This window comes from Pleurodeles waltl, chromosome 6, assembly GCF_031143425.1.
Source record: "Pleurodeles waltl isolate 20211129_DDA chromosome 6, aPleWal1.hap1.20221129, whole genome shotgun sequence".
Taxonomy (NCBI): Eukaryota; Metazoa; Chordata; class Amphibia; order Caudata; family Salamandridae; genus Pleurodeles; species Pleurodeles waltl.
The window spans coordinates 1,584,850,972-1,585,139,329 of NC_090445.1; the positions used below are offsets into that span (position 1 = coordinate 1,584,850,972).

The 288,358-nt window shown below is 44.0% G+C and overlaps 1 protein-coding gene across 1 annotated transcript; it reads right to left on the minus strand.

The window, feature by feature from the left end:
- Positions 1–6,075: 6,075 nt before the first annotated feature.
- LRSAM1 (leucine rich repeat and sterile alpha motif containing 1) lies at positions 6,076–240,020 on the minus strand. The gene is made up of 25 exons (XM_069241372.1): positions 239,854–240,020; positions 213,797–213,901; positions 208,766–208,822; positions 205,389–205,433; positions 173,465–173,542; positions 171,034–171,102; positions 152,959–153,043; positions 150,852–150,973; positions 147,573–147,663; positions 141,247–141,377; positions 133,134–133,163; positions 131,614–131,736; positions 129,288–129,427; positions 128,151–128,195; positions 123,216–123,286; positions 118,459–118,558; positions 97,560–97,647; positions 71,208–71,282; positions 53,020–53,100; positions 50,953–51,048; positions 41,458–41,556; positions 40,259–40,390; positions 32,283–32,364; positions 7,753–7,910; positions 6,076–7,027 (listed from the first exon to the last, which is right to left on the minus strand). The coding sequence occupies exons 2-25, from the start codon at positions 213,866–213,868 to the stop codon at positions 6,902–6,904; spliced, it is 2,196 nt and encodes a 731-aa protein (XP_069097473.1). The 5' UTR covers positions 213,869–213,901; positions 239,854–240,020; the 3' UTR covers positions 6,076–6,901.
- Between the last annotated feature and the right edge of the window lie 48,338 nt (positions 240,021–288,358).

Sequence of the window (288,358 nt, forward strand, 5' to 3'; positions counted from 1 at the left end):
TTGTAATACTCTTATAAGATCTAAAGTGTGATGTGCTCCTTCCACAACTGATTCAGGTTTGGGAAAGAAAACTGGCAGCCCAATGGCCTGATTGAGATGAAAGGATGACAGGACTTTAGGCAAAAACTTTGGACTGGGCCTTAGGACTACTATGTCCTTGTGAATTTGAAAGAACAGCTCCTGTAAGGTGAGTATTTCACTAACTCTTCTCAACAAGGTAATTGCCAACATAAAAGCAACCTTGCATGAAAGGTATTCAAATGGGCAGGAATGCAATGACTAAAATAAGGAGCCTATGAATCTAGTCAGTACTACCCTCACCGCATATATTGAAGCAGTGGAAGAAGCAGAAAAGCGTAGGCAAATATCCCTGACCAATTCATCCATAGTGCATTGCCCTGTGACTGTGGATGATGAAACCTGGAGGCAATGTATTGCCATTTTGCTTTTTCTGCTGTTGATATATGTTTGGTGTTCTCCAAACTTGGAAGACCCGCCATAGGACTTGTGGGTGAAGTTCCCACTCATGGACTTATTACTGTGTCCTGCTTAGGAGGCCCTTAAAGTCACTTTGTACTCCCAAGAGATATTAAGCCAGGAGTTCAATGCGATATCGTATTGCCCATTTCCATATGCTCTGTGCTAGCTGAGGTAGCAGAAGAGAATGCGTGCCTCCTGGTTTTTGTATGTAATAGATCGCTGTCATAGTGCTTGTTTTTACGAGGACTACTTTGTGTTAAATGTACGAGGAAGGCTTTGAGCGCCAACCGAATCTCTAGGAGCTCTAAAAAGTTGATGTGATGAGTCCTTTGTTAAGCAGTCCACATCGCTTGAACAGTCTTTTCCAACATGTGCACCCCCAACCCTTGAATGATGCATCTGTGTTAATTGTCACTTGTGGGAGTGGGTCCATGAAAACCCTCCCCTGCAGCATATTGTTGCTGTTCCACCACTGCAGAGAACAATGAACTGTGGGATGAATCAACACTAGATCCTTCAGATTACCCTCCGCCTGTGACGCTACGCACTTCTGTGAGGGTCGCATCTGTAGTCTTACATAGGGTACAGAGGTTATGTAAGAGGCCATTGTGCCTAGGAGACACATTACCGTCCTAACTGGCAAGGGACGATGTGGCTGAAATGGCGCCAGTTGGTTCAGGAGATTGAGAACCATCTGGGGATTTGGATAGGCTTTTGAAGTGACTGAGTTGATAATTGCACCCAGAAAGGGTTGGATCTGGAGTGGTTCCAGATTTGATTTTGTGAAATTATCGTGAATCCCAATCTATGGAGCAATGTATTGTTGGCTTGTATATCCTTGGTTCTGTCTGCACTCTTCATCAGCCAGTCATCTAGACAGGGGAAGACTTGAATACTTGTGACTGCTGCAAGACATTTCATGAATACCCTTGGAGGTCACTTGTAGGGTATTCAAAAAATTATCCCCCACAGAGCATTCTCTGCTCCTGGAGGAATGTGCAGAGTAGTTAACAAGTTGGCTCTTCGAAGACTCATCACAGATGCTTTGTCAAAATCGTGGGATGAATGCTCGATGACGATGTGTGCTTCTCAGGTCTCTAAAACCTTGAGAAATGGCCTCAAGAGCGAGCTTTGACAACCATGTCCAAGCCCGATGATGTAGGACAACAATCTGACAGAGCTGATAACCATGCTGTTTAACTCAAAGAGAAGTCATCACTGGACCACGTGACTTAAAAGACTTAATTGAAGAAAAACAAGTTGTAAATATCCAACCCCAACACTAGGGGGCAGGAGTGTGCACAGCATGCGTATTTACAGCCAACCATAATATGAATATATGCTTCACTTGTTCTGTGAATTTGTCCAGTGCGTTTTGCTATTTGCTGTGCACCCAGATTCTCCCAAAATACTGTCTGGTTAAGCTTCTGCAAGACAATGGTCACACAGGTCTACAAGTGTCTGGAGAAGGCCACTGAATGTCGTACAGTGCAGATAGCCTTAAGAGTAAAAACTTGGCTCTCATATGACGACTCAAACTGAAGCCAAGGCACAAACTGGTGTAATGCATTATCTAAGAAGTGTCACACTGTGCAAGTTCTGTCTCAACTGTCATAAATGGGTCAAAATATCCTCTATCACAATATGCGCCTCTGCCGCCTGGCTCAAAAGTGCATGACTCTCTCCAAAACGTCATGGCTCTCAAGGATTCCTAAAAGTGCAGCTTGCTTTGTGGACAAAATTAGTAATTACTCACAGGTCTTGGTGTCAAAACTTACTTAGACACAAACCTCAGAACCTATATGGCTTCACACGTTCGCTGGTAGAGCATCCTATAGTAGTTACTACTACTTTTTGGGTGCTCTCAGTCACTTCACGGTCCAGGCCAAGATCAAACATTTGGCAGGTTTTAGGGGCAGTGACACAGAGACTTCCTCTTAAGCAAGATTGTGAGCAAACGCCCCAAAGCACTATTGGTAAATTTAATTATACATGATTCTGTGTCTGTGTATTATTCTTCAAATTCGTAATCTTCATACAGCGCATATGAGGACTCTTGCTTTCATTTCCCCCATGTTAGGCATCTACACTGAGGATCACAAACCAAGTCTGATTTGTCTTCTGGGGGATTTTAGTTGAAATTTACTGACTACATGGTTTATTTAACCATTTTTAACAAGAAAACAACAGCTGCTCACATTGTGTCCATCATCCCCCCACCATACTTTGATGGCACCTTGCGCTGAATTAAAAAGGAGTTCCCTCCATTGAAACCTAAAGCTTCCCCATCCTGGAAAATAAACGTTGAAACCGCAAAAATGATCTAAACCCAGAGTTTGTAATCTTTCTCAACTGTTATTTCAAAGTCTTTTCTTCCCCATATCGTGGACCATACCAATCCAATTCCTTGGGGCTATTAGATACTGGACCTTGCTGTAGCTGATCAATTCCTACACTGTTTGCAGAAACACATATTTGAAGAGTGCGCCTAGTGAAATGGCACTGTGGTGGTATGGCAGACTTTAAGAAGGAAACAAATTACAAACAAATACTTGAGGTAATGCCCATTGCCACATTATTTTTTTTGGTTTAAAAGACAATTTCGGACCCACAGTTAGGCAGTAGGATAATTCAAAGCCTCTGACCCTATAGCAGAATTATTCCAATCAGACCAGTGAATGCAAAATTAGAGCAACTTGACGTACTTAAAAAATATATTTTGTGAGGGTTATCCTGATGGCAATCCTTAACCAAAAAAGACATTATAAGCAACACATAGAAAAATTGGTAGTCCTGTAGGCTTGGTGGCATTCATCTGCCTTAAACTAAATTTCTGTGACCATCAAATGTAAATATATGACAGGCGTGCACAGCTGAACTGTGCAATTTAGTTCCATTTAACAGCTGTCCACTGTTCCTTGCAGTCACTAGGAAGACTAATTAAAATACATTTGCAGAAATGGTGCATAATGGAGATACTTAAAAATATCCACACAACAGTAACTGCTCCTTGGTCTATTTATTCAATTTTTTTAAAATTGTATTTATCAAGTTGTGCATCTTCTGCCGGAGGGTTGGGAGAAGGAACAGAACGAGGCGCTGCTATAGAGAAGATTTAGTCACCATCTACTTCAAGATTATTCTTTGGCTGTCTTGGAGCTAGTTTAAGGATGTTCTTACCTAAACTGTGTCATATAGCAAATGGCACAAAAGACAAATTAGTGGATATAGGGCTACAAGAGTGGACGGTTAAGCTGAGCAAGCTTCTGCCCAAAGAATGCACCCGAACCCTGCCTAAAGTAGGGATACTGAGGGCGCCCATGCTAGGCAGTAAATACACTAGGGGTCTGTGACTGGTTACTCAAATTACTTTATGTTGCACCACTGCTCCTGTAACTTGAAGCAGTATTTTTTATTGTGTGATACCTAGTCTGTGACTATTTAAGAAGCTGTGGTGCAATAAGCAGGGTGCAGGAAACAAGTTCGAAATCTGGGTCATGTTGCTAGTCCATGTCTTGATCTACTTCTGCTGCCTTTTATCCACTGCCAGACCAAGAAATCTATTTTCGACAAATTCAGCTCTTAAAATAGAAATATCAAGTGCAAAGCTCTTCTGTCCTGGTCAAAAGTATTGGTTATCTCATGAAATGAAGAAAGTGCCAGTCCTCAAAACCTACTGGGACCTGCCCATGAAAAGTACTTCTTGTGCGCAACATACTGCTTTTTACATTTGTTTCCCTTTTTCTGACAGCGATAGCCACTTTACATTCGTATTCTTTGAAGTACATATCTCTTTTATTATTAATACCTGTCCTATCAGTCTCTTACATGCCTTGAAACATTGATTATGGCACCAAACGTCCAATGTAAACATGAGTTTATTTTTTGCCCATCTTTACTGGTGTTCTTAACTTTCTTCCCCATCCAGCGAAGTCATCCTGTTCAACGAACAGCTGTAACTCACTACATACGTTTTCAGTGCTTATGGGGAGAGAGAAGTCCCGTAAGTCGATAAAGTGCAAGAAGGTAGGATAAGGGGATTAGATAAATTGGGGCTCCAACACTGGTCCTGTAGGATTAGACAAGGAGTAGAAAGGGGGAAAATTAGGTTGTCTCAATGGGAGCAGGCACTGGACATGTCAGGAGAGCGAAAGGCATGTTGGATGGGTAGAAAAGAATGGAGCAATGAGGTTCAGACATGTTGGGGAGAACAGGTAATGAGAATCAGACAAACGAGGAAGAAGAGCAAAATAAATGCAACACCTGGTGGGGGAATAGTGGGGTTAGGTGAGATGGAGAGAGAGAAGGAAATGAGATTTGGAAACATGGGGCTAAAGGACCAACTAATACTGAATGTGTGATATGGGGCAGGAGGCTGGTAGATGGGATTCCGCTGGACAGTGAGTATGCAGGGTACAGTCCCACATAGACAAGTGGAGCAGTTATGTGAGGCCAAGTGGCAGCCACTGGAAAAACATTGAAGGAGAGAAGAAAACACTGCCTACAAATTCTGAAATTATGACGTTTAAATGAGTGCCCCGAAGCCCATGGATCTATTCACCTAACACTGTGAGTTATCAGATAGTCTGGGTTGTGTGTGAGTGCACACTTCACAGCTTGGAATACCTTGGCCAACTCAGCGGGTACTAGACGGCACAATTTTCAAAATTATTTTTCTACACTGACCTGCGGCAAGGCATTACGCCACATCTCATATAAGCTATAATGTTGGTCTTCAACAACCCACCGGCCTAATTCCACCTCCCTTTGTTCTCTGCCTCACTTAGGGCCAGATGTAGCAAAATTGGAAATTGCGACTTGCAATTTGCGAGTCCTTCCGACTTGCAAATTGCAAGTCGCAATTTGTAATGCAGAACGGTGTCTCAGACACCATCTGCGAGTCGGTATGGGGTCGCAAAGACCCACCTCATTAATATTAATGAGGTGGGTTGCAAAGTGCAGCCCCATACCGACTATGGGCACTCGCAAACATGGAGGCCTGCTGTAGTCAGCAGACCTCCATGTTCGTGACTGCTTTTAAATAAAGCAGTTTTTTTTTTTTTTAAGTGTAGCCCGTTTTCCTTAAAGGAAAACGAGCTGCACTTAAAAAAAAATCTGAAACCTTTAGTTTCGGTATTTTTTCAGGGCAGGTAGTGGTCCCTTGGACCACTACCTGCCCTGAAAAAATAATTTGTGGGCCATTCACAAAGGGGAAGGGGTCCCATGGGGACCCCTTCCAATTTGCGAGTGGGTTACCATCCACTTCAAGTGGATGGTAACTGCGACACCATTTGCGACCGCATATGCGGTCGCAAATGGTATTGCATACCACTGCGAATCGCAAATAGAAAAGGAACACCCCTTCCTATTTGCGATTCGGAAATGCATTTTGCGAGTCGGTCCCGACTCGCAAAATGCATTTCTGCATAGGAAAATGCGATTTGCGAGTCGCAAACGGCAAATTTTGCCGTTTGCGACTCGCAAATCCTTTCCTACATCTGGCCCCTAGCCCCTCTTAAACTAGCTTTCATTAAAAACAAAGTTATGACAAATTATATAAAGCAAGCATCCTATTTTACTGAAATAGTGCATCCCTTAAATCTCACCATGCTCATTTTTATTTATTTTATTCTTTTCGTATCTCATTTGGTTTTCACTGGTAATGTTACCTCCATCTCCTTTCCCTTTTCCCCCTAATGCTCATCATGCCCGCTCCCATCAGCTCTACTCAACTTCACCCCAGTGACCTGATTTGGAAAGAAGCACAATACAGACGTGCCTGATGAATATGAACAAGAACGTCCATGTTTGGACCAAGAGATCGGAGCTAGCAATGGTGACCGGGTGCTCTGGGAGGAAGGGCTGTCAAGAATAACCCTAACCCAGTGGAGGCAAGTCATCTTCACATACTATCATAACGAATGCTGGTCATGAATGGCACGGGCTCGAGGGATACAGGGCAAGAGTTAAACACATTTAAATTTTGAGATCTCCCCCTTCAAACATGAATTACATATAACACATAAAATATTTTCGCTCTAACCTTTCATGTAAAAACAAAGTGCAATTCCAGGGACCCACAGATCTGAAGAAGGCAACAAAAAGCATCCTAGAACAGCTGTATAACAGATCCCCCTAGAACACCACTATCTGTCAGTGAAGCTGAAACTTCACTTGGAAAAGCATAACGGCATTTATAGTAAGGCAGGGTATAGGTTCCTCTGAGCATTCTGTTCACTCGTACTCCCACTTACTGGAAGTTCACAACATTGTTTACGTGGATTGCGGCTCTAATAGCAACAATCGGGGGTCCTGGATCCCCACAAACGGAGCTGTCAGACAGATGACAACCACTGGTTCTAGTATAGGTCACTAACAACAGCAGCTAGAGCCCACAAGTAGAAGATGTTCCTTTCTGAATCTAGACACTGTGGTATAGGCGTATACGCTGGACAATGTCCTTGCGGCACAGCGGGCAGGTACGCAGGACTTCGCTGCAGGTGGAACAGCAGCAGACGTGGCCACAGTTCAGGAAGATCATCTGAGCCTGGAAGGAAAGACAGACGACTGTTATGAGAATATTCTGCAAATGTTTTGTCTGTGTGAGGGGCAGGGGAAGGTCCTACAGAGGGAGCATGGTGCTCGGAACGCTGTTTGCCAGCCATTTGAACATGCACTGAAAATTAATGTGGTGCACCTAACAAGACCTTTCTGTAAATTTAAGTTTTCTTTGCAGCAGCATATTAGGAATCACATGCCTCACAATATTTGGAATCTATAACCATAAATTCTGCAGTGAAACATTGTTATATGCCAATATTGGTGAACACCTTTGACAGATTTCCTTATTTGGTTGACAAAACTATACTTAAAATAGCAATATAATGGCCCAAGACACGGTGACTAGCTTACACTTCAAGTAATTGAAATAGAAAGTTGACGTCGGAAGAATGAAGGATCGTTCACCCTTTGCCCTTTCCCCTTTTAACTGTTTGCATGAATAGTTAAAAGCAAAACCTTGGCCCATGTCATAACTAAACACATTTTGTTTGTTACATCAAGCACTGTTCTAGGGGTTTTCAAACTTAGCTGTTTAACTATAGGCATGTAGTATATGGTGTCAGTTCATACAATTTCAAATGAGAGGATATGTCTGGCCAAAACAATCACTTGTCAATGTATCACAAAGGAGTGACAGTGTAGGATTTTAATGAAAGGAAATCTGGATAAAGCAGGAGAAATAATTTGCATAGATCATTTCAAGGTGCCTACCTCTTGCTCCATGCAGACCACACACTCAGACCTTCGCTCTTCCACTTGTGATGGTGGTGCAGTAGGAGATATAAGGCTCGGGTCGTATACAGGGGAGGCGGCTGGTTCTGCCGCTCTGGGTTCCGGTAACTCAGCACCATCCGCAGGCTCAACTAGTACTAAAAAGAAAGGAGGTACCACACAAAAGTCAAAGGAAAACCATATGTGAAGGAAGCTCAATAATGTCAATGACTTATAAAACACAACATGCATCACCTTTGCCAAAGAAGGCTGAACACACGAGGCAATGCAATTACTTGCAAGACTTAGAACCGAGTACATACGTTTGAACGATCTCTCTACATCATGTACATATGCTGTGCCTAGAAATGACACACAAAAAGGATCCACCAGGTTTCATTTCCCTACTGCAAAAAGGTCACAGACAGAAATTAACTGAGAATATTGTACATCTTGTTATTTTAAGGTCACTTGCGTAGGGTACAGTCTTTCATATGTAGAGAGAAATTCTGCCGCTTGTAATGGAAAGTGCCCTTTGGACACATACTCGTAGTGCTTGTATGGTATACCAATCAGCTCAGTAACAGGCAAGTCTTAAGAGCATGGGCAAATACCACAAGAGCTTTGTTTTGTACGTAACTACACTGGTAAGTAATTTATTTAATTGGGTTTAAGTGACATAAACGTGTGTGTGTGTGTGTGAGCACACGCATGTGCATACATATAAACCTATGATGAACCTACTTCATCAACATTAGCTCTTTCATGGAAAGTTGTGCGCCTATCTGTCAAGCAGTGGGGTACAAAAACATGTAGAATATACCGTGGCAGCCATTACAGGATTCCTGAAAAAACATGAAGGCTACATAGGGGAAGAGTGCACCATGACCCCCCGAGCCACATGGGAGGCCAGCAGGCTGAAGAGACAAATTCTGGACGCTAGAGAGGGCAAGCAGAAATGTCGACCACTACATCCTTGACGCTTGTTTGAGTTCGAAGTATGAAAATACTTCCACAAGGGAGGATAATAAGTTTAAGCCAGACTCATTGGCCAGAGACCACCATGCCCACTTTGGCATCACGTGGTGTGTACTGCAGGAGATGATCTAGACTGTCTAAGTTACAGGTCTGTAAGGAACCACTCTCAACCTGATTGCATTCATTCACAAGGTGTGGGGGTCCCATGTCAAGAAAGTTCCACGAGGCAGCAAAGTGTACCTGAGCAACCAGATGATCAGGGACGCAAAAACTCCTTTTCTAAGCAGTCTAGTCATGACATCCCACATGGCCCTTGGTTGTTGACCTGCCCAAATTAACCAAGCCAGGAGTGTGTGGAGATCAGCATAGCAGGAGGCATTTTGTGGAATCAGAATAATTATGAATATAGAAACTTTGAGAGGACCACCATTCCTATGATGGGAATTCTTCCAGCTACCAAAAGTAGGAGCCTTTTCTATCCCGCTAAACTTGCTGTTGTAACCTTTGCATGGCTGGGCCATAATTACTATGGACAAGGGCTTCCTAGTCATTAAACACAGAAACCCAAAATTATTTGACTGAATCGTGACACCACTGCAGGGAAAACTCTACATCCGACCTCCCTATGGTCATTGTACAGGGAAATAATGCCATCTTTTCCCAGTTAAATAATAGACCCACATACCTCACAAAATGACCAATCTCCCCAACTAGTGTGCAGGTCATCATCTGGGTTATCACTAATGGGAATATATAATTGCCATGGGCAGAGTAGTATCCATCTGCAGGGGAAAGCTATCCCACAACGGGAATGTTTGTGTCCCAATATGCAAGCCAGGAGCTCTAATGCCAGGGCAGGAGAAATGGAGCATACCTGTTGCCGGCCTCTACGAACCAGGAAGCTCTTAGATGGAGTGTTGTCTACATAGACTCTGCCACAGGGGGCGGGCTTATAGAAAGCATATCAGCCCAATGATGTTATTTTGTATTTCCATAAATTCCAATACCACTTCAAGAAAAGGCCACACTAGAGAATGAAATGCCTTCTCTGCATCTGAGAAAGCTGCAATTGTCAAGGTCTGGGTGAATGTTTCATCATCGCAAATAAGGTGTGACATTGTGGGCTGTGGCCCTACTTGTGATAAATCAAGCTTTTCTGGGGAAACCAATCTGTCCAGGTAAGGGTCAAATCTAGTCATACATTTTTTTGGGAAAAGGGTCGATATAACTGACATTTGATTCCATCTTTGCTGGGCCTAGAGAGGACAGTAATTATTGCTTCTTGGAGATGGCGGGGCAGTTGACCAAGCTCAAGGGCTTCACTGTATACATTCAAAGTTGTGGAGGTAATATGTCTTTATAAGTTTTATCAAATTTGGCAGTGAGCCTATCAGTGCCTGGAGACTAACCTCCCAATAAAATATTTATTGCATTTAGTATTTCTTTAGTATCTCCTGGACCAATGCCAATTCGGTTTCAGAGTCATAGCACCAAAACAAGTCTGGGGCACACTGTTGACGATGCTCTATGTGCGCTCGATCAGCATGAATCTTGCTTATACTACTTGCCCTATCAGCTGTGTTTGACACTGACAATCAGGAAACCCTTTTGAACCTAAAAGAACACAGGATGGGTCTCTAAGGTATCATACTAAATGGTTCTCCTCCATCCTTCACAATAGATCTCAACAAGTTCTAATCCATAATGCTCTTTCCGATCAGTCGCCAGTAATTCTAGAGCCCCCAAGGTTCCACTCTCGCTCCCCAACACTGTTCAACCTACACATGGAGCCCTTGACCAAAGTCCTCAAACTCTCTCACATCTCATATCACATGTATGCAAATGAAACTCAAAGCTACATTTAAATTACCGCACCCGAGGGCACCAGCACCCTTAATAACACCCTGACAAAAATGCAACATTGGCTGACTCGTAACCACCTCAAAATCAATGCCCTCAAAACAGAATTCCTATTGATCTCACCACCCAGCTTCGTCCCTAATATCAAAGACTGGCTTCCACATCGTACTCCTTTGAATTGTACCCCTCACACCATTGACTCGGCTAAATCCATTGAAGTAATCTTGGATAATACCCTCTCCATGCAAAAGCACCTCAGTGCTGCCACCAGAGATGCTAACCATCAACTACACGCATTAAGGAAACTATAACCTTTTCTTCCCACTGCAGATCTCAAAACAGTGTTTCAAGCACTTTAAGACTATGGTAGAGCTACACTTGCAGGCCTCCCAAAAGGCAAACTAGCGTCCCTTAAGGCTAACTTGAATGCAGGAGCAAGGTTCATCACTGGCTCCAAAAAAAGAGATCATATGTTTCCCGGCCTCCAATCTCTGAAACATTTACCCTTTGAGGCCAGGATCCATCTCAAAATTGCCTCTATGACCCATAAAGCTGCATCACAGCACTCCTTCCTACCTGGATGAGAAACTGACCCTATCTGGCAGAAACAGAACTTTCGAAAGCACAAGTTCCCTACTACTTAACAACAAAAAGTCAAAGAATTAAACAAAAAGAAAACCTACAATCAATACTTTTCTGGAATGGCCCCTAAAGTTTGGAACTTTCTTCCTCCAGAGACCAGGTGCGACCCTCCTCCTTCTTCAGAAAAGAAGTAAAACTTCTACTAGCCAACAGATTTCTCTCACATTGAAGACATACCTCTTTCTTCTCACATGCAACGCCTACCTGCCCATGTGAGGCTCCACTTATCACGCCTGCCAACACTTCTGAGAACTGCGCTATTCTGTCCATTGCCCAACCTGCCACACATCGCCTGACACCTATTGGACTCTGCTTTTTGGTTGACTATATGTGCCTATTTCTGTTCTTCCTAATAGTTTGACTTTATTATTTGCTTATATAACCAGTGACACATGACCTCCTCCACTTTTTATGTACATAGCATATTGTTTGTTGTATAACATAATTTCTTTATTATTATTGTAAAGTGCTCTATCACCCGAAAGGGTCTAGATTGGGCTACATAAAACTCTATTAAAATACAAATCTACTGGCACTACCAAAGGTTCTCTTAATTTCTCCCGATCTAACCAAGTGCAATCCCATGTAGTAAGGTCAGTGGTCCGAATGATGACACTTAAGCTTACCATATCAAATGAATCACTGGCTTTCGCACTTTTTTTCCCTAATAGATGTTATCATCACTTCTTTGCGTCACTTGGCACTTTAGGGATCCCTCACTTACGTATGGGGTTTCACAACATGATATACTGTGAATACATTGCCCTTATAAGCTATGTTATATTCTAACTTTGGTTTCTTTCCTTCCAAATTTCTTTAGGTTTTGATTTCCTCATTTGTGGGAACTCCCATTATTTAAAGGATTAGGTATGTAATTAGGTCCTGACGAATCGCGTAAGATAATTCTTTGAAAAAGCGAGAAACATGTTGACCAACTACATAAAGTGACACAGGGGACCCTGTGTGCACTGTCTCTTTCTTATTATTCCCTATTAAGAGACATAACAACTATACCTACCTGTTTTTTGGGGTATGTGGACATTATTCCACCAATTCCCCGCTTTCTGGTTTTAATCATGTCAGAGGTATCAGCATGAGAATAAAAATCATTAGTCTTTACCTCTAGTCATTTTTAACATTCTTCCTATATACCAATCCTTCACACTTTTTTGTTTTTGACCGGCTACATACGATTTTCAAAAGATCCCCGGCAAAGAGCCCCCTTGTGGGGCCCGTCAGGCATTGCAGTGCCGGCCTGACGAGGAGCTGAGCCCTATGATGAAGCATGTCACCGGATGGTGAGTGAGGGCTCTTGCTTTGAAAAATTTCGGTTTCCATCTACTGATTGGACCATCCCCTGGAAGGAAACCTTCTACATTGTTTGGAACCGTGTGTAACTTTTTTTGATTCATTGTCTAGTGGGAGCCTTACGCACGGGACCAGGAGTTTGTACTCCGAACATCCCATTTTTTGCCCCTCCTTTTGTTGTTTCTCCAAAGCTTACCATATCACCATTTGTTTCAGGAAAAAGACAAAGCAGCACTGTGGAGCATGTCTCTGCCTGCTCCACAGTGCTCTAAGCTTATTAAAGGTATCATGGTGGTTCAATAACTCTTTTGGGGTTTTTAGCACTTCTTAATACCAGGCTTTCCTTTTTCAAAAAGAGATTGTTATTTACCCTTACACAAGCAGGAATATGTTACTTACCCTGTAAGTATCGGTTTGTGGCATGTCGTGCTGTAGATTCACCAGCTTTGCATACTCCTTCCATCTTGTGTAGGGTCAGGATGTGTGCAAGTTGTTTTTCTTTGCAGAAGTCTTTTGAGTCACAAGGTCTAGTGACTTGTCCTCAATATGATAATGCACATAGGCCTCGACTCCATAGTAAGACTGTTTTCCCGCAAAGGGTGAGAATGGAGTGTGTAAGTAATGAGATACCCATGTGAAAATAATGTAGGAAAAACTGCAATGGCCATAGGTGTGCAGGAAGGAGGATGGGTGCATGTGAATCTACAGCACTACATGCTATGAACAGATGCTTACAGGGTAACATATTCAGTTTGAGGCATGTTTGGCTGTAGATACACATGCTTTGCATATACTGTAAAGCAGTCCCCCTCAGAAGCGGTGGCTAATCTGTGGGTGTTGCAGTTGTTTGGAAAAGTGAATGTAGCACTGCCTGACCTACATTATCCTGTTGGCGTGCTAAAACATCCACATAATAATGTTTAGTGAAGGTGAGTGGTGTGGACCACGTAGCTGCCTTACAGCTATAAGAATGTTTCCTAGAAAAGCCATGTATGCTCCCTTCTTCCTGGCACAGTGTGCTCTAGGAGGTGTAGGTACATTTCTTTTGGCTTTAGTATAGCATGTTTGAATACATTTTTATATCCATCTGGCTATGCCTGATTTGGATATAGGGTTCTCTTTATGAGGAGGTGAAAAGCAATAGCTGAAGCTTCGCCTTCCTGAAAGTTTTTATTCTACAATGTAGAACATAAGGGCCCTTTGAACATCTAATGTATAGAGAGCCCTCTCTGCAACTGAATCTGGTTCTGGGGGAAAAAAACGAGTAACTCGATTCATTGAGGTGAAAATAGGAGACAACCTTAGGTAGAAATTTATGGTTTGTGTGTAGCACTACCCTGTTTTTTTGTAGCTGGAAGAACGGCTCTTCCAGCATTAGAGCCTGGAACTCACTAACACATCTAAGAAACTAAAAATGCCGCTTTCCAAGAAATGAAATGAGGGGGCGATGCATGTAGTGGTGCAAATGCAGGGACCGTATGGCATGTAAGGATAATGTTAAGATTCCATGAGGGTGAGGGGGAAACTGTGGTGTAAGAACTCTTTTGAGCTCTTACATGAAGGTTTTAATGACTGGTATTTTGGATAGAGACCTGTTGCCTATTCTGTAGATAGGCAGCCATTGAAGCAAGATGTAATCTTATAGATGTGAATGCTAAAACCTCTTTTTGTAGATAAAGCAAGTACCATACAATGTCTTGTACACTAGCTTTGAAGTGGTCAATGTGTTTTGAATGACAGTAGAAAACAAATATTTTCCATTTTGCTGCAGAGCAAGTTCTAGTGGTAGGTCTGTGGGCTTCTTTAAGAATCGTTATACAGTCAGGTGTCAAATTAAGGAAGCCAAATTCTATGACCTAAGGAGCCAAATGGGCAAGTTGAGTGCTTTGTGATCTGGGTACCTGATTTCTCCATGGTTTTGAGTGCGTTGTTGGGGAGCTTGCAGTGTGGGACTACAGAGAGATCTAATAGTGTTGTAAACCAGGGTCGTCAAGCCCACATGGGAGCAACTAGGACCATAGTGAGGGAAAGTTTGCCTGAGCGTCTGAACCAGAAATGGAAGGAGAGGGAGAGGAGGAATAGCATAGGCAAACATCCCTAACCAACTCATCCAAAATGCTTTGCCATTGGATACTATATGTGGGAACCTGGAGGCGAAGTTTGGGCATTTAGCATTTTCTGCGGTTGCAAAAAGGTCTGTCTGAGGGAACACCCACCAGTGGAAGTACGGGAGGAGGAACTGCAGGTGGAGTTCCCTTTCATGGACTTGTTGCTGCATCCTGCTGAGGAGGTCTGCCAAGTCATTGTTTGTGTCTGGGAGATATATTGCCAACAGGTGAATGTTATGATGTACTGCCCATTTCCAAATGATCTGTGATAGACGGGCTAACGGTGGAGACCGTGCCCCCCCCCCCCCCCCAATTGTTGAAGATAATACATGGCTGTCATATGGTCTGTTTAGAATAGGAAAATCTTGTGAAGGAGGTGAGGAAGGAATACTTTCAAGGCTAGGTGAACAGCTTGAAGCCCTAGGTAGTTCATCTGGAGACGCCGGTGTTTGTTGTCCCACATACATTGTGAGATCCTTCAGATGTGCACCCCATCCCGTGAGTGATGTGTACATTGTGACAGTGAGTTGGGAAAAAGGGGTCGAGAAAAGGCCGCGCTTTCAACAGGTTCTTGGTATTCCACAATTGCAGAGAGTGATGAGTCTGGCGGTCTATTAGCCCTAGATCCCCAAACCAACCCTATGACTGAGACTGCTATCTGGTTAAACACTCTTGTAACAGGTGCATGTGTAATCATGCATGGGGATCTATGGTGAAGCAGGAAGCCATCATCTGTAAAAGACGCATCACTGTCCTCACTGCCAGTTGTTGATTTGGCTGAAACTGAGGTCTTAAAAGTGTTTGAAAATTCTGTACTCTTGCAGAACTGGGGTAGGCAAATGCTGTTTACGTGTTTAGAATAGCCTCTAGATATGGCTGAAATTGCAGAAAATTTAGGTGAGACTTGGGAACGCTGATGGTGATTCCCAAGCAGTGTAAAAGATCTACTGTAATCTGAGTGTGCTGTAAACACTGTTGGTGAGTGTTGGTTTTGATAAGCCAATCGTCCAGATATGGAAATATGAGTACTTTTTTAATGTGCAGATGGGCTGCTACTATCGTTAGGCACTTGATGAATACTCGAGGTGCCATAGTCACTCCAAAAGGGAGGACTTTGAACTGATATTGTTTGCCGCCCACCACAAACCTGGGATATCTGCGATGGGCTGGATAGATTGGTATGTGAAAGTAGGCGTCCTTTAGGTCCAGTGTGGCCATAAATTCACCCTGTTGCAGAAGTGGAATTACATCTTGCAAGGTTACCTTGTGAAAGTGTTCTGACAGTATGTACTCGTTTAGTGGTCTGAGATTTAGGATTGGTCATAGAGACCCATCTTTTTTGGAGAATAGGAAGTATAAAGTGAATACCCCTGAACCCTGGTGTTGAAGAGGGATGAATTTTATAGCTCCTTTGAGAAGAAAAGCTTGAACTTTTTGTTTTAGCAACGTTTGCTGTTCTGGTGACCTTTGAGTGCAGGTAGAAAGTTGGGAGGAGTAGTAGTGAGCTCCAGACAATAGCCATGTTGGATAATGGCTAACACCCACTGGTTTGATGTCATTTCTTGCTATGTGGGGAGAAAGTCCTGAAGTCGACCTCCGACAGGTGTTATGAGATCGGGAGGCAGGAGAGGGAAGCCACTGCTAAGCGAAGGGTGTTGGTCCACGCGGGGAGGCACCCTTACCTCTTCCATTACTGTTGTTGCCTCTGTAGGAGCTACAATAGTAGCCCCTGAGGGATGTGCTTTGGCCTTGCTGTCTTTGCTATGAAGTGGGAGCATTTGAGGAGGTGGCTTTTGAGCTCCCACAGTAACTGGGACGACAAAAGGTGCCACGAGAAGCAGATGACTGAAGGCCCTCATTGCTTCTGCCATCTCCATGTCTTTTTTTGATTTTTTCAAGAGTGGCATCTGCCTGAGGCCCAAGGAGATGCTCTTCATCAAAAGGCATATACAGTAGTTCTGCTCTATTTCTGGTTTAAAACCAGATATTGTAAGCCAAGCATGGCGCCTTAATAGTAGGCTGGTGTTAATCCCCCTATCTACGGGGTCAGCAGCATCCAGTGCACGTCAGATGGATGTGTTCGATATTCGTTTTTCCTCTGCCACCATTTCTTGGCCTCTCTTCTTGAGATAATCTATGAGATATTAGAGAAGATCCTCCATCTCATCCCAGTGCATTTGGTCATAGCGCTCCAGGAGGTCCTGAGAATTGGCAATGCAGCAATGATTGGCAGCTTGAGCTGTGACTCTCCTCCCCACAGAATCAATCTTCTTGCTCTCCTTGTCAGGAGGTGGGTATCCGCACTGGCCTATGGGTTTTCAGTTTGCAGGCGGTGGTGGTGACTAGGGAATCCGGTGGCAACTGACCCCTAATGTATATTGGGTCTGATGTGGAGGTCTTGTCTTTCTAGTCAACCCTAGGTGTTATGACCCTAGCTCTAATGGGCTCTTTGAATATGTCAGCAGTGTGTCTCAGCATACCTTTTAACATAGGGAGATACTGTGTAGCCCTGTTGGTGCTGGAAAGTGTGTCAAAGAGGAAGTCTTCATCTGAACGCTTTTTATGTAATTCCACATTGTGGAATTCGGCAGCCCCTGCTATAACCACGTGGTAATAGGTGGCATTATCAGGAGGGGAAGGACATGCAAGGCAGAGGTCTGGATCTGTATCCCCAAAGGGGAATCAGCATCATACATATCCCAGGGGTCATTTCTTGGTAGTGTTCCAAATGTGTTCTGTATCCCACCAAACCCAGCAGTATATGACTGTGGAGACCCTTGTGGTGATAAGGCTAATGGGTCTTGTCCGTCATGTGGTGGAGAAGGTGAAGCTGGTGGTGAAATAGGTAGAGGCAGTGGTGCTGAGGCAGGCAAAGGTCTGGTTAGAGTGTCCACTCTTTTCCTCTGTTTGGGAGGAACTGGCATGTTCAAAGCCTCTTGAAAGGTCAGTTTCCTTTTAGGTGGTGGAGGAGGCATCAGTGTGGAAACCATTGCCAGTATGCGTCCACTGTGTGACTGCATATAAATGTGTTTTTGCCGCGTGCTCATATGTTCCTGTAGTCTGTGCAGTATCGGCTCCACCAATGTTTTGGAGTTGGACTTGGATGTTGGCTTTGCTTTGCTCAGCATCAAGGTGGTAGAGGTTGATGGGCAGTTCAGCACTGAGAATCGGGTTGCCACAGGGCAATGTTACGGGGACAAAGTGCTCAATGTCAAAGGTTTCGAAGGTGGTTTCGGAGCAGAGCCGGAGGGTGCGGGGTCTGAACCAGTTACACAGTGCTAACCATGGCCAGAATGCAATGGTGGACCGAGGGCCTCTGAATGTGGATCCAGAGGAACCAAGTATCTTTTGGTGGGATTTGTGTGATGTATTGGTGTAGGGAAGACCGTACTCACTTGCTGAGCAGGCGTCACATCCTCCATTTCCAGGTCGACTTCTAAGACGGAGCCAGAACTGCGCTCAACTGAAAATGTCTCTTCCTCTGCAGTCGACGGTTGAGTGTGGCTCTCTTCTTCCTCAGTGTGTTCTGAGGATGTCTGGAGTGTCATCGATGGTTCTAAGTGACATTTCCAGGCGATGTGTTTGACAATCTCAAAGAGACTTTTTTAAATGGAAAGATTTACAAGCACTACAATCCGCTTCTCTGTTTTTGGATGACAAACACAGATTGCAGGCAAGGTGTTGTTCGGTGCAGTGATATTTCGTATGGCAACTCAGACAGTAACAGGAAGGCGTCTGTTCTATCACCAGTCTGGCATTCTCAAAGGGGTATGATGAAGTCCGAAGGAGGCCCCAAAGGGCGAGGCCTTAGCCGTCCCGCAGTCAAAAGGAACCAAAAAGCAGTAGACAAGGTTAAATAGCAGATGGAGAATGTGATCGAAAAAAGTACTGTCAAAAGGATGGGATATGCAGAGCAAACCGTGACGGAGTCGACAACGAAGCAAAGACACACACGTCTGAATCCAATGATGGAGAGAAACAATCTAACAATGGAGTCGATGTGCAAGCGCATTATTACAGAGAGCCACCTCACACTAGACCTCGTGTCTCAAAAGACTTCTTTGAAGAAAAACAAGTTGCACACATCCGGGCCCAACACTACATGGCAGGAGCATGCAAAGCATGTGTATCTACAGCCAGACATGCCTCAAACACATTAATTTTCTTCAAGCAAGCTCTTGTTTGTGCAGTGGTTGAGATCAAAGCTGCTCAGATTCATACAATATTTGAAAAAACTTTTCCTTTGTAGATTTGTCATGCAAGTCAAACTAAAAAACAAAATGTTCACACTGAAGGAACTCAACCTGAAGATGAATCTGAAGCATCATCGTGGACAAACCAATGGTAAGTCTGTTGAGCCTCCTTCTTCGTTTAAGTAAATTCCGAAGGACATGAAAAGGCAGGCTGTTCCTCATATCCAAGAAGATAAGCAAGTATTTAGTTCACTTGTCTATGCTGCTGATGCTTTAAGATTTCTTAATGACTAGACAAGGGATGTAATTTTGTTTTCCAAAGTAGAGGAACAACTGCAATGTAGCTAAAAGTCCGATTATATGACTTTCTTGTATATTCAGCTCACGGGGATGAGATGTCTAAAAAAAAGTGTATTGCATCACAAAACATCTGTATGTTATCTTTTACTAAGATTATGCATGCATTTTTCATATATTAACATTCAACTATCTGCGATTAGGCCAAAAGGAAATTTATTTTCACAAGCAGTCCAGAGTGCAGTAATAGCATAAGCTATGACCACTCATCTTCTTGGGTACCTTTATTAAGTTTATACACATTTGTCACATCCCTGGTACTGCTAGGCAGGGATGTATCCTTTAACTTTTCTGTGAAAAATAACTTACTCTAAATGATGATCCACTGCGGGATTCTGGGATAGCAGCATCAAAAGTCTCCTTAATTAGGGTGCTGCGTGCCGTATTAAATTTCCTGTAATTCTCCCAACTGAAAGTTAATACAGAAGGGTTTTTCCTAAACCAAGCTGATGGTCGAAATTACTTTCTAGATGAATTTGAAGTTAATTAAAAAAGGTATAAAAAGGACAGGGAAGTGAATACTGTCTTCAAGTATGCGAAGTGAAAATATTTGTTAATGAAAGAGACTTGCCTTTGAAATAGGTCTCACAAATGTGTGAGTATAGTCAGTGTTCCTGAACTTAATGGCAAGGCTCCTAATGAAGAAGTAAAACATTTATTTCTTGAACTTTAGAATTTTAGAGTCATATGCTGTGCACACTTTTGCTATCTAGTATTGACTCTGAACATTGCAAACTGTTTTTCTTCAAAAAGAGTTTTGTTTTCATAGTGAGTCATGGCCCCTCCGGTGGAACCCACAATGCTTCAAGAGTGTAGTTTCCCATCCAAAGGGTAGGTAAATGTGTGTGTAGAAGTGAAGCACTGGTAATGTCTGTGTGCTGGAGATAAACGTGCAAGAATTAGGGTATACAGAAAGACCATGTTCACTGTACAACCTTGTATTCAATTAAGAGGGTAGGTTTGGCAGGGCACATGTGAATTTACAGCACCACATGCTGCACACCAATTATTACAATTAAGTAACATTTTTAATTTGAATCACGTGAACTGTACATCACATGCTGTTAGTCTACTCAAATCGCTTTGTGCAGTGGCTTGAGGGCTGATGTGGAAGACGTGTAACAAGTTTTTAATTATAGTTAGCTTGACTTACTGCTGGGTGTGAATGTCCACACAGAAGAATTTAGTAAATATGTGAACGGAAGTCACAACAGAATCTTTACAAATGTTTACTATTGTAATATTAGCCAAGCACCTTTTATACGAGTAGAATGCACTTTTGGGGTTCCATGGCAACAATGCAGGGGGGTAGGGGAGTGAGGGGGAGGGTCAGTGGGACTGCACGCAACGTAGAGGGAAGGGGGAACGGATGCAAGCATGACGTGGAAGGTTGAAACCAGCAACGACCAGCAGCAATGATGTGGGAGAAAGCAGGGAGCAGGTGGAAACAGCAACAATGCTGAAAGGTAATGGAGGTGCGGTTGGGAGCAAGGACAATGAAGAAGGGTTTGGGAAGAGATGCAAGCAGCAATGGCAGGTAAGGGGGCAGTGTAGGGAGATAAAAAGCAGGAAGGATGATGGAGGGGGGACAGGGTGGGCAGGTGCAAACAGCAATGATGCTGTAGGGGACGAATGCAAGCAAGACTGACATGAGAGGGGTATCTGCACACAACGATTCAGGACAGGTGGATGGAAACAACGACGCGGGAGGGGGCAGGAGTGCTGGATGCAAGCAACGAAGTAGGAGGGGGCCAGGTGCAAGCAATGACCAAGAGGGAAGTGAGGGGGCAGTTGCAGGCGAGGGGGCAGACGTGCTGGGTGCAAGGGAAGATGCTGAAGTGGTGGTAGGGGTGGGGGGGTTGGATGCAAGCGACAATACTGGAGGAGGCTGAGTTCAAGCAATGATGCAGGAATGGGGAGGGGCTTTTGGATCAAGAAGTGATGCGGGAGTGGCCATAGGACCAGGCACAAGCAACAATGTGCATGTTTGATGTTGTAATGCCCAATGCCAAATCACGTGGGCAAGTGTGGATTGTTGAGAAGTGTGTATGCCCAGTCACTTTCTATGTACTACCTGGTGATCATATTAGGACCACTTTGTTGCAAAGTGTTTTTGGAATGTATCAGTGTTGATTTTTGCTGAGGGCCACTTGTTGCTTTTGCTATGTCAGTGTCATTCTTTATTCAATGTTTCCAGCTTGTGATTTATCTGAGGTCTGAGGAGAAGTTGCCCAGGCCCTGAGGTGCTGCTGGACCATAGTGTGGAATCTTGAAATTCTTATTCAGGCATGTGTTTGCAAGACAATACTTGTATTGGTTAGCCTTGAGGCCTTGAACCTATTTCAGCTGCAGCCAAGGCACATCCGATGCTGGCAATGCAAATTAATTTCTCTATTTCTACAATGTATTCCTCTGTAGTCCTCTTTTTTGTTGGCCTCATTGAGATGCTGCATGAGGTCTTGGCAATACACTACCCTGTAGATGCTCCCAGTGTTCTACAAGTCTATGTCACATCCACCGTTTTACTTTCTTTGTAACGGGATGAGGAGTGCCCTTCTGTCCAGCAGTAAAAAAAGAACTAACAATCTGGAGGAACATGCTCATAGATGAATGAGTCTGGGGGCACGGTTTTTTTTTATTTTTTTATTTATTTATTCATTTGAACACAAACCAAAGAAACATACATTAATAGAGCAGATCTCTCAACGAGAGGACAGGGATAGATGAGAACCATTACAGACCATACAGCTACTGTGGTATCCCAAGTCGCAAGTGGCTCTCTGCTAGAGTCTCTCTCTATATGCTGATATCGAGGGATCCGTTCCAAAAAGGAGCCCCACACCGGAGGAGCGTAGAAGTCCGCCGCCCCAACGTAGGACAAGGACATACACGCCAATGGTAATAATCTAACATCGTCGAGCAGGAAGAACTGCAGAAAGTAACAATTGCTAGAACCACTAAAAAGGCAGGTGGAGCACACAGTCACATCGCGCAGGATTATCATACAACAAGGTAACCCACATGATCCGAGGGGGAATGAACCGCGCAAATGGGAGCCATCAGTCACGCAGCACACTCCGTCTGTGTCGCCAGATATTCATTTAGAGGGGCCCAAATATCTTTGGGGCGGGACCCCTCTGGCATAAGTTCCCAAAATACTAACAGCTGATCATGGCAAAAAGCAGCATCTCGTAACCAGTCGGACCTACGAGGAGCTCTCCCCGACCCCAACACATAGCAACTCTACCCTTAGCCAACAGCATGAGAAGGCCCACCAAACGTCTATGCGGGCCCTGAACCTCATCCATATATCCCAACAGCGCTATCTTAGGGGAGAGGGGTACCTCCACCTCTATCATTTCAGCAATCGACCGTCTTATCTCCTCCCAGAACTTATACACTTCCGCGCACTCCCATGCTAGATGCAAGAAGCCCGCATCCTGAGCCCCGCAGCGAGCGCAGCATGTATCCGCTAGCAACCCCATGGAATGTAGTCTCTTGGGCGTATAATATAGTCGGTGCAGAAACTTAAAATACAGCAAGCGCAGTCTGTAATTCGGGGATAATGCCCTCATGTGAGCACAACAGCTATGCCACATTGCCTCCGGGATAGGCTCCCCCACATCTCTCTCCCATGCAGTCCTAGAGGACACCACAAGGCCACCCCCCTGCTCCTGCATAGCATTATACAGCTTTGTTATCAGCTTAGAGGGGGAGCTCGCGCTGCAAAGTACCTCCAGAGCACGAAACTCCAAGGGAGCACCCAGCGCTTCAAAAAATCTATCTCGCAGCAAAGCGTGGACCCGGAGAGCACAAAAACGTTGCAACGGAGTACCATCACAGTCCGAAAGTGCATCGGGAATATCCAACAGCCGACCGTCCACTATCCAGTCTCCCAGCACCATCAAGCCAGCGTCTCGTAGAAACCCGCGCACCCCTCCATCACGGAACATCTGAGCATCAGCAACTGCCATAACAGGCAGCGAAGGAGCAAAGGGTACAGAAACCCCAGACCGCTGCATCAGCACTCTCCACGCTCCCGCCGCGCAGGCGACTGTGTCGATTCCCCTAGAGCGGGGCGGAACCCGCCCACCGAGCACGCATACCAAGCCATCAGGCCAGACAGAATCACTTTCAGGTGCCAGGTGTGGCATATAACGGGTCGGATTTAGCCAGTAGTACGCACAATGCGCCTGAGCACAGTGATAATATAACTCCAGGTCTGGGGTTGCCAGTCCGCCCCGTTCAAATGGCAGCGTCATTTTCTCCCAAGCGATACGCGGCTGCCGCCCCGCCCACGCCAGCCGAACAAGCGCAGATCGCAGGCGCCGGAAATAGCCCCTAGCAAGTGGAAGGGGAAGATTCACGAACAAATACAGAAATTTAGGGAGTACCACCATCTTGGCAATAGCAATGCGACCAGTCAACGAAAGTGGCAAAGCGTTCCAGACATCCACCTTTTCCTCTAGCCATGTCAGCGCTGCCCCATAATTAGCAAGACGTATTGCTTCCGCGTCGCAGCACAGGTGTATGCCCAAATAACGCACTGGTCCCTCCGCCCAAACCAAAGGGTATCGAGAGTCAAATCTCTCCACGCTGGGAGTTAGTGGCAGGATCATCGATTTTGACCAGTTAATAGTGACCCCAGAAAAATTCCCGAAGCGCACGATTTCATCTAGTAAAGTGTCTAATTTCTGCCGAGGGTTTCGCACGTATATCGCGATATCATCTGCATATAAAGATATCAAGACAAGGTGTTGCCGAAACTGTAAGCCACTACTGCTATATTTCTGTCGCAGTCCCGCCGCCAGCGGCTCCATTGCAGACGCGAAAAGAAGCGGAGACAGCGGGCAGCCCTGGCGCGTACCCCGCGAAACCGGGAATGGAGCCGATACACCCCCGTTAAGGCGTAACCTGGCAGTGGGCAGGGTATACAGCAGCCTGATCCAGTTCACAAAGCACGCGCTGAGACCCACTCGGTTCAAAAGCGCAAACATATACTCCCAAGCCAGGGAATCAAAGGCCTTGGCTGCATCAAGAAACACCGCAGCTACATCATCGTCTGTCTCTAATGATCCCAGCACCGCAAAGAAAGTACGCAGATTATGGCTCGTGGACCTCCCAGGGACAAAGCCTGATTGATCCGGAAGCACCAATCTAGAGAGAAGTGGCTGTAATCGCGTCGCTATCATTTTTGCAAGAATCTTGTTATCAATGTTTATCATGGAAAGTGGGCGATACGAATCACATCGTGTCGGGTCCTTCCCAGGCTTCAAAACAGTTATTATTAAAGCCTCCCGGAGGGAGGCTGGGAGTGACCCAGCCGCCAGAGACTCCACATACACCTCCAACAAATAGGGAGCAAGGATATCCACGTATTCTTTATAAAAAGCGGGGGTCAGACCATCAGTGCCTGGAGACTTATCTCCGGGTAAACTTCGAATCGCCGCCGCCACCTCCTCTACTGTGAACGGCATATCCAGATACATCCTGTGTGCCTCCTCAAACCATACTAGCGCGATGTTCTCAAAATACTCCCTCATATCTGCCTCCCTCAGACCCACCGGGGGCGCATATAGCTGCGTGAAATATTCTATAAATACCTGCATCACACCTCTCGATCCGGTCACCCTGCCGCCCTCAGTATCTATCGCCCCAGTAACGTAATTACTGGCCCAGGGGCTACGCAATAATCTCGCTAGCGTCCTCCCGGCTCTCTCACCCTCCCCATACCTGCGAGCCTGTGCGTGTCTCCCAAGGAAACATACCTCTCTTAGAGAGGCCTCCTCATACAAGGACACCTCACGCCTAATTTCCGCAAGTACCTCACTTGACCATGTCGCCTCTAAGCGCCGTTCCAGCTCACCGAGCCTCCTTTCGATATCAGCCATCTCCCGCCTTAAGACTTTCACTATCCCATGCTGCTTCGCGAGACACACCCCACGGATAACCACTTTAAATGCCTCCCATACAGTGCTGGGAGATTCCACCGAACCTCAATTCTCATCAAAAAATAACCGAACCGCCTCCCGCACCTCCTCTCGGAAGATCTCGTCTCGGAGAGCACCGCTGGGCAACCGCCACATCACCATCGGTTGTAACTCACTAGGTATCGCCAGGTCTAATAACACTGGTGAGTGGTCTGATAACGTACGGGGAAGATGGTCTATCGCTCTAGTCCAAGCCTCCACTTCCCTAGTGCCCAGCCATCGGTCAATACAAGACCAACTACTATGGAAGTAATTCAAGCAGGTGCCCTCTCGCACACCTATATGTCTCTGCCTCCACAGATCCACCAGCGCTCCGCTATCCATCACTGCCGCCAAAGATCTCGCCGAAGAAACATGTTGCACCCTAGCCGCACTCTCTCGGTCCAGCTTAGCATCTAGGACTACATTAAAATCACTGCCCCAGATCACAGCTCCAGCTCCCAGCGACTCCACTAGGCGCCATACCTCTAGGAAAAACTCCGGGTCATCGACATTCGGGCCATACACAGCCACTAGTCGGCAAGCCCTGTCCAACAACATTCCACTCAGTATCACGTATCTGCCGTTGGGATCAGTAATAATTTCGCGCGTACGCCACTGCAGTCCCTTGCGGATAATGATTGCTACCCCACGCGCGTAGCTAGAGTATGTAGAGCAGTGAGCCTCCCCAACCCAGCCAGCTTTCAGCCTGCCAACCGCAGATGCCATCAGATGCGTCTCTTATATCATACAGACGTCAATACCATGTCGCTTAACATAAGCCGTCACCAGCCGGGCCTTCCGATTATCATTAAGCCCCCGCACATTCCATGTCAAGCATCTCACAGCAGAGGTAACATCATCCCCCATCCAGAACTACAGGCGTACAACACTGCGCGTGAACACAACTCTCCACCTGCCAAGAACTTAACAAAAAGGAAACCTGAAACATTCCCCAATTGGCCCAGTCCTCCCACCACCCACTCAGGCCCCCCCCAATCGGACCCTCGTAGTGACCCACCCAACCAACCTCAAAGCCCACACTGCAAACATAAAACAAATAGTAACCGGACTCATCCGAGGGGCAGAAGCCTGCCAAACAGCTCTCCACCCAGATGTTCTAGGGGAGAGGGGCCATGGGCCAAGCAACAGCTACACATCAGGGGCCCGATCACGGAGCGGACCCACACGCACCCACAGCTTCAGACATAGTAGTATCCCACACATGTCACTTAGTCATTGTCGCTAAGAGAGGCGTCCTCAGCGCCCGCCCCCCCCCGACCCCCCTGTCCCCGACCGTTTTGGTAATCGTCTAGCGAATTTAGTCGCCTGCTTTGGGTCCGAGAAGTACAGCACCTTGCCCTCATGTCGCACCCTCAGTTTAGCCGGGTATAACAGGGCAAACCCAACTCCAGCCTGGCTAAGCAGGCACTTTGCCGGCTGAAAAGCCCGCCTCTGGGCCTGTACACCTGGGGTATAATCAGGGAAGAAGTTAATTTTGGAGTTCTTATATACTAGAGGTCTTCTCTCCCTAGCTAACCGGAGCACAGCATCTCGGTCCCTATAATTCAATAGTCGTGCAATAATTGGATGTGGAGGCGTGCCAGGAGGAGGGCGAGGACCCAAGGAACGATGTGCCCTCTCAATCACCAACAGCCGAGAGAGCTCGCCAGCAAACAGCTCTTGTAACATATTCTCAACAAAGTCCTCCATGCGACCCATGTCAGTTGCCTCCGGCAGCCCCGCGATACGGATGTTATTAAGACGGGACCAGGCCTCCAGGTCCTCATTTTTGTTCCGTATCACCTCCAGGAGACGCTCCATCTGCGCAATCTGTTCTCCGTCACCACTACGCGCATCCTCTACCTCAGACGTGCGAGTCTCCAGAGCCTCAAACCTGGCATTGTGGTCATCAACCCGGGCTCTGATGCGATCCAGCTGCTCCGACACATGGTCCAGCTTAGCGTCTATACCTGCCAAGCTGGTCTTAAGTTCCATGAACATGGACATCACAGACATCTCTGGAGGCTCCCCTTCGACGTCCGCGTCCCCAGGCTGGGAGGCGGGAGGGGCACCACGTTTTTCTCCTCCAGAGAAGGAGAGCTTAGCCTGTCGCTTATCTGCCTTGACCATCTTTCAATACTTCACGAATAATGCAGCTAGCGCCAGCTCAAGTGAACCGAACCAAGACTGCGGGTCTTCGCCTCCAAAAAATCACCCGGCCGGCAACTCCGTTCTCCTCACAGGGCCACCAGGCAGCTTCCAGGAGCACTGAACAGTCGTTCCGCCTCCCAGGTCAAACCTGTTTCCTTTACAGGGGTTCCACAAATTTCGCCAGTAGCAGGGAGTTCCACACAGCACAGGAGGGGAGGGGGAGGGGAGCCAGGCAGGCACCAGGTTCCAGAGCCAGGATGTTTAAGCCCCAGACACCAGGGGGTACCTCAGGAACACACTGCCGCACCAGCCCGGGCCTCCGCCCCCCGCCTCACCTCTCGCGTCGACGTCCACTTGATTCTGTGCTGCCAGGGCAGTGCAGGGCCCTCAGTGCAATATGCAGGACCTCAGCAGGGTTTCGCAGGGAGGCGACCAGGGGCCAAGCCGAAGCCCTCTCAGGTCGTCTTTCCACCAGGGCCCAGAATTCAGGCCCCGCCTCTTCTAATCTCCTCACCATCTCAGGGCCAGGCAGTCACCACCGCAGCGCGCCCTCCGCACGCCTCTTGCCGGCCGGGCCCAGCACGCACCAGCTGGGGACTCGGGAGGCTCGAAAGAGCTCCCCAGTCGAAGGTCGGAAGGGGCCCAGAGGGCCGGCGCCCCCAGGCGCTGTGCATGCCAGAAACAAAAAGGGGGGAGGGCCGCGGCCCGAAGCAGCCGCCGATCAGGCCCCCCGGGGCTCCCCTGCACTCTCGGCTCCTCTCCCTCTCGGCCGGGAGCAGCCGCAGCGTCTCCCCTCCCCCACGCGCACTGTCTAAGCCAGCACGCGCGGGTGACCGCCGGCGCCAGGCCCACCAACACAGACCCGGCCTCCGGGCGCTCGCAGCAGCCAAACCGGGCTCACGTTATGTCGCTGGGGTCCCCAGGGGGGTGTTTCAGGGGTCCGCTCCCGTCAATGCCGCCTGTAGGATAAGTTACATCGAATGAATTGCCCGGCCCCGGCAGAGCCTCACGATGTGACGGCCATCTTGCCCAGGGGCCAAGCCACACCCCCGGGGCACAGGTTTAAATGTATTTTTTACTTGTGCTGTAGCCAATGTATCCTTCCCTGGGTTCTAAAGTTGTCTATGACCATTTTAACATGGTCTTTAGCACTGGTCCGAACTAGATGCTCTTCTCCAATTTAGATGAAGTCTTTACAAGGAAATTATCCTCTTCCACTTCCACATTTAGTGAAACTCAATGATGCACTCTGGTCTTAAAAATAAATACATTATAGGTAGAGGTAGTGTCAGATAGAAATGCCTTTTGCAGGGTACAGCTCTAATGCAGTGTTTTCTACAGCCTTCACTCAGGCTCCAGGCCCCTTCACCATGGTTACTTGGCACTGGCTCTTGGTATGTTGTTGGTGTTCAGTACAGGGGTCCTCATCTAATGCAAAAGGCAGGGACTATTTTGGTGCCATTTGTGTTGGTAGGCAAGCTGCAGTCCCTGCTTTTTTTCTTAGGAATTGGAAAAGCTCTAGTTTCCTCAGAAATGGCTTCCTGGAATGTACACACGTGCTTCTTAAGAAGAGTTTGTGTGGCTTTTGGCAGCGGGGCAAATGTATGGCTGGTTTAGGGTCAGTATACATTTTCTCTAATGGCAGATTGTTCCGTGTCATCCTGGTGTGGTGTTTGTGGACATGGCACTGAAGACCTGCTTGGCTTTGAAACTGATTTTGGTGTGGAAGCACAGATGGAATAATTTTAGTTGAGAGAATCCTTTCCTTGACCTTGAGCTTTATCCGACCTCGAAGATGGCTTTTGGTGTAGACTAATCTTGAGTACATTCGATGATGCTTACTGTCCAGCCTTTTGCAGAGTCAATTCTTCAAACAAGGTACAACGGTCTCAGAGCCATCATTTTTCATGGAGTTGAGACTCCTTTCAAGGTCATTTCCCAGAGGGATTGTCCTCAGTGTGTGATGGTACCTCCTTGTGCGATGATGTTGTCTTTTCAAGACTGGGAGCGTGGCTAAGGGTCCTTGGTGTCAACCTATGAAGCCAAAAGCTTGGTCTTAGTCCTGTGTATGAGTTTTAGTGGGGTCCTTGAAGATTCAACTTTCCTGGAGCACTTGGTCCTTCATGGTACTGGATACCCTCCCACACCATGGTTAGACTAAGCTCTCAATGTCCTCAACCATTGCACTGAATGGGACTCAGCGGAGTCCTGGCACTGCCCCTTTGCATAGTACACCCACTTCCTTTCTTGCTGGCGCCAAATAATATTCTTGGAACAAAAGGCATTACAGGCTGAACAGGCAGCTTTGTTATGGTCCCTCAGTCTCAAAGGTTAGAGTGTTGGTCTGACCGGAGAAACTTGCTATTGCAAGAGTCGCAAAACATTAAACAGAGTATTTACCATACCTTCCGGCCCTCATGCAATTTGGTCTCAGTTCCTCGAATCACAAGGTGTTGACACAGTGTTGTTTGACACCTGCTTGATGTTGTGGAAGGAATCCTCATCATTCTGGTTGCTTGGTTTCTTCAGTTCAGAATCATAGCAAAACTGTTGAAGCACATCCAAACACAAGGATGGAAAAAATAATCTAATGTGGAGCGGAGCGGAGCGGAGTCTGCATCTGGTGCACTATGGGCTTCAGCTGAGGGACCATCAGTCATCTAAAAACTGAAACTCCTTCATCAAAGAATACCAATGTAATGTTCTGAACCTAGTTGGCAACTGCACAGTGCACAAACCTAGATTACAGTAACTGGTACATTCAGGATAATCACAAAGTATCCACAAACCACTGGGCTGAACAAGTAATGTCCCACATTTTGACAGGAATCATGGGTGGATTTCAAGACACAAAAACAGAACCTATGGATTAAAACTAAAGGCTGCATATGAAGGAGAGAAAAACAGAGAAAATCAAGGTTCTCACCCTGTCACAATAAGGGCCAGGGGAAGCTTATTGAGCTACCTAGAGACAGACACCACAAGGCCAGAAAGCAAATGAGAGCCCAGGAATCCAAACATAATTCACAGATATCAGTTCCATGCTCTGGGAGAACCATCCAGTCAACTTGAAGGCATGAGGGGGGAGGGGGCGGTGACTGCTTAGAATATTAAATAATATGAACAGAATAATAAAGTGTGTATAAATAAAGAAGCAAAAAGTAAACTGAACATTTTAAAAAGTTCTGTAAATGGAAGGAATTTGAAATTGGAGGCTAAAAATGAAGTAGTATCCTTAGATCGATTTGTGGGAGAAGTGCAAGTTCATCAAACAGAATATATGAGTGGCCTCAATCAAATTTAGAAAAATTCCCCCCATCCTAATAAAATTAACATTTAGATATGGTTATATCTGTTTGTGAATTAAATACAATACTTCATCAATAGTGTATTGTTTGATGAATGTTTCTGTATTTTTTGTGCATTGTTCAGTGGTTCGAATCATTGAAAATGCCCAGGCAGTGGTCCCCTAGTTCCAGTAATGGCTCAACGGGGGACCCGGGACTCCAATAATGATTCAGTGGGGGTTCCAGTAATTATTTAAGTGGTGGTCTACAGACATCAAAGGTTAAGAACCATTAATGAGGTTTGGATAGATCTCCTGCCTATTTCTTATAACACGGCTGAATATCCAGTCATCCTGCATGTTTCCTGAAATAGAACCTGATGTTAGGGAAACAGTCGCATCATTAGCCTGAGAACGGAGACTTATAGGAGGTGAACCATGAAGAAACAGCAATAACTGCATTGGCATAGTGACTGGAATGTAACCCACTTCATCAAGGTGGCACAAAAACGCGGAATGTTCCTTTCCATGAATCATAAGGTCCTCCTTGCCCAGTAATTCTGCCTGCAAATCTCTCCAATCAACATTCACAGGGACTCCCTAGTCTCATCTAGAGCATACACTTCATCACTTGCCCCCTTTGTGGCTACATGCTATTCTCATATTTGCACCAGACACTTCAGCAGGAGTAGAATGTTCCATAGGATAATGGAGAGACATGGGGCCTTTAGTCCGGATTCTGAAGCAGTCTCAATTTTCTAGTACAAGTGAACAATACTCACTCTTTACTAAGAGTGTAGAACTCTGTGGGAGAAACCCCTGATTAGCAGAGCTTGGGGGTCTGTTCGTAAAAGTTAACAAAACTGTGCAGAACTTCCAGTCGGCTCGCTCATTTTCGAATCCACTGTAGAAGAACAGGGGGCTTATCTTAAAAACTAGAGCAGGCGGGGTTCCGCAGATTGCTTACAAATTCGAGGGAGTTTATCCATAAGAGGTTTCACATAAACTGCCGTATGATGAGCAGATCAGGGCATCAAATTACCCTGAAACTTAAATAGTGCCTCAAAGCCAAAGGACTGAATCTACAGGCCGCAAATGATAATTCATTGTCCAATATTGAATAATAAACAACCACTCATCCAGCTGCAGCAGAAGTATGGGGAAGTATGGGGAAACTGGAGGAGATGGGAACTCTCAGAGACAACTTGGGTGGGGGGGGCTCCCAAGTGCGCAGGTTTACCAACTTGCTAGAGGGCGGTGGTAAGCTCAGTGATGTCTGGTTCACTGCAAGGGTTTTCCTGACTGCAGCTCTGCAGTAAAGAATCACTATTCCAGTGTCCTCTAAATAACGCGTGGAAACTGAGAGGAGGGCAAATAGGGCATCTGCCAATTTTAATGGCTTTCCTCTCAATATACTCCTCTAAATGAGGACCTAATGAGAAAGGAAGGGCATTACATCAAAGGGAATAAAGTATAAAGTCAGTGGTCGACATCAGGTTATGGAATGACACCAACAATTTTAGGTTAGATAGTGAGCACAATATGAGGAGACAATGGATTGATATTAAGTAATGTTTACCCTTAATATGTTTGCAGGGACTCAGGCTTCTCACTGCAGGGACCACAATGGCCTTTACCAACCTTTCAATGCAGTAAAGAAAACATGTATAAGTACCCGGTTTTGATATGACCCCAGCCAGTATCTCCTGTGCTCGTCGTAGAATTGAATGCTGCAGTCCAGTTTCCTCTACACCGATCTGCAAAACAAGAGTTCAGAAACCAAATAAATTGGATGCCCTCGACTGTAAAGAATGTATGTTTTATTCCTGATTACAGAATGTACACTAGGATTAACATGTTAACTCTTCACAACAATAACAAGTACATATTGATGCACCCCTGGCACTATTATCTCGCAGGTAAAGACTATACAGAGCTATTAAAATTGGACTAAACCCTGTGTGGTATTTTTTTTTTATAACCAGACCCTCTCGGGTGTTTTAGTATCTTCAACTGCATGAATCCAAGTCTTGACTCTACGGTTACCTCTCCTGGGTGCATTAGAGCTGCCTATTATTCAACCTTGACAACACCCAAATCAGATTCCCACAGGTGCAGGAGTACAAGTAAAGTTTTCAATATATTAAGCATAAATATGAAATGCATTCTGGAGAGAGCCACCCTTCACATCTGTTCCATCAATACCCAGATGTCCACAGGCAAGGGATCATTTAGCTATTCCCAGTCAATATAACAACCCTGCAAAGTATGCCTAACACCAAGTACTGCCATCTAGTGTTGGGTCCGCAGTTGTGCAAATTGTTTTTCTTCAAATAAGTCTTTCAAGTCGCGAGGTGGAGTGACTCCTCCTCTCGGTGAAAGTACGCATGGGCATCAACTCTATTGTTTATACACACAACAAGGTTTTGGAACCCATCTTTCAGTCACAGCGAGAATGCCCCTTCTTAGGAGTCCAAGAGACCAGTTCCGAAGCAGACATAAGAAACAGAACATAACCCATCAATATGCACATCTAGTAGGTAGTTCTAGTTAGGACATAGTTTCCGCGGGAAAAGCGTTTTTTGTTTTGCTAATAACTTTGGTGCCATTTGGCGAATCTTCAAGAAATGTTCAAAATTAGTTTGGCACTCACTTCAGCTGCTGTCTGGAATATTTCGGGTGATTCATCGAGCAGGGATAAAAAAAAAAGGGGGGGTCCCAAAACTCGTTTTTTTCAGGCAACTTCCCATGAGGATTTTAGACACGATTACAGCCCGAACCGCTAGATAGAATTACAACAAATTTGGCAAATAAATAGATCTTGGTGTACAGAGTGCTTTTTGTAATTTGGTGTAAATCTGTTCAGTAGTTTTAGAGTTCTTAAAACAAAATTGTGTATATCTAGAGATGCTGATCCACAGCAGAGGATGCCTGGATCCACGCACCAACAGCAATGCCGTGATTGGCTGGCTGCAACCTGAGAGAACAGTTGAAGCTGCCATTTTGTGTATCAGGACTTGGTCCTGAGTGGGGGTGGTGGAGGTGCAGAGGTGTTGGGGAAATAAAACTTAAGTGATAGAAGGGGTCAGAGTAGAAGTATCCTGACCCCATCGGACTGATGGAGGGGTTTGTGAGAGACCCCTCATGAGCAAGAAATTGCCCAAAAATGTGAATCCATGACGAATCCTTGGATCCAAACCCCAATTAAAAAACACACATACACCCACTCACATATCCACAGTCACTCACTTACCCACTCACACACACACTCGCCCATAGACCTACAAAACCACTACCACAACTAGTCACAGACCCACACAGCCAGTCAGGTAACTATAACTCGAGCCCTTGCCATGCACTGTTAATTACCCCACTATTACAGCAGTTGTGAAATCTTCTATGAGATAACTGATAATACCACTGCAACATTTCCAAAAAACTTATTGATGGGCATATTGTGCATGGCCGGGGGGCAAGTTATAGTTACCTTAGGGCACGAGTTATAATTTCTTGAGATAACTATAACTGCTGAATTTCTATGATAGAAATGTGAACTTACATAAAATGTCCCTGTAAGCATTATTTTCTTACTAAATATATATATATGTAACTCGTGCCCCAAGGAAACTATAACTTGACAAAAAGGTTACTACAAATATTACATCGATATTATCAAAGATATCATGAGTGCCGTTATTTGTGGGGTAATTAGCAGTGCATGGCGAGGGCGCAAGTTATAGTTACTTTAGGGCGCAAGTTACACTTACTTGAGATAACTCTAACTATAACAGGTGAATTTCTATGGTTGGTACGTTTAAAATATGATCCGAACTATAAAGACCCTTTTAATCTTTATATTTTTAAGTGAATTTCTATGTTGATGCCATGACCTCTAAACATCCCTCTTGCCTAGGGCAACATGCACTTGGCTTGGGCAGTGCATGGGACCCCATGCACAGCCTTGTTGCGCATTTCACTCCACGAATTACGGGAAGTGAAATGCACAACGGGTGTTGCTGCACTGCCACGTTGATGCCGGCTCGATTCCAAGCCGGCTTCAATGTTAAGGCCCTCTTCACCGCAGGGCTGGCGGGCGGAAACACTGTTTCCGCCCGCCAGCCCTGCGGTGAAGGTGGAATAGGGCCGGTGGAGTCCTGACGGTACCAGCCTCTGCCACCCGCCAAACTTGGAATGACCCCCTGTGTCCCTAAAAATTGATAATCATTGCTTAACATGTATGTCTCCAAGATAGCCATATCAGATATGTGTCATCCTAGAAACTGGGTAACTGTCCCTGTCTTCAGCCTATCACTCAATCTATTTACACTCCAAGAGAAGTCACTCCAAAGTGTTTGCCCAACATGGGTGCTCCTTTCCCCTGTCAGCCCAGCAGACAATTTGTAGCTTTATCCACAACAAACCAGCATCAAATGAACACGGGCCCAACACTACAATCCAAACCGAAAATGCCACATATGGGCAACCATTCCCAATGACAAAAGGTCAGCTCCTCAAGCATAAGTGCTGTGCCTAAGTATAGGTATATATGCACAGCAGGCCTTGAATTACCCACCACCCAAGAACATGAAGTACCTTTGTTTCATCCTCAAAAAAACATATTAAAAACTAACAGACGAGAATGGGCTTGGCCACAAGGGCAAGATGGCCGCTTAGGTAACGGCTTTCGTGAGCTCTGGCAAAATCCTGTATATATATCCTGCCAGAATGCCCCTTAGCTTTTTGAACCATGGCAGGAAGATCCATATCAGGAGGTTTGTAAAGAAGTATAGGATCCATGGTAGTATCACCATTTTAGAAAAACCTATCCTGCCCAATATGTGCAGATTCAGAGTGCGCCAGAATCCCACACGTCCCTGTAATGTTTGTAGTGCCCAGCCTAGACTACCAGATAGTATATTTGCATCCTTGTGGTACACAACAGCCTCTAGATATTTAAACATCTGTATTTCCCACTTGATACCTATTTGTTGTATCACAGGTGGTACTTCCTTAGACCGTGGCATTATTGGGAATGAGCAAGTATTACTTGGTTTATGTGTAATCCTGGCACCTCACTCAAAGTGTCCATTAGTTGCATACGCATACACCAAGGGAGTCCAGTATCTAACAGTCAAAGGTACACAAGTATAACGTTAGCATACAATGAAACATGATGCTCTCTATCATGCAATTGTTATGCTTCAGTCCTTCCTTTCACTTCTGAAAATATTTACAAAAGCCTTTACCACCAGTGCAAACAACACTGGTGATGGGGCAAATTTGCCTAGTGAACACACAAAATGTGTGGGGGGTATAGGGAACAGGTCTCTTATGGCCTATTCAATGTTCGCCAGTTAGGCGATTGCCTTTGTGGGCATGGAGGGATGGGTGGGGACACCGTGGGCCCTCTTCTCCTCGGTCCAGGGCAGACAGGTGCAGAGGTGTCCTGAGGCTTCGGGTGTTTGTCTCCTGGTCACTTGCAGTTGCGGGGGTGGGAGAGTCTGCAGAAACTAGCTGCAGATGCCATCGGGAAGTCCACATTGGGCGCACTCAAGGTGGACTTAGTCTCTGGAGGGTCTGGGGACCAAGCTGACACCGCTGGCCCACTTCAACATGGGCTAGACGGCTCAGGTGTAGTGGTGATGTCCGACGTCCGGTTTTTGGCGGTCCTGGTCCTCACAGTTCTTTCTTGGGTGCCTGCGGATGCAGGGGAGCAGCTCCTCTACTCCAAGGGAATAATTCTTGCTGATTTGAGAAGCACTGGCATCTCTCCCAGTTTCTTAGAGGTTGCAGCTGCAGGACCGGTCAGTTGCTCTTCAAGGGTCGTGTGCAGCAGGCAGGCTTGGCGCGAAGTCAGTTGTGCTCCTCAGTTCTCGGGTTCAGCAGGCTTCCTGTCCACTCCTTCTTTTGTGTCCAGCGAAGATCCTAGGATCTGATATCAGGGGGGGGGGGGGGGGGGGGGGGGGGGGATGGGGATGTCCCTAAACACTCAATTTAGGGGGCTTTAAGGGGAGTGAAGGGTGATAACAAATGACTTACTTACCGCTGGGGTCACTATGCCCTCTAGATGCCCATTTCCTGTGGGTAGTGGGCATCACAGTGTCCAGAGTTCCTAAATTTCACTACACACAAGATGGCGGAATTTCTTAAGTTGTGTCCACTTCAGGCTGGCCACCCTAGACGTGTTCCCAGTCTGGAAATGTAACACTCCTCCTGCATAGCTAATTTTCCTGTCTGTCCAGGTGCCAGATGGGCCCTGGCGTAGCGGGGTTGACATCTTCCTCTGAGGAAGGCCAGATCTGCATACTAAAGGCGGTGGGCTTCTACACCCCAGCCCAGACAGACTTTGTTTCTGACCTCCAGGAGAGAAGGCTCTCACTCTGGAGGATCAGATTCTCATCTGCTGGTGGCAGACTGACCAGAACTGGTCAGTGAGCTCACCAGCAGTTTGTAGATTTTCAGGGGGTATCTCTAAGGTGCCCTCTGGGTGCATGTATTAATAAATCCATCACTGGGATCAGTGAGGGTTTATTAATAGTAATTGTTTGATACCAAACATCCCTAGTTTCATTGAAACCATCACGTAGCTGAAGAACTCGTATTGACCAGTATCCAGCAGATGTATTTAAGATTGCTTCCCCGTTCACTTACTATGTCTAAGAATCGACAAAGACATAGAAGGGGCATATCTACTCTTGCAGATATGCTCATACAAGTAATATAATGCACCCTGCCTTAGAGTTGTAAGGCCTGTGGTAGGGGTGACTTACAAATATTGCATGCATTGTTTAGGGGGCAGGGTACACAGACATGTACAGTGTGTCATGTTGTGTTTTCACTTTTAGGAAGCACCTTGTCACGCAGCCTACAATGGCAGTCTGTATGATTTTGGTGCTGAGTCCCACAGAGTGGCACAAGCTGTGCTGCAGCTCTCAGGGCCGCACTTCTGTACCCCGCCCTAGGTACCAGGGGTACCATTTACTAGTGACTTACAGAAGTGCAAAACGGCCTGGCCACTTGGGGATCAAGTGACCAGTGGTCTTGTTGTGGGGAAGCAACACTGGATCTAGGGACCAGATTAGCCTTCAGTCAAAGTTGCATAAAAAATCAGGCAAAATGTGGGAGAGGGGACTGCAACCAGAACCCGGCTTCCTACAAACCCTTTCTGACATTTTCTTGAAACCTATTCTCAGCAAGGTTGTGTCTATGTTACCAGAACCAATTTTGTGTTCAAGCATTGTCCTTGACTCTGTTTGCAACCAACAAGTCCTTCAATGAGGTCCCTATGGTTTGTGTTGCAATACGATTTTGAACATGAGGTTCTGCAAGCTCACCTCTGATGGGATTTCAAGAAAGCAAATTTGTCTAAATGTTGTTCTGAAAAGGTTGTCTACTTCATTGTCTCCGCTTCCTAGCTCTTGCAGAATCGGTTCTAACAACCTAGACAGGCACAAGTTCTCTTCGCTTCATGGCACGGCAGAAGATTGGAAAAGGCACTTAAGTATTCATAATAGGCCATCCAGCAAACCACTGTGAGATACACTGTGGGGTAAATTGCCAGTCTGCAATGCCTAACAGTCAAATGCCACCCAGGATTGGGTTTTCTACAGCTTAAGAAAGCAACAAGGCACGGTATACGTTCTCCACTCAAGACCCCAGACAGGCCAAATGAGAACAAGTTGGGGCACTTGGAAATGCTCGCATTACAAGACACAGGGTGATTGGTGGTAGGTATTGACTGAGGGGTGACTGAGGATTCCACCCTGATGCCACTGGGTGCCCCAGAAAAGAGCTCACCTTCCCACTGGCAACCCAAAAGGCTCAGTGGGACCACACACCCCACCTAGACTAGGCCTACACCTTGCAAGTGGAGCGGGGGGATGATAGAGGGCTGACTTCATCTACCATTATGATCTTTGCCATGGATGCTTGTCGGGGATCACAGCCTACTCGGACTCATGCAGCTTTCTACTGTCTCTGTTCAGTGGAACCGTGATAGAAAAAGAGTTTGTTGACCTGTTCCATACAACTGACACCTTAACAAGTTAGGCTCAATTAGTTCCCTCCCGAACTTCCAGTGATGTGGTCCATTTATTTCCACTGCGGATAAGGTGCTGCTGTATTCTGAAAGACTGACAGTGCAAGTTACAGTAATGTGAACATAAACTCTGACTCATTTACCTAGAGGCATTGAATAGCTCAGCTTTTCTGAACAGGTCATGGGATGCCTAAAGATGGTTAGGTAGAGTAGCAAGTATATTCCTTTAAAGGAGGAAGTTCTATTGTCTAACCAGGCACTCGCATGGAGTCTTCAGACGCTTGTCTTCAGAGTAATCATCATAAAAATCACAGACAGGTGAAAAGGAATGCATGGCATAGGCACTTGACATATAGGCAGCTGCAAACACTGGTGATAAATATCTATTTTCCATATTATTTTCAGCTTCAACCCCAGGCCTTTTTCGAGTGTACACTGTGTAGGTTAAGAACCAATGTATCACATGGTTTTCTTCGCATGTCAGGTTGCATATCTTGAGGCTAAGGAAATCCCTACAGTTTCTGTTTGCTCACAGAGGATCTCAATAGGGCATAAAGGTTATCCCTAAGGTTACTCAAAAGAAGGCAGAGCAGTCAAAGAGAACTCAAAATCTTTTTTGGTTACTCATCAATTTAAGAGTGGATTTATTTATTTAAGCAATACAGCAGGGCTGTGGTGAAAAGGGGTATTAATTGCAGTTTTCAGCTTCCAAATTCTCATCTGCAGTAACCGCTGAGATAATCACTGACTGGCGTTTGAGAATAGCATGCTTTTCTTTAATTTCTTTTAGTGGTGCTGGATTAAAGTAACCTGCAGATCTCATATATGAATAAGTCGTTGCCAGACATATATTTCATCAAGTCTGCCAAAACTCATCACTTTCCACGAATACCCATGATGTGACACAAAAAAGACCAAAAAGTAAAACAAATGAACATGTGGAAGTGGCTAAAAAAAATAACGCAGAAAATATATAAAAAATCCAAAGATATGCCTGTTCAAGAACAAATGAAAATACTAACACCAAGGAAAATTGAGCAGTGGTCTAAAGAGGAAATCTTAAACTGAAAAAATAGGAAATTAAAAAAACGTAACATTTTTATGGAAACAACCAAGAGTGCCCACAGATCCTCAAGATGAAGAAAAATTATTTTGGTGCCTATGAAGGAGATGGTACAGTAAGATCTTTAAAATCTGCCTGAAATCTTAGGACAGTGACTCCTAACATTTATATAAATAGCACAAAATCATATTTTTGCGAAGTGTTTCATGACAATTCCCAAGATAACATTACAAGAAGAATGAACCATTTTATCGGGGATGGACATCATATTTTCTCTGTTGACCGAATCACAAAATTTTTACCACCTTTATCAGTAGACTCTGGAGTATATTTGCTCTCATATTCAAGGTCGATATGTTATTACAGAGATGTGGCATGCATCTTTTTCTAGGTTATAGAGACATTCACACAAGCCAGCAGCGAGAGGCAGATTAACATAGCTACTCTTTTTAGGTTTCAGTTTTTGCTTTGATTCTTCCATTCATTTCCAGTAAGCACTGGCAATCCAAAGAATAAGAAAATAGAGCTTGCAATTCCACTGGATTCTTACCTTCTGAAGGTCGCTGGGTGTCATGCCTTGCAGCATCTGTAAGGAAATCCGATGATGTGCAAATATTGGGAGGTATTTCTCTGCTGAAAGTTCTATCAGCAGGTTCACCAGCTCTCTTTCCATTCCCTCCTCCTGCAACACATATGTTGTTATGTTATATTATACATTTTTCTAAAGCGCGTGGATACCCCTGAAGGGGCCTCCCGGTGCTAGTCACAGGTGAGATATTGCAGCAGTAAGAGACCAAACGATGGCCTAGCTGGATAACAGCCAGGATAACAGCGGTTTCTGGAATTGTAAGTGATCTTGACATTTCCTCAGGTTGGGTGGCATAGAGTTCCATAGGTCCAAAGCTAAGAAATGAAAAGAGAGGCCTCCAATTCTGGCTCTTCTGTAGCAGGGGACATGGGCTAAATTTAAATCAGTGCTCTAGAGGGCTTATAGAAATGCATCAGAATCGACAGGATGGAAGTTCCTTGCTTGTATAGAATGTTGTGAGAAATACATAGGGTCTTAAATTTGGAACGCTTTTCAATAGATAGCTAGTGGAGCTTGACAAGATGAGAGGCAGAACTGAACTTAGGGAGGGAAAAAAATAAGTCTTGCAGCAGGTTTCTGAATGACCTGCAAAAGATTCACAGTGGATATTTTTAGTTTCAGATAGAGAATGTTGCAGTAATCAAGTCGCGAGTACACCAAGGATTGCACGGTTAGTTGGCATATTTGCTGGGAAAAGCAGCCCATAATGGGCTTAAGGTTCCTGAGGCTGCCAAAACAGTGACCAGCTAGCATTTTGACTTGTGTTCCGAAGGACAGTTATCCATATGTATCCTTGGGTTTTTCACCACTTTGGGATCAGGGGGAGAACCCAAAATTGCCAGCCACCATTGGTCTCTCCAGAGATGTGTAGATGTGTATGCCTACCCAGCAGGAGAATCTCTGTTTTGGTGGCATTACGTTTTAGGCAATTATCAACAAATAATCAATATGACAAATAATCAATAAAAGAGTACAACATCCTTAGGCCTTCAGTATGAGTGGCTTCTTAATGTTTTGAGCAGGCACATGAGTTTCCACCCGAAATGGTTATTATGACTCCTTCAAAATTTCTGCACTTGGAAATACCACACTGATTTACAGGTCAAGCCTAAAGGACTGGTCTGTGGCTATAGCCTGTAATCACACTTCATCTGACTTACCTGCAACCTAAGAGATAAGGGCTTCTGGTTTAACAAACGCTGATACTGTATCAACCAATAGTTTTCTTGCTTTGCCTCACTTTTTGCATCCATCTCCAACTATAAAGGAAACACAAAATATTGATCAACTTTTTAAATCTATGACAAACATGTCTGTATAATGAAAACAACAACCATATTTTTTTATTTATTGACAAACACAAGTTTAAGTTAAAGTTAGATAACTCACATCAACAAAGTGAACAATGGCAAAACAAAGAAGACATCAGCTAGACCGCTGACAGGAAGAGAATCCCCCCACCTAATACCAAACAGCAGAAACATCACTACCCTAAAAATGGTCATGGAAAAAACCCTCTAAACTGAAGAATGTATTATCTTTCAAACTTAACCACTCCAAAAACCACCCATTAATTTCTCCTACTATTATCTCATGGTGTTTTGCTCTCTTTTCATAAACTGATAACAACTCTCTCTGATCTCGGCTTTACTCTTACCCTGGCCCCCTCCTGCTAAATCTTTCAGGTTCCATTGACCAAAAAACCTTCTGGGTCCCACATATCTCCTAAACAGCTAAAACTACCCCACTCCAGGTCCACTCTCTAAGGAAACTTAAACCTCCCCTCCAACTAATTTTCAAGTCCTTTGCCCTATAAACGTTTGAATGGCTGCCCACTGACTTCTTAAAACGGATATCGTCAAACACAGAAAAAAACCTTTCTTCCAAAACTTCCAGATCTTTGCAGGCTTATATGCTGCTTCTCTAATCCCACTGGAAGCACGGCAATTGCGTTCATAAACTTTGAAAGTAGGTGGGCAATGGGATTGCTGGATACAATCTGCTAGTTCCCTGGAAGATCGCTTTGCCTGAACAGCTAGCCGTTCAAGTTTCAATCCCAAGCAAAGACGCACAAAGGGACACTTTTGAGAGAAGAATGATGCATGGGAGGGTGGATAGTGTGGGGCAGGCTTTAATAGAAAAATCCAATGTGGGCTAGATGAGAGCTGGAGCAGGTGAGGAAACCGAGAATGAGGCCAACAAGGAGCTATCAACCAGACCTGCGTCCACTGGATCTGGGTACCTTACACAACTCTGGGGGGTCAAATGGAAGGGTTCAAAGGCATACATAAAACCCCATGTCTGCAAGAGAGATACCACCTCTATCCCCCATGTCTCCGTATTGGGATATAGAGATTTAAAACATGGAAAGATGGTATTCTCTTCAGATGTAAAGTGAAAAAGTCACACTTGACCGTAATTCACTATCTCCTGGTCGAGAACAGCGCTGAGACAAAATCGATGAGGAAAAAAATCAGTCTCAAAAGACCTGCATGGCAATTCTTCCTCCCGATAGATATATCACTTTCAGGGAGTGCACACAGGGTTTTACACAACAACAGATCTCCAAGGCTAAGACTGTTGGACTCTTCACTTGGGAACTCCCTTGATGGTTTATGGTCAGAATAAGTATTTTGTGTAGAATGCAGGAAGCCTCAAAAACCTACAAAGGATTCTTGGCTTCTTTTGAACACTGACCAGGAGAAAGTATAATAGTGCCTGCACTCATCACTACTTCAGGGCTAAAAGAGAAGGCAACACAGGATATGTGTCATGTACCCACAAATTGAACATCGTAAAAGGACAAATGAAATACTCGAGACCACAGAACTCAAACATTCTTAGAAATTGAACTGACAATGTGTTTGTGTGTTAATTTGATAATGAACTTGATAAATAAATTGCTTTGGGAGACCCGTGTGTCCTGGTTATACCGCACCAGATGAATATATATGTTGTATTGTGCAAAGAAAATAAATATGTGAAAATAACATACTCCTAATACTACTGACAAGAATGGGGGTATCATTAATACAATGAAATGCTTTGATTGATCACTGTTTTTTTTTTTTTTTAAATTGCAGTATCTCCCATCTAAGTGTCTTAGGGGGTGGCACACCTCTGTCTTTAAAAGCTGCAGCTAGAGCCATTCTGAATCATTTCCTGGAGGAGCCCTAACCGAATGGAGGAATATTTTGCCAGTGCTCCACACTGACAATGTTGTGAAACAGACGATTTAGGCGTTTGGCAACACTGACATTTTTGGAGCCTTTTCTGGGCTCCAAAATTGTGGAACATGGAGCAAAAGTAATCAGAAACAGAAGCTCAGTGTTACAGCACCCACAAAGACTGATACAAACCCTTAATGTTTCTATCGGTCCCTAGACAATATAAAAACGTGCCTCTAAGTCTCGTGAGAGTTTGACAGCCTCAAAAGAATAGAGGCTGCAGCTCCAAGAACAAAGAAAAAGATTACTCTCCAGCTCTACAGCAGAAGGAACAACTCCACTGACCAGGCCAATCAGCACAAAGACTGTGATCTTGGAATTTCACATCCAACAAACAGGTAACCTGTAACAATGAGGAACAGGCTTGTGGCTGGTGCTAGAGCAGGACTCACCGAAAAGCCAAGTATGTCACACGATGGTTCGAGCGCAGCCCTGGGGGCACTCATGGAATGAGCTCAACCAGTGGTTCCCAACCTTTCGACTTTTATCATTACCGGAACCCGGGACCCCCACTAAATCATTATTGAAATCCGGGGACCCCTCCACTGAGTCATTACTGAAAGCTGGGGCCCTAATCTGTAAATATTATTTAATTTTCTAAGCAGTCGCGGACCCCCTGATGAGGCTTCGCGGACCCCCAGGGGTCCCCAGACCACAGGTTGGGAAACACTGAGCTAAATAACTTGATTAAAATAGGCAGAAAAAGTCAATCAGCTCTTACCTTTGTCTAGACTGGCAAACACAGAATCAAACAATCGAGAAAAAAAGGAAGTGCGGCTTCAGACTCTGCCTTAAAGAGTAAATAGGAAGGTGTGGAGTCACTAGATGAAGTTCATAGAAAGAGGCTTCTTTTCTTTTCTATGCTTTCACTTTGACTGGTAAAGTAGGACTGTACCACGAGGGAGGACCTCGCGATGTGAGGACTGGATAAGGAAGAAAGGTGAGCAGGCAATGTCACAACTTAACTGAAATAAGTTGTTAGCTTTCTTTATTAGACGAGTAGTGGGGTCATGTCCTGCCAGTAACAAACCCATTAGTAACCACTGGAAAGCATGGTATTGGTGCTATCAAATTCGTGATAATAATGCCGTCCGCATGTTCTGGATCCATCATTAAAATACCAGGATGAGCTCAAACAAGTAATTTGTGTTTAACTGCTTCTATGGCATATCTACGTCACAGCACCCTCGGAGCTGGACGACGCTCACAAACATTCACAATGCGGTTAAAGAATTCAATTTAGATTTTTATATTGGATATACTTTGCCGTTGCACATTTTATGGCTCTTTTGGCCAAATAAAGGAATTTGAATTTAACTGATACAGGACTGTTAAAAGGAAATAGGCTGTTCCTCCAGTGCATTCTCAAAATAAACCTCTGCAGCCACCACTGCCAGCTGGGAGAGAGAAGAGGTCATTCACGGAAAAGGGAATTTGAAAATGATTTGAAAAATAGAGGGAGGCATCTTATCGTATCATGTCTCCCTCCCTGGAGAAGACCTGTACTCAAATCATTAGAGGAGTTCATCACCACCTTGACCTTTCACCTTACAAATCACTGTAAAGTTAAACACATATTAAATACTGTCCCTGTGAAGATTATCCAGAAACACATGTGCCAGTTTTATCCATTAGAAAATGCATTTCTGTCCCTTTGCCACCCATTCAAAGTCCGAAAAAGCAGTGAGGCCTTTTGTCTCTGGAGCCCACTTAATGGCCAGCATTGCTCTCTTTCCTTGCTAAGGTGGGCAGGTGTAGGTTGGAGGCTCTGTCCGCCACTGACATCTCTTTTGCTTGATGGCATCTTTGAGGATACGATCCCTTAAGACTACCAACCACACCATCACTACACTACACTACCTATGCCTTTATTGTGTCTTGTGGGGTTGTAGGGGAGTCAATACAACCTCTCCATAATTCCAGAGACCCCTGTAGTTGGGATTCCCTACAGGTCTATCAGAAGAGGTTCCAGACTGGACCACAGCGCTTTTGCTACAGGCACCCGCAGAATATGTACATAGGACATTATCAAATGTTTTCAGGTTCTCCTTCAATTTCACCATGGCTGTAACAGAATTCTCTCTGAAAGTCTTTGCCTCCCAGACCTCCAGTTCCATCTCCGGCTTACGGTATTCTACTGCCTTCTGCTTATCCTCTGTTATAATTATTGCCACTCCACTGACGGTACTCTGGTTGTCAGGGTTTTCAATTTCTCTTCAACTCTGCACACGTTAGATCTCATTGATTCAATCTTTTTAGCAAAATAGGTTGGAAAGGCCTGCAGAAAGGGCTGAGTGCCTGATCCCCTCCTGACTGCAGCAGTACTGAGGTTTCAATGCATTGTCTTTCCTAGTGGTTTCTGATGCTGTTCCCCCTCATGTTGAAGACATCATCCCTTCCATTCTTTTTAGTCACTAACAATGCCTAACATATAGGTCTTGAATGCTTCTACATAAAATTGGAAAGGCGGCGAGTCCATTGAGCCTGAAAGGCTGTAATGAAGAGGGCACATTCATAATTACACTCTCGGAGTGCCCCTTGATATGGGAATACTGGTCCAGCATAGTTTGGGAGATGTCCCAGATCACCACACTAGATCTATCAATGGATCCTAAATGGATCCTAAATGGTTCCTGCTGGGGATTTCGGGAGAAAGCACATAGCCCAGACACCTGGGAATTTCGTTGAGACTGGCATTGGGAGTTGCCAAACGCCCTATAGCGAGACCCTGGGAAGGCATTGCTACCCCTCGGATGACAGGCTGGCAGCTCGACCTGGACTGGTGTCAGAGAGCCAAGAAAGCTATATATAAAGGAAGGGGATGCCCCAAGAAATGGGAAAAGGTTTGGGGGTCTTGGGCGTCTGTTAGAGGTGGGAGAGTGGAAGTGAATCTTCAGGGGAGTCCTGTGAATGGAGAGATGGGAGAAGTTTTCCTTCAATGGTGAAGTGGCAGTAAAAACACCATTAGTGTTCTGTTGGTATATTAATTAGCGTCAAGAAAAGCGTTTTGGATTGATAAATGGGTACTACCTATGCTCCATTGTATATGACAGTGTGAACTTTGTACTTAGGATAAAAATGAAAGATTTACAAAAAAAATGACAAAAAAACCAATGCCTAACATACAGGGCCCACCACTTTCACTTGCAGGGTTTTGATGACTGTTTTGATATCTTTTAGACATTTCTCCTTTGTGTGCGCTCTTAGGAGCCAGTCCTCCAAGTGGGGGTACACATGGACTCATTCCCTTCTTAGAAATGCTGTGACTGCATCTAGGCATTTCGTGAAAACCCTTGATGCCGATTTTATTCCATATAGTAAGACCTTGAATTGATAGTGTACTCCTTCGAGTGTAAATCTGAGATATTTGTTGTGTGTTTAATGTATTGGTATGTGTAGATAGCCATCATAAAGGTTTGTGGTTGCCATGTAATCTCCTTTTTGCAGGAGTGGTATGACCTCTTGAAGCTTTGTCATCCTGAAATGCTGTGTGCGGATGAATTTGTTTATGAACCTGAGATCTAGTTTTGGTCTTAGTGAAAGGTCCTGTTTTGGCACCAGGTAGGGTGAGTAATTCCCTTTGTTTAACTTGTTCATTGTAAATATTTCTATTGCTTGTTTCAGCAAGAATTATTTTAATTCTTTTTTCAGTAGAGTGAACTCTGTTAAGTGATACCCCTTCTTCCTTGGTGGATTTATTGGTGGGGTCTTTGTTAGTTCTATACAGTAGCCATGGTGTACCACATCTAGTATCCAATTGTCTGTGGTAATTGTTTCCCACTGTTGTGAGTACTGCGCTATTCTCCCCCCCACTGGTGTTCAGGGCATTTGGTTATTCCCCTTCCTCTGGGGGTTTGCCCCCTTGCTCTTCTTCTACCCCAAAAAGACTGTCTGGCAGGGTATTGCCACTGTTAATATCCAGTCTGTTGGTTACTTTGTGATCTATTACCCTGGGTTGTCTGTTGTTGTTACTGCCCAGAGGTAAAGGTTCCCCTTCCTGTGGGCCTTCTGATGTTGCTTCCTCTCCTGAAGCTTCCTCTGAACTGTAATGCCCCCCACTGCCTTGGCTGTTTCATTGTCCTTTTTGATCTGCTGTAAGGACTCTTCCACGTCTTGTCCGAACAAGCTCTCTCCATTGAAGGGTTTGTTAATTATGGAGGCTTGGACCCCTGGTTTAAAGCTGGATATCCTGAGCCATGCGTGCTTTCTCAGAGTTGTTCCTGAGCACATCTGCCTGCTTGCAGTGTCTGCGACACCTAGGGTGGATCTCAAACATGAATTTGTGATGTTCTTTCTTTCTTGTATCACAGCTTTTGCCCTCTTTTTATCTGTCTCTGGGGACTTCTTCATGAGCTCCTCAATTTCATCCCACTGTTGATGACTGAATCTGTTAAGGAGTGCACTGGAGTTGGCTACGCACCACTGTGTTGCAGCCTCCCTTTCGATCTTTCTTTCTACCATGTCCAGTCTTTTGCTCTCTCTCAGGAGTGTGGCCTGTGGAGGAGTGTGCATTGTTCCTCCTTCTTGCAGTGGACACTATGATGGAGTCTGCCACCGCATTTCGCTGTATGTATTTGGGGAGGTTTGTATTTCTTCTCCACCCTGGGTGTGTCACCTTTGGCTACTGCTGGATCTTTGAAGGCTTCCCTTCCTTGATCCAGTATACTTGGTAGCATGGGAAGCTTGCTTGTTGGTATGAGTGTTTCTAAGAGGAGGCATGAGTCCCCTTTTTCTTCCTCGAGGGGTGCGCCATGAGTGTCTGCTGCCCGCTTCACCAGGCTACTGTAGCATGTGATGTCATCCGGGGTCAGGGTTTTGAGGGATAGCTGTTGATCTCCTCTTCGGGGCTCTCAGTTTCGAGGTCCTGCAGTCATCCTCAACACTTCCCATTGCTATTTCCTCTTTGGGTCTTAGAACGACTCCTCAACCTCCTCTTCATGTGGTTTGGGGGTTTTCGGAGCTTCGAGGGCAGCTTCTTCCTCCTCTACTTCTGCGCCTGTAAAGGTCTTCAATGGTCTCGGTGGGATTAGATACTGTTTCATTCCGTCGTCAAATTCTTTTTTCTTTTGGAGGAATGCTGCTATTTCAGCCTCCAGACGACATCTTTTCTTCTCCACCTCCAATGACTTTTGGGCGTCTCGTTCCGCTGAAGGTTTTCTTTTCGGCCAATATCCTCAGGGTCTCTTTCCCCGATGTCTTCAGTACCTCCTTCCCTGATTGTTTCGGGGTGTCCTTCGCCAACTATGGTCTTGACAGGTTCGGCGGTCGGTCCTCTTCAGTATCCCAGGTGTGGGATCCGTGGGGCTCTTTTGTTACTGGCTGACCCTCGATCTTCCTTTTCTTTGACGTTGGGGCTGCCTTGAGGTATTACCTTACAAGTGATTCCCCCGAGCCCACTGAGCACTTTTTTTTTTTCTTGTTTCTTTCCGATGTCTCTTACCGTTTTCTTTTTCAGGAGTCTTTCCTCTGCGCTTCCTTTGAGGAATTCGATTTCCGACCCTCCATGGGTGGATTCTGCACCTCCCGCTTGATCTTCCTCATCGCAGGACAGTCCGAATTTCTTCAGCGATTCCTGTTGTCTTTTCTCTGCATCGTGGCGTAGTGTTCCTCCCTCTGCTTTCCGTGCCTTTGGAATGAATGCTGCGCAGGCTTCGCAGTCCTCGTCTCCATGATCCCTCAGGAGACAGAGATTGCAGACCTCATGTGGGTCGCGCTGGGCGAACTTGTGGTGGCAGTTCGGGCAGAATTTAAATCGGGTATTTTTCATGACCCCTACCTTGCTTCATTCTTCTGTCCTGCCTGTCTCCTTGCCTCTGTTTGTTGGTCTCGGCGTTCAAAATCTTTTTGTCTACGTTTTTTCAGAGTCCTCTGTCCAAAACTTCAGAGCTTCTTCTTTTGCTTCCAGACCCACTGGCGGAAAAAATTATTTGAAGATGGCTACCATACACAGGAACTTCCGGGGCGCCGTCTGACGTCATCACCAAATGGTGGTTGACGACACCCAGGAAAGAGAAAAAAACAAAAGACAATTCCAGACCCAGCCACTAGATGACAGAATGATGCACAGCATGTGAATCCAGAAAAGGATTCATCCTGCAAAACAAAGGATCTCACATATACAGGCCGCCATGGGTACATCAGTGCACCAACAGTACCTGAGTAAGGAAAAACTGTACCAGATGTTTGGGACAGTATGAGCTGTCTTCAGTTGTAGTTTAAAACAGACTGTGGCTAAAAAGGAGTGTTATGGAAAGAACAAGTGTGAAGGTCGTCTGATGGTTGTGTGTCTTTCAATGAGTTGTCCTAATGAAGCAACATCATGGACTACAGTTTTAGAGAAGCTGTGAACAAGGCTCCTTCTCCGAAAACACTGCTTTAGCACAGTCAAGCTGTAGCCTCAAAGAAGAGGTTTACGAAAAGGGGCTGAAAATTATATTAGAGTTGTAAATGGTGAACTTGAAAGGCACAGACAGAAAACTATTAAACAGGAGGTGTTTTTGACAAAGGGACAGTATTTTGTTGCATCTTTAAGAAAGCCTATGTATACGCACATTTGTAACATGAAACCAAAAACATGCCATATATCACGCACGTTGGTGTGGACAAAGAACCACAAACGAACATACAAGGGCAATTAGCGAATATGCTAAGGAATACAAACAAACAATACATATTTTAAAAATTAAAATGCTGTTGTTTCAGCAAAATAAATATATCAAGTGTCACACACTAGCTCAATTACAAGCGATATGCAGTGGACCATCTGCATTCTAATAACTAGATTACTTATGACCCATCACCATAACCTAATGGAAACACAAATGGGATGATATGCCCATTTACTAAATGCTATGCCTTAGTAGACTGTCCTCCAGGGAAATGGCAAACCGTGAAAATGACAGGAAAGCCAATGGATGAACGGACGTGACCCAAACGCTGCCATCTCCCTATACTTTTATTGCACTAGCAAGGATGATAGGAAGTATTCACACAAATACAGCTCAGTGTAGCCAGACGAAAAAACTGCAGCATCCAGAAATCAGCTGTGAAACAGCTGAAATCGATCATACCTACTATAAAACACTAATTTGCTAATTGCACATGTCTCTAACTAAAAGCTCTCTGGAAGTCGCTTTCGCTTCACCATCAGTATGAAATGAGTTTCTATTAATTTCATTAGTCAGTGGATCACAATGGAGGGTGCTTGTAAGCTCGAGCTCTCCGCATATCAGAGGATAGAAAGGGTGTAAGAAGAACAAGTCTGAACTTTGCCAGGTGAGTTGACTGTTATGCAGCCTGTAAAGATTACATACATCTGGCCATGAGAAAGCCTGTTTATGTCACATCAAAGATATTATTTTATATTTACATTGGGATGTAGCTATGCCACCCACAAGCCAACACAAACCATGGTAAAATTGAACGTACTAATATTTCTTGCAATTCTTCCTCTCTCTGCTTCTTCTCTTTAAGAAGTTGTTGCAGAAGGTTGCTGAGGACGCGCCGTTGTTCGATGATAAGCTCCTGGGAAAAATTCAACAGAAAGTATAATGTATGCATTTAAAGGCCCTGTGATCTTACATCCACAGCTGCACCATCTCATTCTACATGGTGTACATAGCCATAACAGGATGCACAAACACACATGAAGATCTACAAATTTACACAATTCTCAAAGTTTTCACCACATTTTAACTGAAACAAGTGCGGACTATAGGTCTCCTGGGCACAACATGTTTCACCCACCCATAGGTTGAGTTATGACTCACTAACTGCCGACAGAAAATGTTTGATGTTATTAACAGTGGAGTAAAAGTCATTGAAGTCTTTTAAGAGCGCCCTATCAAATTTGTGAAGTTGGTGCCCAGCCTGACACACTGTTATGATCATAATGATTTGTAACCCTTTCCAAATGCATTTCATTTCCTTAATTCTTGGCATGCCATGCAGAAATAAATAATTTAATCCTATCCATGTGCTAAAAATGCCAGCAACGGTACACCAACATCTGCTTCGTCCACAAACCAGCAGATTTTGTGGAAGATGAACAGATGCAGAAATACCACAACATTCATTTTATCACCATGCAAGGTCAGGTTCCGGGAACGTGCTTGATCCTGAGAAAGAATTAAATAATAGTTGATGGAACCACAATTTGGAGAGTTCTTAGTGGCCGGGCCTCTCAGTATTCCAACATGGTCATCTTTAGTCTGTTTTCTCAGTAGCCCAATGTATGCAGCGAGCAGGTACATTAACATACCTGTCCCCATCATCTGAAACACCCAGATAAAACAGGTTATCCTTTTAGACACAATACACTTTTCAAGGAAGGAGGAGCCAAGGCTAAATTTCTAAGTTTTGTCTGGCAGCATTCTCGAACTATCATGCTTAGGTAAAATTCAAATTGGCTTTCCTATGTTCATAGCTAGACTTCCGCAGGATGGGCTACCCATCCACTGCAATACAAAAGAAGTACCGAAAACCATGCCACTATGACAAACGAAATCAAGTAAAATGTTATGATATTTAAGCAGTGTTAGCAGAGTTGTAAAAAAAAGAAACAAAAACATGAAAAATAAAGGATTTAAATAGTGATACGCAGAATAAATGAAGCAATGAAGGATTTTACTAACATGTTTAATGGCTTTTAACACTGGTGGTGCCAATGTAATGTCTTAATCTGTTACAGACTACTCGCTAAGGTTCCCAGCAAGCCTGGACAAAAAACAGAGTGAGATACCCAAGGAGGTGACTCCTTAAAGTTTCTTTATATTTCCTGTAGTAGCTTAACTGGAGTGACAGCAGCATACCTATACTCCATGACTTTTGTTCTGCTCTCCCCTAAGACTGACTTCCATGGACATCACTACTTCCTCCTGATCCCCAACCCTCTTGCTGTTACATATGGTCATTTCAAGTCCTCGTTGGTTGCCTGAAAATGTTCTGGCCCCAATTGTAACCTTGAATCGCACAGAAAGGGAAACTATTTACTACCCAATATCCAGCCAAAGAATTTCCTTATATTCATTTTCAAGGACACATGCTATCTGTACATGCAACTAATTAACTAGGTCTCCCTTGGGTACATCAAAAAGCATTTGCAAATTAGGACTAAAGCACAAACTAAGACCGAGACAAAACATGAATACTAGCAATACCCAAACCTTACAGGGCAATATGCCCCTAGGTTTGGAGAGCCAATGCACCAAGAGATTGAGCGATGTTAAATAATTATGCATACTCACCAGTGAAGAGGGGATTGGTTTATGAAGGCAGTGCAACAGTGGGAAGGTAACAGTGTTAGAGCTTGACAAGTCATGCAGTGTAGCCTAAAATCATTGGCCCTAGGGCTTCAACTCGTGGGAAGATTGAGGACTTAGATGGGCACTGGGTTAAAAGCGACAGAAAAGAAAGTACCTCGTGCACCAGTGAGGAGACAGCAGTTTGGAAAGTATAGTGAGACAGTGGATTTCCAGTCAGACAAGCCCTACATACCTGCAAAGCCTCTGTGTCCAGGTCTCGCCTCTTTAACTCCAGCTGTGTCAGCTGCAGTAACTCATTTTCTATTAATTTAATCTAAACAGAAGATGAGACAGGGTTGTTTTTTTTTTACTGACAATTTTAAAAGATGTGACGCCACCTGCCCCCCTTTGAAGTCATCCACCCCGTGTTAGTAAATTCTTGTAATACTCAAATTTCTTTAAGAACTTGTAAATGTCTATACTGCCTGTAACTATGTAACTGCCAAAAACGGGTAACCTGCGTTTTACTGGCATTTGAAAGCAACCATACGTGACAGGTTACGTGTTGATAAGTATTTATGGTGCAGTGAGGCTTTAAATCTACGGGGTACAGCATTATCTCAGTTCTATAAAATTCTTGAATCCATAAACTAATTCAAGAGAATACAAATACTGTAAAAAAAACCTTTTACCAAAGAAAGTGACTAAACATTCTCATGGTCTTTGGCAAAGAAGAAAAGCAACAAAATCCTTTACTCAACGATGCTTTTGTAAAATTTCTCTCCCAAGGGCATCCCAACCAGATTAAAATAATAAACTTAAAAAGTTGTTTTTAATTTATACTTCAGCATCATTCACACATTTTCCATCCAGCTTGGCTTATTTTCATTTTATGAACTGTGTGACCACTGTGATGTCACACGATGCATTCTCACTCAATCATCATGCTCATTTTCCTTACACGTTATCAATGCAGAAAAACACTATCTCACTCAAAAAAGCTTCTTCTAAAAATGATATTCCTATAAATTGATAGCCACTCCTTGCTCGTTATCAAGGTGGAGCGGTGCACTGTATAATGAAGACATAGGGGGTCATTTTGACCCTGGCTGTACGGGACCGCCAGGGCTAAAACGACGGAAGCACCGCCAACAGGCTGGCGGTGCTGCCAGGCGTATTACGACCGCGCGGAAGCGCCACGGTCGCACCGCCGGGGCCGGCGGTATTCCGCCACTTCTGCCCCGGCGGTGATAATCCGCCTGGGCAGCGCTGCAGGGGATTACGAGTCCCCGACCGCCAGCCTTTTTCTGGCGGTTTGCACCGCCAGGAAAAGGCTGGCAGAATGGGGAGTCGTGGGGCCCCTGGGGGCCCCTGCACTGCCCATGCCACTGGCATGAGCAGTGCGGGGGCCCCCTGAAAGGGCCCCATGCAGCTTTTCACTGTCTGCTATGCAGACAGTGAAAAGCGTGACGGATGCAACTGCACCCGTCGCACGGCCGCAACACTGCCGGCTCCATTTGGAGCCGGCTCCTATGTTGCGGCCGTGATCCCCGCTGGGCTGGCGGGCGGAAAACAGGTTTCCGCCCACCGGCCCAGCGGGGATCTCAAAATGGCCGCGGCGGGGGTGCGGCCGCATGACGGTCAGATCTTGGCGGGCGGCTGATGCTGCCCGCCAAGGTCGTAATGACCCCCATAGTAACCTGCTCGAAATTACTCAAACAGATTTTGGAATGAGAGGCGCAGATATCCAAGGGATTGCTTTTGATTAGCAAACAGATCTTCCGAGGTCAACCTATAACTCCCTACCTTTCTGCACCAGTCAACTTCTTTTTACTGGGTCACAGCACAGGGCTCTGCAATGCCTTTGTGGTTCCCTGCGGATCTTTATCTGAAAGTTCAGCTTGTGTTATCAAATGTATACCTATGGCAGATATACATCAGACTTTCTACTAAGGCAGAGAAAAGGAGACAGACCTTAGGCTGCCTGACCGATGTAGAGAGATGAATGAACCAGCCCTGGGATTACTCACGTGATAGCTGTGGTCTTTTGCCAAATAGACAACTACAATAGAAATTATCTGGGACATTCTCCCCCTCCCCCAAACAACTATTAAGACTCAACAAGATGAAAACAATGTGACCTCCCTCAATCTTTGCCTAGAACAAATGGTCACATGTCTCAGGAGCGGAATGTCCTGTACTGGCACCCAGTCTAGCAAAAAGGTGAATTCAAGATGTGCAGATTCTTAAACAAGGTCCTATCAGATAGTGTCATACCAGCTGTCCAGATACCTATGATAACCTACTAAAAATCGAAATCCCACTCATCTGTTGAGACCCCAGTTTTATGGGGGTAGAACCCTACAATTTGAAGGCTTTCCCTTACGCAAGTCCCTCAACATCTCAACCTGTCTGACAAGATTTTGTCTTTATGCTAAATGCTAAATAGACTCAGTCTGCTCATCGCCTAAAAGTATCCTGTCTTGTGGATAATCACTCCCATGCCATACAAACACCCCTTCTCTTTAATTAATTGTTTGAAGCAGCCTCTAGAACTTGTTGGGTATTCTATTAGAAACTGTTTATAAATTTATTGATGTAGAAAACATTTCTGTTCCTTGGTAAAGAGCACAATCCCAGTATTTCTATTTAAAAATAAAAGCACTTTGATTAACTTCCACTTCATCCCTTCAAAGGTCTTTCATGATCTACCAATTACGAGTCAGACCTTTGCCAATAACATGCAAATTTACATGAAAGATTCTGGCATGGACCACAATGATTAAGCACGTCAAACATTCCCGAGGAGTGGTCAGGCTTCAATGAAGGCTATCTATTTTGAACTATGGCCCTCATTATGACTTCGGCGGTCAAAACAGTTGACTGCCGAAGCCACGCCCATCAGGAGACCGCCAGTGATGGCGGTCCTGAGACTGCCATATTATGTCTCCTGGCAGCTCTCTGCCATAAACTGGGCGGAGAGATGCCAGCAGCCATACTGGCGGTCAGCGGTCTAGTGGAGGTTGCTCCGCTGGCACTGCCACATCATCACAACACCACTTACCGTATTACAACTTTGTAATCAGCGTGGTGGTGTTGTAGTGACAGGGTTGGGGGTGCTGACGGAGCAGGTCCCATGGACCCCGTTCCCTCCCGGACAACCACCAGGTAATGTGATCGACCGACAAGGGAGGGGGTGGGTGGGGGGTATTGAGTGTTGTGTGCGTGAATGGGGGTGTGTCTGTGTGTGAATGAAGGGGGTAGGAGGGTTTTTGTGTGCGTGTGTGTTCAAGTGTCTGTGTGCTTGTGTGAATGAGGGGGGAGTGTTATGGTCATGTGTGCATGTGTGTGTAAATGAATGAGCGTGGATGTGCGCCTGTATGTAAGTATATGTGGATCTGTGCGTGTATGTCTGTATGCGTGGCGTGGTGTGTGTGTGTGTGGATCGGGGGGCCAGTACGGGGATCAGGCCGAGGGCGGGGTCAGTACGGGGATCGGGGGAGGTATGTCAGTACGAGGTTCGGGGGAGGTCAGTACAGGGATAGGGGGTTAGTACGGGGATCAGGAGGAGGAGGGTCAGTATGTGAACCAGGGAAGGGGGCATCGCTGCTTGGGGGGTGGGGTGCTTCTAATGGGGTCAGGGTTGGCGGCTCCTACAGGGAGGGGGAGGGTTGGGGAGTCCATGAAGTGACGATAGGAATTAGAATTCCTGTTGCCAGTATATTTACCACCAGTGATTTCGTGCTGCCGTCACAGAATCCCTGGCAGTAAGGATACTCATTATACTGCGGGCGGAGTTAGGTGGACCGCCGGGCCGAAGGTGGTCAACCTTATGCCAGGCGGTCCCATCCCCCTGACGGTACAGGCAGTGAACTTCACCGCAATGGTCATAATTTGGCGGTCCTGCACCGCCACGCTGTCGGCAGTCTGGCCGCCACCACCAGTGTGGCGGGGCAGGACCGCCAGTGTCATAATGACCCCCTATATGGCCAAGGCAGAAATTATTTCCTATGATCTAATAAGTTCATCATCTTTCAGTCCATCCATTTTCTATTGTTACCACTTATTATAAAACTTTCTGGAGTGTATCTTGATATAGATGTCTTTCCAGAAATAAATCAATTGGCTGTCACTATGTTGCCATTTCAGCTATCAATAAACCTTAGACTACACCAACTATCCTCTATGTGTTTCAAATTAATTTTCGCACAGACTGTAACAAGTGCAAAATGCAGCAGTGCTTAGAAAGTGGAAACTTGCATCTACTGCTAGAAAGTCAATTAATTGGCTCCCTGAGAAGAAATAAAATGTATTTCAAGAAGGCGGTCTTGGTCTTTAAATATATTCTGAGAATTGTCTCATCAAATATCTCTGAAACATCTGCTTTTGTATCACCACATGGAAATGAGACATTGGCAAATTACCTAACTATTGACACTTTCAAGCTTGCTTACGGCACCCGCTGCACCGTTGAACACTTCCATGCTGTGAAAGCGGATAAGACGTGAAGTGGGCAATTTGGGCCCTGGGGGACTCGCTGCTAACACTGCTGAGGCACCATAGACACTGTCAACTGAAATCCTGAAGAGTCAAAGGTAACTTTTTAGTATGGCATAATAGTGTGAATACCCTGGATGTGGCCACCAGTGAACATGAAATAACCCGGACATGTTACAAAAAGGAGGGTGGAACAGGAATTTGCCTTACCACTACTAGAGCCCCAACCTCAAGGGAGATTGTGTTGTTGCTTTTGAATGTTTTTTTCTTTGTATGTGTACCATAAGAAATAAACTACTACTTTTCTTATAAAAGCAATTATTTGGCTAAACATTGATTCTTGCTGTTTGTACTTTGAGTTGTGAGCCATGTTCACTGGCCTGTATCTACACCCCCCCTCAACAAGAGGGAGCCTTGATTGCTTAAACACAGCTACCACTAAGAGTTAGGTGCAGAAGGGGTACTTGGCCCAGCTGAGCATGATCCAAAGTGTTAAGTTCTGGGCAAAAGCCCAGTAACACAGCAACAGCAGCAGCAAACCTCAGGTCACAAAGTGCATTTCAGAACTCCCATGGCGCGAAACCACAGGACCATTTATTTCTACCCTCCTTACTTCAGGGGTGTGCCATAGCTCCATCCGGAGCAGGGGAAACTACAACCATCAAGGGGGAAAGAAACCCCTCGCAACATAGCACATAGTAGGTCAAATCCTGAAGGAACATAGTACATTTTCCACTATATTCATGATGTTCAGGGTGAACTCCCAGGTCTGGAGGTAATGAGTGAGCAATATTCTAGTAACAGTCCTATATATATGTTGCAAGCATAGCATCCAATTCTACTAGAACTTTAATGGCCTTCTCCCTTCTATCTACTCAAATCCCAACTCCCGCTATTCTACATCTAAAGGCTGCAGCCAGCTGCACTAACAACAGATCCACTCTAGGCCCAAAGGAATAAAGTACAAGACTATGCATTTCCTATATTTTAGGTGGCCTTCCAGGTCAGGAGCAGGAGGTTATTCTGGAGAAATCCTTATGGACCTTTTCTGGGCTTCTCCACACCCTGATTTCCTTTGATTCTTATGAAACCATCAATGCACTTCACCCATTGATGGAGACATGACACTTTAACCTGGGGACTGGAACAGATCAAGGGATGATGACAAGCAATAAGCCTTTAGGAGCCGGCTGCATGCTTCATCTGATAGCCCTAGTGATATACTATACATAAAAGATACCCCTCAGCATGTTGCACATGGTCTGGATAGTATGAATGAGGTTGCAATGCTATTGGAATAGATATACTTACATTTTTGTGCCACTTAACAGATGAGGGACTTTCTTACTAGACTACATTTTCAGATTCCATTTCAGCTTACCGCTAGAAGAAAAACCCATTAGGGTACAACCTACGAAAGTTATTCACTTATTGATTCCTACACTACTCAAATGTGATTGTCTCTCTAGCTCCCAGGCAACCTGAGCCCCCCTCCTACACTTGCACTGGTCCTTTAAGTTTGTGGAGGGAACCCCAAGACATCCACCTCCATTTTGTAAGCCCAGCTTTCCATGCACCCTAATTCAGCCCACTGATCAAGAAATACAAGGAGACCGGTAAGATCCCCTGACTTTCTGGGAATTCTTGTTATTTGTTAAAAAGTGTTTGTACTGCTACCCGTACCTGTATACTGTAGGCTACAATCAATCAATCAATCAAGGCGCTGAAAAGGGGGGGGAGGGAAGGACTGCTACTGCTCGAATAACCAGGTCTTGAGGCGTTTCCTCAAGGTCAGGAGGTCCTGGGTCTGTCGTAGGTGGGCGGGGAGGGTGTTCTAGGTCTTGGCGGCGAGGTGGGAAAAGTATCTGCCGCTGGCTGTAGTTCGATGGATGCGGGAGACGGCGGCGAGGGCAAGGTTGGCGGAGCGGAGTTGTCGGGTGGGAGTGTGGAAGGTGAGTCGCTTGTTGAGGTAGGCAGGGGCCCATGTTGTGAAGAGCTTTGTGGGCGTGGATGAGGAGTTTGAAGGTGATCCTCTTGGTGACTGGAAGCCAGTGTAGGTCTCTGAGGTGGGCTGAGATGTGGTCACGGTGTGGGATGTTGAGGATGAGGCGTGCGGAGGCGTTCTGTATACGTTGTAATTTCTTCTGGAGCTTGGCTGTGGTTCCTGCGTAAAGCGTGTTGCTGTAGTCCAGTCTGCTGCTGACAAGGGCGTGGGTGACCGTCCTTCTGGTTTCGGTGGGGATCTATCTGAATATCTTGCAAAGCATGCAGAGGGTGTTGAAGCAGGAAGATGAGACGGCGTTGACTTGCTGGATCATGGTGAGGGATGAGTCTAGGATGAAGCCTAGATTGCGTGCGTGGGTGGTGGATGTTGGTGCGGTTCCTATGGTGGCTGGCCACCAGTAGTCGTCCCATGCAGAGCGGTTGGAGCCGAGGATGAGGATCTCTGTTTTGTCTGAGTTAAGTTCGAGGCGGCTCTTCTCGATCTAGTTGGCGATGGCATGCAGTCTGTCGTGGAGGTTGGTTTTGGTGGTGGCGGGGTCCTTGGCGAGTGAGAGGATCAGCTGGGTGTCGTCAGCGTAGGAGACGATGTTGAGGTTGTGGGATCGGACGATATTGGCGAGCGGTGCCATGTAGATGTTAAAAAGAGTTGGGCTGAGAGAAGATCCTTGGGGAACGCCGCAGATGATTTTGGTGGCTTCCGACAGGAAGGGAGGGAGGCGGACTCTCCGAGTTCTGCAGGAGAGGAAGGATGTGATCCAGTCCAGGGACTTGTGGTGGATCCCGGTGTCGTAGAGGCGAGCGCAGAGGGTGTGGTGGCAGACGGTGTCAAAAGCAGTCAAGAGGTACTGATGTCGGTTGCGGCGATGAGGGCGGTCTCGGTGCTGTGGTTCCTACAGAATCCGGATTGGGAGGTGTCCAGCGTGTTGTTGTCCACCAGGAGGCGGGTCAGTTGGGCGTTGACGATCTTCTCTATGACCTTCGCTGGGAAGGGAAGGAGGGAGATGGGTCGGTATTGAGCTCTTCGGGGTCAGCTTTGGGTTTCTTTAGTAGGGCGTTGACTTCGGCGTGCTTCCAGCTCTCTGGGAAGATGGCGGTCTCGAAGGAGCTATTGATGATAATACAGAGTTGGGGGCGATGATGGGCCTTGCTTTGTTGAAGACATGGTGGGGGCAGGAATCAGAGGGAGATCCGAAGTGAATGGTGCTCATGGTTTTGATGGTGTCCTTGTTATGATTGGTTGCTGGGACTAGTATTTCTATTGGCTTAAGGACTAGGGTTTGTGTTCTGATTGGTACTAGGGTTGGGATTTCTATTGGTCCGTGATTTTTAGGGCTTCTATTGTGATTGGTATTAGGGTTGGGGTTCCTATTGGACTGAGGTTTTAGGGTTACTGTTGTGATAATTAGTCAGGATTAGGGGTGTGACTGGTTAATAGGACTAGGTCTCCCAATGGCTCTACGGTTTAGTGTTACAAATCTGACTGGTCAGGGTTAGGACTAGGTCTCTATTGGCCAATAGGGCTATTTAAGCTTAGGGCTCAGGGCGTCTCAGCCTAGGCATTGAGACTAAGGGCGAAGAGGACAAGGGCAGTTGCCTGTTTGGGCCTGTTCGGGACTGGCTGGGCCTAGGGTCAGAAATGCTGCCCAATTTCCCATTCACCAGGCAAGGATCTCATTCCCTACACATCTTCCAACATCCAAACACATTATCTGCAAAGGCATACGACTCATGCACCACAAACCTTATACAAATTGTAATGTCTCATCAACCTGCACAAGACCCCACATACCACACCTATACACATATCCACCACAACTACAACATTAAGACATTTTCATTCTCACACCAAACACAACTCTGTCCATTCCAACTAACACATCCTGCCATCGCCCACGCAACACAAAACCACATTATATATTACTTTCATCAAAACTAACACAAACACCCCAAACTCTCGTCCATCCCCTCTTGCACACCACATTCACTTCTCCAAAACACATCAACACTCCCTCTAATATTCTAATACCACTCACTAGCACTAACCCACATATAAATCCTTCACAGAAAACTACTTCATCAATATATCCTCTCACTATTCCACAAAAACAAAACAAACCACACACATCAGCACATCAAAATAACATAAACTTTCATAATTTCAGTCACACCCACTCCCACCCTCATGACTACACAAATACAAATCCTGACCAAACTTTACTCCTACATTCTCACTCTTCACAAACATCTACCACAAGCACCCCAACACAGCAACATTCATTCACCCGCTTCTCATCCATTGCTCAGTTTAGAGCCTTACATTATGATCCACATGCTCCTCCACCACCCCAACCATACTCCTTCCACACTAAACAGACACAAACAAAATAAACAACACACCACTATTAACTTTGCACCCCCTTGTTTATTGCACAATAAGACTACTCTCACACTCACAATGTCACTCTCAGCCACCAAGTCCATCACCATCACACACAGATCCAACAAAATGCCTATTGTGACTCTCATACAGATTTCACAACACACCTGCTGCAGACTCAAAATATACAGCTCACCATTCTCCCAAACAAAATGACACTGCCACAAACACACATACTCATAAATGCTCGATCACTCTAAAAAAACAAGCACCACGTCTCTGACCTGCTCACTGACACACAACCTGACTTACTATTCGTAACGAAATCATGGTTGGGAGATGACATGGCCCCAGTGTTGCATGAAGCCGTTCCTCCCGGCTATCAAACCATTACACAAAACCGTATAGGCAAATGAGGAGGTGGACTGGCTACTATATTCAGACAAGCAATAAATCTCAGTAAAACAGACAACATTTCCATTCAAGGAGGTGAGGCTCTACTCACCAGATGCAACCCTGCAGCAACTTCCTTGTGTGACTTTCTCCTCCTTTACAGACCTCCACCTAACAATTCAACATTCCCAGACACTGTTCTAGACACAATCTCAAACCTTATAACATTATACTCAAACCTATGCTTTGTTGGGGACCTAAACAGTGGGTTTGACGAACCCAATATGCTGCATCCAAAGCTATCATCACTGGCCTAGTCACATTGAATCTACATCAGATTGTACACAATCCACACACATCGCTGGACACATCCTAGATGTCATTTTTGCAAACCCTGAATTAGATACCGTTCAAAGCATCATGCCAATCACATGGTCAGACCACCATTTGGTAACTTTCTGACATAAAACATCACAAACAAACACACCTTACAAACATACATAAATCGAACATGGAGCAAACTCAATTTTGAAGACTTAGAAACACAACTAACAGCCAAAACAGATCTAGACACAATAAATTCTGTTCCAAAACTTTATGAGTGGCTACAGGAAACTTTCAATCTCCTAATACCACTCAGAAAAACTAAACAGGAAACAGAAAACTAACACCTTGGAGGAACACAGAACTTAAAAAGATAAAACAACAAATCAGAAGGCTGCAACAGACCTGGCACAGAACGAACAACATTCAAGACAAACGTCAGCTACACAAACTTAACAGAATATACAGATCATCAATAAAAAACAACTAAAAAAAGAACCACTCAGAATTCAAAATTCTAAATCTACAACTAAATAATTTTTATAAAATTCTCAATAAAAACCTAAATGCATGGAAGGAAGACATCCCACTATTCGGGATTTCACGAACAAACTGGCAATTCATTATACAACCAAGGCAGACAAATCGGACTCCTATTTAAAACTGAAGAAAACCATCAGCACCTGCCTGTTTCCTAAAATCCCCTTAAAGACTAAACCAACCCAGCCTCTGCACTCCTTCAAACAAATATCACAAGGTAAAAATATAGAATTGGCCAAAACAAGCAGGCCTTCCAGCTGCCCTTCTGACCCTTGCTCACCACACATCTTCAAGAACATTCTTTTATCTACTTCTGCTGCCACACCTGTAAGAAGAATCATCAATAACTCTTTAACTACAGGAACTTTTCCTGAAGACCTGAAAAAGGCATATATACGTCCGTTATTAAAGAAAACAAACCTAGACCCGCATGACCCCAACAAACCAATTACAAATGGATCTTTCCTAGGCAATCCGATAGAAAGAACAGCATTCGCCTAGATGTCACAGTTTATTTAAGACAACTCCATACTTTCAGACTACCAAACTGGATTCTGCCCAGGAAGAGACACTGAATCCACACTCACAGCAATCTGGGATAATCTTAAAAACACAGTCGACCGCAATGGAATTACTGCACTACTTCTCTTGAACCTCTCAGCTACCTTTGATACTGTTGACTATGACACCCTAATTCAAAGACTCTGCGAAGCCGGCAAAGAAGGGATTGCTCTCGACTGGATTACATCCTACCTTCAAAACAGAACTAATATTATCTACTCTCCCCCATTCTCGTCCAAACCCTACCTCACAAAAGGAGGGGTCCCTCAAGGATCAATCATGTCACCTATGCTTTTCAACCTCTACATGATGTCATTACCAGAATTGATCAATGATTTTCAACTCACATGCTACAACTATGCAGAATACTACTTAAATTGGAATGCCTCAAAGACATTGAAAACTCACAAATCTTCAGTTGCCTCAGAGCCGTAGATCAGTGGATGACTTGGAGCCATCTCAAAGTGAATGCTTCCAAAACGGAAATACTCACATGTGGCGACTGGAAAAATTATGACCCACTGTGTGCCTGGCCTGACAATCTGGGACCATCTCCTTAAGTATCCAAGGAAGTTAAAAACCTTGGAATTACCATGGACTCCAAGTTAACAATGAATGCCCAAGTGAACAAATTAGCACCATCTAGCTTCATCACCTTGAAGACTCTGCAAAGCATCTTCCCCCACCTCGGATTTCTACTATCTCTCTTGTACTATCTAAACTGGTTTATGCCAATGGCCTCTATCATGCATCATCTCTATCTATTATGAAAAAAACTACAACGTATTCAGAACTCAGCTGCCAAGCTACTATTACATTTAAAGCCACAAGCCCAAACCTCCTGCTTTTAGAGCATTACAGTGGTTACTCAGGGGGGTGGAGTTTAATAAAATACCTACTTGTCCATGGGACAGGTTGCTTCTTAAATCTATTTGTCCTGTGAAAAAATCTACTTGTCCCTTTGGTGCCAGGTAGTGAGGCAACAAGTTATGGCAGCAATCTCATTATGTAAGAGCTCTCTTAATAGCCTCTCTGATTATGCCAGGGCTACTACAATATTTCCTTATTTTGCCACCTTTCCACAAATCTACATACTGGTGCTGGAGGAAGCATTAAGCAATAGTTCCAGGGCTGGAATGCCTTAGAGTCTGCAAGCTATAACTTGCATGTTTTAAGGATTTTCACCAGCTCTTCTCTAATCTTTTCCCTTAATGAGAAAGGTTGGAAATTTACTCCTGACAATGGCAGAAGTAGAAGTTCTTCCAGGGTTGGGGAAAAAAAGAGGTTGGAGAGAAAATGAACTTGTAAACGCTCAATAGATTTTCACATGAGCAAATCAACACATGCATATTTGCTTGTGCTAAAATATAGTTCAAAAATATTTTCTAGGAGTACAATTTCCTGATCTACTTCTCTAAGTTCTTGTGAATTCATGAAAACTTGTTGCCCTTGAACCCAAACAATATGTCCTGGGCGTCGGATGATAGGAATTCCACATCCCTGTTACTGGTTGCCAGAAGTTCCACCTTCAAGCTTCTTTATATCACCCACAAAGCTATACATGGAACAGGATTGCTTTTCATCAAAAACAAAATAACCAAATACATTCAACAAGGAAACCTCAACTCAAGATTGGGACCCCGCCTTAAAACACAACCATACATGAACAAGACAATACGTGGTACATCCTTCTCTGTTCAAGCAGCCAAACTATGGAATTCATTACCCCCAAATATAAGATCCACAGATAACTATCTTCTCTTCAAAAGACTACTCAAGAGTTGGCTCTTTCCTTTATAACCACCATATCCAAACAGCAATGGACTGAATATGCCTGTGTTGATAATTATTTATAATCTGATTATGTGTATATTCTAGATATGTATAGTTCTTTAAGAAATAATTATACTTACTATTTCATAATAATAAATGATACACTTAGGGGGTCATTACGACATTGGCGGGCGGCGGTAGGCCGCACTCCCGCGGCCCCCATTACGACATTCCCGCTGGCCCAGCGGGGATGAGGCTGCAACATAGGAGCCGGCTCCTAATGGAGCCGGCGGTGTTGCGGCCGTGCGACGGTGCAGACAGTGAAAAGCTGGCCGGGGCCCCAGGACACCCCTTACCGCCAGCCTCTTCCTGGCGGTGCAAACCGCCAGAAACAGGCTGGCGGTAGGGGTGTCATAATCCCCAGGGCAGCGCTGCTTGCAGCGCAGCCCTGGTGGATTATCACCGCCAGGGCTAAAACGGCGGAAAACCGCCGGCCCTGGCGGTGCGACCGCGGCACTACCGCCGCGGTCGTAATAAGGGCCTCCGTACCGCCAGCCTGTTGGCGGTACGGACGCTACATTACCCCTGGCGGTCCCGACCGCCAGGGTCGTAATGACCCCCTTAGTCTTTAAGCCTGTTTAACAAATGTATATTTACCCGTGGTTAAATATACATATTTGTGTGTGCATGTGTGTATATGTGTGTGTGTGTGTGTATGTATGTATGTATATTGTTCATGTTTAACATGTTCATAGGTCACTGTATCGCTCCTAGTTCTCAGTTATGTTAGATACTTATGAATCCCTGCTTTCTTTTTTACATCACTATGAGAAAATGTTATCTTAACTATTTAGCAGCACGCATTTCACTATTGAAAAATTGAGGAAAGATAAATAAATGTTAGAAAAGTACCCTTATTAATTAACATCAAATATTACAAATCTTAAAGGCCTGTGTTTACAGAATGCAACTTTACTTCTCATATTATGATACTCAGTATTATATTCCTTGCACATATATTCACTTACTATGTACTTACATATCTATTTAGAACTCTAGTCCTACTGTACTAGAGAAAAAATAAATACAATGAATTTATTACATATATTTAAAAAAAAAATATTTAAATAAAAAATAAAAAAAAGAATGACTCTTTTGTAAGCTTTACTCTGTCTCCCCATCACCCTATGTCTCTATCAATCTATCCACCATCCCCACTCGGACTCATCCCAAACCCATTCTACTACTTTGATCTCCAGAATAACCCTTTCTAAGCTCTTCCCTCCTCTATCCCTCCTAGCTCACCCTACACCTCAGTTTACTACTATGATCTCCCAAACAACCCTACAAAATTCTCCCTCATTTATCTCACCTTTGACTCATTAAAAACCCCTTCTGCTACTATGATCTCCCTAACCCCTTTCAACAGACTCTTCCCTCCGCCATCTCTCCTTTACTCATCCCAAGCCTCATCCTATTACTATAAACTCCCAATTAACACTTCTGGATTCTTCCTTCCTCTATCCCTCTATTACTCTAGTCAATCCAACTAGCAAACTCACATATCATCCACTCACATTAACTCAAACTAATACTGAAACTGTACTCATATTTCCCTATACTAATCCACCACTAATTCCTCTTGGATTCTGGAGTAACATGCTACTCGCCAAAAAGTGCTTCAACGCCTCGTCAGGGGTAGTAAGCGCTACATAAACGCAATTACAATACAATACAAATGTAACAGATTGTGAGATGTATTTGTGGTACTTTGTTTCTTCCTAAATTTGACATTTACCAAAGGTTTAACAATTGCACAATTGTCAGCCAAGCTTAATGTCTTGTTGCACAGTCTCATATGTTCATGGACAGGGTTTATCCGGTAGGATATTTGCACAAGGAGTTTCTTTTATCTTGGCCACAAGGCAAGGCTTGAAATATGCTCTTTCTCATGGAAACATGGATAAACCAGACCTCTGCACCCAGACAGAGCTACAGCCATCCTCACCAGCTTTCAGATTGTTAAGCAAGACAATCAGCACAAGCGTAGAGGTGGAGTTGTCATCATATTCAAAGACACCATCAGCTGCACAATCTACACAGACACCGCCACAAGCTATATGGAAAACATCACGTTCAAGATACGCATCACCAACTTCTCCCCGGAAAGAACCCCTGTATACAGACTATCAATTTCGCCAGTGACACCATGGACTTTGCTGCACCCTTCATCATAAAAGCCAGCACCTTCATCCTCCTTGGAGACCTTAACTTTCTCCGAGGAGACTGCAGTGAACCAAACTCTAATGCCCTTCTGGAAAACCTCAGAAACCTTTGCCTCCTCCAGCAAGTTACCAAACCCACCCTCATCAACAGATACCTTTTGGACCCGATTTTCTCCTCAATTAGCAAAATTACATTCGACAAGCCAGCATCTATGATCTGCCACACCCTCATCTGTTTCAACATACTCATCCAGACACCCTCACAGTTCTACCACCAATGAAACCGACAGACACAGCTGGAAAAGTCTCTTAGAAGAGGAGAGGGCTTCCGGCCTTCTCTGAGCACCAGCTGGAGAACACCAGCGACTTACTGAAAGTCATCAAAAACCTCTGGATCACCACATGTGCCAACACCCTGGCTCACCTCAAGAACCATCCAACTGCAATAGCCCCACTACAGGGCAGCTGGTACACAGGAACTCAGGCTGACAAGGCGCCACTGCAAGTAACTGGAGCATAAATGGAGAGCAAGTCAAGCCACCTCAGATAAAGACATCTTCAAATCAGCAATAAGACACTACCACCAGCAGATAACAAAATACCAGGCACATAGCTCTTGCAGATTACACTGACGCCAGCACTAACAACACCAAGGAAATCTTTGTCATCATCAAATATTTTACTGCACCTCTTGCCACCTCCAGCAACATTACCCCTTCACAAGACCTTTGCAACAAGCTCATGGAATTCTCATGTAACAAAATCACCTCCACATTCAGAAAATTAGACCTTAAACTAGACCCCCCCCCCCCACCATCGCAAGTGAACTTCCCATTACACAAAATGAACAAACTCTGACCTTGTAGCATACCATCACCACCACTGGAATCTCTGCTACCATGAAAACCTTCCACTTGGACCCTTGTTCCCACCCCATGTCTGCAGCAAAACAACTCCTACCAATCAGCAAATCATTAATACGCACCCTCAATGCCATTGACTCAGTCACATTCCCAGACACCTGGAAATATGCCACGTTCATGCCTCTACTCATGAAACTATCCGCTGACCCAGCCACGCTTTCCAACTACAGCCCCATCTCCCTCCTACCATACTTGACAAAGGTCTTAAAGAACCTAATTAACTAACGCCTCACCGATCACCTCAGCAACCACCAGCTTCTAGATGCCATACAGTCCAAAATTAGGCCCAACCACAGTACAGAATTAGTAATCATTGCTGCCACAGAGGGCATCCGCATGATCTGTGACAGAGGAGACACAACAGCCCTCCTTCTCCTAGACCCATCTGCAGCATTTGACAAAGTCCCACATCCCATCCTCATCAGATAATTAAAGTGGCATTTCATGTTGCTGCACGCATACAGTAAAGAGTAGAAAGTTGAATATTTGTATTTGTTTTACTCCTCTAATTACTATGTTTTGTAGCTCAATATGAATTGATTCAAATACAACACCAAAGCAAAATGTTCATTTTTATCGCTAGGGAATGAGCAGAACCAGGACTAGAGCATGAAAATGATTACATTCCAGGATTTCTAATTCTACATCTTGTTTGTTTGACATCAGAAGTGCACTGCACATATAGGGGGTTAATTTAAGAGGTTTCCAGATTATAATGGACTCTGCTTTTCATTTCATGAATGGTTGTTTTAGTTACCATGGTACCTGTAGTTGTTTCTTTAGATCTCAGGGATACTGGAGTCCTGTATAGTTGATATTTTATGGCTGATGTTTCACAGATGTAAAGAAATCAGTGCATAATTCCCATTACTGTGTTGCTTATCAAACTGAAAATTCATATTTGAGATAGCTACAACATTTGTCATTCACCATGGTTTTCCAAGTCCAAGAGGTACTGAATGATCAAGCTCTCAATTACATCAAGAAGCTGCTTTTTTCTATAACTCCAGACTTATTCATATTGTCAGGCCAATACCATCCAGCACTTGTTTCACCCAATAAAGGATTCAAGTGTCTGCACCACCTACAGCAGGTAGGTATTTACAGCTATTCTCCTAATGTCACATATGCAAGGCAACTAAACACACCAATTTCCTACCTGCTTTATGTGCTTGCCAAGAAACCTAGAACGTTGGTAAACAACAGAAGTTAGTGCCAGCACTTTAATCACTCTGACGAACTGAGAATCTCACCAATCCATATGGGATGCTAACTCAACCAACACCACGATCAATACCAAATATGAGTTCACTTGCTAACTTGTCTCTCAAAGTATCACTGTAAAAGTAACACATTGAACGTTTTACCAACACCAATGATCTATCAAGTGCCAAAGGGACAGTTGTCCTGCAATCTACTGCTGACATGCAATGCATTGCATGGGTAGAGGGCAAAACAGATAACATGGGAATGTACGATTTTACATCACTGCAGATCATTTCCAGCAAACCAAGTTATTGAGAACGAGAGGGGGTCTTGCTAGGGTATTATGTAATTTAATATTTTCAGAAAACAAAGCACACAACGTATAACCTGCTGAAAAACAAACAACATCCTGAATGGCCCTCAGGTCAGCTCTGATATTAATTTCTGAATATGTAAGCCTTTCTGAAGTATGTTGTATCAAATTTCTGTTGTTCGAAGCTAAAATCCCAAGAACTCAATGGCATACTAAAGTACACAGCGGAAATGGGTCATTGATCTCAACTTGAAGGAATATGTAATATTGTGGTTTTTTGTATTGATAAATGGGAGGTTGGGAACAGAACTTAAAGGAAACAAAAGATCATGAAAAAATTAGCGCAAGCCATGATGGGTGGAAATGCAATGAAAAGTCTCCCTTACAAGAAATCTAAATTTCAGCACAAAACACTTGCTGACAGATCGGAGGACGAAGTACCAGCATGCCATTTTTCACACAATTTTGTAATGATAAAAACAATGTGGTAACAAATGTGAATTGGTTACTCAAAAAGCTCTTATGTTTAATCCATCATCATTTATGGTTGTGTAATAAAAAAAGTCACCTAAGAATTTCAGCTTTCTTAGGCAGGGGAAATCAAACACATTCAGTAATACTCATCATAATTTCTGTAAAACATTTTGAGACCCTCTATAATCATTACATAATCAGGCTGCTACTGAAAGCAAGAGCCTACTTATTATACACAATACAACAGCACACCTCACCATAGCTTTTCTAAAATGTGATAAGAGGCTGTGATGGCCATTTCCTTTGTTTGTTGTTTGGCAGGACTTTAGTGGTCCAGGACACCTTCTACAATTATGGTCAACGCAAGCAGGGGTCTACATTCCTTAAACATCATAGGCTAGACCTATGGCTGAAAGTCATACACTTTATGATATGATATGTGACAGTACCAAGGTCTGATCTCAAAGCACTTTACAGAAAGATCAGGCACACTGTTATTACAAACTTTTCTTTACCATAGTTTTTGGTAATTTTGAAACAATGTTTAAAATAACCTCCCTTTGCCTTCAACTTCAGGTGCATTTAGGTGTTATAAGACCTACCCTGATGAGAAGGCGTCCATTAAATTTTGAGAACAGATTAATTGTACTGACAGACACAGTTCTTTTAACTGTTTTTTTTAAAACATGTACACCAAGCACTTTCAAAGCAATATAGCTTTGGGTGCACCGCCTACATAAAAGGCGATTTCAAGTGCCTTAAAAGATTCACTGAACTCTGAACAGATAGAAAATAGAATTCTGCCTACCATCTATGAATGTCATGACCCACCTGGTTCCTGATCTGCCTGTGCATCATGTCTTTCTTCAGCTGTAGAGCTTCAAATGCTGTTTTCTGTATCTGCGACTGTAAGAGCAAATGCAAAAATCAGATGCGGTTAGTGCGGACCATTGTACTATAGACTTCAGATCTGCGGCTCTAGTGTGAACAATCCTACTACCTAAACTTAAGGAAAGAACTGACCTCAACATCAGCACTGATTTCAAAAGACTACTAGCTATCGACAAAAAGGCCAGCTCAGTTTACAGCAAATCAGAGTGCCACCAAGGTTGCTTATTATATTCTCTGTATACTAAATTGAACAAACATACTAAGCGAACATTTAATGCACACAACCCTTTGTGAAGGTTGTATATATATCTATATAGATATATATATATAGTTACTTACCTTCTTACTGGTTGTAGTTATGTTAACAATTAGGGTATCACTATGGAATGATCTTGCAAGACCACCTGCAATTGCGAAAGCAAAGTGCCTGACGATTTGTGCCGTATGGAGCAGTTATCTGGCCCAGGAGTGTGAGGGGGTCGAAACGTCAACGATATTGCTCATGCCTGGATTGGTTGTATCTCGTGGAGAGATTGGAAATTTGGAGGATAGGACTCTATCTTGAAGAAATGATAGGATGATTTAATGTGGTCAATAGATTAACCAACAGGCTGTATTCTAAAGTGTATATTTATATAAACTTTTTAGATTTTCCTTTTTGAATGGTTTTAAGGGAATTGTTTCTTTATCTTTGCACACCAGCACTTATCTTTTAATTTTTCTGCACTGGCTCTCCTTTATTTTTCCGTGATATGATGGGGGTAGTTAAAAATTGTATTTAAATATTTATATGATATTTGTAATTAAAATTCTCTTTGAGATATTTGAAGGGTAATGATGTGTGGTTTTGTCTGTAAAATGGTTTTGTGTACCTAGGGGTTGTTTTTGTTTATAATTATGCATACCCAAACCCCCTAGGGGCTAAATAGGGTTACCCTCTGTGGTAGTTAATAATGACGATTCGTGCAGCAGAGTACTGTGTAAGTTAAGTGGGAGGCCTCTTAATTATTATAATCAGATGCTTTGGCTGTACTTAATCTAAAGAATTTCATATACAAGTATGTTTAGCCAATTTCTTCCCAAAACAGACACATAATACAATCTCCACTTTCACTCCAGATGTTCACAGTGAATTTGTTAGCTTATGGCTGAGCCTTCCTCTAGACGGTAGTGTCCCTGCAGTCTCGCTAATCCTGTTGTGTGCAAGCACAGTTCCTTATATGAAGTTGGTCACACTATATTATGCTTTATTCTGGCTTTTTGAATTCTTAATTTATTTGATATAGGAATCAATTTCTGCTTTGTGACATATTTAAGGTAAGATGTCTCTACGGAGATTTTTGTTAACATGTTTATGCTGGTTTTTAGTCTAGACCAGTGGTTCTCAACGTGTTTCTTGGGACATATGAGGGTCCATGTAGCCTTCTCGGGGGGTCCGCGACTGCTCAGAAATTTGAATATTATTAACAGATTAGGTCCCCAGCTTTTAGTATTGACTCAGTGGGGGGGTGTCCGGATACCAATAATGATTCAGTGGGGGGTCCCCATGTTCCATTAATGATAAAGTGGGGGTCCACAAAAGTCAAAAGGTTAGGAACCACTACTCGAGACCCACTGTACATCGCTACAAAGTATCATGGGCCCTTGTACACACTATATAAAAGCTGTAAAATAAATAGACAGTTCTCTTAAAAAGAATGCTGGGAGTGTAAATTTTTTGAAAAACATGTTTATAACGTAGCAGCATTTTAAGGCTTTGTGTGAACGAAACAAACTTCACACAGCGGTAAAATTGACCTGCAAACCTGTGTTCCCACTTTGAAAGGTTCTATTCACTCGTCACTTGGGGGCTCAACCCTTGCCACTTATACTCTCTTTCTATTGTCCTTCAATAACTGTGAGTGATCTTTTTTGGCCTTTGTTGCACACTGGTTCTGGTGGCACCAAAAATGGAGGCGCAAGGGTTGAGTCGAAGGAGATGCTGGTATTTGGGGGCAGAGAACACAGACGTTCCAGATTATGCCCCCTAACAATGTTCGTAGTATGTCATATACGTGGCTACAATAGTTCTTCTTAGTGCAGATGGCCTTGTTAGTCAGTTTTGCACACTATGAAAGTGGTTTGGTAGCCACATATAACATTAATTTCTTGGATATTACTATAATTGTAAAAAGAAACAATTTATAATTCAGTTCTCCATTTGTCAAACTTCAAATGCAGAATAATTGTAACTCAAATTTGTAATGAAATGGACTCATTAGTATATGATAAATACAGTGTTGTCAATTGTGAAGTAAACTACTTTATACAATTGTATTAGGAAGATATGTCTCTCTATAAAAGGGCGCTGAAATGTTTACAATTGCTAATACATATGCCTGAAATATATAGCTTCATGTCATGGTGGATAAAAGCCTCCATCTGACATGGCATTAAAAGGTGTTTTTAAACTAAGTACACTGGTGAATTCCAGATCAATTCACTGGACGTACAAACCCAGAAGCTCAAAGATATGCTGTACCAGAAGAAAGAGAAGGTTGAGGCAGAGCTTCAGAGTATACCACAAAGCACAAAAACTGAAATGCTTGTTTAAAGCTCTACGCCTCTTGACACTATTTCACCCACTGTATGGTCCTAGAACCGGCTATTAAACGTATAAAATATTTAAATATGCAAAGAACCTCGGCTTGTGTGCCCAAAACCTCTGACACTCTCTCCAAGAGGTTCAGAACATGGCCACTTGAATGCTGGTAAGCCAATGCAAATTTGAATGTCTCTCACTACCTCAGCAGCCTTATATCCGGGACATGGTACGCAAGCTTTAGGGAGCCTCCTCAAAGCCTATAGTGTCACCTCAGGCTTACTTAAGCTTTCCTGTTTCGCATTCTATTTGTTGTGAATTCTGGTGGGATTTTTTGATGTTTTCAAAATTGTAAAAGTAAAGTCAGTGGTTATCAGTGCACACCCTTTTCTACTGTGTATAAAAACGTAGGGATGTTGGATTTGTCATGCAAGTATATAAATTTAATTTCAATTCCTTCCTTCCCTTTCATTCTTATTGTCAATTGTTCCTCCCTTATTTCCTAATCCTAACTCACTCTTTTGTACCCTTTCATAGAACGTGTTGTTTCAAGAAACTTGTAATTATTTCTCTCCCTTCTGCTGTTTCAAGTAACTTAAATTATTCCTCTTTCCAGAATTCCAGGCCCACCTTATGTCAAGGATGTGCACACATTTACATATGTTGCACTTCATTTGCAGCAGATGAAAGGTTTAATGGTGCAAATATTCTCAGAATGAAGATTTTCTACTTGAACTTGCAGGGTGCCTAAGTTCACTTACATACGCAGTTCATTATGCAAATGAAGATTCCATTGTTAGGCAATGACTGCAAGAGTTCATACTCATTTGAAAGATAACACAAAGACCTCCAGGCATTGTGTAATAGTTAATGTGAGCTGACGCTCGAGTCTTAGAGGACTCGGGCGCTCGAGCACACGAGGTTGCTGGGGCAACCGGGGGGAACGCGTTCAAACGGTGCCGGAGATCGGGAAAAACGGACACGTTTCCTCTGGGGGTCGGAATTTATGTACGAGCAGAATAAATGCATCAAAACCGTGTATCTTGTGAAGGTTATTACATACCTTCTTTTTGGCGACGAGGAGACCCTCGGAGACGAACCCATTCCAGACGCTGCTGCAGTCAGTTGAGGCTCGAGTTGGTATAAATTAACCAACGACGTGTGGAGCAGACTCGGAGCCACTGGTTCAAGCTTCCTTGATTGTGAAGTTTTTTTTTTCAGCAGGAGGCGTGATTAATGAAGTTTAACAGGAAATAGCACTGTGGGAGTGTTGTGCTAGAAACGCTAACTTGCTATTTCAGATGGACATATACAGCAGCCATTTTAGATTTTTTTTTATTTTTTATGACTGTGTTGTATTTTTCAGTTTTACTAAGTTTTAAAGGACAAGGATGTACATAAACATCATTGGAAGTTATTACCTGTAGTAAATATACGAAAAATAGTTTGGTTTATTGCGTAGTCTTGGATTCGCCATTTTGTGCGCTATGCAGGCTGTTAATCCTCCACCCCCGTTTTTGGAAAGTCCAGGTGAACCACAAATTGCCTGGAGGCATTGGTTTGATGCTTTTGAAACTTATTTGGGGGCAATAGGAGCGGCGAGATTTAGACCTGAGCGTAACAAGTGCATATTGTTACATTCTATTGGGTTTGAAGGTCGAGCTATCTTCAAACATTTACCGGATATACCAAATGACGAAGAGGAATTGGATGATTATGAATCTGCGGTGAAGAAAATGAGTAACAGGTTCGATTCTCCGCCAAGTTTAGTAGTGTCTAGACACACGTTTTTCAAGAGGGTTCAGCAAAATGGTGAAGATGTGGATATGTACATTTCTGCGCTGAGGTTGTTCGCAGCTGACTGCCAGTTTGGTGTACTGAATGATCAATTGATCAGGGATCAGTTCATTTGTCAAGGCTTGGACAGATCAATTAAGCAGAAATTGTTATCTTTGGACAATCCAACACTAGTTGAATCTATCAAAATTGCCAAGAGCATCGAATCATCAATAAAATCGACTAAGGAAATAGAGAAATCTTTGGATAGTCGGGAAAGAATTGGTGTGGTCCGAACTAAAATGGACAAAGGAAGATTGGACAAAACAGTGAACATTCAACCCTCTAACCAAGGATACAAGAATAGTAGAGACAGTAGTTCGAGTGGTTTTTGTAGACAAAAAATATTTGCTTTAGGTGCGGATATGCCCTACATGTGAAAGGGACCAGAGCGTGTCCGGCTTTAAGTGTTCAATGTGGGAACTGTGGAAAAATTGGCCATTTTGCGAAAGTGTGTCAGAGTGAACGTTTAAGAAACAACGCAGTAACGTCAGTGGTTGAGAATGAGGAAGGGTTGGTTGAAAATTTGATTGGAGAAGTTCAAGATATGGTGTTAGTGATTGATGACAAGATGATGAAGAGTGATGATGCTGGGAGCTGCATTGATCCGTATGTCCTCATTAGAGTAGGAAATAAACATTTACGGCTGTTAGTGGATTCTGGTGCGAGAATTACAATGATAACACAAGAGTTGTTTACTCAGAATTGGAAAGGTCGTACTTTGTTACCTCCAGATAGAGCTCCTGTTTCTTATGAAGGGAGGAGAATAGATCTCCAAGGATATTTTGAGGATATTATGGAGTTCAAGGGAAGAAAGATACGAGGAAAAATTTACGTTGCAGTGAAAGGTTTAAATATCTTGGGTTGGTTTCATCAAGGTCTTTTTGGTATGGTTTTGCGACCTGGTACCAAAGATCAGGTAACAGTGATTAGGGATGTTAATGATGTTGAAGAGACGTTAAATGAATATCCCGAGGTTTTTTCAGGAGACTTAGGAAAGATAAAAGGATTCAAGCACAAAATCAAGGTAAAGAACAATGCCATACCAGTCAAACATAAACTTAGGAGTGTACCTTTTAGCATCAGAGAGGAACTAGAAAAAGAGCTTCTTGGTTTACGTGACAAAGGGATTATTGAGCCAGTTGAGTCTTCGCTATGGACTTCCCCTTTAGTGGTTAAAAAAAAAAAAACGGAGAGTTGAGAGTGTGTGTGGACTTGAGAGCATTGAACAAAGAGATTTGGGTGGACACGCATCCATTACCAAAAATAAGTAAATTGTTGTCTACGGTTAAGAATGCAAAGATATTTACTAAACTTGATCTTGCTAGTGCTTATCATCAGGTTGAGTTAGATTCAGAATCAAGACATTTGACAGCGTTTGTGTCGCCTATTGGGACGATCCAGTACTGTCGCATGCCGTTTGGGTTAGCCTCGGCAGCTTCAGTCTTTCAAAGGATTATGTGTTCGATATTGAAAGGTGTGCCGAATGTATTAGTGTTTCAGGATGATGTGCTGATTTATGCAGGTACTCAACGTGAACATAACCAAGTGTTGAGACAGGTGTTGGATAAGTTTTCATCTTGTGGAATTGTTCTAAAAAGGGAGAAGTGCTTGTTTATGAAACCATCAGTAGAGTATTTAGGTTTTGTTTTTTCGGAGGAGGGAATATTACCAAAACCTGGATTGATAGAAGCCATCAATAAGGCCCCACCCCTGAAGGACAAAGGGGGAGTGAAGTCATTTTTAGGAATGTGTGAATTTTACTCTCGATTCGTTTCAAACTTTGCTAGCATAGTTAGGCCGATATCAAATCTTTTGAAGAGTGAGGTATGCTTTGCTTGGGACAATGAGTGTGATAGGGCATTCGAAGAAATAAAGAAGATATTAGTTAGTGCTAAGGTACTGAAACCTTTTGATCAAGAGGTTCAATGTTGTTTAACTGTTGATGCAAGTAATTTAGGGGTTGGAGCGGGTTTAACGCAGTTGAAGAATGATGAAGAGAACACAATTGGGTTTGCATCTAGAGCGTTAAGGGAACCGGAAACTCATTTTTCTGTTATTGAAAAGGAATTGTTGGCTTGTGTGTGGGCGGTTGAGAAATTCAGAAACTATATTTGGGGCAGACATTTCATATTGAAGACAGATCATAAACCTCTGGTGTCGATTCTAAATGGCACAAATAATAAAACTGGTACACCCAGAATTGCGAGGTTTACGGCAAGATTGATACAGTATGATTTTGAAGTCATTCATATTCAAGGAGGAAAGAATGTCAGAGCAGACTATCTATCACGGTTTCCAGCTCAAATTGTAGAAGGGGATGATGATAATTGGGCAGATGAGAGTTGCTTGATTGCTGCTGTGGAAATTGAACAAGTCTGTGTGTGTTCAGAAAATGTATGGAAAGAGAAATTATATGCAGACGAAATTTTGTGTGAGGTAATCAAGAATGTCAAAGAAGGGTGGCCTCATGAAAGGGGATTGACGTATGGTGTTCAACCATTTTGGAAAATTGCTGACGAGTTGACTATTGAGGACAATATTTTGCTGAGGAATGACAAATTAATTCCACCAGAAGATTTGAGATGCAGAATCAAGCAAAAAGCTCATGAGGGGCATTTAGGTGCAACAATGACCAAGAAAAGAGTGCGTGAGCGTTTTTGGTGGCCATGTATGGATAGTAAATTGACAGTTTGGTGAAAAATTGCACCATATGCTATAATAGTGATAAGTCATTTAGAACATGTACTCCTCCCATGATTCCAATTGATTGTCCTACTGGTCCTTGGAAGAAGTTGGGAGTGGATTTGGTGGGACCATTTCATGCTTTGAATTGCAGTACCAGGTATGCGTACGTGGTAGTTGACTATTACTCAAAATGGCCATACGTGAAGTTCGTTCAGGATCCTAATGCTAGATCGTTGGTTATGTTTTTGAGAGAGGTTTTCATGAGTGAGGGTTTTCACGAAGAAATAATTACAGACAATGGTGTACAATTTTTGTCTGACAAATTCAAAGTGTTTTTGGATGAAGGATCGATTAAACATTTGAGGTGTTCACTTTATCAACCCCAGACAAATGGTTTGGTGGAACGTTTTAATCGTGTACTGGGTGACTGCATTAGGTGGTCACTGAGAAACAAATGTGTGGTGACTACATCTGTCCAGGCAATGCTATGGTTTTATAGAACAACACCACACTCTACCACTGGAGTGTCCCCTTTTGAAGCATTAAGGGGAAGGAAGGCTTGTATGCAAGTATGTCCGGGGTGGATGTCTAGATTTTTCAAAAGTATGCGATTGGAAGAGTGTGCGAAAATTGTTCAACAGAATGTGAAAGAAAAACAGGTTGTGCAAAAAATGCATTTTGACAAACGGAAAGGTGTTAGGAGAATTGGTTTATCAACAGGAGATTGGGTGTCTATAAAGCTGCCTACTTTTGTCAAAAAAGGGGATCCGAAATTCTCTGACTCGGTAAGAGTGAAGTTGGTGAAAGAGAATGCAGTAAAAGTTGATGGAAACAAATGGTGGAACATGTCAAAGGTTGTTAAACTTCAGAATGGGTTGGAAGAGAGTCGTGTTGACCATGGGTTAAGGACTAATTCAAGGTCACAGGATTCTAATGCTCTCCAGCAACCGGTATCGCAGGTACCGCCAACGCGTAAGAGTCTACGTTTAAGGAGAGTACCTTGGAAACTCAGAGTGTGATGGGTCTGTGTGTGTGGAACGCGGGTAAAAAAAGATTTAAAAAAATAGTTATCCATAAGATTGCTTTATGTGAAGAAAATGTTTAATGAAAATTATTTTTGTTCTATAAGCATGTTAAGTTAGTTATAATTGTTTGTGTAAGGAGTTATATTCATAATATGCTTTAAGTGAGAGTTTGCTCATTGCAAATCTTTACAGTTGAATAATTATGTGAAGTTGATATGTTTGTTTGTAAAAGGAATTATTTAGTTTAAAAAAAACAACAACAAAAACTCAATGTAATAGTTAATGTGAGCTGACGCTCGAGTCTTAGAGGACTCGGGTGCTCGAGCACACGAGGGTGCTGGGGCAACCGGGGGGGAAAGCGTTCAAACGGTGCCGGAGATCGGGAAAAACGGACGCGTTTCCTCTGGGGGTCGGAATTTATGTACGAGCAGAATAAATGCATCAAAACCGTGTATCTTGTGAAGGTTATTACACATTGACATTTTCCAAGTATGTGTGAGGGGACCGAGTAGGATCCGTAAAATATTCTATACCGCACAGGAGAACTGCCCTAAATGTAACGCCATTAATGCTTACCTTCAGCATATGTTTTGGGCATGCCCGAGTTTGACAACTTACTGGTACAGTGTTCTGCAACACAGTTCAGGGCTGGGTATCCGGAATACCCTTAAGACCAGTCTGCTTGGCATCAGGGGTGGCTTTAGCGCTGGTGGTACCTGGAGCAACAAATTTTTTTGCACGTCATCTACTCCCCCGAGGACCTCCTTCTTCATGGATTCCCTAACTACCACCGCTCAAGAGTGTCCCTTGTCTCTCCTTAACACTTCTCTGACATACAAATAATTTTTATAGCGCTACTCATACTTCACGCACAGTTCTGCATGGTACAGGTTCTTTGCAGCATGCACATTAACCCTATGCGCTACTTTATAATGAGACTAAACTGCTACTAGACAAAACTCCAGTTTCTCACCAGAAAGAACATTACTTACCAGAGATAGCTTGACATTTTTACTTTTGCCTGAAAACTGCTAGACACACAAGGAATTCTGCAGCACATGCTTTTAAACCTATAATTGGGGGGTGCCAGAAATACCAGATTTTCAGCAAGAAAAACCGGGACGGACACAGAAATAGAAATAGGACCAAGGGCCAGATGTATCACGAAGGCCTTTTGCGATTCGGAATTTGCGATTTTTAACAAATCGCTATTTCCGACTCGCAAACTGCCATGTATCACATTTGCGAATCGGTAATAGCGATTTCTTAAAAATCGCAAATGCTATTACCGAATCGCAAATTGCGATACCGGCCCCATTCGCACCTATGGGCATGTTGGCCCATATCTGCTAATTTTTTGCATTTCCAAAATTGCAATTTCTTAACTAGAAATCGCAATTTTGGAAATGCAAAACCCCAGGGTGCTGGGGGCCTAAGGCCCCCTCTGCTGCACCCCAAAATTATTTTTTTCACCATGTAAGGTGCATTCATGCCAAAAGGGAATGTGTGCTTTACATGTACATTTTTAAAATGGATTTTAAATGCATTTTTTAAATTTTCACATGGTTACCACCAAGTTCAACTTGGTGGTAAATAGCGATTCCTAAATGCCCAAATCGCATTTAGGAATTGCTTCATACATGTGCTAAGGAATCGCAAATAAGGAATCCTTATTTACGATTTCTTATTTAGAGAGTCGCACTTTGTGACTCTCTAAACAGGGTCGCAATTTTAAGGAATCGCTATTTTAGCGATTCCTTAAAATTGCTTTCAGAATGTCTATCATACATTCTGAAATGGATTTTTGCATTCGCAAACAGGCATTCGCGCCGTTTGCGAATGCAAAAAACCTTGATACATCTGGCCCCAAATGTCCTATTAGGTCACAAGTCATAATATATACCTATATATGTAAATGGGAATGTAAAAACATATATATGGAAAATGTCACTTACCCAGTGTATGTCTGTTCGTGGCATGTACTGCTACAGATTCACATGCTATGCATATCGATTCCGACATCTAGTGTTGGGCTCAGAGTGTTACAAGTTGTTTTTCTTCGAAGAAGTCTTTTAGAAGTCACAGGATCGAGTGACTCCCCTTCTTCGGCTCTATTGCGCATGGGCATCGACTCCATTGTTAGATTGTTTTCCCGCAGAGGGTAAATGGAGGAGTGATAGAGTATATAAGTGAAAAAAGAGATGTCCATGCAAACGTAAATGTATATACATATGTACAAATGTGTTAACATAAACGACTACAGGCTTCCGGGGAAGAGGGTGGGTGCATGTGAATCTGCAGCAGAACATGCCACGAACAGATGTACATTTTCTGTTCGATGGCATGTGTAGCTGCAGATACACATGCTATGCATAGACTACAAAGCAGTTTGTCTTCCCAAAATAACAGTGGCTAGCCTGTTGGAGTTGAAGTTGTTTGAAATAATGTTCTTAGAATAGCTTGTCCTACTGTGGCTTGGTGTTGTGATAATATGTCCACACAGTAGTGTTTAGTAAATGTATGAGGTGTTGACCATGTAGCTGCTTTACATATTTCAGATATTGTTATATTTCCTAAAAAAGCCATTGTTGCACCTTTCTTTTGTGTAGAATGTGCTTTAGGGGTGATTACAAGTTGTCTTTTTGCTTTGATATAGCATGTCTGTATGCACCTTACAATCCATCTTGCTAAACCTTGTTTTGATATAGGATTGCCAGTATGTGGTTGTTGGAAAGCCACAAAAAGTTGTTTTGTCTTTCTTAGTTGTTTAGTTCTGTGTTTATAGTACATTAGAGCTCTTTTGAGGTCTAATGTATGTAGAGCTGTTTCTGCCACAGAATCTGGCTGTGGGAAGAAGACTGGCAGTTCCACTGTTTGTTTGATTGATATAAAATGGTGAGACTACTTTTGGTAGAAATTTTGGATTTGTTCTTAGTACAACTTTGTGTTTGTGTACTTGGAAGAAAGGTCCCTCCAGAGTAAAAGCTTGTATTTCACTTACTCTTCTTAAAGAAGTAATTTCCACTAGGAAGGCAACTTTACATGTTAGAAATTGAATTTGGCAAGAGTGCATGGGTTCAAAAGGTGGTCCCATAAGTCTTGTAGGCTCTATATTTATATTCCAAGATGGAACTGGTGGTGTTCTTGGTGGAATGATGCGTTTTAAGCCTTCTATGAAAGCTTTAATGACAGGAACTCTGAATAAAGAGCTATGTTGAATATTTTGTAAATATTCAGATATTGCAGTAAGGTGTATTTTTATTGAGGAAAAAGCGAAATTTGATTTTTGCAAATGAAGTAAATAGCATGCGATATCTTGTATTGATGCTGTAAGAGGGTCCATATTTTTAGATTGACACTAATAGACAAATCTTTTCCATTTGTTTGCATAGCACTGTCTAGTAGTGGGTTTTCTTGCTTGTTTAATAACTTCCATACATTGTGATGGGAGTTGTAAATATCCAAATTCTATGACTTCAGGAGCCAGATTGAGAGCATTGGGGTTTGGATATCTCATTCTCATTTGACCTTTGTTTTGTGTTAGCAGGTCCGGTCTGCATAGGAGTTTGGAGTGCAGTACTACAGATAGATCTAGTAGTGTTGTGTACCATGGCTGATGTGCCCATGTTGGTGCTGTGAGTATCATGTTGAGTGAAGTTTGATGCAACTTGTTGATCAGAAATGGAAGGGGTAGGAGAGGGGGAAAAGTGTAAGCAAATATCCCTGACCAATTGATCCATAGAGCATTGCCCTTGGATAGGGGATGTGGGTGTCTGGATGCAAAGTTTTGGCATTTTGTGTTTTCGCTTGTTGCGAATAGATATATGTTTGGTGTTCCCCACTTTTGAAAGTACTTTTGAAGTACCTGAGGATGATTCTCTAATTTGTGTGTTTGTTGGTGATTTCTGCTGAGAATATCTGCCAACTGATTGTCTATTCCTGGAATGTACTGTGCTAACAGATGCATTTGATTGTGAATTGCCCATTTCCAAAATTTTTGGGCTAGAAGGGACAGGTGGGATGAATGTGTCCCGCCCTGTTTGTTGAGATAATAGATGGTTGTTATGTTGTCTGTCTTTATAAGAACATTTTTCTGTGTGAGAAGAGGTTGAAAGGCTTTGAGGGCTAGAAACACAGCTAATAACTCTAAGTGGTTTATGTGTATCTGTTTCTGTTTGACATCCCATTGTCCTTGAATATTGTGATTGTTTAGGTGAGCTCCCCCACCAATCATTGATGAATCTGTTATAATTATGGTTTAAGGCACAGGGTCTTGAAACGAACGCCCTTTGCTTAAATTGCTACAATTCCACCACTGAAGGGACATATGTGTTTGGCAGTCTATCAACACTAGATAGATCTTGGAGTTGACCGTGTGCCTGTGACCATTGTTGTGCAAGGCACTGTTGTAAGGGCCTCATGTTTAATCTTGTGTGTGGAACTACTGCAATGCAAGATGCCATCATTCCTAGGATTTTCATGACAAATCTTACAGTGTATTGTTGATTTGTTTGTATAAGTGGAATTAGATTTCGGAAAGCTTGTATCCTTTGTGTATTTGGGTACGCTATAGCTATCTGAGTAGGATAGCACCTTAATACGGTTGTACTTGTGGTGGTTGAAGGTGTGACTTTTGGTAGTTTATAGAAAACCCTAGGGTGTGCAGGGTTTCTATTACATAGCGTGTATGATTTTGGCATTGTGTACAACTGCTTGATTTTATTAGCCAATCGTCTAGATATGGAAAGACATGGATATGTTGTCTTCTTAGGGAGGCTGCTACTACTGCTAAGCACTTTGTGAATACCCTTGGAGCTGTTGTTATGCCGAAAGGTAACACTTTGAATTGGGAGTGCTTTCCTTGAATGACAAACCTGAGGTATTTTCTGTGAGCTGGATGGATGGGTATGTAGAAATAGGCATCCTTGAGGTCCAAGGCTGTCATAAAATCTTGTTTTGCAGCAGTGGGATAACATCTTGTAGAATTGCCATGTGAAAATGTTCTAATAGGATGTAAAAATTGAGGGGCCTGAGGTCTAATATTGGCCTGAGGGTGCCATCTTTCTTGGGAATTATAAAGTATAGTGAATCAACTCCTGTTCCTAGTTGAGACTGTGGAACTAACTCTATTTCTTGTTTGAGTAGTAGAGATTGAACCTCTTGTTGTAACAGAACTTTATGTTCTGGGGTTAACTTGTGATACCTTGGTGGAATATTTGGAGGAGTGTTTATTAATTCTAGACAATAACCATTGCGGATAATTGATAACACCCAGTTGTCTGTGGTGATATTTTGCCAATGTGTGTGGAACTGCTGTAGTCTTCCCCCCACAGGAGATTTGAGGGGTGGAAGGGAGTGAGGGAAGTTAGCTGTGCTGCAGGCTGTTTAGAGGTTTAGAATTTACCTCTATTTCTAGAGTATTGTCCTCTTTATGTGTCTCTAAACCCACCTCGCTGGTACTGGGTTTGGTAAGTTGTTTTTGTTTAGGAAGTTGATGCCTCTGAAGGTTGTGGTCTGAAACCTCCTCGAAACTGAGGCTTACGAAATGACCCTCTATATGATGTAGAATAGAGTGCACCCATTGCCTTGGCTGTGTCTGAGTCTTTTTGTAGTTTTTCTATTGCTGTATCTACCTCTGGCCCAAAAAGATGTTTCTTATCAAAGGGCATGTTTAACACAGCCGGTTGTATTTCTGGTTTAAAACCAGAGGAGCACAGCCATGCATGTCTATAAATAGTGACTGCTGTGTTCACACTCCTTGCAGCGGTATCAGCTGCATAAAGGGCAGATCTTATTTGGTTGTTAGTAATAGCTTGCCCTTCCTCTACTACCTGTTGCGTCCTTTTCTGGTGCTCTTTTGGGAGATTCTATATGATATCCTGCATCTCATCCCAATGGGCTCTATCGTAACGAGCTAGCAGTGCCTGGGAATTTGCTATCCTCCATTGGTTTGCTGCTTGGGATGCAACTCTCTTTCCTGCAGCATCAGATTTTCTGCTTTCCTTATCAGGAGGGTGTGCATCTCCTGAGGAAGGACTATTCACTCTTTTCCTTGCAGCACTAACCACTACTGAATCAGATGGCACCTGATGGGTGATGTAATCAGGGTCAGAAGGTGCAGGTTTATACTTTTTCTCTATTCTAGGCGCTATTATTCTTGCTTTCACAGGCTCATTAAAGATTTGGTCTCAGTGCTTTACCATGCCTGGTAGCATTGGGAGGCATTGGTACCTAGAATGGGTTAAGGATAGTGTATTGAACAAAAGGTCTTCCTCTAGTGGTTCTGTGTGCATTGTAACCCCATGATAGGCTGCAGCCCTGGCTATCACCTGATTATATACTGTAGTATCCTCAGGTGGAGATGGTTTAGGGGGTAGGTGTCTGGGTCGTTGCTTGGGATAGAATCAGGATCGTAAAGGTCCCATGGATCATCAGTGTTTTGTTGTGAGTCTAAAGAATGCGTTGGAGAATGCATTGGTGTGGGACTTATTTGAGGAGAGGTAGGTAGGTGGCTTCTCTTTTTGTTTTGGCACTTTAGCTGGGGGCTGTGCAGTGTCCAATTCCTCCTGAAATGCCAGCTTTCGCTTTGTTTTTAAAGGAGGTGCTGTGATGATTCTCCCTGTTTCATTATGGATGTGTATCCTAGACTGTCTCTCATCCATAATTTGAAGTATTGGTTCAATCTCTGTCTCTTCCTCAGAGGTTTTATGGCTTTCTCGCAGTCTTTTGAAAAGTCCTTGTTCCTCTGTATAACCTGCCTTTTTCGGTTCTGCAGTGTGATGTTTTTTCAGAATCGAAAATGATAAGGAAGGTCTCGGCTCCGAAACAGTTTTTCAAATTTTCAACTCTGAAAATTTTTGTTGTCTACTGGAGCCTGAAATGGAGCTTTTAATAGTCTTTGTCGACTCGGAAGTCATCGGAGGCTTGGCCTTTTTCGGTGCCAAACCCGAGGGTCGGTCACCAACAGTCTTTTTTCGTGCCGAGCCATGGCCTTCCGGCAGTGGCGTACCCAAGGCCTTCTGTTGTTTCTTATGTGGGGGTGCAGGGACAGACGTACTCACATGCTGGCCGGCTGTGACGGGTCTGTCTTCCTCAGATTTCTGCTCCGACTCTGTGTCTTGGATAGAGGCTGATGTCTGCATTTGTTCCTCCTCTGCAACATTGAAATGTTCTCCGCTCTTCAACGCCATTTCCAGCCTTCTTGCTCTTCGGTCTCTCAGAGTAATTTTCGATCGAAACGATCGACAGGCCTCTCAGTATTCCTCCCAATGGTCTGGAGAAAGGCAGAGGTTGCAAACCAGATGTAGGTCTGTGTAAGGGTACTTAGCGTGGCACAGAGGGCGGAATCGGAATGGAGTCCGATCCATGTGGCTCTCCATGCGGTCGGCCCGAATAGGCCTGAGTTGGGTGCGCGTACCCCGAAAGGTGAACAAAGTTGTTTTCCGACGGTACTGCTGTTTCGATGGAGGGTGAATAACGCGATCGATACAATACCGATGAAAAGTACGCTTTTAAAAAGTTTTCCGAATCGAAATCTCGGAGCGAGAGAAAACACGTCCGAACCAGACGGCGGAAAGAAAACAATCTAATAATGGAGTCAATGCCCATGCGCAATAAAGACGAAGAGGACGAGTCACTCAATCCTGTGACTCTAAAAGACTTCTAAGAAAAACAACTTTTAACACTCTGGCCCAACACCAGATGTCGGAATCAATATACATGACATGTGTATCTGCAGCTACACATGCCATCAAACCTATATATATTTATATATTATTTTTTTGCACTCCCTGTCTTTTCTATGTAGAGCTCCTGGGGCAGGCTGGTTCGCCCAGCCGTGACCAAGGCTGGCTCTAATTTACACCTCATTAAATCCTGCTGTGCTGCTTAAATGAGTCGATGTAGCACAGCAGAAGAGTTTCAAACAGTGGTCTTCAGTGCCTGGTTTCTGAAAGCGCCGGTTGAAATGTGAGCCTGCACAAAACCGTGAATAATGTGCAGGTTCACCCGACCCTCCCTTAAAAACCGGGACATTTTGGGGTTTTAGGAGAAAGTGTAGGGACACTACTTCAAAAACAGGGACTGTCCGGGCAAATCCGAAACATCTGGTCACCCTTGCCAGAGAGCCACACAACAAGATGGCCGCAGCTTAACACGGCTCTGCTGGCCGAGATGACAATCCGGCAGAATCCCTAAGCTTGATGGCTCGTGGCCCTCAGTTACTTAGTGGCTGCACCCCTGGGGTGGGGGTAAGTCCTTGACCAGCTGGGAATCGGCGGTGCAGGCTTGGGTCAGTGCCTTTGTGAAAAACAGGAGGCTAGGCTCCCAAAGGCAAGGCACCCTTTTTGGGGCAGTAGCTCTCCAGTGAACCCTGCTGACGTGCCAGACCTGGGTTCGGTCTGCCTGCCGCCTGACCTCCCACCACAGCTCCCCTTATGAGGCGAGTGGACTTTTGACCTTAGGACCGCACGTCAATCAGCTAGGAAGGCGTGCCCTAGAGGTGTACATGGACAGTTCAGCCTGCTGCTTGGGAGCTGCTGGACTAGGTAGCCTGTGACTGCTGGGGAAACTGGAAGGCAGAGGAGAGCCGTGGCCGCCGATCGGGCTGTGCAACTATACAACCCCTTTGATGCGGGAAGAGTTGCCCCTGCTTATGGTACTGCGCAGGCAGTGAGAGATGCTCCTGGTATCAGACAGCCCCAGGGGATGGGGGCTTGGACAGCACCTGAGACAACCCGCTGAGCACAGTGACACCTGGTGGCGGCAGAGGCTAATTTTGGTTCTGCTACATCTCACCACCCCTCCAGCATAGGGGTGTGGCGGGACCCAACCTGTGAGAACTGCAGCTACTGGATCAACTCCCTTGGTCCCCCTCGACTTCGTTAGTTGATCCCACTGCCCTCCATGCCCACAATAGGTAAGCACAACATTAAGGAGCTGAAAATGTCAGAACAGACCAGACAATCCATGAATATGGCTGATGCTAATCCAGAGAGACTGTGGCGAGAGGCAACTGGATTGACCTCCTCCCTGAATAATGAGGATATCAAGATGTTTGTGGACTTAAAACATAGTCTCAGAGGCATACATTTAAAAATCGACATGCTTACCTCATGGCTGGATCAAATGAAAGAGAGGCTGGAAAAGCGCGGTGGGCGCACTAACCAACTTGACACGCGTCTCTGAGGTGGAGAATGCCCACACGGCCACCAACAAACGCCTCTTGAGGATGGAAATAGTCTTGGAGGTTATAAAAAACAATAATGAGGATTTGGAGGTCAGGCCTTGGTCGAACAACCTCCTCATACTTTGGGATCCAGAATCAACTGGCAAGGACAGAATGACATTGTGGGCATGCTCCACTGTTTATTTAGCAAGGCACTGTCCCTGATGTTCACGATTAAACATGCCCACCGAGAGCCCCAGCGCACCCAATAGTTATGTGTCTCCTTAAAGACAGAGACACTATCTTGCAGTTAGACAGGGAGCTCTGGGATGTCCAGTACCAAGGAAATGCACGTTCCTTTTAGCCAGATTTCACGCTGTCAGTACAAGCGGGCCGTCGTGAATTTTTCTCAGCTAAACACCTACTTTAGAAAGCTGAAGTGCAATATTTGCTTATCTACCATGCTAAACTGCATGTCTCCTTTCGTGGAAAAAACCATTCTTTCACAAACCCTAAGTTGGCTCTGAAATGTTCTTGCAAGCTCATGTCACCTTGGTAGGTTTGATCCAATCCATCGGAAGCAGCAACGGGCGATGCCTTTAGTGACAATTACTGAATAGGGCACACTTTGCACTCTACAGAGAGGGCCTGGATGCAGTCTGCCGAAGTTCTTTGAAATAGTTGGCAGCCTGTGCTCAGCTTGGTCTCAGCTGGCCCCCAGACACCCATTCTAAATAATGACCAGAAAGCCCTCTGCTTCCTGGTTGTTTTCTCTCTCGGCCACCAGATTTGTTTTTGTAGGGTTGTTCGCAAGGCCTCTTGGCACCTTGAGGGATGTAATCCTCAGGTATTTGGTCTATTTCTGTATTGGGAAGGAATGGGGAGAACTGGATGGTTAAATTAGTTTGGGGGGGTTGAAGTTGGTGGTGGGAGGAGAGTTTTCATTATGGTTTTCGTTTTCTCATAATTCTGCAGAGCAAACCCACACTTGTGTCCTGTGACATGCCTACGGCCCGATACTATGCACCGCTTACCTGGTAAAATCTGCATACCCAACATCCCTAAGCCCTTAAGTTGTGATGAATACCCCTAGATGTCTTACTTAGACTGTTCGGAAGTTAAATGATCAGCGCAAAGCTTACCTACGCAGACACCACATTGATATTTGCTGCCTGTATTAGCTTCACCTAACCAGACCCTCTCAACCCTGGCTGTAAGCTGGCTGGGTGGCAGAAACACATGCAGCAGTATATTGTAATTTCATACACGGAGTCGCAATTCTCATCCGTAAGTGCCAACAATGACACACAAACACGTCCATGTGTGATACACAAGGCAGATATGTGGTCCTGCATGGCACACTTATAGGTCGGCCTCGCACGCTGGCCGCTGTCTATAGGCCTAATGTTGATTGCCTCACTTTCGTTACAGAACTCTGGCACTGGGTCTGCAGTTTAGGACCTGTGCCAGTCCTCAGGGGGAGGAGGGTGATCTTAATGTGGTTCTTAATCATCACTTGGACCACTCCCGCCACACAAGTTAACTGCACCTGTAAGTAGCCACTCAATTATGCCTCAAAATGGAAGACCACGGGCTCATTGACATTTGGCGACATGTATACCACCCCCCCCCCCCCCACCCCCCCCACCCCACCAGGAGACATAGAGGGCATGTACATGCATAGGCACCATGCACCACACCTGTCCAGGATTAACTACTGGCTGGTAAAAAGGATGTAGTTCCCTGGCTGAGGACCACTGAGCACCTCTGCAGGACACTTTCTGATCATGCACCAGTCCTCCTTGAACTGCTATCCCTGGCACGCAATGCTGTGCATACTCATGTCAGCTCCCAACTAATGCTCTCCATGGCCCTATCTTCCGGGATGAGATCCGACCAAATATTACAGGATATTTTCCCCTTAACTCACAATCAGTGTCCTCTGCTTCCACACCTTAGAAGGCATTCAAAGTCTACATCTATTGCATGTGTATGGTTTAGCAGACTGGGGTACTGAGAGTGATACTAATCAAGGGAGTAGCAAGGAAAATAAAATACTCCCCAATTTAAGCCCTATGACATCAAATAACAGAGCAACGTGAGAGATCCCAAAGCAGACTATAAATGCAGCGAGAAATGTTCACCCAAAGAAATTCTGCAAAGAATCGTTAAAAGTAATGCATCCTTTTAAAGGAATTTGGTCAAAAACTGCATTTACTCTGACTTGACTTATTTCATTTGCTCTTTCCTCTTTCTTTCGTTTGAGCCTTTTTTCATTGTGTCCTTTCTATCCATCTTTTGTTCCTGCTTCCTGTTATTTCTTTTATTCCTCTTTCAGTCTTTCCATTTGCCCATCCTTCTTTCATTCCATCTCTCATTTCTTTCTACCTTTCTGTCCTTTTTTAGGGTCGAGCCTGCATTGCATGCGCTCGCGCATGCGTATCGCAGCGAGACGCTTTTGTATTTAGAAAAGGGCTCGGAGCCCTGTCAACTTCTCAGCAGTGTTTTTTATTGGTTTGTGGGCTTGCCTAATAAAATCTGCTTGCTTTCATTAGTCGAAGGCACACATAAATCATGCCTTTTCCGGTGGCTAGCCCTCCTCCAGCGCAGTGACCAAGTACAGAAAAAATGCGAGGCTCGCTGTTTTCCATCGGGCTCGTGGACTTCTTTTTCTCTAATTTACGAGCGCGATATCGCTTGGCAGAAGTTGAGAACTTTACATAGTTAATTTCACTTTTTCGGGTTATGTACATAAATGCACTTTTGCCAGATAGGTGAAAAGTCGGGTTAGGAGTTTACAACGCGATCAGCTCTAACATGAGCAAACACGAGACCCGTCGCATTGTAAATGCTTGTTTATATTTGTATTCCATTCTTCTTCTTTTTAATTCTGTAAACCCTTTCTCGTTCCTTCCTTTTTTCTTATGATCGATCCTTTTGTCCTTCATTCTCTCATTCAGTCCATTCTTTTTTTCCTATTCCTTCCATTTGCTGTTTCTCTTCTATTACCCTCCCCATCTCCCATTTCTTCGTTCCATTATTTTAATTTATTTTCCTAGTTCTCCATTTTTTTTAACCCCGTTCCAGTTTTCTTTTTTTTTCTTATGTGCCATTTTCCATCCTGTTTCCTTTTTGCTTTATATGTTTCTCTCCTCATTTGCATTCTATTCTCCTTTCTTCTTTCACACTCTCTCACTCCATTTGCCTCTCACTTATTGTGTCCTTGCGATTTAAATAGTTTCTATTTCTGTCTGTCACCTTTTGGCTTCTTTGGCAACTTCCGGCACTCATCCCACAGGTTTTTCATGGTAATTATTCTCGCTGCACTACGACCATAAAACAATTTGGTTTTTTTCCAGTGGCACCCACTGCTTAAGCTGATAAAGCGGATGCTTCACTATGCCCTTGATACGAAGGCAGCTTACTAAGCTTGTATCTAATATTCTTCCCTCTAGCTTGCCTTCTTCATCAGACAGAAGATGCAAGTATTTATGTCTTCATCCGACAGAAGCTTAGCGAATATGAAGACTCTATTCAACTCCTTTGGCTCGAGAACGCACGTCGGAATATCTCCATTTCTCGTTTTCACCTGACGACATAGTACAGGTGATACAGGGCATGCCTGGAGACAAGGCACAGTGACTGGATGGCCTGACGGTCGCATTTTATAGAGTATGCCCATATTCTTGCTCCTCACCTTTTGGCAGTGTACGATGAAGCTCTGTGCCTCGGTCACCTGCCCCCCACATGCTGCGTGAGGCAGTAATTGTTACCAAACTGAAACCCAGAAAGTCGCCTAATCAGCGTGACTGCTACCGCCCTCAATGGTCAATGTGGACAATAAAATCCTTGTCAAATTACTTGAGACCTGACTGAGCCCAGTGCTGCTCGATATTGTCCACCAAGACCAATTGGGCTTTGCGCCTGCCCAAAACAGGTCTCTAATTTACGTACAATGTTTGCATTCATGAACTCCATTAACCCTCAGTTTAAGGCGGCGTCTCGGTTAATTGACACCTCCAAATTTGTCTTCTTGGATTGGCCCCAACTGTTCCAGCTGTTAGGACATTTGGGCATCAACCCCTGCTTTATCAGCTGTGTCAAACGTCTTCATATGCTACTGTGCACCAGTTTGGTCATCAACTGCAAGGTCATGGCCCGTTCCCGATTACTAGAGGAACCAGACAAGGCTGTTCCCTCTCGCTTTCCTCTTTGTCATTACAATGGAGCCCCAAGCGGCCTGTTTACACCAGCACCACCCACAGAAAGGCCTAGCCTTCCATGCCAGGAGTACTTTTTCTTCCATCTATGCAGATGTTGTCAGCCAATATTTATAGGACCCGCCTGCTAACACATCCCCAGTGATTCGTGAGGTCATCCATTTTGGTGGCTTTACTGGTATCTATACCAACTGGTGAAAAGCAATTATTTTCTCCCTTACCACTATGACAGACGGTTTCACTCCTGATTACCCACTACAATGGGCAGACGGCCAGATCCCTATATAGGGATTTAGATCAGTAGCGATATTGATGAACTATGGCAAACTAACAACGGCACGACGATGACGGGGCTCGAAGCTCCTGTGCCAGCCTGGACTCGCCTACCACTCTTCATGGCTGGGAGAATTGCTATTGCTACGATGTTTATCCTTCCAAAATTTGTGATATTCCCATAACGCCTACTGCACACTTTTTCCTTACAACTCGGCGCACAACGTGTGACAATATCCTGGCCTGGCAAAGAACCAGGGGGTCTCCTGGGAAACACTGACCTTTGAGCAGGGCGGACTGTGCACCCCAGACATGGAACTTTCTAACTATTGCACGCAATAAGCAAATTTCTGGATACATCCACCTACTTTAAACCACGGGCCATCCAGGCAGCTACTGTCGCTCCCTGTCCATTAAGAACTGTGGCCCATATTTATACTTTTTTTGCGCCGCTTGTTGACGCAAAAACGGCACAAACTTACAAAATACAATTGTATTGTGCAAGTTTGCGCCGTTTTTGAGTAAAACAATTACGCAAATGCGGCGCAAAAAACATATAAATATGGGCCTGTGGTTTATCTGTCTGCCCATCACACTCAGGTCCAAATACATTCAGTTGCTTGTACAACTTGGGCACGGGATAGACTGCATCACCGTGGCTGCTTAAGCCCCCGCTATTCCCCCAACACTCCTTGAGTAGTCATCCGCAGCTCCTGGCAACAGATGATGAAGGAGTATGCTGCCAACTGAACCGGATGCATCTCCTACGCTAGGTAACTCATACCCATAGGGGCAATTTCTATTGGCGCATACATAGCTACACTCCTGAAGCCTACTCCGGTCGATATTTTCATATATTTCTGATTTCGGGATGCAATCCGAGCACTACACAATTTGTTTCCTGCTGCCTCTCCCACATTACATGCATTGGAAATGTCATTGACCAATCGATCCCCATTAAAATTGATCACACACTTATATGGGATCAAGCAAAATAAGTCACCCATATGCATCTCCAGAGCGTACCTCAACTGGGAGGCTGTGCTTGATCCCCCCACTTACGGCAGCACAGTGGCGATATTGCTGAGGGCTGACTATTGCACTCTCTCCCAACTGTGCTTAATTTACATTTAATTTCTTCATCAAAAGTATTGTTCTCCTGTGCAGGTGTACCGTATGGGGTTTCATATGATGCACACTGTTGTAGATGCAGACACGATGGTGCTTCATTCCTTCATCTGGTATGGGAATTTCCTGCAATACACCGCTTTTGGTCCCTCTTCTATGATGCCAATGCATTAATCACTAATTATCAGAAAAAAAAGGACCCACAGATTGATCTTTTAGGCCATTTCAAGGACGTTCCTAGTGGAGTTCGTCACCTGACCGCAATCTTGTTCCTCTTGATTAGACGTAGAGTTGCAATACACTGGGGGCGCTGTCCTGTACCTCAGATAGCTGGTTGTGCGAAGTATTCTATTGCAAAAGAGCAACTGAAAGCAAACTGGGAATTGTTGCCCCAATGTTCCAGACCGGAAGATATCTGGCCACTCATGTGGTGTTCCTCGTTGATCATGGAGTCATATGATCTCCTGAACTTAGCAGCTCCTACACTGGTGTAATGACATACTGTGGTTCGACTGTTACAACTTTCATTTGCTGCAGACCTGTGGTGCTGTTGCTCATATCTCTTGTCTTTCTGTGCTGATATCATGGTCTTGCTCAGCTTGTTTTTTTGTTTGGTTTGTCCTCATGTTTGTGGTACTTTGTATTTTCTGTACCCTTAATAAAACTGAATAAAAACAAAATCATGATATTGTTAAACACCCTATCCAAGGTCAGAGTCAGGTGTGGTTGCACGGTCTCACGGTCCTAAAACTGGCCCTGCTCGGCATACTGCAACTCATTAAGAAAACTAGAGAAACTACTAGGTTTGTAGACCTGGCCCTGGTATGATCCAAACGACGAACTGCATTGCAGTGGAAGAACAGGGATGTGCCAGAATTAATTGGATGGAGCAAAGAACTGGAACAACATGAAAGCCCAAGTACCATCAGTGTACTGTGTCACAAATTGGGATCTGTTCTCGTCAAAGACCCCAAAAAGCAACATCTCCCCCACCCAAACCAACAACTAACAAACCACCAGTTGTATAGGCTTGCTGGTTGCCCATGGCTCATGGGTGGTAAGAGTTACTGCACATCATGATTTGGAAAAAAGGAGAAAATGGCCTCACTGAGCTGGTGCCAATGTGGCCTACATGGATTGTGTTTCTTCATTGTTCCCAGTCAGTGCCCTCTTAATGGTCCCGGCACTCCCCACTCCCCTGATTGCTTGCCCATTGTTTTTTTCTCCTTTGCTTCCCGGTGCCTCGAACTCCCACCACCATGCTTCTCTGGATGACCGTGGATGACCAGGAACATCCGCAGAGATAGTGAGTCTGACCCACAATATGTTTTAATAATCTGCACTGAATATGCTTTGTATGAACTATTTTTTCAAATGTAATGTCATTAAATGCCTTTAAGCGAATGGAAGGCCCAGAATATTGTGTGTCCTTTTTTGTTTCCCTTTTGGTTCCTTGCCTTCTATTGTTTCAAACGTTCTTTCATTTACAGTTGCAGATTACTCCTCTAACTCTCGCTGTCTTGGCTGTGAGAACTGTCAGATGCTCAGTTTCTCACTGAGCGATTATTGTGAAATTGCTATTGCATTGTTCCAAGGTTAAAATGTAAAACAATAAAAGTATTTTTTGTAAAAAAAAAGTACGTGTGAGGGTCTTTTATTTTTAAGAGCAATGCAGGGAGTGTGTTTCTGTCGGCACTGTGAGTGACAGTTGCACATTTAATTTTACCTTTGTATTCTGTGCAGTGTGCACTGATATAGTTCAGTTTCCATCTTGAGGAAAGAACTACCACAGCTCCGTATGTTTCCTTTAAATGTGGTAACAGTGTTCAGTACAGGTAATGTTGCCAAGTGTCCACCCTTGTTTCAGCACAACAAATTCCAAACGTCATTTTGACATGAAGGAAGTGGGAAACTAGGTTGTCCAGGGAGGTGGGAGGTGGACGGAGGGAGTTGCTGTATCACTGTCAATGCACATATCAGAATGGGCCAATGCACCTGTTTGTACAGAATTTGCACCAGCTGCAGCACAGACCATAACGAAAACAGAAGTGATTACCTGTTCATGTTTCCGAGCTGATACACTAACTCTAGATTTTATGGGATAACGTATGCACTAAAACCAGTGGTTTCACCATCCTTATCACGTGGTGCATAGGCATAGACGATGTTTATGTTATAGCCCCTGATCTTTCTGTATGAAGCAGTGTGGCTCCAATAGGCATGCTGTTCAGACCATCACGGTATAAACCTAAGAAGAGGAGTGTTATGGGAAGTGATTTAATGGGAGAAATTCGTTGTGGAGGCATCCATATACACAACAATCTCCTAAAATCAGGATACCTGAGTTTTCAGAAAGCAAAATTGTAACCCACTGTCAATGAAGGCGGATGGCATCATATAGGTGTCTATTGCTCAGCTGCGAACGTGCTTGCACCTACGCAACAACAAGCAGTGAACAGTGAGCTGACGGCAGAGGGGGCCAAAGCAGCAAAAGTACAGCAGAATGTGGTATTTTCCAGTTACTACTAAGATGCAAATATTGCTTTTGGTGGTGTTGTAGCAGTTATATCAGTTTTGACAGAAAAACCAGACACCGGAGGCTTACTGTATTTCTGCAAGAGCTATTTCAAACCACAACTTACCTGCAAGATTCTCTCAAGTTCCCCTGCAGACGGGATAAACTGTATTTCTACACATTACAGTTTTAGGGGGGGAATTCGAAGTTACTCTTGTCGCACTTCTTCAAAATGGCGTCTTTCCCTCTAAAACAGAGGTTCAGGATTTCAGGCTTCCTTGTGATGGACACTTGACACTTAGCTCAATTAAGGTGATCTGTATCTTAGACCAACATTGTCACAAAGAGGGTTTAGGTTCAATACGTCACTGAGATCCATCCAGACCGACAAGAGACACAACTTTCGCCATTGTATCCAGGAAAAAGCACATTTAAACATTTTTAGTGAAACACTTCCTGGTTGTAGCACACTGTTCTCCAGCTTTATCACAAAGATAAGGCAGTTCATGCTAGTTCTAAAATTCTAATGCTTGTGATTATTGGTGCTTTTAGGACTTGATTTATTGGAAAATCTAAGGTTATTTTGGAAGACATACTAAGCCATATAATAGGTGGAAGTTCCTAGAATGTAATATGAGATTATAAGAAGGTGGAGCTCAGTATATAAGTAAACTGCCTGACTCATGCATATGTCCCAAACTAGGATGACCGGTTGTATTATAGTGTAAAAGCAAATTGGATTATAAAGTTGTATGTTGCATGAAAGGGTGTAGTATTTGAAGACTTAGGGAGACTTGGATAGAACAAGCAATCAGAAGCACCTGTTACTGGACATTAGAATCCCAAAATTGGTGTCTTACCTCTTTTAAAATTTGGCTGATGGCCTTATTCTGGTCCAGTTGTTGCCAATCCAGGATTTGCTGGAACCTCTGGTCCATCTCTGCTAGACTGCAAGAGGAATGGAGACATTAGACATATGCCCTTAATTGTACAATAAACAAAGCAGCGTGTGTTGTGTACAAAATGTCTGTTAACTGAGGAAAGAGGACAAATAAAATAATACCAGACTCTTTGAGAGGTGTTACTGCCTCAGAATCAAGTGTTCCTTAGGATGAACAGACCTGTCTACAGAAATGTCATCCCAAATCCTGGCAGACTTTAAATCTCGCCTGTATGTTCATTATAAATTTATCTTGCAAGATCAGCTTAGATTAAAAATCTTTATAAATCTGTGTGCACAGTCTTTGTAAATGAATGCAAACCTGATAGCTAACTCAAGTCATGTTATGTATGCTGTAACATCAACTTTTAAGCTGTTTGGTGTAGGACGTATATGGTTAGCCACAAGCAATGCAGCCAAGGACTTACATGATATATAAATATATATACACACCGTTGTTTTTTGGAAAATTTTGTGAAGATTCATCAAACAGCGCCAAAGTTATTAGCAAAACAAAAAACGCCTTGTCTATAGAAACTAGGTCCTAACTATAACTATAACTATAACTACCTAGTACTACTACTAGGTTGCCGTAGCCACTAGGTAGTTCTAGTTCGGACCTAGTTTCTATAGACAAGGTTTTTTGTTTTCCCTAATAACTTTAGCTGCTGTCTGGAAAGTTTTGGGGTGATCCGTCGAGCGGGGTTCGAGAAAAACAGAGATAGTACTGAAACCACTGGATGGAATTACACCAAATTTGGCAGAAAGGTAGCTCTTGGTCCATAAAGAAGCCTTTTTGTTATTCGGAGTAAATCCGTTCAGTAGTTTTCTATTTATTACATGAAAACCAAATTCGTATATATAGGGGTGTGGATCTTCCTTGGATTCGGAGGAAAAGCAAGTCCCTGTTTGGCTGGCCGCAACCTGACAAATATTAACGTGTGTGCTAAAAAGCCCTAGAAAGTCACTGAAAAAAAAAAGAGGTTACAGGGATGTTATAGTTAGGTTGATGTTTTACCCGTACAAAACCATAGAACTTCTGCAGGTATAGTTATACTTATCTGAAGAAACTATAACTTGTGCTGGAAAGTAACCTTTGTTTTTTTTAAGTGAAAATATGGAAAATGTCACTTACCCAGTGTACATCTGTTCGTGGCATGTTGCGCTGCAGATTCACATGCTGTGCACTGTTCCTGCCATATAGTGTTGGGCTCGGATTGTTACAAGTTGCTATTCTTCGAAGAAGTCTTTTCGAGTCACGGGACCGAGTGACTCCTCCCTTTCGGCATGGGCATCGACTCCATCTTAGATTGTTTTCCCCACATAGGATGAGGTAGGAGTGGTAGAATGAGGATACTAAAGATGCCCATGAAATAGAATAGATATGTATGGACATAGTTTGTGTTAAAGGAATGGTTATTTACATATATACAATTTTTAATGAAACTTAAACGGCTACAGGCTCCCGGGGAGGAGGGAGAGCGCATGTGAATCTGCAGCACAACATGCCACGAACAGATGTACACTGGGTAAGTGACATTTTCCATTCGATGGCACGTGTAGCTAAAGATACACATGCTGTGCATAGACTACAAAGCAGTAATCCTCCCCAAAGCAGTGGTCAGCCTGCAGGAGTTGAAGTCGTTTGAAATAATGTTCTTAGTACAGCCTGTCCTACTGTGGCTTGTTGTGTTGCTAACACATCTACACAGTAATGTTTGGTAAAAGTATAAGGTATAGACCAAGTGGCTGCCTTACAAATCTCTGTCATTGGTATGTTACCTAGAAAGGCCATTGTTGCTCCTTTCTTTCTAGTGGAGTGAGCCTTTGGTGTAATGGGTAACTCTCTTTTAGATTTAAGGTAACAGGTTTGGATGCATTTAACTATCCATCTGGCTATGCCCTGTTTGGATATAGGGTTACCAGCATGGGGTTTTTGGAAAGCAACAAACAATTGCTTAGTTTTTCGAAATTATTTTGTTCGGTCTATGTAATACATTAGTGCTCTTGTTAAGTCTAATGTATGCAGTGCTCTTTCTACTACTGAGTCTGGCTGTGGGAAGAAGACTGGGAGCTCTACAGTTTGGTTTAGATGAAACGGTGAAATGACTTTTAGCAGAAATTTTGGATTTGTGCGGAGAACCACTTTATGTTTGTGTACTTGTATAAATGGTTCTTCGATAGAGAACGCCTGTATTTCGCTAACTCTTCGTAGTGAAGTGATGGCTTTTAGAAATGCTACCTTCCAAGTCAAGAATTGGATTTGGCAAGAATGCATGGGTTCAAAAGGTGGGCCCATGAGACGTGTAAGTACAATATTAAGATTCCACAAGGGTACTGGTGGAGTTCTTGGAGGTATGATCCTTTTTAGTCCTTCCATAAAGGCTTTAATAGCTGGGATTCTAAAAAAAAGACTTTGTATGTTTAATCTGCAGGTAAGCAGAGATTGCAGTGAGATGAATTTTGATGGAAAAAAGAGTGAGATTTGCTTTTTGTAGGTGTAGTAAGTAACTCACAATGTTTTGTATGGAGGCATCTAATTGTGTGATTTGGTTTGCTTGGCAGTAGAAAACAAACCTTTTCCATTTATTAGCATAACAATGCCTTGTTGTCGGTTTCCTTGCCTGTTTAATGACTTACATACACTCATTTGAAAGGTTTAGATAGCCAAATTCTAAGACTTCAGGAGCCAGATTGCTAGGCTGAGGGATGCTGGATTGGGGTGTCTGATCTGTTGTTTGTGTTGTGTTAACAGATCTGGCCTGTTTGGGAGTTGGATGTAAGGTACTATTGAGAAGTCCAACAGTGTGGTGTACCACGGTTGGCGAGCCCATGTTGGTGCTATGAGTATTAGTTTGAGTTTGTTTTGACTCAGTTTGTTGACTAGGAAAGGAATAAGTGGGAGAGGGGGGAAAGCGTAAGCAAATATCCCTGACCAATTGATCCATAGAGCATTGCCCTTGGACTGAGGGTGTGGGTACCTGGATGCGAAGTTTTGGCATTTTGCGTTTTGTTTTGTTGCAAACAGATCTAAGTCTGGTGTCCCCCAGCGGTAGAAGTAATCCTGTGGAATCTGGGGATGTATCTCCCACTCGTGAGTTTGCTGGTGATCTCGACTGAGATTGTCGGCTAACTGATTGTGAATACTGGGTATATGTTGAGCTATCAGGACAATATTGTTGTGAATTGCCCAATGCCAATTTGTTTGTGCTAGGAGGCATAGTTGTGATGAGTGTGTCCCCCCTGTTTGTTTAGATAGTACATTGTTGTCATGTTGTCTGTTTTGACAAGAATGTGTTTGTGGACTAGAAGGGGTTGAAAAGCTTTTAGTGCTAGGGAGACTGCTAATAGTTCTAAGTGATTTATGTGTAGTCGTTTTTGTTGATTGTCCCATCGTCCTTGTATATTGTGATTGTTGAGGTGTGCTCCCCACCCAATCACGGAAGCATCTGTTGTGATAATGGCGTGAGGCACCGGGTCCTGAAATGGCCACCCTTTGTTTAAATTTACAGGGTTCCACCATTGAAGCGAAAAGTGTGTTTGGCGGTCTATCAACACTAGATCTTGAAGTTGACCCTGTGCCTGCGTCCATTGTTTTGCTAGGCACTGTTGTAAGGGCCACATGTGTAGCCGTGCGTTTGGGACAACAGCGATGCATGAGGAAATCATGCTTAGTAGTTTCATGACAAATCTGACTGTGTACTGGTGATTTGGTTGTATGTTTGACACCATAGCTTGAAACGATTGAACTCTCTGTGGGCTTGGAGTGGCAATTGCTCTTTGTGTGTTGAGTGTTGCTCCCAAGTATTGTTGTAGTTGGGATGGATGCAAGTGAGATTTTTGGTAATTTATAGAAAAACCTAGTTTGTGTAGGGTATCTATTACATATTGCGTGTGATTTTGACACCGGTGTTGAGTGTTGGCTTTTATTAGCCAATCGTCGAGATATGGGAATACATGCATGTGATGTCTCCTTATATGAGCTGCTACTACAGCGAGGCATTTTGTAAATACTCTGGGCGCTGTTGTTATCCCGAAGGGCAGTACCTTGAATTGGTAACGTTTGCCCTGTATGACAAATCTGAGGTATTTCCTGTGAGATGGACGGATGGGTATATGGAAATACGCATCTTTTAGATCCAGTGTTGCCATGTATTCTCCATGTTTAAGTAAGGGAACTACATCTTGTAGCGAGACCATGTGGAAATGTTCTGATTTGATGAAGAGGTTTAATGTCCTGAGATCTAAAATTAGTCTTAGTGTTTTGTCTTTTTTGGGAATAAGGAAATATAGGGAATAAACCCCTGTTCCTTTTTGGTGGTGAGGTACTAGTTCTATGGCTTGTTTTGTTAATAGTGCTTGTACCTCTATTTGTAGCAGGTCTAGATGTTGTGCCGACTGTTTGTGCGCTCTTGGGGGGGAACATCTGGAGGGAAATGTGTGAACTCTATGCAGTAACCATGTTGGATAATTCATAGAACCCATGTGTCCGTGGTTATTTCTGTCCAATGTTTGTGGTAGTGTTTTAATCTTCCCCCTACTGGTGATGTGTGTTGGGGAAGTGTGACATTGAAGTCACTGTTTGTTACCAGGGGTCTGCTTGGTAGGCTCAAACTTTCCCCTTGATCTTGGGAATTGCCTCCTGAATGAACCACGAAACCCCCCTCTCTGGTATTGGGACTGATAGGTGGGTTTTGCTTGAGAGGTGGATGCCTCTGAGGGTTGCTGTCTAAAACCTCCCCTAAATTGTGGCTTTATAAATGTCCCCCTATACTGGGAAGAGTAGAGCGCGCCCATGGCTTTGGCAGTGTCAGTGTCCTACTTCATTTTTTCAATGGCGGTGTCCACCTCCAGCCCAAATAGTTGCTGCTGGTTAGACGGCATGTTTAATACTGCCTGCTGTATTTCAGGTTTGAATCCTTAACTTCGTAGCCAAGCATGTCTCCTGATTGTGACTGCCGTGTTTACAGTTCTTGAGGCGGTGTCAGCGGAGTCCAGTGCCGAACGGATCTGGTTGTTGGAGATGGCTTGTTCTTCCTCAACCACCTGTTGAGCCCGTTTCTGATATTCCTTCGGTCGATGCTGAATGATATCGTTCATTTCATCCCAGTGGGCTCAGTCATAACGGGCGAGGAGGGCCTGTGAATTCGCAATACGCCATTGGTTGGCAGCTTGTGACGCCACTCTCTTCCCCGCTGCATCAAACTTGTGCTTTCTTTATCAGGAGGTGGTGCATCCCCTGATGATTGCGAGTTTGCACGTTTCCCTGCGGCCCCAACCACTACAGAGTCCAGAGGGAGCTGATGTGTAATGAACACAGGGTCCAACAGGGTGGTTTGTACTTTTTTTCCACCCGCTGTGTGATGACTCTTCCTTTGACCGGCTCTTCAAAGACTTGTGCATGCTTAAGCATGCCTGGTAGCATAGGCAAGCTTTGATATGACGCATGCGTGGATGCCAGGGTATTGAAAAGAAAGTCATCCTCCAATGGTTCAGAGTGCATAGTGACATTATGGAATGTTGCAGCTCTGGCCAGGACTTGTGTATAGGAGGTGCTATCCTCTGGAGGAGATGGCTTTGAGGGGTAGCACTCAGGGCTACTGTCTGAAACCAGGGGTTGTAAAGGTCCCAGGGATCTACATTGTCCTTTGTTTGCACAGTATGTGTGGGTGACTGTGCAGTTGGCATGCCAAATGGTGACCCTGTTCTTTGTGGCGAATGTGGTGGCGACATTTCTGGCGAGAAATGTGGAGTTGGTGACTTCTCTCTAGCCACTCTTACTCTTGGCTGATCAGTTTCAGTCTCTGCCTGTGTATGAAAAGCCAGTTTCCTCTTAAATTTGAGAGGAGGGATAGTTTGAATTTTTCCTGTATCCTTCTGGATTTGAAAGCTTGGTTGACTTTGATCAAACTCTTCCACATCCAGCTCCTCTTCAAACCTGTACCTCTCTTTCAGTTGTTTGGAGAGCCCATGTTCTTCTGTATAAGAGGCCTTTTTCGGCTCCGAAGCTGGCTTTCTCAGCACCAAAATACCCATGGTAATGGTTGGCCTCGGCTCCGAAAGGCTCTTTCGAGGCTTAGTGGTTTTGACCAGTCGATGTCGACTTTTTTCGACGCCGGTTTCTCGACTCAATTCGGGAGACTTCGGCACGATTTTGGCATTCTTCGGTGCCGAAGATGTTGCTTGGTCACCGCTTTTTTTATGGGTTGAGCCATGGCCTTCAGGCAGTGGCATCCCCGAGGCCTTTTGCTTTTTTGATTGACTTTGGGGTTGGGTCGGGGCAGGCGTACTCACTTTTTGGCCCGCTGTCGGCGGTCGGTCTCCGTCGGAGTCGTCCAATTCCGATCCCTGGATGGAGATAGCAATCTCCTCCTCCTCAACGTCAAGGTGTTGCAACGAATTCAACGCCATCTGTAAGCGCCTCGCCCTCCGATTTCTAAATGTCTTTTTCGACCGAAAGGCCTTGCAGGCCTCGCAGGTATCCTCTCTGTGCTCCGGTGACAGACACATATTACAGACCCGATGCTGGTCTGTATAAGGATACTTGGCGTGGCAAGTCGGACAGAAACGGAAGGGGGTCTGGTCCATGAGGCTTCGACAATGGGTTTGGTCGGGCCGACTAGGCCTCGGCTGGGCGCGGACCCCCGAAGGGCCGCCGAAGCGGTTGTCTCGTCGGTGCCGATGTATCGATAGAAGCTCGTTCCCGAACGCAACAATACCGACGGATTTCCGATGATTTTAATACTTTCCCGATTCGAATCACGGAGTGAACAGGAACACGTCCGAACCCGATGGCGGAAAGAAAACAATCTAAGATGGAGTCGATGCCCATGCGCAATGGAGCCGAAAGGGAGGAGTCACTCGGTCCGTGACTCGAAAAGACTTCTTCAAAGAAAAACAACTTGTAACACTCTGAGCCCAACACTAGATGACAGGAACAGTGCCACAGCATGTGTACCTGCAGCTACACATGCCATCGAACATATATATATACATGGCCCAAATCTGGATGATCCCGATATTTTCACTGAGCTCAGTCATCAAGTTGCTGAGGTGAACCGCTGCACTTTTATACGGTGTTAGAAATGGGATCTCTAGTTGGCAGTGGTTTGCGCCCTGTCAAAGTAGGGACCCTCACCACAGTCAGGGTAAGGGAGTCACACAGCTAAAATAACCCCTGCTCGCCCCCTTGGTAGCTTGGCTCAAGCAGTCAGGCTTATCTCAGAGGCAATGTGTAAAGTATTTGTACATAAATACACACACACACACATACACTGAGAAAAGACCACAAAAGTACCTTCACACCAGTTTAAAAAATAGATAATATTTATCTGAATAAAACAAGGTCAAAATGACAAAAATCCAAGATACACAAGTAAAGATATTACTTTTTAAAGCTTTAAATGAGTCTTAATCAAAAGGAATCAATGGTTGTATCCTTTTAACACACTGCAACTGGAATGCGTGAAAAACAAAAACGATGCGGGCAGCATGGGAGGTGGGGCACTGGAAGAGCAAAGCGATGCATCTGTTCCTTACTGCGCACAGGAGGTGATGTGTCTGTTCCTTACTAGCAGGGGAGGTGATGCGTCCATTTTCTCCTCGCAGGAGAGACGATGCATCGGTTTATGACTCAGTTCCCCGGTGCGGGATGATGAGAAAGTAACGCCATGGGACAACGATGCATGGAAAATCCATACACGCTACAATGATTTAGCTGCAGAGGAGCAGGCGCTGCGTTGATCCCACAAGTGCTGCATCTATTTTTCCAACACAAGACGTGCTGCGTCGATTTGTTTGGCTGCAAGACAGAAGTTGCCGCGCATTTCAATGCATAGATTTTCTTTAGAAAGACACTAGTTTCCACTTCCAAGGGCACAGGGACTGGATTTGGCACCACTTGGCAAGTCAGGACTCTCCGCAGAAGAGCCGAGGCATTGGAAGAGAACTCTTTGATGTCCCTGAGACTTCTTAACAGAAGGCAAGCTCAGTTCAAGCCCTTGGAGAACCTTGGAAAGCAGGATGTAGAAAGAAAAATCCAATCCTTTCACTCCCAAGACAGAAGCAGCAAGCAGCAGGCCAGCACAGCAAAGCAACAGGCAGAGTGGCAGTCTCTTCTACAGCATCCAACTCTTCTTCCTGGCCAAATGTCCTCAGTCTAGAAGTGTTCTAACTTTGTGGTTCTAGAGGTCCAGTACCTATACCCATTTCTGCCTTTGAAGTAGGCAAACTTTAAAGAAAAATCTTTGTAGTGCACAAGACCCTGCCTATACTGCCCTGGCCCCAGACACACTCCATGGGGTTGGAGACTGCTTTGTGCAAGGACGGGCACAGCCCAATTCAGGTGCAAGTGTGAGCTCCTCCCAATACTAACTCAGGAAGACCCATCAGGATATGCAGGGCATACTTCATCTCTCTTTGACTGTCTCAGTGATTTCATAAATAGCCCAATTGTCATCCTGACCCAGACGTGTATTCCACAAATAGGAAGAGGCACAGAATGGTTAAGCAAGAAAATGCTCATTTTCTAAAAGTGGCATTTTCAAAATTACAAGTTAAAAAACAACTTCACTTAAAGATGTATTTTTAAATTGTGAGTTCAGAGACTCCAAACTACACATCTCTATCTGTTCCCAATGGAAATTACAATTAAAAACTATTTCAAGGCAATCCCCATGTTACCCTATGGGAGAGAGAGTCCTTGCAATAGTGAAAACGGAATTCTGCAGTATTTCACTATCAAGACATGTAAAACACACCCGTGCATGTCCTAACTTTTAAATACACGGCACCCTGCCCATGGGACTGTCTTGTGCCTACCTTAGGTGTGACCTACAACCAATAAAAGGAGAGGTTTGGGCCTGGCAAGTGGGTGCACTTGCCAGGTTGAAATGGCAGTTAAAAACTGCACACACAGGCACTGCAGTGGCAGGCCTGAGACATGTTTTCAGGGCTACTCCTGTGGGTGGCACAATCAGTGCTGCAGGCCCACTAGTAGCATTTGGTTTACAGGTCTTGGGCACACCTGGTGCGCTATACTAGGTACTTACTGATAAATCAAATATGCCAATCATGGATAAACCAATCACCAATACCATTTAGCCAGAAACACTTTGACTTTAGCACTGGTAAACTGCCCAGAGTACTGAAGCCAGCAAAGGCTCAAAAACAGGAGGTCAGAAGCAAAATGTTTTAGGATAACCCTGCAAAAAGGGCCATTTACAACATATTGGGAGGTTATTTTAATACTGCACTGCAACCTGATCTGCACAGTACTAGTATGAGCAAAGATTAAATGCTCTCCTGGACATTACAAGATACAAGAAAGCACTGGTCAATATGTTAATGGATTGATTCCGTGTCACACAACCTTTAACTTACACATACTCATTTTATTCTGCTGTGCACTATTTGATTTCAGGTTGGATTCCATAGATCTGGCTGGATGGATATAATCCTTTTCTTACCTATCTGACCACTTGCCAATCGCCCTTGCTCTTAAATTGTCCACAACTCCACAACCACATGGTCTGTGTGGTCTGGTCTGTGTCAACTGTTAGACCCACTTTTTAAAGCTGAGACCCGACAGTCACTATAGTCTTGATTTGATGTGAAATGGAGATTAGTGACATTGGTGGCCACATTGAGGGAGATATTTAAATCTGTTATTGGGGTTTATGTATATCAAAAAATCACAATATCTTTAAATCATTCCATGGCAGTCTGTCCAAGCTGGTGACAGAAATTGTAATTCTTGGTCGAGACTGTTTTGATCTGACTTTGTTGAAGGAGGTGAATCTTTAAAGGTTAGAATTTCAAGAAGCTGAGCAAATGGAGGTTATATATTTGGGTAAATACATTGCTGCTGTGGAAAGGGTGAAAGACCTGGACGTACCATGGCTAGTGTGATCCATCCGGCATGGGCAGCCACTGAAATTGTGAAGATAAGAACATTTGACAATATAAGAGATCTTCACCAACTTGATATCCTTGCATGACTTTACTAACTACTACAGAGAACTGTACATAACTAGAGGAGATGCTGCCATCCCTGACCTACATGATTATTCGAACAGTGCAACCCAGGCTAGAAGCGCACTAGTGCCAGCCGCTGTGTGTTACCATTATTATTCAAGAAATCAAATGGGTTATTAGATCAATGCGTAATTGATCCACCCATGGAGGAGATGGGTCTCCGTTGAGTTGTAAACTGCCGCCACCAATAATGGAGGCATTTGTAATTACTCTACTAAAGCCTGATAAGCCTCCACCTCCTATGTGAACCATACCACCCGTTATCATTGATCAACAATGCTAATAAAATACTGCCCAAAATTCCTGCCAATAGTCTTCTCATGCTCCTCAATGACCTGATCAACCAGATGAGTCCAGGTTTCTAACGGGCCCCTCCATCGCAGACAATCTTTGTGCGTTATTCACCATCACACATCAAATAGGCTCTGACATACAGGCTGTATTGGCATTTTTGGATGCAACTAAGCATTCAACTCTATTTTATGGCGATATCTTTAATCAGTCCTTGAATGGATTGGAGTGGGTAAGGCACTGTGAAGTGGGTTACTCTCCTCTACACTGAACTGATGGCCTGGATTGTAGCAAACAACTTGCTCTCATTGCCGATGCCAAATCTCAGAGGGGCAAGACAGGGCTGCCCCCTCTCGCCCACGATTTTTGCCTTGGCAATATAGCCCTTGGCCAGCATGCTACAGAAGTACCATAGTCATAGAGGGATTACAATTTGGTTGGCGTAAAACTGTACTTTCCATGTAAACCAACGAAACATTGCTATTGGTCAAGGATACAGGGAGCAACCTAACTCCCATGATTTAGGAGGTTGTTACATTTGGCGGCTGGTCGATGCCGTTAACAAGATTAACACTCCCTTCTGTGTTGGAATTTCCTTTAAAATGCACTTGGAGCATATGAGGTATTTGGGTAACCAATACCTTTGGGATATTGAAGTTAAGGAAAACGATGGGATGTGAATGAATTCCATTTCTACCATGACTAATATGTGGATCAGTTAACACTGGCTGGCCGAGTAGGTCTTAAGAAAACTGTACTTATTACAAAACTTTTACACCTGTTCCAAAATATCCCAAACCAACTGACCAAAACATACTCTAACACATTAAAACACAGATGATTCAGTTAGCGTGAGCTGGCCGCCAGCCTAGGATCGCCTGGGAAAAACTGCAGCTCCCTATGATCAGGTGTTTTGCCAAACCAATTTTGAGTTATAATAATATCTTTGTGCCCAGGCGCAGTTTGTGCGCTACTGGTTCATCCCATCAGGAGGGCACCCCATATGGACATGGAGGCAGGACTTGAGCTCCTACTTCTCTGCACGCAGCCATTCTACCAAAACTATGTCATCCTTCCAAAGAAATACACAGTCAGGTGCACCACATGGGCATGGTCTAGATTAGCTCCTACATCGGGGGATAGAAAATACCTATTGCCCACATCTCCCAACCATATAGAATCCACTACTGCTGATGACCTATGAGGTAGGTGTAATTAAACACTAGACACCCTTGGCTCTCTGTTCATTAACAGTTAATTCATCACACTGGCTGTACATGCAAACACTACCACCCAAGCCCTATGGAGATTCTCACACATAAATGACTCAGGCACTCACTAAAAGACATATCCAAATATGACAGCAGAGCCACCTGAATGGGATTTTCTTAGTTCACTTATAATCAATCCTAGGCAAACTAAGTTAATTACATGTTTATACAACCGCATGATCCAAAATGGAGCTTTGTAGAGCTATCCATGAAGGGCATATGGGAGGTAGACATTGGGCAGTACATCACTGATACACAATGGTTATATTGCTGTTAACAGATCAAGGAAATCTCACAAAATGGTAAGCACCAGCTTATACAACTGTATTTTCGCCACCGAGCATACTATACAACTGCATATATGCATCGTTTCGGACTGACAACACATGCAGACTGCTGAAGTGTGGTGCCCCAAATGCAGACTTTTTACACATGGCCTGGGATTGTCCATTGATGCATTTGTACTGGCAGAAACTTTTGAACAAACTCAAATTGATGATTTCAGTAGACTTACCTACTTCTTGGTGGATGACCCTATTGTGATACGTCAAAGACATTTTTAAGTCATATAGGAAACTCGCTGCAATGGCACCTTTGCTAAATAAGCGACAAATTACCATGTAATGGACAGGTGTGGGAGCTTCTAGCTGTGTGCTATGGCTGCAAGATCTTGCATCTTGCTCAAACAATGCTGAAATCTATGTCACTTTATTACAGGCATCCTAAAGGTCTAGGTACATTAGGGGTTCGTTTCGGACCTACCTTGCTGAAACAAACATATCTAGGCCATCCCTTGAACAGTGATTAGTAGTGACTCTGTGATATCCCTGCTGAATGCTATTATATTAATTCCACGTACATGATGTAGAAATCAAAAAGTGGCCCTCTGGCAATTAGCAATGTGACCACTGCTGAGTAAGTTGTATTGAAGCGGTATACTAAATTGTTGCAGCGGAAGTCTATAACTGTCAAAAATGAAAATAAAAGTTTAAAAACATATATAAATAAATCCACAGTACTTCTCATGGCTAATACTGATGACTAAAAACTTTCATTCGAGGCACAGCCAGAACAAGTTGCTGAAGTCCTGATTAAGTGATAATGAAAAAATACTTGCCTTGGACAGCCTCAAATCTAATCCTTTAGAGGCAGCTTTAATAAACTGAGAATTCAAGGACAAAGCCATATGTGATATGAAATCAATAAGCATTGAAGGAATTTTCTTTCCTGGCACATATGTTTACTCACTTAATGAAAATTTAATTACTCTGATGTAATATCCTCCTGTTTTTGGTGTAAACTGCTTCAAAATAAAACAGTTACAGCAAAAAAGGCAACTGATCATGTGAGCATAGGGTGCAGCACCAGAGACTGATAATGTAAGCATACTGTGCAGCTCCAGGGAGTGAAAGCAAATTGACAGCATGTTTTCAATAAGGCTTATTGGATTATTATGTACAGGGTTAGTGAAGATGGGCGGTATGAATGATTATATGTTTTTCTTTTTTTAAATGAAAAACAATCCACTTCAGCCTCTGGCTCTGTGGTAAATTGAACAGCCTCCTGGCCTAAGTGAACATCATGCCAATTTACACAATGCACTAACCTGCTACTACGGAAAAGAGCCTCAGGATCACAGAGTAGCAGCTACATTTATACAACAAGCAACCTGGAATACTTAGCTGCATCTGAATACAAAATGGGAGCAATGGTGTTATTTCTGATATTTTGAATGAAGGCACATGGAATCTGGTGAGAACAGAGAGGGCGCTAGGTGTAGGAAAGTAGATCTTTCTGACATAGTCACCCTTACTTTTTGCCTGGTGTTTAGACTGTAGTACACTTGGATCCTGCTAACCAGGACCGCAGTGGCTGTCATCTCTCCTATAGATTTGGTTGCTGGTAAGCTTTTTCACCCCACAATTGGCATACTGGTGCACCGATGTGAGATCCTAGTATATAGGACACCAGGGGACCCTCATGGGCTGCAGCATGTATTGTGTAACCCATGGGAGCTGTGCAAACTGTGTCTGCAGGCCTGCCACTGCAGCTTGTGTAAAACTGTGCATGCACCTTTCACTTAAGATATGCCTTATATCCTGGTCACTGCACTTAGATAATGTAATTCACCCTTTTGGTGCATGTCTCTAAGTGTGAGGGTGCCCCTGCCTGAGCAGGGTACCCCTTCAAACCCTTGACTCCATTCTCTGGGCTTTGTAAGTGCGGGAAGCCATCCTAAGGTATACAGTGGACATTGGTCAACACAAGCGGTCCAAGTACATAATGGCTTCTCTGAACCTAGGCATATTTGGTATCAAATATGTTGGAATCATGCAACTACACCAATTCCTGTGCTAGTTGCATGATCCCATGTAATCTGGGGGTTCCTTAGGGGAGCCCCCAGTTCTTTCTGTGCAGCCTTCCAGGGGCTGGCTGCCAGTCCACGCCGCTGCTGACCCCAGACACTGTTCTACCCTCCTACTGGTGAGGTTAACTCAGGCAGGGGAAGGCGGAACAAAGGATTTCCTGCATTTCCTACATTTGGTGCCTTTCTTGCATAACCCGGTTTGCACCAGTTCAGGAACTCCCGGTTCCCATGAAACCACAAAAAGGACAGGGGAGTGACCACCCCCTCGTCCAGCTTCTCCCCCAGAGAAGTGCACGGAGCTCTGCAAGGTGGCCGGTTGATTATGCCATCTTGGAAACAAGGTCGGCAGAGGCCCCTGTGAGCATCTGACTGGTTAGACCAGGTAAATGACGTCCCTGAACCCCCACCACAGAGAGTGGCCAATTCCCTTTTAGGGTTACTTAAGGGCTTCCCCAAGGGAGGGTCCTCATATTTGTCAAGCAAAACTCTACACCAGGAACTCTCTGCAAAGACTCTTCTGCGCCTGGCCTCCGGAACCACTGCTGGTCTGCTTTGGAACTGAAACAAGACTGTATCCAGTGTGGAGGGCTCACAATGCAACATTGTTTCTCCAGCTCCTGCAAGATTTCTTCAACATCCGTGGCTGTGCATTCTCCAGGGTTACAAGGACTCTGTTTGCATCCAAGAAGCAAGAAGAGTGTGGAGTCACTCTTCTGCATCTGCAGGTACCCAAGACAACGATGACCGGCTGGTGGATCCTGCTATCCCACAGAAATCGAAAGGTTCTGCAATACAGGTGGTGGTTCTGCAGTCCTATTCGGGTCCTTCTTGTCTTCTGATCCACTTGGGAGACTGTGGGCCCCTGCTGCAGCCACTGGAACGTAACCCCTGTGCACTGCGAGACTGTTGCTCTTGCCAAGGCTTGTTTGCTCCTCCTCAGAGGAGAACTGGAGGCTCCTAAAAGGCCCAGCCTCCAGCACTCTGGAACTCCAAGATCAGCCTTCACTCTGCAGCTCCTGCGACGTGGGAATCCTGTATTGTGCTGTACAGGCCTCCCTGCGACTACCTGTGCCTGCTGCCAGGGGTCACTCATGAGGGCTCCATCGACTCCGGCTGGCTTTTCTTCCTGCTGAAGACTTGTCCTGACTCTCTTCCAAGGTTTGAGTCACTAGGACCTTGCTGGTCCTCAAGAACCTAGAACTTACCTTGCAACTACTATTTGCCAAGGCTTGTGGTGGCCCTGCTGGTCACTGACCCTCCTTCACTCCGGCAACTGACGTGGGACAGCTTGTGGCTGACTCCAAGGATCTCCTGCATCCTCTTGGATGCCGCAGCTGGACTTCTTCCTTCATCGTCCTGCAGGAACTTCACCTCCAATAGGGTGGGCATTGCCTACCTGGACCACTTGGACATCTCCGAGTGATCTAGACACTGTCCCCTTCTTTTTCAGGACAACCGAGGCTTCCATTGACTCCAACGAGGGTTTCCGACCCCACTTCACTCCTTTGCACCTGGGTTCCCTGGTGTAGGTTCTCCGGTCTTCTGGGTATCCACGGGTGGGGGCACTCTCCAACCTTCTTTGTGCCAACATGTTTCCTAGGGGTCCACTGAGAAGGGTCCCAAATCCATAAAAATCCAACGATTAGCCTATGGGACACCCAGCTCCATAACAACTCTGCACCTGGGCACCTGTGGGATTACGTTTACTCACCTCTGGTATTTTCTTACTCCCCCTGACCCTGGGATCCTACCACACTTACCTTGGTTGGGCACCTCCATTCTTATATCACTTTCTCAGTATGTGGTTTGGTCCCCCCCCCCTCCAATAAGCCCCCATGTATTTCTATGCTATTTCTGATAGTTTCCAAGTGTATATTTTGTGTGGAGATATCTCCAAGTGGAGATATACTAACATCAGTATAGTCTTTAGTGTTGCAATAAAGAAACCTTTATTTTTGCAACTCTTGGTGTGGTTCTTTCCTGTGTACAGTTGCTGACTGGCTATTGTTGTATTTCAAGTGCTTTACACTCCTCCTAGCTAAGCTTTAGCTGCTCACCCCAGCTATCCCTAGAAAGCTCTTGCTATCTGGATACCTGAACACTATCATTATGTGTTGCCTGGAGTCAGTGTAGGGTGTCCCACCATAGGTGTACACCATAAACTAAGCCAGCCTCTTACACTAGGTTTCCCAGCACATAATTTATGACTTACATGTGTTTACTAGCTAAAACAAAAGGATAAGCCACAGCATGGAGCACAAATTACAAAAGAAAATCTGACCAACCACTGTTTATCACCCTGACCAACTGCAATGACCAGCAAAGGGATTCCTTTTGCATATAGTATCTCTGTCTATAGAGCACAGTGGTCCACAATGGACTCAAATACGATGAGGCTGTTAGTTGGAATGAATAGAATAATGGAGGGATAGAAGAGGGAGGAATCCAGAAAGTGTTAATTGGGAGATCATAGTAATAAGATGAGGTTTGGTGTGGGTAAAAGAGAGATGGAGGAGAGAAGAATCTGTAGAAAGGCAATAGGGAGATTAGAGTAGTAAAATGAGGTTTTAGAGGAGTCAAATGAAAGATACAGGAGGGGGAATTTAGTAGGGTTGTTTGGGGGAGCATAGTAGTAAACTGAAGTATGGGGTGAGCCAGGAAGGATAGAGGAGGGAAGAGTATAGGAAGGGTTGTTTTGGAGATCATAGTAGTAGACTGAGGTTTAGGAAGAGTCAGAGAGTGGAGATAGAGGATGGACTGATAGAGGTATAGGGGGAGACAGCGTAGTGCATTGGAGAGTGTTTTTTTTGTTTACCTTTTTTTGTCTTGTACATTAGCACTAAAGTAATAAATATATAGATACATCATTACACAGAATAGGAATATATGTGAAAGAAAGATAATATATGTAGAGATTTATGAAGTTGTATCGGATAAACACAGACTGTCAAGTGTTGCAGCATTTGAAGTTAATTTATTTGTGTACTTTTTATAACATTTTTATCTTTTGCTCGATATTTCAATAGTGAAATCCTTGTAGATAAATAGGTAGGATATTTACCTATTGTGATAGCTAAACAAAACAGAGCCTCATAACCATCTAAACAAATAACATTTATAGAAGCTATGCAATGACCTATGAACATGTTAAGCATAGAATAGCACACACACACACACACACACACACACACACATAAATATATATTTAACCATGAGTAATATATACATTTCTTAAGCAGGCCTAAGGAATATGTATATATTTTAAGAAAAAAACTGTTATTATTATACATATTTGTACAAAGAAATACACATATATACATATAATCCAATTATAAATGTTAACATACATAGGAATAAGTGGTTATGTGGGAAACAGCCAACTCTTGAGTAGTTTTCTGAAGACAAGATCGGTATCCCTGGATCTTCTGGCAACCGGTAAGCAATGTAGGGCCCTCAAAGCAGGGGAGATTTAGGCTTGTGGCTTTATATGTATGAGGTCTGGAAGCAGAGTTCTGAATCTGTTGTAATCTTTTCATAGTAGATAGAGATGAACCATGGTAGAGGCCATTGTCATAATCTAGTTTAGACAGTATAAAAGAGATAGTAGCCTGGTTCTTGTGTGGAAATTCCAGGTGGGGGAAGATGCATTGCAGAGTTTTCATGGTGATGAACCTTGATCTTGGTAATTTGTCCACTTGGGCATTCATTGTTAACTTGGAGTCCATGGTAATTCCAAGGTTTCTTACTTCCTTTGGTACTTTAGGAGGTGGTCAGGCCAGGCACAGAGTGGGTCATAATATTTCCAGTCACCACAAAAGATGTATTTCTGTTTTGGCGGCATTCAGTTTGAGATGGCTTCATGTCATCCACTGATTAACGGCTCTGAGGCAACTGAAGATTTGTAAGTTTCCAATGCCTCCAGGGCATTCCAGTTTAAGGGGTATTTGTGTGTCATTTGCATAGCTGTAGCATGTGAGCTGAAATTAATTGATCATTGCAGGTAATGTCTTCATGTAGCTGCTGAAAAGCATGGGTAAGTTGATTGAGCCTTGAGGGACCCCTGCTTTTGTGAAATACGGTTTGGATGAGAAAGGCGGAGTATGTTCTGTTTTGAAGGTAGGGTGTGATCCAGTAAAGAGCAGTCCCCTCTATGCTGGCTTTGTAGAGTCTTTGTGTTAGGGTGTCATGGTCAACTGTATCAAAGGCAACTAAGAGGTCCATGAGAACCAGTGCAGCAACTACATTGTGGTCTACTGTGTTTTTAAGGTTATCACAGATGGCAATGAGGGAAGATTCTGTGCCTTTTCCTGGGGGGAATCAAGTTCAGTAGTCTGAAAGAAAGATCCATTTGTAGCAGGTTTGTAGTTGTTGGGGTCATGCGGGTCCAGGATTGCTTTCTTTAGTAATGGGCATAAGTATGCCTTTTTTAGGTCGTCTAGAAAGATTCCCATAGTTAAAGAATTAATGATGATTCTTCTTTCTGGTGTGGCAGCAGAGGTAGATAAAAGAATGTTCTTAAAAATGTGTGGTGGACAAGGGTCTGAAGGGTAGTCAGGAGAAACGCTTGCTTTTACCAGATCCATAAATCCAATTTGTGATATTTGTTTAAAGGAGTGAAGAGGATGAGTTGGCTTCCTCTTGGAGGAGTTTTTTGGAAACGTGTTGGTGCTGGTGGTTTTCCTTTGTTTTAAATAGGAGTCCAACATGTCTGCTTTGGTTGTGTAATGATTTGCCGGTTTGTCTGTGAATTCTTGAGTGATGGGATGAGTCCTTCCGTGCACTTAGAATCATGAAATTCAGTGAGAATTTTATTAAAAAATGTATTTGTAGATTTAGCATTTTGAATTCTAGATATAGAAATCATTGTTTCCACCTCAAGCAACTATGCAGAGACTCAATCCAAATTCCATTCTCATATGTCATCTATTGCAGCCTAAATGAAACCCAACTGCTTAAAACTGGTAGAAATACTTTAAGAAACAATTTTACACTTAGCTATCCAATAGAGTTAATCAGACCTCTTTCTGTTTTGTGAGTTTTTTTGTGCCAGGAAGGCCCTGAAGGTTAACAGTCATTCTATACAAATGGAAATAACATCACAAAACAGAGGCTTCCGCTTTATTGCCTCCACTGCTTCCTCAATGTTAGTTTTTCTCAGCTAAATTGGAATGTAAATTGCAGACAGGGTGTATCAGGGCCTTTCTACCATTATGTGTGTCACCTATTTTGCAAGAGCCTCTCAGTAAATATCTGTGCTGCTTATTGTGCACAGCATTCCTCCCTCCACTTCTTCTCATCTGTCAAGTTATAACTCCTCGGTTTGGGAGCCAAGAGGACAAACCAAGATGTGAACTCTCCTTCAGAGACCCAGGTGCCTCCTCTGGGACTACCAGTATCCAGTCCCATAAGAGTTCCATAATCAGCGCTAGGGCTCCTTCAGTGAGGGGCACTACCATTTACCTTCACAAGGCATCAGCATAAAATCTTCAAATTCAACAAACACCTTGGCCCTGGTTAAGCTGTGGCTATGAGCACATTTGCACAAGCGCATACATCTCTCTGTGTGTCACAGATGGACCCGATGCATACTTGCTGAGCCCTCCTCTCACCATGGGGAGTTGGCCTTCATGGGATCATTGCCATCAGTTCCATGTACCACTGCAAGGGGACCTGGATGAGTGAGAGAGATCCAGAAGGGGAGATCTATTGAAGATCCATGGAGACATGGGGTTGATCAACTTCGCTGACCACAGCATCCATGGAATGGTGTTTTCACCCTCACTGCAAGCTGTTCCAGGATACACCAGGCTTTCACAGGATGTAGTATAGGGCAAAACAAAGTGGAACCAAGTGCAAAGCCGAAGCCTATGCAGCTATCTTGAGACCCTGCCAGCCACGCCCCTCCTCCCTTCCTGGACAAGATTATTATGGACAGCTATTCCACTGATATGCAGTGTATTAGACAAGCAAAATTTTTCCAGCAGCATAATTACTTGACAGCTGTGCATGGAGTGCTTCCTTGGACACATAGGCCCTCATTACGATTTCGGCGGTCTCACTAAAAGACCGCCAAAGCTGTGGGGGCCACTATACCGCCAGTGCTGGCAGTATATGTGGCTCCCTGTTATGACTTTTCCGCTGGGCCAGCGGACAGAAACAGTGTTTCCATCCACGGGCCCAGCGGAAAAGTCACATCAACATTGGAGCCGGCTCATAATAGAGCCGGCAGCAATGTTGATGTGCAGCAACACCCGTCGCGCATTTCACTGCCAGAAATTCAGGCAGTGAAATGCGCGATGGGGCTGTGCCTGGGGGCCCCTGCACTGCCCATGCCAATTGCATGGGCAGTGCAGGGGCCCCCAGGGGTACCTGAGTCCCCTTTACCGCCAGCCTTTCCATGGTGGTGTTTACCACCATGGAAAGGCTGGCAGTTGGGGATTATGACCTCCTGGCGGTCAGTTGGAGGGGCCAGCGGTATGGCCGTGGCTAATGCGCCACGGTCATACTACACTGCTGGTACACTGCCAGCCTGTTGGCGGTGTTACCGCCGGTGTTCCGGCGGCCGCCAGGGCCGTAATGAGGCCCATAATTTGCTGATGGGAACAAAGTATAGTTGCTACTGTTTAAGACAAATGTACTTTGCACTTTTTCAATACACTGCAATCGTTAATGAGTCACTTTAGAACCTCAAAAAAATCAGTTGTTTCAAAGTTTTTTAATGTTTCTTTTGAGTTCAAGGTTATTGAGCTTTTTGTGACAAAGGAACACTTGTGATCATGTCTCACTGTAAATAGCTGGAATTACAGTTGTCATAAAAGGCTGTAACTGAGGATAGGCTGTATCAGCCTTCTTACCTAGAGTAGGCTTGGTTGACCATCTCTTGCCGGCGGGATTCGTACGTCATCTGGATGAGCCTGTTGTTATAACTCTCTGCCAACATCTGCTGCATGGCATCTGAGAAAGAAAAGTCAGGTGATTATTGTCAATTCTTATGAGAAGGGGAAAACGTAGACTAATGTTGGATCTGGAAGAAACTGCATCTGAATGTTTTCTAGAAGAAGGCAATGAGGTTAATTCATTTTAGGTTAAACTCCAACTGCACCAGAGTGGACCACTAAAGGGAACGCTGGCACCTTGCAAGTGATGTTCAAGCCAGGCAGAATACTCTCAAATGTTTCTTCCTACTTATACAAAGTATAAAAGGTTGCATTTACATCTTTTTACCAATGCATACAACACATTATGCAAGTACTAATTTTATATAAGTGTAACTCCTCTTTAACAACAATAAAAGTGATGAAAGAACTTGGACTAACTTCACTTAAACCATTTCTATGCCTACAATCATCTGTTACATGTGCATCTACTCCACTCTTAAGCAAAGCCTTTAGTAAGTTACAAATATGAACCACACTTGAAGAAGCAAGAAGTTTTCTGACTCTGGTTCTCATGTTCTGGTCGAACATTCCATCAATTAACATTGGAATGATACCAGCGCTGCCCTGACTACTTGAGTATGAAGATTGACAAGAGGTGGAAGGTCTCCGATGAGGCAAAGCTCCAGGAACAGGAAACTACACAACATGGCTAGCGTAAAGGCCTGTCTGTCTATTGAACGCCTCGGGCTTGGAGACACTAAGAAAATTCACTGAGCCTTGAAGAAGACTCTGAAGAGTCAAAGTAATGGAGGATCTCGAAGTAGAATCACAAATGCTGTCCTCCATGTCTTGATAACGGTCTCAAAAAAACCAACTGAAATTCAGGATTTTCAATTTTCCTAGACTGAACACAATAACAAGATTGCCCCTGTCAAAGGACTATTATATGGTGCAAAATGAAATGGGGTCATTGACAAATTCATGCATAAAAACTGCGTGTTAATTAGAATCATAATTTAGTGTTTTGATTAACACTTTTTCAAATAGAGACACTGTTAAGAAATTCTAACAATAAAATATAAAAATAATAATGATGTGTGAAGCACTGATTAATATATTGAGATTAATATACAATGGGCAGAACTGGCAGACCCTGGTGGTGTATACAAGAACTAAAAACTCCTTCAGAACAGCTTGTTTTCATGAATTCAATTGTGTTCACAGACAGAATCACAAACCTCGTTGCACACCTGAAACTGCTTAAATGCTCAAAATAGGACTGTCAATGCAAAACTATTATTGGATTTTTCTGTCTAATCTAACATACATCAGGTATTAGAATTATCATAATAACAACGGATAACTCGGAGATAAAGAATATTATTAGAATGAATGGAACATATAAAAACAAACACTGTTTATGACACATCCTTAATTGGTTGGCCAAATCTCCCTATTTTTACTGGTGGCATTCTTATTGAGCAGCCTTGTTATCGAGCATTGTAATACTTCCTGCATACTTGCAGCACAACCTTTTTTGGCAGCATGTCCCCACTCTCCCAGTATTTCCCTCCATACTAATTTAGGGGAACTTGTATACCCAAAAATTCACAGAATCTCTTCAGACCTGGTTAGGGCTCCTCTTGACAAACCTCAGTGTTGTACGACTAACAACAATTAATTGAACCCAATGCTTTCATTTGCAGTGTTGGGAGAATTGGTACATGCTTCTTTTGAGCGTCTGTCGGTGTGGAAAGTGGAGCCCAAATAGGATTGCATTGTAAGGTAAATGTTATCTCAGTTGTTATTAACAATGAGCACTGCAAAAGTGAAAGAGATCCCCTCAAGATGAACAGTGCAGAGCAGAAGCTATGCGGCAATTTCCACATACACCAAAAAAATAGGAAAATATTATACAGAATACGCACACACAAAGCAAGTTCTTGTGTTAAAGAAGCACTCATTTAAGCCTAATGCAGTTTGAATGCTGAGTTAACAGACTTGAACATACAAACTTGTTAAAAAAAAAAAATTTAAAAAAAGGGGCGCTTGAGGGCATATAACAAACACCCTGACTATTCAAAGTCTGAAATACCACAACCAGTTTTAAGGCTGAGCGTAAGCGTTCGGCTTCCTGTACACTTCTGTGGGCTTAAAGTTATTTCATTTGTTTGTTTAAGTGTCATTTAAAAAAACCTTGCTTGCTAGTGGTCAGTCATGCCTCTTTGTCCCTCCTTTTTCTCCTTGGGAGCAGGGACTAACTACTGTATAATTACACTTTGCTGTGCTTATCTGTTCTCTGGGGGACTTTTTTTTTCTTAGTTTCCTCCTCATTTTCGGTGAAGCTTCCCTTTTCATTTCCACAGCATGCTTGCTTTCAGCTAATGTAACCATGTTGTTCCTGCTTACATTTGACACGCTTTACTTAATCTAGCATTCTCTATGAGTGTTTGCTTTTTTCAGCCTGAATATTACTCGTCTCCCCTCCCTCATAACCTGAGGGCACAGTGTACAAATTTTCACAAAACGGGCGCTGCACTTAATTTTTCAGCATGGTGCCCAAAAGTCACTGGGGATGTGTTCAATTCACGATTGCAAGGTGCAGTACCTTATGTGGCCAAAAGAAGCCACAAGGGACACCTAGGGACAGTCTGTGGTATTGCACCCTTTCCCTGCTTTGTGCACATTAGAACGTTAAATGTGCCAGGTTTTTTTCAGCCATTTGCTTTCATGACTGTTTGCTTTTGCATAGGATTACAAATGCTGGCTCATATTTTACTTGTATTGTTTATTTTGTTTCACTACGCAATTCAGACATTTGGAAACAGTTTTACTATTGGCTTCAGAATGTTTTGTTTTGAGCTGGGATTCCGATTCTGTGCTTATATTGATGGAATTCCCAGTCGGTCGGTGCTCATGTTGCTACAATTTCGACACAGTAATCATCTTCTGTGCATTTGTCTCTCATTTGCTTTATTTCATAACGTATGCAGTAACCCTCTGTGCTACCTTATGATAGAGTTAAAACTTCCCCTTGACAGATTTCCAATCTCTCTCCAGAAAGAACATTAATCACAGAGTTTTGTTGACATTTTTATTGTTGCCTGATAATAGCTGGTGGCAAGAAACGCCAATAGCAGGTGCTTTTAAAATTATAATACACTGCAAAATCTGCATCCACACCGAAGTCAACACCCAGTGCAGTGGCACCGGTCGTACCGCCATTCTTTGCAGCAGACACATTACCACTCTGCGCTACCTTACAACAGAGTCCAGACTTCCAATAGACAGATTTCTGATCTCTCTGCAGAAAGAACATTAATCACAGAGTTATGTTGAAATTTTTATGTTGCCTGAAAATAGCTGGTGGCAAGACATTCCAACAGCAGGTGCCTTTAAAATTATAATACACTTACAAAAACAGCGCCCCATCTGAAGGCAACACCTGGTTCGGTGGCACCTGTTGGATTGCCCTAGAGCCGGCATTGTTTGCAGCCTATTCACTGATGGAAATTTAGCAGTCCGTCTCACAGCTTCATTTCATAAATTTTTACATGGGCGCATTAGAAAGTAAAGCATTTGGTTCTTAAATTCCAATGGAAAATAAACAAGCTTTTTTTCCCCTGTGTTGGCGTCACAATAACATAGTACCTTTTGTGGCCAAAAAAGGTCCCAAGCTACACCTAAGGACAGCCTGTGGTATTGCATTCCTTCCCGCTTCATGCACAGTAAATGTTGCAGGTTTTTTTTAGCCAGCATATTAGAAGTGTAAACGCGTGAACGTAACCATGTTGTTCCTGCTTACATTTCACATGCTTTAATTAATCTTGCATTCTCTAGGAGTGTTTGCTTTTTCCAGGATGTTGTTACTTACTTTTTTTCTCAGTTAGCATATTACTCTTGTCTCCCCTCCCTGATAACCCATTTCCCATTTTCTGGTTCTCCTTCACCGCAAGGTCAAACGAATGGCAATAGCACTATGCAAATATCACGCCACAGCATACAAAATACAAAAAGACAAAGTAAAAAAAAAATGCCATTTACAATGCCAAGAGCTCTAACTTTCACAAATGCTAGACTGATTGCATTTTAACTTTCCAATCCAGGGGGCCTTACAAAACCCAAGGTGATCACTTTACGAAAGGTCACTGTAGCCAAGTTCACTCAGCTTATATCCTTCTGACCTGTGGAAATGCTTGACATAAGAAGTGTAGGCACCATCAATACAACACAGGGGCACACTAGAAGTAATAAAGAGTTGTAAAGCTAGAAACTAAGCTGAATGTGCCCCTTTAGAGTAAGGCAGTAAATAGCAGTTTTACATAGGCCTCGAAATCCTTGTCTACCTCCTAATGAAACCGAGGCCACTGAGCTGCATGTTAATATAGTAACAACGTAAGCATTACAAGCCATTCACAACTAAACTATGTCCTCGTCCATATTGGTATTTTATTAGTCTGCCAATGCCTGCTAGCTTTGGACCTTTGACAATTATTGATCAGTCACAAAAAAGAGTTGATGCTGGATCCTGAGATCCGTGGGTCAAGTCATGTTTAATTTTCTGATTTTCCCTTCTATCTGAGCACCTCTTGTGCCTATGTGCTCGTTTCATATAAACATGAACAAAACAAGAACAGAAGAGAAAGCAATTTGAATAAAATTATGAAAACTTTGTTAATAAACGAGAAGTGTCAACAATATTAGTATACTTTCTCTTATGCAGCTGTACTTACGAGCCACGTCTCTTCTATGCAGGTTGTCTGTTTCTTCCTGTGTAATTGCCATGAGATGTTCCATTTTTATTCTAAGAAATATCAGAAAAATTAGCCATAACTACTAGGGGACTAAGTCAGAGCATGATCAAACAATGAGACGTCCTACAAATTCAAGGGCTGTAGGTAGCGCTGCACATACAACAGACAGACCTGGGAATACTTTATTAGCAGTACCATTAAAGAAATGTCATTTGTGCACTCTCCGACAGTTTGGAAGGCAGAACAGTGGAAATGATCAACTTTTCAAATTGATGAAACGGGTACAGAAACAAATGCAAATTAAAACTTTAAAATATTTGTGGGACCTGGAAAATCTAACTTTAGAGTGTTAGGGACATAGACTATAGTTGGTCTTTGAAACAAGGACAAAGGCGTTTTCAGGAACATTAGTTTGGGGACACTTTAAAAAAAACTCTTCTCCAATGCTCCAGTGCAGTATAAAACAGACATTAATAGTGCATGTTCTGCAACTGCGATCCTAAATGAGAGGAGAGACTTTGTTTGGTTTTAAACTTTAATCCTCTTGAATCTTCTCCTTGTGGGCAGCCACCATTGGAAGAAGAGGGGAGCCAACAAAGGGAGCAGGTTTTTTAAGCCCAGTTGTCATACTCTGACTGCCTGATTATCTGCTCTGGAGGCATTTTTTCAACATTCTCTCATCTGGTGTTGCTTGATTCCGACCTATTTAAACTAACATGGGAACCAATTTAATGACTTTTACTGCTGCTACGCCACGTCTACCCGCCTCCACGTTGTGGATCTAACCTCAGATATTCATGTTGCTAGCAGGCAAGTCAGTCTCTCTAGGCCACCAGCTTCTTTTTATCTGTGCATCAATTTGAAAGAGTGTGCACAACTCTGTTCAAGCCAATGGTGGAATTTTTTTTTTTTTTTAGAATTAATCTGATCTGTTTTTCACAATTTTGGAAGTGGAAAAGCCATAGTTACACACATCTTCTACACCCACTATCAGCCCTTACTGCAAGAAGCCACAACAGTGTATTCAAGGCTGCCTTGGTTGAGTGGTGATGTGTGGCTGAATGTGATATGTGGCTAAATGAAAAAGATATCCCAGCGAGTCACTGCAGCAGCTAGAGGATATTTGCACCACATGCCTTGAGATTTGTATTTCAAAATTTGCCATGTGCAGGCTTCAGACCACAGCTAATAATATGATTTGGGTCGCGGTTGCTATGATGTGTTGTAATCAATGGGATTTGTTTCTGCAACATGGAACATGATGGTGTTTTAAGTTGTACCTTTTATGTGGCTTGATGTTGTAGGAAGCTGGCTTTTCATATAGTGGACCAAAATGAGGTACACTGTGCAAAGAGTCCAAGAAATCCCCAGAGGTATCACAGAGGCACAAATTACACCCCAAATGCTCTCTTTTGGAGTAGTGTGATCGAGCAGTTAGGCATATCAGAGGGTGGTGCTAAGCATTAAGGCACACACTCATACAATAAGTGAGACACAAACTCAATAAAGAAATCTGACACAATTTTTAAAAAATAACACATACTTTTATATAAATTTAGATACCAAGATCACCGGATTCAGGTGAGTACTTTTCAAGTTATGAATTGAAAAAGTTGACAGTGCATTTTTCAGATGCAGCAATGTTATCCTACGGAGGAGGAACAAGCACTGCAAACAGGTATGGTACAGCATCGTACCAGACCAATCTTCTGGACTTAAGGTGAGTATGAGGCAAGGTCCAAGGCCACAACCACAGGTCACCTCGGGCGGAGATGGGAGTTGGGGGGGGGTTGCGGGTTCACTTCAGCGGCAGATGCGCCGTGTAAGTCTATGGGGATTGTTCAGTCACAAAATTGCTGCAGAGGTGGACTGAGAGTACAGTCCGGGTAAACATCCAAGGGAGTTCAGGTCTTGCAATGCTGAGGGACGTAGTGACACCAGTGGTCTTGGGCGTCCGGCTGGTTTTGAGTGTCGGGTTTAACGTCACCGGGGGCGGTAGCGAGGAGGGGGCCTACAGAAACAGGCTGCAGGCATGGACAGGTGGTCCAGTACGGCCGAACCAACAAGTGTTCTCGGGTCTCATGTGCCTAGGGGATGTAGAGACAGCAGTGGTCCTCTTCTCCTAGGTCCGGGGCGTCCGGGTGCAGTGGACTGTCAGGTCTCTGTCATGGGAGACAATCGCGGTGAAGGGGGGGTCTTCATGATTCAGGCTGCAGACGCCATCGGGAAGTCCACAGTGGGCGAAGTCAAGGTAGGCTTTGACTCTAGAGGGCTTGGAAACTACGCTGACACCGTTGACCCACTTACGCTTGGGGCTAGACTAATCAGGTGCAGTGGTGATGTCCGACGTCAGGTTTTTGGTGGTCATGGTACTCGCAGTTGTTTCTTTAGGTGCCTGCAGATGAAGGGAAGCAGCCCCACTGCTCCTAGTGACTTCTTCTTGGTGATTTGCAAAGCACTGGCAGCTCTCCCGGGTACTCGGATGCTGCAGCGGCAGGACAGGTCAGTTGCTCCTCAAGGGTCGGGTGCAGCAGGCAGGCTTGCCGCCAAGTCCGTCGTGCTCCTCGGTTCTCGGGTCAGCAGGCTTTTTGTCCATTCCTTCTTTTGTGTCCAGCAACAATCTGAAGATCTGGTACCAGGGGGTTCCCTAAGTACTCAACTTAGGAGGCATCAAGGGGAATGAAGGGTAGTAGCCAATGGGCTACTTACCCTTGGAGTCACTACAGCTCCTAGATGACCACTTCCTGTGGGGGAGTGAGCATCACCCTGTCCAGAGTTCTAAAATTCCAACACAAACAAGACTGCGGAATTCCTGAGGCTGTGTTAATTTCAGGCTCGAACCCTAAGGTTATGTCCAGCCTGGAAATGCAACATGCCTCCTGCATAGTTAATTTTCCCACCTGTGCAGGTGCCAGATGGGTCCTAGGGCAGAGGGGTCAGCATCCTCCTCCGAGGAAGGCCAGTTCTGCATACCATAGGCTGTGCGCTTCCTTGAAACTCCCTGCCTTGGAATGCAGATCTGCAGGACATCCTGTTGGGAGGGGTGTGTAAACACCTCTCCCAGAGCAAGCTTTGTCTCTGACTTCCAGAGAGCAAAGGATCTCACCCTTGGGGGTCAGAATCTCATCTGTTGGTGGCAGGCTGGTTAGAACTAGCCCATGAGCCCATCTGCAGTTGGTAAGTTTTTAGGGGATATCTCTAAGATGCCCTCTGAGTGCATGTGTTAATAAATCCATCACTAGCATCAGTGAGGGTTTATCAATACAAGATGTTTGATACCAAACATCCCTATTTTCAGCAAAGCCATCGTGTAGCTGGGGAACTCGTATTGACCAGTGTCCAGCACATGTATTTAAAATGGCTTCACTGCACACTTACTATGGCTAAAAAGTGACAAAGGCATAGCAGGGGCATATCTGCTATGCCAACACAGCTTCTTTCTTCTGCAGATACAGGCATGGAATATGTTTTCTTTGTGAGGAACAGCTGAAGTCGCATAGGTAGACAGGGAAGCATGGGGGGGAGCTCTCCTAATAAGTGTGTGCAGGAATCCAGAATAAAACAGCATACAACAGCATTGTTTGCATGAATAAAATCTGCAACCCAATATGAACATGACCCCTGACATGATAGTCATATATTGGTGGGAGCCTACTTGAACTATATTTCCATACTTGAGCACACGTGCACAGGGTCCATTGATGAAACCAAGGCTTGAGGAAAATGGGCTGGTTTATAGGACATCTAAAGAGCGGCTGAGCTTTCTCGTGTACAGAAACAGGTATCTTTGGAGTGGTCCCGTACTACAATCTTGGAGTTGTTTTGATTAATGTTCAAGCAGGGAGTAGTCTGCCTTGGCTGGAATTTACCTAACGAGCAGAAGCTATAACCAGTCTGAATGCAGAGTATAAATATCCTTTTTCCAGAGTAGGTGGTTGTGATTGTATCCCAATCCAGTTATAAAGTCCAGGATTCAGTAACTGAATCTCTTGCACAGAGATGGCGTTCTAGCATCAGCAATTTAAATTCAGATACTCCACTGCCGAGCTTACCTGTTTCCCCAAACTCAGTTGTCAGTCTAACATATTCCTGCTTCTTCCAACATATGCCTAACGGTTTACAAATATGACCAAACTGGCATCAGATCCACACCACTACCAACTTATCAAAACAGCCACCTGCAAATTAGAGGGTCAAGCTAGTGCTCCGATAGGCTAGGCCACGCTGTCCTAGGGTAGGAGAGCACCAGGGTTTGCCCATCAATATCGCAGGGATGGTTTTTCTACCAAAGCATGATGCATTTGTACGTACACAAGATGCTTAAGCCTAGTAGCCCACCCATATACGAAGGCCAGGGCTGCCCCCGTTAACATAAGAAGATTAGGGGCAGGTGGTGAACGTCTCAGAGACTAGATGCGGGGACTGATTGTTGATTGTACTTTATACTGTATCGTGCTAGGTTAACAGACAGCGGTCTTGTTTGTTATGTCGTATGATGTAAAAACAAATTGGTCACCTGTTCCTCCTTCTCCCACGATCTCCAACTGTGAATTGACACAATTCTTATCTCCAGCTCTAACCCTCTACCTTTACCACTGTTTCCCATTCACCTACTGCCTTTTCCTCTCAACAGTGTCCCAATGCATTCTGAAAGACCTGAAAAGCAACACAAGGAGGTGCACAACATCCTATTTTCTGACCTTTAATTATTACTACAGTACTTCATGAATGGAACAAAAATAGAAGTTTGTATGTGTATTTCCCTTAATCTAAAAGGAGGATATAATCATAAATACAACTGTAATCAGGGAGAAGACATGTCACTCAAGAAGATTCAGAAGACAAATGCGCCTGCTGAGGTCATCATAGCAACTGTAGCCAGATGTATTGTAAATTGTATAACTGTTACCTTACCTCTCCCTTTCAAGTGACTTCAAAATTTCAGAGCTTTGTTTTTGTCTGGAAAATACAATGGGATGGTTACAGAAAGAGAAGATCAAATAGCATTGCTTTAGTTGCTTCGAACAGCAGTGATTGCTTAAAAAAACAGCTCCTAGGGGGGAAGAAGTTCATTCTGGAACAAGACAATCCCTTGTTTTCCAGTTCATATCATTCTGAAGGGTTCCATAAAGTTTGGCCAGCCTCTGAATGAGCATGATCAAGAACAAAGCCACAGATTGCTTGCTGTTTCCAGCATCTTAACAATCATTTACAGTGACATATCCTGGCAACATAGATGGGCTAATTCTCCATGTGCAACAAAGCACAATCTTTCAAGAGCTTTAAAAGAAGTATTGATACCTGAGGAACCTCTGAGTCTCTGCTCAATACAATGAATTCTTAGTTGGATAAGTAACTTGCCACGACAAATAGCAAGATCAGTGCAAAGGCTAGTATCCTAAATCTTTTGGTGATGACATTGCCAAAATCAGGTGTGAAGTGTATCCAGATGTCTTTTATTGCAAAGCAAACATGAACAAAGCTGTACAAAAACAAACTCAAAGTTCATCAGCGGCTTCCTCCGCATCAACGAGATCTCAAACTCCGATACCAGTGATAAAAAGATGCAATGTAATTTGCCATTTCTAACTAATATTGCATTGTTGTAGACTGCAGCAATGAGATTTGTCATTAATGCACTGCAAGGGCCTTGCACACACTCAAGAACCTTTAAACTGTGCATCTGCGTAACTGGCAAACATCTGCACATATATAAAGGGAATGCCTTAATCAAGCTGCATGCCTTGTGTGCCTAGCATGGATCACTCATCTTTATCTAGCCCTTCAATCTGTAAAAAGTGCAAAACCTACTAACAGTGTCATATTAAACATATTAACTCTTCAGGAACTGTTGGACCAAATTCTCCATAGACTTGTAGCTTTGAACCATTCCTCCCTGCATTTCAAGGTCGCATGGCTTGTGTCGCTATGAAACAAATCATTCTCTTATATAATTCCCACCACAAATATTGACAAAATCTAATTTGTATTTTATTAGAGGCCAAGTCATTTTAAATTGTCACCTACTGCATTGATATCTTGATGACCCACCTGTAGTTCTCTTCCAGCATTTTCTCAATGCGACTGGAGACTTCCTGTTCTGTCTGCTTGAGCTGTTCTTGCAGCCGGTAGCGCTCGCACTCCAGATGCCGTTGGTGGGCTGATACACCCTTCTCTAGCCTCACCTGCTCCTGTAAGCAGGAAATAGCCATTTTAACTCTAACGAACAATCTGCAATGACACTGTGGACGAGGTTCATAGGGTTAAGAGATCTATGCAGCAGGCAATGCTTACTTGTTTTATATCGAAGATGTATTAGCGTTTCAAGCTTAGCATAGGCTGTTTTTGAACTTTTGGTTTGGAGCGATGCATACACCGTTAGTGAAAATCGCATTTCTGCCACCTTCTATAGTAGGATCATTTTTTTGCAAACAACTTTTTTTATTCTCCTTATGCATCAGAGCTGCTCCTGTGCCAGTAAAAACGCCCATTAGGATAATGCTCACCGCTGACATTCACAGTGATCTAAAAATCACAAATTCGATTTCCGGTAATGCAGACTCACTCATCTGTCTTTTCAATGTTTGAATACCGTTAAATTATATGATGGTTAATAACTGCTATTCACATCACATAAAAGCGGCATGGGTGCAGTATAAAACAGTAGATAAAAACAACATAGAATTGTTATTAAGTATATTCAGAACAACTTAATAAAGTATAACATAGTATCTCAAAGTCAAGTTGAACAGATGAGAAACAACGGGTGACTAATATCCCACACAGGAACGCTTTGATTCTATAAACACCACAGAGTTCTTGTTTGTTGTAGATTTTTGTAAGTTTTAATGACTTTTGGAATTTTTAATGTGAGGAGTTCTGTTGCCAGCAAGGGGAGGGCTTTGTATTCCAGTTCTGCTTAGTCACAAACAGACCAGCATTCTTGCAGACTCCTACAGACCAAAGGCTCACAAACCTGGAATATGCGATCCAAAACATGGCCTCCTAAAATTCGTCAAGTAGAGCAAAACTGCATAGTTTGGAGAAGCTTTCTGCTCAATATTTGCTCTAATGGGATGATCATAATAATGCTTCAAGTTACTACTAATTTGTGTTAGCTGCATGCATTTAACTGCATACCCTAAAACAAATGCATTTCACAGGATGATGGCCACCCTTGTGTCAAAAAGCGCTACCCAAAACACAATAAATTAAATATAATAAAATCAGTGAATTACATAAAGTTGGATGTAATCAACTTCAAAAGTTGTCTGTGTGATGTTCCGCCCCAAATTCAGTCTCCCAAGAAAGGCCCACTATCTTGTTTCAAATTCATCCTCACAGATCATAAACCACAGGGAACAGGAATCTGCCTGTTTTCGTGTCTTTATTTCTTAGCAAAGTAATCACAAAGCTACCAGAAACACAGAATATCAATTATATAACAACTTCTGTCACTGCAGCGTATGACGACATTCCAAATAGGCCTTTAAGAGTCATCTCCAAAATAAGTTCTTGCACTGGCGTTAAGACTTCATACTGAGTTCAGCAGTCCTTCACAATGATCTTGCACTTTGTTGTATCTAAGAGACAACATCTCTTAGATAACAGCAGTCTTTCTGCGAGGAGACAACTCTCGTTACGGAGCACCTGTACTGTTGATGATGAAAGTGGTTTCCATCAGCCAAAATTATTACAAGGGCAGCGTGAGGGTATACCAGCGTTCAGGATGCATCATGACATACCCTTAGCTTTTTCAATGCACAAAGATCCTTGGACACAGTGGACACTACTGACCTTATAACTACAACCACACCGCCTTTTAACAACACCACTGTGAATATAACAGTTGCTGTGAGTAAACCAATGTCTGAATTACGTCCTCTGGTGCTCACATTTTGGTGGAACCTCCCCCATATAGCAACTAAAAATACTAATGCCATCTAGGACACTTCCTAAAAGGTATCAATGAGCGGTTAAAGCATGTAGCACACAACAGAATGACTTTTTGAACTACTTATATTTTCACTCGCCAACATATGTATGTGCTCAACCTTCTCTTAATGGCTTGAGTATTGGCATTCAATTGGAGAATGAGGTCACATCTGTGGTTACAGACGCAAAAGTTAGGCATGTGTGAAAATTGCCTACAAATTTTCAAAGTCATTATGTGCAAGTGCCAGTTCACAGTTTCTGGGAACCATTCACTATACAGCACTAAATTAGTGTCTAAGTATTTGTCTGCGTGAACAAAAGGAACACATTATCAGCACCATCCAACAAAAAGATACTCTTGGGTGCAATAACCAGTGCTCTGGATTTCTATGGCCAAAAAACATCTCTGGTGAACAGATCGTGTGGTTCATCGAATACAGACCTCCTTCACAGTTTGGAGCATCTCATTCTTCTGGTCATTACTTTGTAGGATGAGCTGAGCATGTTCTCTCTGATCCAAGTCTAAGCGGCGTTCAAATTCCAGTTTTTCCAACATTTTCTGTTCCTAAAATGACAAACGCAAAATGGAAATAAAGTGTTCAAGGGAAGATTGGGGAAATTGAACTTAATGTGGGGAAAAGGCAAAAGTACCAGGAGCGAGGGCCTGGATACACAAGGGAGAGGCGAAAGAAACCACAACAAGGACAAAAATAGCCACAGTAATGGCAGAATAGCTGTAGCAATGGTAAGAAGAACTATGGCAAGGGCTGAAAAAAGCTGTGCATAACCAAAACAAGCAGTGGGGCACGTTATAGCTATAAATAGTGTGCAGGCAACAGGGCTTGGGCGACTGAAGGGCCCACTGAACAGGTTTATTGCTGAATCTACCATACAATTAGAAGACAGGGAGTCCAGGTATCATGTTTGCACAGGGGCCCATGTTACCCTTAATCATGGCAAAAACCTCTGCACAAAGTTAACATTTAGGTAGGTATTTAGGTAGAAACCTAGGTAATAATACACAGCCACAGCTTCAATACACAGGAAATGCAATAATATCTATATTGCAGTTCAGAATGTACTATATTTCCTAAGCCAGACCCTTCTAACCCATCTCCGACCCAATTCCCCTCACCACCTGGAGTAGAGTCACACCATGATGTCCCAAACATACTCAGTGGAGCAGTGATCTATGTACTATTTCGGGGAGAAGCTACTGCTAGGGATGGGTCAGCTGTTCTAGGGTACAGTTCAGATAGAGAGTATTTGGGAGCTCTTTTTCACAGCCTCTTCAGTTACTGGACAGGTTATCCTAGATCACTGTCCTCCCTCCCAGTGTTTCTAGGCCATGGCCTTATGGTAAGAACAGTTGTACTACTTCTGCAAGTTTCACCTAAGGTCCGAGGAGACATCAGTTACTGGTTTGGGGCTGCAAATGACTCAGAGTTGTTTAAAATTATGTACCTTAATTTAGCAAATGTAACTGTGCTCAGATATTAGTATCTACTAATTATTGGGAAGAGTACAAACACAGAGTTCTGTTTTTGCAGAAGGCATGAACAAACCTGTACTAGACTAGCTACTCATGAATGGCCATGAGAAAAAAATGTTTTTCAATAGGATTTGAAAGAAAAAGATATAACAAGGATGAAATGGAGAGAGGAAGGGAAGGGCCCATAAAAGGGGGTTACAAGGAAGGTATCTCACAAAATAAAACTGAAAGAGGCAACGACTTAAAGAGAAACAATTTGGTAGAAGGAACTGAGAGGAAGAGAGAGAGAGAGGCAAAGAAGGCTTTCATTTGATTGTTTTTCACCTAGAGAACAACCGAAATGTAATGTTTCACAATCATTTGTTAAGCAATGTGCTTAAAGTTAGCTCCTATTGCCATACAAGAAAGAGAGGTGCATTAAAAGCAAAGAAAACAAGAATTCAGATCAAGTCTACGTGCATTCGTCTTACCTTCCTCTTCTCGTAATCTGAGATTTTGTTCTGGAAAAGAAATAAACATGTGACACCATAGCATCTCGTCCAATTTGAATGCTGATTTGTCCTAACACCGTACTATGCATTACACAAGTCTCACAGCACTACTGGGTTTCTCATAAATGGTGCAGGGGAAAATGTATGAGGAGCAACGCAATGCTAAATGTGCATAACCTTTCTGCCGCTCCTGCAACAGACCTAATGAATACCATGCGTTTTGCCCATTGTCTCCCTGGTCAAACATATATACATCATCATACAATGAATATCAGACTTTATAATGCAGGTCTTCACTCCGCACACATTACAATGAGTTGACCGTCACAAGATGTTGTAATAACATGCAAGACTTACAATGCATGCCTTACCCCACAATGCTGTTGGATTATTTTGCTAGGGGTGACCTCCGTATACCACTTTTGTTTTTAAACCACTAACCTCCCTATTACCTCTATGATCCACTGAATCCTAAAATCCCTTGCCACCTTTCACCACTACCCACCCCGAACCATAAAAACACTTTCCGTCCTAACCTCTACCGTCCCCAGAATCATAAAGAAAAACCCTTACCTCCCTTTACCTCTAACTGCCCCTGAACCCTAAAACCCTTATCTCCCATTACCGCTACCTGCCCCTAAACCCTAAAACACTATCTTCCTTTACCTCCTACCTGAGTGGTAGCATAACATCCTGTAGGGTAAAGACTACATACTTCATACAACCATCTAACATTTTCCAAGGGTATCCTTGAGGGTATCAGACTTTGCCCCTGCATTAATTATGGTCTTAAGTTGGTACTCATGAACATCAGTACCTAATCACCTAAAACTGAGGGTTTTGAGGAATAAAGTGATTGTGTATGGTCTAAGAGGGTGAAGAACCAAACAAAGACCTTTAAAACTAGCATGTAAATGATATTGTCTTCATACATGGTCACACCAATGATAACTTTATTGAGAACTATACATTTTTATTTAAATCAGCCAACGAAGATTGACTCCTTATATTCGCTTAAGCTATATTCAGATAGACACGATCCAGTGACTACATTTCTGAAAGGAGAATCAGACAACCACCTATAGCTCCAAGACACATACATTTATATCCCTGTACCTTAGTTACGCAACACATTGTGAGCATGGAAAGTTCCATGACAATATGGAAAATGTTACTTACCCTGTAAGCATCGGTTTGTGGCATGTAGTGCCATAGACTCACATGTTCTGCACAGTCCTGCCGTCTAGTGTTAGGCTTGGATGTGTACAACTTGTTTTTCTTTGAAGAAGTCTTTTGAGTCAAGAGATATACTGACTCCTCCTATGACCGGTAATGCGCATGGGCATCAGATCCATACTTAGATGGCTCTCCTGCCTAGCGGGTAAGGATGGAGATGGAACACAGAAGTGACAGTAGATAACCATGCAAGTGAATATTTAAAAGACAAGTAAAACTAAGCATCTGCAACAATCGAAAACAAATAAAGCAAAGCATCTGCAACAATCAAACGCTTCCAGGGAGATGAGGAGGTGCATGTAAAGCTATAGAGCTACATGCCACAAACAGATGCTTACAGGGTAAAATGTTCAGTTTGTGGCATGTATAGCTGTAGATCCAATACACATGCTCTACATAGGCTGTAAGGTAGCTCTCCCCTGAGTTGTGGTTAGCCAGAGGATGTTGCAGAGGATTGAAAAGCTGTACAGAGTACAGCCTGGACCACTTGTTGACATGCTAGCACATCCACACAAGAAGTGTGTGGTGAATGTGTGTGGTGTGTACCAAGTAGCTGCATTACATATATCAGGTATTGGGATGTTGCCCAGAAAGCCATGGAGGCGGCTTTCTTGCATGTAGACTGTGGCCTAGGGGGAGTAGGGAGTGGTCTTTTGGCCTTGGCGTAGTAGGTCTGAATGGACTTGACTAATCATCGAGCTGTCCTTGCTTTTGAAATGAACTTTGTGTGGTTTAGCATAGGTGACAAATAACTGTTTCATTTTATGAAATTGTTTCGCCCTGTCAATGTAGTGCACTGATATCTAATGTGTGAAGGGCTCTCTCTTCAACTGAGTCTGGGAAGAACCCTGGGTGTTCAACTGTCTGGCTGAGGTGGAAAGTGGACACCAGCTTGGTTAAAAAAACTCTGGGTTAGTTCTAAGCACTACTTTGTTAGTGTGGGCATTAAAAAGGCTATCGGTGAAAGTTTGGATCTCACTCACATGCCTGAGGGAAGTGACAGCAACTAGAAGGACTATCTTCCATGACAGAAAATGGAGAGAGGACTATGCACGTATAAAAGGGTTCAAAAGGGAGTCCCAAGAGCCTAGTGCGACTGCACTGAGGTTCCAGGACAGGGCCCTGGGTTACCTGTGGGGGATAACCCTCTTAAGCCCCACCATAAAGGTATAATGATGGGGGATGTTCTGTAGGTATGTTGCCACTGCAGCCAAATGCAAGTGAATGGAAATGTAAGTCAGACTTGAGTGTTTCAAGTGAAACAGGTAGCAGACAATGTCTTGCACTGCTGACTCTAGTGGATCAATGAGGTTGGTTAGGCAGCACTTTGACGCATAGCAGGCTCGAATAGTGGGGCGGCGAGCCTCTTTGAAGATGGCCATACACTTACCGTGTAGATTGAGGTAGTCCTGGTGTTGAGTGAGAAGTTCCAGCCGGTTAGGAAGCTTCTTGTGAGGGACTATAGACAACTCTAGAAGAGTTAGAATAGTTGTGAACCAGAGTTATCTAGCCCACAAGGAAGCCACAGGGAAGAGGCTGAGGGACATCTGCCATAGCCTCCCCACCACGCGTGAAAGAAGTAGGAAAGGCAGAAAAGAATAGGCAAATATCCCTGACTAGTTCATCCATAGTGCAGTGCCCACTGATTGTGGGTGCAGAAGTATGGACGTGAAGCTTGGGCATTTGGCGTTGCAAACAGGTCTATCTTGGGGAACCCCCAATGCGTATGGGAGCAGGACTTGAAGGTAGAGTTCCCACTCGTTCATCTGTAGCCACATTCTTCTGAGCAGGTCTGCGAAGCAATTTTACACCCCCAGATGATACTCTGCTAGTAGATGTACCTTACAATGGATCGCCCAATGCCAAATGTTCAGCGCTAGTACCACGAGGTGGGAAGAATGCATGCCCTCTTTCTTCTGAAGGTAGTACATGGCAGTGATGTGGTCTGTTTTGACCAGGACTGTTTTCTGATGGATATAGCAGAAGAAGGCTTTGAAAGTCTGTTGGACTGCCAGAAGTTCAAGATAAATGATGTGGAACCAGGACTAGAAGGGGCCTGCCCTGCAATTGGTTGTTGCTATTTCGTCACTTCAAGAGTGAAAGGTGAGGGCCCATATCAACATTAGATCCTCCAAGAGCCCTTTGTGCATCAAGAGTCTCCTGAAGTGAACAAGTATAACCGAGCGTGACAAACGATGGCGAAGTAGAAGGCCATCATGCTGAGGAGGCGCATCACTGCCCTGACTTTTAGCTGGCAATCTGGCTGGAAAACAGGCAGCAGAAGCTAGCTGAAAAGCTTAAACGTGTGCAGGGCTGGAATAAGCCTTTCCGGTGACAGAATTTTGAATTGCTACTATGATTAACTGTATCTGAAGTGGTTGGAGGTGGGGCTTACTCATGTTGATGACGAACCCTTAATCGTGGAAAAGATTTAGGGTGATCTGGGTGTGGGCCTAGCACTGCTGTCTGCTTGCACTCTTGATTAGCCAGTCGTAGAGGTACAGGAAAACATTAATTTCCCTCCTCTTGAGATGAGCAGCTACTACTGCAATGAATTTTGTGAAGACTCTGGGAGACGTTGTTACCCTGAATGGCAGAACATTAAATTGCAACTGCTGTCCACTTACCATAAGCCCGAGGTCTCTGCAGAGTGGATCAAGATGTGGAAATAGGCTTCCTTCAGATCGAGAGCAGACATGAAGTAGCCTTGCTGCAGCAGAGGAGTGATGTTCTGGAGCATAACCATGTGTAAGTGCTCCAACTGGATGTACTAGTTGAGGGCCTGATGTTGAGTATGGGCCTGAATGACCAGTCTTTCTTGAGAATGAGAAAGTACAGGGAACACACGCCTTTGCTGCACTGTACACCCGTTTGCTGCACTGGTGCAGTGGCATAGGTTCTGTGGTGTCTGAGTGATAGTGTGTTCACTTCCTCATGGTGAAGGAGCTAGGTTTCTGTGGTGAGGGAGTGTTTGCGGGGGATGATGTTTGGAGGTGTAGCAATGAGTTTCAGTAGCCATGTTCTCACAATGGACAGAGGTGATGCTTTTCTATTGTGTGAGGAACTGCTATAAGTGCCCCTCACAGGTGTAATGTGGTCAGGGGCAAGGGAGAGGGGAATCACCTCACTGCTTGACGGGAGCAGCTCCCTTTGTTGCACCACCTCTGCTCCTGCCCTTGTAGTTATTTCCTCTAAAGGCACCTCTGGAATAATCGCAGGAGATTTGCTGCTCTTGCCTCTGGTATGAGGCGTAAGCTCCGGGGAAAGATGCTTTGGCCCTGCTACCAAACTGTGAGCTATGAAAGGAGCCACCAGTCGATGGAGAATAAAGAGACCCTATAGCCTTGGCTGTGTCCTTCTTGGACTCTTTAACTTGAGGCCAGAAGATGTGTTCCCCATCAAAGGGCATGTTGATAAGATGCTGCTGAACTTCTGACTTAAAGCCAGAGAAACTGAGCCAGGTACATCGGCGGCTGAAAATGCTGGAGTTAATTCCCCTTGTAGCAGTGTCAGCCACGTCCACAGCACACCTAACAGTCGTGCTGGAGATGGTTGGGCTCTCTGCTACAAGATCCTAAGCCCTTGGTCTGCACTGATCCAGGAGGTGTTGAATCAGCTCTTCCATTGTGTCCCACTGTGCTCAGTCATACCTAGAGAGTAGGTCGAGTGATTTAGCGATGCACCAATGGGTGGTAGACTGAGTGGCCACCCGTTTGGCAGCTGCATCAATCTTTTTACTTTCTTTGTCAGGCGGCGGGAATCCCCAGTACCTTGTGCATTTGTGCGTTTACATGCAGTATGCACAACTAGAGAGTCTAGTGGGAGCTGTGCAATGATGCAAGGTGGGTCAGAAGGAGAGGCCTTATATGTTTGGTCAACCCTGGGTGTAACTACTCAGGCCTTAACAGGGTCTTTATAGACATCATGAGTGGATTTTAATATACCCTTAAGCATAGGAGGGTATTGTATTGAATGCTGTGTGTGAGAGCATTTCTACTAAGAAGCCATCCTCCTCCGTGATAGTGTGTAAGTCCAACTTGTGAAAGACAGCCATCTTGTGAATTACTTTGTGATACAGATGGTATCATATAGAGGGAAAGGCTTGACTGGGTAAGGGTCTGGATTGTTGAGACCTAGGGGGACAATACCATAATCATCCCAGGGATCATCCTGGGTCATATGGGACAGTAGGATCTAGGGGACTACCCTGCACATGGGAGGAATGTGGGGACCCCTCTGGAGAGTGTGCCAAAGGAGCCTGTGTAGTGAAAGAGAAATAGGGGCTTGTGATGGAGGGGGGAGTAGGGGCTTTTGGTGGAGAGGTGGGTAATCTGGGTAGAGGAGAAGGAATTTTAGAAAGAGGAGAGGAAGAAGGAGGAGAAGGAATGAAGGAATGAGAGGGTATATTGCTAGTTTGTCTGTCTCATTGCTTCTTCAGATTGGGAGGTGGTGACGGTTCCAGTGCAAGCTGCTTCTCGAAGGTGAGCAGTCTCTTCTGCCTACTGTTCAGCTCCTCCCGAAGGCACTGTAGAATCGGGATGTCGAGATCCTCAGAGCCTGAAGAGGAATGCAGTTGGCTGAGTCAGCACCGACAGCTGTTAGGCTTCACAACTGGTCTGTGCTGGCGCAAGAAGCCGAAAGGAGTTGAGGGCACTGCCAGTGTCAAGAAAGGCCAGTCTTATGCAGCTCTTTCTGCACTCTGATTGAAGTTGAGGTCAGCTCCAAAGCCATGTGTCGATGCTGGCCATTGCTGGGATGCAGCTGCAGCCCGAGCGAAGGCTGTTGGGCTGGTAGGGGGCTCAAACCCGGATCCCCTGAGGGACAGTGGTCGACCAGTTGTTTTGGGTGGTGGGACACAATACTCGCAGTCGACGCCTTGAGCCGTCGGCGCGGAGAAGCCAGCTGATTTTCAGCATCAGAGCCCAAGGAGAACTCAACTCAGGCCTGAAGGCAGCTAGTTGGCTGACATAGGTGGAGGCGCCTGTTTCCCCTTTGAAGTCCTCTTGAAGATGTCGGCGGTGTCCTCATCTTGCTACTATGCCATCTTGCATAAAGAGAGGCAATCGCGTTGGTACCCGAGGGTCTTCTTGGACCAGAACGTGAAATTGGTGGGGCAGGAGGTCTTGTTATGCTCCAGCGACAAGCAGAGTTTAGAGACTGGATTGTGATCTTGCCACGAATATTTTGAGTGGCGCTATGGACAGTACTGGAAAGGGGTGCTATCCATTTTGACATGCATATTCTCGAGCGGGTGACCAAGAAGAGGGACCCGAGGGGACCGAGGCCCAGAACGAAGCATCAAAGAAATCCAGGTGAGAACCAATGGAACCGGGACGGAGTTGAAAAGACTTGCAACTGCAATGGTTTGGTGGCAGCAGTATTGGAAGGCCACAAAAAGGAGCGCCATGCTGCGTCAACTCAGAGTTTCAGTGACACAGGTCCAATCCAGACAGCATAAGAAAACAATCTAACAATAAAGGCAATGTCCCTGTGTATTATCATTCAGACGAGAAGTTACTATACCTTGTAACTTAAAAGGCTTCTTTGAAGAAAAGCAAGTTGTACACATCCGAGCCCAACACTAGATTGCAGGAATATGGAGTGCATGTGTATTTACAGCTGCACATGCCACAAACACATATTTTCAAAGTATTTACATGTGGAGATGCATTCACTGTGAGATGAAGGAGTAAAGTCGGCCACCAGCTAAAAAGTCTGCATGCAACCAGTCTCCTCGTGGAAAGACAGCTTGAGGCCACACTTGTACCTCAGAAGTCCTATGTTTTCCCAGGCCCATTCACCTGCTGTGATTTTTTACTGTGGCTCCAGTTGCTGTAAACATCAAGCTTTGGCACATACATCTTGCAAGTTTGATAGAAATTCAATAGCAAACCACAAAGGGTACCCTTAAGGTGGTCTCTGATAGAATTTTTTTTGATGTTTATGGCATCATTAATTTAAAAAACTGACACTGGTCATATTCTATCTGCGCCGCTGGAACCCCAGGCTGCACTCAAATGCAGAGCCCCCAACTAGGGTGAAACCGGTCTGAGTTGCTTGTGTTCTGGTTCAGAGAGGACTTGGTTTGGAAGTTTAGACTGGACTGTTCCAATTGGAGCAAGAGCAAGGATGATTTGCCTATGGCTGTGTCTAATCTGAGGTGGAATGGTGGCCAAACAAACGATGGACTGGATGCAGCAAAGAGTAATCACCAGTGGATGAAATTCAAGCATTCTATTCATCACTTTTTTGTTTACTTCTTTATGAAAAGGAAGCTACATCATCACATGTTGCCTACTCTGGGGGACTTGTGTTTCACCCACACCATTCTGAGCTCATTTAAGAACACCCCAGTACTTTACATTAGCACCATTTACTCACGAAGACAGATGCTGCTGTAAGCTACGGAAAGTATAAGATCCTGGAGTCTTCACTAAGGCTCACGTTCTTGGTAATGTGCAAATTGGACAGTATGGTAGTACATGTTTCAAACCTAGTGCACTCATCAACTAAACATTAAAAGTTGAGCAAGTTATAAACAATAGAACATATGCAGTTGGGAGGCAGAATGTAGCAGGGGGTTGTACACTCTTTAACAACTACCATCTAAATAACCATCATAAATATCATGAAAGACAAAAAACATGTTTGGCTTGTGAAATGATAACTTGTGTGTTTCCTATGTCTTTACAATTTAATTTTCAGACAAACATGATAGGATTTTGCCTGGCATTTTTCGAAGCACCCTCATTTTATCAGTGAGCAACGTAAATGGTCAAGGCTTTCCCCCAAAATAATGTTTATTCGGTCACATGAGTGAACATAATGAATTTTTTAGACAGAGATTGAGTCTGACCTGCCAATCGGACTCCTCTCTCATGCACCTGGACCAAGTCCCGTCGACACAGTCAGAAGGAGAATCTACTGCATCGCTTTCTAGGACGGAGAGCAGATATTGGGAGGGAGGGCAGTACTCGATCCCACACTCTGTAAAAGATTCCAAGTTAGACAAAGCAAGCAATAGCACTTTACAGCAACAAAACAAGAAGATCAAAGGAAAGGCTGGAAAGAAACTTCTGCAGTTAAGCTAAACGTTTGGAACCATTAAATGTCTTTGAAGGCCTTTTATCACAGAAGGCAGACTAGTGACATTTATTTGGCTTTTTACTTATCTGTTAAACAAAATTGGTTAATTCGACTTGCATGCATTCTTAGGGTACTTTTATTAGTCAGATAAATAATGTATATTATTTAATTTCAATTTTAAGACCAAAGTTTTCTTTTAAAAACTAATCAATGAATTTTAAGCAATTATGATAACAAATAAGTCATGACATGTACATTTGTATGCACAATTTCAATGGGCAGAGCCATCCAGTAGTGGAACAGCCTTGTCTTTAAAGATTTCTAGTACTGGGTTCCACTAGCCTGCATATGCAGATCATGGAGTCAAAGCAGCAAAACCTCAGGAGACTGGTTTGTAAATGGACTCATGCGTACCCCAGTTGGGTCTCGAGAAAATAAAACCCTCCACGCCCACAGCAAAACCTGAATTGCAGAACCACTGGTGTTGCACTGGAATGTTCCATCCCTTTTAGAGAACAGGACATGTGATCAGAGCAGACACTATAAGGGCTGCAAGGAAGATGAAAATGTGCAGTGTCAGTACGTGTAACTGGATTAGGTGGAGAAGCGTGTGCTTGCTGCAGTGTGGAACTAATGCTTTCCTCAATATGCAGACCTGAAGCGGGGGGCTTGCACCGGCCACTCTCACAGTCCAAAGGAGTGGAACACCAGACAGCCCCAAAAGGAAATAGTGTCAAGATTACCTAATCTGTCTGGGTTAGTGCTTTATTGTTATTGGTAGTAGTGAGGAAAAGTGGAAAATTACCCCCATGTGACCTACAAAGGAGGGGGAGATGTTATTTCACTCAGAGTCATATTCTCAGCTATAGACAGAGAAGGTGATGTGGACCAAAGAATTGCAATGGGTAGGGCATCTATGAAGCCTCTAACTGATGCAATATACAGCTGCGTCAATAGGATCCTGAAGAGTCCAATCTGTGAACATGTCCTGAGTGCGGAACAACAGACAAAGGTGCAGTCATTGCGGCGGCGCATAACAAGGACATTCTCAATCAAAGAACAGGATAATATTGGTGAGGTTATCAAAATGGGCAGTGGTGCAAAGTTTCTGTCCTCAGGTACCAAAATGTATACAGAGACTGAAAACAGGAATCCAGTGGGAACTTGATCTGGGAACAATGGTTCCATTTTAGGGCAACCAACAGACAGTCCTGAAAAACTGGGTCATCCTGTGTGCCAGACTGTACATAAGTGTATTAAGGGAATACATGAGAAGGAGCCGGTATCTAGGCAGAAATGCTGGCACCTTATGTTTGTGGGAGTGACTATGCATCGCTGGGAGTAAAAGTGTAATGAATCTTTTTATAGCCGCAGTCCAATAGATAACCTAGAGAGGGGTTGGAATGAGTTGTTAGCTGACAATGTTTCAGGCATGTATTACCAAAGGGTTCATGAGATGCTTGTTCATCACCACCCAACACCCATGTCCCTGCTTGAGTTTGTTTAAGGAGTAATGTAGCTTTGGTAAGAGACCTTCAAGAGGCAGTATTACATAAAACTTTACATTTGAAGGATTCGTTTCATTCAGTTAAGAAGTAGTAGTACTGATCTACACTACAGTCACATTGTAGGAAAATATGCATTTTTTAAATGTTTCATCCCCCTATTTGTTTAATAAATAAAGATTTTAAAAATAACAGGAAAAATTGTGCATGATTGTATGTGCATTTATATAACACAAATGTAGCCAAAAGGGAGAACAGCGCTTTACAGGGCTCAAGGCAAAGATTCAATCGACATGTGATTGAAGGGGTAGCTGGTTTCTAAGAGTGAAAGCCTGTTACTGCATTATGTCAAGTGTTCTTTCAAGAGGTATGTGTAGGAAAGTGCCCCTTTTGGCATGGTTAACCCCCCACCCTGACTTTTGCCCGATATCTTATGTTAATTTGACTGAGTGTGTGCTGCGATCCTGCTAACCAGCCCCAGCACCTGTGTTATTTCCCTAAACTGTACCATTGCTTTCAGAATCAGCACACCTCTAGCACACAGCTAAGTCCCAGGTCAAAGGTACCAGTGGTACCAAGGGCCCTGTGGACAGAGAGTGTCCCTAAGGGCTGCCGCATGTATTATGCCACCCTAAGGGACCCCTCACCAAACACATGCACACTGCCATTGCAGATTGGGTGTGTTGGTGGGAAGAAAAAGGTAAAGTCAACATGGCATCCCTCCGCAGGTGCCATGCCCACCAACCACTGCCTGTGGCATTGGTAAGTTACCCCTCCAGCAGGCCTTACATCCCTAAAGCAGGGTGCACTATACCACAGGTGAGGGCATAGCTGTGTGAGCAATATGCCTCTACAGTGACCTAGTCCATAAACCTGTAAGTGCAGTGTAGCCATATTGAGTACATGGGCTGGGAGTTTGTCATTACAAATTCGACATCTCCATGACGGCTTCACTGAAGTGTGGGAAGATTGGTATCAAACTTCTCAGCTCCATAAACCTACACTGATACACCCAACTTTCTAGTGTGTGGCTAACCAGTTCATGCCAGCCTGCCACTACCAGAAGAGTTTCTGACCCCATGGGGTGAGAGCCTTTGTGCTCTCAGAAGTTAAGGACAAAGCCTGCTCTGGGTGGAGGTGCTTCACAGTTCCCCCCCTGCAGGAAAAGCAACACTTTGCAGCTCTTGCCTTTTGTTCTGCTGCCTCAGGGCACTCCAACTAGAGGAGAGGCCCATCCTCCGGACCAAGCCCCACTTTTTGGCCGCAGGTCCGGCGGGAAAAGTAGTAAACACCAGACACCAGGAAGAGTGTCCCCCTCAGCTGGGACCACCTCTAGGGTGCCCAGAGCTGAGATGAACCCCTCCTGGCAGAATCCTTGTTCTTGTTTTGGAGAGTGATAGCCAACAGGGTAAGGTATGTCCCCCTCTCCCCGAAAGGGAGTGGGCACAGGAAGGGTGTAGCCACCCTCACGGTAATTGGCTACTGCCTTCTGACCCCTGTAACACCCCTAAATCCAGTATTTAGGGGCACCCCTGAACTTTGCTCTTCAGATTCCTGGCGACCTAGAGAAGGAGGAGGGCTGAAGATCCATATTAGCAGTGAAGACCCCAGATGACAAAAGACTTGACCCCAATCCTACCGGCCTGTCTGCAGCTTCAAGACTCCTGCTACAAGACGACGACTCATCCTTCAGGACCAGCAACCTCTACAAAACCCCCAGATGACTGCCTGCCTTCCCTAAAGACCAAGACCTCCGGAGGACAGCGGCCCTGTTCACAAAGAAACCTCCAACCAGGACTCCAGAACACTCCGTATCTGTGAGTTCTGCCCATTCATTGCCCGAGTCCAGGTGGCCCACCTCACCAGAGAGAGTCCCCAGGCAATTCCGACCTTGAGTCCACCCCTGGTTGACACCTCCTGGCCACCAAGACGATGCCTGAAGCCTGAATCCAGAGGACACACCCGACCGCAACTGGATCCAGTGAAGTTACCCGACGCCTAAAGGTACCCCTGCACCCGTGGCCCCCTGGCCTTGGGGAACCCAGCCGACGGTCCATCGACATGTGAACCCAGAGTTTTCCATTGAAAAGCATTGGGCGCCCGATGCTGTGTAGGCACCCTTCACCCGGCTGCCCCCGCGCCGCTGAGGGTGTGTGTTTGATTCCACAGACTATTTTCCTTCAGATTGGGAAAGGGTGTCTATTTTACCACTTTTGAAAAAAAAAAACCTTAGACCCTTGGGCTGAAAAAAAAACTACCGGCCTATCTCCCGACTATCTTTTCTAACAAAAGTTCTTGAAAGACATCTCAATCTCATCCTAACTGAATTTTTGGAGCAATATAACATCATAGGCACAATTTGGCTTCCACAAAGCTCTTAGTATGGAAACTACGCTCCACTCAGTATCTGAAGAAGTCAGAGACACCTTGGAGAAAGATGGGGAGGCAGCAGTGGTCCTATTGGACCTGTCTGCTGCTTTTGATACAGTTAATCATTCCATATTAAAGCAAAGACCTAGAGAAATTGGGCTTGCAGGCCCAGCACTGACGTTAGTAAGCTCCTTTTTAGATGATAGGAGCAGAAGGTTGCCATGGGAACTTCCAAGCCTTTTTCTCTTCCTTGTGAAGTTCCACATGGGTCCTTATTAAGCCCCACTTTATTTAATATCTCCACTTTTTAACCTCATTAGGGACTTTGGCTTCGTGGCCATTTCATATACCAATGATACTCAAATTATTGTACCAACTATGAGTAACACTGAGGAGACTGCTTCCCATTTAAGAAGTTGCATGTCAGCTATTGTTAGGTGGATGAGTGAGCACTATCTAAAATTTAATCCAGATAAAACGGAGGTCTTACTCTTTGATTTTGAGGAAAAGCTATGGGGGACAAGTTGGTAGCCCCATTGTTTAGGACCACCACCCACTCCAGTTAGCAAAGTTAGGAATCTTGGTGTAATGTTTGACTCCAGGCTCACCTTTGTTGAGCATACTAACCAGCCGACATCCCCCTTCTTCTTTATCGTGAAATTGATAAAAAAGATCCTTCCTTTTCTTCCTGGCGACTTACAGAAATCGGTTGTCACTACACTTGTGCATGCTGAATTAGACTATTGTAAAGCGTTATATGCCGGGGCCCAGAGTGGAATCCTCAATAAACTCCAGAGGATTCAAAATACGGCAGTTCACCTGTTAAAGAAATTTAAAAAACATGAGTCAGTATCCAAAGCCAGGGAAGATATCCACTGGCTCCCACTTCGTAAAAGCCCACCAACTTCTCTATTCAGTTAGTCCATTTCCTTTGAAAACAATATTGTCTAGTATGGTCCCACTCTGTCTCTTAGATCTTCGATGGCCAATTTGTTAGCTACTCCCAGAACTGTCAAAAATTCATGGGGTGGCAGAAGTTTTATCTATTATACTTCTCATCTGTGGAACACCATGCATGGTCACCTTAGATGTCAGCCTAATCTGACAACCTTCAGAAAAATACTAAAAACCTGGCTGTATAGTCAGCCATAGTTGCTTCCTTTGCATTCATGTTAGGTGTTTTCTTTTTCTCCTTTCTTATTGCGCAGTTTATGGGTTACTGTTTATTTACTACTTCCATCTTTCTCACACATTTCTTAGCTGTTTGCTATGTGACAGTGCCTAGATGTCTTTGGGCATTTGTTCGCGCTTTTTAAATAAATAAACAAACTCAAACTCAAGAGTTTTCTTCCATTAAGCTCTGTTCTCTGTAATCGGGAGGCAAAGCGTGCTAAATAAATAGACCTATGCAGCCCCTTTGGCTCCAGGACATGGCCCACTCTATCAGCAAAAATGTGTCCAATCACAAAAAATAGACTTTCACAAAGTCTTTAAATCATACCAGTTTTCCTGTTTTCAACATGTACAATCTAACAATCCATAACACCTTACTATTTGTTTGGATCTTAAACCTACTCAGTTAGATTAGAGTTATCCGATTCAACTGTGACCGATATCTTCTATGTACACCAGCATTTATAACCTTTAACTTAGACTGCACTAGCTAAATACTTCAATACTATAATATTGAATCAAGAACTTCCATTTGAGACAAATGGAAGCATTTGATTGAAGGTACTAGCATGCAGTGATTCCTGGCAGCAGAGGTAAAGTGATATTATGTTGCTTCCTCCCATGATAAGAAGTCATATTTCATGAAACTAGAAACCCTCCGTTAGTGATGTACTAGACAGCCACCTAGAACTCCTTTGCCATAGAATACCTAGGGTCTGCTGCTGTTCAGCAAACCAGAGCTTCCTCAATGGTTTCCAAAAGGTTTTTGTCACTGCTTTTGCCCCGATACGTCAAAAGTAATCAGCACAACACACTCGCTTGTTATCCATCATCGTCATGTTTCCCGCTATTGCTTCACACCTAGCAGCTCTATGATTGTAAGCTTATTGACCTTCAAATGTTTCTTACAACCTCAATGCATTCCTTTCATTAGTTTGACATTTCTGATGCTTCTTCTCTTGAGTTTCTTATCACTCTCCAACGCAACCACTAAAAACATCTTAATATCTTAATTTTGGATTGAAAGCCTCTGGTCTGTTTCAGTTACCTTTACACAGGAACTGCTGAATAGATTCTGTGCCATTTAGACACACACTAGGTGGGGGATAGGTCATAACAGCAGCATCAAGTGTCAAGGTCTGCAAGCAAACATAAAACACATGTAATTTCCATCAATACATGAAAACATGAGAGGTACACATTAGGCACAGATGAGGAAGAATAGAAATCATAAGACATAATAAATCATAATAAGTAGGGTTGTTTTGTATATGCTAACACAGCTTTCACAGAACTGCTAATGTCACCAAACAGAGGCTGGAAATCCCACAGTGGCAGGCACGTAATCATTTCAGAGTACAAGTATGAATACCTGACCCAGCCCCAGCTTAAAGACAAACCAAGTAAAACATCTTGCCTGATATGATCACAAACTCCCAAAACGGTATTATACTTTGTAAACAGCAAACATCCATGAATCATTTAATAAACACTTAGAACGTATGCAACCAAGGCAGAAAAGCATAAACAAAAGTAGCAGCTTACTGGAAACAGCATACATGATTTCTAAAAAGTTACTTTTGTTTTTTCTTAAGCAAAACAGGCAATTACAACTTGTGGTTATTAAAAACTGTTTAAAGCTAAACATCCAGCAGTGTGGCCAAGATGATGGGAGAGTAAGCCGTGGGTCCCACCACAGGGATACCCAGCCGCTCATTGACATATTCGGTCAAACCGAACTCATGGAACCTCCTCTTGAGATGCGGAGGTCTCCAGCAAACTTTGACAACAAACAGGGAGCCCAGCCTTCGACATGAGCGCCCAGAGGATATCAAGATGGCGGCACCCGGGTGCTTACAAGTCAGTCCGCTGCTTAGGGCCAATACACCTCCTACTCAGCTGGCCATTCCAGGTGCATTACACCATCCTGCCAAGACTTGTGGTGGACACCAGACGCTGACTTGGACCCCCGCGCACATGTGAGGAGATTAAACCCAGATCTGTGACTGGGGGTGAGTGTTTGCATTGTCAGCACTCCGTCCATCATCCTTTTGTGTTGCTAATTTTGCCCTAAGTGAGAAGGGTATGCCCAGAAGTGGGTCCCTTGCTCACTTTGCCACTGGAATCAAGCTAGCCTGGCTGAAGAAGGGTGATACCCTGAAACCGGTCCCAGGATGCTTGTTTCCAGTCCAGGGAGGACCTGGCCTGGCAGTTCGGGCTGGACTGTTCCCATGAGGGACAAAGTCAAGACTGATTTGTATATGGCTGGGTCCAAACTGGGGTGGCATGGTGAGCAAAAGAACGATGGATTACACCCAGATCTGTGACTGGGGGTGAGTGTTTGCATTGTCAGCACTCCGTCCATCATCTTTTTGTGTTGCTAATTTTGCCCTAAGTGGGAAGGGTATGCCCAGACGTGGGTCCCTTGCTCACTATGCCACTGGAATCAAGCTAGCCTGGCTGAAGAAGGGTGATACCCTGAAACCGGTCCCAGGATGCTGGTTTCCGGTCCAGGGAGGACCTGGCCTGGCAGTTCGGGCTGGACTGTTCCCATGAGGGACAGGGTCAAGACTGATTTGCATATGGCTGGGTCCAAACTAGGGTGGCATGGTGAGCAAAAGAACGATGGATTAAACCCAGATCTGTGACTGGGGGTGAGTGTTTGCATTGTCAGCACTCCGTCCATCATCCTTTTGTGTTGCTAATTTTGCCCTAAGTGGGAAGGGTATGCCCAGACGTGGGTCCCTTGCTCACTATGCCACTGGAATCAGTGTTTGCATTGTCAGCACTCCGTCCATCATCCTTTTGTGTTACATGTGAGGAGAGCCTGTGTTTCTGGGTGTGACCCAAGGGGTGCTGCATCTTACGACCACCTGGGGATGCCACACACAATGCAGCGCCAGCCCGCACACCATGCACGGACAGGAAAACAATTACACGTTATTAATAACAGGCACAAAGTAAAGTATACAGCATCTACTGCTGTTGGTTGCACATGCAAAGTCCCTCCAGTGGAGGCTCCCACTCTTCATTTAAATACAAATGTAAATACAACAAGACGCAGATGTGCTACTGTTTTTTCACACAGGGCACATCTTTAAAAAAAAAAAGCAGTTTGGGGGTAGGTTGCAAAAAAAAAAAAATTGCATTCCAATTTGCAAATTGGTTGAGTCTTATTAGCTGCCTGGCGCACTCTGAGGGTGCCTTTTGCAACAGTATTACTGCAAAAACTTTTGCAACCAGATCATAAGTAGAAACTTCTCAAGACCTGGCTGTTTGAGCAGTAGCAGCACCTCCCTCCACCGCCCCCCTTTTGCCCCCCTCTTCAGCGCCTTGAGACCCTCACGGGTGAGTCGTGCGCTTTCCAAATTCCTGATTGATTGATAAATGTCCTATTTCTGATCAAAGACAAAGAAAGTAGACATTGGTTATGTTGAAGCACCATGCAACAGTGTGAGTGAGCCACACACACTTTTATTGGCAGTAGGTGTGTGAAACCACTGAGCTAGTTTTCGTGCTCAAATGCACAGTTTTCTCCGTTCCTGTAGATGCTGAGTTCTGCATGTTGTAGGGTAAATCACGGAGAGTGCCAGGTGCTTATACCTGCACTTAAAAAAAGTATAGCTCGAGATTTATGCGGCAGGTGCAATCACAGGCTGTGCTATCTTACTGATAAGTGCTCTTCCATGACAAACCATAGAACGAGGGTGCTGCAGCTCAATAAATGTACATTTTAATTTAAGGCCTACTTGTCTCCCGGACAAAAAAATAAATCAAAACCTCTTGCCCCTAGAGGGAATCCCCTATGTTTCGGATGCTGAGCAACAGAAATTCTGTATCCCTGTGCATGACCTATACAAAGGCATGTAATCATATCTCTACATATGTAGTTCACTATGTCATTTTACTCTTCTTACAAATTGTTTGACACCCAGGTTATACGATACAATAAAAACGTCCAGCTCCCTCTCTTGTTTGGCGACAATAGCACTTTATTACTATTGTGCATTGAACACTCCAAATACTACATATGATTTAAACAATTGTAACCTTCTTTTAAATAAAAGATAGGACACACTATTACCCATGCTTGATTATGTTTTAAATCTCTTCTCCCTTGATCCCCTGAGATAAATGTTAAAATTGATTGTAACACCTGTGAATAGACCTAGTTGTGAAACACTAAACAGAAAGTAATTATCTTATATTGTGTGTGTGTGCTGATTACGCAAAGATAATTGATATGGGTAATGGATAGTGCCTGCTCAGTATTATATATATTATGACATTACAAGGCAAAAGAGAGCACATATTGGTCATCTTGTACCTCCAGAGTCCGAACATAGGCCAAGGTCTGTGGTAATTCACGTAGCCTATTCTCACCGATACTGAGTGTGCGTAAACTTCGAAGTCCGTCAACTTTGCTGGGTAATGCTTTTAATTTGTTACCTAGAGAGAAACAGTGCTAGTTACTCAAACTCATTTACTTGTTAAAAACTGGGAGGAATTTAAGATTACAATATGAAGAAAATACATAATATTAATATGTTGGTGGGGCTAGGCACCTAAAAGCAGCATAGAGCTACAGAAAGAAATCTAATTAAAGAATTACAAAATATGCAAATACATCAGAAGCTACCATTCCAACTTTATGATCTAAGGGTATTCATACAGGTGTGTTTGATGAAAGCATGCTTCAAGTACGTGTGCTATTCTGAAGAGTCCAGTTATCAAGCTATGAACAATAAAACTCCATCGACCACTTTCCACACCTCCATCTGGAAATCGACTTTTATATTTTTTTTTGCTACTCCCAACTTACTTTTCGATTGTTTCTTGCACACCAAAATCATATTTATCCATCTCTCACTGCCACTTTAAGTCACAGAGGTGGAGATGATGCATTCTGTGCCACTACATGAGAGGATGTGTATCACACACTACGGGAGTAGTAGAGTCTGGTGTCAAGAAATCTGCTAAAATGTGGAAGGAAAATACTGATCAGCCCATCAAGTGGTGGGGAAGAGATTGGGATCTTTCTGTCCACAGCAGAGTTAGCGTGCAATCCTTTGGGTGGAACAGGATACACTTAACTCCATTATTTCTAGGAGTACTGATGATTGTGTCAGACTGTTTTACCCTCTGAGAGCTGAATTTCAATCTGCAATAAATTATAGCTACAACACGAGTCACAAATTCAGTTAACTTTTTCAAAGTGTTTTAGCTAGTTAATGTAGTGAATCATACTGCATATGTTGGTTTCTATTACACAAACTAGCAACCCAAACAGAGACATAAAAAGCAGAAGAGTTCGAATTTTCAACATGTAGTCTTTAGTGATTTGTTAGTGACACTGGCAAAAGAAATACCGAAATAAATGTATAATGCTGGAAGGTTAAGGTGTACAAATTAATAATGGTATTGGAAGCCTGAGCTCAATATGTAGATGTGATTTAAAATATGAGATTAAGCAAGCAACACTTTTGTACTCGATATCAACTTTTAGATTAAAAAAATATAAAATGTCAGTTACATTTGAGGGAACAGCACGTGAGATTAGATGAATATCCAGTTATGAGTTACAGCAAATAATTGGATGATGGTTTAACTGTCTGGAGACAGACGTTCCACTAGTAATGAGGCATGTAATTTCCTGAATGTAAAATATACAGCTACCTTACAGATATGAAAGATATAACATAGTTCAGTAACAGAAATGAGTTTGAAAACTGATGTAACTTTATACAAATACTATATTTCACACTATGATTCTATCACCTTTAAGGTAGAAAATAGTAAACTATACTGCTCCAAGTAGCTTTTCTGGTAATTCAATATTATCCTAGGCTTAAAATGGATATATTTGTTGTCTAATGGAAGATAAGGAATATTATTTGAAACAGGATACATACATAAGCCTAGGGCATGCAAGTAATATGAAAGGATCAACTAAGTGTGAAATCAAACAGAAGTCGGTTACTTTCCTCCAACTCTGTCATAACGTATGAAATGGTTTTAATTAATGTTGGCAGAATGGAAAAATAGATAAAAACATTCAGAATATATCACTTGTGGTAATGTGCATAAGACCTATTGTTAAATGCACTATATGATGAATTAAGCAATATATTCTTGAGAAATGCTTACAATAAATGAATGTATATAAGCTTGTGACTTTATGTCATAGAATCACTAATCGTAAAAGCATTGGCATCTAGTGCTCTTGCTAACCAATCAGTTTCTTAAAATTCTTTTTTGAAGAAATTAGAAATTGATAAATTTTTATATGCAGTCCCTTGGTAATGTTCTAATTTCTCATCCCCGGTAACATACAATTTGACATCAATAAAGTTCTGCCCTAACACCGTGTACATACTATGGCCTGCCTCGAAACCTGAGAAGGTAACCCTCTGAACTTCTGAAAGTGTTCATACCTTTTACATTGAGAGTCTGAAGCTGCACAAGTTCGCCTATAGAGTCAGGGAGGAAAGACAGCTGGTTTCTTTCCAAGTTTAATACCTATGAGAGAAACAATGCTGGGTCAAAAAGCGCAATAAATGGCAGCGTTGTAAAAAGATTAGGCCTCAAGTTCACATACAAGCATTTCACAATATGACTGTATAAAAGGCCTACTTTTTCAAGGTCATTATTCGTCAAGAAAAGACTTTTGGGTAAGGTTCCTTATATTTGTTAAATAAGGTGTATTTGGGTGTGTTTTGTTAGCCAGGATAAAGAAACAGATAGGCCATCCGGGCCTGGCTCGATGAATCAGTTCTATGCATAGCGCATGTTCACAGATGATAATAGCAGTAATGAGATTTTATGGCAACACAGGAGGCTAGCATTATGCATAAACCCTTTTGTTCACCACTTCCAAGCAGCAACCTTTTAGGCTTAATAATAGAACTGAGGATGATAACATATACAAACTAGAACTTTCAGTCCATAAAACTCCCCAACAGTCCAACCATCCTCCTCTTTAGTCTGCGGCTTCTGAGCAGATAAATACACCTTACATTCGTTCTGTAGAGAGATTATTATATTGGTATTTTTAAGTATATAGTGTTTGGTTTTATTAATAGTATGTTTGATCTAATTTTAATAAAGATGTAATGTCAGAACCCAATTTATGAATCTGCAATATGCTTAGATATTTTAAGGTAAGCGTAAGCTTTTATAAATAAAAGGATGTTGTTCTTATGTGAAGGCGCAATTTTTTTTTATATATATATGTGTGTATATATATATATATATATATATATATATATATATATATATATATATATATATATATACTGGAAGATGCAGGATCACAAGAAAACAACAGCCAGCCAGGGCAAAAATCTGGATCCCAAAGGATACAAAGAGCCACAAGAAAATGTAATATCCAAGAAAGAAGTGACTCAAACAGATGATCTCATTAAAGAACAAAAATATAACGTTGTAGTAGAAATATATTTTTGTTCTTTAATGAGATCATCTGTTTGAGTCACTTCTTTCTTGGATATATATATATATATATATATATATATATATATATATATATATATATATATATATATATATATATATATATATAGACACATATATAAGTTGAGTAACAGGTAGCAACTTTAGGAAATATTTTCTTTTTTTTTAAAAGCAAATTTAAATTGTAACAACATCGGGGACTATGAAAGATTCCTCCTGCGCCAGGCTCGACAAATAACCGATGAGTCAGTTGATGTGTTCTACACCAGACTCAAAGAACTAGCGAGCACCTGCACACTACCCGATGAAGACGACGAGGTCAGAGCACAGTTCATCCAGGGGTGCTCGTCATCAAAACTCCGAGAACGCATACTACAACAGCCAAATATGACTATGAAGGACATACTAACGTTAGGGCGGTCACAAGAGCTTGCGCGGGCCCGCGCAGCACATATGGAACAACCATCGACAGCCCAACCGAAGGCCGAAACTGCAAACGCAGTAACAAAGGTGTCCACGCGACGCAAAGACACCTACAAAGGAAAACCCACAAGCAGAAAGTGCAAATGGTGCGGAGGACCAGCACCACACCAAACAACTTGTCCAGCGTGGGGGAAAATGTGCAGTGCTTGCGGAAAGATGAACCACTTCGCCAAAGTGTGCAGGTCAACTCCAAAACAGTCGACTGTAGCCCCCAAGACCACGGTCAAAATGGTGAACACCACCTGGGACCCCGATTCAGAGAGCGACACCGACAACGAATCTCACGTGGTGCACATTATACACACCATAAAAGGCCGGCGACTCCCCACTTGCAAAGTAAAAATCCAAGGCACACAAGTGTCAGCGTTGGTAGACACCGGGGCATCAATAAACTTAATGGCCACAGATGTGTACGACGCCCTACCTAAACCATTGCCACCACTAACACCCACAAACGTCCAAGTGTTCGCTTTCGGGCACAGCCAACCTTTACAAATAGCAGGGATTTTCACCACCGAGGTCAGCCATGACGACACCACAAAACCCACAAAAATATATGTATCCAAGGACGGAACAGGTTTTCTACTAGGCTGCCAGACTGCCCAGGACCTCGAACTGGTCCATTTTGCTTTCAGCATACACGCACATGCGTTACTCCAGCTCACACAAGAGTTCAAGACTCTTTTTGACGGTATCGGATGCCTCAGAGGGCCCCCCCTACGGCTACACATAGATGAGTCGGTCACACCTACAGCGCTCAGACACCGCCGAGTCGCTTTCCACCTCCGCCCCAAAGTGGAACAGGAGCTCCACATGCTGGAGCAAGCAGGGATCATCGAAAGGGTCACTGGGCCCACACCGTGGGTATCCCCGATCGTAGTGACAAAGAAGCCTAAACAACCCGACGCGGTCAGAATTTGCGTGGACATGCGAATACCAAACCTTGCAATAAAGAGAGAGCGCCACCTTACACCCACAATCGACGATATCCTGAGCGAATTGACAGGGTCTTGTTGGTTCTCGAAGATGGATCTCCGATCAGGATACCACCAGATCATGCTACACCCCGAATCGAGGCCCATCACCACCTTCTCCACACACAACGGCCTATGGCGCTACAAAAGACTGAATTTTGGTATCTACAGTGCCGCAGAAATATTCCAGCAGGTGATCAAAGACGTCCTACATGACCTCCCAGGAGTACTGAACGTCAGCGACGACATTTTAGTTCACGCCCCGACTATCGGAGAACACATGAAACGACTGCGAGCTGTCTTCGCAAGACTTCAAACAAAAGGTTTGACGCTCCACAGAGACAAATGTGAATTCCTCAAGGAAGAAATCTCTTTTTTCGGATATCGATTCTCAAAACAAGGAGTCGGGCCCGATCCGCAGAAGGTCAAAGACATCCAGGACGCCCCAGCACCAACAACAGTCACAGGAATAAGAAGCTTCTTGGGAATGGTCACGTATTGCGGGAGGTTCATGAAGAATTTGTCCGACATCACGGGGCCCCTAAGGAAGCTCACACAGTCCGCCCAACCGTGGGTATGGGAGAACGAGCAAGAGACCGCATTCCAGGCCACCAAAGATGCACTCTCAGCAGACACCACCCTAGCATTCTTCGACCCTCGACGACAATCACAGCTTGTAGTAGACGCAAGCCCCACGGGGCTAGGGGCTGTACTGGGTCAGAAGCAAGATTGTGGTGGGTGGGCCCCTATCGCCTTTGCAAGCCGCACACTCACACCCACGGAGCAAAGATATTCCCAAATCGAAAGAGAAGCCATCGCCATCCACTGGGGTTGCCGACACTTCCACCTGTACCTTTATGGAAATTCATTCTCAGTAGTGACAGACCACAAACCTCTACTTCCGCTGTTCAAAGGGTCATCATCCAAGCCACCCCCTAGAATTGAAAAGTGGATCCTGCAATTACAAGAATACGACTTCACACTCACATATCAGCCCGGCACAAAGAACCCAGCGGATTTCCTCTCCAGGCACGCACGCCCAGCCACTTCAAAGGAAATCGAGGAAGCCAAAGACACAGAAGAATATGTGAGACTGGTAGTAGAAAGAGCACGGCCAGCACCCATACCACTCAAAGAGGTAGTGGAGGCAACCAAACGGGATGAGTGCCTGCAGCTAGCAATAGCGGCAACCCGTACTGGAGAATGGAGACCCCTCCAAAGGCCGGACTCATTCCGCACGCAGCAGGCCCAAGCTTGCCTGCATGCACTATTCAACGTGCGCCAAGAACTGTCTGTAAGCAAGGAAGGCTGTCTACTCAGAGGATTCCGCCTAGTTATTCCAACTAGCCTCACCGACAGAGTAGTGTCTTTGGCACACGAAGCACACCAAGGGGTTGTCAAATCCAAAAGCCGCATCAGGAACAAAGTCTGGTTCCCAGGCCTGGACAGACTAGTGGAAGACACAGTCCAGAGGTGCATGGCCTGCCAAGCCAGTGGCAACCCCGACCCCCCCGCACCCGTCATAACGGAACAAGACCCGACGGCACCATGGGAACGAGTGAGCGCCGATTTTGGCCACCTGCCAGACGGGTCACACATGCTCATTATGATAGACGATTTCTCACGGTATCCAGAGGTTGAAGTGTTAAAGTCAACGTCAGCACAAGCAGTCATTCCCAAAGTAGAGAAGCTCATGGCCACTCACGGGTTCTTCGGCAAAATCCGCACAGACAACGGACCCCCGTTCAACAGCAGCGAGTGGGAACAGTTCCTAGAGTCCACAAACACAAAACACAGACGCATCGCCCCGCGGTGGCCACAAGCAAACGGCGAGGTGGAGAGGTTCGTGAGAACCCTCAATAAGGTAATCCGCATAGCAGTGGCGGAAGCTAGAGACATTGAAAGAGCGATCTACGTGTTCCTAAGGGAGTACAGAGTAACACCACATGCCACCACAGGAGTCACGCCCAGCCGGCTCTGTTTCGGCAGAACAGTAGTAGACGCCATCCCGCACCACCCGTCCTGGGCAGTAAACACACCGCCACCCAGTAAATCAGCAACCAGGAGGAGTGCCGCAAATAGGAATGCATCCCGGAAAAGAGGGGCCAAGCATACAAGGATGCAAGTAGGAGACACGGTGTTAGTGAAAGACCGCCACCCGGGTAGCAAATTCCGACTACCTTTCGAAGTCAAACCGTGGACGGTGATCACAGTAAAAGGCACAATGGTGACGGCCCAGAGAGGCCAAGAAAAAGTAACCAGGAATGTGGGTTTCTTCAAGAGGCTAATCCCACAAACATCCAGCGGAGAGGGCATGAGCTACGCAGAGACAAGAGCCGAATCAGACACAGAGCCAAATGACTGGAGTCTCACACAAGATGAGCCAGGACACAGCCAGGGGCAATCAAGAGACCGACCAACATCGGAACAAAGGGAAGCACAGGCGGCAGAATCAGAAACGTCTGGACCGAACAGAGAAGGAGCACGAACATCAGGGCGGTCGGGAGCAGAGAGATACTCACTACGGCACAACCCTGGGCCTTCACGACGGTATGCAGACTTCGCATGCGACTGATCCGTCCTGCATGCTGATCGGTGGACGTTGAGCTATCCCAGCTACCCAGTTCAGTTTTGTTTGACGTTTTAATCTACACCTTTCCCCTGTTGGGGAGGGATGTAGTGTTGACGGCGGAAGTGGTCAACACCAGGAGGAGGAAGCAGGAGAGGGGGGTTTAGAGCCCGACCCCTCCGAAATAGGTGCAAGGTGGTTTGCACCATTGGCGGGAGGGGGAAGAGCATAAAAGGGGTATGGGAAGAGCGGGAAAGTCAGTGACGTGACGGAGTATGAGGAAGAATAAAGCAAAGTTAAAACACACGCGACTCAGTGTGTTTCATTTGAATAGGCCGCGCACTAGCCGACCAGCGCGACGCTACAGTCGGGATCAATGCCCCGCGATTTAGCTCGAGGCTTCAGTCCTTGTGTAGGACTATCAGCCGCAGCGCGTGAGCAGTGAAGTGTTGCCATTGCCGCCTGCAAAGTATGTGAGGTTGCGTGGCCTGCTCGCTAATCAGTTCCGACGAGCATGTGACCTCGAATACTGGTTTTTCAGGAATTAGGCGGCAGGTATATAACAAAATAAGCTGCAGCATCTCCTACCTGCCATAGCGTATCTCTTGCCTAGTGCGGCCGGTATAAATAAATACAACTCTCCTACCTGCCACGGCGCCTCTCCTGCCTAGCGGGGCCAGCATACATAAATACGGCCGTAGCATGTCTCCTGCACTCGGAGACGAAATAAGCCGCAGAGCGTTTCCAGTTTGGGAGATGGGTTACTTTGGCATTGATTAAGATTAAACAAATAAAGAACAGGAACCAGGAAGTAAAAGAGAAGATTCTTCTTTAGCTTATCTACTTCATTATTTGGATCTTCTTGAAGGCTGAACAGAACATTGATCAGGATCGTTTCAGACAGTGCTCTGGAGGTGCTATAGCCACGTTTCCTATTCAGATAAGTATATTGTTTGAAAGTAAGGATATATTTTTTGTCAAAGTGAACATATATATTATAAATAAATGATACCCTGACATTATGTCAGAGGAGCAGTATGGATAAGATATGCCGGAGGAAAGAATGAGCGATATCATAAGCAGGAATCAAAGGAGAGTGTAAAGGAGACAGTCTGTAATTTATTGAAGAATAAAAAAAAAAGGGAATGGATGATGATGAAGAATATTGTACTTTTTCTGAAGAGGAAGGTTCTGCTAATAAGGGACCCCAAGATTATGATGATGGGGTGTGTGTGTCTATATATATATATATATATATATATATATATATATATATATATATATATATATATATATATATATATATATATATATAGACACACACACACACACACACACACACACACACACTCTGGAATAGAGTTTGGAGAAAGGGAGACTTCCTCGCAAAAGATTAAGAAATGTATGAAAAACCCTCTAGGACAGAGAATGTTTGACCCTAAAGAGATATGACACCCAAGGAGCTCTGACTGGTGGCCTATGGGAGCATCCAGCGGTCTATGTGAAGAACAAAATTAGAAAGCCTCAGGAGGAGGAAAGGAATATAATGAGGGCTGAGTGTTCAAGGCCAGTAATTGGAGATAAAGTCCCTATGACACCAAATTTAGACTTGAAACTTATTACATACCTGTTTAAACTTGGAAGGGATCCAACAAAGGGTCTAGAACATTTGCTGAAATAAAGCAAAGACAAATTATTGGATGTTCTGGAGCCTCTAACACATATTTTTCATTTAGTAGACGATGCATAAATGGAGGTGAGATTGATCTAGAGTTACTCAGAGGTTGGAGTCAATGGGCAATCTGTTTTCTTGGGATCGCTCATGCTAGTATTGTAGCAGAGAGAAACAAGGCAGTATTATTTAGGACCAGCCCAAAATTGGGGGATCTGCCTAGTAAGGAAAATGACGAAGATACTGAGGGACATCTCTTCAGAGAACGTATGGTCAAAACTTTAGGAACGTTTGTGGCTACGTTCGCAGCTTTGGACAAGCACAAACTTCCATGCCAACGTTTTTCAGGGCAAATAATTTATATCAGAGGGCTGGAAGGGAATGTCAACCTTCTGGCCACTAATATTATAAGACCCAAATGGGTTATGGAAGAATGAATTACTCAAGGTACATCAAGTTTCTACCCCCAGAGGGGAAGAAGCAAGAGAGTAGGATTTACAAGAGGAAGAGGACTTCAGTCTTCCTCAACCGGTGAGTATGGAGATAACTTCTGGTTCTTCCCAGTTACAGTTGGGAGGAAGGTTGAGATTTTTCCTAAAAGAATGGGAGGAGATAACACAAGACCGATGGGTCCTAACAACAGTAAGTGGTTTCAAAATAGAGTCTGAGAGTATCACTATACAGGTTAAGGAACCAAGGGAACTTCAGTTCAGAGAAGAACAGAAGGAGGTGGTAAGAGAAGAGATATTACAGATGTTAAGGAAGGATGCAATAGGACAAGACAAAAAGAAGAAAGAGGTTTTGTGACAACCTTATTTTTAGTAAAGAAAAAAAACAAAGGTTGAAGGCCAGTAATAAATCTTTGTCAGGTGAATCAGTACGTGACTTACCATCACTCAAGATGAAGGGCAAACATATGTTGAGTGGTATTTTACAGGAGAAGGATTGGTTGGTGATTTAAAAAATGCTTATTTCACTATCCCCATGGAGAACGAGAATCTGAGAGTTTTACAGTTAGGTGGAATGAGAAACCTTACTAATTTAAATGCCCACCCTTTGCGCTTTCATTAGCAACGTGGTGTTTTACAAAGGTTTTAAATCCTGTTGTGGGTCTGCTGAGAGAACAAGAGGTAAGGATGGTGATTTATCTGTAGGACATCCTTGTCACGAACCAGGATACAGAGGTCTAGGAGAAATATTTTAATATGGTAGACAGTTATTAGAGAAATTGGGACTAGTAGTGAATATGGAAAAATGAATTTTGATCCCGGCTCAGCAATTGGAGTTTTTGAGATTCATTATAGACACAGTAATGGTGAAGCTAAGGTTGCCGGAGAGAAAGGTAAAGTTGATAAAGAGAGAAGTGGGTCAGTTACGTATGAACCAGGAAGTATCACTGAGGGATGTAGTTTGAGCAGTAGGTCTTTTGTCTTCAATTCAGGCTGTTTTCCCAGGTGCTTTGCATTAAAGAGCTCGCCAGAGGTAGAAGAGTTCAGGTTTGTCAAAGAACTTATGGTACGCAGACAAAGTGAGAGTGTCGGAAGAAGCGAAGGAGGAGTTAACCTGGTGGTTGGACAATGTGGAAGCATGGAATGGTTGTGCAGTGTTTATAATAGTTTCAGATAATGTTTTCAATTTGGATGCAACACATTCGGATGGGGTGCAATGTGTCAGGAGACTGGAGGGAAAAGGAACATTTCAGAGTAACAAGAGCATATAAATTCTTTGGAGATGAAAGCAGGTTTCCTTGCACTGCGCAGCTTCAGGGAGTCGCTGCAGGGTCGTTCAGGCCTTCTGAGGATGGACAACGTAAGTGCAGTGTCTTATATAAACAAACTTGGAGGAAGCAGGTCCAAGAAATTAACAGAGATAGCAAAAGAAATGTGGGAATTTTGTCAGGAACAGGAGATAAATTTGACAGCACTGTATTTACTAGGGAAGGAAAATGTAATAGCAGATTGGAATTCCCGTTTTATCAAGTATTACAGAGAACAGATGTTGATCAAAGAGATTTTCAGGGAGATAGAGTATTGTCTCGGTCCAATAGAAGGAGACCTCTTTGCATCTCGATTAACATTCCAGAAGAAGGATTATTTTAGTTGGCATCCAGATGAATTAGCAGTGGAAGTCTTTACTCAGAACTGGGAAGATTTGAAGGGGTATGCGTTCCCACCTTTTACCATGTTTCAGAGGATGTTATTTCAGGTGAGGAGACAGAACTGTCAAGTGGTTTTAGTGGCACCTTTCTGGAACACTCAGATTTGGCTCCCGCCAATTTTAGAGATGGAAGTAGAATTCCATTACTAATAACGTGTTTCAAGGAAATGTTGAAAGGTGTAGACTGAGAAGAACATCCTCTTGTGGAAGAAGGTATGCTCAACCTTCTAGCTTGGAAGCTATCAGGAGTACAGAAAGATTTAGAGGACTTTCGGGGAAGACTTCAGAGCTCCTCGATGAGTCGTGGGCATCAGGAATGATGAAGAAGAGGTACCCAGGAACATGACATGTTTGAGCACGATGGTGGGTGGAATGAAGTTTGGATCTAGAGGAAGCAGATGAGGATGAGGTGGCTAATTTCTTTTCAGATTTGTATGATCAGGGTTTAGCGTACAGCACTCTGAATTGCAATAGATCGGCTAAAGCGGCAAGCTATTCTCTTTTGGAGGGTTTGTCTGTTGGTAAGAGTCCGTTGGTGTGTGGAGTGATGAAAGGTACTGGTTTCAAAAGACCTACCAAGTCAAGATATGATTAATTATGGGATGTGAATTCGGTTTTGACTTTTTTTTTCTTTTAAGTTGGCCAATGAATAGGTATTTAGGTCTGAGGGAGTTGTCATGGAAGTTGGCAACTTTATTGTGTTTGATATCTTTTAGAAGGATATCAGATGTTCAGGCATTTGATTTGAGAAGTAGATTATTCCAACCTGAAGGAGTTTTGTTTGAGGTATGGATAAGGACTAAAATCATGTCACAGTCTGTGTTTTATCCATACTTTGAGGAAAGGCCAACATTTTGTGTTATATCAAGGAATATGAGAGGAGGATGGAAGAGTTTATAGCTGATGGTGTAACTCAGCTGTTGATTTCTTATGTGAAGCCTTTTAAAGCAGGTTCAGTGGCATATATTGCATGTTGGGTGAAGAATGTTATGAAAGAAGCCGGAGTGGATGTGGAGAGGTTTAAAGCACAATCTATAAGGGAAGTGATGTCTTCACAAGTGTTTTGTACAGGGGGAAGATTGGAAGAGATATTGAAAGCCACAGATTGGTCTAATTCAGGGATATTTTAAACCATGAGAGCATGTATCTAGTTCTATATTAAGAAGCTTTGAACATGCATGATGTTAGCCTCCTGTCTTGCCATAAAATGCAGATTCTCAGTTTTCAGCAAATCATGATTTTATTAAAGACAAGGGGGCTAGCATTATCCCTCCCTCCTTCTCTTGGGGGGAAGAAAGTAGAGATGATATGCAATTTAATAAAATGTATATACATTGTTCAAATTATTACAGTGATGATTTTGTACTTAGGATTTCAGTAGACACATTAAAGGAAATGATATAATAGTTATATGAATTATGTTTTCTTTAGATAATTAAAGTTTCATATTGAAAGAAATTGCACAAGAACAGAATGTTGGAGTGTTGGGGAGTTTTATGGACTGAATGTTCTGTTTTGTTTATGTTGTCGTACTTGGTTCTATTATAAAGCTTTGAAGGGTGCAGCTTGGAAGTGGTGAATAAAAGGGTTTATGCATGCTAGCCTCCTTATCTTTAATAAAATCACGATTCTCTAATCATTAAAACTATGAGAATCAGCATTTTGCATGCTAGGCATTTGGATTTTTCCCATGATGACTCTGTAATCAGACACTTCTGGTTAGCCATTGTATTAGTTTGTTTACATTCATGGGTTTTGGGCACAAAAACTAAGCCAGTACCAGCTAGTTTGCTTTCCTGCTCTAATCATCTGCTACACAGTTGCACACACAAACAGGTTTGTGAATCAAGCTCGTTGTGGGACTTCTGTTTCGTTCGTATGACAATAAAACAAAGATTTGCATATGATTGAAATTCAACAATCCTAGTACATCGTCAGTACTGTCACATCCATTTCTGCAGACCATCAAGGGCAGATAAAGTAAATTGTCTTAAACTCACCTCCATAAAATGGAGGTAAGTGTGGTGTTTGAAAATAAGACAGGGCTTTTAAGTACCAGCATGGCCATATTTCTTTTTATCAATGACAAAATAAGCATAGGTTGTGCATGTGGCAGGCATCTCCAAGGGGGATGCTACAGACCTTAACAATAGCACATGATATGAATATAAACAGATTGCTTAAGACCCTCAATGGAGCAACTTCAAGCTCCTCCCTGCTAGCCCTTACATTCTTCAATTGTTATCAAACAGGTAATATTGTAAATCTATATCCTTGATTAAAGCGTTCACAAGTCTGGGTAAGTATTCAAATATTATGCTGAGGTTTTAGCTGTAACAATAAAATAAGTTTCTCTTTTGGGAACAAAATGGACTACCACAAGAGCAGACGTCATTGCTCAGTTTTTGGGGACTAGAAAATTACATGTGACTCCAGCTTATCTGCGACTGCTATGGCATGATGCTGCATTTAATCCACATCAGAGGAAATTGTTCATGTTCTGGCCGAGTGTATTGTCATTTTAAAGGTTGCAAAATGCTGAACAATCATCGTCATATAAATTTATTATACACTGCTTTATAGTAAAAAATAATTCTTTTTCCGCTAGTGTTGCTGGTATAATTAAAATTGTGGCAATCTTATACCTAACTCAGCATAAACGAAACCTGGGTCCTGAGTACTAAAAAGCAAAGTTAATCATAGAGCTTTTGCCTTAAAAACATGTATTACTTTATATACATACTCACAATACCCCAAACCAATCAAAAATGCAGTTTCATTTACTAATGACAGAGATATGCTAACAGTAATTCTTGTGTATGAAGGTGACCTTTTGTGCCAACTTAGGCCATGTGAGTTTAAGTGTATTTAATTAGGCTGTTACTGTTAAATGTCTAATTGCAGAGCTAAAAGCAGTGGATGGATACTTTATTGGAATATGCTATGAAAGAAGTTGTATTTTGGAAGACTTGCACATTTGAAGGTTTATCAGCAAGCGGGTCTACATACTGATAATCTATGAAATTAAATGTTTGGTATAGTATTCCTTGCTTACATCCTGTTGACAATGTATTTGATTTTTCACTTCACTTCATTTTATTATTTCGTTTTCCAATAAAAATACAATCTACTTTCTTTGCTGATTATACAAATGATATCATGGTAAGTGAAAATGTACGGTATATGGCGCACTGATTGCTGCTAAAAAAAAAAAAAATCTACGTTGTTGTATTTGGGCTTTACCACATTTTATTGAAGCATGTAATTTCAATGTATACTAAAAGTGCTCTAATTGCCAGTGTAACATTTTTTGAAATAACAGTCATACTTCTGCCCAACACCATTAGAAAATGCGACTCTGGCTTGATCTCCCAGGCTAGTGGTAGTGTTGGCAATCTAAGGCAAGTCTGTTAAATGACCTATCACCTTGGTGCTGGGGGAAATACAAACATCCACTTTGAGTCCCAGAAGGCAGGCAGGTGATTTTTGTAATTGTAATAACTCCTGGTGCCACATAGGTCCTGAGTAGTACTGTAATACCTGATCCCGGCAGGCCTGGGTCTGGTGTTACTGGGACTTACACGTGAGAATATGGGACAAGTGACTAAGGCTCACAAAATGATACTGTCTGATGTGCTGGGATTACTAAACGGCTGACTGTGACTCACAGGGAAAAGCAATTTCGAACAAAGTGCTATGGATCAATAACGTGTGACAGGCCCAGGAATGGAGAACCTATCAGATTGCTTGAGGCCTGTTTAGCAAACTGTGGGGCTCCCTGTTGCCTGGGTGATATATCATTGGACCATTACTATCCATCAAGATTCACATCACTCCAGATGTTCGAATAGACAGGGGCACGGACAGGCACGCTGCAAAGGACGGATGGTGGTGATAGGCACTTCCTGCAATCTGGTGATATACATATAATGTTGGCAAGGGACACACTATTAGGGGAGGGGTGAGAGAGGTTTTATATTTCTCATTATTTAATGTTACTGTTTACTTGAGGTAAAGGCTAAGTTTAACATATATATTATTATATAATAATTATTTATCGATACTTGAAATACCAATAATATGTTGAAAAATCACCCAAAGTTGCTGCATGGCCCTTGTTTAAGCAATACAGTCACTTGAGACAGCACATGTAGGAAGACAACTCATGGTCTGAGAAACAGAACCACTCTGATCCTCACTTATCTGAGAAAAAAATATCACTCAGAAGAGACATTCTATCTATCCCTTATCAAGACACTACATTTTTCAGCGAAGTGAACCAATGCAGGGATGAGTGTCTGAGGAAGGACACCACATTACTCCACAGATAATTAATTTAGCTCCCAAATAAAGGAGGATACCATAAAACTCACAGGAAGATGATACTTCCTTTGTAAATGGGACAAAATTAAAGCCGGTCCTCAATCCAGTCATTATGAAATAAGAGATTTGATTGCAAACAGCATTATTGATTATTCATGCCTTCTTTTTTCACATATCTCTTTGTGTGAAGGCTTCCAGGCCATGCTCAGGAACAAGAGGAAACATAATCCCCAACACATTGCCTTAAGATCAAAATGTGATCTTTGGCCAATCTACAGCCACTTGGGGAATACTTTCTTGACTCAGATAAACCGAAAAGCAATTTGGTGGGACAGTAATTTTAATGAAAAAATCTCTCAGCAAGAATCCCAGGAGTTCCTCACCTCACAACAGGACCTCAGCAACTTGGAAATGTATAATTCTTTTGACTGGCAAAAGGACTGGGAATAGTTCTCAATCTTAGTTTTTATCTTACAACTCCTATGACACAACTCAACTATATCAGAATGAACAAGATAACATCTTCAATGTAGAGGAAAGCGCACATCAGAGGCTGATAAGAGCACTTTTAAATCCCCTCTTATATTCAGCATAAACTGAGCAAAGAAGGGAAAAAGATCCCATAAAAAGCTAATAAAGGAATTAAGGATTACAAGTCAAGGAGATGATTGGTTTCAATTGTATATAAAATAAGAATTAAAGGACACAAACGTTTTGGAATTTAGTTGGCCATAGCATCAGATCTTACGGAAGTGCAACTGATTTTCCCATTACCGGTTGAAAAGAGGCACACTCACATTAAGGATGTTTATGCAAACAAGACAGGTGGCATCCCTACCACTTCAATTTAAGCAAATTATGACCTGGAGATTTCGAAAAATGAAATCTGTGCAATGATCAAAAGCTCCAAATTGTGGAGGATGATTTAAAACTACATCCTTACCTGTGGAGCCAATTGCTCCTAAACCTATTTTCAATACTCAGGAAAAGTTCTTCCCTCCTGGAGAGGGTCCATTATTCATTTGATACATAAAAAAGTGCCAGTGAAGCTCCTAAACAATAACAGTCCTATTGCCCTTTCAGATGCCAAAGGGAAGCTTTTTGTTGAAGAACATTTTTGACCGGGCCATGGATTCAAATGTATTACCCTTTAATCAAACTGGTTTGGGCCTTGCTGCCCTGCGTTAGACAATATTGTCAAATTGAAGTTGTTAATAAATTCATCCTTAATAAAGCACCTCCTACTGTTTGTATGCTATACTGATTATCTGGCAGCATTTGATACAGTTGTGGAGTGATACACTGTGAAAAAATAAAGAAGTAGGGAAATAATCTCTCATTGCTGCATTTTTTGATGGCCTTACATGAAAAAAACAAGTTCCAACTAAAATTAACTGATAGTACCCTTTCACCAAAGATAAAAACGTTGAATGGCTTCAAGCAAGACTCCATTTTCGTGCCTATGCTCTTTTCTTTATACATATCTGACCTATCATTACACCTTGACAACGCAGAGGGTCTTTCGCCCAAGTTCAGCCAGAAGTCAATCTCATATTTAACTTGTGTTGAATACATTGTCATTTCCCCCATCTTGTCTGCAATTTCAATTACAAAAACTTCAAGAATAAAACTGAGTCAATGACCTGAAAATCAACCTGAGCAAAACAAAAATGAAGATGTTTGAAAGGTTGAAGAAACAACTAATATGGAAAATTAAAGATAGATGTATTGAACCTGTAAGCAAATAGGATTAACTCAGAGCACGGCAGTTCGAGCAGTAGCAGCCCCCCTCCCATCAGTGCCTTGAGATCCTCACGGGTGAGTAGTGCACTCTAGAAATGCTCTGATTGATTGATTGATCTAAGCCAGAGTGTGAATGACAAATTAGTTCGACAGACCATATATGAAACAAAGAAATGAAAGTATTGAACTCCATATAAAAGATTTTCTAATAGCTATGGAGGTTGAGCCACTGACCAATCATTAAACGTTTTTAATAAAAAAGTTAATTCATATCGTCTTACATGTCGTCTTTATATAATAAAGCGATTTTGGCCTTCAATAAAGTTTACATGAAGGGGATCTGGTCATATTAAATCTATGCTCAACCACACATCTTAGCAAAATAGGTCTTGAGTTTTCACTTCCCTTGATACCCACCCTTCATGCAGGTGCTTCCTTTAACTGTGACTGATCCTCAGCCAAGGATAATTCCATTAAATGGCGGATATTCAAAGAAAATAACCACGGCAGAAGATCATTAAAGAAGCCCAGCCTCACAAAGGTCGAAAAAATAATCATGAAGAAACATTTACCATCATTTACAGATTTGATAAACACCCCCACCCCGCCAATCCAAAAGGAAAAAACTAATAAAGACCAATGTGAGGACTATTAGTAAACTAAATGATTTTCTACGCTCACGGACTTATAAGCATGCTGTCTATACTTGTGAATCCTACTGTAATCCTAAGAAAAATTATTTAACTTCTTCTTTTTATCCTGTTTGAAAGAGATGGTACCCAAGATTTTATTTATCTTACATTCCAATTTTCCAATTTGAGGGTGCTTGGAATCCTCAATGTTAATCGTTAAATCGCAATATGCTGTTGAGACATAAGGACAACTCAATTGAGCACTTATTTGTGTATGCCCTTCCCACCTAGATCTAGAAAGAAAAAAATTAAAAGAGGCATTTGTTAAAACCATTGTTCAGGCTAATATGCATTGATTTGTTGGCAAATTGGTGACATTTTTAGATCTCACCTACTGTCACAGCCAAAATCTTAAAGTCACATGATTTTATTAGTTTTACAATTTATAAAATGTATGTCTGCTTTTATTGCTTTTATGTATTCTTCAAGTGTTTGCTTCTAATTCTTATTGAAAGAAACTTTTTTTTCTATGCAATAAACTATTTCGAACTCATACTCATTGTATGACTTGGCAATACACCAATTCACTTTATACATCTAGTAGGGTACAACATGACTTGGGAAGATAAGCAACAAATCTTTTTAGATGGCACCAGAAGGTGGTTTACTTTCTTGGATTGCTTTATGACTGAATAAATTCCTAATAATTTCTGTTCTCTACATTGTTACACTGGCCTTGGCCTTTTTGTTATATGGTTTCTCTGTATTATTGCAGTGCACCACCTTCTGGTAGCATTTTCAGTGGAGCTTTTCTTTAGCTCTGCGTAGTTCTTTATTGCAGTAGGAACTAAGGTGTAGTTGCACGCTCGGTGTATTCTTTTTTATTGATTTTTTCATATTTTTACTTATGCTTCTTATACTTAGGGGATATATATAGGGATAGAGCGTTTCATAGGAGCTTATGGCTCTGTTTTCACCTTTTTCACTCTCATTCCTTGCTTTGCTTGCGTTTATTGCATTTTACTCATTTCAGTTTCTAATTTAGACCCTTTGGTCTTTTTATTTTTCAGATATTAATTTGTGAGCCAAACATCTATTCATAATTTTTTCTTCTTTTTTGGACTTGTTTGTTTTGGTCATTTGATTTTTTGCTGAGTGTCTCGCACAGTTATTCATTGTTGCGGTAAGCCTCTCCCCTTTCTTTTTCTTCTCCCTCATCATTATGAGGGTCTCTACTTCCATATCCGTCACTTACTATACTTACAATTTTTTACCATTGGAATCTTTCCCTTAGGTGATTCATATACCAATACATATTGCATTACTACTACTGAATGGACACTGTTCTGGGTATGATATCGCTTCATTTCTTGTTGCGCTACTTGATATTCGTTCTTTTCACTGTTGGCTGTTTCACTCTTGTGAAAACTTTTTTCTTTCTTTTTGATATGAATTACTAATTTGTCACACACACATTATTAGATATTATTATATGTATTTGTTTCTTATCATGCACAGGTTGGCTAATTTCCATCTTTTATTGATACACTCTTTATACAATTACATTTTCACTGGTAGTTTTTATTGGTTTATCATACGTATTCATGTTGCACCATATCATGGAATATACATGTTTCTTCTGGATTATGTTTTCAGCCCTGAAGAAGCCCCATGTTGGCCGAAACGCGTTGGCCATTCATCAAGAACGTATTACTTATCTATGAACTCGCTACAACCTCAAGGACTTTTTATTTTATTTTCTTGGCTCCCTTGACTGTACATTATAAAAATATTTTCTTCGTTTTTGTTATTTACTTTGCCTATGTGTTTGGCAATCAATGATTTACTTTCTTGGATTGCTTTATGACTGAATAAATTCCTAATAATTTCTGTTCTCTACATCGTTACACTGGCCTTAGCCTTTTTGTTATATGGTTTCTCTGTATTATTGCAGTGCACCACCTTCTGGTAGCATTTTCAGTGGAGCTTTTCTTTAGCTCTGCGTAGTTCTTTATTGCAGTAGGAACTAAGGTGTAGTTGCACGCTCGGTGTATTCTTTTTTATTGATTTTTTCATATTTTTACTTATGCTTCTTATACTTAGGGGATATATATAGGGATAGAGCGTTTCATAGGAGCTTACTGCATATCTTCTTCTCTGTTTAGAAGCTTTTTAGATGGCATTAAATAGTGCATATAACTTTCAGCCACCAGAAGAGCACTGTAGGATACTGGGAATGTGGCTGAAAGGCGATGTTTATCAACTTTATATAATGTGTGAAAGAGTATAAGATTTCCACTATCAACTCTTCATGGGGAAATGGTGGTAGTGTACAACACCGAGACATGCTAACCGAATAAGAGCATATATAGTGTACAACCAAGTCAATCAGTGCACCAAAAATAGCAGTTTCCTACATGGTGAAAACACACTATTCATAGAGGCTGATAGCAACATAAAAATAACATGAATTGTAACAATTTTACCTGAAGGGATGATAGCTGGCCAATGTCATCTGGAAGGGATGTTATCTGATTGTTGTGAAGATCTAAAACCTGTCAAGAAATGAATGTGCACTAAATATATACTGATAAATACAACTTACAAGAGACCTCTTCATCTTCTTTAAAGTGTCTTTCGACACAGGAAAACTATGGCTTTTGCTGCAGAGGAGATATGATTAGTCACAGAGACAAAACACCAAATCTATTTCCACAATAAGAATTGATTGAACGTGTCATGACACTGGCACTAGTAACTTCCTAAGCAGGGCTTGAAAAATCTACTCGACCACTTGCTATGGTGAGTCATATTTTATCAGCTTGAACTATTTTTAGAACTTACTCGCCCCTTCTGGTGAATGGGCAAAAAACAGGTGTTCTGTTCAGTCAGAAACCAAATAGCAATTAAGATGCCTTTAAATCCTATTCTTGTCAGATTTGAGCTGTGTTCAGAGACAAAAGTTATTTTTTCTTCTTGCAATGCAAATACTTTTCCGTGTGACTGCAGAGTTCCAGGGTTTTGTAAGGTGAGCTGTCTAACTTGTGTGAAATGAAAGGCCATCGGTATCAGGTTTTTCCCAACACACAACGTTCTTATAACTAAGTCAACTTTAAAAACTTTTCAAAAAATACTTTAATAGCTGTGAAAGACCATTTTTTCTTACTTCTGTGTGATGAAAAAAATATTTTAATAGGATAAAAAAAAAAAGTAAGAACACTTTACTTTGTGATGTGCAAATGATAAATATGTGTTCTGAAACCCAATTTTCACAGATTATCATTTATACACTATATAGTTTTATCAGTAAAGATGCAGGTTAGTGGGAAGGTTTTTGGAAATTTCTTGAACATTTACTGTCTGTAACTGACAGTGCGCTACCACATCATGCTTCAGTAATATACTTATTAACAGTGAGTGTTTAAACATAAACTGAGAAACACTCCTGCCCTGATGGCAAAGCTATTAGTAAACTAAGAGGCAAGTCATGCAGGGATCATGTGTACCAGATTTATTATACATGGAGCTAGCGTTTAGTGTATTTAATCAAACAAAAGAGGACTTTTGTACACCAGAAATGCTGAACTCACATATTTGAAGGTGCACTCATATGTGAGAATAAAGAAAAAGGTGACTGTAAAATACAATATTTGCCTAGGATCACACAATTTGAGACCCGTTTCTGGGTCAAGTACATTGCAGTTAAGTCAATTAGACTTTTCAAGCTACTCGACCTGCTGGTCTAGTTACACTTTTATGATTTTTTTACACCTGCTAAGGGAGTGGTAAGTCCATTAGGCGTCCACTAGTGAATCGTGAACTGACTCCTGTATGCTGTGTGAAAGCTCAATACAGCTGTTCATGTCTGAATGTTACAGCACAGCTTCTACCTGATCCCATCATGGATGCTTTTGGGATGTAGTTCAAACATTGGGGAAGCAGAAAAGGATGGTTACAGCTTCAACCGATAAAGCTGTAACCTTCGTCTATGCATTCCTGGGCTGTCCGCTATAACTTATAAAACAACAATTCATGTGACAATCTGTAATACAAATGCCCCTAGCAATTAACATTGATGTTTAAATGTTTTATTCATCATAACAACATTAGTTAATTAAATACACGACAAATGGTCTGAATCCAAAGACCTTAAACTCAATAACATGGTTTAATATCTCCTTCCAACCGAAATAACCACTTTTGGAGTTGTTTCAATAAGGACATCATTATTATTAGAAACCACTGAAAGAGACAAAGGAAGAAAGCAGGTAAAGTGGCTAAGGGCAAACAAAAAATGCGCTAAGAAAACACAACATCCTCCAACCATCGGTCCATCTCAGCAACAACATGCCTAGAGTGCCTATCCTATAACTATACAAATAAGACAACTTCACGGAGTGCGTACTAAGTGTGATCAAACGCCATCATTGCATGCTTCCTCGAGGCCATCTTACATCATGCCACTTTTTTTGGAACATCTCATCACTTAAGGGACATGGGATGCATACGGATAAAAAAGACAGCATGGGGTGGGGGTTTGATGTCCCTGGTAGGCCTCCATCTGTGTATTCACAGGCACATAGTAGGAGTCATAAATGGGAACCCTGTCTTATTTGGACTAATGAGGCAGAATACTCCAACAACTACTGAATGCTCATTTTTCAATGCAACTGATCTCTATCTGCATTGCAGGTTAAAATATAGGTCAGGTCACAAAGCAGTGGGTCTGAAAAAACACAGACTGCTTTATAGCATGACAAAAGTACTTTGGGCCACATCTGTTAAATAAACAGAAATTATTTCTAGTCCACTCAAATGGGAAAACAGCAGAAATATTTCTTTTGTAGAGGTTAATACTCTGGAGTAAATGATGTTCAAACTTTTTTTTTTGCAAATCGTACTGGTACAGGTGATTACCTTCAATGTTGAAAGATCCAAAACCTGGCAGGATTTGGGGACAAGACATGATAGGTAGTTTGTATGAACAATCAACACCTGTGGAAATAAAAAATACAACATGAATATATATTAATGGGCATGAAATATCACAGCAACACAAAACTCAGGCCTGGATCTTTTTCATAAAGCAGAATTGTGTTCATGACATACATTTGTTAAAGGTTAACTGAAAATGTCGATTTTCCAGTAGTTCACTAATAACAGTGATGGACTAGAATCTCCATTCTAGTTTGTTTAAGACTAAAATTGTTTTTGGATGTGATGTCCCAACCTGGCCTGTTTTAAACCAGAGGTTATAAGCTAGATGGGCCCACTAAAGTTTGGTAAAGCGATCCTGATAGTAAGAAGACACTAATTAGCTAATTAAAAGTTATGAAAACTGAGACTTCAAAAACGACCATGCTTCCTCATTTAAAAGGCTACCGGCACCATTATTTTTGCATTTGCTCAACACATCTTTGCTATTTACAACCTCCATTCTTTGGTTCACTTGTGTAGGAACTGAAAAAGGGACTCCAAGGGATAGTTGGCTAGCACCCATTAAGCTTCAGGACCAGCAAAAGTTGAAGAGACGTACACTCCGAGAGAGCTCCACTGCTCAGGAACACCTGCCCGCCAATGTGCCTGTTGGAAGACAGAATCTTGATACTCACAAGGTGTCCCCAAGTAAATTTGGCCCGTGACCAACGTCAGTGTATTCTGTTCCCACAAACAGAAAGATTTACTCAACTGTAAAGAACCGCAGAGACCGCTAGAGAAGGAAGAGCAGCTGACCAGTGGCACCTGGACCTGCACTGGACTCCCTTGGTGCACTGTGGGAGATCGAGTCCTGAAACCAGAGATGATCCCCTGAAGTTCATGGACTCGAGGGTGGCCCCAGGAAAATTCACCACATCTCTTCTTTATCTTCAGCATCTTTAACATCTCAGCAACCTGCATCCTCAGCATCTGGACCACTTCTTAGCTGGACCGCTTCAAAGTAGAAAAGGACACCGACCAACCTAAGACTGCTGGAAGCAACAGGTAACTATCTGCCTGGACCTAAGTGGCCCCTATGTCTGGCCCCCACCCCGCTGTGGCCACTCCAAGTAGCCTCCAAGAGAAGTAGCTATACTAGCCAGATGGCTAATAACTGCTCAAACTATCACAACAATTTATTGCATCCTTAAAAAAGAATTCACTTACCTTTGAACAATCATATCTTTGATTTCTCTCAATACATTTTTGTTGTTCTGCTGTCTATTTTAAGATAAAAATACACTCTATTTTTATAAATTGGTGTCGGATTTTTATTGTGCTGTGTTTTGTATACATTGACTGTTTTGGTACATCTAAATGCTTTACATTTCAAGCCTGACTGCTCTGTGCCACAGGTAACCAGGACTGAGATGCAGGTTTGATAAAGACACCTAACTGGATCTGATAGATTGCGGCATTACTGCATGGTGAGGTCTCACAATCACAGTGTTCAATAATCGCCTTCCCTACAATCTCAAAGGAGATCCCATAAATTTCTAACTCTAGAACCATGTGCCACAGATGTCAAGAGCATCAGTAAACTAGGTTTAGTAAGATAGTATAAGTCCATCTAAGATAAAGTTTGCAAATGCCTCTTGGTTTGGTAACTTTCTCATCTACCTCCCAATCGCCATGTACTCTTTCTGCCTCATTTGGCCCAGGAGACTCTTTCCCTGCCTTATCAATAACAGAGTTGGCAGAACCTCACCACCATCAGCACCACTCACAAGATCAGATGGTGTGGCTTTAGCTGACATCTGGTAGAGCTAGTTGCGCCCAGGGATATTAGCACTGGGTGCAGGGGTACCATGAAGTAGAATCAAGGAGATAAGAGTAAAACCAGGGTGGGCAGACGGAATAAAGGAAAACTATCTGACAGCTGGAGACGTTCATCTTATCAGTCAGAAGGCTTACTATTTACAACCATGGCCCGCAAGTGGAATTTACACTTTTTTCCCCCAGAGCGGAGAAGCGAAATCAGATTCCTGGCACCTTGCAGAACAGTCATTTTTTTTATGTCCCTGGAAATATTTTGAATGGATTCCATCCAGTTGGCGATTTGGCCCTTTTGGTCTGAGGTGGGCAAATGTTCCTGCCTGAAGTCAATGGGCATGTAATGACCATAAGATCAGAAGTGTACCATCAGAAAACCAATTTTCTTCCCCAGAAACCAAGTATTAGTTGTTGGCATTAGCAGGTTAAGTAATATATGACGTTACCATTTAGAACCAATTAAAAACAGTGCCAAAGAGCAAGCGCACAAGATGACTGCACTGGTGTGAGGCTCCTGCAGTCTAGGGCAGCTCGATTCCAAATGAACTACAAGCAAAGGAGCAGCGACGGACTGCTGGCATACTGGTTCGCTGCAATTGCTGACTTCTGAGAGCAAACAGCCAAGGATCTTGAATTGGGCCGCAGAGGGAAAATGGCACCCAACAGAAACCATGAGGATACCCCGAGGGCCTGCAGTCCAATGCCCTGTGGTGAGTGTTGAACTGTGGATGCCCCGGAAGCGCTCCCTGTCTGCATGATCGCCTGGGGAGAATTGGAGTATCCTTCCATCCCCCAGAATTGGGGTAAAGTCCCGGACTGCGATGCCGTGTAGCTGGTGGTTGGAGGTAGGCCTACCTTGGATTCACAGTCGGGCCATGTCTGATGCCGGGCGATGGCCTTTGATGTGCCGTTGGCATTTGCGGTGGTGGCGCAGTGCCACTGATATACTGAGCGGTGCCTGGGCCCGGAGAGCAGTGAAGTGGCCTGGTGGTGCGCATGGTGATTTTGCAACCCTCGCTAGAAGCAAGAGAGGTGTGGGCCAGTTGGGCCTTAAGTAAGCACAGCCCCAACCACGTTTCACTGCCAGATTCATTATCTACCTCGATTTGATACAGACTTCAAACGGACTATACCACTAAACACCATGGTGTGCAACACAGCAGCTGTTTGTCATAGGGCATGAACAGAAGGCTCTTCACTGCGTTTTACCCACAAATTATCCCACAGCGGGCATGGTGATTTCAAGAACACTGTTGCTGCCTTATGGTGGTCCAATAACACCATGTAGGAAGTTGGCTCTATATATACTATCTCAAAGTGAGAGATAGTGTGCACAGAGTCCAATGGTTCCCCTTAGAGGTTGATAGTGGCAAAATTAGATAATACAAATGCTCAATGTTGTGGTAGTGTGGTCGAGCAGTAGGCTTATCAGAGGGTAGTGTTAAGCATTTGTTGTACACACACAGGCAATAAATGAGAACACCCACTCAAAGACTTAACTCCTGGCCAATAGGTTTTTATATAGAAAAATATAATTTTCTTAATTTGTTTTAGAACTACAAGATTCAGAATTTAGGTAAGTACATAAATTGTAAGGTACTTCACACAGGTAAGTATGGAACTTTGATTTAAAACAGTAGTACACACAGTTTTTGAAAAAATGGCAATAACCTATTTCAAAAGTGGACACTGCAAAAATCAACAGTTCCTGGGTGAGGGAAGTACTGGTTAGTTTTTCAGGTAAGTAAAGCACTTACAAATGCAGTCTTCTGGGCATAGGCAGTTCACCATTGGGGGGTTCAAGGCAACCCCAAACCCTCTGCACCAGCAACACAGGGCCGGTCAGGTGCAGAGGTCAAAGGCGGGCCCAAATAACATAGGCGCCTATAGAGAACAGGGGTGGTCTGGTTCCAGTCTGCTAGTTGGTAGGTACCTGCGTCCTCGGTGAGCAGACCAGGGGATTTTGTAGAGCACTGGGGGACACACACAGGCCCACAAAATACACCCTCATCGGCACAGGGGCGTCCGGGTGCAGTGTGCAAAGTAGGTGTCGGGTTTGTCGTTGAAAGCAATGGAAGGACCTGGGGGTCACTCTGGCGATGCAGGCAGGGCACAGGGGGTTTCTCGGGCCAGCCACCGACTGGGCTAGGATGAGGGCCGTCTGCTGGTCACTCCTGCACCAGTAGTTAGTTCCTCTCTGTCCTGGGTGCTGTGGGTGCAGTGCTTGGTCCAGGCGTCGGGTTCCTTTGTTACAAGGCAGTCGCAGTTAGGGGGAGCCTCTGGATCCTCTTTGCAGGTGTTGCTGTGGGGGTGCAGGGAGGTCGACTCAGGGTGTCCACGTCGTTGGAGTCGCCTGGGAGTCCTCTCTGCAGTGTTGGTTGTCCTGAACTTGAGCTGGGGGCATCGGGTGCAGAGTGTGAAAACTCACGCTTCCGGAATGAGGCGGGAGTGTCTTTAAAGTTAGTTTCTTGTTGCTGTTTTTGGACAGAACCGCTGTCCTCTGGAGGTTCTTGGTCCTTTAAGTGCAGGTCAGTCCTCCGAGTTCTCAGAGGTCACTGGTCCCACTGGATGCATAGCTGTGCAGGTTCTTTGAGTCTGGAGACAGGCCGGTAGGGCTGGGGCCAAGTACGTTGTCGTCTCCGTCGTCTCTGCGGGGCTTTCAGGTCAGCAGTCCTTCTTTCTTCAGGTTGCAGGAATCTGGTTTCGTGGAGTCAGGGTTGCCCCTAAATACTCAATTTAGGGGTGTGTTTAGGTCTGGGGGGCAGTAGCCAATGGCTACTTTCCTTTAGGGTGGCTACACCCTCTTTGTGCCTCCTCCCTGTGGGGAGGGGGATACAACTCTAATCCTATTGGAGGGAATCCTCCAAAACAAGATGGAGGATTTCCTAAGGCAGGGGTCACCTCAGCTAAGGACACCTTAAGGGCTGTCCTGGCTGGAGGGTGACTCCACCTTGTTTTTCTCATTATCTCCTCCGGACTTGCTGCCAGAATTGGGGGCTGTGTCCGGGGGGCGGGCATCTACACTAGCTGGAGTGCCCTGTGGCATTGTAACACGAAGCCTTAGCCTTTGAGGCTCATTGCTAGGTGTCACAGTTCCTGCAGGGGGGAGGTGTGAAGCACCTCCACCCAGTGCAGGCTTTGTTTCGGTCCCCAGAGAGCACAAAGGCTCTCACCTCAGGGGGTCAGAAACTCATCTCAGTGGCAGACTGGCACAGACCAGTCAGTCCTGCACTGAAGGATTGGGAAGAATACAGGGGGCACCTCTGAGACGTCCTCTGTGTGCATTTTGTTAATAAATCCATCACTGGCATCAGTGTGGGTTTATTATTCTGAGAAGTTTGATACCAAACGTCCCAGTGTGCAGTGTAGCTATTATGGAACTGTGGAGTTTGTTTTGACAAACTCCCAGACCATATGCTTAATATGGCCACACTGTACTTACAATGTTTAAGAATAGACTTAGACACTGTAGGGGTTTATTGCTTATGCAGCTATGCCCTCACCTGTGGTATAGTGCACCCTGCCTTAGGACTGTAAGGCCTGCTGCTAGAGGGGTGACTTACCTATGCCACAGGCAGTATTTTGTGTGCATGGCATCCTGAGGGGGATGCCATGTCGACTTTGCCTTTTTCTCCCCATCAACACACACAATCTGCAATGGCAGTGTGCATGTGTTAGGTGAGGGGTCCCTTAGGGTGGCACAACACATGCTGCAGCCTTTAGGGACCTTCCCTGATCACAGGGCCCTTGGTACCACTGGTACCTTTAACAAGGGACTTATCTATGTGCCAGGAGTGTGCCAATTGTGGAAACAATGGTACATTTTTAGTGAAAGAACACTGGTGCTGGGGCCAGGTTAGCAGGGTCCCAGCACATTTCTTAGTCAAGTCAGCATCAATATCAGGCAAAAAGTGGGGGGTAACTGCAACAGGTAGCCATTTTCCTACACACATATGCTTTTGCCCTCTTAGTAAAGACATTTTCTCCTCCTGCACTTATGACGCCACTACTGGGCTGTTCCAGTTGCCTACAGATCCCCAGGCAGCTGCAATTCTCTCTATGTCACTGCTTGCACTCGTCACTGCCAACTACAATATGTGACGCCTAATCCCAGTCACTGCACTATGCTCTTGTTTGGGGAGCTGCTTCATGGGGAGTTCCAACATAAAGACACACCAGAGGATTGGTTCGAGGTGAGGTCTCTAATCGCTTCAAGTTTGCCCTGCATGCCCAGTGCATCGCCTGCTGCAGTTCAAGCCTGCTCATGCCCCCTTCCTCCCCAACAGGTGACTGCGGGGATGTGAGGGGACTGGGTTGTCAGGCTTGGAACAGATCAATGACAAACTTGCGGGCATCTCTGTTTCCATCCTCATCAGTTATAGCCACCTATTAATGAGCCAAAAGCTACCTTTGCTTCCTAGCTGTGGCAACAACATCAGATAGCGTTGCACGTACACCGCAGTACAATTAAGGTGTCTGTCCACTGCAATAGTGCCAGTTCTCTTCAGACAAGTGCACACCTGCGCCCTCATTACCCAGAGATCTGCAGACATCATGGGTAAATCAGACAGCAGGCAAACTAAACTTTATTTTGATGCCAATCGCTCTGCCCGTGGGTCGACTGGCGTGGTGGACCAAACCCAGTCAGATGAACCTTTTCCAGACAGTCACATAGATGAGGCAAATATGAAAATGTTATTGCTTGCCGTGTACAGAGTATCATTCATCGAACCAAAAATGGACACATATGTACAAGTATGGACACTGTTAGAAATGAGGTTTCTAGTTGGCAGTCGGTTTGCATACTGTCCAAGTAGGGACCCTCACTCTAGTCAGGATAAGGGAGTTGCCCACTCAGATAACCCCTGCTCACCCCCTTGGTAGCTTGGCACAAGCAGTTAGGCTTATCTCAGAAGCAATGTGTAAAGCATTTGCACATAACACACAGTAATAAGTGAAAACACTACAAAAGGACACCACACCAGTTTTAGAAAAATAGCCATTATTTATCTATATAAAACAAGACCAAATACGATAAAAATCCCACATACAGTAAGAAAAATATGAATTCTGCAAGATTTACTCAAAACTACAGTTCCTTAAAGTCGATAGCTCCACCTGGGGCTATCACGGCATCGTGATCAACAAAACCAACAGTTCAGGCAGGCCGAGGCGTTGTGGGCCACCTATGGTTTCGGGAAGACCCACAAACAGTACCTTAGATTTGCAGGGCATCGTGATCCTCGCGGTGAGCTCCGAAGAGCGGCGTCACTGACACCACAGTGTCGGTTCAGGAGTCGGTGAAGGTGTCATCGGGCCCTTGAGGTCACACACGTTGCAGATTGAACTCCAGGCTGATGAAGACAGGAGCGCCACCGTGGTTGGCATCGGGGCTGCGGTGCGAAGCAGGACGATGCGACATGCAGTGTCCACAGGTCACGGTGCAGGCAGCGGCTCAGTGACGGCATTCAGCGGCGTCGGTGAGACCTGGGCTGCGGTGTGCAGTGGGGTTGGGCGGTGCAACGTACGGTGTCCACAGGTCACGGCGCAGGCAGCGGCATCGTCGTTGCTGAAGCACTGTCATCAGTAGGCCCAAGCCAGTGGTGCAGGACAGGAAGGTGCTTAATGACCCTCACGAGCGGTGTCCACAGGCCACGGTGCAGGCAGTAGCGCTGGTGTCAGCAGGAGCGGCGGCGTCGGCGATGCCCAGGCTGTGGTGTAAGAAGGCGATGCCGGAGTGCGGTGCCCACAGGTTGCGGTGCGAGCAGTGGCTCTGTGAAGTCGTCCGATGACAGCGTCGGGGAGACCAAGGTCACGGTGCGAAGCGAGGCAATGCGACTACGTGTAGCGTCTGCAGGTCACGGTGCAGGCCAGCGGCGTCGTTGGTGGCATCGCAGTCGTTTCTCCTCTTGAGCAGCACAAAACACACAGTTCCCAGTGCTGCAGGTCGAGGAAACTGAAGTCTTTGGTGTCCCTGAGACTTCCAACAGGAGGAAGCTCTACTCCAAGCCCTTGGAGAATTTTCACAAGCAGGACACACAGCAAAGTTCACTCTTTTCAGGCAGAAGCAGAAACTGCAGGCCAGTCCAGCAAAGCAACACAGCAAAGGGACAGTTTTCCTCCTTCAGCTCTTCTCCTGGGCAGGGGTTCCTCTTGAGTCCAGAAAGATTCTAAAAGTCTAGGGTTTGAGGTCTTCTTCTTATACCCAGTTCTGCCTTTGAAGTTGGCAAAGGCCCCAGACACTCACCAGGGGGGTTGGAGACGGCATTGTGTGAGGGCAGGCACAGTCCTTTCAGGTGTGAGTGACCACTCCTCCCCTCCCCTCCAGCACAGATGGCTAATCAAGATATGTAAGCTACAACCCAGCCCCCTTTGTGTCACTGTCAAGGAGAGGTGTGAGCAGCCCAACTGTCAAACTGACCCAGACAGACAATCCACAAACAGGCAGAGTCACAGAATGGTATAAGCAAGAAAATGCCTACTTTCTAAAAGTGGCATTTTCAAACAGACAATTTAAAAACCAACTTCACTAAAAGATGTATTTTTTAATTGTGAGTTCAGAGACCCTAAACTCCACATTTGTATCTGCTCTCAAAGGGAATCTGCGCTTTAAGGATATTTAAAGGCAGCCTCCATGTTAACCCATGAGAGAGATAGGCCTTGCACAGTGAAAACCGAATTTGGCAGTATTTCACTGTTAGGACATATACAACACACTAGCATATGTCCTACCTTAAACATACACTGCACCCTGCCCATGGGGCTACCAAGGGCATAACTTAGGGGTGCCTTACATGTAGTAAAAGGGAAGGTTGAGGCCTGGCAAGTGGGTACACTTGCCAAGTCGAACTGGCAGTTTAAAACTGCACACACAGACACAGCAGGTCTGAGCCATGTTTACAGGGCTACTAATGTGGGTGGCATAATCAGTGCTGCAGGCCCACTAGCAGCATTTGATTTACAGGCCCTGGGCACCTCTATTGCACTTTCCTAGTAAATCAAATATGCCAATCAAGGATAAACCAATCAACAGTACAATTTCTATAGGGAGCACTGATTAGCAGTGGTAAAGTGTGCAGAGACAATAAACCAGCAAAAACAGACCTAAAAAAATATAGGAGGAAGAAGGCAAAAAGTTTGGGGATAACCCTGCAAAAAGGGCCATTTCCAACAGACACCCTCACACAAGTAATGGAAAAAAAAGATAGCTGCAGCAAAGAAGCAGAACAACAATTGTCCACAGTGGAAGACAAGGTGTCAACTAGGGTTGATAAACTCCTTAATATATAAAAAGTCATTAAGATAACTGCAGCCAAAAATGAAGTCTAGGAAGCGAGGTCTCGCTGAATAATTTGCGAATTTTGGGAATATTAGGAATCCCGTTGTTTCAGAAAGGGCAATTTTTAAATACTTTTTTGGCGAGACTTCCTTCTCTAAAGTGCTCATAGTGGAACAAACTCAGAGCTCTGATGGCCTGACCTCCTCTGAGAACAACCAGCAAGAGCCATAATTGCCGGCTGTTAAATTATAAAGACCAAGACCCGCACTAAACCTGGCGCGAGAAAGACGTACGTTGCACTTTGATGGACATGAAGTGGCCATTTACTCTGATTTTACAGTCGCAGTTCAAGAAGTGAGAAGAAAGTATGCACAGGTTAAACAGAAATTAAGGCAAGCTGTCATACCATATGGAAAGGTATAATCAGCACACCTCTGCATTTATTTTCAAGACAAGGAACACTTATTCAGCAACCAATTGGCTTCCCCAACAAATACATCACCACCATCCTCCATCTCATCATCCCCATGATCAACTTTGGCCAGAAGCAAGAGAGATTGGATTGCTGATGATCTGCGGCCATGATGAACTGCGAAGCGATATCAATATCAAAAGCCTTATTTTGGTGATCCACACATATGGTTTGATTCTGAATTGTGATCCAGAGTGGCTCAAACTCACTGCAAAAGTATGTAGCATTAGTTCTGACCTATATTAAACTCTTGTAGCAGGTTCCCTATGCATACCAATGTACACAATCAATGCCTCCACCTTGGATACCCTCGTACATACAAGGCAGAACCTGTTTGGCCCTCTGGAGGTCCTCCACAGGTTACCCCTATATTAAACATTTATTTTACTCTTTCAATATTTGCTTTAGTTCTGTACAGTTGTTTAATTCTCTGTGCACTCGGCGTCCTTTGCGCCATTACAAACTTTTTCAGTTTCATATCAAATCCCTACTACTGCTCTCTAATCTTTATTGGCCAAACTATTTGTATCTTATCACCAGGTTATGTGGGTGGGGTATGTGTTCCTGACGGGATTGAGCCATTAGTGTGGGTGAAGGGAAATAATGGGACTGTTTAAATTGTTAAATAGTGCTTATCAACGCTACGCCTTACATCTATATTGGCGCCGTTCTGTCTCACACTATGGTGTTAGCCAACACATGCGTGCCCTCCCTCAGATACCACCGCCTTAAAATGTCTGCAGATTCAGCCGTCTCTATGCCTCTCTCATATGCAACATTTAAGTGCGTCACATGGAAAGTCAGAGGGTTGGGCAATCTACGTAAGCGCAGTCATATCTAGATCGACATGACGTTCACATTGCTCTATTACAAAAGACCCACCTCGTAGATGCTTTCAGTTTGTTGTTTGCTAATTGGTGGGACGCCAATAGACAATTCTCCACATACTCCACTGAAGCTAGAGGAACGGTTATCCTTGTGCGCAAGAGCGTACCATTTGTCCCTCAGAGTTCCCTAAGTGACACTCAGGGCCACTACTCGCTATCTTGGGGCAGACTAGCTTCCTATGCTATTATACTTGTGAACTGCCAACGGCCAAATATAGATGACCCTGCATTTTTCTATAGACTTTGGGAAAGATTTGCATAGTTTGGCCCCTCTCTAATTTTATGGGGGAGGGGACTTTAATGTTGCTTTGAATGTATCTCTTCACCGCTCTCCCAGCCCCCACAGCTATTACTGCAATGCAGCTCATTAGATATAGGGTATCATGGAAGACCATGATTTGCTAGATGCGTGGCAGATATTCCAGCCTTCTCTTCAGGAAGGCACTTTTCATCCCAGAGTGCACAATAGCTGGTCCAGACTTGGCTACTGGATTGCCTCTAGAGGGATGGGGCCGTGGATTCATGCAATTATTCACCTTGCACGAACATACTCTGACCATTCCCAGGTGTTAATGACATTACATAATTCCACCCGTACTACTGTATACACGACCTGGTGACTTTCACCTATGGCGCTCCTAGATGTTGCCTTCCATGAGGAGTTGCAGTTAGAAACTGCTGACTTCTTCACTAGGAATAAAGACACACTGCCTTCGATGTGCACACTTTGGGAGTCCTTTAAAGTTACAATTTGACGGCTCTGCATAGCTAAAAGTGGGGGGCTGCACTCCTCCCTGCGGGACCGGTTGCATAAGCTAGAAACTGAGCTCAAAAACCTGGAGACTCGCTGTGGAAGGGCAGACGATCCTTGACTAATCCTAGCAAATTAAAGATACCCTCTCTGAAATCCAGGAAACGCAGCAAGAGAATGCCTCCACCGTGGTAAATATGCACGAGCTAGGGCTTGTGAGGAGGGGGAGTGCCCAGCCACACCCTCGCTACTATGACATGCGAATCACACTCAGCCAATGATATCCTAGAGGTTTATGATGAGAACGAGATATTGCACAGGGAGACATCAGAGATTCTTCACACTTTCGTCTCATTTTATAGCTACCTGTATACAACCCGTAGGCTGATATCGGCTGATGCAGATGCTTATCTGGAAGAGGTAGAGCTGGGATGGTTGATTGCCGCTCACTGCAATTACCTAGCAGAAGATATCACAGACGATGAGATCAAAGAACTATCATGCAGTTGCAGCTGGGTAGAGACCAGGGCCAGACAGCCTACCTGCAGACCTCTTTAAAACTTACGATGACACACTGATCCCAGTTTTAAAATTTGTGTACCAGGAGGTGAGGTCAAAAAGCCTACTCCCCCCATCCATGAGGGAGGCTCGGTTTATTGCTCTGCTTAAGCCAGGGAAGTCACCCGACAGATATGAGTCCTACAGACCACTATTCCTCATATCAATTGAGATGTTAAAATATTGGCAAAAGTACTGGCCTATCGCCTGGCCCCTCTTTTGACCTTCCTGGTCAGACCTGATCAGTCGGGATTCATCCCAGGAAGATCCACGTCTTTTAATCTATGCACCTTATTTGCATTACTCCATAACATAAAGTAAGTCCTAGTAGGGGTCTTTCTAGAAGCTACCAAGGCTTTTGATTTTTTGGAATGGGATTTCCTCATCACTGTATTCCGCCAGATGGGATTTCCCCATTCTTTTTTTACATGGATTGCTCTTCTTTATACCCAGTAGCGAGAGTTAAAATCAATGGCTCGATCTCTTCCCAAATACACATCACTAGAGCCACAAGGCAAGGCTGCTCGCTCTTGCACATACTTTTTGCTCTAGTAGTGGAGCCCTTAGCAGCCAAGCTGTGACAATGCCACCGCGAGTATGTGATTCAGTATTCTTCCAGGCATATCTTAGTTTTCTTATATGCCAACAACATCACCCTCCATTTAGAAGACCCCAGGTCAGTCTTAATGGGGTCCCCCGCAATTTTGTCTGCTTTGGCAAACTATCCGGAGTGCGGAGCAACGGAGAAAAATCCCACCTGTTCCCTCTCACAGCAGCAACGCAACTGTTCACCCCAGGCTTTACACTAAAGTGGTGTCATTCTGAGCTCCGATATTTAGACGTGGTGATATCAAGGGATAAAGAGGAAGTTATTAGAGTAAACTATGGGGCTGCATTACACAAGGTTACCAATTGCATCACACGCTGGTTTTCCTTACCCCTATCCTTGGCATGCCGCATCGTGTTGATGAAAATTATTGTTTTACCTAAATTTCTATATGTGTTCCTAAATATCCCCCATACCTCGGGAAGTAACTTCTTTCAACTACTCACAACCTAACTAATAAGACTGGCACGGGCAGGCAAGCAACTTCGCACACATTGGGACACTCTCACTCTGTCACTCCCTAAAGGAGGGTTAAAAGGTTCCAGACATGGAACTTGATTATTTATGTACGAACCTAATCCATTTATACCACACCTAGCTTTATAATAGGGATGTATGGATCCTGTCCCACCATCTTCATACTTGGGATCCTTGTTGTTGTCTACCATACTAGCAAACACCACTGTTGTGTATACCTCGAAAGTGTGGCATGGATTGGCCCGTAAGCTTAACAAGCCACTACTGTCCTCCTCACTCATTCCATTACCATGTCACCCATTGCTTCCTGTCATGCACAAGAACACTTGTAGACAATTACTTCAAGATCGAGGTATGACGCACTGGGGAGATTTTTATAGCGAGGGAACGTTTAAACCCCAGGGAACCTTTTTTGAGGGGGTGATTCACGCTTGGATATATTTTTATATATCATATTGCAACATATTTTACCAGCTGTTACACTTGACTTTCCGTTTGAGCCAATCAGATTTGATATTTTGCAAGTTCTACTTCAAGTTGAAACTCCTAGCCATTTAGTCTCCCACTCATATCAGGTGGGCCAATTAAAAGCGCACGCCACAGTGGTACAGGCACGTGCCCAATGGGAAGCAGACATGGGACTCATAATCCCAGATGATCAATGGAGCTATTGTTGCGTTCAAACTGGGAGGACTGCTTCCAGCAGTAGTTTTTGTATAATACACTACAAATTTCTTCATCGAATAAACTATACCCCAGCCAAGCTACATTGCTTCTGTCTTCACCCTAATGAGAACTGTGACAGGTGTGGCATGGCTGGAGCAGATTCCCTCCACCTTGCGTGGTCCTGTGGCCCAATACAGGCTTACTGGGGTAAGCCCTCTACGGTCCTTGAGGACATGGTGGGTCAGCCTATGACACTCCCTTAATAGTTCTTCTGGGCCACACGAAGGGGGTGCAGGTTAGCTACAGAAGATAAATTGCATTAGCCCGGCTTCTGGCCAAACGCAGGAATGCATGTTGTTGAGGTAGAGGGAGAGCGCCGAAATTCAAAAAATGGCTGTCTGACCTTATTTAATGTAAAGATCAAATGTTTGTACATGCTGAAATGCTGCCCCTGGATCCTCCCCACGAGACATCTGGGACCCACTGACTACCATTTTGCTTCTGCAGATACAGAGGGCAACAGATGACAATGTACATGACGACTTTGACCGATCTATCTGATTGCCCACTATGCTTTTATACCTCAATATGTGACATTTGGAAGGGCTGTGGAATTATTTTACAATCATTCTATACCTATTGTACAAGTTCAAGCAACAGAGGAGATGCTAATCCTCGATTTCCGCAGTATTGTTGTTCAGTGAAGCGCTTGCATGCCATTATCAGGTGAGTGGATGAAATGCGATACAGAAAATAGTACTGGCTAAGTATATACTGTAATGGCATTCTGAATGATGATGTACTTTGTCCTTCATTGTTGATGCTGTTTATTGAAAAAACTCAATAAATGTTATAAAAAAATACTTAAACACTATATGAAATATATAATTAACTCTTTGTCGTTTGTTACTTATCAATTATATTTGCATTTTTAATTTAAGAAACTTTTCTCCTTCCCACACAAACAACGTCTACCTAAAGGTTTGAATATATGATACTATGTATTAAAAAAAAATCCAACAAATAAATCTGTGCACCACTAAATAATTCAATATCACTCTGCTTAAAAATACCTGTATTATGGTAAAAACGTATATGCTTTGCTTTGGTGATACCTTCTGTTGCGCGTCTTTGCATCTCACCCACTGTCAGTATCTTATTGTGAATCTTATTTGTAATTTTGTGTGCTGCTTCTAGTGAGATATGCTTCTTGCCAAGAACTTGTTCTTGTTATCTTTTGTTCCTTTGCCATTTTGTTTACCTCATTATCTGATAATGTTACTAGAGATCGCAAGTATTACCTTGGCTACATAGTAATTAATTGGTACCTGTGTGTTTCAGTGATGTGGCAGCATGTCTCTGGAGTTTAACAGAGCATTTTCTGAGCCTTTTTCCTGACTCTTAAAACAGAAAGGTAGCCTTTTGGCAAAAAAATGCATACATAAAATTGTTTAGAGTACTGCTCAGAAGTAACAATACTGTTTAGATTACCATTCTACCGACCTATATGCCTCATGTCTACATTTGTTTTTTATTAGGAGTGTCCCATTTATTATTTTTCTTATCAGATCAGTGCGATATGGAGCCGCTTCTGTAGGTTGTCATCATGTTTATTGGAGTAATGTTTTTGTAATTCCTTTCAATATAGGTTTTGTAGTTTTTATACGTTACTGTTTCTTATTTTTTCAAGTGTAGAAACTATGGTCTTTTTGGAGAGTGTTACAAATGGGGTCTCTAGTTGGCAGTCGGTTTACACCCCGTCCAAGTAGGGACCCTCACTCTAGTCAGGGTAAGGGAGATTCCCAGCTCAGATAACCCCTGCTCACCCCCTTGGTAGCTTGGCACGAGCAGTCAGGCTTATCTCAGAAGCAATGTGTAAAGCCTTTGCACATAACACACAGTTATACAGTGAAAACATTACAAAAGGACACAGGGATGTGGAATTCCTATCGCCCGATGCATCTTGTTTGGGGTCAAGGACAACAAGTTTTTATGTTTACTTTGTCCTTGGGACAAGTAGGCCCAACCCCCTGCAGCACAAACCCTTTGGCTGCCTGTTTACAGAGAGTTGAACTCTCTGTAGTTGAGGTAATGTGTTTCCAAAAGATAATGCTGTTCGAACTTGTATTTATGGTTCATTATTTGAAAGCCTACATTATTAGGGTGCGTGCTGTAAATAAATGTTTTAAGGTCACACTTCACTACTGACGTTGGTTCCAGTACAAAAAAACAAAAACGTGTACACACATGTTTGAAAAGTTTAGGCTAAGAGGCTAAGTATAATGCTCCCAGAATGCTCTTTGATTATATGCAAATGAAGTGTCATTTAGTAAAATGTGTTGATGCATGCTAGTATTTCCCAAAAATATTTCTAATGGAAAATCAGTGTAACCATTTTCAACACGATTATGGGAAGCATGAAAATAAACAAACTGACAAAGCCAACTGATCTGACATATTTTTATAAGTCTTTTAGTTTCATCAATGCGTGTCTTGTTTTGACATGGCTTTTGTAACACTTTATTGTTGTGGGAGCTACCAGGCCCTCAACATTGTAACAAACATTGGCAAACCCCCCCAAAAAAGTTTTTGAACTCTTAAAGCACGCGTTGCCACCAGCGGCATAACAAAGGCCCCGCAGCCGCCCTCCAGGGGGCCCCGTCAGCACAGCACCTGCCCTGAGTGAGTCTGGAGAGGGGGCTCCTCCATGTTCTTTGCAAAGGGGCACCCTCCAGTTTCGTTACGTCACTGATTGCCACTGTAGTTCCTGACACTGAACAAAACTTTGTGTGGCAATATGCTCCTTGTGGAAGAGCAGAATGCGATCACTCACAGTAAAGCCAGCCGAAAGAGAGAGAAATAGAAGTTTAATAAAAACAAAATGTCTTTGTTAACACCAGACCTAATTAGGGACCAAGACCCACATGTAGGTAGCTTTTTGCATGTCGCAAACATGCACAAACCCAGTTTTGCGATTCAGTAACCTGGTTACCGAATCACAAAACGGGTTTGCGACTCGCAATTAGTAAGGGGTGTTCCCTTCCTAATTGCAACTCGCAGTGCAATGTAGGATTGTTTTGTGACCGCGAATGCGGGCGCACACCAATCGCAGTTTGCACCCATTTCAAATGGGTGCTAACACTTTCGCAAAATGGAAGGGATCCCCATGGGACCCCTTTCCCATTGTGAACATTTTTTCAGAGCAAGCAGTGGTCCTGCGGACCACTGCCTGCTCTGAAAAAAATGAAACGAAAACGTTTCATTTTTCGTTTTTGTTATGCATCTCGTTTTCCTTTAAGGAAAACGGGCTGCATTACAAAAAAAACCCAAAAAAACTGCTTTATTGAAAAGCAGTCACAGACATGGTGGTCTGCTGTCTCCAGCAGGCCACCATTCGTGAGGGGGTCGCAAATTGCGACCCACCTCATGATTATTCATGATGTGGGCATTTGCGAAGCCCTTGCGAATCACAGATGGTGTCAAGGACACCATCCTACATTTGGATTTGCGACTCGCAATTTGCAGGTCACAAATCTGAACCTACCTACTTATGGCCCCAAATTCTTAAAGAAAGTCACAAAAGTGCACCCATGGTATATGTTGTACCCCTATAAAATATTTGTGAACTGTATTTTAGCGTGGGTAAATACGATGTGTAGATTTGCTCATGTGAAAATCTATTGAGCATTTGCAAGTTCATTTTCCCTCCAGCACTTTCTTCCCAACCCTGGAAGACGTTCTAATTCTGCCATTGTCAGGAGTAAATGTCCAACCTTTCTTATTATGGGAAAATATTAGAGAGAAGCTGGTAAAAATCTTTCAAACATGCAGGTTAGTAGGTTTGCAGACTCAAAGGCATTCCAGCCCTGGAACTATTGCTTACTGCTTCCTCCAGCCCCAGTATGCAGATCTGCTACAGTGGGGATTGAAATTCCAAGTATTCAAGCCCTACTATGGTAGTAGCCCTGGCATAATCAGAGAGGCTATTAATTGCTGCCATAATTTGTAGCCACACTATATGGCACCAAAGGGACAAGTAGATCCTTTTACAGGACAAGTAGATTTGAGAAGCAACCTGTCCCCTGGACAAGTAGATATTTTAATAAATTCCACACCCCTGGGACACCATACCAGTTTTAGAAAAATAGCCAATATTTATCTGTTTAAAACAAGAACAAAACGAGAAAAATCCAACATACAGTAATAAAGATATGAATTTTGCAAGAATTACTTAAAAATACAGTTCCCTGAAGTCAATAGCTCCGTCTGGGACTATCACAGCGCTGCGAACAACAAATCCAACAGTTTAGGCTGGCTGCAGCATCAGAAAGACCTGCAACCAGTACTTTGGAAATGTAGGGCATCGTAATCCTCGCAATGAGATCCGGAGTGGGGCATCGCTTGTGTCGGCAGGCGTTGGTTCCGGAGGTTGGTGCAGGGGTCATCAGGCCCTTGAAGTCAAACGCACTGCAGTTCGAACTCTGGGCTAATGACGAAGTCAGGATGACGTCAAGACTATGGCGCGGAGCCGGACAATGCGACGTGCGGTGCCCACAGGTCACGGTGCAAGCAGCAGCTCAGTGACAGCAGCGGCAGTGAGACCAAAACTGCGGTGTGAAGCAGGGCAGTGCGACTGGCAGTGTCTCCAGGTTGTGGTGCAAAGCAGCAGTGTTGTCGTTGCTGAAGCGATGTCATCACTAGGCTTAAGGTGGCAGTACGATGTGGGGCGGGCTCTGTGTGGCTCCCACAGGTCGTGCTAAAGATAGGGATGTCTGTTGGCAAGGCTGGAGTTGATGGCGCTGGCGTCAGTGGACCAGAGCTGTGGGAGGGGACAGTGCTTTGTGTGCCTCACGATCCATGTCCTCAGGTCACGGTGCAAGCAGAGGCATCGGTGTCAGTGTAGAGCATCGTCGTCTGGGATATAAAGGCTGCGGTGGGAGCAAGGCGATGTGGAGTGCGGGGCCCACAAGTAATAGTTCAAGCAGCGGCTCAGGGGGGGGTGAGACCAGGGTGGAGTGCAAAGCTGGGCACGGCTCCGTGAGCGGTCGTCAGGTCACAGCGCAGGCAGCAGCGTCGCCAACAGCATTGTGGTGGTTTTTCTTCTGTTGCAGCACAAAATACACAGTTCCCAATGCTGTAGGCAGATCAACCTGAAGTCTTTGATATCCCTGAGACTTCAACTGGAGATATGCTCTACTTCTAGCCCTTGGAGAAACTTCACAAGCAGGCTACACAGCAAAGTCCAGACTTTGTCCTCTTTAAGGCAAAGGCAGAAGCTGCAGGCCAACCCAGCAAAGCACACACAAAGGGGCCATACTTCTCCTCCAGTTCTTCACCTCTTCTCCTTGCCAGAGGGTCCTCTTGATTCAGAAGTGTTTTAAAAGTCTGGGGTTTTAGGTCCACTACTTATACTCATTTCTGTCTTTGAAGTAGGCAAACTTCAAAGGAAAGTCTCTGTTGTTCACAATATCCTGTCTTGCCCAGGCCTGGCTCCAAATAGAATGAAAACAACCCAACTTCATGCTAAGGATTCCGAAATACTAGAATCCCTATAAAGCTCTGACTACAGAGCTGACCACAAAGATAACCAAAAAAAGCCAAAACAAGTTGTACATTTAAAGCAAATAGACAATTAATACATTGTATTAATTAATACATTAAATATATATACTTCATCTAAGCCAACGATAGAAAAATAGAGAAACTTACAGAGAAAACATAGTCAAAACACCCCCTATACTAAAGAAATAACAAATTCACAATCATACAAGCTCAATCACACTCTAAAAACAAACCAAAATACACCTAGCACTAAGATAGGTCGAAAAAAAGAGGAACAACAATCTCCTCCTTGTAATGTTTAATCAAAGACACAAATTGCAACTCATATACAGAAACAGAAAACAGTTTTTCTTTTTGTGTTGATATATTGTCTCTCAAGTCAGTCTCCTTTATAGCTGTGATGGAACACAAATCCGATCCAAAGTCTTGGTCCCGGTGTGCAAGTGTCCAGGCCTGGCCCCAGACAGGGAGTTGGAGACTGCATTGTGTGAGGCAGGCAGAGCCCTTTCAGGTGCAGGTTCCAGCTTCTACCTCCCCACTCTAGCCAAGGAGACTCATCAGGATATGCAGGACACACCTCAGCTCCCTTTGTGTCACTGTCTAGAGGGAATTCACAAACAGCACAACTGTCCGACCTACCCAGATGAGGATTCCATAGGCAGGCAGGGGTAGAGACTGGTTAAGCAACAAAATGCCTACTTTCTGGGGTTTTAGGTCCACTACTTATACTCATTTCTGTCTTTGAAGTAGGCAAACGTCAAAGGAAAGTCTCTGTTGTTCACAAGATCCTGTCTTGCCCAAGCCTGGCCCCAGATAGGGGGTCGGAGACTGCATTGTGTGAGGACAGGCAGAGCCCTTTCAGGGGCAGGTTTCATCTCCTACCTTCTCATTCTAGCCAAGGAGACTCATCAGGATATGCAGGAAACACCTCAGCTCCCTTTGTGTCACTGTCTAGAGAGAATTCACAAACAGCCCAACTGTCAGTCTGATGCCGACGAGGATTCCATAGGCAGGCAGAGGCACAGAATGGTTAAGCAAGAAAATGCCTACTTTCTAAAAGTGTCATTTGACAAACAGACAATCTAAAACCCAACCCTACAAAAACATGTATTTTTACATTGTGAGTTCAGAGATCCCAAACTCCATGTCTCGATCTGCTCCCAATGTGAATCTGCACTTAAAAGATATTTAAAGGCAGTCCCCATGTTAACCTATGGGAGGGATAGGCTTGCAAAAGTGACAAACTAATTTGGTGGTATTTCACTATCAGGACTTGAATTACACACCAGTACATGCCCCACATCTTAAATACACTGTACCCTGCCCATGGATCTACCTAGGGCCTACCTTAATACTGACTTACATGTAGTAAAAGGGAAGGTTTGGGCCTGAAAAGTGGGTGCACTTGCCAGGTCTAATTAGCAGTTTAAAACTACACAGAGACACTGTAGTGGCAGGTCTGAGACATGTTTACAGGGCTACTCATGTGGGTGGCACAATCAGTGCTGCAGGCCCACCACTAGCATTTGATATACAAGCCCTGTGCACCTCTAAGTGCACTTTACTAGAGACGTATTAGTAAATCAAATATGCCAATCATACTTTACACAGGGGGCATTTGCACTTTAGTGCTAGTTAGCAGTGGTAAAGTGTGCAGCGACAATAAACCAGAAACACATCTGAGGAGTGAGATGGCAAAAAGTTTGGTGATAACCCTGCAAAAAAGGGTCATTTCCAACATAGTGCCAACAAATAAAACAAGTGTATGTTACACTATGATGTGGTGTAGATGACCCTTCTTTGATTTATGCTGTTATAGTCCATGTTGTGGGTTTTCCCATATATCACTCTGATAATAACTTACCCAGGAAACATATTACTGTTCCTAGTGTTCAAGATACTTGTATCTGTAGTGGTGCCGTCTTCCTCCCGGGGTGCTCGCTGCTTGTAAAATATTATTTTGTCATCTTGAAAAAAATGATATGTTATGGTGTTTGTAAGTTCGTAAAACGTACCTTTGTTGTACTCAATTTCAGGATTAGTTCTGATTTTATTTTGAGTAACAGTGTTTCTAAATTTCTTCCCTAAATCTAAGGTCCGTGTTTGCAAGATTGCACAATTTGAATTGTTCTTCCATACGATGTAGTTCTTGGAAATGTTTAGCAAGGCACCTCTAAATGCCATATTACTTTCCTCCTAACCAGTTATCGTACCAATAAGTCAATAGAACAGAAAGAAACATGACAATCTCTATCCCACTTCCACATCTAGCTCCATAAACCCTGACACCAGCAAGTTTAAGTGCCAATTTGCCACCTTAAATTATAATATGGTGAAGCTGTGATGATGCTTTCTCCAGCAGTATTCCAGGAAGAGCCTCTACATATAAAACATCCACAAGAGCAATAAAGCAGCACACGTTTCAACATTTCAAGAAAATAAAATACAATTTGGGTATTTTATTCCAATACCTGGGTAAAGGATAGATATGGATCAGGCTGTACAATTTCACGTAATTTCTCGTAAAATGAAAGCCAGAACAAAGCTTTAACAGGGCTGTGTTTTGTTGCCAGTATTGTTTAACTAAGGCTTTGCCAACGAGTAGAGTAGTTCACCTGCATGCAGCCCCGCCGACTAAATTAGAAGCTTTTGTTTTGTTGAAATAGTATCTTATACCAAAATTGAAAAGTGTGTATTCGAAACAGAAATATATGTATTTTCAAAACTCCATAGCATCCAAAATATATAAAAGCTGCAACTTGAATGGTACATCATAGAGCATTAAGGTCATTTATTGAAAATAATATTACCTGTGGCTGTTATGTATAAACCTTGTACAAGCTTTCCAAAATAATAAAGCCTTTTCCTCATTAATGATAGCAATGCTGTGCTGGAGTGATCCTGCATACGGCAGCACTAATGTTACTACACTAATATTTGTAGCTCGGAATGATTTTTTATTGAACATAAGTAGCTCTTATTTCTGAAAAGGTTGGAGACCCCTGTTCAACTTATACATCACTGATCTTTTTTTTTTTTAAATCTGTTTATTAAACATTATGCACACACAACAACATGTTTAGTCAATGATAATTTTTCAAATTGTTTACACGCATTTGTAAGTCACTACAGCGCGGTTGCGCAATACAGTTCCGAAAACACCATTGTAAATTATGCAACTAATTGATTAACTAAGGTCACAGCTAAACACCGCTGGTATTATTCCTAATGCTGGATGCCCCAACCCCGGATGGTGGGATGAAATAGAGAGAGGGTCCGATTATTATGCTTGGAGATCAGGGCAACACCCTTGAGATGTTAGTTGTGAGCTATAATAGGGCATAGAGCCATTTTAGGGATACCCAAAGCCAAGCATGTAGTGCATGAAGGCGTGGTCCCTGCGTAAGCAACCAAGAGTACTGCCACATGCCGTTAGGAGGGGGCATGAGGGAGTTAATGTACTGAAGGATTGTGGGCGGGGGGCATGTGTCATCCCTGTTTTCGATCGCTACCACAAAAATGTCCCAGACTTCGGGGCCATCCTGTATTAGGCCCTTGTATTGCAGTAAGCATAATGTCTGAGCTTCGGCCTGCGAGCGACTGTGCAAGTCACGAAGCCAGGCAGAGTGAGATGGTACGTGTGGGGCTTTCCAGTGCGTGGCTATCAGGCGCTTGAAGACAGCAAATGCCAAATCAATAAATCTGTGCAGATGTTTATCGCCTTTGGCGCGTTGACGTATGCCAAGTAGACATGAGTCAGGGGTGGACGACAAAGTGTGAGATGTAATGTCTGCTGTGGTATTTGTGACCCGATGCCAGGCTGAGTTTATGGGGTGACAGCTCCAGACCATGTGATAGAAATCTGCTGCCGGGGCAGCACATCTAGGACATGTCGAGTTTGCATTCGGGTATATTCTTTGGATGCGGGCCGGAGATAAATATGCTTGGTGAATATAATTGAATTGGGTGTAACGCAACCGAGGGTTGCGGGATATTGACTTAATCATTGTAAGAGCCGCAATCCATGTTTTTTGTGATAGTGGTGTAGGGAGGACAGAGTCCCAACGTGCTTTAGCAAGCGGTAACGTGGAGCAGACCTCCGTCATCAGTACTGTGTATAATTTAGTTATGATGCCTTTTGCGCTGCCCATCGTAAGAATAACAGTAAGTAGTTGGGATTCGGGAGGTTCATTATTGCCGGAACCCCAAAGGTTGTTAAGTAGTCGTTTAATAGCGTTGTACATCAGGAAGGCTCCTGTGTGCATAACCCCAGCGGCCACTAGGTCCGCGAAGGTGAGTAATTTAGAACTCGAGTAGTAGTCGCCTACGTTTAGAGTACTTATGTCCCGCATATCGTGATTTAATGATAATGTTTGGGTGTTTGGTAGCTGGAGCAGTGGTAACAGGGGGGAGTAGGGGGATAGAGGGGACTTACTTTGAACGTATCTGTGCCAACAGAAGTGAGCTGCCTCTAGTAATATAAATTTTGAGGGTAGGCGGTTAGGGCCAGATAAGAGTGAGGACAGCAATGTTTGCGGGGCCAAATATGATTGCAGCATTATGCCTTCAGGGGAAGGGGTCTCTTTGAGCCATATAGACACCCATAGCAGCTGAGAAGCTGCGTAATATCTCTCAAAGTTGGGCATGCCCAAGCCCCCCGCCTCTTGCGGGTATTGTGTTGTAGTTAACGCTACCCTGCGTCTGTCTCTGCCCCAGAGTAAATCACCCAATAATGAGTGCAGTTTGTTAAAGAACGCTCGTGGCAGACACAGCGGCAGGGCAGTAAAAAAATATAAGAACCTTGGAAGGATGAGCATTTTAGCTATTGCTACTCGACCCATGGGAGATAAGGGGAGTGAGCCCCAGAATGACATTGAGCTGTGAGTAGAGCCGAGTGCTCTATCAATATTGCCTTCTTTCAGGTCAATAATGGAGTGATAGATTTGGATCCCGAGATACTTGAAGGTATTGTGTGACCATGGGAGTTGATATTGCGGTAGTGTCATGTGAAGGTCTGTTGGTATGGGGGTAAGAGGTAAGGTACTTGATTTGGACCAATTGACGCGTAGACCAGAAGCCAGGGCAAAGGAGTCGAGCATTGATAGAACCCCAGCCATGGAGGTGGAGTGATTACGCAGGTATATCAGGGCGTCGTCCGCATATAAGGATATAATACGATGTGTGTTAGATTCGGAGATGCCCCACAGGTGCGCGCAACTTCGTAGTTTAATTGCTAATGGTTCCATAGCTATGGCAAATAATAAAGGGGATAATGGACATCCCTGTCTGGTGCCTCTGCCTATGGGAAACGCCTCAGAGATAACACAACCGTTTTTGACTCGAGCTGTGGGTTTATAGTAGAGCGTTTTGATCCATTGTAAGAAACCGGAGCCAAAACCAAACGCTTTAAGTGTGCGTAGAAGGTAATCCCAGCTCAGCGTATCAAACGCTTTTTCAATGTCTAAGGAGAGGGCTACAGCTTTTGGTTCTGTGTTACTGTGCATTATGTGAAGCAATCTTCTGATGTTTAAAAAGGTGCTTCTCCCAGGGATAAAACCAGACTGGTCTGAGTGTATTAAACTTTCTAGGTGGGGAAGTAATCTATTTGCTAGTATTTTCCACAGCAGTTTACAGTCTGTGTTGAGAAGAGAGAGTGGTCTGTATGATGTAACATCTAAAGGGTCGCGGCCTGTTTTTGGGAGAACAACTATTAGAGCTTCGCGCATGGATTCCGGTAATAGTAATTTATTTTGTGCTTCATTAAATACTTCTATGAGTGGCTGCAGAAGATGTGTAGCGTGGGAATGAAAGTACTCCACCGGCAGGCCATCTGAGCCAGGGGTTTTGCCACGTGCCATTTGTGTTAGTGCTACGCGCAATTCTTCTATTGTAATGGGGCCGTCCAAGGTGGTATCATTGTCTATAATATGTTGGTTGTGAGAGACAAATGTTAATATATCAGTTAGTTGCTGCTCTGACGGGGTGGGAGGAGGTGTATATAGAGTGCAGTAGTATGTTAAGAAGGCGTCGTTGATTTCGGATTGAGTATTGACAATGACGCCGGAGCTTAAACGTATTGCACCAATAGGTGATGATTGCGAGGGTTGGCGGGTCAGCCACGCCAGTAGTCTGCCCGATCTATCTCCTTCAGCGTGTTGCCGTGTCATGTAGTGTCTGTAGTCGTGCTTACCCAGCCTAGTGTCTGCTTCTTTGTAGGCAGCTTTAAGCGAATTCAGTCCAGACAATGTGGCCTCGCCAATGGAAACCTCGATCTCCGCTTTACGGAGCTTGACCTCTAAGTCATGTAGTTCTTTAGTGAGTATCTTCTTTACTCCCACTGTGGCTGCGAGGCAGTGGCCTCGTATCACCACTTTGTGGGCATCCCATTCTGTAGCACGAGATGCTGTTGTGTTTTTATTTAATAAGAAATAATCAGCCAATTGTTTGGACATTTCTGTATGGAAGGGAGGATCTAAAAGAATTTCTGGTTGCAGTCGCCATGTTGGGATGCGGGTATGCATGTGGCCCCAGGCCATTATTGTGCATTATGGGTTGTGTTCCGATATAGTGCGTGCCAGATATTCGGTACTACACATTTTCTGGATTACAGTTGCGGACACAAAGATCATATCTATTCTGGTGTATAATTTATGTACTGGGGAGTAGTAAGAATATTTGCGGTGGGTGGGGTGACCTATCCTCCAGATGTCACTTAAATTATTGTGAGAGGCCCATTTTGCTAAAGCTTGTGAGGCTCGGTTGGATGAAGCCGCACCAAGAGGGGGGAACGAACGGTCTATTTGAGTATTCAGGACGCTATTAAAGTCACCCCCCCAGATGCACTCTAATGCAGGGTCACTAAGACTGCCAGGGGTAAGCGTATTCAGAAAGTCACCTTGACTAGTGTTAGGGGAGTATAGCGCTACCAACGCTAGTGGGGATCCGTCAAGGACGCCTTCTAGTATCACATATCTACCTTCTGGGTCGCATTGTGCGCGAGTCGTAGTAAATGGGACCCCAGGGGCAATCCAAATCGCCACACCACGAGCAAAGGAAGAGGAGGTGGTGGCGTGTAATTGTCCTTTCCATTTTAAGCGTGTATTCTCTAATGTGGACTTAGTGAGGTGTGTCTCTTGTAGCAGGGCAATGTGTATTTGTTGCCGTTTAAGAAATGTATGAATCCTTTGTCGCTTTTGCGGCGCTGCCATACCTTTGATGTTCCATGTGAGTATCTTGTATTTCAAGATTCCCCGTTGTGTTTGAGAAGCCATAATGCATTGGCAAATATAACTAAAACGGGGAGGTGCTTGTCCCCCGGTCCTATTATGAGAATATTACAACGATTGCCCTTTGAGACCAGCCAGGTAGCGTTCTCGGCGCTGTTAAATGTGAGCCTATCGGTGTGGCGTATGCGGGTAGGGTATTTGCGGATGCATTTGCGGTGAGCTAGCGTGTGACAAAGCCAGTAACCAAAAAAAAAAATAAGCACACTTGAAAACAATATATAACATCAACAAGAATAGTGAAAAAATGAAAAAAATTCCGGCTATTGCCGGAATGGGAGAACAGTCCATATGGCGCATGGAGGGTGCCAAATAGTGTTAGTACAGAGCGATAAGATATAACCGCCCTGCCCAGGTTGTTTATGATGCTGAGTGCGCCGCCCAGGCCCGGGATCGAGCCGTGTGCCGCACCCGAGGGTCCGCAGTGTCGCCAGGTTTCCCTCGGACATCCAAGGGGAGGAAGTCCCGTTATCGTGTGTAAGAAGGAGGGATGGGTGAATCTCGGTTAGCTTAACAGATATCATCTGCTGTGCGCGGCGTGAGAGAAGGGCCTCGCGTGGATTCCGCTGAGTCAGAAGCAGGGTCGTGGTCTGGTTCCCCATCTGTTTGATTAGACAGGGCGGTTGGTGATGTATTAACGAATCTAGATGTGACTTGCAGAAGAAGGGAACGTTCAGTTTGTGATTGTTCCGATGAGGGTTTAGCGCCTTGTTTTTAACGTTGCTTCCACCTTGTCTTAGGTGGATACCAGCTGTTGCCTGGAGTGTCTGTGACTATCGGGTCAGCAAGACCCTTGGCGTGTGGCCAGGTCCAGGCATCCTCTGGTGCAGTGAAGAAATGTACACGAGTGTCATCTTGTACTCAGAGTCTGGCTGGGAACATCAACGCATATTTGATGTGGTGTTTGCGAAGGCATTCTTTGACACGATAGAAAGAGCTCAGTTTCTTCTGGACTTCCACTGTAAAATCTGGATATGCAGTGATCATTGCATTTTCAAAGCGCAACGGGCCGGATTTGCGAAACAATTGTAGAATGAGGTCTCTGTCACGGTAATTAAGGAGTTTCACTATCAGTGGGCGAGGCTGAGCGCCAGGCGGAGGGGGTCTTCCCGGAACCCTGTGGGCACGTTCGACAGAGAAGAACTTCGGGATATTGTCTTTGAGGATTGTATCCGTAAGCCATTGTTCTATGAATAGTTCTGCGCTGGGGCCTTCAACACGCTCTGGAAATCCTACCAGACGTATATTGTTGCGTCGGGACCTGCTCTCTGCGTCCTCCGCTCTGCGTTTTAAAAGGTCCACCTCCGTCGTTAAGTATGATAATTGCGATTGGAGATCCTTCACAGATCGGGATAGTATTGCAGAATCTTTCTCTAATTCAGATACCCTGTTGGACAGTGCGTGTTGATCAGTTCGGAGTATGTTAAGGTCTTCTGCTACCGAGCCTATCTTGGCTTCTAGAGTGGACTTAGTGTCTAGGATAGCTTGCAGTATCTTCTCGAACTGCGACGTGTGTGATTGTAATGTGATGTCCATCTTCTGCAAGGCCAGTTGCATGGACACTTGGGTGTCAATGGGAGAGGGGGTGTCAGGATCCATTTTACCTGGAGGTGCACGTGGGGTTTTTGGTTTGACCATTTGGCAAATTGGTTTCAGGAGAGTTTAGACAGTATAGAACCGGGTGGAGGCAATGCAGGAGGGACGCTCATAAAATGCCACCTGTGGTGCAGTGATGGCACTGTTCCGGGGGGCTGAGGATAACAATTAAAAGCAAAAAATGAAATTCTGCCGTCTACAGGGTAGCGTACCAAGCGTGGGAGACAATTCACACGTCACCGGGGCGGGTCTGTAGGCGCGTAGTTGAGATGTGAGCTGGTGAATATCTGGTGGAAAAATGGGTGCTCCGCTGTTTTGGATCGAGTTTAGTGCATGTCCCAACTTCTGGCAGCAGGTGGGATGAGCACGCTGTGTCACTGTAGATGGAAGAGATGGTGTTGTCCCAGAGGCTCACAGGTGTAGCGGGACAGTAGGATAATTGAAAGTATCACCTTTGAGTAGGATGAGGCGCGCGTCGCAGGTCGGTTCAGCCTGGGTGCCAAGGGCAGGCTGCCCAGTTGAGGGACAATGAAGAAGAATGTGTGGACAATGGGCAATTATATTAGCAAGTGTTAGTTCAGGTAGGAAGGCCGCTACACCTCCAACACTGGCACGCCACTCCCGCGAGCCCTCACTCGGAGCGTCGGTATGGCCTCAAGCGATGGGCCCTGTGGGATTTCGGACGTGCCCACTCTCAATGGCGACAGCCCTGCACGGGGGTTGTTGATGTGCGGAATGTAAGCACGTGCCCACGTGCGCGACACGCAGTTTACAGCTTAGTTAAAAGTGCGCACCCACCTCAGTCGTAGTCCGCAGGGCTGAGGTTTCTGTAGTATGGTCTCCGGGCCGGACGTGAATTCAATCCGCGATGTGGGTCCACTGACAGCTGGGCGTTGTTATATAGACCACAGTCCCTGTCACGGGCTCGATCGCAATGCAGGGCTCAGTGAGCTGTAGCTGCTGTTGGTGTAGGTCCTGCCACCAGTTGGAGTATCCAGGGCACATCAGTGTTAAGCTTGTCCAGCAGGAGGAGTGCGCTGTAGAGAGGGGCAGCAGGCCCCTATCCGTGGAGTATTATTTTCATAGTGGGGCAGCCTCGTCCAGAACGGCTGCCCCGAATCGCAGACAAAAGTGTGGAGCCGCCCTTGGCCCCACCAGCTGGGTCGGTATTACCGCGGCACGACCTCTGGGCCGGCCACGGGTGCAGTGGCTGAAGCAGGCAGTGGCCCGGCAGCTCGCGTCCTCGCGAGCCTCCCGGCCTCGGATATGGATTCAAATCCACCCGCCCGGCAGCCCGCACGCAGCGTGCGAGGCGGGTGCGGCGGCCGGAGCACAAACGCGGGCACCAGAAAAGGCAGAGCCGCCGACGGCTCCACCAGAGCAGAAGTTGTTTACGCGACTCAGCCTCCGGGCTGGTCGCTGACGCGGCTGCCGATGCAGGTCCGGAGTCGGCGGCTCGCGTTACTATGAGACCTCAGGCCGCGGTCGTGAGCCCATCTACGGCCTCGCGGCAGCTCGCTCGTGGAACGGAGAGCGGGCGCATTGTCCGGATTCCGGACACAGCCCGTATCGCGGGCCCAGGACAGCGATTTAAGGCGATGCCCGCGGCCCTCTTTCAGGGTGCAGGCATCGCAGACAGGATGTTTATTTGGGCCAGGGATCGGAGCTGCAGTTTATGCTGCTGCTCCGGTCGCCATGTTGGCCACGCCCCCATACATCACTGATCTTAATAGCAGTATCAAGTATATGTCCTCTCGGTCTGCAAAAATTGGTCAAATACTTACCTCCCTCCAATATGCTGACAATATTGTTTTATTAAGCAAAATGTCAGTAGGCCTGCAGCAGCGTATTAATGCATTTACTATTTTTTGCTTGAAGAATTATATGGAAATAAACCCGGAAAAAAAAAAAAACTAGTACTCACTGGGCGAAAAAAAAAAAGAAATCTGGCACATAGAATATTAATAAAAGTGTCAGAATGTCCACCTATAAGTAGATAGGCATATTAGATGATCAGCGAGTTAGCTTTAAACAAGCTAACAATTGTGATGTCCATCGTTGAAGCCAGTTCAGAAGGCCAAATGTATGTCAACTACATGCCAAGTACCATTTTGCAAATATACTATTTTTTTATTAGGGGAAAAAATAAATAATTAATAAATTAATAAAAAATAAAATAAAACAAAATGTCCTCTCTGGTAAGCTTTACTCTGTCTCCCCATCACCCTACTTCTCTATCAAGCTATCCTCCATCCCCACTCTGACTCATCCCAAACCCATTGTACTACTTTGTTCTCCAAAATAACCCTGCTTAAGATATTCCCTCCTCTACTGCTCCTGGCTCACCCCACACCTCAGTTTACTACTATGATCTCCCTCGTTTATCTCACCTTTGACTCATCCAAAACCCCTTCTGCTACTATGATCTCCATAACCCCTTTCCACAGACTCCTCCCTCCTCCATCTCTCCTTTACTCACCCCAAGCTTCATCCTATTATTATAAACTCCCAGTGAACACTTCTGGATTCGTCCCTCCTCTATCCCTCCATTGTTCTAGTCAATCCTCCGCTCAAATTAACTCATACTAATACTGTACTCATATTTCCCTATACTAATCCATCACTAATTCCTCTTGGGTTCCAGAGTAACATGCTACTCGACAAAAAGCGCTTCGACACCTCATCAGGGGTCGTAAGCGCTATATAAATACAATTACAATTACAGTGCAGTGTACATAGGATGCTATAAACCATTTCACCCTCCACATTGCAGGACCAGATCCATTTAGAGTTCAACCTTAATGAACATGCTATGTCAAAACAACTGCATCTCTAAAAGTGTTCAATGCCTTTAAAAGGGTTCTATCCAGCTCATTAAAATATCTTATTCGGAAGGAAATGATCATAAAAAGAGAGTATATTAGCAGTCCATGGAAAATATTTTTACATGAAGCAATTATACAATTGAACATCATAGAACAATGGAATTCTAATATGATTAATGATTTATTTTTAAAAAATATAAAAATTCTGTAAATATCTTAAATATTAATCCTATGTTGAATATAAATTATCTGTGAGGAAACACTTGTATGCTTATACACTCCTATTTTCATGGCCAAAGGCAATCCAACTTGTAAGCCCGTTTCCCACTTTACATGAAGGCTAAATTAATGAAATATCGACAGCGTCTGTTACCATTTTGGGATTTCATACCTGGATGGGGAAAACTAAGGGCCTGACTTAGAGTTTGGCAGACTGGTTACTCCGTCACAAACGAGACGGATATCGGGTCCGCCGTATTACAAGTTTCATAGGCTACAACTGATGTCGGACGGGAGATCCATCACAATTGTGATGGGTAACCCATCCACCGAACTCTAAATCAGGGCCCAAGTGTGTCTCAAATCTGTGGTCGTTTTGGCTACAAGAAATAAACTATTTAACACATCTTAAGCACATGTCCAACACATTTATTTGCTGGTAAGAAACGCTCTGCAATTGCTTAGATAAACAGGGAGTTCTAGCTTGTCGACGAACTGTAATCTGCTTTCTTAAGCAAGATAATCCATAGTTGTCATCTAGATTTATTAAGGAAGAGCATTAAGATGAGAAATGTTTGTTTGATACATACCCTGATTAACTGTATTGTATTTCATTGTAATACTCTAGGGCTGGTACTATTAAGACCAAAAAGATTATATTTGTAAATAAGGTCACCACTCATTTCATTCATGGATGATGTTGATAATTTCTATCTTATACACACACCATGATTTACTCTGTTAACTTTATTCCTTCAAGTGTGTTGAACCAGACTTTAGGTCTATGTGAAATTGGTTTTATATTTAGGTGTGGTCACTGAATATTTTAACTGTTTGTAACTTTATTTGGGATTTTTAAGTTGTAATAATCAAACTATAACATATTAATTCATTCAAATGGTATCTCACCTTCTTCTGCAAAACTTTACATGTTGAGAAAGCAGCATCTGGAATCTACATACACAAAGATAAAAATGGTATGTCAAGATTGAGTATTCAAAACGTCTACAGTTTAAACTATCCAGGTATGCGTTCTTTAGCTAAAACACATTGATTTGGAAATCACTGTATATACAAATCCTCATCATAACCCTATATCTCAAACAGCTTTTAGATTTACAACGCGGTCTCTCATCATAATAGACCTTTTCACTTAAGATTCATGTGGAGAGATGTAACAGTAAACCAGAGTCTCTTTGAGGGTGCAACACATTTTAAATGCTAAACACTGATCTGAATGAACACTGTGATTATAAGTCACCTTTCTCATGTCCAAAAAAGTGAGGGACAAAACACAAATTTGGGTCACTTGTGTTTCTGTATTGCAGGCATGTGATATCACAACTTGAGCTTGACAAATCCTTTAGGGATTGGTCAAGGTAGTTTATATCCCTCATCCTCTTCTGCAATGGCACAGACTGGCGACAAGTGATGGAATGCAAACAAGACAAACACCTAGTGATTAAGACATGTTGTTTTAGGCAGTTACATCAATAATGTTTTGGTGCTCTCTGTAAAAGCAGACCGATTGTTCCTATAAAAAAGGTCACAAGGCATAGCAAGGTCCCAAAAAGTACATTTTGGTTGTAAACAGCACACATAACAGAGACAGCTTGCTCCTTTTGTCAAAAAAATATCCATATATATATATGAGCCATGTCAAAACAAGACATGCAATGACAAAGCCATAAACCGGGCCACTGGAATTATGCAGCAGGACAGGGTCAAATTATGTGTCAGGGTTGAGTAAATTATGTGGCAAGCAAAGGCAAATTATGCTGCATCATGCAGCATTTTTTCTAATAGCATAACTTCATTTTTTCATACTTTTTAAACTTGGTAACACTCATTGGGTATTGGTTCCTCCTCATTAGTACTAGCTTAACACCCAAATATAGCAATAAGCAATAGAAGAGTGACCAATCCAGCTTTGCATAGGGCATTCCACTGAGTGGCAACATGCATCTTTGCATTTTTAGTATCTTTTGAACTGTTTGAGCTAGAATTTTTTTTGTTAAAATCTGCAGATTATGTGGCAGATGATGGATTATGTGGCAATAGGGCAAATCTATAATCATGCAAAAATTGCCGCACCGCACAATCGCATAATTCCAGTGGCCCTGGCCATAAGACTGACCACCAACGGCAGACCTGTTGCATTTGCCAATGCTTGTTTATTTTCTTGTTTTCCATAATCCTACTGAAACTGGTTGAACAGTTTTTCCATTATGAATATTTTTTCGAAATACTGCCATTATGTGCAGATGATAGATTATGTGGCAAAGGCGACAAATCTACAATTATGTGAAAATCACCACGACCGCACAATCGCATAATTTCAGTGGACCTGGCCAGATGACGGACCATCAACTGCAGGCCTGTTGCCTTTGCCAATGCTAGTTTACTTTCATGTTTCCCATAATCTTGTTGAAACTGGTTAAACTGATTTTCCATTTATGAGTATTTTCTGGAATTACTGCCATGCATCAACACATTTTAATAAATAATTATGCAAAGAAATGGTACCTAAAATTTCACAGTAATTTTGCAAAACATATTTTTCCTAGTTGCATTATTTTGTGAACATTTTATTTTGAAAGCAAAGAATCATCAATCTTGCTTTCAAGCTTCTGAAAATATTTGCATCTAATCAGGGAGCATTCTGGGAGCATTATATGTAGCCTCACACGAAACTTTTCAAATGCGTGTGTATAAATTTGTTTAATGGAACCTCTGTCAGTAGTGCAGTCCGAGCTTACAGCGTTTATTTACAGCGCTCACCCTGATAATAAAGGCCTTACATTAATGAACCATAAATAGAAGTTCGAACAGCATTGACAGATGCACACAAATATTACCTGAACTGCAGACAATTACGTCCCCTGCTCAAATTTGTTGTTCTTCACACCTAACAATATGTTCTGGGCGTTGTGTTATAGGAACTCCACATTCCTGACATATATGTGTGTGCGTGCGTGTGTGTGTGTGTGTGTGTGTCCGTGTGCAACATAAGTGTGAATAAAGAGGGTGTCCCATGTTCACATCCTTAATGTTTACAAACAAAATCCAAAATGTTTACAAACAAAATGTTTTTCAACTTTTCTATAGGATAATCATTTCTTCTCTCCATTCTCTCTCTTCCGTTAAGAAGGGAGTGAGCTGGCAGCTTACACAATCCTGGGAAGGGTGTGGGCCTACCCCAGAGAGCAAAGTTACATACCAGCCAACTGCCCTTAAGAATCCACCACTTTACAGGTTGGGGGTCAAGAGCACTCACGCAAAGCAGGTAAGGGGTGAGCTTTTAGTCAAGAAGGGAGAGTACGAAGAGATCACCAATTCTCTCCACCAGGATGATGCACTAGAACCTGTTGAATGCCTGAGGGAGGCAACTAACAAAGGGAGTGGGAAGAGACTGCAGGCAGACAAAGATGGCATGCATTGTTGTTGTGAAGACAATACCCAGACTCGGCCAACTTGGCTAAAGAAGGCCTCTCCCTTTTCGTTTTTCCATCGGTCTGTGAATATCCATCAAAAGATTAGTTTCTGTCATCAGAACCAGTATAACCTATTTCTGGGTAAGACAATGACCATATGACATGGCCAAATTTCCAAGAAACTTAAGTTAGATTTGAGCAGAACAGCTTTTCATCACTTAACACTCAACGGTTTATAAGCTCATAGCAATATAAAATAGCTACATATAATCAGTTTTAAAAAAACTCTTAATCGAGTCTCCATCACATACATACTCAATACATCCCTTTTCATAAGTACCCTGGAGTTTTGAGACACATCCTACAGCCCAACATTAACTATTCTGGTCAATGTGGGGTCCTTTCTCCACAGTTAACTTATGTTAATTTCTATTTGTAGACTTTACTATCTAGCATGGATGCCTAAAATATAGCGTTTTTGAATAATATCATGCTTGTTTGCTGCAAATATTCTACGTCGAGCAACGTACCAGAACCTATGATCAAGGAACCCATGGGAACTCTGAGCGGAGTGTGGGCTCACACAATGTTTAAACTATTTCAGTTGAGAGGGATCAAAACTGCACTACTCCAGAGTTTATGAAAAACAAAACTACCTTCAACAACTTGACAAACAGCCAGCCTGGCGCAGACTTTACGTCTGCACTGCTATCCTCAAAGCAATTTTGGTTTTAGTTAGTAGTGAACAGTGATATGAATTAAGCACCGTAGGATGTGATTAAATATTGTTTCGGAGAATGGGATCAGAAACATTGGCCAATAAAATAACAACAAATTGAACTGTTGGTTTACCTCAGAGATTTCACATTTGGATAAATCCAAAATATCATCAGCACCAGCCTCTTTCGCCTGAAAGGACAAGACAAATTTAATCATTTGATATCTTTCTTATTTCTGTCATTTTTTATCAATTTGTACTATATTAAACAGCAACTTAGTATATATGAATAAATACAAGATATGCATCCTGTTTGTGGGCAATGTGGCCTGATTTAAAGTTTTCCAGATGGTACTCTGCCTGTCAGGGTGGCAGAGGACATTACCTCCACCAACCTGACAGACTACAGTCTTCAAATTTAGAGATGGTCACCTGCCCAGATGTCATCTCTGTACATTTAAAGGAACCACCATTCCTTTCAATGTATAAAAAGTCTGGTGGATGGCTGCCATCTGTTTTGACGACCAATTAACAAACTTTTCCAAAGCTTTTATTTTCTAGAAACAAACTCTTCACATGGGAATTTGCTTCTGAAAAAAATAATGACCTTTACACCCTGGGAGATTTTTCCTCCAGAATGTGGGGACCATTATTTGTTTGTTCTGTCCCTCGTTACCTGGCAGTGAAGAAAAAAAAAAAAAGACATTACACCTTCTACCCTACATTGGGCATAATGTCCTTCCTCTGACATAACCTACTTCTTTTAGCAATCCAAGGAAGCTTTGCATCAACAAAGCCAACGGGGCTCCACTGACAGAAAATGTACAGTCTGTCCACTTCTAAATGAGGCGGATGTGCCGAGATGTACTGTTCCCCACAACCTCAAATCAGGCACATAGATTCCTAAGCATCAACCAGGAGCAATACCTGTTCTGCATCATCATAAAGTATTATATTCAGAGGGAGTAGAATCTTTTAAAATTTCTAAGCAGAAGGATGGGAGAGGGTTCCAGATAATCTGCAGCCAACCCCTCTCTAGGGTGACCTCTATAGTTCATGCATCCCAGATCATATTATATTGATTCAGGCAACCTCTTCCCTCATCTACCAATTTCTCAGAGCATATGCACCAGTTCATGGTCAAGCGCCATTTATCTAGTGTTGGGACATCAGTTCTCCCCTAGAGACTCAGCACTTTCCTTATAGCAACCATCAGACACAGTTGATTCACTTTAGACATGAAACCAAATTTATAAGAGAACAAAGGCCAAAAGCAACAAAACAATAAAAATGCAAGGAACAATAATCAAAAAATGTATAAAAGTACCCAAATACAAACTTAGTAGAAAGGATTGTGATTGTACAAAACATACAATTGTGGTATAATGAAATGGCACAAAGGAATGACTCAACGACATCCACATGTTAAGTTTAACCAAAAATGAACCTTTTTAAATGACAAGTTAACATTACCTTTATAAACAAATAAGAAAAGGGTTAGATCATCAAAAACCTATTGACAGCAAAAAAGTAATACTGAAAAGCTGGAAATGTTCTTAGAGAACAGAATTCTGGATTGCTGAAATGTTATAATTAGCTGCAATAGAGTCTATTCAATTATAAGGGACATCTCACAAGCTTCCCAGGAAATATTGGGGGGGGGCTTTCTGGATTTATATTATTGAAAGGTGGTCCACCTGCAAGCATTATTTGGCACAGTTCTGGAGAATTTAAAAGTGATTACGAGAGCATTTAGGAAGAGACCACGAAATAATGTATTTTACAATTGTTATCAAAGCCGATCATCCTCTGAATACGTTACAGGGAAGTAGTGCATCCAGTTTGCATCTTATTAGCAACATTTTGGGAAAAACGTTCCTCTCGTACTCATTATTTTCTTTCAATTTTTCAAGCTTTTTCAAGCTGACTCTGCTTTAATGGTTGGTTAATAAAGTTAATTTAACCTGTGTTCTCTTTTGCAAGATCAACTTTCCCTTAGGAAATATGTGTGAGGCTCTACCTCAAGAGTAACCATGACTATGAAAGTTTTATTTGAACAAGTAGAGTCCTTTACTTCAACCAGCAGTCAGTGTGAACTACGCATGCCGCACAAGGATCAGGTCTATTTTGCTCGGACCCAATGTAAAAACAGGAGAGGGAGGTGTAAGCAAAGTTATTTAACATGTATGAAGAGTAAATAACCAGCAGCCATGCCATGAAGACTGCCAGAAATCCTTTCAGAGGGCCATGGGGCAAGCTGGAATTACTGGGCCCAACCATGGTGGTTGAGGCCTTTTACTCCTGATGTCTTGGGCCTGGCCTACTACGGGCTCTGAGCAACTGGGCCAGGTACCCCTTGAGCACCTGACTCTCGGTGGTATGCAGTCAAGCAGACCAAGGCACCTCAGGAAGGAAACAGGTGTAAGGTAAGGCTTCTTGAGGAAAGCCCACTAGGATTAACCGGGTGAGCTTTCCAGTCCCACTTCCCAGTTTATGATTGATGGGTATTCCCCCATTCACGTGTGGCGACATCCAAGGTAGGTCCTGGTAAGGTCTGGTAATTCCAGAATGCCCATTCTGGAGCAGATCAAGTTACCCAGAGCCCAGCAGCCCATTTGTCCATCTTTCCTGCTCTAACGGAGGGCCAGTTCTGAGTCTCCACATGCAGCTCGGCAGTCCAGCTGTGTCCAGATGGCAGGAAGTTGTGGCCACCGTACTCTGCACTTCTCCAATACAACAGGTCTCTTCTGCAATCTGGGATCAGGTCTTCTATGCTGAGAAACTGGGGAGTTGAAGTCATTGCTCCCCATCTCCATGGATCACAGCTCAAGGTGTCTTCTCTGCACATGGGCTCACAGCCTCTTTCTCCTGACACGCAGCTAGTGTCGCACCTGAACATACAGGGAGACAGCCCTCTCTCATCACTTTGGCCACCTTCTGGCGTACAGGGGTTGCAGGCGAAACAAACAAGGTGATGCCCCCCTTTGGGTCACAGTGCAGTTTCGGGCAATGGCCCTCTGTCTCTCACAGTACAGCACCAAGGGCCAGATGTATCAAAGGGTTTTACCAATTCTATGTCTATGGGAAAATGTGTTCGTACATATGGCCCCAAGTGAGATAACCTTTATTCTTCACCGAACCCCCCACTTGTCAAGGGGGTCAGGGACTTTGGCACACAGGCCAGCAGCTCGATCAGTGCGGCGGCCCGACAGACTAAAATCTTACACTCCACTCCCAGGACCCATGCAAAGGGATCCTCACTGCACCTTGATCTCCTCAAGTGATCTTCATTAGGTTAGGATAAGTTGGTGCTAAAGGTCCCAGGGGAGTGCTCTTGATCAGTCTGGATGATGTCCCCTTACGCAGAATGGGAGACCGGCAGAGCCTTAGTCCCTAGTCCTGATCACAACAGGCAGAACACGTGCTCAGGTTCTCCATGCTCAGTTTGACAATTTGGGAGCCTCATGCTCCCCTTGTATAATTTATTTCCAGACACACGTAGCATCTCTGTATTTAAAGTTCTTATTCTGGGGGTTGCTTACTTTGCAGTGTCCAAACCTTTGTTGTGCTCTTTTCCCAAAGAGCAGTCTGCCATAGCAGGACAGTTTCCAACCTTGATAGCCCAAAACACAGGCCCGGGAAGTGACCAGGGTGTCAAACCTTGATGTCAGCCTCGGTGATATGTGCTTCAAATGGTTTCCAAACAGACCCAGCCCTTCTCTTTATGATTCTTTTATCATTCCCATCGCTTTCCTTAGATATGCCCAGGCCCCTTTAAGTAGTGACCTCCATTTAGAATCAAAGATCTCCTATTGAAGTGTACTAAAGACCCTGGCTTTTCCTTCCCTCAATGTGCGCCCCACTCACAGGAATTAAGCAATGAACAAATCTGTATGGGAGAAACCTCTACCACTTCCTGCTTCTCCAGCAAGGCCTGGGTCTCCCAAAATGGAACCCAGTGTCTTCCGTGAATTGTGCTCTTCACAAGCACACAAATACCCCTGCGCACACAAGCATTCACATGTATGCAGTCTCCAATGTACTGTACATCTTCCCAGGCATACGTATACACCCTAGCGTGCTCATGTAACGTCATGAGCTATTTCTCCCATGTGCCATACATTTATGCTGGCACACGCACATTCTAGCATGCTCATTCTATTTCAACTTCACTGTGCCATCTCTCAGGCATGCATACATCCTCGCATGCACATGCAACTGGTTGCTCTCTTTCTCTTGCACTGTACCATCTCTCAGGCACACAACCCCAAAGTAGGAAAAGTTAAGAACACAGTTGTCTAACTTTACTACAGTGGACTAGTAGGCAGCAATCTAGTGACATAGGTCAAACAGACCTGTTAACTCAACAGATCATTAAAAACACAGTGTGCTGCCAGTATTCCGCTCGTGCGACTCAACACTTGGTGAAGGTTGTAGCCTTACACCTCCTTGGTGTAAAGCTTTGGCCGTCCCTTACGGTCAATCAGACTAGTCCATGAGACGGGCCTAGGTCATAGCTCACATAGATGTCCTCGTGTTCACTCATGAACAAAAATCATTATCAAGCATCCAGAGATGCATAGGACTTCCACTCATAGCAGATGTCCGTTCAACAATCTCCAAGCTCTGCCTGCAAGAGAGCCCTGCACAATCTTCACATTAGATAAAGTGCCCTACAAAACTTATGACTCGTCTTTGTTATAAGTCATTTGGAATTTAAACATTATTTTGCACTTCTATGTAAATAAAGTGATATGGGATCATGTATGGATGCCTGCATTTGTGATTAAATTAGACATGAAAAAAATGATAGCAGAAACTATATCCTGATAAATTAATACAATTTGGGTGAGCTAGTTTAAAGCCTTGAATATATTACCAAAAATAAATGCAAATTATTTTTTAGGAGATTTAAACAATAAAAGTAACCAACGTGTGTACATTTTTGCAGCAAGATATAATACCCACAAATATAAATCAGTATAATTTGCAAATAGGAATTCATAAATCAATCAGTGTAATTTGGTACTCTTTAATCAAAGATAAAAACCTGAATGTCGAACCTGCCAGATTTTGAATCTATAAGGCACTGGCCCACAGGAATTCCTTACTGACTGTGAAAAATAAAAGGGATTTGAATAGCACTGAAAACAAACAGTCCTCACCAGGCACATTTGATACTCCAGTCGTTTTCTTCCCTCCTCACTTTGCTTTTTCCTCCGGCTAAATAGCGGCATCTTCTCTTTTTAATCTCCGTGTCTGCGACGCCCCTAAACAGGATACAGCACAATTATTGGTGATGAAAGGACGGTGTGCGGAAGAGGAAGTGAGCAGTGTGAACAGAGTAATATATAAGCAGTACTTGTTTTGCCTGGCTAGAGAAATTTTTAGCAGTTTTAAGGACAAGATCCCTTAAGAAAGTGGGGCAAAAGTTCAACTTTCTCGCTGTTGTCCCAAATTCCAAAATGGCCACCGCCTCATGACATATGCGCACGCATTACTCATCATTCTGGGAAAGATTTTAGCTTTTGTTTTCTTGCTATCAATACTACAAAGCATCGGCAAAAAAGGACTGACAAAGGCAAAATGACAGGTTAAACCTTTTAAAGGCAAAATGTATTGGTTTTGTCAATGCTTGTTATTCTGGGCCACTAGAACTGTGCGACAGCATAACTATGGATCTGCTGCATTTGCCATTTAGTTCATCATCTGCTGCACTATCTGCAGATTTTAACAAAAAATATGTTTCGAGATCAAATGGTTCAAAAGTTACTAAAAATGAAGCAACATGTGTTGCACACACTGGAAGGGAAAAGTTTACTGGTCACCTTTCTGTTGGTTGTTGCTATGTTTGGATGTTAAACTGGTTCAAATAAGGTGCAACCCATGCCTAACAGTGTTAACAAGTATAAAAATGACAAAAACAAGGAAGAAATACTATCAGAAACTGTGCTGCATTATGCCACATAATGTGTCTTTTCTTGCCGCATAATTTAGTCAATCCTGCCGCATACTTTGGCCCTATCCTGCTGCATAATTCCAGTGGTCCTGTTGTTATTACTGGTACTCACATATTCATCCAGCCACATTTTAGCCATTAGTTGATTCTACCCACAACTAATGAAGTTTGGAATATTGCCATGTTACTAGCCAACGTTCGTCACATTTCAGACGTCAGATGAGTTCACCTAACGTCAGACGAGTCCACCTAGGAAAGTCCTTCTTTCAACGGGTTTAATTTAGATTACAACGAATAGACCGTAAAACATCCATTCTCCCTCAATGGAGGCATGTTTATCCATTTAAAGGAAATGGCCTTCGTCATCCTGTAGAGATATAACATTGTATAGCACGGGAAATGAGAGCTGCCGTGGCAGGAGGTAATGACGTGAGCAGCGCCAGAGTCACACATGGACACATGTACACATGTACTAGGTAGACCTGTCGGTGCTTGGTTGAGTCCCATTCTTTCCCATAAGGGCCCTCTCGAACTGTCTGAATCTCACCAACCTAGCCTCCTCGGTGTGGTGGCATCACAACACACGAAATGATGAGTTGCTGTGGCAGGACGTGATTCTGCTAATGGACTAACTTCGGCACACAAGGCAGGAATGGCTGACGCTGCTGCTCTGACATCCCCCTGCCCCTTGCTTATGTCCCCTTCAACCATTCCTCTTGTGCAGGCTCCGACTCCTGGTGGAGTGATCCAAGGTCTCTGATCTCACACGCATCAGTGCTGCATGCAAGCACCACCTGTATCACATCACCCATTGAGAGGATGATTTCAACACTGGTAAGAGAGGGCTGCAGTTATGTAGACCCCAGAATTCCCTATAGTCTACATACATTTGAATGTGTACTGGGTTCTTGGCTGCCCATTCCTTGACCCAGTATTCCTTCCTCCCTACACAATGTGCTACTCACAGAACCCTGAGAAGCTCCAGCAGAATCTGCGCTGATAGGCCTCTCCTTCCCTGGACGCCGCACTGCTCTCCACCACCCGCGCCCCTGCTCTCTGCACCCCTCACTTTGAGCCTGATGTGCTTACCCCAGATGTGCTGCTGCCCACAGACAGCGCGATGGGGCTGGCTCTGCTCTGTTGCACCTCCCAGTGTGCCCTCCGATGCTTCACACCCCTGAATTCTATACCATATGGGATCCTTCTGCGCACCGTACCCCCTACTTTCTCTTCAACACACCATTATTTTTCTCCAATGGAATCTATGCGGCTCCAGCACCTTTACCACATGGGGTCCTGCAGTGCATCTTCCCCCACCCCTTAGACATTGCTAAGACTCGCCAGAATGTTAAATCAGAGATGGTTGAATCTGCTCTAAACCTACCAACCATTAAGAACTGGGCAACTTTCTTGGGTACTCTCCATCAGCATGCAGGGGCAAGGCCCTTTACACACTCCATTAATTAAGTTTCTTCTGGGTGGTTATCCCTTCGTGAAGATTTTTTCTGACAGCAGCACAGGCTTCTCCTTTCCAGGTCCTGATGATGTGCAGTATAGCCAAATGCAAGAAAGCTACGTTTTGCCCCAGTGCTTAAGAGAACATGATATACACTATAAACCCTTTTGTGTAAACTGTGTAGGGATTTATATGCACTGGCTTCATCTGACGACACAAAATGAGTCACAGAGAAGAAACTAGACACCAAAGGGAAGTGTGGTAAGAAATGGCAGAGGGATGACGGGCAGGACGGATGTGGTGACCACATGGATCTAAAAAGATGTTTCTGTAGTGACCACTGCTCCATGAAAAGAATGGGAGCCCTAATGTCTGACGTAAGGACATGAATTTGCATCTCTTGCGGACACTGGGGTGGAAGCTGGATTTGTGAAATATCAAACTGCTATTCAAATACCTGCTTTGGCAATACATTCCAGTCCGGCATTTTGGATATTGGCATAGTTGTTTGCACCTTTACAGTTATGAATAATGTGAGGTCATGTAGCAGACACTGTCCCTCAATGGGGAATACAGAGGTCACACAAGACATGTCTCACATGCATTCGGTTTCACGCAGCTAGGTGTGGAAGTGGCAAACAGAGGAGAGGGTTGCTCTGCTGCTGTAAGTCCTTGGGTTAGAGATGGTAGATGCATAACCAAATGTCTAACAAACTCTTACTCAGGTTGGCATTTTTGGCCTTTGACAGGGGCGGGGAGAACAACATTAACATCTTGATAGGTCCTGTGCTGTCAGCTATAGTAATGAGAGTAAAGGGACAGGAGAGATAGGTATCATTTACAGGAGACCTTGCAGAGAACATTTTTACTCAGTCCTCAAGTTACCATCCCAACACTGGCCAGGTAGGCAGGGGCGTAGGCCACCTCAGCCCCTGTGGCACGGGGTGAGGGGGCCCAGGCTTTTCCATACTGGTGGAGGCCCCCTTAGCCACTACTGATATGAGTGTGGGGGACCCCTTCAGCGTATCTTGCAGGGAGCCCCCCTCACATTTTGTTATGCCACTGCAGGTAGATTTTGGTCAAGCTACGACTTAGTGATCTATAGAGTGTTTACCAGAGGGCTGATCAGCCTGGGGATGATTTTAGTATTGTGAGGGGCACTTCAAATCAACAAACTTATAGACACTAGTGTATGGGGTGGGGGAAGCCAGTGGCAAAGACTTTAGACTTTAAATTAATAACACATGGAGGACTCCTTTGCAAAGATTAGATTGTATCTATGTCCAACCAAAAACAATGCCTCAGTTAAGGGGACCAGAATAGAATTATATAACTGCTGAAGAATATGGGCAATCCTGGTATAATATTGGTTTTGCTCTTTTATGCCACTGTCTGAGGTGCAAAGTCATGTGACTAAAGACACCTAGATATACTAATGAAAACACGCCTCCATGAATGTATATTCCGTGTACTATCTGCTAAACGGCTTCAATTATCTCCAAGTTCTACACTTCAAATCAAAGGTCTACTAATTTGACTATGTCAGTTCTTAGATCAGGAATTTATCACTGTATTGAGTTGGCTGCAAATAATGTATTCTGCAATTCCCGCTCCCTGCAGATTTCTCTTCCAATGCCAAACGTCTCAGTTAACAAATCTGAAGGAGAAATATACAGTCAAATGTTGGCTGCCTTATGGTGGGTGTAACGATTCATTCATCGTGCAAGAAGCCTATCAGTCAGCCTAATAAAAAAGCTGCACTTTCAGTTTGTTCAATTCAGTCATGAAATTTGACCTGTCAATCTAGCAGGCTGTAGGATTTTCCAATTTCCAAATAAATTGCTGAATTTTAGATTTCACAATTTTTTTCGTGATGTCTGCAAATGCCAAATCGAAGTATCTGGTTCTACAGGGAGAAATAACCTAAGTAGGAGCAAGATATATGCTCCCTCCACTAGGGCAGCCTTTACAAAAATAAATCCTCTATAAGACATGTTCATATATGAAGTCAGCTTTAAGTAACTTTCCTATTTCATCTTGCTTAATCACATATTTTGGCTGCTTTATAGTAAAATAGTAAGTCAGTTACTCCCAGTTTCCCTATGTCCAATTCTAACTTCAAGATGTCCAGTTTAACTCTGCTCTTCTTTCCCGCCCATACCAGCGATGTCAGGAGGCTTTTAACTCTGAAAAGGAATTGGGATCTCCACTGATTGCTTCCCTGTGTCACTGGATAGGTCACTTAGACTTGTATGGGGTGGGCTGGGCCTCGCCCTGGTGTCTGTGCTCTGGCTAGACTTCATGAACACTTGGGACTCCTACACTGGGCATTGGGAGGAGTGGACCATTTGGCTCGAGTCTAAAGGAGATACAGAACTGTTCCCCCGTCTCGGGCTGATTGCCCCCCTCATGTATCCTGGTTCCCCAGCTCCCTTTAGGCATGCGCAGAGAGAGGTTGAGGGGCACCCATTGGCATCATAATCTGCTGTGCGTCCACACTTATACATATCTTCTTTTTCTCTGTACCATCAATGAACTTTGTAGTACCATGCATCTGGTTCCCTCCTTGTGAGGACAGTGTAACTAAGACACTTTGTGGACTCCACTGTTTATGTTGCTGTCTGTATGTTAATTTGGAGGCCTAAAGCGAGACAACAAATTCTACTGATGACACAATGCTATTAATACTCTACTTGCCCATATCATGTAGGACATCAAAACAATAAAACAAATACAAAAAACCTCTGCAAAGGTAGTGCAGGGTATAGCACAAAAGGTGTTTTGTAGGGTACATAGGCATCTTTTAAAAGCACTATTTTGCTCAATGCCACCCTGCTTATGATAGCAGCAGGGTGTTCCAGAATATAACAGAGTTATTGAGGATGTGCAGCTTCCGCCTATATTATATTCATATTGCTGTTACAGGGAGTGGGCCAGCTGGAGACCCAAGTAACAGAACACGTGCACTTCCCATGGTTTACACACATCTGGGAGGTCCTCTCGGCCCTTGCCCACCAGACCCGCCAGTGGATAGATGACTGTTTTTCGGCTATTCACTTGGAGACAGAAAGCAGCCCCAAACGCTTCCATAACCTGCAAAAGTATGGGCATTGAAATATCCGACTGTCTTAGGTACACAAGGATGTCGTACATATACATCGAGATAACGAAGGTTCTGTGGCCCACCTGTATACCCCATCTGGTCAACTGAATTCTTAGGAAGACTCCCAAAGGCTCCTCTGCCAGCGCACATAGAAGCAGGGACAGCGGGCAGCCTTGTCTGTGTCCAGACCAGTAGAGATAGCACAGGGCACCAATGAGCCCAATGCACACACTGGCCAATGGCACCTCGAAGAGTTTTATCATCGTCTGAAACGTGGCCTGAATCCCATCTTACGGAGGACCTCCCACAGGTGATCCCAGTTCATGGTGTCAAACGTCTTTTATATGTCAAGGGCCACCAGTGCCCTCCTCCATCTGTTTGGAGATTCAATATGCTTGTCCCTGTCTGGGATAAATCCACATTGGTTTTCGTGCAGCAAATGCGTAACCACATTACGTAGTCTGGTGGCCAGGGCTTTCGATAGGATTTTCAAGTCAATATCTATCACTGACAAAGGCCGGCAGAACCCTGGATCTATAGGATCTTTGTCTGGTTTTGGGATCATTATAATCAGTGCTTTCTGCAAGGACCAAGGTAATATACTTGAGCGGTTCACTTCTTGGAACATCTCCAGGAGCCTGGGGACAAGTTGTGTCTGGTATTGTTGATACCATTCTACTGTGAGCCGTTGGACCCCAGAGCTTTGCACCTAGGCATATTCTGTACAGCTTCTGCTAGCTCCTTCTCCCAGAGGTCGGCTTCTAGCTACATGATATGTTCACCAGTTACTCTGGGCATCACTATTTGGTTCAAAAACTCCTCTTATCCTGGTAGGTGAGAGAGGTGTGGGCTACTGATATATGTCTGTCCAGTGTTTGTGTAGTAGTATGATTATGGTCCCTTTTGTGCATGCTGCTATACCATCAGGCTCAAGGCACAATATCATGTACTGGGGATGGTAGCCAGTCTAGCACTCTTCCCGGCTCGTCTCCCTCCCAAGGCAATTTCTGCCTAAAGCCTTGGTGTGGCCAAGATGGCAACTGAGTAAGTCACAGAACTTGGAGCTCAACGGCCCTCAGCCCTATAATAATAATCCTGTACCTCCCTGAGAATCCCCAAACACGGCACTTGCTCATCCAAGATTACCTGGACCAGTAGGTTACACACAAGGCCCCGACTCACCTCTTTTTGACTGCTGCAGCTCCTGGGAGAACTTGCCCGCAAGACGGCCTACCATCCCACAGCCAACCCCATACTTAAGTGTCACACGTGACTTAACCTGTGGACCGTAAGAGGACTACTCAGCAATATAACCAAGACCTAGCCCGCTTTCTCTCTGCCGCTGTGGTGCCCAGGTGAGATCGCATACAAGATGACCTAATATCCCTTCAAACTGTTGGTGCACCGGAGTAGCAGGAACAGCCTATCTTTGGAGTCATTGGACGTCCAGCCAGCGTCACAGTGAAGCCTAGCCTGACTCCTTTCACCCACTGGGGCCCCTTCTGCGGGCGTGCATGCACACAGAGTGTTCAGCTATTTTCCAGCAGTCCCAGAACTCTAGCAGTAAGTGTGGCCTGAAGAAGACCTCAGAAGTCGGATGCAACCTGTGACCCAGACATAGGGGACCTGGAAGGAATCGGAGACTGTCCACACACGGCCCCGCCCAACCTCACACCCCAAACTGCGGCATAACTGGGAAATAGTACTTACTTGAAGGTCCATGCCACCCATGAGCCGACAAGAAAACCTAGACTTTCTCACAGTAAGGCTCTGAGGAGTCAGTACACACAGTGCCACAGTAGAGGATGGGTGGAGAGCTTGGAGACCTGCGGGAGAGGAGGTGACAGACCCGGAGTGCTTCCCAATCGCATACAGGAACCCCTGATAAGACTCTGGTACCTCTAGCAAGAAGCACCTGCTATCACTTCTCTCCGGGCCATGCGACGCCCTTTCCCACCTACCCCTCCCCCTTCACCAGACGTGTGGGCTCATAGAAAACCTGCCGGCAATTCTGCTAATCAGATTATGAGAGGAGCTGCACAGAAGAAGTTACGTGTAGGCTCCTTTCAAAGCTTGAACCCGCGTGGCATCGGACTGCAAGCGCTGCCCAGAGAGAGTAGACTGAAGGGACTTGGGCATAGACAGATACCACAATGCCAGGAATCGACCCCCAATGACTCGCCTATGAAATAGAACTGGCTCTATCCTGATGTCAGCAAAGATCACACCCAAAGGAGGGGTGCCCGTCTCACCTCGCATTGCTCCACCAACACCCCACCCCCCTCGGGACCTAGTCACGGTCAAGTACACATGATCTTGGTATGGCGCTAACTGTTAATGGCAAGACCAACCACACTTCACTAAGGAGCAGACCCAGAAGCAGCAGACCGTAGAGGGGTTACCATTTAATTAATGAGTGCACGTTACATACAGACTATGGATCAGTGGTTCCCAAGTTAATGACCGGGTCCGGACCCGCCGCAGTCCGCTCTCTCCTCAACTGCACCACCGGATACCACACTCACCATGGTGCGCACAAAGGGTGATAAGACCTTGGTGCAGACACCACGTGAAAATCAAGTGGGAGACAGAGAGGCGAGTACCTCAGAGTGCCTGGCAAACACTACAGGAACACACATTCAAGCGTGATGAACGATTATCCGCAGTTTTAGATATTAAGTCAACACTGGCATCAAATATTGATGCATTGCATCTAGATATGGGGCACATATGCGAGAACCACAAGAAATTGAAATTGAGGAGACAACACAGAATTGATGTTGGCCACCCTCCATCCCAGGGTGGGGGGGCTGGGGCTAGAATGGTATGGGCACCTGATAAGCCATGGGGAGAAGTGGACAATGAATTATGGGTGAAATGGATTTACCCACAGAGAACGCCATCCACAATGCGCACAGCTAGTGGTTTAGCAATGCCCTATCAGCGGTCCTGGAAACAAGGCTTTTACTCCGGTTAAGCAGGAGAAGTTAAAGTTTTGGTTGTCGTTTTACCCGCAGAGAGAAGCAGCTGCGACATTAAGCTGGGGTTTTAAGTTGGGTTTTCATCTTGGTTACCGAGACCCTAGGAAAAAGTGTTTTGCACAAAATCTGTTATCTGCTAGGCAACATTCCTTGGTGGTTAAACAAAAGTTGGAGAAAGAAGTTAGAGAAGGTAGGATGGCAGGTCCTTTTAGCAGTTGGCCTCTGCAAGATCTCGTGGTCTCTCCATTAGGAGTAGTACCTAAAACAATGCCTGGCAAGTTTATGTTGATACACCATTTGTCTTGACCCGAAGGTATTTCAGTAAACGATTTCACTACAAAAAAAAGACACAGCTGTGTAGTTTGGATGTAGCTATGGAGTTGATTCGACAAGCAGGTAGTGGTTTGCAGCTGGCAAAGTGCGATATAGAATCTGCTTTCCAGCAGCTACCGGTTCATCCACTGGATTTCTCTTTGTTGGGTATTTATTTCCAGGACAATTTCTATGTTGATAACGTTTTACCAGTCGGTTGTACAGTGTCTCGCAGGTTGTTTGAACTGTTTAGTTCTTTCTTACAGTGGTGTTTCACGATGTATTTAGGTCATGAAGGTGTCACTCACTATTTGGATGACTTTCTATTTATAGGTAGACCAAACTCAGAAGATTGTAAAAGTGCATTAACAGAGTTTCAGGTCTTAACAGAGGAGTTAGGTGTTCTCTTTGCGCCAGAGAAAACTGAAGATCCTAGTACTCAGTTGGTTTTCCTAGGATACATTTGGATACAGTCAGGATGGTGGTAAAACGACCGGCAGAGAAGGTCCAAGAGCTGTTTGATTTACTACGACAGGCACTGGCCGCATCCAAGATGCAGCGACGACAGGTACAACTGCTTCTAGGGTATTTGAATTTTGCCTGTCGCGTAATTCGAGCTGGTAGAGCTTTTTGCCACAGGTTAGGTTATGCGCTAGCTGGTGCTTCTCTTCCACACCATAGACTCAGGCTTACTTAGGACATCAAGGTGGACCTTGAAGTATGGCTCATCTTTCTGCAAGATTTCAATGACGCCTCAGTGTGGTCATTGGCGAGTGGTTTTCAGTGGCGAGTGCAAATCTACTCAGATGCAGCTGGCTCTGAGGGTTTTTATATATTCTGGAATGGTAAGTGGTGCGCAGAAAGGTGGCCTGCTCATTGAAGGCTGCATCACCCACTTTGAATTCTTTCAACTTTTGGTTGCGCTAGCAGTTTGGGGTGAGCAGTTACCTCATAAGTCAGTGCTTTTTTGCACTTATAACAACCCTGTAGTTGAGCTGGTTAATTGCCAGAAAGTAGAACACAAAAGGCTGCTTAGATTATTATAGAGGTTCATGCTAGGGTGCTTAATGAATTACATTGTATTCGAGCTCAGCACGTGCCAGGTAAGGAAAATAACATTGCGGACGCTTTATCTCATTTACAGTGGAAGAGATTCTGTGGATTGGCGCCCAGAGCGGATCTGAAGAAGACACTCGTCCCCCAGGAGGTTTGGGCCCTAGCACAATAAGGATCTGGGAACTGGTTGAAAATCCTATTGCTACAAGTACCAGAGTCACTTACAGAAAAGCCTGGTATGATTTTTTAAGGAGTCGAGCTTGCTTTAGGCCCTCTAGCGCAGAGAGTTTGAGGAGGCGCAGCAGGATGTTTTGAGGTTTATCACGAAGAACACTGAAGGTAAAATTTCAGCCACCACTATAGCAGGAAAGTTATCAAGTATCAGTTTTTATGGGAAAATGTTTTGGGGTTATGAAACAAACGCAGGGAAATTGGGGAAGAGGATTTTAATTGGTTGGTCTAAGAAGTTTAAAAAAGAGTTTTGCGGAGAGGACCTATTACAATGGATAAGCTGCTGTGTTTAGTTAGTGCTTTGAATCAAGTTTGCTACTCTATATATGAATGAAAGTTGTTTCACCTTTGTATGGTTTGGCAGTTTTTTGAGCCTTTCGCATTTCAGAACTTTTGGGCAGAAGGAATGGGGATGGGTTGGCAGTGTGGCATGTCACCTTAGCAGGTAAGTCACTGAAGATCTTTTTCAGTCACTCCAAGACAGATCAAACAGGTAAGGGCATTACTTTAGTTTTTAACCACATTAGGGGAAGGATCTGTCCTAGAGATGCATGGCATCAGTTTTTACACGTGGGGGGGGGGGGGGGGGGATAGGGGCTAGAGAACCTTTTGTTTTTTCAAAATCAAGATGGAAGTAACAGAACAGCTGGGCAGGTGTTGGCAGTACTTCAGAAAATACTATCAGGCATGGGGAATATGCAGGTAACTTTGGGACACACTTGTTCAGGATTGGAGCAGCGTCTGAGGCAGCCAGATTGGGGCTGTCTTCAAGTGAGCTAAGGAGACTGGATAGATGGTCATCCAACAGCTGTTTGCGATACAGGAGGAATTTAGGGGGTTTATAGTAGGGAAGTCTAACTGATGTCTTTTATCCTAGGTTGCGTCGGTGGACCAGCTTTGTGGTCTGGATCATAGGGCACTCCATCATGAAGTGGGCAGCGAAACACACCAACAAGAGGTCCTGGGGGAGAAACTCGGGGTTTTATTTTGAGGATGTACAATTGTCTTGGTGGGCTGGGGTGGCATGGAATGGGGGGGGGGGCATGGCATGGAGTCAGTTACTGCAGAGTTTATCAAACTTAATTGTTAATAGATATTGCCCAGGTATTTTATTAATACACTTAGGGGAACATGACCTAGTTAAAGAATCTGGCTTAGATGTGATAAAGGCGATGAGGACGGGCTTGGATACTATTAGCAGGTCATGGGCAGGCACAAAAGTCATTTGGACAGCTTTTGTTCCTAGGAGGGTATGGTGGGGGGGGGGGGGCAGCTTTGAAATTCTCAGCTGTTTAAAAAGCAAGAAGGAAAGTGAATAGACGTATGATTCGATTCTGTAAAGCCCGGGGTTTGGGGTAGGTAGAGTATAGGGATATCAAAAAAGATGATTTTGATTATTTTCTTTAAGATGGGGTACATTTATCCTTTTTAGGAAATAAGTTACATATATTGGAGATCAAGGACAATTTAAAGCAACTTCTCAAAATACAAAGGTGGTTTTAGGGCTGTTGGACTGACAATTCCTCCCGACCCCCCCAAAAGACCAATTTTTGAAAGTCAATGAGAATTTTTACCAGCAATATTTAAAATCAAAAATATTTTGCTGGTATTGCAACAGCACACACACCACCCTCCCTCCCTGCTATTTTCAACCTTTCTTTCGTCATTTGGAGTTCTATACCTTGAGTTTGGCGGACTGTTTAGCGACAGTTCTGACTAATGAAGAGCTTATATGATAATTCCAGGGGAAGGGGGGAGGTAGAAAACGCCTTTACAGGTTTTTTTTCTTGGTGGCAGAAAATTAAAAAGATCAACACATGACGGAAGGCTTTGGGCCCTCACTGCGTAGGTGGGACTCATGGAATGCAGAGGACAGATGGTCGGGGAGACTTATCGTCGGCAGAGTAGAAAGGAAGGTGATTAGAGGGAATGAATGTTTCAATGAATTTGGGCACTGTTTGTTGTGGGGGGAAAAGGCTTTAAGGGTGGAGGCGTCAGATTGTTATCTTGCATTAGTGAGGCCGGGTTTAATTAATTATGTTTGTTAATTAATGAGTCTGCATACCCATCCAATAAAGCAGCCTTTTGCTCACAAAGTCGCCTGGTTATTGTGCCTTCCCGCCTGATGGGGTCCCGGGGGTGGCATCATAGATGTCCATCTCCGGGGCGATTCGGGCGGGAGGTACATGCCAGGCGAGGAGTGTTAGCAATTGGCCAGTTTAGATACAGAGGCGGGGTTAGGTTGGGAGTTAGGCAGGTGGCACGAAGGTCAAGCAGCCATTTTTCACAGGTGGTCCTGGTAATAGGCGTTGTTTAGTTAGCGTCCCCGCCCTCCCTCAATTTAGAAGAATTGAGGCTTAGCTTTGGTTAGGTTAGAAGACTTAGTTGTCCCTTGGGGAGGCTGCAGAAAAAAAAAAATATCAACACAGGACAGAAGGGTTGGGGCCCTGGCCGGTCGAAGCAACAGTTGCCATGATCCGGTCCACTGTCGAGCCAGACACTTCAAGCCACTGGTGCCGTCATTTTGATTTTTCTGTCCCCTGGTCTCAGGCTACTACATGTTGTCAGCCTTATTGCCGACCACATCCCCCCTCCACCGGATTTTTTAAGAAACTAGCTAGTAATTTAGCTACACAGTTCCTGTAGATATGTGGAGAAATCAGGAAGATAGGTAGCCTGGCTCTGGCCCTTTAAAACGTTTGCTACGTTGCTGGCAAATCGGTTACCTTGAATGAACAGAAATGCTTCTCAACTCAGACCAATCAGGTTTCAGATCACAGTGACATACGCCAAATAATCTCATAAGATTATTTGGGTGCATGGAATATATACATGAGGTACAGGAGCCTATGACAGCCTTGGCATTAGACGCAGCTAAGGTGTTCAACTCGGCTGAATGGGAATACATGGTAGCATGCACACAAAAAAAACAGGTTTGGCCTTCAGTTTATATCCTGTGTGAAACTGCTGTATCCTTAACCTACAATGAAAGTGAGAGTAAATGGCACACGAATGGAACCCTTCATGTTGGGAAGGGGGATGACAGAGGGATAGAGCTGCCGCTATTTGACCTAGTAGTGGATCCACTATGGACTAGGTGTGATTCCCCAAGTTAGATGGCTTCAGTGGCAGGCTCGATGGGTTGAGAGAGTATCCCTGTACACCAAAGATATCTTGTTGGTGGCTGACCGAGATATTTTGTGGGCAACACTGGTGTATCATCAGAAAATGATAAGCTGATGTTTGGGGGCAAAAGCAGTTTTTATAAAAACATGACAAGCTGTTTGGTGCATAATTAGCATGCATCCACAACATATAAAGTTGCTATTACAGTGGTAATAATGGATGTATGTAGTTTACATTTCAAACACAGAACTAGTGAATTTTGTGAAATGTTCAAGCAAAATTATTTCAAACTTTGTAACAATTCTGATGTGATGCAGTCTTTTTTTATGATGCTGAAGAAGAGAAGACTTTAGCTACTTCAGTAGTTATTTCATAACTTCAAGGTATTGGAATACTTCATGAGAGACGGGCACTAACAAGCGACCAAATATTTACTATACGTACTCAAAAAAGATTCATGTGGATAAAAAGGCCATTGCTAAAGCACTATCTATGCAACATCGCATCAGGTTAATGATGTGTGTTAGATTCTACCCACTGTGATTGTTTCGTTTTTGGCTGTGCAGTATATTTGCTGTTGTAAGCATGATAATACAATTGCTCCTGTTGAAGCTCTCATGACGTGAAATTGATTGTGTGGGCTTTTATATACGCAAGCAGAACAAAAAAAGAGAAAATGTTGATAAATGTATTGAAATGTATTAAAATATAGGACCATGAACGCCCAAAAGAAATAGTTGTGATTGAAGTTTAATTAAAAACCCGAAAAGGAACTTGAGTAACTATTTGGATGAAAATTGCGCCCGGTGCACAAACGAGTGCAGCAAGAAAACACACCAAGAAACTTGTGAAATTTCATAACTGCTTGTAAAACCAACCCTTTTTGCTAACAGACACCAACATGTCTGCTACCTCCTGTCTAAAAAGATCACATAAAATGTGAAGAGATGACCCCAAATGGTGTTCGATTCAGGGCTGCAGAAATACAACACTGTTTGTTTCAGCTGAACCATACAGGCAAACTTTTTCAGGATGTGTGTCTTATCTAAATGTTTTATTTGGAGTAATTATAGCTGTAAAAATCACGAAGTCATGTAAGGAACTCTGCCATGACGTTAAGCAAGTATCAGCTAGAACTCCTTGGTTCTTTTAGCCTCAGAGGGACCAAGTCCATCTCTCCCAGTTTGCTTCACTTCAACAGGGCACTTGAGCGTTCTGCCACATCTACACTTTACACACGCCTCTCTGCTACTGCTTCTGGTTTATTGTGTTGAACGTGGAGTTCCTGTTTTATCTAGGCCTGTTCTACAGGTTCTTGCCAGTTTCGTTATACCTCACTTTGGCACACCCTGTTCCTCTCTGACATATTCCTGAATGGCATTTGCTATCCCAGATATTACATTCCATTAAATGGCAAATGAGAACAATCCAGGTATCACTTCAACTCACAGAGCATAGGCTCTGTGGTTAGGACATTCTGACTCAGCATTCGTCATCTCAAGATAAACTTGGATTAATCCAACTAATTCACTCCCAGGACATTTTAAATGCCTCTATACCTTATGTAACAAAGTAGCAAGACAGCAATACCTCTACACACTGTGTTGATACACTGTCACAAGGACTTCTTCATATCTACAAAACATTGCTGAGGTCCACAGTGGGGCAGGGAGGTCAAAAATGTAAACTTAAGGAGGCCAGTGATCTAAGATAATCACAACTGGAAATGGATGTGGCATGCACTACGAAGGAAGCCTCATCAGTAAATAATATTACTTAGTAGATGAAGGCAAGTCTAGTACAACTATGCTTTTCAATTAAATAGAAACAAAATTACCATTTGTATTTCAATCATAGTTGTTGCAGAAGCAGGAGTTTCAATCGGCTTCAACATTGATCACTTTAGAACTTGCAATAACTTAATATGCTATGGATGCACTGAAAGCCCTTTTCGTATCCCGACACCTGACCAGTAGGAATGACAGTAAAATAATATCGTCCTATATCACCCCAAGGTAGCTATCTGTGCCATATCCAAATACTTACTGCAGACTTAGCCAAAGCCTTTATTTCCAAAGGCACAGTGCCTCTTTGTCTTAAGTAATCACAGAGGAAAATTGTACAGCACCTCATGAAACCAGGTATGCATGTTGATGTCTACTATAATCCAATACCCAATTTTCCATTTTTATGGAAAGTGTAGAATAATTATTTCACCATCCTGATAGAATCTACTTTCAATGCCAGCAGATTCTTTGCGATAATACAATCAAGACTTAAGCCCCTGCCAAGCACTGGTCTAGCACTGCTTTGAATACACAAGAGGTGATGGGAGGAATGCGTGTAATAAGTCTAACCCGTGGCTAGTGGCATAACAAAATTTGAGGGGGCCCCCTGCAAAGTACGTGGAGGAGACCCCTCCCCCACCCAGTCAGGAGCTCTCAGGCCAGAGGCCCGCTGCTCATGCAGAGTGCCGGCTTTGCTGAAGGGGCTCACACCGCTGGAACTGCAGGATCTAATATTAGGCCATTGCCCGTGACAATATCTCTGGGTAGCTGTTCAACCAATTGTTCTCTTGCACACCACGCCACCTCAGTCTGGACTCAGCCATACGCAAATCAGTCTTGACCCTGCTCCAACAGGAGCAGTCCATCCCGAACTGCCTGAACAGGCCCCTACTGAACTGGAACACAAGCAACCTAAGTTTGGTTTTGCCCTGATTGGGTCTCTTCAGGTGGATACAGCTTGGTTGAAGTGGCACAGTGCGCACGGATCAAATCCCAACTGTTTTGTTTGTAGAAAAAATGTTTGCAAGCTTGAGTGATGCACAGAACTGATAGCAATATCAGATGATTATTGCTCACACTAAGAATATAGTACTGCTGCTGCACGAGCTATTTATTTATGAGACATGATGAACACCTTTCACAAAAACAAAAATGATGACCACTGTCAATAAGAGGGGGCAACGTTCAGTGAGCAGGGAACAGGTGGAAGGGTATGGAGCACAAGGACAACCAGCTTCTCAAGCTCATACGCAATAGGTACAGCACGGTGAGGAGCAAACCATTCTCCTTACACACAAAGAAAACAGGAACCACGTGGGTAAACACACACACTCAAACTACGGGCAGTCCCTTCCAGTGGCACTCTTAGTGAACAAGAACAGTAGTGTGGGCACACAGTGGAGGCTCAAAGTTCAAGCAAGGGAACATCCAGCTGGGAGCCACTGAGTTCAGCCTGAGGCGTGACACAAACAAGGTGCCACATGGAGGGTCCTGGGTCAGGGTGAGGAGCAAAGTACTTGGAATTCAGAACAGTGGCAGAGAGAAATAGAGGGCTGCATGAGGTAAAGTGCTCACAGGCAGGAACAGTGTGTGAGTGTCTCAGTAGTAATCGAGCCAACAACACTGTTGTGGCAGGCAGAAACTCTTAGCCTACTCACAAAGACCCGGCAGCATCACCAAACCAAGCAGGAAGAGGCAATCAGCCCGTAGAGCGTGAGTATCTCTTATATTTTTGTCACAGGAACCCACAGCTTAACGTGCTGCAGGTGGTGCAGGGGTGGGTGGGGGTGCCAAAGGTACAGAAGCAGCATGAACTGGGTGAGAAACATTGGCAAAGGAAAGACATAGAGTACCATGAGGCAGGAAGAAGCACCCATGAAAGATAGCAGTGCATTCCATTCCAACATGGATCTTTGCATTGGTATAAAGCATATTGCTACACCAAGTTGCAGCCTGATGAATGTCAAATGCAAGACTACATTGCATCAATCAATCAATCAGGAATTTGTAAAGCGCACTAGTCATCCATAAGGGTCTCAAGGCGCTGAGGAGGTAAGGGGGGGGAGCAGGAGAGAGGAGGGGGGGAGCTGCTGCAACTGCTTGAACAGCCAGGTCTTGAGATGTTTCCTGAAGGTAAGGAGGTCTTTGGTCTGGCACAGGTGGGTGGGAAGAGTGTTCCACATTTTGGTGGTGAGGTGCGAGAATGATTTACCGCCGGTTGTAGTTCTGCGGACGCGTGGGACGGTTGCTAGAGTGAGGTCGGCGGAGCGGAGATGCCAGGTCGGGGTGTAGAAGGAGAGTCATCTGTTGACGTATTCTGGTCCGGTGTTGTGCAGTGCTTTATGAGCATGGGTGAGGAGTTTGAAGGTGGTTCTCTTGTTGACTGGGAGCCAGTGCAGGTTTTTCAGATGGTCTGTGATGTGGCGGGGATGTCCAGGATGAGGCATGCGGAGACGTTCTGGATGCGTTGCAGCCTCTTCTGGAGTTTGGCTGTGGTTCCTGCATAGAGGACATTGCTGTAGTCCAGCTTGCTGCTTACGAGGGCTTAGGTGACTGTTCTTCTGGTTTCGGTGGGGATCCATTTGCAGATCTTTCGGACCATGCGGAGGATGTTGAAGCAGGAGGAGGTGATGGCGTTGACTTGCTGAGTTATGGATAGTGAGGTGTCCAAGATGAATCCTAGGTTGCATGCGTGGTCGGTGGGAGTCGGAGTGGTTCAGAGAGTGGCAGGCCACCAGGAGTCATCCCATGCAGAAGGTGTGGAGCTGAAGATGAGGACTTCCATCTTGTCGGAATTGAGTTTGAGGCAGCTGCTCTTCATCCATTCAGCAATGGCCTTCATTCCTTCGTGGAGGTTGGTCTTGGCAGAGTCCTTGGTGAGGGAGAGGATCAGCTGGGTGTTGTTGACGTAGGAGATGATGTTGAGGTTGTGGGATCGGGCGATGTTAGCGAGCAGGGCCATGTAGATGTTGAAGAGGGTCGGGCTGAGGGACAAACCCTGGGATACCCCACAGATGATTTTGTGGCCTCCGAGCGGAATGGGGGGAGGCGGGCTCTCTGGGTTCTGCCAGTGAGAAAGAAGGTGACACAGCCCAAGGATGTGTCATGGATTCCAGCATTGCTGAGGCGTGAGCATAGGGTGTGTTGGCAGACGGTGTTGAATGTGGCCGAGAGGTCCAGGAGGATGAGGGCCGCGGTTTCGCCGCTGTCCAGTATGGTTCTGATGTCGTCAATGGCTGTGGTTGCTGCGGAATCCAGATTGGGAAGGGTCCAGGGTGCGGTTCTCCTCGAGGAAGCGGGTTAGTTGTCTGTTGACAGCCTTCTCAATTACTTTTGCCGGGAAGGGGAGCAGGGAGATAGGCCGGAAGCTCTTGAGGTCCTTTGGGTCCTCCTTGGGTTTTTTGAGGAGGGCGTTGATCTCGGCGTGTTTCCAGCTCTCCGGGAAGGCGGCGAATTCAAAGGAGCTGTTGATGATCTTCCATAGTTGGGGTGCGATGAAGGGGCCTGCTTTGCTGAGGATGTGGTGAGGGCAGTGGTCAGATGGAGAGCCGGAGTGGATAGTGTTCATGATTTTGAAGGTGTCGTTGACGGGGGTCCAGGAAAGCAGGAGGTTGGTCGGAGGTGAATCTGTGGTGTTTGTGGTTGCCGAAGGGGAGGGGGGTTTGGGTGCTGAAGCGGTCGTGGATGTCTGCAATCTTGAGGTGAAAGTAAGAGGCTAGGGAGTCGCAGAGGTCTTGGGATGGTGGGATGTCGTTGGCGTTGGAGCTGGGGTTGGAGAGTTCCTTCACGACGTTGAAGAGCTCCTTGTGGCTGTGTGCATTGTTGTTGATTCGGTCTTTAAAGGCAGTTCTCTTGGCGGCTCGGATGAGTTGTTGGTGTCTGCGGATGGCATTTTTTAAGGCTATGAGGTTGTCCAGACTTTGATTTTGGCACTACTTTCTTTCGAGTCTTCAGCAGCTTTGCTTAGATTCGTGGAGGTCGGCGGTAAACCAGAAGGCCTTTCTGTCGGTGCGTTTGTTGGAGGGATTCTTGATTGGGGCAAGAGTATTGGCACAGGTGTTGACCCATTGCCTGAAGTTGCAGGCAGCTGCATCAGTGTTGGTGGTGTCAATGGGTGGGTTCTGGGAGAGGGTCGCGAAAAGTTGGTCTTCGGTGACCTTGTTCCAACTGCAGTGGGGGATCCGTTGTGGGTGGTGGTGTGTTGTGGGTTTCTTGAAGGACAAGTGAATGCAGCGGTGTCTGTCCAGTGGAGTTTGGTGGTGTGGCTGAAAGAGACGTGATTGCTGGCGGAAACAAATAGGGTCGAGTGTGTGTCCTGCGGAGTATGTTGGTGTTGTGACGGGCTGTTTGAGGCCAAGGTTGGAGAGATTGTTGAGCAGGGTGGCGGTGTTGTTGTAGTTGGTGTTCTCGAGGTGGAAGTTTAAGTCTCCGAAGAGTCTTCGCATGTAAATGACAGGTTTAGCAGAATGACAGAAATGAGGGCAGCTGTTCATAAAGCTCTTGTTAAATCCAGTGGTTAGAGCAAGCCTTCACCGTAAACCTCTGCAAGCTGCCTACTAGTCATTGGCTACACAACCAGATCATAAAACTTAACAAAACATCAGAAATGCAAGTTTTTCCCGCAGTTCACTCAACTGGCCTAACACTTTGTGAGAAAACCCCAGGACTATGTAAATGATGTTCACAGTACAAAGAAGAATGTGTCTACAATAAATGTTAGCGCAAGAGGGCTGCACGTACTGAGCAGCAGGACTACTTCTGTGTTATTATACCAACAGATAAAATGCGGGGTGTACTGCACTGTTACAGAGGAGTGTTCATTTCAAAGAGGAAAAGGATTGTCAAAGCCAATAGGTATCATCTTTGGGACCTATTGGCTTTGCCACTGATTTATGGTGATGCTGTACATCATGGGTGCTCACAAATATTTTCCCAGGGGTCACCAGTATGGTCTGTCGTGTGGCCGAGGGCTGCATTTATGGCAGGAGGGTTGGGGTTCAGGGGACAGGTGGATGTAAGTGGAGTGAAGGATGTATATGATGTGGACTGCAAGTCATGGAATTATTTTGAAATTGTAATTCTATACCACTCTCTAAATTAGGCCCCTAGTCTCTAGACTTGACAATACTGTGCTATGCTGTATCTGGGTCACTTTTGTGTACCACACTCTGAGATAAGCCTTCTCTGCTTGCTACTGCTCCCTTTAGCGAATTAACTAAGTGTACCAAGGAAGTAACATGGCTATTGAATTTGAATGAAACAGAATCTTAGGCCTCACAATCACCGTATGCCTATGGCCTCTCATCAGTAAACATTAGGAAATTAGGAATGGTTACTTAGCAAGTGCTATAAAAACTCATTAAAAAGCCCCTCCCCACTTTGTAGAAACTTGCAGTACAAGTGTTGCAGATAAAAAGCATATTGAGAAGTTATTCTAATAGTTGTTTGTAATGTCCGTACACATACTTCCTTTATTGCCCTTTATTGGATCACTGTGCATTTTTAGATACTTGCAAAAAGTCCTCTGAATGTGTCCCTGAACTGTTTTCGGCTGATCCTCTTAAAATCTGTTGTAATGATTTGTTGAGATGTGCATAACAAATAACATGGTACATATGCTTCATTGATGGAGACTAGTCTTTTTCAGCACATGTGTCAACACTCAGTACGGAAGTAAAAACTGAGAAGTCCTCGCCAGACAGTTGAGCAAATACTATATAAATTACAGCACACAGCTTCTTTCAAGACCTGGTTAGAAATAAGAGGCTCATGCATGAATTGATGTTTCACAATTGACGTGTGACAATGGTGCTGGAATAATTTTCAGAATGGGTGTGCTGCCATTAATGTTACATCACTGAAGTCACAGGGGTTGTGAAATATTGACGTGTCACACACAAAAAAAGTGTAGCTAATGTTTTCAGCAGGATAGTGGTAAGGATAGAGTATGTAGCTGCAGGTACATTTTGGATCACACTGCTGCAAACATGTTGCTAAAGCATTGTTTGCTATCGCACTGCCATTACAGGCTACACATTTTCCATTGAAACAACCACTGCATTTGCACAGACAAACATCTTTCCTGATAAAACTATACAGCACACAAATGATAATGTGTGGAAATCAGCAACACATAGTGTATTGATTTGTTTTGATCCAAATTAAATCTTTGTTTCCCCCACTTCAGAATTAGGAAAAAGTGCTTAATTTGTGCTTTCCTAAATCTGATATATTCAGAAATATGTATAGTTCACTTTATGGCATTTCAATTTTGTAGTATGCTAGGTAAAAAAATCAAATACAAAAATCTAATTAAAAAAATCATACAGCCTTTTGGCATTCCCAGTCCCCAACAAGATTGTCACGTAAATCCTTTCACTTTGCAGTCAGAGAAAAAAAGTAAACATCAAGCTCCCTTTAAAAAGAGTAAACAGCAATTTTTGGGAAGACAGAGCCTGAAATTTGACCTGTCTTCGAATGCACAGCAGATATGACATGATAGAAACAGAATTTAAAGGAGTCATTATTGCTCATTCGACTTCTGACCTTCAGCATGTTAATTATAGGGAAGCACCCTCTCGTCTTCACATTTCCAGCGCTTATGACACAAGCAGGAAAATGAATAATAGAACTGTTTAATTTGTACTATTGGTAAACAAGTTCATGCACAGAACGTGGTCTCTCACAAGCATGCAAAATTGATGAACTGGTAGTAGCGAAGAGAAGTAGAATCAGTCAAGCAGAAAGACAGGAACAGGGAATCTTTTCAAAGAAATACTTTACATTTACTGCTCTGAACTTGTTTACAAGGGACACAACTAAAGCACATGTATTCTAATGGAGTGCCCAAAGAAAAGAAAAAAAATAGAGTTCCCTCAAAGTGACCACTCATGCAAGAATACAAGGAGCTATTCAGAGAGGTGGTAAACAAGCTTGCTCCACGGGAGAGACAAAGACACACTGAATAGCCTAAAACAAATAAAACCAGCTAACAGAGAGCAAGCAAATGGGAGTTACAAACCACAAAGGAAATGGTAAGCAATGGATGAAATGCATTCCTAAATAAGCTTTCAGCATGTCCCCCAATGTCTTTGCAACCAGACGGCTGTGCTGTCTCGTAGGCTTTGACTTAAAAGGGTTTGGGGGGGCTGGAGACTATGTCCAGGATGAAGGCAAGAATTGAATCACCACAATGCTCCATAGACCTCTCAGCTTTAGGTGTAATTGTCTTTGTAAAAGGGGCTACATATTAAGAGATCAAAGAGTGAATGGCTCCCAAACCCTCAGTAAGCACCCAATTGTACCTCTGTCTGGCCTTCTCCCATCTATACAACTCCTATCTACTATGTATGCTTTCCTCTTTGCTATCTGGCTGTATGAGTGTCAGCAAGAGAGAGAAAGATGGTGTACGAGAGCTAGAAGAGAGAGCGAGAGAGAGAGCGTAAGTTGGTGTTTTGTATGGGTACCAGAATGTATGATGATCTATGTGCACGGGTGACTTAATTACTGGTGAACTGTCTGCATGAGAACAAATAGTTGTGGTATTCTCTGTATATGGAAGCCTACGTGTGTGTTAAATGTCAATCTCTCATGGATGAGTACATATTTAGTGATCGGGGTGCTTGAAGGTCTGTCTGGTAGTGAATACTTTTATAGGTGTTTTGGTCAGTGTGCACAAAACAATGTCTAGATGTGTTCCTCTTTTCAAATATGTTCATGTTCAGGCCTCGAAAAATCATTAGCCCTGCAGGTCGAGTACCTTGAATAATCTACTTGAACTAACTGTAATGTACTTGACCCAGAAACGGGTCTCAAATTGTGTGATCCTAGGCAAATATTGTATTTTACAGTCACCTTTTTCTTCATTCTAACGAGTGTACCTTCAAATATGTGAGTTCAGCATTTCTGCTGTAAGAAATAATCCTCTTTTATTTGATTAAATACACTAAACGTTTGCTCCATGTGTAATAAATTTAGCTCACATATAGGGTATACGTGATCCATGCATGACTTGCCTCTTAGTTTACTAATAGCTTTGCAATCATGGCAGGAGTGTTTCTCAGTTTATGTTTAAACACTCACTTTTAATAAATATATTACTAAAGCATAATGTGGTAGTGCACTGTCATTTACAGACACTAAACTTTCAAGAAATGTCCAAAAATGTTTCCACTAACTTGCAGCTTTATTGATAAAACTATATAGCGTATTAATCTGCGAAAATTGGGTTTAAGAAAACATTCATCATTTGCACATCACCAAGTAAAGTGTTCTGACTTATTTTCATTCTATTAAAATATTTTTTCATCACACAGAAGTAGAAAAAAAATTATTTCACAGATACTGAAATATATTTTGAAATATTTGTTAAGTTGACTTAGTTATATAAATATGTGTTAAGAAAGATCTGATACCCACAGCCTTTCATTTCACATAGGTCAGACAGTTCACCTTACAAAATCCTGGAACTCTGCAGTCACAAGGTAAAGTATTTGCAAGCAAGAAGACAAGCTGACTTTTGACCTCTGTCTCTGAACAGAGAGCAAATGTAACAAGAATAAGGGCCATATGTATGAACACATTTTCCCATAGACACAGAATGGGTAAAACCCTTTGCTACATCTGGCCCTAAGATTTAAATGCATCTTAATTGCTAACTCAGTTTCTGACTGAACAGAACACCTGTTCTTTGTCCACTCCCCAGAAGGGTTAGTGGAATCTAAAAATAGCTCGACCTCATAAAATAAAACTTGCCATAGCAAGCAAGTGGTCTAGATTTTTCGAGCCCTGAATGTTTCAGTTGTCTGTGGGTGTGCTTATTTATTATGCATCTCTTTCTGGATGCACTAAACAAACGTCAACATATTAGCGTTGCCAATGCTGATTATCTACTGTGATTTATTTAATGCTAGGTATAACAAAGTTGTGTTGTGAATGGATGAAAAAAACCTCTTCCCCTTTCCTGCCAACCTTAGTCCTGCTGTCTGGATTAAGACACACCTACTGGTAGCAAAGAAATCTACATGAAAAAAAACATTAAAATAGGTAACCTGTATGCCAACGACCAAAAGTGGTGGAAATAAAACGGATGGCCGCATCTTAATGTAGTGTACGTAAGCTGTGCACGTAGGGCCGGAATGGATTCACATAAAATGTAAGCGAAGGGTTGCAACTGCAGCCAAACTGTGACCCAAAAGCTAGAAGTGATGCACATAACCTGTAATCGAATGGGATTAAACAATACACAAACTGTAGGCCAATGGTCCCAAAGTTGCATCAGCAGACAGGCTAAGGAAAATCCTTTCCAGGGTTTCCACACCATATTAGAACTCCCTTCCTACTACTTTATAGTTTGCACCCACTTCAGGAAAAAGTGGGAATCATGTTTTTTTCATTTTCTTGAGGTATTTAGGCATAGTATGTTTACCTTTACCGCGTTTTATTTTTTTATATGTGTACTTTATTTTAGTTATTGACACTTATTGTGTTTGTGCGCTACGATTGTGTGTGTTTTTGTATTTAGCAGTACGTGCTCCAAAAATATATTAAATATGTAGGAATCCCGGTTTTCTAATGTGGGTAGATCAGGACTTCTACTGCAAACAGAGACGTCTAAAATCGCACAACATGTGTGCCTAAAAACAAGAAGAAAAATTTACTTGAATCACATTCTCCGTCGACAGCCAGCAAAGGACCGGCAAGAACTGCCCTTGACTGCCGACATCCACACCACAAGCAACAACACAAACGAAAGGCAAAGAGTAAACATGAATTCGACACTGCATCACAGCACAGCCAGACACACCAGTGCCATCCGAGTACAACAGGGCTAAATAACCATGGTCATTTCTACTAAATGCACAGCAGTAAAACAAGTATTTATTCTCCCGCGGATGTGACTATCACCGTGTGCGCAGCATCCACCGCCTGTTGACAGGGAGCCATACCCGGGTGTGGTCACTCGAGAGTGTGTCGGGATGTGGAAAACAGAATTAAAGGGACAACACCAGGTGTACATTACATTTACGGAGAGGATGTCAGCCTCTCAGAATGAATAGGACTGTCACCGCCGGTCCCCCAGACTCAGGGTACTCAGACGAACAACCACCCACGTACGCAAACTAGCAACGGGTGTGGGTAGAAAGAGCAACACACCCTGAGCAGCCTGGTCGGCGACATAACCATCATTTTCCTTTACATTCGTATAATGCACATTTACCTACGCATTCCTGCTTGCATATGTTGAAAAGGCATGCGCCGCAATACAATTTGAATTTACTGCGTGTCACTACCTGAAAAGTAACTGCAGAACGGTATGCTATTTAACTACATTATGGACCGGGGGTTAAACTTGTCATCTGTTCGCAACAAAGGGGCACCTCGTTAAATGGTGTCTCAATACACTGCACAGCCCAGCCACGTAACAAAGGGACATTCCGGGGCCCCTGTTCTGGGTGATCACTAATGACGCCTGCTTAAGTGAGTGGACAGAGTGTTTGTTTACGATTGCTGGACTGTCACTTAGGCAGGTGGAACGGCAAAGGAGGCGGTCTGTGTCCGAACAAACTTAAAATGGGTTGTTGCATCTGCAGCCCACCCACAGACAGAAGGGGCTTCGTGCCTACAGTGAAAGATGGTGACGGGACCGGGCAGTCTGCCACCCTTGCGGTGGATGTGGTGTTGCCAGGTAGGAAGAGGGAGCGGGAGCGCACACACCACCCATGTCGAAGGAACTGCGTCTCCCGCTTACAGGCGCTGCAACTCAGTGGTATGCCTGAGTAGGGCTAAGCAATAATTTGGGAGATAGGGGTATTGAATCACCTTAGAGATCGCTTAGGCATCCATTCTGTGGGTGCGGGGGTGTCTACAACGCGCTGATGCTCTGCGATCCATGCAACTATAGCCAAGAGGCGTACCAAAGCCCAGCGAGGGGATCTAAAACCCACTGCCTATGGGGTGTATAAACGACATAAGTGTTTGTGTTGGTGGGGGCTGATTGTTACCTAAAGGAGGAGTGATAGCCCCCTGTGGAGGATGTCAGCAGTTGGGGGGAGGTCTGTAATGTCTATGGGGTATAGTTCTCACCGAAACCACTAATGGCAAGGGGTTGTCCACCCTACAGTTGGGCTATACGTGTACAGCCTTGGCACAATTTGTAAATGAAAAGGCCTGTAACTATCAGAGAGAGAAGGAAGGGCGGGGGTATTTCACCTGTCCGTAGTACCCCGATCACACTGCAGGATCCTGACAGCGCTCCCTCGGGCTGCGGTGCTCAATCACTATTTGATTTCCCATAGAACTGGTGTTTCTCCTGCTCCTTGACCATCTCCGGGAAATAAACTCCGCCCTTCGAGGAACAGACCGAAGCAGCAGATGTCAGAGCTGCGTTACGGAACCTCCTCTACTTTGCAGTCTAGCCTTTCTGTACTTGCATTCTTCAACATAATATAAGACCTGCCTTTTCCTGCTAGTTTGAAGACCCTTTTGCAAGTATTTATGAAGTAGCGTATCAGAACGGCGATTTTGTTTAACCAGAATGTTTGATTTTCATGTTTACAATTTTTAGAGTGCGATTTTATTTATTGCGACCTATGTTTTTTTCTTGCTCCTTTGAAGACACCATATAGTTAAGTTATGATGTTTAAGTTGGGTGCCCTGAAATAAGTTGGGGGGACTAACCAAGTTAGGCAGTATGCAAGTGACATCACCGCGTGTGATGTTGCATGTGGCACAACAGGAAGTTACATCACAATCAAGGACTTTACAGGAAGTGACATCACAAAAAGGGACATCAGATCTTAAGACCTTACACATATGTTTAGTAGGTCTATCATGACTATATTTGAGCGCATTACAAGTATACATGCAAACACTCCTGATTTAGGAGGAAGACTCCCACTTTTGTAAGCTACACACACAACAATGTTGCCTTTTGTCACAGTAAAGCTTCCTTTACCCAAAGATTGAACAAACTAACTCTGCTGCCAGCCTACTCCACCAGGCATAATATTCCATATGCAGCATTTTTCCATGTAGATGTGATTAGTTTGGCTGCCTGTGCTCTCCGAAAGGTGAGGCCACTCTCCTATGCAAAGTATGCTTATTCAGCCATACCCACCTCTTAATGTGCCTGTGGTGGGGACTTGCACTCTGTTTAGGACATTGAAGCTCATTTTTCACCAACAGACGATGACCTAAAGGAAGATAGAAAGACAGAAAGGGAAGAAAGGAGAAAGAGAGACAGGAAAACAATGATAAAGGCAGAAAAGGAGGTGAAAATAGAACGTGCAAGAATAAGCAAGGTTAGACTACTGAAAGAAAAAGGTTATGGTAACCTTGTCATTCAGCAATGGGACCCTAAGAAAAAGTTTGGAGCTCTCCATATATGTTTTTACAAATTACAAGCTGCCACCCAAAAGGTCTCCTCCACATTTAGCAACAGACATCTCGTGTGTTCTTAAAGATGGCATAACTCTATTTAAGCCAGTCTCACATTCACCAGTGCATCCCGACAGCTCACCCTGACATCAGTACAACCAGAACACCATGCAAAGAATGGACCATACATTTTAAAATAAGAGGTATCAGCTGTTCACATTAAAATAAATGTAAGCCACAAAATATCCAAAAATTTGAAGAAAATGGTGACAAAGGTAACTCTCAAGAAAAAAGGAACATGCAATTTCAGTCCCAGCTAGCACTTTCAAGAAGATATCGGCCTTCAGAAGAAAGTAGTGTTGGTTTGCATAGAAAAATTACCCAAGTGGGGAGACGTAGGAACAGCGATAGACACCACAAACTATGGCCATTAATCAGAATCTACACTAGACCATGCTCACTAATAAGACATTTGTATATCCTAGACATGTTACACTGCCAAAATGGTGCACTTGAGACAGTCTACTTGTTTAAAGTAACACTGACTTGTGGGCTCGCCTATTCACTGTAAATGAGGGAGTTAGCCCTACGTAAGCATACATGATTGTTCATTTCATACATAGCATAACTCTGAATTACAACATTCTCCCAAACCTTAGACCATCATAACGACAAAGCTACCCTCTGTTACTGTGTTGTAATGCATTACAGAACAAATTTTGCAGCATCGCTTTAATAGGTAGGTGTGAGGAGGGCAAAGAACAAGACCACCCGTACCCTGGCAGGGCAACAACTTGGCAACATTTAATGAAAATCTCAAAAGCTTATAACGGATGTGGAATATGTACCCACACTCTAACTCATTCCACAACACAGGTGCTCCATTGCCTGGGTTAACCGTTCAGAAAAAAAAAATATACCAGGAATAATATACAAAACTAAGGAAGAGGCACTCCTTAATCGATAGCACAACTCTTAAATTGTCCAAGAAAAAGCTAAATGTTCCATATGTTAAGTTTAAACCAATAAGTACTTAAAAAAACAGGTACTCATTCATACTCAAAGTGATATTCTTTCTTTCTTGTAATAGAGATGGCAATCACAGCCAAAATGTGCGTGACAAGCACAGCCAACGCGTTTAGACACAAAGACAATGGGGCTTCTTCAGGGCTGATGAAAAACATATAAAACACAATAAACAAAAACTAAAATCCTGTTCACTGCAATCATGTAGAAAATACATAGCAGAAGCATTAAAAAAAATATGTACTGCTAAAAGCATGGTACCTATACAGTATACAAATTCCCAAATAATCAAACTACCTTAGGGCACATAACCACACATGGATTTGGTCCTAAGTAGAAGTAAGACATGCGCCATAAGTACATCTGTAATAAATAAAATAACACAGTGAAAAAGGAAAACCTTGGATCAATCCCAGCTTCTCAGCTTGACCAAATTGTATGATCCTAGGCAAATCTCTCTCTTGTGTTTGATTTAGTTAGCTGTAATGTTGCACCATGTATAATAAGGATCTAGGATGCACTTGACTTTAATGTGGATTCTATCTGCCAGCGTCACCTTACCCTCATGCACAAAGAATTAAAGGCAAATCATTAACCTTCAATGCGAAAGAGCAGACATAAAGAGATGTCCATTTAGTGGCTGAATTGCACAAAGTGAATGCAAAAAACCTATGTGCTGCCCATGATCTCCATATGCCAGGTAGGGGCTGCGATGATTTAGGGCTGTTGCTCTGGTGCATTGCTCTATACGAGAAGATGGCCGTCGCCCTATGCAATGCTGTGACCTGAAGGGTATCACAAACTATGGCCAATAATCAGAATCTACACTAGACCATGCTGACTAATAAGTAATTTGCATATCCTAGACATGTTACACTGCCAAAATGGTGCACTTGAGACAGTCTACTTGATCTACTTGTTTAAAGTAGCATTGACCTGTGGGCTCGCCTATTCACTGTAACTGAAGGAGTCAGCCCAACGTAAGGACACATGATCTTTCATTTCATACATAGCATAACTCTGAATTACAACATTCTCCCAGACCTAAGACCATCATAACAACAAAGTTACCCGCTGTTATTGTGTTGTAATGCACTACACTGCACACTTTGTAGCATGCTTCAGTAAGTAGGTGTGAGAAGGGCAAAAAACAAGCCCACCGTACTCCAGCAGGGCAACAACTTGGCAAAATTTAATGAAAATCTCAAAAGCTGATAACGGATGTGGAATATGTACCCGCACTCCACAAAAAACAAAATATACCAGGAATAATATACAAAAATAAGGAAGAGGCACTCCTTAATCAATGGCACAACTCTTAAATTGTCCAGGAAGAAGCTAAATGTTCCATATGTTAAGTTTAAACCAATCAATACTTCAAACAAACAGGTACTCATTCATAGTCAAAGTGATATTCTTTCTTTCTTTCTTGTAATAGAGATGGCAAACATGGCCAATGTGAGTGATAAGCACAGCCAGCACGTATCAACACAAAAACAATGGGACTTCTTCAGGGCTGATGAAAAACATATAAAACACAATAAACAAAAACTAAAATCCGGTTCACTGCAATCGTATAGAAAACACATAGCAGAAACATTTTTAAAAATAAGGAAGAGGCACTTCTTAATTGATAGCACATCTCTCAAATTGTCCAAGAAGCAGCTAAATGTTCCATATGTTAAGTCCAAACCAATCAATACTTCAAACAAACAGGTACTCATTCATAGTCAAAGTAATATTCTTTATTTCTTTCTTGTAATATAGATGGCAATCACAGCCATAATGTGAGTGAAAAGCACAGCCAACACGTTTCAACACAAAAACAATGGGACTTCTTCAGGGCTGATGAAAAACATATAAAACACAATAAACAATTCGGTTCACTGCAATCGTTTAGAAAACACATAACAGAAACTCTTTTAAAAATATGCATTGCTAAAAACATGGTACCTATACAGTATACCAATTCACAAATAATCAAACTATCTCAGGGCAAATAACCATACATGGGTTTGGTCCTAATTAGAAGTACAACATGCACCATAAGTACATTTGTAATAAATAAAACAACAATGTGGTCAATCCCGGCTTCTCAGCTTGACCACATTGTATGATCCTAGGGAACTCTCTCTCTTGTGTTTCATTTAATTGGCTGTAATGTTGCACCATGTAAAATGAGAATCTCTGACGCACTTGACACTTTACTTTCATGTAGATTCTGTCTGCCAGCCTCACTCTACCCTCATGCACCAATAATTAAAGACAAATCATTAAACTTTTGACGTGAAAGAGGAGAAATAAAGAGATGTCCATTTAGTGGCTGAATTGCACAAAGAGAATGCAAAAAACCTGTGTGCTGCCCATGATCTCCATATGCCAGGTGGGGGCTGCGATGATAGAGGGCTGTTGCTCTGGTGCAGTGCTCTAAACACAAAAAGGGCCGTTGCCCTTTGCAATGCTGTGACCTGAAGGGGTCCGTATCCCTGTGTGCATTGTTATGAACCCCATATGCTAGGATGGGGCAGTGATGAAATGAAAGGGCTGCCATCTTTGAGCAGTGTGCAGCTGTGGAGGAGAAGCAAGTCATTACCCGCAGAAGAAGAGCAACAATTCCAACTACCCAAAATGCAGGAGGATGCAAGACCTGACGCCACATTCAGGGAGGCCTACCATGTACGCAGCAGAGCACCTCTACTGTAGCATCCAGGGCCAGGGCATTCTGTACCTCCCCTCCAGTGAGAGCGGGGAAGACTGAATACTGGGCTGCCAGGCCTTGGAGCTATTTGCTCTGACTGACATGCTACAGCAAAGAGGCACTTTGACTTTCCATTAAGTCATCATGGAACTTCTAAGACTTGAACTCACTAGCGGGCCTAGCTGGAATGTCACCTCACATACATGGGAAATAACCATGATCATTTGACAGGGAAGTGGGACTGGAGAGCTATCTCAGGGAAAGCTAGTGTGCCTGCCTTAGGAAAACTATGTATATTATTTATACACAAAATACATGGATGAATGCAAAGGGAACTCCCATGCACCACCCATGTAATGCCTCCCTGATGCACAGTAACATAAGGTAGCGTAATGTGCTGCTTTGAGTTAGGTTTTTTGTTGTTGGTTTTTTTGTTTTTTTACAAAGTCACACAAAAAATAACCTATGAGGCTATTTCCTCATTGTATGTGTGCTGTCAAATGCAGTAGACACACTAAAAGGAAATAAAAAAAATAAACAGATATTTCTCTTTGTTTTGTCAGCCTCAGGCAGACTCGCTAGTTTGGTGCAGACTTATGCTTAAAGGTATTTATAAATATGGGTTTGCATCAAAATACATGGGTGGATGCACGGGCATGCCCAGCCATCATTCATGTAATGCCTACCTGGCGCAAGGTAACATACGCCAGGATAATGTGCTCAGAGTTGTGCCTGAAAAGTGACACAACCCAGACTCAAAATCCGGGCCTCAACTTATACATTTATTTTTTAAAAACTCTGCCACAAATAAAAAATAGGCTACAAGGAGAATTTTGACAATGAATCTGTCCTGCTTAGGGGGTTGCAAAGTCTGAATTATAAAATATCTTATCAGGTTAAGCCACGTACAGCAGAGATCCTAATGTTCCCAGTAAATCTGAGGGAATAATAATGGTAAATTAACTCTAGTGGTTAATTCATTTGTGGGAGAGATCTGTGTTTTTTGTCTAGTCACAGTTTTGACTCAAAGTAGCATAGAGGGTTAAGGCGTCTCCTGCAAAGCACATCATATAAAATGCAGGTGATAGATTTTTATTTTATGCACAAACGTAAGTGGGTTACTGCTTTAAACACAGAGATCCTTTGTTACTTGCAGTTGCACTGTATTCCATCTAATACAGCACAGTGAGCTATAAACAATGATAGCCTACACTTACACCTTGTAACTTGCATTACCTTATGTAATATATCCTGTACATTGATTTACTTGTATGATTTGTTGTCAATGTAATGTGTACGTTTGATGTAAAGGGCTCTGACACCTTGCATTGGGATGAATAGCGCGCTAAAAGAAATAAAAAATAGTCATATTTAAATTGTTATTTCGTGTAAACACTGGGACAGAGCAACATATCTGACATTCTTACAGTGCATGCATGTACAGGGATTGAACAAAGTCAAAATCTTGCCTCTCTTAAGTGTGAGTTGCTAACAAGCTTTGTGCTTTTGTTTCCCTTCCACTGCATTTACCTCTTGGTGTTAGGCCACAGATAGCTCAGGTGCGGGATACTGGGACAAAAGGAGGCCTGATGGCCCCTTAAATTCAGTCTTTGTTATGGGTAAAACTGGACTTTCAAACAAGAAGGCCACCCCTTGCCTGCACGTTGTTGCTTGGATTGGATCGATAGCATACAACAGGCGGGCACTGTGTCCCGGTGTTTGAAAATTACACAGGGGCGACTTCAGCATATTTTAAAGTGGGGCCCAATTTCTTGGCAGGGTGGAGGGCATCCACTCCCTAAAATGTGTGGATAGACACCGTCCACCCGCGTGTACCCCCTACTTGGGCCCTGCCTGAAACAGAAACCTATGGCAGCTCAACTCAAATGTAATTCCAACACCCTTCATGTCAGAAGTCACAAACGCATCTTCTGCTAGTCCTTGCTATTTAACAGGCTGAACAACTTTCCATAGTTACCTAGAAGTTCACTGACTTTCCGCATGCATTTGTAAATTGTAAATGTTTGTATTGGAGCAACGTAATTTTATGCTCCACCCTGTGTATGTCATGTATATATTTATACGCTTATATATGATTTTTATATTCGAAGTGTAGTTTCACTTTATTAATGTGTGGCACATTTAACATAATTAATAGTATGTCACCATTGTGATTACTAAGAGTTCACATATAAGTGAATTAAGTGGATCAATAAATCCGTCTGCATGTGAGGAATCCCAATTTTGATTTCCTTGTAACTGACAAGTATCTACTTTATAGGAAGTGCCTGGCTCCTGAACTATACTACTGCAAGGGCCAGACCTGATTATTTTCATTTCGCGAGGACCCCTTCCTTATTTGTAAATTATTCCAATGAAATGCTCCTTCAACTCGAAGCGACCGGTAAGTCTTAGTCATTATGTCCCAAATTTAAATTCAGTCGTGAACCAGTCGCGGCTGGTGATAGGGCACAGTGGTGGGGCGGGGAGGTGGGAGCAAAACAAAAGCAATTAAAAAAAACATTTACCTTGACCCCATCGCACCGCCACTCTCCGCTGCACTGCAGGCAGGCACAGCCTTCCAGCCTGCCCTGCAGCCAATCCTGCTGCTGCTGTCATGCTGCTGGTAGCATAAGAGCTGCGGCAGGATTTGCCTGAGTACCTTGGCTTTGCGCTCCCAGGCAGACTGGGAGCCTGTGCCTGCTCTCTCCAACCCAGCAGCACAGTGCTGGGTTGGAGAGAGCTCAGTACGCATGTGGGTTTTGCCGTCCTGAGACGGCCGGGTAAACACACACGCACACTGAGGGGAGTGCACACCACTTCCCTCCATGGCTGTCATCAACCCAGGGCCCACCCCTTTAAAAATAAAACAAAAAGAAACATAGTTTAGTTTTTTATTGTTTTATTTTTAAAGTTTTGCAGCTGCTGGGGGGAGGACGCTCCTCTGCCATAGCAGAGGAGCCGCCTCTGTCTGAAACACCACAACTTTGTTTGTAGAAATTGCCAATATTCTTGTGACATTAAGCCTCTTCCATCCCTGGCTTTACTTAACCCAAACTGTTCTTGGCCATTCCCCTCTAACCAAAATCCTCAGGGCTCTAAACTTCAATATATGTTGCTGACCACTAGCTCAGCTATTAAACACAAAACTGAACTATTTAATATCTATGAGGCTCCTCTTGTGAAACTAATATGATCCTTTGGCTTTTCCACCATTTCTAATGTGGACGATATACAATTTGTTGTATCAATCATCAGTAACATCAAGGAGGTAGCATTGAGGTTCAACAGCTGTATGTGAGCAATGGTCACTTGGATGGGAAACCTCTGTCTCAAGTTGAACGCTGAAAAAACTGATGTAGTCCTCTTTGGGAGGGACACCACCTTTTGGAGTGCTACTTGGTGGCCACAGAACCTATGTTTTCTTCCCACCATGGTTCCAAAAGTAAGGAATCTTGGGGTAATGTCTGATTCCAAACTCACCTTTTCTGATCAAATAAATAACCTAATTTCTATCTAGGTAAAAATCTAGGTAAAAATCCTAAGAAAGATTTCTCCATTTCTCCCTGTAGACCTTCCGAAAATTCTTGTGATCTCTTTGGTCGTATCGAGGTTGGATTACTGCAATGCTCTTTACCTGGGCATGCAGCAGGACTCCCTTAATAAATTGCAGAAAGTACAAAATGCAGCAGCACGCCTCATTAAAAACATTAAGAAATTCAACTCAGTATTGAAAGCCCTAGAGGGGCTCCACTGGCTTCCAGTAGAAAAAGAGTGGCTTTCAAGGCTCTGTGCTTAGCACATAAAGCACTCCACCGCACAGGCCCAGGTTACCTTATGAATAAGTTCTTCTGGTATGTCCCAGGAGGAAGCCTTGGATAAGCAACTTCAAAATCTGTCAAGGTGCCTAGAATTCAAACCGCCTCATCGGGCAGCAGAAGTTTTATATTTTGGACTAGTAAACTTTGCAATCAGCTGCCTCTCTACCTTAGAAAACAGTTGCATTTGTTGACCTTTAGGAATCTGCTCAAAACATGGCTGTTTGACTCCATGTGTAGCCATGATATTTTTTTCTCATGCAGATGTTACCACCAAGATGCCCTCTGGCATACAGCGTGCTCTACAAAATAAATATCATTTCATGTCACATCACATCATATCATATAAAATCATATCATATCATGTAATAATATTCATTACATATTCACATTTAATAATGATTGTTTGCTTTCCACTGATATAATACTGTATCATGTATCCCTTTTGATTTTCAAGTTAACTTAGTTTGACATTATGCCTTGGCTGAAAATGTTTGCTTTAAAGTTTCCAGTATCCTCTTTTCTCTCCTCTGCAGATACAATATCATGCTTTTCGTTAGCTAGAGCTAGGCTTATTGTTATCTATTAGACTGCTGATAGTGAGGCCAGGGAGGGAAAGTTGGCAACAATTGTGGAGCAATGACGATGAAAGAAACCCGCCTGTCCTTGGTGTACCAGGAGGATGGAGCATTCAAGGACAACAGATAGGTGCTTAATTGTATGGAGATGGGAACTTAGGAGGTATGTCGATTCCCCTCAAAATACAGTTATGGGATTGGTTCACAGCAGTGGGAACAAGATATGGATGTTCTGGAAACTGTTAGTTGTACTTTTAATTAGCATTTCATAGTTAGATGGGCAGACTTCATCCTGACTTCAAGAGGGAACAGAACTCTCTCTGCTGGGTTTCCCTGAGTGTAAAGCTGAGCACTCTTTCCATTTCCTTCGAATTTCTACTGAAGTCTGTACTCATGCTGACACCTTTTATGCTCCCTCTTTAGAAATCCCCTTTGGAGTTTTCTGTCTTAGCTTATAGTTGGATTAGAAAGTGAAAGTTTATGAAACACCTGATGGTGTCAATCTGTTTCCTGTGCATTGTGGCTGTTACTATTTTGTATCTCATTTTATTATGACTACTAACTGGCACACTTTGGTCTCCAGAGCATATTGTAATATCTTTTAAATCTATTCCTGCTTTGCATATATATTGGTTGGATTATTGTTTTAAAATAAACCTTTATTAGTTAAAATAACTGGTCTTTTTCTTCACAGAGGAGTCATATTAGCTTCACAGAAATGGAAGTATACTTCTGATGTTAGTTCCCTTACAACGCTTGAAGTAGATTATCAAAGGCCCATCCAATCAAAGGGGAAACTTCTTTGATGATTTCACTAAGAGATTGAGGTTCAGATACCCGTGCTCGAGCAGTATTCATATAGCCCTTACGACCTCTGTCGGAGCATTGAATTGCTTTTTCAGCAAGTACTAAGCAACTCCGGAACCCAAGGTTAGTAGGTTTGTACATTTTGTTTTCTTGTGCTATGTTTGCGCTTTTGATTTCTTGGGTGTTTAGTAGCTTCTGGAAGATGGACAGAGTGATAGGAGTGGATTTGAAACGGGGAAGTAGTTAAGATTGTTTTTGTAAGTAGTGGTTATGTGTGCTTCATAGTTAGGTTGCATGGCTAAAAAGGAGAGGTGAACGTTTGAGAAGGGAGTTCATAGTAGTCAGAAAGGTTTGGGATGAGACAGAAGGAGGAGTGATATGAAGGACGTAAGTTTTTTTATAGTAAAATGAAAATAATTTATTTATACATATATGTATATAGACATGATGCTTGGGAAAGTTTTGTTTTTGTCTGTTTACTTGATGAAAACCCTCTCCCACTATATAAATGCTTATATGTACATTGAAGCAGCAATATTTACAGGAACTGCTGTCCACATTTTTCTTGTGGTACATTTTTTCAAATAACTAATTACCTTATATATACATAAATATACACATGGCACTTAGGCCCTCATTACGACTTCTGCGGTCTTTTTTGAAGACCGCCGAAGCTGCTGCAGCCAGAAGACCACCAGTGTTGACGGTCTGCTGACCGCCATATTACGAATCCTGAAAGGACTCCTGCCCATTTATGGGTGGAAATCCGTCAGCCTGGTCGATGGGGTTGAAGAGGCGGTTCCACCACCATCACCGCCACGCCAACAAGACTCCGCCTGCCATATTACGATGCGCAATACGGTGTGGCAGAATCCTGTACGGCGGTGCAGTGCTTTCGGTGGAAAATGCCAGGACCCATCCCCTCCTGGACGACCACCTCGCCCAGACAGGTAGCTGGACCGACCAAAGGGGGTGTGTGTGTTGATTCGTGGAGGGGGTGGGGGTGTGTAGGAATGCGGGGGGGTGTGTGTGTGTGTATGAATGCAGAGGGGGGTGTGTGAATGTCAGTGTGAGAGTACGTGGGGGTGTTTGTATGTATGCATGCGGTCTGGTGGGGGGTGTATTCAAGTGTGTGGACAGGAGGGAGGTATTCTGTGCATGTGTGTGGTGTGTGCATGTAAGTGTATGTATAGCAGTATGGGGGTGTGTGAGTGTATAGGTGTATGTATGTGTGCGTGGAGGGTGTGTGTGCCCACATGTATGCGGAGGGGAGGGGTTGTGTCGGGGCGAGTGACTAGGTGTGTGCATTGTGATGCATGCGAGTGGGGGTGCATGTATGCAAGTTGGCAAGTGAGTAGGGTGTCTGTATGGATGCATGCAGTCGGTTGGGGGTGTTCGTATGAAGTGTGCAGATGAGGGGAAGTGTCTGTGTGAATGTATGCATTCTTGGAGGGGATGGGGGTGTGGATGTTTTGCGGAGGGGGATGCGTACGTGTGAGTCGGGTGTGTGTATGTCAGTGTGAGAGCAGGTGGGGGTGTTAGTATGGATATGTGCAGTTGGGTAGGGGTGTTTGGAAGTGTGTGGACGAGTGGGGGGATGTTTGCATGTGTGTGGACATGTGGGGGTGCGTGTGCCGGCAATAGGAATGGAAATTCCTGTCGCCGGGAGAGGCTTTTTGCAGCAGTTGCCCCGCCATGAAAACCCTGGCGGGGCAACTGCCGCAAAAAGCCTGGCGCTATGCTGCCTCGTAATGCGGCCAGAGGCCTGAGGCCTGCCGCCGGCTCAGAGGACCTCACCGCCGGTCGCGTTGATGCATCCGCCGCCAGCCTCGTAATGAAGGCTTTGATGTAGTTATTAGTAGCAGACGTAACCCTTTATTTATGAACCTATGTGCACAAGGAAGCAGAAATTTTGACATGGTCTGATATACACATGTATCTTGTGGTGCAATATACAATTTTCCCCTTATACAAATGTATCTTGTTTATATTAGAAGGCATAGTTCAAAGTACAATGATGTGTACTTCTATAACAAAAGTTCTTTTCCATACTGTGAGAAGTAAACTTTCTTATGTCTGAGTATACTGTTGTGGCACATTCTTGGGTTGTGAGCACATGTGTCAAAGGGCCAGCTCTTGACTAATCATCTGATGAGGAGATGGTTGTCTGTGGATTTTATGTTTGCGGGAAGGAGTTCCAAAGTTTGGCTACTTGAACAGAGAAAGAAGTTCCACCCATGTTTTTTTCTTGTATGTAGGAATTATGAGGCGGGAGCCTTTCTTGAGCATAGGTTCATTTGTTGTATGTATTTGTTGATTTTCTTCCTGATGAAGAGTGCCATGCACTGCTTTGTGTGTGATACAGGACAACTTGAAGGCAGATCTTCTGGCACCCGATAACCATTGTAGGGCCCTCAAGACAGGGGACATGTCTGCTTGTGTCTTTAGAAGCAGTCTAGCAGCAACGTTCTGAATTCTTTATAGTTATTTCATATTTGCCACAGTTGAGCCATTATACAGGCCATTAGCATAGTCAAGTTATAAAATGACAAAAGAGATGGTACCTTGAACCTGATGTGGAAATCCTAGGTTCGGAAAGATGTGTTGGAGTGTTTTCATTGTGAGAAAGCTTTATTTGGCTACCTTAGCAACTTGTGGATTCATTAACAGTTTGGCATCCATGGTGATTCTACTGTTTTTTACTTCCTTAGATATTTTTGGAGGTGGTCCTAGATCATCAGGCCAGGCACAGAGTCGTTGCTTTGCCAGTCGCCACAGGTGAGTATCTCAGTTTTAGAGGCATTCAGTGAGAGATGACTCCATGTCATCCATTGGTCGACGGCCCAGAGACAATCGAAGAGTTTGATATTTTAATGGCTTTTGGGCTTTCCAATTTGGAACTGCATGTCATCTGCATAGTTATGGCAGGTGATGTAAAATCCAGTGATCAGATCTAGTAGTGATTTCACGTGGATGGTGAAAAGCATGGGTGAGATGATTGAGTGTAGGAAGTTGGCTCTGTATGTGCTATTTCAAAGTAAGGAATAGCATGCACAGAGTCCAAGGGTTCCCCTTAGAGGTAAAATAGTGGTAAAAATAGATAATACTAATGCTCTATTTTGTGGTAGTGTGGTCGAGCAGTAGGCTTATCCAAGGAGTAGTGTTAAGCATTTGTTGTACATACACATAGACAATAAATGAGGTACACACACTCAGAGACAAATCCAGCCAATAGGTTTTTGTATAGAAAAATATATTTTCTTAGTTTATTTTAAGAACCACAGGTTCAAATTCTACATGTAATATCTCATTCGAAAGGTATTGCAGGTAAGTACTTTAGGAACTTCAAATCATCAAAATTGCATGTATACTTTTCAAGTTATTCACAAATAGCTGTTTTAAAAGTGGACACTGCAATTTTCACAGTTCCTAGGGGAGGTAAGTATTTGTTAGGTTAACCAGGTAAGTAAGACACTTACAGGGCTCAGTTCTTGGTCCAAGGTAGCCCACCGTTGGGGGTTCAGAGCAACCCCAAAGTCACCACACCAGGAGCTCAGGGCCGGTCAGGTGCAGAGTTCAAAGTGGTGCCCAAAACACATAGGCTAGAATGGAGAGAAGGGGGTGCCCCGGTTCCGGTCTGCTTGCAGGTAAGTACCCGCGTCTTCGGAGGGCAGACCAGGGGGGTTTTGTAGGGCACCGGGGGGGACACAAGCCCACACAGAAATTTCACCCTCAGCGGCGCGGGGGCGGCCGGGTGCAGTGTAGAAACAAGCGTCGGGTTCGCAATGTTAGTCTATGAGAGATCTCGGGATCTCTTCAGCGCTGCAGGCAGGCAAGGGGGGGGTTCCTCGGGGAAACCTCCACTTGGGCAAGGGAGAGGGACTCCTGGGGGTCACTTCTCCAGTGAAAGTCCGGTCCTTCAGGTCCTGGGGGCTGCGGGTGCAGGGTCTCTCCCAGGTGTCGGGACTTTGGATTCAAAGAGTCGCGGTCAGGGGAAGCCTCGGGATTCCCTCTGCAGGCGGCGCTGTGGGGGCTCAGGGGGGACAGGTTTTGGTACTCACAGTATCAGAGTAGTCCTGGGGTCCCTCCTGAGGTGTAGGTTCTCCACCAGCCGAGTCGGGGTCGCCGGGTGCAGTGTTGCAAGTCTCACGCTTCTTGCGGGGAGCTTGCAGGGTTCTTTAAAGCTGCTGGAAACAAAGTTGCAGCTTTTCTTGGAGCAGGTCCGCTGTCCTCGGGAGTTTCTTGTCTTTTCGAAGCAGGGGCAGTCCTCAGAGGATGTCGAGGTCGCTGGTCCCTTTGGAAGGCGTCGCTGGAGCAGGATCTTTGGAAGGCAGGAGACAGGCCGGTGAGTTTCTGGAGCCAAGGCAGTTGTCGTCTTCTGGTCTTCCGCTGCAGGGGTTTTCAGCTAGGCAGTCCTTCTTCTTGTAGTTGCAGGAATCTAATTTTCTAGGGTTCAGGGTAGCCCTTAAATACTAAATTTAAGGGCGTGTTTAGGTCTGGGGGGTTAGTAGCCAATGGCTACTAGCCCTGAGGGTGGGTACACCCTCTTTGTGCCTCCTCCCAAGGGGAGGGGGTCACAATCCTAACCCTATTGGGGGAATCCTCCATCTGCAAGATGGAGGATTTCTAAAAGTCAGAGTCACCTCAGCTCAGGACACCTTAGGGGCTGTCCTGACTGGCCAGTGACTCCTCCTTGTTGCTTTCTTTGTTCCCTCCAGCCTTGCCGCCAAAAGTGGGGGCCGTGGCCGGAGGGGGCGGGCAACTCCACTAAGCTGGAGTGCCCTGCTGGGCTGTGACAAAGGGGTGAGCCTTTGAGGCTCACCGCCAGGTGTCACAGCTCCTGCCTGGGGGAGGTGTTAGCATCTCCACCCAGTGCAGGCTTTGTTACTGGCCTCAGAGTGACACAGGCACTCTCCCCATGGGGCCAGCAACATGTCTCTGGTGTGGCAGGCTGCTGGAACTAGTCAGCCTACACAGACAGTCGGTTAAGTTTCAGGGGGCACCTCTAAGGTGCCCTCTGTGGTGTATTTTACAATAAAATGTACACTGGCATCAGTGTGCATTTATTGTGCTGAGAAGTTTGATACCAAACTTCCCAGTTTTCAGTGTAGCCATTATGGTGCTGTGGAGTTCGTGTTTGACAGACTCCCAGACCATATACTCTTATGGCTACCCTGCACTTACAATGTCTAAGGTTTTGTTTAGACACTGTAGGGGTACCATGCTCATGCACTGGTACCCTCACCTATGGTATAGTGCACCCTGCCTTAGGGCTGTAAGGCCTGCTAGAGGGGTGTCTTACCTATACTGCATAGGCAGTGAGAGGCTGGCATGGCACCCTGAGGGGAGTGCCATGTCGACTTACTCGTTTTGTCCTCACTAGCACACACAAGCTGGCAAGCAGAGTGTCTGTGCTGAGTGAGAGGTCTCCAGGGTGGCATAAGACATGCTGCAGCCCTTAGAGACCTTCCTTGGCATCAGGGCCCTTGGTACTAGAAGTACCAGTTACAAGGGACTTATCTGGATGCCAGGGTCTGCCAATTGTGGATACAAAAGTACAGGTTAGGGAAAGAACACTGGTGCTGGGGCTTGGTTAGCAGGCCTCAGCACACTTTCAATTGTAAACATAGCATCAGCAAAGGCAAAAAGTCAGGGGGCAACCATGCCAAGGAGGCATTTCCTTACACAACCCCCCCCCCAAACGAAAGAGGATGAGACTAACCTTTCCCAAGAGAGTCTTCATTTTCTAAGTGGAAGAACCTGGAAAGGCCATCTGCATTGGCATGGGCAGTCCCAGGTCTGTGTTCCACTATAAAGTCCATTCCCTGTAGGGAGATGGACCACCTCAACAGTTTAGGATTTTCACCTTTCATTTGCATCAGCCATTTGAGAGGTCTGTGGTCAGTTTGAACTAGGAAGTGAGTCCCAAAGAGGTATGGTCTCAGCTTCTTCAGGGACCAAACCACAGCAAAGGCCTCCCTCTCAATGGCACTCCAACGCTGCTCCCTGGGGAGTAACCTCCTGCTAATGAAAGCAACAGGCTGGTCAAGGCCATCATCATTTGTTTGGGACAAAACTGCCCCTATCCCATGTTCAGAGGCATCAGTCTGCACAATGAACTGCTTAGAATAATCTGGAGCTTTTAGAACTGGTGCTGAGCACATTGCTTGTTTCAGGGTGTCAAAGGCCTGTTGGCATTCCACAGTCCAGTTCACTTTCTTGGGCATTTTCTTGGAGGTGAGTTCAGTGAGGGCTGTCACAATGGATCCATATCCCTTCACAAACCTCCTGTAATACCCAGTCAAGCCAAGGAATGCCCTGACTTGAGTCTGGGTTTTTGGAGCTACCCAGTCCAGAATAGTCTGGATCTTGGGTTGGAGTGGCTGAACTTGGCCTCCACCTACAAGATGGCCCAAGTAAACCACAGTTCCCTGCCCTATCTGGCATTTGGATGCCTTGATAGAGAGGCCTGCTGATTGCAGAGCCTTCAAAACCTTCTTCAGGTGGATCAGGTGATCCTGCCAGGTGGAGCTAAAGACAGCAATATCATCTAGATAAGCTGTGCTAAAGGACTCCAAACCAGCAAGGACTTGATTCACCAACCTTTGGAAGGTGGCAGGGGCATTCTTTAAACCAAAGGGCATAACAGTAAACTGATAATGCCCATCAGGTGTGGAGAATGCTGTCTTTTCTTTTGCTCCAGGTGCCATTTTTATTTGCCAGTACCCTGCTGTCAAGTCAAAGGTACTTAGAAATTTGGCAGCACCTAATTTATCAATGAGCTCATCAGCTCTTGGAATTGGATGAGCATCTGTCTTGGTGACAGAATTGAGCCCTCTGTAGTCCACACAAAACCTCATCTCTTTCTTTCCATCTTTGGTGTGAGGTTTGGGGACTAAGACCACTGGGCTAGCCCAGGGGCTGTCAGAGCGCTCAATTACTCCCAATTCCAGCATCTTGTGGACTTCCACCTTGATGCTTTCCTTAACATGGTCAGACTGTCTAAAGATTTTGTTCTTGACAGGCATGCTGTCTCCTGTGTCCACATCATGGGTACACAGGTGTGTCTGACCAGGGGTTAAGGAGAAGAGTTCAGGAAACTGTTGTAGGACTCTCCTACAATCAGCTTGCTGTTGGCCAGAGAGGGTGTCTGAGTAGATCACTCCATCTACTGTGCCATCTTTTGGGTCTGATGACAGAAGATCAGGGAGAGGTTCACTCTCTGCCTCCTGATCCTCATCTGTTACCATCAACAGATTCACATCAGCCCTGTCATGGAAGAGCTTAAGGCGGTTCACATGGATCACCCTCTTGGGGCTCCTGCTTGTGCCCAGGTCCACCAGGTAGGTGACCTGACTCTTCCTTTCTAGCACTGGGTAAGGGCCACTCCATTTGTCCTGGAGTGCCCTGGGAGCCACAGGCTCCAGAACCCAGACTTTCTGCCCTGGTTGGAACTCAACCAGTGCAGCCTTTTGGTCATACCAAAACTTCTGGAGCTGTTGGCTGGCCTCAAGGTTTTTGGTTGCCTTTTCCATGTACTCTGCCATTCTAGAGCGAAGGCCAAGTACATAGTCCACTATGTCCTGTTTAGGCTCATGGAGAGGTCTCTCCCAGCCTTCTTTAACAAGGGCAAGTGGTCCCCTTACAGGATGACCAAACAGAAGTTCAAAGGGTGAGAATCCTACTCCCTTCTGTGGCACCTCTCTGTAAGCGAAAAGCAGACATGGCAAGAGGACATCCCATCTCCTTTTGAGTTTTTCTGGGAGCCCCATGATCATGCCTTTTAATGTCTTGTTGAATCTCTCAACCAAGCCATTAGTTTGTGGATGGTATGGTGTAGTGAATTTATAAGTCACTCCACACTCATTCCACATGTGCTTTAGGTATGCTGACATGAAGTTGGTACCTCTGTCAGACACCACCTCCTTAGGGAAACCCACTCTGGTAAAGATACCAATGAGGGCCTTGGCTACTGCAGGGGCAGTAGTCGACCTAAGGGGAATAGCTTCAGGATACCTGGTAGCATGATCCACTACTACCAGGATATACATATTTCCTGAGGCTGTGGGAGGTTCTAGTGGACCAACTATGTCCACACCCACTCTTTCAAAGGGAACCCCCACCACTGGAAGTGGAATGAGGGGGGCCTTTGGGTGCCCACCTGTCTTACCACTGGCTTGACAGGTGGGGCAGGAGAGGCAAAACTCCTTAACCATGTTGGACATATTGGGCCAGTAGAAGTGGTTGACTAACCTCTCCCACGTCTTGGTTTGTCCCAAATGTCCAGCAAGGGGAATGTCATGGGCCAATGTTAGGATGAACTTCCTGAACAGCTGAGGCACTACCACTCTCCTAGTGGCACCAGGTTTGGGGTCTCTGGCCTCAGTGTACAGGAGTCCATCTTCCCAATAGACCCTATGTGTTCCATTTTTCTTGCCTTTGGACTCTTCAGCAGCTTGCTGCCTAAGGCCTTCAAGAGAGGGACAGGTTTCTTGTCCCTTACACAGCTCCTCCCTTGAGGGTCCCCCTGGGCCTAAGAGCTCAACCTGATAAGGTTCAAGCTCCAAAGGCTCAGTTCCCTCAGAGGGCAGAACTTCTTCCGGAGAAGAGAGGTTCCCTTTCTTTTGCTGTGTTGCAGTTGGTTTCCCAACTGACTTTCCTGTTCTCTTGGTAGGCTGGGCCATTCTTCCAGACTCCAGCTCTACTTGTTCACCCTGTGCCTTGCATTGTGCTCTTGTTTTCACACACACCAGTTCAGGGATACCCAGCATTGCTGCATGGGTTTTTAGTTCTACCTCAGCCCATGCTGAGGACTCCAGGTCATTTCCAAGCAGACAGTCCACTGGGATATTTGAGGAGACCACCACCTGTTTCAGGCCATTGACCCCTCCCCATTCTAAAGTAACCATTGCCATGGGATGTACTTTTCTCTGATTGTCAGCGTTGGTGACTGTGTAAGTTTTTCCAGTCAGGTATTGGCCAGGGGAAACCAGTTTCTCTGTCACCATGGTGACACTGGCACCTGTATCCCTCAGGCCCTCTATTCTAGTCCCATTAATTAAGAGTTGCTGTCTGTATTTTTGCATGTTAGGCGGCCAGACAGCTAGTGTGGCTAAATCCACCCCACCCTCAGAAACTAGAGTAGCTTCAGTGTGGACCCTGATTTGCTCTGGGCACACTGTTGATCCCACTTGGAGACTAGCCATACCAGTGTTACCTGGATGGGAGTTTGGAGTGGAACCTTTCTTGGGACAGGCCTTGTCTCCAGTTTGGTATCCATGCTGTTTACAGCTATGACACCAGGCCTTTTTGGGATCAAAGTTTTTACCCTTGTACCCATTGTTTTGTGAAGAGGCTCTGGGCCCACCCTCCTGTGCAGGTTTTTGGGGGCCTGTAGAAGACTCTTTACTATTTTTAGTTTTGGTTGTCTCATCACCCTTCCCCTGGGGAGTCTTTGTGACCCCTTTCTTTTGGTCACCCCCTGTTGAAGTCTTGGACACCCTTGTCTTGACCCAATGGTCCGCCTTCTTTCCCAATTCTTGGGGAGAAATTGGTCCTAGGTCTACCAGATGCTGATGCAGTTTATCATTGAAACAATTACTTAACAGGTGTTCTTTCACAAATAAATTGTACAGCCCATCATAATTACTTACACCACTGCCTTGAATCCAACCATCTAGTGTTTTCACTGAGTAGTCAACAAAGTCAACCCAGGTCTGGCTCGAGGATTTTTGAGCCCCCCTGAACCTAATCCTGTACTCCTCAGTGGAGAATCCAAAGCCCTCAATCAGGGTACCCTTCATGAGGTCATAAGATTCTGCATCTTTTCCAGAGAGTGTGAGGAGTCTATCCCTACACTTTCCAGTGAACATTTCCCAAAGGAGAGCACCCCAGTGAGATCTGTTCACTTTTCTGGTTACACAAGCCCTCTTAAAAGCTGTGAACCACTTGGTGATGTCATCACCATCTTCAAATTTTGTCACAATCCCTTTGGGGATTTTTAACATGTCAGGAGAATCTCTGACCCTATTTATATTGCTGCCACCATTGATGGGTCCTAGGCCCATCTCTTGTCTTTCCCTTTCTATGGCTAGGAGCTGTCTCTCTAAAGCCAATCTTTTGGCCATCCTGGCTAACAGGAGGTCATCTTCACTGAGAGCATCCTCAGTGATTTCAGAAATGTGGGACCCTCCTGTGAGGGACTCACTATTTCTGACTAACACAGTTGGAGACAGGACTTGAGGGGTCCTGTTCTCCCTATTTAGGACTGGAGGAGGGACATTGGCCTCCAAGTCACTAATTTCTTCCTCTGTGAGGTCATCATCAGAGGGGTTGGCTTTTTCAAACTCTGCCAACAGCTCCTGGAGCTGAATTTTGGTAGGTCTGGAGCCAATGGTTATTTTTTTGATATTACAGAGAGACCTTAGCTCCCTCATCTTAAGATGGAGGTAAGGTGTGGTGTCGAGTTCCACCACATTCATCTCTGTATCAGACATTATTTTGCTAAAAGTTGGAAGACTTTTTAAAGAATCTAAAACTGTTTCTAGAATCTAATTTCAAACCTTTAACAAACTTTTAAACTCTAAAAGACAATGCTAAACAGGGACTTAACACACAAGGCCCTAGCAGGACTTTTAAGAATTTAGAAAAATTTCAAATTGCAAAAATGAATTTCTAATGACAATTTTGGAATTTGTCGTGTGATCAGGTATTGGCTGAGTAGTCCAGCAAATGCAAAGTCTTGTACCCCACCGCTGATCCACCAATGTAGGAAGTTGGCTCTGTATGTGCTATTTCAAAGTAAGGAATAGCATGCACAGAGTCCAAGGGTTCCCCTTAGAGGTAAAATAGTGGTAAAAATAGATAATACTAATGCTCTATTTTGTGGTAGTGTGGTCGAGCAGTAGGCTTATCCAAGGAGTAGTGTTAAGCATTTGTTGTACATACACATAGACAATAAATGAGGTACACACACTCAGAGACAAATCCAGCCAATAGGTTTTTGTATAGAAAAATATCTTTTCTTAGTTTATTTTAAGAACCACAGGTTCAAATTCTACATGTAATATCTCATTCGAAAGGTATTGCAGGTAAGTACTTTAGGAACTTCAAATCATCAAAATTGCATGTATACTTTTAAAGTTATTCACAAATAGCTGTTTTAAAAGTGGACACTTAGTGCAATTTTCACAGTTCCTAGGGGAGGTAAGTATTTGTTAGGTTAACCAGGTAAGTAAGACACTTACAGGGCTCAGTTCTTGGTCCAAGGTAGCCCACCGTTGGGGGTTCAGAGCAACCCCAAAGTCACCACACCAGCAGCTCAGGGCCGGTCAGGTGCAGAGTTCAAAGTGGTGCCCAAAACACATAGGCTAGAATGGAGAGAAGGGGGTGCCCCGGTTCCGGTCTGCTTGCAGGTAAGTACCCGCGTCTTCGGAGGGCAGACCAGGGGGGTTTTGTAGGGCACCGGGGGGGACACAAGCCCACACAGAAATTTCACCCTCAGCGGCGCGGGGGCGGCCGGGTGCAGTGTAGAAACAAGCGTCGGGTTCGCAATGTTAGTCTATGAGAGATCTCGGGATCTCTTCAGCGCTGCAGGCAGGCAAGGGGGGGGTTCCTCGGGGAAACCTCCACTTGGGCAAGGGAGAGGGACTCCTGGGGGTCACTTCTCCAGTGAAAGTCCGGTCCTTCAGGTCCTGGGGGCTGCGGGTGCAGGGTCTCTCCCAGGTGTCGGGACTTTGGATTCAAAGAGTCGCGGTCAGGGGAAGCCTCGGGATTCCCTCTGCAGGCGGCGCTGTGGGGGCTCAGGGGGGACAGGTTTTGGTACTCACAGTATCAGAGTAGTCCTGGGGTCCCTCCTGAGGTGTCGGTTCTCCACCAGCCGAGTCGGGGTCGCCGGGTGCAGTGTTGCAAGTCTCACGCTTCTTGCGGGGAGCTTGCAGGGTTCTTTAAAGCTGCTGGAAACAAAGTTGCAGCTTTTCTTGGAGCAGGTCCGCTGTCCTCGGGAGTTTCTTGTCTTTTCGAAGCAGGGGCAGTCCTCAGAGGATGTCGAGGTCGCTGGTCCCTTTGGAAGGCGTCGCTGGAGCAGGATCTTTGGAAGGCAGGAGACAGGCCGGTGAGTTTCTGGAGCCAAGGCAGTTGTCGTCTTCTGGTCTTCCGCTGCAGGGGTTTTCAGCTAGGCAGTCCTTCTTCTTGTAGTTGCAGGAATCTAATTTTCTAGGGTTCAGGGTAGCCCTTAAATACTAAATTTAAGGGCGTGTTTAGGTCTGGGGGGTTAGTAGCCAATGGCTACTAGCCCTGAGGGTGGGTACACCCTCTTTGTGCCTCCTCCCAAGGGGAGGGGGTCACAATCCTAACCCTATTGGGGGAATCCTCCATCTGCAAGATGGAGGATTTCTAAAAGTCAGAGTCACCTCAGCTCAGGACACCTTAGGGGCTGTCCTGACTGGCCAGTGACTCCTCCTTGTTGCTTTCTTTGTTCCCTCCAGCCTTGCCGCCAAAAGTGGGGGCCGTGGCCGGAGGGGGCGGGCAACTCCACTAAGCTGGAGTGCCCTGCTGGGCTGTGACAAAGGGGTGAGCCTTTGAGGCTCACCGCCAGGTGTCACAGCTCCTGCCTGGGGGAGGTGTTAGCATCTCCACCCAGTGCAGGCTTTGTTACTGGCCTCAGAGTGACACAGGCACTCTCCCCATGGGGCCAGCAACATGTCTCTGGTGTGGCAGGCTGCTGGAACTAGTCAGCCTACACAGACAGTCGGTTAAGTTTCAGGGGGCACCTCTAAGGTGCCCTCTGTGGTGTATTTTACAATAAAATGTACACTGGCATCAGTGTGCATTTATTGTGCTGAGAAGTTTGATACCAAACTTCCCAGTTTTCAGTGTAGCCATTATGGTGCTGTGGAGTTCGTGTTTGACAGACTCCCAGACCATATACTCTTATGGCTACCCTGCACTTACAATGTCTAAGGTTTTGTTTAGACACTGTAGGGGTACCATGCTCATGCACTGGTACCCTCACCTATGGTATAGTGCACCCTGCCTTAGGGCTGTAAGGCCTGCTAGAGGGGTGTCTTACCTATACTGCATAGGCAGTGAGAGGCTGGCATGGCACCCTGAGGGGAGTGCCATGTCGACTTACTCGTTTTGTCCTCACTAGCACACACAAGCTGGCAAGCAGAGTGTCTGTGCTGAGTGAGAGGTCTCCAGGGTGGCATAAGACATGCTGCAGCCCTTAGAGACCTTCCTTGGCATCAGGGCCCTTGGTACTAGAAGTACCAGTTACAAGGGACTTATCTGGATGCCAGGGTCTGCCAATTGTGGATACAAAAGTACAGGTTAGGGAAAGAACACTGGTGCTGGGGCTTGGTTAGCAGGCCTCAGCACACTTTCAATTGTAAACATAGCATCAGCAAAGGCAAAAAGTCAGGGGGCAACCATGCCAAGGAGGCATTTCCTTACATTGAGCCTTTAGGAACTCCTGTTTAAATGTTTTATGGATTAGAAGGGAATGTGGGGTATGTATAATATTTGTCCTGTTTAGTAGGTATAATGAGATCCAAATGAGAGCTGTGCCCTCTTTTCTGGCTTTCTCAAGTCTCTTGATGAGTGTATAGTGATCTACTGTGTCAAAGGCTGCCGAGAGGTCCAAGATAAGAAGGGCAGCAACTCCAATCTGGTCCACTGTGTTTTTAAGGTCATCTGAGAAAGCAATAAGGGCCGATTCCAGGACAAAAACCAGTTTGGAAGTAGGACAGTATGGAATTGTCTTCAATAAATTGTGATGTCTGGGCGAAAGCTGCTTTTTCTATATGTTTGCCCAGTACAGGTATTTGTGCTATAGGTCTATAGTTGTAGGGGGTCTTGATTGTCTATGTTAGTTTTTTTTAAAGGGAGCGTAAGAATGCTTTTTTATGTTCTTCTGGGAAAACTCCTGTTGTTAAGGAGTTGTTTATGCGTGTTCTTATTGGGATGGCTGCTAAAGTTGATATGAGATCTAAGTTGGACAAGAGTCAGAGAGGCAGTCGGCAGGCTTGCTTGCTTTGACAAGATCCAGAAATTCAGTTGGTGATAGTTCTTTGAAGGAGCATAGTTGCTGTGATTGCCTTTGATTGGAGGGTACTGTCTGAAACGGGTAGGAGTTGTGAAATGACATGTGTGAGTTTCATGTTTTATTTACAAGTAAAATGTTTATTTGGTTGTGTCGTGGTACAGAATAATGTGTTGTGTAGGAGTTTGTGGGTGTAGGCATTCAACAGTATGTGAGAGTGTGTTCTAGTACAAGGTAGAGTTTGGTGAGTCGGTGGAGAGTGGGACTGATAATGCATGTTTGTAGACAGTCGTGTGTGTTTGATGTGAGTTTGTGTGCATGGTTGTGTATATGTGGCTCTTTCTTGGAGCATGGTGTTAGATTGTGAAATGGGCAGAATCTCTGGCCACAAGCCATTTTCAGGCCCAAACTGGCAACTCCCTTAACCTGTCACCCTTTACCTGGACACCCTGAGCTATAAGGTTAAATAGCTCTAGTGATCAAGTGACCTTAGGCCAATATGAACCCTATCCCTAGCTGTAGCCAATCACAACCCTAGCCCTAAACCCTAAGGCAAATGGGAGCTCTACCCTAGGAACCAATCAGAGCCCTAGCCATATTAGCTAATCAGAACCCAAACTCTAAACCCTAGGTCCAATACAAACCCTAGCCCTTGAAACCAATCAGAACCCAAACCTTAGCAGCCTAGGTCCAATACAAACCCAGGCCTGAGGGAGAAGGAAATGCTCTTCAGCTCACAATCCTTTTGGCTACAGACTGGGCCAATATATACGCTGTAGTTCCTTTTCAACCCTGCAGGTATGGCCCAAATATAGAGCCACTAAATGATGCTTTTTTGCAAACTTGGAAAACCTTGTTTTACCAGCCCAAAATGAGTCCTACATACACTCCCAAATACAATGCAAACCACAAAACTGATTAAGCCATCTCTTAAACACTCATTTATATTTTGGGGTGTATTTTTTGACATTTTGGATTCTGTTTGGGAGGGTGTTGCCTTCTAGTAGCCGTAGTACAGTTTTAGGGAAAACAAGGAAAGAAATGTAAACAGTCACACTTAGGAGACTACAGCAGTTTTAAAGTTAAAATTGCACAGCACAAAGTTGCCACCTTTCCTTTGGCCTTGGTCACTGGGCTGTTGGAGGTGGCTACCTTAGGGTTCCCACCACAAACTTAAGGGGCTGTGTAAGGTGTGGGAGAGGGAAGAGGCCTGTTCAGGTGGCTTTGGGTATGTCATAAAGTAGAAACTGGTGTGCTGAGAGGGAGGGAAATACTCTGCAGCTCACAGTCTCCTTAGATACAGACTGGCCCTTTGACATTAAAGAACACCTTCACATGACAAAATGTAAAGCCAAAACCATAAACCATAAAGGTTTATTGAAATTTAAGTAATAACAACTGGCGAAAAGTAGTTAGTCAAATTCAAAACAGCATCAATAATGCAAGAAGTAACACCAATTGCGAGACATAACAACATAAGGTCGACCTCCAAGGCAAGTAACTAGCCAGATCTCAAATATAGGTCAGCAAGTGTACGAGCATAAATATACTTGTTTGAAAACTAAAGGAAAGTAAGTATAAACCAGTAGCAGAATGACATAGGGACTTTCTAGTTCATAATGCAAGAACAAAACTAAGTTTAAATTAAATGGACAGACAAACATAAATTAAATAGACGGACAAACATAAACAAAATGTGCCAGACAAGCAAGAAAAGTCTGGCACATCTCCCAAAAAGGACATATTTTATAGCTTTCAGACAGTGAAAGACACACTCTCGACTTGGTGAGATCTGACATAATAAGTCTGTACTAATAATGTTTCATTCACATATTGACAATAGTAAAAAGAATATGTGATGCATCAAATAAAAACATTTAAGAACGCCTACTTTCATGAATAATTACACATAGTAAATGATAAATATAATGTGACATTTATAAAGCAAGTGAAAACAATACACAGCACAACTGCTAACAGCGACACAGGCAAAGGACTTTGACTATGTTGCAAATACAGGAACATTCAGCAGCTGGCTTCCTTCTCGAGTAACCCAAATTAATACTTTTCAGCTTAGCTAATAAACACCACCACAAAATGAATTATATTAGGTATATTTTCTGCAAAGAAAACGACAGAAGAGAAACATGTACATAGAAAACCAATGCATGTAATTTTAAAAGCCATATTTTCTCTGTCACTGTTAAACAAATGTTATTGCCGGCTGACTTTGGCCTAGTCATGTCAACTAAAGCTCGGTTATGCTAACTAAAGCACATTTAAACTAAGCATGATTTCTATTTATTAAAACACTTCAATACAGGTGTACAGTATACTCATGAGAAATTCCCAATGACCTTCACTGTAGGTACAAGAAATGTTAACTTCTAAATGCTGAGTTGACTACTGGTGAATCTTCGCTTAAAGCTGCCAAGAATGAGAGTGAAGCCAAATACATCAGAAGTGGCATTGACAGGATTGACAATGATTACCCTGGGCAAACAAAATGACATCCGCTATCATGGTAATGTTAATAATACATGCAAGCGGCCTGTCAGTCACTCCACCTTTTACCTCCTGGTGCAACTCTTAGAGCAATTCTACTGACACGAATCTTCTGTTTTCATGACTTATTTCCTTTGCATTTCTTGATTTCATATTCTAGGTTACTGTCAGGAATGCAACCATTTCCACCAAGGACTACCGGGCGCTGGACTCGGATGATAATCCACCAATCTCTCCGTAAGAACGTTTTTTTTTAGAGACGGTATAGTTGGAACAACCTCAGATAGAGGCTAGGCATATAGGGACGGTGACAGGGACAGTACAACTGGTCTGCAGGGAAATGTAGACCCTTTCAGCACTTACTGAGTAGATAGTGTTGCTGAATGTAATTTTGGGATGGCGCAACAAGGCCCTGTAACAACAAATAGCACAAAGACGATTTACACATATGAGCAACAAAGATGGATGCATGAGTAGAGAAGAAAATGCCACTCAGGTACTTTAGGTGAACTAATGGCAATAAGTCCTAAAAGCACAAGGAAACTTCGTTAAACCCAGTAGCACCCTGTTGGTGGCAAGTCAACTGGACAGCTGCCATGATGGAACAATACAGCCCACTATAGCAGGAAAAGTCAGGGAATAACTAGGACAAAAGAGTAAGTAAAAAAAAAAAATAGGGAATACACAAACTGGGGAAGGGACAAAACAAGAAAGGTGAGAGACTCAATGCACTGACAAACTGAGCATGAGCCATACAACAAGCAAAAAGTTGCCGGATGCCATCTTGCTAGTTAAAGGCCCTTTTTTAGGAAGCAGCATGTTCTGTGAGAGTTCTACCAGCCCTGAACCAGAACTGGCTATTTTTTACCTTTGGTGTCTTTGTGTGAACTAACAACCAACAGCTGGTCCTCTGAAACCTCCAATCCTTCCCAGCCTTGCATGTTTTTCTAAGACAGATTCGAAAAGTCTTACACTTCTATCTCCTTTCCTGACTCCCCCCCTTGATGAAATCTAGACAGTACCTCCCCACCCCAGAGATTATCCTCCTCACTGCTTCTTTGTTGGTTTTGTGTTGATGTTGAGCATGAAAGGCGTTGGCTAATCTCGGGCATGTTAAAAAGATGCTGGTACTTTATGAAGCATTATACCCCTTCTGCGTTTTAAGAAACTGCAGACTACCCCAATGTATCCTGGAGCCTAAAATCTCCTCTACTCTAATTCATGCTGTCCATCTGCATGAACCAGTTTTGGGGCCATAGATGATATTGATGGGTCAGCCTTCATTTGGGGTATATGTACCATAGGATGTATTTTCCATCTATTTGGTAAAGCCAGGCAAACAGCGGAGGTCCATACCAAATGGGTGATCTGTAGAGGACCTACAAATCAAAATGTAAACTTGAGATGAGACCCTGGGTTGGGAAGATTTCCAGTTGAAAGCCATATTTTGTCTCTCAAGATGTAATCATGGGCTTGTTTCCTATAACAATCAAAACATCATCTGTAAGTTGTAAGTATGTAAGTTGTTGTGGCCTGTAAGTGATAAATGTGAAACAGCTGATCTGTGGGTCTGATGAAGCTATTTAAGTAGCTCTGTAACAAAGGGTACTATAGTATTAGTCAATGAGAAATGCCATAACCCTGGATGAAACCCAAAGGTACAATAAAAAGGGAAGTAACCCAAGGCATTATATAAGGAGTTGTTATAGGTGAGTTCAATAAGAGGTTCCCAATGATGCCCAATCCTCTGAATGTTTCATAATAAAGCATCATACGCACTGTTCTAAGGATTGGCTGAGTCTCTCCATCTGACCACCTATCTTTGAGTGGTAACTGGTGGACTTATAATCTACTGCCCATAAAGCCGGTAATAATGCATTCCAAAACTTAACTATGAACTCTGACCACCCTGCCCGAATAGATAACCTTTGGAAAACCACGAAATTTAACTAACTGAGTCAAAAAATGTTTAGCTAGTTGTGGGGCCATGGCTATCTTGGTCAAAAGAATGAAATGGCCCTGCTCAATAAAATAGTCAACTACTAGTAACTTTGAGATGCAGCAGATCAATAGTGAAGTCCATGGAGATGTTGGCTTACGGATGAGAACGTGTGGGCAAAGGTCTCAAAACTCCTGCAGGTCTCTGATCATATTTAGCTAAGACACAAATGATGTAGTCCTTAATATACTGGAGTAATCCTTATGCACTGCAGCCTCCAAAATAAAATTGCACCAAATCAAATGTCTTGGTGATACCATGATGTCCTGTCACTGTGGAATCATGAATCTGTTCAAGGATATGTTTCTACAATGTATTTCCAGGTACAATAAGCCTATTTTCAAGAAATAACAACTCTTGTGTCTACATTCTCTAACCTGGGACCTCTTGTAACCATTTCTCCTAATTCGCAATTTGTTTGTGCTTCCTTCATTTTCCAAAAGAATACTTCCTCACTAGCGCCAGATGCCTGCTCTGCCAAAATCATACAAGCTGGAAGAAATAAAACATCCGCATTCCCATGCCTTTACCCTGGACAACATGATATTTCATAGTGAAACCTAGAGAAAAAGAGAGTCAGTCTGGCCTGCCTAGCATTTCTGCACCTCATAGATTTCACAAATCCTAGACACAATCTATGCAGACTCTTATGTTTAGCCCCTTCCAAATAATGGCACCATTACTGAAAGCCTCCTTAATTGCCAATAATGATTGTAAATGCTCTCATTTTGCTCAATGTTAGAGAATGTTTACAAAAAGAAGGGGATGGGATGTAAGTGTTTTGTTATAAGATTTGGTTATATCGGGATGACCCACATAGCATATGCCAAAGTGTCCGTCTCGACAATGAAAGGGAGCTCACTGTCAGGATTCTGTAGTATAGGTGCAGATGGAAACAGTTTCCTCAGTTTCTAATTCCCCTCATCGTGTTCTTATTCCCCTTTAAACTTGACTTCTGCTTTGGTGAGGTAAGTAATGGGCAATACAACCTTATACAAATTAGGAATGAACTGTCCATAAAAATGTACAAAGTCCAAAAATATTTGACTTTCTTTCACATTATTGGATGCAAACCACCCCAATAGAGGCTTGACCTTAGTGGGACCCATCTGAATTCCTTGTTTAGAGACACCAAACCCCAAAGAAGTTTCTAGATATTGCTCACATTCATATTCCTCCAGTTTTGGACATAGCAAATATTGCCTAAGTAGACAAACTTGTTTGACATGACCCAGAAGCTCTTAGAAAGAATTTGAAAAAACTAGGATGTCGTCCAAAGGATCACTATATACTGATCAGAATGTCTCTAAGGATGTAATTTATCAAGTGCTGCAGAGATATAATGGCATTACCAAGCAGTCAAAATGGCCATACAGGGTGGTAAAGGCTATCGTCAATTCGTCGCCCTCCCTGATCTATATCAGACTAGATGCTCTAGGCAAATCCTACTTTGACAAGATCTTGTTTGGATTTAATTGTTCAATTAATACAAAAAAACAGAAGCAAAAGATACAGATTGCTAACAGTGATGTTATCGAGTTCACAGTAGTCAGCACCAGGCCTGTATGTCCATGCTGATATAGGAATGAAAAAGATGTCAGGAACATTACAACAATATGCATTACTTGTAGTCAGACTAGGAGAGGATTTACCATGGCAGTCAATCAAGGTAGATGGACATAGGTCGTAGATAGTTTTATGGTTTCTTACTTTTAAACATTCAGAATGTTTACATCTGAATAAATTTCACCTATTTAATATCTAATGCACGTATAAATAACATTCAAATGGTGACTGTGTTTTGTATCTTTCCCAAAGCAAGATTGCGACCACCTAGAGAAAATCACAGCCCAAATGAGAACTCATGTGAACTAGAATGTGAAAGCCATCTTTAATCTCTAGTTGACCAAGGCACTCACCCCTTGCTTGCCAGTGGCCATTTTGTTTTCTGCTCAAGTCACACTCAGTTTAAAGAATAAATTGTGCTATGATTATCTTTGGAAACGCCTATACGTGTTGTCAGCTGAATGTGTTCATTAGAACTGAATGTAGTTGGATTGCCGCTAACTGTGGTTGTAAAGACTTGAAATATCTTCAAAGACAGTATGGTTTCATGACTAATTGTATTGAACTAAAGGTTGACACGCCGCAGACCTGCTCGCCTGCAGAGTAAAAACCTCCCATTTCTTCTAAGGGCTTTGAACCACCGACTTGATTGAGTTTTAAGAATGTATTATATTTGCACTCAATATTATTCAAGGCTGTCCATTTGTATTCAAACACATGTAGCTGCAGCGTGTTACCCAGCTCTAAAGGTACATCATACAGTGTATTTTGGATGGTGTGAGATGGTTCCGTTCAGACAACTATCTAGTAATTGTTTGTTTATTCTCTTCAGGACTCAAACATGAGACAAATCTTTACCACTTTCCAAGAGAGAGTGCTAAGCAGTGACCTGTGTCTTTCATAATTCCTCTTTCCTCTTGTGTTCTTGGGAATGGCTTCTTAGCCTCCCCAGAGTACAAGGTCAGTGAGACGGAGCAGCATCAAAATCCAGACACCCTCCCTGTGGAGCCATCAGTCTCAGATCCCTGCATCAGATGTGGAATGCCTCATGAATCCTTTCTTTAGACTTTCATCAAGCTATTACTCCAGTACTTGATCTTAATCATCAAAGGATAAATTCTCCCATATGGAATCAGAAGTGCTCAATTTTCACTAAATGTGACCTGAGAGGGGCCCATCATCTGTTATGTATCAAATCAGGGCATGAGAGGAAAACTGTCTTCAGAACTCCATTCAGTCTATGTTAAGCCATCTAGGATTTGTAATGCCCCTGCAAGAGTCTAGAGATTTATGGATACAGTCCTCTCTGATTTGTCATACCATTCACTAATTGTTTACTTGGATGGCAGATCAATCTTTTTCGAAGGTACATAAAAGTCCAGTCAAAAGCTCTAAAGGGATATGAAAGACAAATCAAGAAAGTTATTTATTGATTTAAAGTATTTAATTGTTTTTATCAAAACCAGAAAGTGCTGTTTAAGCAAGCTATTGCCCAGAGTTACAGAGTGGGACCCATTAATTAGATTAGGCACCAAGGCGAAAATTATCTGGTCCAAGGGAATTGAGCCCAAGACCCGCCGAGGTGGGAATTGAACCCTGGTCGTGGGCCAAATCTCTGCATCAGGGTCTGCCGCTCTAACCATTGTGCCACACTTCTCCACAGGAGAAGTATGGCACAATGGTTAGAGCGGCAGGTGTTCAGGAGGGGGCCAGGGGCCTGCTGCCTCCTTGTCAGGGCACAAGAACCGGAGACCACTGACATCATTGACAATTTTCTTGCGGGGTATATGCCCTACAACTGTGCCAAACTTACATGCTGTGAGGCAAGGCCTGTTTGTGGTTGTGTGTGCCTGTCTGGCAGTTCCTAAGGAGCGGGCAGGGGATGTTCCAAAGCCCTTCAGCCTCATCTGCCTGTCTCAATGAGCCCTGGAATTGGATGAATCTCTGCACCCAGCTATCTCTGTATCAGAGCAGAGAAGCCCTTTGAAGGCCTTCGCCACCTACAGGTGAGAGGGCCTGGAGGCCCTGCATCAGGAATGTGAGGAACGTGCTGGGTGCCAGGCCTGGCCGTAGAGACCCCTGCCTGCCTTGCTTATTGACCTTGAGCCCCCAAACCCCCAATTTGCATACCAGGGGGCCACAGGTGGGGAGAAGAAGACTATAGGCAGCAGTCCAATCAGGAGACCGCCCAGAGGCTCCCAACAGAGTGCAGAGCTAGCTGGTGGCCGGACTGTACTGAGGGGTCCCCCGCCTGCCATGCTTGTCAACCTCAGGACCCCCCTGCTACCTCAGACCCTTTGTAGTGTGACCATGCCCCTCATCTGGCGCTGGATAGCCCTGCAGATCTTCACTTGTAAGGCACCCCCCTGGACATCTGCTTCAGAGCCGGAACCACTGATCCAGCAACCTGGACCTAGGGACTGCCCATGTAAACAACAAGTTGCCATCCTGACACACTCCAGAGGACTTGGGCCGCTTGTGCTGCTCTGACAAACTGGATACCATCCTCAATACAAAAGAGACTGCTGGTAGCGCTTTAGAGGGCAGGATAGACTCAGTTGTCGTGGATGTGACTTTCCTACGCGATGACGATCGCAAGCTGTGGACCATGTCATGCAATCTGAAAAGGCATTAGTGGATCTGCAACCCCAAGCAGCTGACTTGCAAACCCTGGTACAAACTTTAGAGGACATGGTTTGGTTCCTAGAAGGGAAGACCGAGGGTGCAGAGGGCCGCTCCTACAGTAGTAATATACAGGTGCTAGGCCTGCTGGAGGGGGAGGAGGGTCGCAACGTAGAGGAATTCCTAGAGGTTTAGCTGTGTGAGCTGGCCCCCTCAGGAGCTCAGCCCCTACTTCTCAGTTGAGAGAGCCCACTGGGTACCCTTGCAGCAAACCCCACTGGGAGCACCATTGTACCCGACTGTGGCCAAGATTCTACATTTCAAAGACTGTATTGACTTCCTTGGCAGGGCCCAGCAACCTAATCCTATTCTCAATGACAGTCGCCACTTCCTCTTATTCCAGGGTTACACACTACTGGTTCAGAACAGGAGGTCTTCCTTCCTAGGTGTCAAACCAAAGCTCAGAGAGATGGGAGTCAAATATGCTCTGCTTTTCACGCCTCAAGCTCAAAATCATGGCTGACCAAAAAAACAACTTCTTTTCTGATCCTGAAGATGCTTGGGCTTGGTAGGACGGCTGGGATACACATGGCAACACGACTCAGTAGCAAAATCATAGATCATGCTTCCTGTCCACCCCGTCGACAATGCTCACAGGGTGGATCTACTGGAGTTCCATCATCTTTGGCGGCCCCATCCTTGCAGCAGGTCTGTAGCAGCTGACATTCTGCACTAGACACAAACGTAGCCTTGCTGGACTGCCAATCAATCTTGTCTGGCTCATCTGGGGAAGACTCCGGAGAAGGTGAAAGCTCTTCTTTGACCTCCCAGGCGCTAAGCCTCCCACTTCAAATGATGCCGCAGACAGCTGACAACCTCATTTGACCCCAATCAGCATTTCATCCCCCTCTCCTCCTGCCCAAATAACAAGCACTCTAATCATCTGACATCATCCCCTCGATGGCCTCCCAGCCAAAACTGTTGGGGTACCCATGGAGTTTAACCATTCTTTCTGCTGGGGCCTAGAGTATTGCACTCACGAACAGATGAGGGGACACACTACCACACGGGTCTCCCGGGTGACTCATTCTATAGCCCCGGAGCCCTGGTGGTCCCATTTTCCCAATGCCATGCCGCTCCTTCACCTCATGGAGTCCATACTCCTGCAATGCCAGATAGCCCACCCAGACTCCCCACGGGTTAAACTCACACCAAGGTTGGATGACAGCTGCAATGTTGTTTCTGCTCAGGAGCTGGCACCACCACTATACCCCACAATCTCCTACCCCAGAGATGCCTACTCCTCAGTAGAGGGTAGACCCTTCACCTCCACCCGGGAGCGTATGGAGCTACTGGTAGCCCAATGTCACGTTCACAGACCTTTCAGATTATTTCTTCGAATATCAGGAGGATGCAAACACCATTGTGCTGACACAAAATCCACTTCTCCCTTAAAAACAGCAAAGTTCTTATAGCACTATGGCAACAATCACACATTGTCCACACAGAGGCGGTGTGATTACAGAAGGGATGGCGGGAACAGTTGTACTTAAATTACTTAGTATATGCCCAGGACACACTTATCTGGGTATGGGCGAGCGCCCCCTCCAGGTCCTTACATGTGTATCCAATTCTGATGGCAGATTCACATTCCTCAAAGGGAGGCTATACGGCTGCATCATCCTATTGGGTAGTATATATGCCCCTAACTCTGACCAACCCGCCTTTCTTCACTGCCTTTCCTTCCACCTTTCTAAATGGGCACATCTGTGGGTTACAGGGGGCGGCTTTAACAGTGTCCTCAACATTTCCCTTGACCAGTCTCCTCCCGCTTCCAACAGCCCCCACAGTCACCTATGTCTGCAGCCTCATCTCCTGGCTCCAACAGTGGAGCCTGCTGGATTCCTAGAGACACTTGAATCCGAGCTACAGATGACAATAACAATGAAATGAAAAAGCGCAGAATCTCCCAATAGTGCAACATGGAGGGCCACTGTGAAGCAGTGGGCTAGTGTTGAAGCAACCGCCATTCACAGGCAGGAGGCCAGGGCACTCTGCTGCTACCCTACCACCCTGGCATGGGTTCATCTATTGTCCAGGTTTGTGGATTCAGGTTCAAAGCGCTCCTCTTCCTCCTAAGCCAACACTATAGAGTGGTTGATTTCGCCTCATCCATACCCACCATACAAACCCTGCCCGGCCATCAGGCCAGACACATCATCCCAGGGGCAACTTCTTACCTGGGCTCGGAGCAAGTTGGCTTCCTCTCCTACCTCATCCGAGAAGGCCAGCGGACGTGACCCTTAACCCCTACCTCTCATTGATCAATGCAGAACTATAAACCCCTGGCCAGATATGATGCATACCCTGACCATAGGTCCGTAATCTCTCATGGTCATTCTCATGTCCCTGTTTTGTTACTTTATTGGAGGGCTTGATTGCAACAAACATATTGAAAGTCCTTCCCTATACCTTGATTACTCTTTGTTTTGGTCTATGTCGCTTAACGTTGGACTCCAGCAAATATCCTTTTATTGAAACGTTCTGTAAATTTCTTTGTTGTACCAATATTAAAACTTATAAAAATGAGTTTAAAAAACCTGAATCACAAAAGTTAAGGGCATTTCTGAGTGCACATCTCCAACTACTATGATGAATACTCAATGTTTTCTTTGCTTCACTAACTTCTACAGAACATTCTATGACAGGACTGGAGGCATGCAACATTTTGTCTGGGGTATCCAAAGACATAGCTAGGCTGTAGGCACAGCCTACAATGTATGCCAAGGTCAGCCCAATAGGCCAGAGGACAGGCTTACCCATGTATTGTCCAGGTATTTGACACAAGGGAAAATATATTTATACATTACACCTGAAAGTTTTGGCAGGTGCTAGAGGGATGTTTGAGTCCGAGGACATGCTTGGTTACCAGTTGTTCCTGTCTCTAGATGAGGACTTTGTTGATGCAATAGCCACATCCCTTAAGACGGCAGTGTCTAATGCACTTGAGCTGGATGATCACACTTCTAACAATTAAGACGCTCAATCAACCTGTTGAACTTCAAGGGATTCTGTAAAACAAAGGAAATGCAATAGCCAAAGGGTCTTCAAGCTCTCCTCCCTCTGACGCCTTCAAATGGCTGAGGCAGGCCTTTTTAAAAAGGCGCAAGTCTTTCTTAGCGGACAGCAGAGATGAGTTCAACGCTGACCAGACTCCGAGAGAGGAGGATCCAACACCACTAGCAGACCTTGGTGATGGGGCAGATTGTGAAAATAATGGCCTCGACGATGATTCAGGCAAAGAGCCAGGCCCTAGCAGACCCTAGAGATCCCAAACGACAGGTTAGTAGGGTTCCCTCAAAGGAAAACTAAAGGGCCAAAAAACTGGCAGACATGATCAAAACAGTTGAGATTTATTATCTACGTTCAGCAGACTGGATTTAAGCAGAAAAGGTGGCCCAGTATGTTAGTAAAAGAATCAGGAAGCCATTGGACAAGGAAGTCAGAGGCCACCTCAAGGCAGAATGTCCGAGACCTGCGCTTACAGGTAGGGTAGCCCAAACTGCAGAGATTGATGGTAAGATGGCTAGATTTGTTACAATATTTGTCAAGAAGGGAATTTAATTGACTGTCCTTGGCAGGCCTGCCAAGACAAACTCCTGGCTGTCTTGGGAACCACTAACAAAAATCCTAGACATGGTCTAAAAGGCCAAAGAAACTGGCAACTTGATATCCCCTGGATATCCTTTCTGGGTGAGCAGAAATAATGTTTTTATTTAGAAACGCCTACTGTATCATATCCACTGAGAGACACCCCTACCTACTTATTAAAATGAATTGACCTCAAATTGGGGTAATTAGCCTTAAATGAGGTGAACTCAATTGGGAATTGTAGGCACCCCTTCATTAAGGAGCTTAGTACATTTTTTACCACATTCTCCTCGCTGGATAAGGACCAACACTCAATGATACATGTCTTTGGAAAGAAGGTTTTTGGAGGGATAACTGAAGGCAGGGGACACAACCAGCTGAACCTCCTACCCAGCCTCCTAGAGGAGGCAATTCAAGACATTCCAGTGACAGGGCGAAAGAAGATTTGGGGGTTTCTTCCCCTTATGTGGTACTGGCAGAGGCCAAGGTGGCAGAGAAGCATATAGAGGCACAAACAACGCTTTCAATGATCCCACGGGTGAGATGTATCCATTTTTCCCAACTAAAAAATAAGTTGAAGATTGGCTGGTTTCTTCCATGAGTGGGAAAGGATACCGGAGGAATGCATCGGTATTGCAAATGTTACAGGACTTTTAAAGACCCTAATAATTGTTATTCTCACAGACAGAACAGGTGCTAATACAGCAGGAAATTCAGGCAGTCTTACACAAAGGAGCTATACAAAAAACAAGATTGCATCCGGGAGTTAACATAAACAGCCTGTTCCTGGTAGAGAAAAAAGACGAGGGCTTCTGTCTGGTGATCGGTGTAAGAGAATTCAACTCTGTGTACCAACACTTTAAGATGGAGGGAATACTTCTACTTAGGGACATCATGCTGCCCAGTGATTGGATTGTTAGACTAGACCTTAAGGATGCATATCCTACAGGCCCTATTTTTGACCCACATAAAAGGTTCTTTCCATTCACGTGGAGAGATCAAACTTCCAAATGTATTCCTCTAATATTCAGGCTTTTTTCGGACCCTTGGTGTTTCACAAGGTCTTAAAACTGGAGGTGGATTTTTTAAGGCCAGGGGCATGACAGTAATCATTTACCTAGTTGACATCCTGTTCATGAATCAGGAATGCACCTGATTATCGCTGGAGTCTGCAATCTCTTTACTTCAAGGCCTTAAGTTTATCATAAATGATGTAAAGTCAGACCACGAACCATACCAGGTGATGATATTCATTGGATTCATCATCAAATCAGTACTGCCACTGAAGAAGTGGATGATAATCTAGAAATAATTCAGGACACTCACAAGAGAAGAGACCTTGTTGCGACATCTGGAAATAATAGTGGGCTTTTTTACATCCTCGGTCAAAGCCATCTTTACAGCCCCATTTCACTATCGATCTCTCCATCCCCTAAAGGCATTGCACCTCAGGAGCAGTCTCAACTATGAAGATCTGGTCCTGCTCTCCCATGAGGCTAGGACTGAGATGCAGTGGTGGGTCTACCACATGGAGGACTGGAATGGCAGAGACAAGTTTGGATTAGCTCCTGATTTACTGATCTAATCCAGCGTCAGCCCTTTGGGCTGCTGAGCTAGGTGTAGAGATGTGGCTACTGGAGATGGCATTCTTTCAGTGAAGTGCATGACAAGGGACAGAATATCATACTTGTCTTTCCTAAAAATGGACAATGTATCACCAGTCCAATACATAAATCGCTTTGGGGGGTATCCGGTCAAAAGTCCTGGTGGATCTGGCCAAGACTTTCTGGCAATTTTGCCTGAAAAAGATTTCATTGACAGCTGAATACCTGACTGGGAGGTTCAACCTGATGCTTGCCTGTAAGTAAGGTGGCATGGTGTGCATAATAACGATGAATTGGGATGTGGCCCCCAGTGACTACCAGTGGCTGAGATTAATTCAAGCATTCCATCCATCACTGTTTTGTATACTAGTTGTGTCACCCTAAGTGAGCTGGGTATGCCCAGATGTGGGTCCTGTGCACACTGTGTCACTGCTACCAAGTTGTACCCAGCTGATGAGCCCATAACTAGGGTGAAACCAGTCCTGGGTTGCTTGTGTTCCAGTTCAGGGAGGACCTGGCCTGGCAGTTTTGGCTGGACTGTTACAACTGAAGCAGAGTCAAGACTGATTTACATACAGCTGCATCCAAACTAAGGTGGCATTGTGGGCAAAATAAGGATGGACTGGTGTGACGCATGGCTGATTTGGCATCCGAGGCAGAAACAATTCACCCACACCTCAGCAGCTCATGGCTCCCAATCCAGAATAGACCTGATGCTTCTTCCGAGCACTGACTGTACAAGCCTCTCACACGTCGAGATTCTTGCTAGAGTAATCTCTGACCATGCCCCTCTCCGGCTCATACTAGGCCCGGCCCGCCCCCGGCATCACCCCATGTGGCGGCTAAACGCATGGTACATCCAAGATGAATACTTTAAAGAACAAATACGCCAGGCACAAGCAGAATACTTCCATCTAAATGAAGGTTCGGTAACCTCATAGGGCACTCTATGGGCGGCAGGGAAGGCGGTATTATGAGGTATGGCCAAAAATCTGATACGCAATCAAGAACGTGCCAAAACGCTACATATCTCACAGCTAGAGCTCCGTGCAATAAACCTCGAAAGAGACAACGTAATAAACCCAAGCGAGAAACTGACGCGACAACTCCTCCTAATCCGTGAGGAGATACGGGGTCAATCCCTGGAAGCCGCAAAACATTTATGGAGGGCCAGCACCGGAAGGATATATGGCTGGGGGGACAAGACTGGGAAGATGCTGTATTGGTTGGTCTCCCGGGATCAGGCCTCCAGGATCGTCCCTGAAATTTATGACGGGGTGGGGCTCTGTTACAGATCATACCGAAATTGCCTTCGCCAACTATTATCATACACTATACCAAGCATCTACACAAATAGACTTACACCAAACACGTCAACTACTTGAAGAGATCCCCCTCCCACAGTTACCTATGGTGGAAGCACAGCTTTAGAGGAATCCATTAGTGAGGAAGAAATTGGGACGGCGATCTCGACATTAAACGCTGGCAAGACGCCCTGTCCTGATGGGTTCCCCCCAGAATATTATAAGGCGTTTAGAGAAGACTTGACTCCACGTCTCCTACGCCTTTTTGCAGAAATAGGAAAAAGTGGATCCTTTCCTCCAGAACTAGATACAGCCATGATCGTGGGGCTCCCCAAAACCCAGCCCCCTTCACCCCACTGTGCGGATTACAGACCAATATCATTGATTAACACAGAAATTAAAATTTTCGTCTCTATCCTTGCCACTCGCATTAAAAAGGTCCTGCCGCAGCTAATCCATCCTAACCAATGTGGGTTCATGGCAACCCGCAGCACAAGACACTGTATTCGCCGGTTACATGTAGCCTTGGCGGAAAGGCGCCGGTTGCCCCGAAGCCTGGCCCTCCTGCTCATAGATTTTGAAAAGGCTTTTGATTCGGTGGACTGGGGATTCCTTATGCTGGTGCTCCAACGGGCGGGAATGGGAAAACAATTTTGCCACCTAATTAAAGCACTATACACTAACCCTACGGCCTGCGTGCAGGTTAATGGGACCATATCCTACAGGTTCGACATCCGTAGAGGCACCCGTAGAGGCACCCGACAGGGATGTCCCTTGTCCCCTCTGTTGTTTACCCTGGCCATTGAGCCTCTAGCCCAGATGATCAGTACGGACTCAGTATACCGAGGATGGAAATGGGGTCCATCTCATGAAGACAGGATAGCCCTATACGCAGATGACGTTCTGCTATATATGGAAGAGCCCAGTGTAACGGGTCCAAGGAGCCTTTGCCTTCTAAGGAAATATGAACTAATCTCAGGTCTCAGGATGAACTATGCCAAATCAATCCTGATCCCGCTAGTAAAACACACATGATTGCATCGATTGGCAGAGTACCATACCCATACGCAAATTAAGTTATAAATACCTAGGGATTTGGGTAACCCTTCTGCCTGAATTAACATGGGCCAAAAATGTATCTCCACTGCTAACAAAGATCAAAATGGACATGCAGAGATGGCAGACCCTCCCCTTGAATGTGATGGGGCGGGTGGCCCTATACAAAATGATGATCCTGCCGAGACTCCTATACATATTCCAAAATGTTCCCATCCTCATCCCCCACTCTTGGTTCAAAAATCGCGAAAGCATCACAGGAAGATTTCTATGGCGAAGCAATAGTCATCGAGTAGCGGTACAATATTGCCGGAGAGGAATGTACGACGGAGGTCTGGGTGTGTCAGACCCCTATCTATATTACCTGGCTACCCAATTGATAGTGGTCCATGACTGGTTTAATGGGGGATGGGATGACCCGGCGTACAAGACAGAATTGACACTCCTGGGGTTTCCGTGGGTTCTAGACATACTGTACGGAGCATCACTTCCTCGCGACATGGAGGAAACAACCAGAGTGGTCTTCTTGGCTTGGCGAGCTGCGCTACGCCACATTCATTGGAATACCGTTATAACCCTCCAGACTCCGCTATGGAGAGGGAAATGGATGTCTGCCTCAGCCACGCTGGAGGGTTTTGCACTATGGGACCAAATAGGCATTTCCCTAGTTGGAGACATATGGAAGGGGAGGGCCATGAAATCATTCCAAGACCTACAAACAGAATTTCAACTAAACCAGACACAGTTCTTTAGATACCTTAGACACGCAATGCGAACCCACTTGCCCACCACAGACCCCATACCAGACTTTAACCCACTAGAGGCCAAAGTGCTCATGGGAAAGATGGAGGGGAAAGGCATTTCTCAACTTTACAAAGCTTTAATCAACAACACTCCCGACAACTTAGCCATTTTTAGGGCCAGGTGGGAATCATGGGTCGGACCCCTAGAAGAAACGGAATGGAGGGAAGCCTTGATGCCACCCAGGGGTGTTGGCAATCTCGGCAAGGTTCCGCATGATACAATTCTACTATTTATATGGGGCCTATTTAACACCATTCAAACTACATAAAATGGGAGCCCGCCCGTCTGCCAAATGCCCAGGATGCCCATATGAACCAGCAGATTTCTTTCACATGGTATGGACCTGTCAAAAACTACAAAAATACTGGGAAGGGGTGACCCGGGACATAGGAAGGGCTCTGGGCCAAGAAATACAAAAATCAGCTAAGCTAATCCTATTGGGGGTAATGGAAGAAATGGGAGGATCACATGCTAAACGAGCACTGGCAGCTACGGCATTGTTGGGTGCTAAGCGAGATATTGCCGCAGCGTGGACTTCCCCAGAAGTCCCGTCGATCCAAAAATGGAGAAAGGGAGTGGACTGATGTGCCCTCAAGAGAGACTGGTATTTGAGTCTAGAGGGTGCCCACACAAATTCGGAAAGATATGGGGACGATGGCTAGATTCAATGACATAAACCAGATAAGTAATGGGATACATAAGGTTTCACAGGAACACTGTGGGGACAAGAGCTGCCGAGATTGCCACAACCCAGTACTGTTGTTGGCGAACAATGATGTCACAGTAATGATAAGATGTACAAATTTAATGCATCCTTGTCTTGTACTTGAACCAGTTTTTTTCTCCTTCTCTGTATATGTTCGGAAAACAATAAAGATTTGTTTATAAAAAAAAAAAGGATGGACTGGGATGGGGCCCCAAGTGATTACCAGTGGCTGAGATTAAATCAAGCATTCCATCCATCACTGTTTTTTATACTGACAGGAAGATCGGGCATCTGAAAGATTACAGTGCCTGGCAACTGGACCCGTCAGTGTTCCAGTTGATTATGAATATGTGGGGTCCATGCCAACCAGATCTTTTTGCGTCACAACTGGATTGCCAACTATCTCATTTTTTCAGTAAGAGACCGTACCCGTTATAGGAGGCAAAAGATGTGTTCCTCTAAGATTGTGGTAAGACACTGAGCTATGTATTTCCCCCATTCTCTATGATTGTGAGTCTCACACAGAGATCAGAATACGAACTTGGGCCCATATTTATACTTTTTGACGCTAAACTGCGCTAACGCAGTTTAGCGTCAAAAGATTTTGCGCCGTCTAATGCCATTCTGAAGCGCCATGCGGGCGCCGTATTTATGGAATGGCGTTAGCCGGCGCTAGCAGACCGGTGCTGCCTGTTGTGCGTGGAAAAAAACCACGTAGACCAGGCAGCGCCGGCGTAGGGGGAAAATGGCGTTAGGGCGTCTTAAAATGGGGCAAGTCAGGTTGAGGCAAAAAAATCGCCTCAACCCGATTTGCGCCATTTTTTTCAACGCCCAGACGCCATTTAAATGACTCCTGTCTTAGTAAAGACAGGAGTCATGCCCCCTTGCCCAATGGCCATGCCCAGGGGACTTATGTCCCCTGGGCATGGTCATTGGGCATAGTGGCATGTAGGGGGGCACAAATAAGGCCCCCCTATGCCACCAAAAAAAATTAAAAATATAAAAAAAAATACTTACCTGAACTTACCTGAATATCCCTGGGGTGGGTCCCTCCATCCTTGGGTGTCCTCCTGGGGTGGGCAGGGGTGGCAGGGGGGTCCCTGGGGGCCGGGGAGGGCACCTGTGGGCTCATTTTGAGCCCACAGGCCCCTTAACGCCTACCCTGACCCAGGCGTTAAATAGTGGCGCAAATGCGGGGTTTTTTGACCCGCCAACTCCCGGGCGTGATTTTTGCCTGGGAGTATAAATACGACGCATTTGCGTCGCCGTCATTTTTTTAGACGGGAACGCCTTCCTTGCATCTCATTAACGCAAGGAAGGCGTTCACGCAAAAAAATGACGCTATTTGCCCATACTTTGGCGCTAGACGCGTCTAACGCCAAAGTATAAATATGGCGTTAGTTTTGCGCCGAATTTGCGTAGAAAAAAACGACGCTAATTCGGCGCAAACGGAGTATAAATACGGGCCTTGGTGTTGGTGACACCGGTTTGGAGATGGCAAGCTGTTTTCCAGTTCTTCTGGAACTTTGCTCAGAATCTCCAATCCATCTTCCCCAGATGCCAGACACTCTCAGGATGTGCGCGGCAGCTAGCACCTCTTGGAACAGAAGAGAAATGCTAAATCTCATGGTGTGCAGGATTACAGCAGACATTAGGGTGTTCCTGGCCTTTCGGAGCAGGCTCATCAGGAAGGATTATTCTGAATCTACAATCCAAGGTTATAGCTTGACTCAGCGTAGATGGTCCAGTTGGTGTATGGTAGTTATGGTAGGTAGTAGTGTGGTTAGTTTTACGCATCCTTTGCGCATTAGCTTCAGGCTTTAGGCCTTTGTGCACTTTGCCCTGGATGTATTTTATTCATTTGCTTGCAGCTTAGAGCCTCTGTGCACTTTGCTCTAAATGCTTTTTATTAGGCTTCGTACTGTTATTTTTCAAATAGCCAGTTCTACGGTCTTGTTTTTTATTCATATCACACTGTTTAGCGTACTTCAGCACTGGAGTTCTCCATAACACATTCCTGTTCACTCTGTGCTTCAGTCAAGGATACAGTCTGGTACATTGCCGATAGACGTGGTATGAGTTTAGTCTTTGGCATTCCTGCGTAGGGACATTTTGTGATCACGCTGACATGTTAGTTATAAAATCACTTCCTTGTCCCAATACACGCAAGAGGGAGATTCCGACCAGAGAACCACAACTAGACGCTGATTGCCTTGTTGCAGATGCTGAACCAAGATCACAGGCCTTTGCTCAGGTATGAGGGCTGATGTCTCCCCAGAGATTCAGAAAGGCAAGTTAGAAGCTTAACATGCTGTGCTCGAAATAGACCAGGCAGAGGGAGAGTAGAAACTATTAGACACCATGATAGCTTTGTTCTTATGTTTTACTCTCCTGGTGACTATTTGAATCCTACTGTGTTGTATGGTTCTGGTTATTGCGGCTCACGCCTTATTATCTAAAATACAGTCGTTTTATTAAAACATTATATAAAACTTATACTACCTTTGTCATTTGTATATGAGATCATACTGTAAATGAGAGAGTTGGTTTGGATCTGAGTGACCACGACTTCCCTGAGAAGTTCCAAAGATGTCATGCGCTCAGCTGCCCAATCATCTCTTCCCCTTGGGAGAAATGAGGCACTGCTAGTTAGCCGGAGCAAAAACCGGATTTAGGGTGACAGAGTTCCTTACACGTGGGTCCGACTCAGTCCCCCACACCGTGATCGATCCTGCTGCCTAGAAATCCAGTAGTCTCATTTAGGATAATGAGAGCCCACGCGACAGTACGAAACTTCAATCCTGTGGGGTCATGGGTAGCACCACATTATGAATATTCATTGGACCTCGGAGGGTGATTGTGGCATACCGTTCTATCAATGCCAGTGGATCTGCGATTTCTGTGGGGCATCTCATCATTCAAGGGGTCCAGTGGGGGAATACTCGCTGGTCTTTGGCGTTCTTGGTGGAATCCTGACTAGATAACCAATTCCTTTCTCTGAAAGAATTGTCTAGCAAACTGGCAATGCTATTATGTCTCATATGGTGTAAACAGATTTCAGATGTCAGAGCCCTGAATATGTCTGCTAGAATCTACGCACCTGAAGGTTTCTTCTTCACAGTATCTAAGAACGCCAAGTCTAACTCTAGGATAGTGTATTACCAAGCATTTCCAGACAACCCAAAGCTATGTGCTGTGCGATGCTTACAAGTTTATAAGAGTGTAATCATGGAGGTCAGACCTCTGAGGTCTAAACAACTCCTCATTGCAAGTAACAAACAAACAAACCAAAACAAGCCGGTTTCTCCCAGCAACAATTGCAAGATGTGTGTGATCGAATATGACAGGCAGGCAGGCATAGATGTCTCCATCTTTAAGGCATACTTTGTCAGGGGTACTATGGCATACAAATTGTATGCCGTGGGTGGCCGCTTCAAGGACATTTTGAAAGAGGCAGAATGGAGTCCACCTTTGAGAAATTCTATTTCAAACCAGTGATGGAAGTAGCATCACTGGTAGTCAACAAGCTTAAAACTTGCATAATCCAAAACCTCCAGTCCTGATACAGAATATAAAATTTCATGAATCTTGTGAAGGAAAGTTTTAATTTTATTATGGACGCTGAGCTGAGGATATCACATGGTATGTATCAATGACACTGTACCCGCCCAACTTGGTGGGTTTAACCTAATTGAGGATGAGTTTATGTTTTTTCATCATAATCAATGTAATCATGACCTGTGTCTTGTTATTCATTTGAGTATTGTGGGTACTTTTTTCAAATTGACTGTGTCGCAATCCCTAGGAATGACATTACTCATGGCAGTTTTTTTTCTCTCTAAAGATCTGATCAGAAACAAGATGCTGAGGACTGATATTGGAATTCAGAATTTGCATGAAGAAAAAACAAGTGCTCTTCATTGTGCACTGTTTTACATAGGGAGGATGAACTATTACTAATTGACTGTTCTTTATTTTGAGATCAAGGGATATGTAGTTCTAGATCGTTTTGTATGTTTCATTATTAGTTTATGGGCTGCTGAGCCCAATAAAGTGAAGAAAGGAATGCCTAATCCTCACTTCTGTTTCCTTAACAGAATTGAGACTTTCCTTTCTGATAGCTAGGACATTTTACATTCACAGCCAATTACTGTTACCTCGCATCCCTGACGTACTTTGAAAAGGCAAGACTTTCATTTAGACTCACACAGCAAATAAGTCCTTCAGGTGCTAAAATCCAAATTTACCACCGCATAAGTACTTCAACCAAATATCAACAAAGAATTTATTGTTGGGTCTAGTGCTTCAAATCAAGCTTTAGAAGGTGTCCTCATTCAGACCAGCCCGCAAACAGAACATCCTGTTTCTTTTTTCTTTTTCCCTGAAAACTCATTGCCTCTTAAACAAATGATTTGAACATTAAAGAAGCCTTCCTTGAATGGAGACACCATCTCTTGTGAGCGCAACATAAAATCACTGTCAAATCACTGCAACTGCAATTATTATTACAAGTGGATTGTCAAAGCAGTAGACAAGCCATTTGAGCATACTTTATTTTAAGATACAATGTTTTTACTATTTCTGTTCTTGGAATTCAGAACATAATTGTGGATTCACTACTGCATCAATGGTAGGAGGAACAGCCTTCCTTTGGGCAATTCAAAATACTTCTGTCAACAACCTTTTGGCTGTTTCTTCTTCTTTCCTTTGTGAAGTTGAAACACAGAGCAAGATATCATAAGAAACACAATCTTGTAACAGAATTAGAATGACACTGTAAACCAAGACAGCTTATTGTTTGTTTCCTGCAAAGTACCAATTGCAATCCCAGAATTGTGCAGCACAGGCATTCAAATGGGTTGTGATACCATACTTGTGGGACAGTGGTACAGAAGATAACATTTTATTTAATTCTGCTTATTAGTGTTTTTTGCACTACAATACATACCACATTCAGTACAAAAAAAGCCAAAAAAAGCAAAAGAGATACAGTACAAAACAGCCCCAAGGATAAAACTGTAGATGGCGGGGAAGTAAGAGAAAGGTATAATGTAGAAGGCCACTTAAGGTGACAAAGCATTGGTACTCTCCGATTACGAGGAGAGCGGTGAAGGATCTGAGGTGCGGAGTAAGCATGCCCTAAAACGGGCCTATATGTCTGAGGCATGGGAGGAAGGGTGAGTCATCGCAGCAGGTTTTCTGAAGGACCTTCACATGCATTTACACCGCTGGCATTACAACTAGTGTGTCTTTACCACGCATTCAAGAATGTAAAGGGATGTTTGGCAAGGGCATATGCGTGGTAGAAGTTTAAGTGGTAAGCATACTATAAATATATCTAGATGTATAAATATATATATATATGTATAAATATTTATTATTATAAATATGTATACACACAGATGCATACATGTTTCAGGTAGCGTGTCGGGCTCCTCCTGACATCGCTGTTTTGAATGGGCAAAGCGCGCGTTTTTTGTGTGAGGGGAATATTGATATTTAAACAAATACAGATTCTCAAACCGTTATATTGATTAGCTCTTATTTATGTTTTGTTTGGGTGGTGCACGTGTTCAAGTGCCCGCTCCTTTTTTCAAGGACCCCATTGCCATGGTCGCGCTGCTCGCAGTTAGTGGTCTCATGGTTGAGCAGTGCAGACCCCATAAGGATGGCCACAACGCGAGTCTGCGACGGCACACCAAAGGAGCGCCAAAGGCAAGCCCATCTGCGCTGGTCTGCGCCCAAACGCGTCCAGAGGCCAGGACCCCTTCCTCTCCTGGGACTAATAGAATTAGTTACTCTTTAACTCAGTTAAAAGCACTGCAGTCCTCTTGCCCGGAGGGTTGTAGAGGATCTCTCGATTTAACAGGAGTTGTTTACCTATATAAGGACTGCTTGTTCGCCACTCGGCCACTTGTAGGGTTGCACTCGTCTCCTAGTAGCTCCTTCTGTGACACACCACAGTTTGACAATATTACTACGACAGGAATTAGGCGTGAGGGTGTGTTTCTCTTTTTCTATCTCAATACTCGCTCTTTACCCTGCTACCAACTTCATCTCTTCAATTTTCTGGTGGATTATGCCCGGATGCCTTGTTTATTATGAAAATTTGGCTTCATGAGGTGTCTACGCAAGATTGTTGCCCTTCCTTCAAATTATTTTATTGTGAGGAGGGAAAGGGCGAATAGGCCAGGTGGTAAATTAGCAATTGTTTTTAAAGATCCAAGCTTTTCCCTATTCCTTTTTGCAAGGCGGTATCTTTTGCACAGGAACTCTCTCCTAAATTTACTCTGTCCAGTGCTTTCGTATATATCGTCCACCTGGCAATGCCAATTGTTGGGTTAAGTCCATACCCAATTTCTTAGCTCCATTCATCTCAAAGTCAGACCACTTTGTTGTGCTGGAGGATTTAAAAAACATCAAAATATCCCTCTTTGCAGCACTGATCAGATGTTTATTGATGATCTTCCATCCCTAAATTTGAATCTTCTCAGTTCTACCCCCACTCACCAAGCAGGACACTTGCTGGATCCAGTCTTCTCAAATATACCAA

Excerpts from the sequence above, each read along its gene's own strand:
- LRSAM1 (XM_069241372.1), bottom strand. The coding sequence starts at position 213,868 with ATGCCGCTATTTAGCCGGAGGAAAAAGCAAAGTGAGGAGGGAAGAAAA. Across the intron at positions 208,823-213,796 it reads TGGAGTATCAAATGTGCCTG|GCGAAAGAGGCTGGTGCTGA; the intron begins GTGAGGACTGTT and ends TTGTCCTTTCAG. Across the intron at positions 32,365-40,258 it reads CACCCAGCGACCTTCAGAAG|ATCGGTGTAGAGGAAACTGG; the intron begins GTAAGAATCCAG and ends CTTGTTTTGCAG.